This window comes from Rhipicephalus sanguineus, chromosome 6, assembly GCF_013339695.2.
Source record: "Rhipicephalus sanguineus isolate Rsan-2018 chromosome 6, BIME_Rsan_1.4, whole genome shotgun sequence".
Classification (NCBI taxonomy): domain Eukaryota; kingdom Metazoa; phylum Arthropoda; class Arachnida; order Ixodida; family Ixodidae; genus Rhipicephalus; species Rhipicephalus sanguineus.
The window spans coordinates 137,914,186-138,164,878 of NC_051181.1; the positions used below are offsets into that span (position 1 = coordinate 137,914,186).

The window sequence follows — 250,693 nt, forward strand, 5'->3', positions numbered from 1 at the left end:
ATGTGTGTGAATGAAAACCATTACAAACGAGGGTGGGTATTGGGATGTTCGCGCGAGCATGAATGTGAGCATGAATGTAGGAGGGTGCGCCGCCTGGGGCGAAATTTTAATGAACAGGGGCGTTTTACCAAAAATAAATCATAAAAATGGATGTTTTTCTGAAATAGTCAAGGTTTTCAGCAAGTGCCCCCGCCCCGACAGAAATTCCTGTCTACGGGCCTGCTTCTGAGTAAGCAACGATAAGCAAGTTAAGGTAAGCGCATGGGAGTGATAATCTGTAGATTAGTGTCCCAACGACATATGTCACTCAGATTAGCGTAGTAATGCGTGAAGATGTCCACTCCTAAGCGTCAATCTCACTGAACGCTTTCATCATAAGGTATATTCGCGCATCACCATGACACGCTGATACCCACAGGGTCTACACGGTAGCTCCATCTCGAGTTTTGTATTTTGTTTATAAGGAATGATAACTTCAGAGACCGAGGAAAGAAACAGTTGAAAATAAAAAACGGTAACCACGAGAGCATGTGCTTGTTTGGAGACCGAGTACAAAGCACCGTGACACAGAAAAACCCTCGCTATACGGAGAGGACTTTATGCGCAATGCCATGAAACTTGTATGCGGATCATCCTTACGGAATGCCGGGTTGAATCTGTCGTTCCGCACTCTTTGTCTATTTTTTGTTGATCACAAAGAATGGACACAAAGAGAAAGAATATATAGTTCACGAAGTCTCAGTACTCGTACTGCGCTGGTGCTTTTCATTTCAAAATAAACCCCTTTTCGCGTGCTACTAAGTTCGCAATCCCATAGAAAAAGAGGCACATGTAAGGATACAAAGGAATACTTAACCAAGTGGATTTGCGAAACAGGCGCCACCCGTAGCTCGCAGATACTTTTGATGTGTGTTTTTATCTTTTTATAAGCAGTTTTCTTTCTTTATCTCCCCCTGTACGACTGTGCAACCTAAGAACCACGACCGATCGCTGTTTTGTTCTGCGCCGCCGCAAAAAACAAAACAAAACAAAAAAATTTAAATTCTGTTTCACATGAAGCTGACGACATCGCGAAACAAGAATCCACTGCGGGGACTAGGCGAGGCTCGAGAACAAAAGAATAAGTAGGGATTCCATTGCTTTCTTCGGTAAATCGGCTACACTGTCGTGACGCTGCGCCGCTAAAGCGATACAGCTTCAGTGAATTTTTGAAAAGCAGCGACATTGATCGCGCTGACATCTTTTCTTTTACTTTTTTTTCTGTGTGTGTGCACGATCGGAGGATAACAAAGGTCGGCGAAGGACCTTCGCGAAGCTCGCGAAAAGATGCGTTTGCAACACTCTTTTTTATGTGGGAGTCGCCCGCTACGCGGTGAAACCGCGTTTGGCCGGACTCGATAAAAATTCTCACTCTCTCTCCTTTTCTCTCTCTCTCTCTCTCTGTACACGTATTTTATTATTTTATTCACGCGGCTGGAGAGAGTAAACGATACCCGGTATGCATACATTGTTCAAAACTCAGCGCGCGAATACACGAGTTGAGTTGCTTGCTCAACCCTCAGCCCTGCCTGCCTATTAAAGCTTCTTGTGGCTAAGCGAAAGGAAAATCTGGTGATACAATGTACGCAAAAAAAAAAAAAACTATCATCATCGTGAACGGGTATGTTTCACAGAAATTGGGCAGACCCCACTACTCACCCCAGAAAAAAAAAGTAAAATAATTCACAAAAAATAACTCAACAAATAAATTAAACGTATAAGTGAACTAATGAAATAAATAAATGCACTACTCTTCACCGTTCCTCTAAAAATAAAGAAGGAAGCACGCGGGGGGCAGACGCCAATTAATATTTGTGGAAAGAAGTAACCAATAATCGAGAAAGACTTTAATGAACCGTCGGGATTCACCCAGTGATAAGCACGGGGGCCGCGCGTTTCAGCTTTGATGCTTAACTCTCTGTATACGCAGTGCTTGGGCGGTGTTTTTTTTTTCTTTCGCCTACGTTTCTAGTTTCCAATAGGATTGGAATTCTTTGCCCATGGTCTTGTCGTGACAGCTCCTTGAGCTGTATCTGTCCTACTCTGAGCATGTTCGGCTCCATTCCGCGCGTATTCTGTAGCGAGTTCCTTTTTAAACAGCGAAGCTGTTTGGCAAATCGTTCCGTGTTCATCCCGTACGAAAACTTTATCATCATCATAAACGGGTATGCGCCACAACAATTGGGTAAATCCCACTGCTCACCACTGGTCCACTAAGAATGAAGAATGCAACGGTTAGTCCAACAAACGGGTATGTGCCACAGGAATTTGTGCGGCCTATCAGAAAACTATTGTCATCATAAACGGGTATGTGCCATGGAAATTGGGTAAATCCCACTACACACAACTTCCACTAAAAAAAGAAGGCAACCGTTAGTCCAACAAATGGCTGCGAAGCGACGGCGGCGAGCTGAAGAACCCGAGTACCTACAATGATAGAAAATTCGGCAGATCTCACGCCTTGTGGGAATCGGTATCATGCGAAGCAGTCAGCGAGTAGTTCTATGCTGCATCTTTTTTTTTTTTTTTTTTGCTTTGAGCCAAGCGTTACGAGGTGGATCGACGTGTTTTTGTAATTGCAGTAGTTGTGTGCACATCGTGCTCTTACCAGGCTCGTCGACAGCACTGGCGTTTATAGGGTAACTTATAGGGCGTTCATAGGGTAACGTATGTGCTCTAACGTCAGCACTCACGTTAGAGTAGATACGTAAGTATTATCGAAAGGAAGTGCATTTTGCGGTGCGATGATGTGAATAACATACGTAGCTTTCATTAGCGTATTCATCCGAGTTCGAGCGACGCTTCAACTTATCTTGGTAAATCATAGGAATACAAATGTAAGGTTTATTAGACTGCTATAAAAGCGGAGCCAACACTGGATCCACAGACGTTAACTTGACATGACGCCTGTCTCATAGGAGTACATACGTAGCGTTTATTACTTCGTTATAAAATTATATAACCAACGCCGCAGCCACAATTGACGTTGCACCGACATTACGCCTGCATAGGTTGTTTTTTGAAAGCAGTTTCTGGACCTGGCGTGGCTCTGTGGTAGAATACCTGACTGCCACGCAGAATGCTTGGGTTCGATTCCTGCTAGGATCCTAATTTTCATCTTTACAAATCGTCGGCTCAATGCTGCCGATGCCGGTTTTTCTTAACGCTCTCGCATTTAAATTACCAATGTCTGTTCTAGCCATTCATGGGTAAATATAAACTGTCAGTCACCTGTAGCGCAAACCCGTACACCGTGGCCCATGGTAAACGGGTATGTGCCACACGTGTCTGGAGGAAAGTGTTTGACGACGTATGCGACAGAATTTCGACGTTATTCATGTCACGACCACATAGTCATATTCGTCAAATCCTCTCACCCTCCCATGACAATTTTGGTCTACACCAAGTTAAGGAGGCGATCATGTGAACACCCAGACGTAGGCGGCTAGATAGATAGATAGATAGATAGATAGATAGATAGAAACGCTCAAAGTGGCAAAGGTTCGCAAAGAAATGCTTCGCATTTAATACTAGGGAACGGGAAAGGCCACGGCGGCTGCTAGAAGACCCCGAAGCGATGGAAGGCACACGCCAACGACGACGTTCCCGTGTCGTGTCTGTGACTGTCTGTGGTTTAACTCGAACCTCTCTGCGCTGAGAATCAACGTAGAAACAATCTAGCATCACCTAGCAAAAGCCTAGCAACGACCTATAAGCATGCAACCTAGAAACCTGCATCACCTAGCTAAGGCCTAGAAACAACCTAGAAGCAACCAGATTTAGTCTTCAAAATCATCCAGTTTCGCTATTTCAAGCCTTGCGCTGCTTAGTGCAAGCCTCGCCAGTTTTTTTCTCTCTCCCTCTTTTCTTTGTCGGCATTCATCATGTGCCTCGGAGATACTAAGTTTAGTTTCATTTCATTGTGAAAAAAGTTACAAAGGTCCTACGCTTACGATGAAAGCTATGTGAAGACTAATTGGGGTTTTACGTAGCACGCTGTGATTATGAGACACAACGCAGTGAGAGACTGCGGTTTGATTTTAACCAGCTGTGGTTCTTTAACATGCATCTAAGTCTAAGCACCGTCAGCGTTGAAAGGTTAGAGACTGCGAAACTCGGGAAAACAAGGCAGCCTTTAATTCAAATTTCCGACCTGTTCTAAAACGAGCCAACATGTACTGTGCAGTTCGAAAGAATAGAGTCACTGCCAGATCTCACTGAGAAATTCAAAGTTTTCTAAGATGTAGTGGTCTTTGAACTCTTGACGCTAACTGCACGTAACTGCATTTCGCCTCTGCCGAAGTGCGGCCGTGGCAGACAATCCAAACCTGTGTAATCTGGCTTAGCAGCCCAGCAACCAAACCGATAAGTTACTATATGTGGCGGCTGAAATGGAACCGCTTCAAGATGGGCGCAGTAACACCGGCGATCTAGAAGAGGGCGTGTTAGCTTTAAATTTCCAGCGCACGGCACGGGCCCGCTTCGCGAAAATGAATCGTCCTCGCCAAGAGTCGCTATGTCTCGGCAATTTCGAGTGCGTCCACATCGTTCCATCCGCGCTGGCTCCAATTGATATGCGCTTCTGTTCCCGGAAATGAGATGGAACGGCGGAATTCCTGGACTGGTTTCGTTTTCATGACCGCTCATTCATTGCGCTTCGTTAGGAATGAAGAAAAAAAAACAGCATTGCTCTATATATAAATAGGGACAAACCGAGAGAAAGAGAGGACGACTTGTTTTTTAGCGCTTCTGTGCTCCATTTTAAAGGTATGAACGTACCTGCCTCCCCTTTCCTTACAAAATATTAATAAGGAGTTTTCGAACAAAGGCCCCAATCGTTTTGGGGCCCCAAAAGCGTTGAGGCCACTGCGCATGCGCGAGACCGGAACAGCGTTTGGGTTTTGCGTCGGGGACGGTATTTCTCGAAATTGGCGGGAGCCCCAAAGCCTGCCCAAAATGCTTTGCGTCAAGCAAACATGACGGCCCCCACTGAAGCAACGGCTCTTGGCCAAGACTAGAGTGACCGAAGGGTCACTCTATAGTGATGCTTCTCAGCTGGCTAAGAGACTTGCTTCCAAAGAAAACAAGAGGCTCTGGAACCTCTCGACACATCATTATGCTTTCCTCTACTCTATTGATCCACATCTAAGAACAAGACTCCCATGCAGAATTCCTCGACATCTGGAAACTCTACCATCGCATTCGATTAAATTATGCTTTATGATTAGTGCTTATGGAAACAGTTTACGTTACCGCTTTGGTCAAACCGAAAGTCCATACTGTAATAACTGTGGCTCCATAGAAACTGTCGATCATATGTTGTTTGAGTGCTGAGAGTATGCCGAAGAGCGTGCGCTCTATGAACATTGCATGCATATGCTGACCAAAAGAACTTTATCAATTGACTGTGTCTTGGGCCCTTTACCCTGCGTCACGCAACAGAGGCATGCGATGAAACTACTATTCAGATATTTAGAGAGTATCGGTCAGCTCGACATACTTTAATGGCACCTTGAAAGCACGTAATAAGTCACTGTCAGCACAGGTCCCCACCCAAGAGACAAAAAACTCAGTTCGTGTTTTTACCTCTTTTTTATTCTATTTTAACTTTTTATATTTTTTCTATATCTATTTCTCTCTGTGTCTTTCAGTCCCCAATCCCCTTCCCCACGCAGAGTAGCAAGTCAATGAATTTACACACGCCGGCTAAATGCTCTGCCTTTGAATAAAGAGCTCTCTCTCTCTCTCTCTCTCTCTCTCTCTCTCTCTTTTTAGAGTGACCATAGGGAGAGTGTCCAAAGCGCCGCAGGCCCTATTCGAAAACTCTTAGTTAGCTCCTGCTTGACCTAAAGCAAGCACATGCAAAGGGCTTTCGTGCCCCTATTCGAAAACACCCTAATGAAGCAGCGCACAAAAGGACTCAATCACGCAACATAAGAATGACGCAAACACAAGCGCTTGTGCTTGCCTCTTCTTTGTGTGCCTTTTGTGCGCTGCTTCATCAATATCATGGCGCACCAACTAGCCCATCAGTACATATTAAGCAAAAAAAAAGTTGGAAACTCGATGGTCTTTCAAGAAAAAAAAAAGAGAGGGGGGTTCGGCGAACATTGGTACAATAATAAAAAATGACTGTAGAAATCCTATATCCCTTGGGAACGCAAATGGAGTATGACTTAACGAGAAACGCTTGCGTGAAATATGAGGTTGGTTGGTTTATGGGGTTATATTAATGTACCGAAGCGACTCGGGCCGTGAAAGACGCTGCGGTGGCCGGCTGCAGTGTAAGACAGAAAAAAAAAGGAAACATATTTATATCATTATCTAGTTTTGGGGAGGGTTTGGGTATTCTATTTTTTGACCTCTCTCCCATCGTTGGCACGTGTCACGTGGCGCAGGAACATCTTCGTCACGAACCATAGCATACAATGATCAAGCTGCGCGCCGTCCCATACGTAGAAGCAAAGAAGAAGTTAAGATTTAAATAACCATGAAACAAAGCTTTGATTATTACCAGTTGCTACGTACCCGTGCGATCCAACCACTTACTTGTTTGCTCTAATTGATAACATAACGAATAACTGCGAACGGGGCAATCGAGGGAAGATAAACCTGCAGCTAGCCCGCGTACAGGAATCCTTGCCGAGTGTTCCCCAAGGCTGGTCCCGAATGAGGGTTTACGACTACTGTAGATCCGCAGGTGGGTGTGTCCAGATAAGATCGAACACGAGGTCCCGGTCACCATTCCCGATTTTGATGAAATTTGCTGTAGGCCTAGGCATTACACCCAGGACAACGGTTTCGAAGTTAGTTTGGCGAAAAAAAATTTTGTTCGCCTGAAAAAAAAATATACAAATTTTGGCCGCAAAAAACACTTTTCCGCCAATTTAGCGACTTCCGAATTTTGAGCGCGCCTAGGGAAAAACGGTGCACTTCTCGGTCACAATATTTATTCCCCATCAAAGAACAAGTTAAATGCAATCTTATGAGTCTATTATTTTCCTTGCTTGTTGAAACACTTTTGAAGAAAAAAATCACAAACTTGGCAAATCGCACAAAATACCTGTATTTGAGGAATTTATTGCTGAAAACAAGTTAAAGTGAGGATAATAAACATCAGTACATATTAACTTTGATACTTTCGCTCTCTTTTAAAATACTTTTCGTGGTTTTATCACGCGCCATTTTGCTCGATAATTGGGCTGAAATTTACCGAAAACGCCGAACTTTGAAAACAATTTTCTCAAAAAGGCCATTTTTAATCTTTTTAAAAATTCCTCTAATTGAAGTCAAGGACGTCATCTATCATTCTCCATAAAAAAACGTTGCATTATTTTGGTTGCTGTCAAGTTATAATGCGTCAAATGTGACCAAGTCAGCCTAGCGGCCGCGTCATTCGTTATGTGCTGAAACTCGGATGTTAGTTGTTGAAAATACTTGTACATGACATAATCACAAATCAGTAGCTCCACACCAACACATGCGCAGCCAGGTGTCATGATTCAGCAAGCTTTGTCTGGCGATCAGCCGCTTGACAGACCCGCAGTAGCGGCCGCTCGATGCCGCGGGCGCTCACATCACATGAGTGCCGCTTCGACTGCGGATGAGCTCCGCTTGCGCACCAAACTACGCTCAGAGGACGAACGAGAGAAGGAATGCATCACTATGAAAGTTAAAGGCTGTTAAGTGCCAACAAAAGCCATATTATACAGCGAAAACTCTGCCGGTAATTTTGCAGTGAGCGCCTCCAGTAGTGCTCTCATGTGTTCTTTCTCTTTTCTGATGGCCTAAAGATAATTAGGTTCACTCTATCAGTAATATAAGACCCAAAAGCAAGCCACTGACATCTAAAGAAATGTCTCATACGTGCTTCCAATGGTCGAACAGTTCAAATTGCAGTTGTTCTCTATCTCTTGCCAGAACACTTGTGTCAGCCGGATGTGAAAAGAAGTGAGTGCAAGTCCTTTGCTTCATTAAAGCACCGATTTTACAATACTGTATTGTTGTGCGTCCGCAGATATTTTCAACGCAAGCCGAGCGTCTTCACGATATTTTGCGGCTGCAGGGATAACAGGAGGGAAGAAATATACATGCATGCTGTATTGAAGGCGCGCACTGAGAAATTGTCGGCAGAGTTTTCGTTGCATATTATGACATTTGTTGGCACTTAACAGCCTTTATATTTCACAGTGATGCATTTCTTCTCTCGTTTGTCCTCTGAGCGTAGTTTGGCGCGCAAGCGGAGCTCATCCGCAGTCGAAGCGGCACTTATGTAATGTGAGCGCCCGCAGCATCGAGCGGCCGCTACTGCGGGTTTGTCAAGCGGCTGATCGCCAGACAAAGCTTGCTGAACCATGACACCTGACTGCACATTTGTTGGTGTGGAGCTACTGATTTGTGATTATGTCACGTACAAGTATTTTGAACAACTAATATCCGAGTTTCAGCACATAACGAACGACGCGGCCGCTAGGCTGACTTGGTCACATTTGACGCCTTATAACTTGTCAGCAACCAAAATAATGCAACGTTTTTTTTTTTATGTACAATGATAGACAACGTCCTTGACTTCAATCAGAGGGATTTTATAAAAAATAAAAATGGGCTTTTTGAGAAAATCATTTTCAAAGTTCGGCGTTTTTGGTAAATCACGTACGTTTCAGCCCAACTATCGAGTAAAATGGCGAGTGATAAAACCATGAAAATTATTTTACAAGAGAGCGAAAGTATCAAAGTTAATATGTACTGATTTTTATTATCCTCACTTTAACTTGTTTGCAGCAATAAATTCCTCTAATACAGGTATTTTGTGCGAATCGCCAAATTTGTGATTTTTTTTCTTCAAAAGTGCTTCAACAAGCAAGAAAAATAATAGACTCATAAGATTGTATTTAACTTGTTCTTTGAGGGGAATAAATATTGTGACCTAGAAGTGCACCGTTTTTTCCCTAGGCGCGCTCAAAATTCAGAAATCGCGATATTGGCGGAAAAGTGTTTTTTTGCGGCCAAAATTTGTATATTTTTTGTCAGGTGAACAAAATTTTTTTTCGCAAAACGAACTTCGAAACCGCTGTTCTGGGTGTAATGCCTATACCTACAGAAAATTTCATCAAAATCGGGAATGGTGACCGGGACCTCGTGTTCGATCTTATCTGGACACACCCAGGTAATCATCGCTTCGGCGTGCTGACATGATTTAGAGGCCTTTTACGGCGCGCAGATGCCCGCCGTGTATACAGGGACCCTGCTTGCGCTCACGAGAACCGGGTGTCCCACAAAGCGCAGGTCGATTGAAGCATACAGTGAAGCACTTCTAAGACACAGTGCAAGGCTTCAGCTCAAGTAGCTACGTGAATCGTCATCTGGACTTTACCGATGAACATGGGCCCGCGCAGGGTCCTTCAGTGAGGGAGCGAAGTTTCACCGTAGAACGACCCCCGCGAACACCCAGCCCCCACCCCCATCCCCTTGAATTGGTGCAGTCCGCAAGAAAATCAGTTTGTTTCGCAAACAGATGCAAAAAGAAACGAAGCGGCGACGTGCTTCTTACAACAGCCGGCCTTTGGTCTCCGGCTTTCCGAGGGTAAAGGTGTGAATAAACAGTTCTTCGAATGCAACATCAGGGTTGCTCGGTCGCCATTATTGTCAAAAGTCTGCCTGGCCATAACCATGCACAGTATGCAGTGACAGTGGAGGTCCTACAGAGAAAAGGCATGGGACAGACTTGGCGCCCCCTTTCCCCTGCTCACCCTCTGCTTGGGCCTATGCCGATGAATAATGGTTGCACTCTTGTGCGTACGCCTATGCCGACGAATAAGAGCTGCACGAAAGCACATGGCTGAGCTCCTCGGCTATCAGCGCTGTTTGAACTGTCGTGAATCGTGACTCCTACTTCTTCTTACTTCTTAGTCGGCCAAAATTAGTTCGCAGGGCAAGCGATTTTGCGAGAAAAAAAAACAAATTTCCTGTAAAAGCTCGGCTTAAAGTTGTTTTTATTTTTAATATGCATTGGCGCTTGCGACGCAAACACGTCAATGTAACAGTTAGGAACGCCATGCGTTCGGAATACAGTTTTGAGAATTTGTCGTGGAATCCTAGTTTCGTAATCTTTCTAAGATGCTACGGAGAAACAGCGCAGGAAACTGCCTTTACGGGACAGGTGAAAGAACGAACAAGGTCAAAGCACTGACTCCCGTTGGTTCTTTCACCTGTCCTATATCGTTCGCGCTACTTCACCCTAATTAGGGCGTACTAGAATAGGGGAGTGCTCGGAACGGCCGCAGTACCATTAATGTACAGAAAGGGAAGCCCAAACAGGGTAAATCCGCTTGTGGCGCTGCGATCGGTAGTCTCTCCGCCAAAGTGGTACAGGGGTACAATGCACACTTCCCACTCAAAAGGCCCGGCTTTGAATCGCAGCTGTAGATGGCGGGTTTTTATTCTTAGTGTCACCTTTTATAGCTGTATTCGTTTTTCTTTGTTTCTTAAAACTAGCTTCCACTGCTACGTATTGCTACAAAATGTAACGTAAAAAAACCACCTCTTATTCCAGGGAGAAAATTGGAACTTCATTTATGTGCTATTCAGTGTGACGTATATTATTCATGCACTATTGAGGCACCCTGAAAGGTTTTTACGACCAGAAAATACTTTACAGAAATAAGATACGAAGAAAGCAGAATAAACATCGACCAGGGAGGACCATATTAAAAAATACGCACAAGAGAAGCAAACGGAATTATGTTTCACGAGAAGCTTTAATGGACAGCGCCGCCCCGTTAGCGCTTAATGAGGAGCACGCACAACGCAAACTATTACTTGAACAAGGAATAAAAAAGGAAAGAAAAATTTGCTGATTCACTGAACAGCACGTTCTGTATTACCGCGAGCATGTCCACGGTAAATCGGCTGTACCCAAACAATGGAACGAAAAAAAAAAAGAGCAAGAGAAAATGCACAGGCCGAACGAAGCCCCGGGTGAGACGCGAGCGCTTAATTCGATTGCTCGGGAACTGCTGTCGCTACAATCGCGCCCTAATAAAGAGCACGTATTTCGCAGAGGCACATATTTGTTCAGCACCTCTTTCCCGTCATGTCCCTCTGTGCACCGTTTCCTGTGATTAAGCAACAGAGCGCGGGAAAAGGTCATGACCGTGCGACACAGCGCAGCTACGCTCTGATGGCATTGCACCAAGTCTTCCTCAGCTCTGCTGCTTACACTACCGGCGTTGATTGCCCTGTCATAGCCATAATGTTTTAGAAGTGCTTCACTTGGGCAACTTAGTATGGAAAGTGCATGGTTGCGCTGTTAGGATGGCGCACGTACACGCGGAAACTGATGCCAGAACTTGACCGCATAACTTGCGCAGTAACAAGTGTTTACTCATTCTTTAAGTTTACATATAACGTACATATACACATAAAACATTATGCGCAGCTTCAATGACTTATTGTCGCGAAGGCTGATTAAACAGTGCAGTTGTTGGAATCAGTTTCAGGCTTCCAGAACGCAACGAATACGAGACCCTCGGCTTAGTTATCAGCCGGTCCTCCTCTCCACACCAGCTGCTCCGCTCCCGCCATGGCTTTGCCTTTGCTCTCCTCCTCTCTAACCAGCTTCGCCCTCTCCACGTCGCTACCCTTTCTCGACCAGGCTCAACTCGCTACACTAAGCTACACAGCTCTTGTGCGTGCCGTGTCTTTTCTATGTGGGGCGTCTTGTGTGTTTGCGCTGCTTCTCTTACATCAGGACTAGGCTTTCCCCTCACCCACTATAGCTTTAGCCACGCTCTCCCTCTCGTCAGGCTTCGCTCTCGCAGCTGGGCTAGAAAGTGCGGACGACGATCGCCAGGGATTTACCTGTTAATAATCGTTTGTATGCGTAGCAAGCGTGAGTGAATGAATAAGAAGTTTGTGCACAAGTCCGTTTTCTGTTACAGGTTTGCGCGCCAGTTTATTTTCATACGCGTACCGCCTCCGCAGTGCAGTCACGCACTTTAAAATATTGTTCCAGGTGTTTCCAACTTTGGGCACCTGCAGCTAGTACGTGCTAGTACGTACACAAGCCATCTTAACGAACCAAATGTGCTACTGTTATCGACAATTAATGCTTGGTAAAAGGACGTTTTACACTAAGGGCAATGTTTCGACTAGGAAAGCTGTCTTCGTCAACCCGCCATGGCGTAGTCAGTTGAAATAGCAGCGAGTTAATGAGTTTGAGGTCGTGGTTGTTTTTAGCCTGGCCGCATTTGAATAGGAACTAAATGCGAAACGTTTAATCATAAATGTCCCAATAACAGTTAGAGATGGATCTCATCGATTTCCGTATTATGTATTCAGAGAAAGTTGGTTGCTCTGTTGAAGTTACGCTGTAAGGCAGCCTCGTTCGCTGTTGTCTCGCCTAACGAACGATTTATTCAAAGGCCATTAACTACGCATAACTAATCATCGTTTAAAAACCTTCCATCTTACTTTTTGACAACACTCGGTGTTCAGTTGTCGAGCTCTAGAGTATCTAACAAAATGCACAGCGAGACGTTTTCATTAAGTGCACTTTGACGCGCAATGTTTCTGTTTTGAAGTAATGAGGGAGTCAAACTTACTGTCACATGCAAAAAGAAAAAAAAAAGGAAACGTTTCGAAATCTTTCTTAGATTGCGCTGCCAGCATAACGATGAATGACTCCAACTGTCGCAATCTTTCTGGGAGTTTGTTCAGACAAACGCCGACGAGTCGTTGAGCTGTATCTTTCTCCCTGTATCGGAGCGTAATTGACAGTGTTTGAAAACACAGGTTTTATGTTAGCTTACTGCGACATCCCCCGATATGACAACGCCGGGAAGTCAAACACTGGCGCAGAAAAGCGAGCTCGCGTCGCGTCGCTCATTTGCTCGCTTGCTCATTACCGTCACCATACAAGCAGGTAAACACAAGTGAAAAACAATGCGCGATATCCGAGAGCAGGCTACAAAAAGCAACAGGAGGCTCTAATGAATTTCGCTCTTTGCTGCGAACGCTCTCAGTAGCAAAAGCTGAACTCGCAAGAAGAGGTATTCGCGCACTAAACGAACGATTATTCAAGTTTCATCGGAATGCATCTTCCAACCAAAGTGTGCATGGGACAAGCCTGAAAGCACCAAATGAGTCCCGTCGCGTCTTATTTGCTCAGGAAAAAAAGAATATTCGGGCAGAACGGAGTCGGGGGGGGGGGGGGGGGGTCGGAGATCTCTGTTCGTTCCGCGTTCGTTCTGGCGGAGTTACGTCACAAAAGTGGGCGGTCCGCAGCTCTCTTCCGCCGAGAGGAAGAGGGCAGCCAATCGTAAAGCGGTGAGCGGCGAGCTTTCCGGAAGTAGACGCGCATCGTTTGTCCTCGGCAAGGGAACCGTATGTTTCAAAACGAAGTGTTTCTCACCTTCTAATAAATACAGTTGTTATACGAAAGCATATTCTTTTTCTTTTCAAGCTCAAAGAGTTTCCGAAACAGCAATAGGTTTGAGCGCTGATATTTATTGGTGTTAGCTTTTCTAACGTGCTCGCTATGTGAAGTCGCGCACGCGAAAAAAAAAAGAGAAAAGTAGCGGTTGGCGCAGTTTTTCAAGATGTCGTCCCACCGGAATGTCTGGCTTGGCTCCCGGGTGTCGAATCGTCAAAAGGAGCTTCTGCTGGCTTTTATAAAAAAGCACCCACAGATACCTACGCCGTCGTGCCCACTGGGGCCGTCGTTCACGAGTGAGGACCGGGACGACACGTGGCAGTAGCTGGTAGCGCTTTTGAACTAAGAAGTCCCTGCGCTAAGGCCACAGCCCAGTGGCAGGCCCGTTCATTTTGTTCGCACTGTTCGTTTCGAGAACAGAAAGCGACGCCGCACTCGCTCATGTCTTCAAACGCATCTCGCACCTCCAACCGCAAGAAAAGCACACGTCGCAAGCGCCATTTTCTCAAAATCAGCTGTTGCGGCAGCCGCAACCGCCGCATCATGCCGTGCGAAGCCGTTTGTTCGCTCGAGAGAACGCGTGCGAACGGTCTCGCGCTCAGTTCGTTTGTAGCAGACGACATGCTCGTTATGACGCGTTATGACGTCACCAAAAAATAAAAATTCAAGCAAAAAGAAAAATGGCTACGCCCCTCAGAGACGTGGTTTTTTCCGGCTTCGGCCAATCGCGTACGCCGCCAGAACGGGTACAGAACGAACGGCGCAGAACAGATATCTCCGATCACCTCACTCGTTATGCCGCGATATGACGTCACCAAAAAAGAAAAGATCAAGCAAAAAAAAAAGAAATGGCGACACCCCCCGGCCTTGAGTGGCATCTCCCGCTTCAGCCAATCAGCGCGCTTGTTCTTCCCCAGGAGAACGAACAAGCGGAACGAACAGATCTCCGATCGCCCCCGGGTTGTTGTTCACGTCTATGCGAGAGTTTGTTGACTCCGGAACATATTACGACACGCGCAAGTATAGACTTTGATATCTTTATTGCGTCGAAAGCCTTAGACGCCTCACAAAAGGCGAAAATTTATCATCCGAGTCGGCGGAGTCAACGCGAGTGATGAAAAAGATTATCACCTGATGACCTCATGTTATGAATAATATGATAGATACATTGTAATATTATACATCAATATAAAGCTATGTGATTGTACTTTTGATTGGTATTACTTCAAAAAGTTAGTATGAGGTTAGTATAATGTGCAAGGATATTTATGAAAAACAATATTTTTTTAACTTTGCATAGAAAATTGTTTAACGTTGTGCTCCCAGCATAAAATAAAAAAATGAAAAACAATCTGAAATATAAAAAATGTTTGCTCAACAATTTTCTATATTAGAGGAAAATTTCGATGATCTAGCTCAAAAATCTTATGAGTTACCAATCTGTTTGGTAAGGTCGCACTGAACACAACACCAAAGCATCCTAAAGTATATGGAAAATATTCTAACTTGTAAGCTACGAAGAAGTCTTCACATTTCAATACCTGACACTACCGAAACAGGTGGAAGCATGTCTGAAAGCTCGAACTTTGTAAAAAAAAAAATTTTCTAAGGTTGGTGGGCCACCGGGCAAAACACGCGTTACAAGTTCGAAGCTCCTGTGTACGGTACGTTAATAAGAGCCGCCCTACGCTCATATAAGGAGCTAAGCTTTGTTACCGTTGTTGCTGCTTTACGCTGCATTCGCGATAATATCACATTTTGAAAGGTATTGGGAAACCCCGGAGGGCGAGGTTGGCTGCGATGCCGGCACCGTCGAGTTGTCGCCGTGCACTCTATGGCGCGAGCTGTACACAACGTGCAGTTATAAGCTTGGCTTGTATCACAGGTCTCGTTGGTGCTAGGCATTTGACAGTCGTCGTCGCTTTTGACGAGAGATCGGTTTAGGTATCTCTCTATATTTAAGCGATCTCCGTTTTGCCCGGAAGACACGTTGTATCCAATATGTCGCCGCTGGCGGCGATCGCCCCGGCTAGGGGATCGAGCACACGTTGTATGGAATTTTGCAGTCGCTGATCGGTCCATCAGCCGCGCAGAAAGTTATGACACAATAGGGCACTGCTAAATTACCATGCAGTACACACGGAATTCAAAAACACGTTGAAGAATACGTCTAAAGTTCACGGTAGTTGCTGCTCCGTCCGACTTCGTTGACTGTCGCACACATTCCTGTCGGAGCTTGACATCCATTGAAAACACGTAAAATCTGAGGAGTGCTTTTACTTCAGGTTGCTGTTGTAGCATCCAAGCACGCAGCACGTGAACCCAACCATCGCGATTCATCCAAATACGGCCCCTAAAGCTCATTAATGCAGCTCGCCGATGCACCAGCTATATGCATCTGAACGTACCGAGTACTCCAAGTACCGGCATGCACTGCGGCAGCGGTGGCGTAGCGCAACTCGCTGTGAGATCGGTCTAATAAAAAAAGTTTAAAAAGCAGAGAAAACACAGCTGCTTGCGCAGAAAACAAGTTCCGTTCCGGCCCTTGGACACCACACGGAGAACGGACCCCCCCCCCCCCCCCACACACACACACACTTTAGAGCCAGTGCGAGTACAAGTGCTCATCCAGTTCGTCACTGGTTGTCTGCTAGGAAAGCGCATCGCTATCCAAGACGACAGCTTGCGCGTGAACGTGAGGACAAGAAGCCACGATCGTGTGTTGCTATTGCAATTTCAGTCCCAATAGCGTGTGTTTCACAACTTGCTGCTCGTCGCTTGGCACGAAGTTGCACGCGAGTCGTCAGTGTGTGGTCTGATGTGCACGATGGAATCTTCCGACATTATTGGGAAATGCATAGTGCAATTGAAAACCGTGGACTACGACGTACGAGTGGAGGTGAGCTTTTGATTTTTCAGTGCTCTACGTGTGCTGAGCCATATCAGAACTCTTCGTTCCCAACGAAGAGAACGCTCCAAACGCGTGTCCGATTCTGCACCCTGCTCGCTGTTCTGGCTGGCAAGAAAGCACGCGTGAAAGCAGAAGACTGGCACATTGCCCCTTTAGGTGGCCGTTGTCAGCCTGCTATATTCTCATTTTTTTGTGACCTTGTAAGCCTGTGTATACATTTAAAGTAAATAATAAAAGACCAAAAAAAAAGAAACGCAAGAGAGGGAAGACACTTATGGACGGAATTCGAGGCATTGCTTACGCGCCGCACAGCTGCGGTAGAGAGTTGTCTTTAATCTTCGGAGCATTTACAGAGCGAAAAACGCAGCTAGCGCGGCAATTATTGTACCAACGCGGGCAAAAAGTGCGCGCCTCTTAGCCCTGGAGATGGCTTCTTGGGCCAACGGCAGATCGTCTGGGTACGGTCCTCCGAGAGAGCTGAGTGTCCGCAGCGACGTGTGTTGGCAGTTGTTGCCACACTTGTCGTACATGCCCAGATTAATAAACTGGGGCTTTTCGGCGATGTTGTCGACATCTTCTCTCGTGATTCTCCGGATGCCGAGAGAGAACTGCAATTTCGAAGAATGAACTTCATTAGAAACAAGTAGGTCGTGAAAATTAATAAATTTGGTGCAGTCACACTTATGTCGCGCAGAACATGTTTTAGAGGTAAGTGCCCTATTAAATCATAAAGCAGGACGGAACGACGAACCAGTGCCTTTTAAACTGAGTATCGTGAGGCTTCTTTTTTACGCTTCTCTCTGGAGATGGCCCATACCATGAGCATTGAACACCATTATAGCCAAGATAATTAACTATAGCTACAGTGAACTAGAATAGTCTAGCTTAGCTGCCAGATGGCAACCAAACTTATGTTTGCGAAGATGCAAGGAATCCCAAAGTGGACTTATCGACTGCAGTCCCCGCTATGCATGTCTTAACTCGTCGACGTTTCGTCGCCCTGCCATAAGAGAAGTCACATTTCGATTTTCCGATTAACAGCTGCATTGCGTCTCACCAAGACTACAAAATACTTTATTCATCGGTGCTTTCGGTGGGCACTATACCTTCTGTTTCTTGACACACAGGAGTGACCTTATTAGTGATGTACAGCAGGTTAGCAGGATCACTGGTTTGAGTCGATCTGGCTCGAGCGCGATCGCCGCGTGCTGGCAGCAGTCCTCCGAGCTCCGGCGCCGGGCCGTGTTCGAGGCGCTCCGTGTGGGCAAAGCATGCGCTCAACTTTGCATTCACAGCAAATGCAGTCCCGTTAAACACATATCGATTTAGTAGCCATAGACTGTCTTTCGCCACCTTTGTGACATATGTATCAGAGGCACCACTCATATTTCCTCATAAATAGGTCACCGGTGGTTTGCACACAGTGCTTCCTGACGGTCTGGCCATACACGTGGCTGTTTTTCATCTGTTTCACGTGCGAAACTACCTACTGACAGCAGCGCCTTCCACTTTCGGTAGTGTATAAAGAGTGCTTTCTATGTTTAAACACTTATTTCTTTGCATATCAACGTGACTTAATGTCACTCCTTCTGTCGCTTGCGGGCGCTTTAAAAAACATACCTATATGAGTGCATAAATAGAATCACCGCTCTATGCACGCATTCGTAGAAATTGAGGCCTACATTTCAGTATTGTAAAATTGAAACCATGATAGGGATTGTAAAAGCAGCAAGAATGAATGGGTGAGGCGCAAGTAATGTGTATACTGTATACACTTGATTGGCTGTCCGTGTTTTTTTAATAATGCAGCACCGAATCAACAGACATGCTTCGCATATGTGGTTATACTTTAAACAGCAAATGTTTTGGTTTTTCGAAGTCGAGACTGAAGGAAAAGCCCGTCTGGTCGGGAAACAACGTCATAAAAAGTGAAAGATTTTGAACGATCAAACAGCATGTCAGTGACGTTAATAAGGAAAACGTATATTCAAATGCCTTGGCAGAAAACGCAGAACACTTGCTCCTTCAGATCAATTGGGATTGACGTCATGATTTTTTTAAAGAGAAAATCGGTCCGCAAGAGGAAGCTTGAAATGCATTCTTATACGAACGACGGATCACACGTTGAACCCAAATGACGGAACACATCCACACCCACTGCTTATGTTAGATTTTGCAGCCTTCATAAGCATCGTTTCACACGTCCTCTTTTAGGAGCTGGCTCGCCAGGTTCTTAAGCTGGGGCGAAGTCCCGCGCCGTAACCTGCACACTCGACGCGCGCGCTACTTAGCGCAGCTACTTCTCACGAATACCTTTGAGGCGATGCAAGCGGCGGCTAGAGCTCGTAGAGCAGCAGCAGCGCGGGCCCGCCGGCACGACCCTGCGGTGCGAGCTCGCGAGGCCGAAGAAAGACGCCAGCGTCGTGCGGACCCCGAGAAGAAGGCTCGCGAAGCGGAGGCGGCATGCGCGGCAGCAAGAGAACCTCGAAGCGGAGCGGGCGCGGGAAGCGGCGGTCAAGCGCCAAAAGCGGTCGCAAGCCGAAGCTGGCGCCGACGCGGGCTTCAAGCGCGAGTTCCTCGATCGATCGTTCGGCCACAGCTGCAAGGTATGCGACCGCTTGTGGTTCAAAAGATTCACGGGTTTTCCCGATCTTCTCCGAGCCAGCTCCTCAATCATCACTTCGTGGATATGGCGTATTTTTCTTTTTCATTGTGAACAATAAGACTCCCGTCAGGGGAGCCGAAACGTCTTATCCTTTTTCGTGCTCGGTCTTCCTCTTTACTTTTGGTGATTTCGGTTTTTCAGGAGCATTTGTTTATATTTGTGGAAGCAGCACTTAAGTGTCCTTTACTCCAATCCCGTAGTAGGGTCCCGTAGTTCTATATAGTTTGGTGCTAGCAGAAATGGTTATTTGTCCAGCGCGGATGCGTGAAAGTCCGTCAAGGAGCCGTCATAAGCGTCACATGTAGTTTTATTCGCATCCGCTTACTCTCCTACTGATAACTGCCCACCTTGGTCATTGATGTAGAACATTCTTTGGTGCTGCAGTGATAGGCGGCGTCTAGGTTATTGCAGCTTTGAATTTGCTTAGCTTCGTCTATGCACTTTTCCCCAAGATCTATGTAGCCTCTATAGGCAACAGAAAGTGCTGACTGCCGTTAAGTTGCAAGGTGTGCCATCTGCTCCGAACATAGCTATCACTTGCTCACCAACTTCCTTAGGTATCGTACTTACGCGAAGTAATAAATTATCTACTCCGCAGGAATATTGCATTTACGGCGTGCACCTTGCCGCGGCTGGAACCGGTGCTGTGGTTGCGGTCCTATCGGCTAAGCTGAAATCAAATTTTTGGCTAGAGGCCAGCGCTCAATTCCCAGCCGCGTGATCAAAAAGAGCTGGTCATACATTAAGGGCAAAATATACGTTTCACGCTAAGCGCAAGAATGGAGGATAGCGACAATTTGTTTCTGCGTTGTGTTTTTATATATATAGGAAACCGCAGCGCGGAATCTCGGCTTGTTTCGTTCTCAATTGCAGTGTGATCTACCACATACTGGCCCAGACCTGCATTCTCCGAATTGGTGTTGTGTACCAGTTGTTGCGTGGAATCTGTACCGGGCGTCCCAGCTTACTCAGACAAAGATTTAAAAAAACGCCGTATGCTTAGGAAGCGCTTTAGTGGCGCGCGCGCGCGCGCGCGCGCCACTACTCAATCGTTTTTAAGCGTCTGTTGGTTTATTGCCGCGTTGTACAGGGCTTCACACCTTTCGATAGACGCGACACGTAAACACGACGTTGACGCGTGTTTCATAGCCATATTGGGACGTAACACACGAATTATTGTAATATTGAAAATATTCTCTGGTGTATTACTTGAAATAACAGTGACATGTTATTAAGACACGCGCAGTGGGAGACTATATGGATTACTTTTAACACCTGCGGTTCCTTAATGTTCAGCTTAAATGTGGACATGATTTTCGGACACATTTATTGAAGCAGCCTGCCTAATACAACCCGTATTAACGAGACTAGCAACGGCGCACCCTGGCCTCCTGGTTGGGGTGGAAGATTTCTTGATGTATCACGTCAAAGCTCATCGCAGTCACCTCGACAACAATCAAAAGATGGGCAATGTACGATTTTTTTTCCACTGAAAATTGCATAACCAGGCAGGAACTAGCGAGAGTGTGTATACTGTATACGCTGTTTAAATGAACTGAGGACATTGCGACGCAATAGAAGCCGATTTAAAGCTATAGCAAATGTCCCGTACGCCCTTCGGAACTTCTGAACTCATTCTTGTTCTGGTCAAAACGACGCCATCTTACCGACTACGTGCTGTTAAAAAATTGAAAGTACAACATGCTGATTTTTTTAGGGCCGATTCACTTTTGGGCCGTCAACTATGAATATGATAACGTTCTCGTTCTATGCTAGCTGTTATTCCTTTTGCATTGGCTCCGAGTAATGTTCGTAATCTACATGGGTAAAGCACCTCTTACTCTGATCCGAGGCTGTGGCCATTCAGCTTCGACTTCGGACACTCTTTTGAAGAGCGCCAGTCGCCCATCCGGCATCCTCAAGCCGTCGTAGAGGATGACTTTATCGTCGGGAAGTGTGAGGGCGACTCCCCAGTGCATGGTTGCGATGTGATGCCCTGTGATGCCGCTGTCTAGGAAGTTCACGAGTCGGGCACCAAAGCCAAGCAGTTTATCGTCCAGTGGAGAAAAGAGTAGTTCTACTGCCGCCACCGTCCTGGTCGAATAATTTGAGAAAAATAATTGAGGTTCCCACGGCATTCAAGGGCCCATATGTACAAAAACATGTTAGGCTAGATTTGTTCATAAGAGCGAACTTTATCCAATCTCTTCGCCGGATATATCATTAAGCGAGAAGAGCCGCCTAAAGACAGAACGTACTTGCAGTCGAAAAGCTTTGTGTATTGTTGTGACCAGCCTTTACAGGCACCGGACATACAGGAGGAAGATGCAGAGGCAGCACGAAGAGACTGAAGGGGAACTTAACGTGGTTTATTTACATTATTTACATGGCGAGCATTTCGTCTTACACGAAGAACATCTTCCGTCTTACGTGTTAACATCTTCTGTGACATGACGAAGATTTCGTGCCCAGTGAGCCAGCGGGGCTCATTTTAAAGGGTCTCTTTTCCCCAGATCCCTAGATGGGAGAATTGCTCCAGGTTTCGACGGTCCAATGACGTCAAACACACAGCACTGATGAGGGTGCCGCCCACACCCGCCCAGGTCAACGTCCTCGACGAAGGCGTAGCCGCCGCACTCTAACCTGGTGGCACAAAGGGGGTCCTTTCTTGGCATGTGAAGGCCGCAGGGTGATGGGTCACACGCCCACAGCTGGGCACTTCAAAAGATCCGCCGCCCCGATGCGTCTGACCGCTCCCGTTGTTTCCTCAAGAGAGATTTGGCCCCAGGAAACCATTACGGTCGTCTCGTCGAACCTTGATGCGTCGGACTCATGGCGCCTCACTTCCCGTCTCGGGAAGACAGTTCAAGTGCTTGAACGGCTGTCAGCAGCCCTTCGACGCCTTGTTCGAAGAACAGGGGCGCCGCTTCCCCTTCGGCGTAGGTGCCGATCGTAACAGTATTCATCCCAGGCATGATTTTTACCTTCCTATCTTCGAAAGTCGACGTCGCCGCATGACAGTTTACGTGGTTGGTGTTTTTGCTCTAGCACAGACTTTTACGGTTGTCTGTCGTGGTTATTATTATTATTATTACTATTATTATTATTATTATTATTATTATTATTATTATTATTATTATTATTATTATTATTATTATTATTATTATTATTATTATTACACGACTTTTACCCAGCAGGTTGGACATTAAGTGATTATGTAAAAGCGGCTTAAGAGCAAGGTTTTGTTCACTCTGCTAAATACTCAGCCAATGAACATTATTGCCAGTGTGTAGAAAAACAGAAAGCCACAAGCTATAATCACAGTCGTAACACTTATTTACAGATGTCGATATCCGTCCAGTAAGCAGTGTGCGCAGTGATAGCTCAATACAGTTCTTCAGAAAATCTGAATCGCTACCTTTGACAAGACAACATATCTCAGAATATTTGCAAAATTTATATTTACACACTAATCACTCAGGAGTGCGTAGTTAACACGATTGCAGCGTCGAACCGAACCCGAGCTGGAAGCCATACCCGAACCGGAACTTTAACCAGAATTGAACCCGAATCCGAACCAATGTTCTCGGGACCTGTCTGAACGCTATAGAAACCTGAAAGAACCGAAAAAAGAATGAAAGTGTGCCGGTTCGGCACGAAATGACTTAAGTGTAGAGTACGGGAGCACACAGGAGTTATTCTTCATTGGTGAATTCCACTACCAGATCACGACGACTCACGAGCGGCATTGTGTATGAGGATGGCGACAAAGATCAGCTATTTGCTCGATACTATGCAGATATCCACGCGTTGACTCCCGCTCCTCTCAGCTCGGTCATGACACTTTCTTTCTGTACGTGAAGCGTTGCCTCAAGGAGCTCCGCAGAATCTCGACCGCTATATGGGTCATCTCGCTACTATTACTAGCAAAACCATAAAATGATCACGCCACACACATGGAGAAAAACGAATCAGACGGGGTCCTCGAACAGTAAAAGTATAAATAGGAGTGAATTTTCGGGCATAGCTTTTTGCAACAGGAACATTAAAGCAGGCTTTTCAGCATTTGGCAACAAGCACTCCAGCAGCAACGACTCCGGTCTCCGCGGTCGCATTTAGATGAGCGCACGAAATGCTTAGAGGCCCGTGTACTGTGCAATGTGAGTGCACGTTAAAGAACACCAGATGGTCAAAATTTCCGGAGCCCTCCACTATGGCATCCCTCATAATCATATCGTGGTTTTCGGACGTAAAACCCAAACAATTATTATTACTATAAATTTCCGTTGTAACATGCAGTCAAGAGTATGGGCTTGTTTGCTTGTTTCTTTGCTTGCTTGCTTGCTTGCTTGCTTGCTTGCTTGCTTGCTTGCTTGCTTGCTTGTTTCCTTCCTTGCTTCTTTGCTTTTTGCTTCTTTGCTCATTCGCACATTGCTCGTTTGCCCGTTTTGTTTGTTTGCTCGTTTGCTCGTTTGTTCGTTTGTTTTGCTTGCTTGCTTGTTCGTTCGTTCGTTCGTTCGTTCGTTCGTTCGTTCGTTCGTTCGTTCGTTCGTTCGTTCGTTCGTTCGTTCGTTCGTTCGTTCGTTCGTTCGTTCGTTCGTTCGTTCGTTCGTTCGTTCGTTCGTGTTTGCTCTTTGTTTGCTGGGTCGGTCGGTCGGTCGGTTGGTTGGTTAACGCGTGATATTGAACTTACTGATAACAACGCAAAGACCACAAAAACAAAAGAAGAAGCAGAAGAAAGCTACAGAAAATGCAATAAATGATGAGCGCAAGACCACACTCACGTATTCAACGAATACTATAGCGAAAGTATACACGTTCGTTTGCGTGTAAATCGCCCTTCAGGTTAGATAATAAATAATGAGCCACAGGGGACACGATTTGATTACGTAGGATATTCCGGAGATATGCCACAAGATAGTGGGGCGAGTGGATCAAGGAGTAAGTGCGCACAAGAACTGATTGGACCTTAAAGTATGCGGCCAAGGGGCAGAAAGGCGCTATAAACGCGCATCTGTTATTCTTCAATAAAGAAGCCCAAGCCGAGAGGGCGCTCTTGGAATTGTTCTTTAACGATAGTCATAACGCGGCCACTTATACCCTGTCTTTTCGATACAACATAATAAACTTCTATAAAAAGGACCATTCACTGTCTGATCAAGTGCACGACAGTCATGTCCATGCCAATATGATATTGGGTCATTCAAGTCTCTGAAGTCACCTAAAATTGCCACAATAAAGGAGTGGCTTCTGTCTCTAGTTGCAATGAAACGTCAGTCACCCTTCGCGATGGTCTCGTGACCAAGACATAGAACTCATTTCTGAATGGTTTGACTAAACCATTGTCTCGCCAATTGGACGCTTATAAAACTGCAGCTTACATTTCTCCTTTTGCTGTCCCTTTTTCACTTGTGAATTCACGAGGTGTTTTCCTAATTAGCTTCTTGCGCGGTAAAAAAACATCCAGCTTGAGCAATACGGAAGGGGTCTCGAGGTCATAGCTGTAAAGCGCTTTTCAGGCAATAGCGTCATCTATAAATCTCGGCAATATAAGCACGACAGGCCGGCTGCGATCAAGTCGATTCAATGGTTTCGCTTCGCTCTCTTTCATCCCAACGAATACCCAGGTATGCATCGTTACAAACTTTAGCGACACGAAAATACTAAAGTTAAACATATCGGCAGCGTGTTCAGGAACACCCTTGCATACGAGATTACTTGGAGTCATTCGATTATTTAAGTTATCCTGTACGGGCTTCGCTTGCCGAGTCTGTTTCTGCCGATGCTCTGCAACTGCACATGAGGTTTTTTAATACCACAGCCGACAGCCGCGACACTTTGACTTAAGTTACATAAAGTTAGGTCTCATGCATTTCGGAGCATTTTATCAACTACAAAAACAACGAAGAGAGATGTGGCTACACACTAACGTAGAAAACAAGAGCCTGGTATTACCTCGGCCTGCAGATCGGTCCTCTGGCGCTTCTTCGGCCCCTTGGGGTTCCACCTCCGAGCCCTCAACCCTGCAACAAACAGTTGAAAAGAGAATGCACGACTTTATACGCCTAGAGAAACCCACCTTAAAGTCCTAACTCCTAGCACGTATTCTAAATTATGCTTTGGGAAGGCGCGACCACAAAAAAAGAAAAAAGATCGGATAAATAAGGCGGGATACTCGGACCACTAAATAGGGGGAAAACGAAATGGGATTGTGTGAAGAGAACGCGGGAAAATTGTTTCTTGAAAACTGACAAACACCTCTGACACAGATTTGTGGGAAAGAATTCTACATGTTGAAATGGGGCCAGTCACTTGTGAAATGTATTATCGCGCTCAGTATGAGCTCCACGGCGGGAGTACGTGGCCAAGCGCACTGTAAAGTTGTACAGTGGCGCCGATCGCGACATTTTTGCGTGTTATCAGGGGAGGGTTTAGCTGCTTCTGCGAGTGCGTATCGACTCCTCTTACTTTCACCCTCGGCCTCGTTTTGCCCTGCGGTGGTATCAGCTTGGAAAATGATAACTTCGAGGGACTAAGCTGGCAAGTGAGGGCGATGCGCGCTGGCCGGGAGAGCAAACATCCTGATAACTCGAAAATATGGCACGACTGGCGCCACCACACGACATCTCAGTGCGCTCGGCCACGCGCTCGCGTGGTGTAGCTCATCGTGAGCGCGATAGTATGTGCATTTAGGACACGTTTGGGTGCTTCGACGTGGATTAATTGTATCGTTTTTGGGTGCGGTGTCGTTTCTTCTCTGACCTCGGATATTCCTATCCACCGCGGCAATGGTCTAGTGGTAATGGCGCTCGACTGCTGACCCGAAGGTTAGCGAGATCGAATCCCGGCCGCGGCGGCTTCATTTTCGATGGAGGCGAAAATGTTTGAGGCCCGTGTACTTAGATTTAGGTGCATGTTAAAGAACCCCAGATGGTCGAAATTCCCGGAGCCCTTCACTATACGTCGTCCCTCATAATCATATGTTTGTTTTGGGACGTTAAGCCCCACATATTATTATCCTATCCACCGCGTTGCGAATGTCATGCACGTGTGCACGGGAGATCATTTCAAAGATCTGCTCATGTGTCCGGGTATGCTCTGCATATGCCAAGACTCCACGAGCAGCCTCTTTTCCCGGTTTTCGAAATCGATTATAGCCCCCTTCCCACTTCCCCCCTTTCTTATAGTGCTCGGTAAAAGCATTGCACTCCGCTCTTATTCTCCGTAAGTGATTCGATTGTGTTGGCGATTTCTGTCGTGGACAGAAGTCGCCTTAGTAACTGTTTGGACCAAAGCTGGAACAGTGAGTCCGACAGCACAAAAACGACGAGCGAAGAATTGAAACGCAGCGCTATGCTCCTGCTGAGCGCTTTGAGAAAGGGGAAAATACTTCGGGAAATAATAAAGCAGAAATATTACAAAATTGTGACAAAGTAGCAAAATCTCCATTCTGCCCGAACGGCAAGACAAGGTGCTGTTCTTCGTCTTCCTGCCTCTTTCCCTTTGTTGTTGAGTTTTGCGCGCTTTCGTTTGGCTTCTTAGGTGTTTTCTTTTTCTCTTTTATACCCCAGCCAGTGGCCAGTCAGGGTGCCCCTAGCGCGGGAAGGGTTGAATATACTAGAGAATTCAGCTTATCATGGCCAACGTAATAAAGATGGTAGCAAATACCACACGGCCGGACGCCTTCTTATTAACGCCCGTGTGGACGACGTCGACGTCAGCGGCATGGCTTTTGGCGGAGTAGAAACTGAAAAAAGGGAAAGAAAGAAGGGTACCAGTCATCCATGAAATTTAATATGCATGCAGGGTGACCCAAAACAAGCCTCAATAAATCGGGTTTCTTTTTTAACTATCATAAGTCGCGAACAAGTACCATATCGTGTATGAGTATAGAGTAAAGCATTGAGACTTGCAGCAGAAACATCCAACATAAAGCATAAAGAGTCGTTCGAACGGACAGTATTTTTAGACGCCCTTGATGATCGAGTTCCCAAGCATGCACACATGTTAGCAGATAGTGCGCGTAAAGTAGCGTTAAAGAAGTAAAAAAAGAAAAAAGCCTAATGGTAAGAACGTGAAAGACACAAAATAAAGAAGACGAAGTATAAAGCCAGAAAAAATTCTCTCAAGAAAATTAAGGCCGCTTAGCACTATTCGCGCCGAGCCTGAAGGAAGTGCTTAGCTTGCCAGCCTTCTTTCTATTCGGTTTATGTCTTTTCTCTCTCTTAATTTCTATTTATTTCGTTTTCTCCTCTTAATGTTTTCATTCCTTTCTCTGTCTTTCTATTTCTCGCTACCTCTATTTTTCTATCTTTGTACGTGGTTTTGCCTGCGCTACGCCAAGCGACGACAGCATGCGACATTCCGGGCACCTAAAGTGCGCCGCACGTAAAAGAGCACACGGCAACACTGACGTCTTCAACGAATAAGCGTGAGCCGCAGGGGACACGATTTGATTACGTAGGATATTCCGGAGCTTTTGCGACAAGTTAGAGGGGCGAGTGGATCAAGGAGTAAGTGCGCACAAGAACTGATTGGACCTTAAAGTATGCGGCCAAGGAGCAGAAAGGCGCTATAAACGCGCATCTGTTATTCTCACTTAAAAGCTTATGAGTGTGATCCACAACATTTCAATAAAGAAGCCCAAGCCGAGCGGGCGCTCTTGGAATTGTTCTTTAACGATAGTCATAACACGGCCACTTATACCCTGTCTTTTCGATACAACATAATAAACTTCTAGAAAAAGGACCATTCACTGTGACCAAGTGCACGACAGTCATGTCCGTGCCAATAGGATATTGGGTCATTCAAGTCTCTGAAGTCACCTAAAATTGCCACAATAAAGGAGTGGTTTTCGTCTCTAGTTGCAATGAAACGTCAGTCACCATTCGCGATGGTCTCGCGTCCAAGACGTAGAACTCATTCCTGAATGGTTTCACTAAAAGATTGTCTCGCCAATTGGACGCTTATAAAACTGCACCTTACATTTCTCATTTTGCTGTCCCTTTTTCGCTTGTGAATTCATGAGGTGTTTTCCTAATTAGCTGCTTTCGCGGTAAAAAAAAATCCAACTTGAGCAATACGGGAGGGGTCACCAGGTCATAGCTGTAAAGCGCTTTTCAGGCAATAGCTTCATCTATAAATCTCAGCAATATAAGCACGACAGGCCGGCTGCGATCAAGTTTACGTTCACCGATTCAATGGTTTCGCTTCGCTCTCTTTCATCCCAATGAATACTCATGTATGCATCCTTACAAACTTAAACTTTAGTATTTTCGTGTCGCTAAACACTTCGGCAGCGTGTTCAGGAACACCTTTGCATACGAGATTACTTCGCGTCATTCGATTATTTAAGTTATCCCCTACGGGCTTCACTTGCCTAGTCTGTTTCGACCGATGCTCTGCAGCTGCACTTGAGGTTTTAAATGCGAAGCATTTCTTAGCGAACCTCTGGCACTTTGAGCGTTTCTATCTATCTATCTATCTATCTATCTATCTATCTATCTATCTATCTATCTATCTATCTATCTATCTATCTATCTATCTATCTATCTATCTATCTATCTATCTATCTATCTATCCGCCTACGTCTGGCTGCTCTCATGATCGCCTCCTTAACTTGGTGTAGACCAAAATTGGCATGGGAGGGTAACACGATTTGACGAATATGACTGTCGGGTCATGACATGTATAACATGAAAATCCTGTCGCGTACGTCGTCAAACGTTTTCCTCCAGACATGTGTGGCCCATACCCGTTTACCACGGGCTGCGGTGTACGGGTATGCGCCACAGGTGATTGACAGTTTATATCTACCTAGGAATGGCGAGAACAGACATTGGTAATTTAAATGAGACAGCGTTAAGAAAAACCGACATCGGCAGCGTTGACCCAACGAATGGAAAGAATAAGCATTAGGATCCCAGCAGGAATCGAATCCAAGCCTTCTGCGTGGCAATCGGGTATTCTACCACAGAGCCACGCCAGGTCTATAAACTGGTTTGGAAAAACAGCCCACGCAAGCGTAATTTCGGCGCAACGTCAATAGTGTTTGTGGTGATCGCTTAATTTTACAAGAAAGCAATAAACACTATATGCTACATATGTACTGCATATGTACTCCTATGGTACAGGCGTCATATCATATTAACGTCTGTGGTACGAGTGTTGGCTCCGCCTTTATAGCAGTCTAATAAACACTGCATTTGTATTCCTATGATTCAGCAAGCCATATTGAAGAATTGCTCGACCGCGATGGAATAGATTAACGAAAGTGATTAACGAAAAGAGAATACACGACTTTATACGCCTACAGAAACCCACCTTAAAGTCCTAACACCAAGCACGTATCTTAAATTATGCTTTGGAAAGGCGCAACCAAAAAAAAAAAATCGGATAAATCTGGCGGGATACTCGGACCGCTAAATAGGGGGGAAACCAAATGGGATTGTATGAAGAGAACGCGTGAAAATCGTTTCTTGAAAACTGCCAAACACGTCTGACACGACGGTCGTGGGATCGAATCCCGGCACACTTGCAAGACTTTCAAACACCTTCACGATGACGTTATAGTTAACAGCACCGGAAGTGATTACGTATATCATGCAAAATCCAGTTTTACCTGCACTAGTTCAAACGTAATCTACATGAATGTTCACATTGTCACGAACAGCACATTGATGAAACAGGACAGCCTCTCAGTGTTAGATTAAACAGGCATGGCGCGGACACGGCAAAGTAATTGCCGAAGGCAGTGACACAGCATTTTAATGGAGCAAGTCACAAGTTCGGCGATCTCAAACTTTAAATATTTCAGTCAAACTTCCGGTCCCCAAGAGTTACACCTTGTTCATAAGCTTAATTCAATCCACCCAGTTGGTATAAATGTTTCTGTGGTATCGGACGTCGAACGCGACGCCCGGAGAACAAAGGGCACGGCGCCCGAAGCGCCGGCCGGGAGGAAGTACAGCAGCATCCGGTAGCCAAGCAGGAACTGATTTATTTGATACAGTGCCGCGCATATATATACAAGGTGGCGCCCCCTAAGGGAGAAAATACTTTACATGAAACCGAAACTGGAACTCTAGTAAATCGGAACTAGCTAACACACCGCAGTTTCAAAGGGGGCTCTTGAATACATCTGATTGTACATAAAGAGCGAAAACCACTGAGAATTAAGCAAGGTGTGGGAGCGGGCTAGTTGGTATTCCATAATGCTAAAACTTTAGCGCAAAACAAGCACAGCGGACAAAGTAACGACGAATCGTTTCTTTGTCCGCTGTGCTTGTTATGCGCTAAAGTTTTAGCATTAGAGAATTAAGCCCTTCTAAGAATTTCGAAGCTATCATTGTCAAGTGGCGCTTCCTTCTGACAACTATAAATCAGCAAAGCATGCAAAACAATAAGCCCTCGCATACTTCCTCAAGGCATAGCGACGTTCTAGCGCCGTGGTGGCGCGACACCGCGCCGAATGCAATTCCTGATACAGGAAGGACAGAGCTCGGAAAGCTTTCAGGCACCACACAATGCTAGTGCGATGGGTAGCGTCATCAGTTGCGTTACACTTTAATGGAACCCGACATTTGATAGGAATCCGTCCGCGTAATTCGGTTACCAGCGAAATCTCAGATAACAGCTTAATTGTAATAAACTATCAAGCACTGGGGAGAGTCGCAGCCGCAGCGTTCTACCCCCCCACCCCAAAGTAAACTAAAACAAAAAAAATTTGGCTACGCCACTGACCTCTGCGGCTCTGACCTGGGCCATAGACGACTCGACGGCGCAACGGCCCACCAGCCACGCTCAGCGCCTGGTCGGCGGCCACGGGGACTCCACGGCGTCGCTCAGCCCGATCTTCTGAGGGAGAAGACCCGGCTCACGCCGCTGACGTTGACTGTCCTAGTAGGTCTGTGACCGTCCGCTGAGATCTACCGGCCCCGTCGCTCGAGACCACGCCACGCGACCCGTGCACTAACCACTCGTGCCCGCGCTTTTCAACCGCGCACGCGGAACACGAGCACTGCCGTCGACGCTGAAGCACTTCCAAGATATGACCCAATCCCCCGGAGTGGGTATCAACCATACCTGAAGGATGTACTCGTCATCATCATCATTTACCGTCCTAGTATCACACTAGTAAACATGTATCATAGCTCCTACACAGAGCTCCTACACAGAGGGTTTTTTTTTTTTTTGCATAATTTTATCACGTATTATCTTTCATGTGCTGTTCTTCTCACTTAATAAGGCCCTAAGTGTCTCATCAGATGCTGACCTTGAAAAAGGTAATTCATCACTCTCCTTCTACCCCGCTCCCCTCCCCCGGTGTAGAGTAGCAGGCTAGAGCATACTTTCGCTCAGGCCGACTTCTCTGCATTTCCGTATATAAATATCCCTCTCTCTTTTTTGAAAAACGTGGCGTCCGGTAGAAAGCCTCACGTGACCTCTCATGTGTGGCCTTAAAACAACTTTGGGCGACCATAATGTTCCATTTAAGTGTCTAATGGCGCTAGCCTCTTGCGTTTCGTGAACTTTTGTTCACCCAGGTAGACTTTAGGCAGACTGTTCTGTAGTGGGCATGTGCCATCCTGATGGCCCACACTCACTAGCAAAGTTTTCTATTTCAATTAACACGTTTAATTGTTTTAAAATAGCAGAGAGCTGAGCTAGTTGTTAAGTATTAATTAAAAAAAAAAAGGCGTGCAAACACGGACGCAAGAAGGAAGTCAAGAACGCACAAACGCAGGTTATCAACTGAAGAGGCGCACAACGGCGGAAAAGAAAGAAGGCACTTATCTGCGCATGCCCATGTTCTAGAGGTGAAGATACTACAATAGTGATTGTATCCGATACAATACATTCCAATTGTATCTTAAGATACTTCGATACATGAGGAACGTCCCGGTAAACTCGGCGTGCATCTGCGCGCGTAGCGGGCATTGTGGTGAGTAGAGGGCATTTCCCAAATTCCGCGGCACATAACCGTTTATGATGATGATAGTGGCAGGGTCGACACTTTACGCCGAGCTAGGACAGTTTCGCTGTTAAAAAAAGGAAACATATTTAAACCAATATGTATTTTTTAGTTATTCGTTAGAAAGTTCGGGTATCTTATTCATGACCTCTACCGCAGTGCTCGTACGTGCCACGTGATGCAGGAACGTGTTCGTCATGACCTAGAGCTTGTAGTGAGCGAAAAACGCGCCGTTATGTATGTACGAGCGAAGAGGTAGAATTTAAGACGTTTAAATAACCATGAAAATGAGTTTTGCGGAATTCCACAAGGTGGCGGAATGGTCATGAGAAGGATAACTGACAACAACTCGTTTGTAGCACAAATCCACAAGGAAATTTGTACGGACGACGGGCCAGAACGGATTTTTCTTCAACTAATCCAGCCGAAAAAGTTCTATTTCCACTTAAGTTAAACAGCGCAAAAAAAAAAACGGCAAAGGGAAGGAAACACAAAGTCATGTATGTTTCGTTTCCGTGGCCGTTTCTTTTTTTGCGCTGTTTTTAACTTCAGTGTGAATAACCAACTAGCCCAGTCAGCTACTTTATTATATTTCCAGCTAGATTATTGAAGCTGAAATCTCTTCCGCTGGAAAGACTTACGGTTCGATAATTCAGCGCGATGTGGATGAATACCCGGCTGGAGCTTTGTCAGTTCCCAACTGGAATACAGCCATATTCCAGTTGGACATTCATCGACTACGAGCTTAATTATAGTGCTATATAGCTAAATTATCGAACCGAAAATCTTTCCTGCTGGAATGGTTCAAAAATCCAGCTGTAGATGGAACCTTTTTGATAAGGGAAGAAGTTTTCCTTTCCGTGTGGAATTCCTTGTGATTTCGTGCTACAAAAGTGTGGTTATCAATTATGCCTTTCTTAAATAACCATGAGACAAAGCTTCGCTTGTAAGCAATTCCTACGTACCAGTGCGATCCAACAACTTGTTTGCTCATATTGATTACATCCCCAATAACCGCGAACAGGGCTGTCCGACGAAAATAAACCTGCTGCCAGCCCGTGTACGGGAACCTTTGCCGAGTTTTCCCCGCTCCCTAGATGTCCCGAAGGAGGATTTATTATGACTGTAGGTGTGCAGGTAATCATCGCTTCTGCGCGCTCCGGCTGACATGATTTAGAGGCCTTTTATGACGCGCAGATGCACGCCGAGTATACTGGGACGTTCCTCATGCACACAACTGGTTACAAGGGTTCTCAGGCGGGCGTTGGTTCATGAACATTGTGGCAGAACAGCGGAAAAAAAAACGGGACAGTGAACAAACTGGACACAGCTCTGCGTCCTGTGTGTTCACTGTCCCCCTTTTCACTGCTCACTGCCCATTGATGGAGTTCTTTCGGACTCCACCAATAACAATAGGGTACCGTAGCTCCCTCCCCCCCTCTTTCCATTAGGGGAGTCCGAAACAAAATTAAACTCTGCAGTAGATGCAAATATGAACACGAAGCGACGATGAAGTGCTCTTCACAACGGCCTGCCGTTGGTCCCCGTCTTTCTGAGGGTAAAGTTGGAAATAAACAGCGTCATGGGTCATCGGCCGCCATTATCGTGAAAAACCAACCTGGCCATAACCCTACACACTAAACAGTGACGGGGAAGGTTAGAAGTGTGGGGCAGACTTGGAACCCCCCTTAGATGATTATGGGTGGGCGGCCACAGGCCTCTCTGTCCCTTCCCCTGTGTGCACGCCTATACCAACAAACAAGGGTCGCACGAAAGCACATAGCTGAGCTCCTCGATTATCCTTACTCGTACTACTTCCGACCTTTTAGTCGGTAAAAAAAAAAAATAGCTTACGAGACGTGGTGTTTCGCGAGAGAAAATGAATTCCCGTGAAGCATGGCTTAATAACCTTGAAATAAAAGTTGTTGTTTTTTTTAATATGCATTTAGTGCTCGTGACACACAAACCTTAAAGGTACAGTACGGTCCACTCTTACAGGGAACACGCGAGCGCGTGGCTGACAGCCCGCGCGGCGCTGACTAGCGGCGAGATTTGTAAATGCGGCGCATGCGCATACACTTGTAAGAGCGGCGCGCACCCGAACGCCGTAATGAATCTATACGCGTGTGCTACATTTACAAATCTCACCAGCAGTTAGCGCTCCGCGGACAGCCGGCCACGCGCTCCCGTGTTCCCTCTAAGAGTGGACCATACTGTACACTGAAGGGAAAAACGATTCTTCGCGCATTAGTAAATCAAAAATTCACAGCACCGAAAACACCACTCTTACCGCGAGAAAACGCTTGGTAAGCGAGAAAACGCACGAAAAGAAAATGTGGGCGGCGACGCCGCCTTGAAATTGCCGCACCAAACGCCGCGACTTCATAGATTTTGACGGCGTCTACTATAGGTCACACGTAGTCGCTAATCGATAAAAAAGGAGTACATCGTACTGCGAGGGGGCCATAGACATAATATACAAAGTTTCAGTAAATTTCATTGAGCCAATGTCAGCAGAACACGAAAAATACCGTTTGAAATCCTTGACGTCACGCGGGAAGATTTCGGCGTGAAATTTAAAAATGAAACTTCGACCTTGATTTTCTCCTCTATTAATGAGCATATGATGGTGAAATTAACGACATTATGGTTCTCCGAGTACATGCAATTCATCAATCTAAGTCGATTCGTTGTTTCACTGTCGTGTCCCTTTGATTTAAGAATTAGAAACACCATGCGTTCGCATCGCAGCTTGAGATATTTGTCGAGGAAACCAAGTTTCGTAAACTTTCTCAGGCGCTATGGAGAAACAGCGTCAGCGAGGGGCATGCCGGGAAAGTTGAAAGAACGAATAAGGCCAAAGCAATGGGTCCTCTTGGTTCTTCCACCTGTCCCATTGTTAGCGCTACTTCACCATAACGTACTAACGTGCGCAGTATGAGCTGAAACACCGAATTCGTGTTCATTCAACGATTGCTTGTAATGTACTGGTATAAAACATGACATATTGAACTTCCAGCGATACCTTTCCACTTGAGCACCTAGTGCCATGAACACTATTGCGCTTGCCCACTGCATCTAACAGCTACGACATTTAAAAAGTAATTTCAGTGTTCCAGCTCATATTGCTCACGACTCTACCTAAACCAACTAACCTAGCCGAGAAACCCTGGGCACTTCTAAGACGGTCCTGGAAGTGCAAGGAACGACGACGTTACCCGCACTTTGAGGCAAGGAACAAATTTAACTTCCGCGGTTTTTTTATGCTTTTCTTTTACAGCTGTACAATATTTCGATATAACGTAAGTGCCACGTTGACTAGGTGCTTTTTTTTTTTTTCAAGGCACTTTTGCGTCATGAGAACGCAGCGCAACAGCGTGAAACTGGTCGTCCATTACCCTCCGGAGTTTAAAGCGCGATTGCTCCCAGGTTTTTTTTTTTGTTTGTTTGTTTGTTTGTTTTTTCGGCGGGCGCAAGTTGAGCGAAAATTTACGATCTCCGCGATATTGGTGAGCGTCTCGCGGCGAAGGTTTCGAGTAACACAACGCCAGCGTGAAGCCACACTGCGAGGCTCCTTTAGGAGCCGATTCTTCATCTACCAAAGTGGAGCCAGTTTCAGGAAAACAGGCTCATTTATCGGCCGAGAAACATGGCGTGTCATCAGAGCGCGGGGAGCTAGCTACGAGCAACTGCCGCGTCGACCGCGACTTAGCCAAAAATAGCGAGGCAGAAAGTACGTTAGCTTACTGCACCTTCGTTTTATTTTATATTTTCATTCGCGCTGGGCACCTGCCGCGGCTGAGTGGCTTCGCGACGCTTCGAACCCGGTTAATCCAGTTGTGAAAAGTTGACGCCATGCTCTCTCTCGCCTTACATACATGCATGCATACATACATACATGCATGCATGCATACATACATACATACATACATACATACATACATACATACATACATACATACATACATACATACATACATACATACATACATACATACATACATACATACATACATACATACATACATACATACATACATACAATAGACTTCAAGTGACAAGCGACTGATCCTACGTATGTTGCGTATTGCGTTATTGGGGGGGGGGGGGGTATTACGGCATCTTTGGCGGATAAAAATGTGGTGTTAGAAGTGTTGAGTCCTTGAGTTCTGTCTCTCGTTTACCTCCCAAGATCCAAGGTAGACTCGTATACATAATGGATTACATATAACCAATTACATTTGTGGTAGCTTTCTTAAGTAATCAAGTGCTTGTGTTTTTTTTTTGTTCTTTTAATACTCCATGATACTATCTTGTATACATGTGTGCTCAAGTGCGTGAGCGCATATTCATTATGACCATCGCATATTTGCTGTGCTAACAAGTGCCACATCGTGCTCGTATGTTTACTGAGCACCGGAAACATCAATCCACCTAAATTGTTCGGAGCATATATAGCGAAGAAATTTCGCCCAGCCCTTGAGAGTAGCGAGACTTCGTTGGCAATATCCGGACTCGCTTCACACTAGTTTACAAAAAAAACGCTTTCTTGGCGTCTTTGCGAGCCGTATCATGCATCACAAAGTTAGGTGTATCGCAGGCCGGCTCAAATATACTGCCACGGGTGGGCAGCAGAGCGACGCGGTTTCCTATAATAGCCGATCGTTAATCACAGTTACGGCGAGAAAATACAGCGCGCAGACCGCATTGAAAAGCAATATGTTGTAATGAACGTTACAGGCGCTAGGCAGTCGGTGCAAGGAATAATGGTGATACAAGTTTTCGGGGGACAGTATACAAACAACACCATGGCATCGGCGCTTTTCACAGCGAAGCGGTTTCGTCTCCGTGGACTAAAGAGAGAAGGAGAAGGAGAGAAAGGAAAGGCAGGGATGTTAACCAGTTCAGAATGACCGGTATGCTACCCTACACTGGGGGAAGGGATGGGGGAGATATAAAGATAGAGAACGAGAGAGAGAAGGAGAGCACGCACGCACAATGAGTCAAAGGTTCAGCTGATTATTCTTAGCTTTCCTGATTGTCTAGGATTAGCTTGATTATCACGCTTACTGCTGCTCCAATGACACAAGCACACGGTATACGTATTATGTGGCACACATATATTTATTTTGCCAGGCAATTACTTCGGGATACGATGAGCTTAGCTTCTCCGCTCTTCTGCGCCGTTGAGCAGCATTTGCGCTCTCCTTCTCCATGGCTATACCACACTGGCAAACGCCAGTCAGAGGCGCGATCAAGCGGCTCCAGCGCAGTGTCAGAAGGCGACTGCACAGCGAAGGCGAATAGCTGCGCGCGCGCCGGCGCCAGTACGTCTACCACGGCTACGACGTCACTCTTCTGGAATGCGCAGACCGGCGGCGGCGGAATGTGCGGGAGGTGCCGGCTCCGGTGTGCCAGCTGTGTGACATCACTGACCCTCGCGCATGCGCAGCACGGCTCTTGAGGAGGCGCGCGAAACTGGCTCGGCTACGCCAGCGCAGCTAATGCTACAAAACGAAACGCCAGGCCCCTAAACCACCAACAGACGTTCGCGCTCGCGTGCTCCTCTGCTAGCAGATGCGCACGTTCCTTGCGTTTCCCATCGGACGCTGATGAAGGGCATTCGGAGAGGTGGACAGACGAGCTGACGAACGCGTTCGCTGTAGACTCGTGCACAACTGCAACGCCACAACTAAATTTCGACCTCTGGGTAGTTTAGGGGCCCTTTTACAATTGAAGGCAAACGGCATATCTTTCTTTGCAATCAGGCATACAGCATATATAGGTACGGTGGCTACCGTAGCATAGAGCTCAGTATTCATTTCACTAAACAAAACCACAAAACAAGAATAAAAACCGCATGCTGGATGACGCCTGTGAACAACAGGAACGCCCTTCCACGCGTTCCCGGTAAAGATTAGGTTGTAGCTGCTTTGCACTTCACACGAGGGCTTCGAATGACGTCAAACGGCCCTTCCTTCTCCCCGCGTGTGTCTCCCGCTTTCATATATAAAAGGGAGACCCATGTAGCAGCTCATTCAGTTCATTCTAAGACTGCCATGGGTAGATTACGGAAACTAAAGACACCAAAAGAACAGCGTGAATACAATGCTGTACGAAAGGAACAAATTCGTCTTGCTTCAAATGGTCGCGGAACCGATCGCGGTCTACTACAGCGACAACAAAGCGATTATCACTACCATTACTCTAAAGTAATAATAAAATATACCTCCCCCCTATCAGCATGTGTGGTGTGTAATACAGCTTCTCTGGACATTCACGTTCGCTGGTTGGGATGGCGGCCAATTATTTTAGGTCTCGTGTTACCTAGGAGACGTTTGGCCAGGGAGCGGGGGGCAAGGAAGAGGGGGGGGGGAGTCACGGGGGGGCAACAGCCTGTTAGACTTGGCTAGCTACCCAAAACTGGAGGAGGGAGAATCTGGGCAGGAAAAAAAAACAAAACTAAAAGGAAGCCTAATTGTAGCGCGCGCACTCGCAACAGCGTTCATGGAGCGATCACAGACGGTCGCAGCGCTCAATTGTTTTTAGGAACTGCATTCAGTACTTCTTAGGCCCGCAGCACATGGTATATGAGGCAGTGTTATCTACATTTTTTTATATGATGTGAAGGAGATGTTGGCGAACAAATATGATGCCGGCTACTCCTTAGCTTTTGAAAGTATCGAGCGTACAACACAACAGCTAAACACACAAACAGCATTACATGGAAAAATAAAACACAGAAACACATATGTCAAACGACACCACCATAACTTAAAGGAAAACGTCCGTAATGCAATTAATAATGTCCCTAGTAATGTCTCTACTCTATAGTCATCTTGTAGATGAATCCTCGCATATGGGCAACAAAAGTCAATACATCATAATAACTAGAACACATATATAATAAGTAGAATATACATGGTACAATATGTGACCTTAAAGTAACAGTAACATAAATGCGTTAATAATTGCCAGCAATGTTTCTGTCTTCAAGAAAGCGCGCTTTTAAAACGCACGTCTGTAAGGCTCTGGTTGGCCACGGGCCCGTGCCGTGATCTCAACAAGCTCAAGCCTTAAGCTGTTGTAAACAAGTGTCAGCCAGCAGCCACTCGGTAACATAAACCGTAATTTAACATCGGAGGCCATGGTTTGACTCTCAGGAAAGTTGTAACTAATGCATCCTTTTATACGGTATACGTTCCTTCGTCCTCGTCTGCCTGGCTATCCTCAACTTGATACAAAGTGCTGCTCTCTTACTGAGCAACTGGTAGATTATTCTCGAAAACTTCAACAAATGTGCAGCGCGCAAGGACGGAGCGCGATATAGCCGCTAATTAAATATGAGCATTACATGTCAGCTGCAGCGTGCAAGGTTGAAGTACGTGTCCGCGACGGTGGTACAGTGGTTACGGTGCTCGGCTGCTGATCTAAAAGTCGCGGGATCGAATCCCGGCCGCGGGGGCCGCATTTCGATAGAGGCGAAATGCTGAAAGGCCCGTGTACTTATATTTAGTTGCACGTTAAAGAACCCCAGGTGGTCGAAATTTCCGGAGCCCTCCACTATGAGGTGTGCCTCGTAGTGGTGGTTTCGGCACGTAAAAACGCACAAATTATCGTTGTTATTATTTAAGTACCTGAATATGTTTCTCCAAGCCGAGTATTGGGATAATTAGAGGCCTTGTACGTCAGTGGGCGAAACGAGCCAGATGCCTGTGAACTGAATTAAGGCTGGTAAATATGTAAACGCAGTCACACTCGCGATAAATGGGTAGCGTCGCACAGCGCTACGGTGTGACACATAGCAGTCCCACGCACGTCGGAACAATATGCTTCAGATACGGAAGATGCACCCAAAAAAAAAAAAAAAGAAAAAAAAAAGGGAATCGTTTTCATGCCTTATCGCGCGCACTTATAGGCTAGATACTCCGTCGCGGTTCAGATGAGGCCCCACTCGTTTCGTCCAGTTGCCTCAAATCAGCGTTTGTCGCACCATGGTACAGGGAGGTTCGTCACCAAATTTAGTCATTACACCAGCCCAGTTGTACAATCTCATCCTCGCTTTTCAAACTACTTAATCAACACGACACGCGCGAGTCTTCCTGACACGCCGCCCCTGTGTCCTTTGTAACAACCGGTGTGTCCTTTACGTATACATGCAATTCTGTTAGTAAAAAACAGCGCAAAATAACGGACGAATGTGTGTTCGTCCGTTGCTTTTACGCTGCTTTTCACTATCACGAACGACCAACTAGCCCGAATTACCGCCCTTGGGATACAATTCTGTCTTTGCGTCACCGCAAGATTTTTTCAGTTCTAGAACGCCAATATGGGAAACTGTGACGGCTTATTAATATCCCATAATACTGCGGCCAATCATGTTTGGTGTTTACATGTATCATTACGTCGCACATCGGCCGTTCTTCTACACGCCAGCATATCGGTGTGGATTTGAGCTCTTTGAATTTCGCTGAGCGCGCGTGTGTGTGTGTGTGTGTGTGTGTGTGTGTGTGTGTGTGTGTGTGTGTGTGTGTGTGTGTGTGTGTGTGTGTGTGTGTGTGTGTGTGTGTGTGTGTGTGTGTGTGTGTGTGCGTGCGCGCGCGCGCGCGCGAATAAATATCGTTTCTTGCCCTGTTTAGAGGCGAGCGTGGAATGGATGGCTCGTCGAGGCGGCCCTTCCATCTATAAGAGTGGAAAGTTTTCTTAGGCGAAGCAGCTTATATTCAGTTTCTATGCGCATAACGGGTAAGACCCCGCTCGCCATATACATATATGTTCGTACGCTTGAAGCATGAACATGATATTTTATTCGCTGCGGTTCCCATTTTTCAAGCATAATATTTTTTTATTCGCTTTGCGATCGTTGGCGGATCAGAGGAACCATGCACTCCCTGCCTCACGTCTTCTTGTCGTTGTCTTATGTTTCACGCTCGAGGCTTGAGAGATCTGGTCCTTGTTTATTTGACGTGTTCAACACCGCCCCTCCGTTCGATGCACACTGTATGCATAAATCGATAAACAGCCTTCTTAGTACTGCAGATTCACGCGCACTTCTAATACTTGCGTGTTGGGAATATACTTGTTGTGTCCATAGTGCTACGTATACATTTCTCTGAGGCAGCAGCGCTGAGTTACCACGCCTCAGAACTGCGGTGGTAAGACATCAATAAGAATATACTGGATCAAAAGCAACAACGATGGCGTTGGTGTAATCTGGCGAGGAAACCATGCGTTCGTTATTTAGATACCGCTAGTTATGTTTTTCCTTGTTCGTTTTCTCCTTGATGTGGATTGAAGTCCCGTCAAGGAGATGATCGACGTCGATGAAGCAGGAGGTAGGTTGGAGGTAATAAAAACTTGAACGTATATTGCAGCGAAATATTTACAGTCATATGTACATCTTGCCGAAGCACACTGATGATAACATAGACATCAACAGCATCTTACTCTTCTACTTAACTTTTCTTAAGTTAGAGCCTAGAACACTGCTACTACATACGAAGAACCGAGTCTCACTGTTCGACCACCAAGTGGTTACGGCCCAGACGAAAGTTGCATCGTACGGAGTCTTACTGATCGATCAGTTAAGTGATTACAGCCTAGACTGAAGGGAAACGAATTCCGTCCAGTCTTAAGTACCTTGCGGTAACAAAGGAAAGGGGAGGTGGCCACTGGTGGTCCGCCTCGACATTCCCTTATCCAATCCGTTTATCCTCAGATTAAGCCACTCCCTACTGGGCTGTCCCTAATCTCGACAGCAGTGTCTTTACAGTGCAGACAGGCGTTTTGGCACTCTTTCCCATCATGGCTCTCTCTCTCTCTTTATCCCACGCTCTCAGGGATTCTCACGGTCGAAATACATCGGTATCTTAGCCCTGGTGCATTCACGCCATTTTCCCATACTCATCGAGTTTAACCCGCGGGGCCAGTCGTTAAACGGTTCCGGGAAAGAAAAGGCGTATGCGTGTCCCTGCCTCCCACGCATTCGGACCGTGCATTGTTGCGACTCAATCCTGCTTTACCGTCGGCGCGCCGAAAGCGCATGCCGGTCGTTGGTCGTTGTTGGGGTCACGCATACTGTCGCCTTGGGCGGCGGCATAGAGCAGGAGATGTTTGCCCTCCCCATTTTCCCACACATTCGGGCTGCCGACCTCTGAGAACGGTCGCTTGACCGCAACCCATGCTGGCCATCGCGGTAGACAAGCTGCTCAAAGGAAGCCGTTTGCTTTCTATTGATAATTGCACAGCCAAAGACCAGGCAGAGAGAGAGCCGAGAAAGAAGCTTTGTACGACGTACAGTGCCGCGCCGTCCCGTCTCCACGATCGACTTATGAGCGGCGAAACCTAACACCGCTGTACGCAGTACATTGGCCGGTATATGATATACAACGAAAGATACGTTCAATTAACAGAAATGAATGCAGCAGAACGCGCCTTTAGGGCGAAGTGCTGACTTCGAAATCATATACAGTCAAACCCGGATATATCGAATATGAAGGGGATCGCAAAAGATATTTACAAATCAAAAATACCATACGTCATTGTACAGGACACTTCGTTGGTCGCGCAATATTACGCTAGCAGTGTAGCCGTGACGTTATTAATCATTCGTTACACACGGAATTTCGTTGCATAGGGGTCCGACAGTTCACAAAGCAACCACTGCTCTGCCTCGGGTATAGTGCATTTACAAATCAAAAATGTTATTTCGCCAGTAAGGGCGAAATCTTAGAGGCCCGTGTACTTACGTTTATTGAGGTTTGCGTTAAAGAACCCCAGGCGATCGAAATCCGCCTTTTTTCATTTTCCTATACTGCCCTCTGCCGTCTTGGTAGGCTTTTGGTAGGCGCCGGGACAACCGGTATTGCCAGGACGAAAGCCTCCGAGATGGATGGGTTTTTCGCGACTTCTCCGCTAGGGGAAGAGCGCATGCGTTGTAGCTTCGTGAAAAAGGCGGATTGCCAGAGCCCTCCACTACGGCGTGCCTTACAATCACACCGTGGCACGAAAAAATCCGGATATTATTATTGTTATTATTATTATTATTATTATTATTATTATTATTATTATTATTATTATTATTATTATTATTATTATTATTATTATTATTATTATTATTATTATTTAGCAAGCACTATACAGCAAGCTGTTGTAGATGAGCTTCCGCAGTGAGCATGGGCCCCTCTTTAGAAGCATTGTCGATATGGGAATAACTTTTTGCTTGGATTGGTAATCATGGTAATCATTCAGGTCGATTGCGCACTCAGCATCACGATAAAAGAACGAGCGAGCGGTAAGGCATATTGGGCCAGACGGTTTGGCCTACCCTCCCGCACACCCACCTGCTTTCCGGCCCGTCCATCACCCTGCCTGAAAGAGGCCTGTGCACGATGCCGCCCAATATCACCGGACAACTCCAAGCGATCAATACATTAGAAGGGCAGTAAACTTGAGCTGCTGCGGCGTCCCTCTCCGCACATTGATTACGTATGCGTACATTTCGCAGATCGTTTGGGGTAGTGCCCTAGAAAGTTCAAGAAAAAGTACGATTCGGCAAAGCAGCGGCGAACACCGTTCCGGTCATGGACTGGTTCGCTCGAATGCTGGGCTTCAAGAAAGATGTCTCCTGTGGGAGCAGTAAAACTGTATACGACGCTGCTTGGCAGAGTATATATTGATGACCCAAACGCAGGTTTAGAAAGTTCGGCGTGGATGAACTTTTAACTCGGAGTGACCTTTAAAGAGGCGTTTGCATCCACCGGTAGTGACAGTATGCACATCACTAGCAGTGTCGTAAAAGGGTAACTCGTTTATCAAAAAATGGACGTTAGAAAACTATTCTCCAGAGTTAGTTAGTTAGTTAGTTAGTTAGTTAGTTAGTTAGTTAGTTAGTTAGTTAGTTAGTTAGTTAGTTAGTTAGTTAGTTAGTTAGTTAGTTAGTTAGTTAGTTAGTTAGTTAGTTAGTTAGTTAGTCGAACGAATAGATAGATAGATAGATAGATAGATAGATAGATAGATAGATAGATAGATAGATAGATAGATAGATAGATAGATAGATAGATAGATAGATAGATAGATAGATAGATAGATAGATAGATAGATAGATAGATCTGTCAGCAAAATGCGCAAAAAAGACGACAAGCAGATTGGAAAACACTCTATAGAGTGTTTTCCAATCTGACAAACCTAAATAAATCACAAATAATATTGAAATTTTTTGTGGTTTCCTAATATTTTAGCTTGCCGCTTGATGTTTACATCGAGCGGCCAGCCATCATCATCATCATTGCAAAAATCAATATGGCAGCGCTCATAGAAGCGTAACTCGACGCTCAACATGCCGCTGGTGTCCTACGTGACCTGCGTTGAATTTCCTTCTGCATAGCTACATTGGTCGCTTGGTACGATGTTGTCGGAACAACTGCTTTTCTCGAGAGTGCTGTGCCAGTTGCGGCGGAACGTTCCGGTGTGTCGGCGCTTGTGCAACTCTGCGCCGCGCGAACTGGATCCCAGCGTTAAGGAGAGAATTTCCCGAGGCCCTTCGCTCGAGCATTTTATCGCCAACACTGCAAATAGCGATGCTGAAACTGAACGACCACGCTCGGCAGAACAGTTCCAACATCCCTACGTTGCTGCCGATGAAGTCCGGGCCAAAGGGAAGAAAGGTGAGAAAATGGATCCTAAACTAAAGTGATTTTGTGCTCATACTGGCAGTGTTTCGCAGCGCGCGAACATAGGAACATAGAACGCTGCCTATGAGGGCAGTTGGATTATTAAATACTAAAAAGTGAACCTATTAGACTGCACGCTTTATTTTACCGCCCTCGTCTTTGCGTCGTAATCAATACGCAACCTTCAGACGAGCGCGTCAATTGAGAAAATTCGAGTATCCAACTCCTTGATGCTAAGCACGATCGAGTTTTCGAAGCTCTTGCCGGGATAACTAGTCCCTTACCGAAAAAGAGAACACACACCTACACGACAAACCTGTGTATATATATATATATATATATATATATATATATATATATATATATATATATATATATATATATATATATACCAAAATGTTGTGCTTATGTCAATGTTAGTATCGAGTTAGTAGTTACCCAACCCATTTGTGTATTTTTTTTTTGCGACATACTGCATGCAACTTGCCTGGCTCAAGCAGTGAGGATAACAGTATGACCAGAAAAAAAATATATGTAACCGCGAATTGTACTTATTAATTCTCCATGAATGCATAACATCCTCTTTCAATACATAAGATCTTAAATAATACACTATAGAAAGTAACAACGAACCTTCACCTGATATTGCTGTAGGAAATTTTGCTGTGGATACTATTTGTGTTTCTTTACTTTGTAGCACGGTGAGACATAGTTATTCAACTATTGCAGAGCATCATACCCACGGACCTTCTGTGAAAGATTACAAAAGCTGATACAGTTTCACGTATACATAAGATCAACATGATTTGCTTCCATGCAACACAGATGCTTTCATTTATATTTAATGACAGCCATGTGTGTATAGATGAAAAATTTATGAACACATTTATAAAACAGTTGACGTTTCGAGAAGTGGACTTGTCTTCTTCAAGGCTGCATCATTTGCAGCCTTGACAAAGAAAAGTCCACTTGTTGAAATGTCGGCTCCAGCGACACCCCATGTTCACTAATATTTCATCTCTTCAATTTTCCATCTTCCCCTGAAGTTCAAACTATGTGTGTATGGGGGGGGTGTTTCAAGCTCATTATAGTTACCAGAGTCGTTTTTTTTTGTTCTTCCAGTACACTTCGAGACATATGGATGCCAGATGAATGTCAACGACACTGAAGTGGCCTGGTCCCTGTTGAAGGAGGCTGGTTTTGTAAGGACCGACTCTGCAAGTGAGGTATTACTTCAAGATGCAATCAGCATGCAACAGACTGTGGAAGTACGCTTCACATTTCAGGCAGACGTAGTGCTCATCATGACTTGCGCCATACGAGAGGGCGCCGAAGGAAAGATCTGGTCGAGGATAAATCAATTAAAGCACCTGAGGAAGCTGCGCCATGCAGAGCGGCGTGGGCCCCTGCAGATTGGGATCTTGGGTGAGTTTTCATTAAAAAAAAAAAATTCTTTTCCTAGGGTAGAACCGGGGCTTTCCCCGGTATACTGTTTCGATAATAAACGATTGTTTATCATTATCATCACTTTTGATAAAATTAACGTCAGAGGTAACCAAGACCCAAGGCTTTTATATACACCAAGCAAATACACTTTCGGCAACATATGTTTTCACTCTCTTTACTGGTAATGTGAATTCTCTATCTGGCTGTGCACCCATGTTTGTGAGACATGGGGTTTCATTACATTGGGCTCCTCCTCACTTATTCATATCAAAGAGAAAGAAGCATGGTTCAGTCTCTATGGTTCATTGCTTTTTCTTATCTCACACAAATCATGTTATATGTAGACTCACTGGTGAACCAAAGAGGTGCAAAGAGAAAGCTTTCATTTACAACTCGCATGCTGGCTTTTATCTCGTCATCACATATGATTGTGTCACTTTTTAAACATCGTGTTCTTTGACTTTCATGCTCTACAAGTGCTCCGTGGTATTTTACAGGGTGCATGGCTGAGAGGCTTAAAGAGAAGCTTATAGAGAAAGAGAAAGCGGTGGACATAGTTGCAGGCCCAGACAGCTACAGAGACCTGCCACGTCTCCTGACCCTCGCCCATTCGGGACAAGTCGGTGGTACACTGCTTATTTAATTAAATAATTAATAATGGTGCACCTTGGTGCTCTTTCGAAGGAGAGCCTAACTACAAATATGTGTACTACTATACTTTCCTTTTCCAGTGAATGTTCAGCTCTCTCTGGATGAAACCTATGCGGATGTTGTCCCTGTTCGCCTGAATGAGAACTCCAAGTCTGCATTTGTGTGAGTTAATTTCAATTCCTATAAAATTTAAAGTTATTTCACTTCACTTATCATATGAAAGAATTGCATGCTCTTGAATAGCTTTTGAGAGGCAGCTGAAGGTCATTCGGAGCTTCACAAATAATGAGAAATGTGCTAAACAGTATGCGCTGAGCTTCACAATGCCTCGTCAGTGTGCAGTGCTTGAAGACCCACCAGAACTGTCACATCACGGAAGAACTGTGAGAATGCCATTGGAGAGAGAAGTTGATGTTGGGCTATGTGTTGCCCTGTGCCCAGAAAAGTATATGAGAGAACAAACTGCCTGCAAAAGAAAAATTTTGGTGGACAATTCATGGCCAACTTGTATGCAGGTCCATCATGCGTGGCTGCAACAACATGTGCTCCTATTGCATTGTTCCATTCACACGTGGTCGAGAGAGAAGTCGTCCGCTGGCGAGCATCCTGGATGAAGTGAGAGCCCTCTCAGATCAGGTCAGTACCAGCAACAGCCTAACGCAGGCGTCTCAAACTCACCTCGGCTAGCGGGCCGCAGTCACGAAACTGTCTCCAAGATCGGCCGGGACAGTGAAGATGGTCGGAGCAGGAGGTGGGGGGGGCAGAGAAATTTTGAACAAAATGTCGCCTAACATTATCATTTGAAAGAAGGCCTTTCCCATATCCCCCATAAGGGTCATTTCTGAAGGGAATTTGAGGTCAGGTTTTGAATAAAATAAATACAAGCGCCACAGAGCCGAGGAATGCCTGGCGAGAGTTCAGTTGTGATCAATTCCCCATTGAGTCCACCTGAAGCCTCAGGTTCTTTCCTGACATCTGTGATGCCTTGATAGGTGAGGTAGAAGGGTTTTCACGTTAAAAAAGAGCATTAGGTGCAAATCATGTTTTGAGGCGGTGTAGGTTTCATGCTATGATAAATCTGTGCCAGAGTGCCTATCCAGCCATGCATAAGTGCCAATTTATGTGCATTCATAATAAATTTCAGTTATCTTAGGAGCCTGGATTTGTAACATGGCCATTCTTTTGTCTCACACCAGGGTGTTAAAGAGGTCACCTTGCTAGGGCAGAATGTCAACAGCTATCGGGACACCTCAGCCGAGAGCCAGGCACTGATCGAGCGCAGCAAGGACGGCCCAGAGATCTTGAGTCGGGGCTTCCGCACCGTCTACAAGTTGCCTGTCGGCGGCCTGCGGTTCGCCGATCTCTTAGACAGGGTCTCACAGGTTGACAAGGAAATGCGCATTCGCTTCACCTCGCCCCATCCCAAAGATTTTCCAGATGAGGTGATCATAAGACTGTGTACTGTGTTGTGAAGCCTCTCATTTAAGTTACTGCTGCAGCTTATGTTGTGTTCATGTTTCTTGGATATGCTGCACGTTTTCATGACTGGAACAACTCAGCAAGATGATTAGAAAGTCTGCGGTATTATTATTATTTGTAGTAGAAGTAATTGTGGTAACATTTGATGAAATGAAAACATATAGTGCAAATGATAGAAAAAAGATACCAAAGGAGCAGGCTGACAACCACCACTGACAAAAGGTACAATGCCTGCCCACTTTTTAGGAAGAAGAAAATAGAAATAGAAGGCAAAAATGTGAAGAAGGGAAGTAAAAAGGAAAGTAATAGCCAAATAAGGGGAAACACAGGCAAAAGTAAACTAGCAACAGGACAGGCACGCCTGAACAGAAAAAAGAATGCTTTAAAAATCGGAGGCTAACTGAGTTTTGTAAAAAAAACTGCTTTTAAAGAAACGCTAGCAAATGAAAGACAAAGAGGGCAACAAAAGTTCCAAATATCAACTGAAATGTCGTACTATGCAACTGTACAACACTTCCAAGAGTATGGAAACTTTGTGCTCACTCAAGTACAGGAAGTGCCAACCTATAAACTATTGATGCATGCACGATTTTTAACATGGAATCTCACAATAACCAAGCCAACTTTTAACATTCTCATATTTGTTGCGTCCTCTAAATAGGTGCTGGAGGTGATTAGGGACCGCGACAACATTTGCAAGCAAATCCACCTACCTGCGCAGAGTGGAAACAATGCCATTCTTGAGCGCATGCGCAGAGGCTACACCCGCGAAGCATACCTAGAGCTTGTGGACCGGATACGTGATGTTCTGCCAAGTAAGTCATACCAACTTTATGTGTGTGCTTGGTGAATTTGATTTTGACAGATACAATCTTAATGCAAGCACCATTCTGCATTGTGTTGTTGGCTACAGACAGTTGGCTACAGCAAAACACCTGCACCAGCAGGTAAAGCGTAATTTCCATCAACAGGAACTATCCAAGATATGCGCAGCATTATATGGAAGTTACTGTGTGCAGGAGTGTTACACATGATGTGTTGTACGAATACATTTGCGTGCATTGTCTTACTAAAATCCCATGTATTAATCTTTGTCTTCTCTATTCTTACCGTATTTAAACGATTGTAAGTCGACTCTAATGTGGGTCGAACCCCCTAAAATCGCACGGCAAAAAAAATGAATTCTGGTGTGCAAAGGTGGCTTCGCGGCAGTGCTTCAAAGCTCTACAGGAAAGCTAGCTTCGCGGCAATACCCGGGAATCATTTTTTAGAAAATTTTCCGCAAGACGGTGCTGAGGGTGCGGGTTATACAAAAGAAAATACGATATATGTTTCAGGTAGAGCCGGGACGTAAACACAATGTCGCAATCATGCTACGGCGTGCCTGATTTCTCGTTTGTTTCGGTTTTAGTTGTTAGTCGACCTTTCAACCGAAACTAGGTTCGGTTTCGATTGTAAGTCGACCCCCCAACTTCGGATTTCAATTTAAGATGAAATGGGTCGACCTACAATCGTGTAAATACGGTATTTTTTGTACCATGGTTGGCTTTTCTAGCTTGACATAGAATACTTTGATCTTCACATAGAATACTTTCATCGATTTGCCTCATAATACTGGGCACTGTATAATACTTATACCTAACCATGCAACTCACATCGTCAGCTCCGTATGTCGTTGCCTTGAAGTACTACCATGCACTTGTTCTTGGAAATCCTGTGTACACATCCACACCATAAGGTTGTTAGTGTGCCCACCTTTCATATGCTTCATCTCTTTCCTGTTCTCCCTCAGATGTGGCCCTGTCTAGCGACTTCATATGTGGCTTCTGTGGTGAGACTGAGGAAGCCCACGAGGATACCATGTCTCTCGTAGATCAAGTGAAGTACAGCGTAGCCTACGTGTTTCCTTACAGTCTCAGAGAAGTATGCATGCTGTCAATGTTGCCCGCCTTTTTATTTTTGCTGTGACGACACATTGAAACTGTTAGGGGATCACTTTTCTTTCCGAGAACAGTGCCCATGAAAACAAGCTTGCACCCTGTAGAATGTGTTTGCTAACACTGTGTTGTTCTGATCAGCCAGTGATACCTAATGGCATTGCATGTGGTGTTTATTGATGACAGAAAAAGCAAAACATCTCTGCCATAGGCATGCAACAGGGTTATTACAGGAGCAATTGGTGCAAAATTGTTTTAATGAAATTGATGGCTTGATGATTTCTTGATTGATTGGCTCGTAATATTAGTAGATTCATGTCGGGAAGAAAAAGAATGGATGATGAACCAAGATGTTTTGTTGATAAGCATTAGATGTCACAGCTTCGACATGGAAGCTGGAACATCTAATTGTAATATTATTTGGCATAGTACTATTAGGTAAATAGAACTCATTCTTGGTTGACATATATACTTTCTTTTCTTTCTGACCTTCTAAACCATATGTGGTAGTGTTTGTGATGTACACTGCTTATTAACTGTTTGCCAAGTCTCGAGTATATATTTATATTTTGTATCCATGCAGTACCATTGCTGGAAGAAGAATAATGTTAACTTTATTGTCCAATCAATAAGATTCGAGTCCGGCGTCTTTTTATTGGGCCTGGACACCCACCGTGAACGTGGTTTCGAGACCTTTTCTCGAAGTGGCTTTCTCGGCAGACTTTTCAAATAGGATCCTTTGTTGTTTTATTCACTCAGGCAAAAATGCTTGAGGCCCGCGTACTTAGGTTTAGGTGCACATTAAAGGACCCCAGGTGGTCGAAATTTCTGGAGCCCTCCACTACAGCATCTCTCATAATCGTATTGTGGCTTTGGGACATAAAACCCCAACACTTATACATGTTTTATTTACTACGATGCTCATTGGCCTTAACCTATTAACATTTATTGACAGCCAAGCTTTTCTAAGTGCAGACTTGTTCCTGTCTGCTCCCTTTATTTTTTAGCTTCAACTTTCACTTTGCTTATCGGATAAAGTACCTCAGACAGGTTGTTTTTGAACACACATGAGATAATTTCTGATCTTTTAGTGAATTCTGTACTATACTATTGTAATTGTTCGAATGGTTGTGCGTAATGGCTTCACTTTATCATTTATTCCTATAATTTCAATGTTCCGGGTTTAATTAAGAAAGTTGCTTGGAGCACTGGTCACACCTGGTTGATATAGCGCCATCGGCACTCTTTTCCACTATGTAGAAAACACACGCACATCGTCGCCTCGAAGACAATGTCCCACTTGACGTCAAGAAACGCAGAGTTGGAGAAGTGCTATCACTCTTTCGTCATCATGCAAAAGAGCTCTTCGAGCAGCAAATTTCAACACATCAGCTTGTCCTGGTTGAAGGAGTAAGCAGATTCATTCCTTATGCTCTACGAAGTCTTTTACAACAGCAGATTTTGTGCAACTGCAACTCTGAGTGTTCCAAAGGGTACAAAGATTAATCGAGAATTTGCTCATCAGAAACCTCTTTAATTCCATTATTCTCTATGAGCATTCATAAAAAAGTCATCACCTAAAATTTCCAGGTTATTGCTCTTGTTCACATAAACATCTCCAGTGCATATCAGATCACTAAGTGACTGACATAATTTGTTTTTTAAGAATAGTTTGGCCAAACAGCTTTTCACGACTATATGTGTAAACAAAAGCGTACTTACGTTGGCTAGCTGATTCATGAACATAATGGCAGAACAGCACAAAAAATGCAGTTCATGGTCAGCACTGTGTCCTGTGCATTCACTGTCCCGTATTTTGCGCTGTTCTGCCATATGTGTAAACACTGTTGTATTGTAGCCTTCGGAACAGTACTGTACGCTGCTTTACATGAAATTGTTCACGAAGACAGATACATTTCTGAGTGCCTTATATTCATTGGTAGCACTGTTTGGGCTTCATCATGAAATTGCTTTCTGATCCCCCTGTCCCGGCAGTTGAACTGAAAAATAGTTCCTACAAATAATACTGTAATTTAATGACTTACAGTGATCTTCCACAGCCCTACTTTAACAGTGTAGATGTTGAATGAACTGTTGCATAATTCATCAGAGCTAGACAACATTGAAAAAGAAATGCCTACTGTGTTGGTGACACAGGCACATTAATTTGTTGATAGCAGAATTGTTCATAGTTGCTTTGTAGAAAGGTACATAGTGTCACTGCTTTTGTGCATGCTCTGTGAGCAACAAGAGTTTTACGAATGTTTCTGAAAATATGTATTCTGAAGCAGCCTTTTTAATCAAGTAAAACAATCAAGAGTAGCTTGCCTTTCCCTTACCACCCTGTATGCTGATCTAGATTTGTAAATATACGTAGTTTGCAAGCATTTGTTTATTCACTTTCAATTCACCTATACCATGTCCCATTTCTCTGCTCTTTACACCAGGCTAGTCGTCGTTCGCCAGAGGACATGGCTGGCAGAAATGACAACAATGTGAAGGTTGTATTCCCAAAGATTCTCGTCCCAGAACACCCATCATCTTCAGTAAAGAAGCAGATTCAACCAGGCGATTATGTAGTTGTTCAGGTACCACAACTTATCATCAAAGCTTCTCTTTTTCGGTGACGACAAGTGGAGAGAAGAGTGTCATTTGTCCATTTCCCTAGAAACAACTTGTGCTGGCTGTTGCATAAATAAATCGCAAGGCAGACATGATTTTTCGTGCTAAACTGCTCGGTCATTGATGCCCCTGTTTTTCACAGAAGTAGCATTTCGTAGTGAGTTTAGATTAGTATGGCACGGCATTTGCAGCAATGCCACTTCGAACTTTTTTAGTGAGAAAGCACTACTGGGCCACCAACCTGGATTTTGCCTCTGTCTGTATGAAGTCTCTCCATACAGCCCCGAGCGTTCACGTGTGATCAGGCTGTTCCCACACATTTTGCGGGCACAGCCTCTTCTTGTGTGCTCGTGAAACAACAGGCTCTACCTCCATTCTCCTTGGGCCATGCTCTTGTGCGCCACTGCACGTGATGTCATAGAAATTTAATGTGTTCCCTATAAAACGTGCCAGCGTGCCGCACTGCTAAGTCGCACCTCCCTTATGCGTCATTTTGTGGCCAGTGATGTCCGTGAGCATGTGTGCACTACAGATGGCATAGCAATACCCTACTAGGTGCAAGAAAATGTGCTTCAGCATCCCGTTTGTACATGTGTTTATCGTCTCGTCTTTCGTGCTGGTTAACTTTGCAAAAGTTCTTCAGCACATTTTCTTGCACCAAGTTACATTCTGTGGTTGGCACAGCCAAACCATCTGTCACTTCTTTGTTTTGCTGCTACAGAAAAATGCTGGCACCTATCACAACAAAGGAAAGAAAGGAACAATGTTCACTGAAATCATCCTAGACGACACCGCTGTTTCATTGCAGTGGAATTAGCATATCTTCAGTGATGTCCTTCGCTTGTAATTTATATTGCTCTTTATTTGTTTCAGATTCAAGATTGCTCAAGCCAGGTACTCAAAGGCATGCCATTGTATGCCACTTCTCTGCAGCAATATATGGCTGGAGAACGGGAGCAAATGCGCTTGAGGCATGTATAGTTACTGTAGCATTCATACTGGAATAAAGTGTGTGCCATTAGGCTTCCTGGTGGCAATTTAATAATGCTTATATGTGAACATGCCAGTAGTTTTTAAAGCACACATGCTTAGATGTGCCATACCGAGCAATATTGGGGCCTATATTAGGTTACACTTCCCATATGCATGTGTGTGTGCACATACATACATGCATGCATGCGTGCAAGCTAAAAATTTGGGGGGGGGAGGGTTGGAACCCTCAATCCCCTTGGTTATGTTTACAAAAAATTTAAGGATATTTGGGGGATGGAAATTGTGGAATAATGGTGGAAATAGTTGTGCATTCTTAAGTGTGTACCAATGCTTTAGTGATCATCTTGCCCAGCTTTTTAACGCGATAGTGTTAAAGAGCTCATTTCGCAGAAATTCTGATGTCGGTGTCGGCATCTTTGGTTGTGAGCGAAAATTCGAGGCAGATGCAAATAACAAAATAATAAGAAGAAATCCTTGGTTTGAGTGGGAGTGGGGATTCGAAACTGTGACCCCTCGCTCTGTAGCACGATGAGTTTAGCCGCTTGGTCACCACGCATACGTCCTCTAGCATACTAACGGCGAGCTATTTATATACACCATTTAGCGTTGGTATGCACACCTCGGAGGTTCTTCAGCAGCTTGACTATCACCTACGAGATGGCGCAAAGGGCCCGCGGGCGCACTCTTAAACCGTGTCGCCCCGCTGTGTGGCCATGTTTTGTCGCACCACATGCATCGACATTAGAGCAGGAGGGCGTCCGTGCTTTGGCTTTCCTTGTGGGACAGTTTAGGTGTCCGCTGAGAAGCGAAGCCAGGCTAGCAATTGGGAAGGCGATACGGCTCACTTCCAATGCTCGGTTCTGGAGTTTGGACATCCGTGCCGTGACTAACCTAGCTCAACATTAGTGCACAAAATAATGAATAAAAACGTACCCCTTCACTCATCAGCCTTATTAAAACCTAGAAGTCACACTCGAAAGGCGGAGCAACTAAATCTTAACCTGCCAATAGTGCACAATGTTTACGGCCGTCGAACAGTATCCTTTGTTGGTGCAAAAATCTGGAACAGTATCTCTACCCTAATTAAATGTCTGCCAGATATGACGCAATCGCTCAAGAAACTCTTCCTATCAGGGAGTTACCTGTCACCATATTGATATCGAACTAATAACTCTGTGTACATGCACATTGATTCTGTTCTTTTTCTTTTCTTACATGATTGTAGTTGAAAATGTGATTTGCTATTGAATCTTATATATAAACATTGTACTCGCTAATAAAACCACAACATGCAATGTCTGTAACGGATCCTTAACTAGCCATATCGGCTACGGATCCGGATGTTTTCGCAGAAATTTTTGTAAATCATTTCAGTGAAAATAAAAGCATTCTTTATCTATTCTTCTAAACCCTAGCAACAGCCTAGAAGCAACCAGATTAGACTTCAGAATCGTCCAGTTTCACTGTTTCACGCCTTGCGCGACTCAGTGCATGCTTCGGCAATTTCTTTCTTTTCTTTTCTTTCCTTTTCACTTCGTTTTTTTTTTACTTTTTTCATTGGAGGATTCTAGCAGAGGGCCCAGGTAACATCTGCAATCTGCATCACTGGCCACTCTTCATTTAAACATAGAGTTTCCCAAAGTTCCCTCTAGTAAGTGTTGTAGGAAACTCTATGATTTAATCAGTGTTTCGAACTAGTTCCATAATGAATTAAATGCAGTTGTAAAGCAAGAATCAACCTCAGAACAGTTTGGGAAAGAAAATCGCAAAAAAAATGGATGTGCTGTAACGTGTATATAATTATAGTATATTAATATACAGTAAAACCTCGGTGATACGATCACGGCTCGTACGAATTTCGGGGTGATACGAATTTTTCTGTGGTCCCGGCCAAGGCCCATTAGCCTGCAATGTATTGAAATACGATTGTTGCGAACCGATTTGCACCCCGCGACGTTTGATACGAACGTACGTTAGCGCACAGGAACAGGTGCTGCACGCGCTGTCGCGGAAGACCCGGCAGTCACGCGCGGGCGCGGACATGCGCGCTGCGCGACCATCCACGATGCGTCGTTGCCTCCGAGATAGTGGGCGCGAATCTTGGAGGCCTTTAGGCGCCTTCGCGTTTAGATTACAGATGAAGCTGACGTCGCGCTTTTTTTCCCCCGACGCGTTGACGCGTGCTCCTGTGGTCGAGGCAGCAGCGTCTTTGTACTGTGTTAACACGTGCCTGCCACGTCGATGCAAGCCATGTCCCTGCAATCAGACGTTCTATGAAACAAGACTGAAACTTGGGCTGCGGGTCCGTCATGAAGTCCTATTAAAGGTGGACGAAGACCCCAATAGACGAAGCGGACGGTCTTGGCGAAGAAGCTTGGCCTCTATCTATTGTGTGCAAAAAGGTTCTTAAGTCACTTTTGCCGCGGTACTCTCGTGTCATGCAGAAAAGCGTAGTAAGATTAGGAGGGGACTACTAGCGGTCACGGGACACATCTGGTTCATTAATTACACACGCGCGCATGCACCGTACATTTACGAGTACAAGTATGATCGTTGACATCTAAAAACTTTACTGGCAATCATTCAGGGCTGTTCATGACGTCGCTGCGGCCCTGAGAACCACTGAATCAAAATGTATGCCAACTTTCTTTTGTCGCATACTAATTTTCAATGTTTTCTGGTGATACGAATTTCGGATGATACGAAATTCGAGATTCGTATCACCGAGGTTTTACTGTAGTACAGTATATAGTAAAGTATATTAACTCTATGGTTTCCAATGACCTCTTGTGACGCTTTGTTGCTTCCCTGACATTTTACAATGAACGTTTTTCGTTTTACAATCCAAATTCTTTGTTTCGCCCCGGTATAGTGTACAATAGTTGTTAGGTCACCTTAGTCCGGGCAGCGACGGAAATATCGCACTTGCTGTCGTCAGCGACTGCTAAAGGCGCTGGCTCCGATTGCTCGACCTCGGGGACCAAGCATAACGCCGGAAAGTCCAGTATCACGTGGTTATCGCCTCTTATGAAAGTGTTGAAACGCACTGTACAGTCTACAGATGACTGAACAAACCGCTGCAGCCATGTGTGCTCACAGCATTCAAGCGTACGCACGTGCGACCGCAGCGCCACGATGCCACGTTCGACCTCTGCAGGAGTGTACTAATGGGGTTGTGCGTGGTGCACATACTTTGAATTCTACGTCTATCGCGAGTCGAAGCCGTCGGGAGCCAAGCTACACTTGTCGAACTCGAGCCCGAGCCTGCCCGAGCCACCCGAGCCCTCAGCCGTACGCTGAAGAATGCCGAGCGCTGAGCCGCGGTTAACGCGGGTCTGCGCTTGTCAACTAGCTGTTTCAAAAAGTGCCTGAATCATGACTCTACTGTCCCAGTGATCGTTCTGTCCCAGTGAAGTGGCGTGTTAGACTTTTGTTGAAGTTGTGTTATGTTTTTACAGCCAGTGTTTACGGTTTCGCGAGTGCAGTGAATGAGCTAGTTTCTGTTGTCTCGTGCTTGCTAGTGTGTTGTGGTGCTGTTACGAATCGTACAAATCGAAGAGCCCCACTGATGGCTTCAAGCTCAACGCGTCTTCGTCCAAGTTGACTGCTGACAATCATTATATCCCGGTTACATCGGCACCATGTCCAATTCACTCGTCAACAGCGGTACCGGATCATCGAGCCTGTTGAGCTCGCTCAGGCAGTTTAGGCCACGAAAGAGATGTTTACAGCAAAATGCTGTCACCGAACAACTTCCATCGCAGAGCAACAGCGGCCACAATCAAACGCATGGTCATCCTTCAGTGCTGGGCCGAAACGACAGTTAGTTTGTCGACTCACTTTCGCTTAATTCTCGATAAATATCGAGTGTTGTGCTTGTATGTAAGAGCTGCTTTGTATGTTGATGTGCAGATGATACTGTCAGCCTTGGGACTTCTGAATCATCGCTGAAGAGGCCTGGACGAAACATTGTCAAAAGGCAAGCGATGCTCCACACCTCACTTGCTAACATTGACCTTGCTACATTGACAGCACCCTACTAACATTGGCAGCTTGCTTTTTAAACGCGTTCGCCTGTCGTCTTCCATGAGCAGTCACTCGCTGGCGTTTTGCGAGCTGCTAAATGACGCACCCGTTTCATCCTCATTGGCTAGTTTGGTAAACACTACTAGTCATCAAAGTTAAGCACTGCTACAATAATGTTGCCACGCAATTCGAACATTGCAACCCCTACGGTACGTAAAACAGTCTGCATACATCACGAAAGAAGCTAAGGCGTGCAGCCTTGGACACTACAAAATAGAATAGCATTTGTATCGTCTTGTTCTTTTCTCTTGTGTCCGTGTTTGTGTGCCTTACTTTCTTTCACATCTTAGCCTAAATCAGAAAGACAGGCATGTAACGCGAAGGCAAGATAACTGCTGGTCATTAAGCGTAGCAGACTGTATTCCAAGAGAAGGCAAGTGCCCGAGGAAGGGGCGGAAAGTTAGGTGGGCAGATGAGATTAGGAAGTTGGTGGAGATGACGTGGCTGCAGTAAGCACAGGACAGAGTTAATTGGAGAAGCGTGGGAGAGGCCTTTTCCCTGCAGTGGGCGTAATCAGCCTGATGATGATGATCTTTCTTTTTTTCATTATGACCCTTTACCAACTAGCTCAACTTTCTGTCGTGCTAACCTACGTACATTCAGCACAGTTTGTGAAAACCACTTATGTCATTTTAATGGATATGAAAAAGTAATAATTCTGTGCCTTCTTCCTTGTTTTTCTTGCACACTGACCACAGTGCAGATAAGTCTCGTGGCAGTCAACCAAGGGACTCAAATGTCAACTCGGAACAGGGTTCATCGACGTCCAGTGCAGTGAAGCGAAAGCTTTTGGAAACCAGTGGAAAGTCAAGAGTATCGGGACAGCCCGCATCAAGTGCCCTGAAAAGGACTGTCAAGAAAGAGAAAGAGAGCAGTGAGGATGAGAGTTCAGATGAAGAGGGCACAAAGTATATGACGGACAAAGAGAAAAGTCTCAAACAGATCATTGAAGAGTTCAAAGGAGCTGATGTTATGGTATGTAGCAGAATGTGTGGTTGTTGGACTTGTTTGTTCTACCTTCTTTCACCCACCCAGCATTTTTGGAGCTACGATTGGGCATTGCTTAATCGAACAATTACCATTCACCTTAATTATGGTGAGTGCCTGCTTAGTTAGATGCATTTGCAGCTATAGATGATACTTTATGTATACGTGTGCAAGGGCCACAGTATTTTTTTCGAAATTCTGTCTCAGTCGGGTTCATACACGGGGATGCCATTCGCACTTCGATTTTTTATTCATATATACAAATGATAAAATGCTTCATTTCTGCCATTACAATGGCACGCAATGTAGTGTCTGTTTTGGATGTACTTAATAACAGACTCTTTGTGGCCAGCTCCCCATTTCCCCTATTCTTCAGTCCAAGAAACATTTTGAAGATTGAAAGCAGCATCATGCACATCTAGGCATTTTGTTTCAATCACAGACTCTTGTCCTGTCTCATATATAGTGCGCAACACTGCACCGCACACTGTAAGTCACTGGACAGCTGTTGAAATATGGCAGATTCAAAGATTGCATAGATGGTGATGCCGTATGCAAAGCTCGCCTGTTTATTTGAAAATTTGAAAATGTTCTTTTACTTTTTAGAAATTTTTAAGACGCCATGTCAAAGGATATGGCTCCTAGATTTACGCTGCCATTATTCGCGTATAAAACTCTTGCTAGAATATTCATTATCAAGTAGTTGACACCATTTTTCCTGTTGCTGGACTGCACATCACAAGCTTTCATGTTAAATGTAAAAATAATGATTCAATGACATGCGTACATGTGTTGTGAGCGCTTCTTGCGAGTACTTGGGAGCACTTTAAGGTGAACGGCAACAGTGCAAGGATGCAAAGTCCGCATGAGAAAGAGTGATCTATTGGAGTATGATGAGTGATAAAAACTGTGCATCAGACAAAACACTCTGACTAAAATCACGCAGAAGTAATAACACAGCAACCAGAATGGTAAGCATTTAGACAAGTCTAAGAGAATAAAAGATTCTCATGCAAAGCGGCAATATCTTGCATGTACAGTTCTCAAGGAATGAAAAGCATCAATTTAGAGATAAGTAATGCACATACTTTAATATCCACCATCCTTAGTTTGTGTTATATCAATGTAATATTGTATCGTACACTTACGTCATAGCCAACACCACATTTGGTGGCTGCATTGGTAGTAACACAGCAATGTTATGTTGAGGAATTGCCCATACCAGTAGTTATTATTAAGGCTTTTATGTTGCGTTTCATTCTGCGAGCACTGTACCTACAGCACACCAAGTGCTGTGTTCGTAGAAGTTTTGTGTCAGTTGACTGAGGTTAGAAATGGGTTCATGTAGTTGGTCTACACACAACACAAATGACTGCACAAACATTGCACTATTTGATTGGATATTCAGAATGGAGATTTCGAGTCGTTGCTACATTATGTTTGCTACAGACAGAAAGTTACATGAAAAACTTACGTAGTCTTTCTGTGGTGACTGCACACAACAGGAATATGAAATTCTTTAGTTTGATGCAGAGGTCATATTTTAACATTTACACACTAGGACCATGTGTTGTATGGTAATATGAATTGACTAGACTTGTGCGAATATTCGAGTGGTTCGAATATTCGAACGAATATTACAGTATTCAAATTCGCTTTGAAACTATTCTAAATTTCGAAGTATTCGAAATGTACAAATAGACATATATAAACCGCATGTAATTTCCTGTAAAGGTGGTTTCACTGCAGTAGAGAGGTGCTGTACCGTGAATACACCTTTCCAGGGGAAATCCGCACTGCCGCGAAGCCCCACTTCAAGGTTAAATCAACAAATTACCCTCACGTTGATTCATCACTATTTAAAGTTTAAAAGCTCACTACACCGGCTTATATGCTCTAAGTATAGTAAATTTTAAAACGTAACGTATTTTACAGATTATCACTTGCTTTCCACCGGAAGTCAAATCCTGCTACTATTCAAAGTTGCTTCCACTTCCCTTTGAACCACAAAAAAAAAATACATTTGCACATGCCTTGTTTTAGTGTTAAAACATATTGTGCAGGTTAATTGGGTCATGGCAAATATGCTCATTTTTTAATAATATGATATACGTTATTCGAATTCGATTCAAAATTATTCGACCAAATCACTACTCGCTTCGAATTCGTTTCGAACCTAAAATTTTCTAATCTCACAAGCCTAGAGTTGACATATGGAATTGTCGCTCTGTGACGCACAAACTGCTGTCCTCTAATGTTAATTACTTTGCATTGCAGGCTCTCCAAGATGCCCTAGTGACGTGTAAATGGGATGTCTGTGAAACACGGGCATACTTGCAAGAAAACCCGCCACGTCGCATGGCTCCCAACCCTTATCGCAACGCCCAGTTCAATATTTTTCCCTCATCCAGCAGCAGAGATGTTGATTCTGACAGCGAAGAGGAGAGAGAACCAACGCCACAGGTAAGACTCTCAAATCAGTCCTAGTCAGATGACTACCTAGGGTGAGTTTGTTCACCCGGGGTAGTCATCGTGCATACTAGTGATGCGTACTTTCAACTTTCAGCCTGAGTAAATGGTAGGCAGTTTGAGTGATTGCTTTCCAGGCACACTTTTTCCCTTCGGTTCTAAGCCTTCATGTTAATACATATGGGCAGCCAAATGGCACTCTAGGAAAACATTGTTTGAGGTCAGTTGGTGCATACCATCTTCATCTAGAAACTGCAGAATGAAGAACGAAAAGAAGGCAAAGATCTGATGGAACTGCACTAGTTTTTGTAGCTTGTTTGCCTTTCATTTGTCGACGTTTCACTGCAGGGTGTTTACACCTAGCTGATATCTTGGGGGTTTGTGAATAGTAATGTCTTAACTGATTGTGATCATTCGGGGTAAAGTCTCAAAACATTAGTTTAAATACTGAATGCTGCCTATCTCTAAGGATGTGGAGAAAGAGAAATATAATGACTGGAAACTTAGTACAATGCGAAGTTTGAATTGGGGCATTTAAGGTACACACATTATAACATAATGCTGATGGAGAACAACCTGCTGCTAAAAAACAACATTGCATGTAGGCTGCATGATGCCCATGTATCCAGCTGTGATCTGGCATTTGAGAATATGATATGAAGTTTTAACAGTAGAGCTATTTAAAGCCGAGGTAAATCCCTGAAAATCGTCATCTGCACTTTCTAGCCCAGCTGCAGGGGCGAAGCCTGAGGAGAGGGAGAGCATGGGTAAAGCTAAGTGGGCGAGAAGGAAGCTTAGGATAGTGACTTTAGCGAGGTATAGAAAGGGTAGCGATGTGGAGAGGGTGAAGTTGGGTAGAGGAGGAGAGCAAAGGTGAAGCGGAGCAGGTGGTGTGGAGAGGAGGAGAGAGCAGGAGCGTGATTGGCTGTGCCAGTGAAAGGAGTCGACCAATGGTAGCGTCCGTTCAAGCACAGGTGGCGCTGGGGAGAGAGGAGGAAGGGTACGCCAAGCGTTGACAAAAGCAGAGGAAAGGCACGCTGATGCCACCAGCTCCATTGTTTAATCAACTTTCGTGATGTAAAGCCAGTTGAAGCTGCGCATAATTTTTTTTGTTGTTGTTTACTAAATTCAAGTCTAAAAGACAGATGCTAGATTTCTATAAAATAATCTGACGTGTGAAAAAAAATAAACTTTGTGGTAACTCTCTAAGCTCATGGGACTGATTTGAACTGCCAGTAGAACTCTTAAAAAAATGAGTTAGGACCAACTTTAGTTGTTGGCTGTATGTGAGAGCGAGACGACTCCAACACACAAGACTTGCATTAGCCAATACTAACTAACATTTTCTAATAACATTACCAGTCATTTAGCCGACGACCTCCAACATTACTAACCAACGCTCGTAGTATGCAAGTAAATAGAGTAGGCAAGTACACAGCCACTTACTGTTCACAAATTGAGAAGACGTGAGGAGGGGTGTGCACCCCTCCCCTCGTCTTCTCACAGATAAACAAAATTGTTGCTCAACTGTGTCATTTCTCACCTCGCATAAAAAAAAGTGTTGTTCAACTGTGTCAGACCTCAGGCCAATCCGGACTTAAATATCTTGTGTTTGGCTTCTGGTCCCTTGTCACATTTTCGCATTACAATGCAGGAAGCAGTCACTACAAGGAATGAACCATCAACAAAGAATGCCACTCGCAGTGTGCCCGAGCCCCAAGCTTCTGCGGATCCTGACACGTGTTGCTCACCAACATGTTGTTCACAAAGGACGGTAGAGCTTGTGCCCGTGAGTGAGATGAAGGTTGAAGTCGTCAGTGACGAAGAAGAACAGATAGACGGTGATGTCCACGGTATGACCAGTGACACTGACGAAAGTGATGAAGAAACACATCGTGCACCGGTAAAAGTTGAACCTTGCATTGACGAAAGGAATGAAGAAGTCAAGTGCGCACTTGTGAAAGTTGAACCGCGCATTTGCATGGGCTTCTTGAACAACGCTTCCTCCGATGAATTAGTTACAGTCCCCATCTGCCGGCCGAAACTTGAAGCTGTCGAGGAAAACGGGCCAGATGAAACGTGGAAGACCGTGGTGGGTATTGTTTTATCTCTCATTTTTGACCCTTACTGGTTCAGTGATTCCTGCAGGAGTCGTAACGTTTCACAGTAAGTACTCACCACTGATAAGAGCAAGCAACAAATGTATTCTTCGAAACATGAGTAGCAACATCGAAATTTTACAAGTGTCCATGTATCGCATCACACTTATGTTCGGTGTCCAGGCTGTGTATATTTGGCTACTGCTGCTTAACATGCATTGGGTTGTACAGAAATGGTTTTCAGATAATGTGTGGCTAATTTCACACCACTGTGTTGTAAATTAAGAAGTCTGAAGAGCCACTTGCTGCATACAATTACTGGCAGCTAATGAGAAAAACAAACACTTAATTTGTTATCAGAAACTGCAGCATGAATATGTATTCTTCGTTGTTTCCCCAGCTTTGTCCACTCCCTGAGGTATACACAAGCGCATTGCGCCTTTCGACGCATATACTATAATAAAGACCAGCATGCATTCATTCATTGTTAACAAGGAAACCATACTGGGTGCCGAAACGTCAATTCTGTTGTTGTTTTATTTTAGTTGGCGAGTGTACATTTTCTTCGACCATGATTTTTCCTCACCAGGCGAGTTTTCGTCAAACCCTAGACTTCATACAATGAAGCAATTTTGGCAGAGCTTCATGGCAGGTAATTTTCTTATTAAGAGCCTTTAAATAGCCCCTAAGTAGATGGTGTATGGATGTACATGTTTGTTGCAGCAGTGTCACACGGTCAGTTTTGATTGCGACCGGGACTGACCTGGATTTAATTTCTTGATCTTGATTCACACCTTTACACAAGCTGCAGAAGGGAGCTAATCACTGTAAGTTGTCACGATGCATCAGTTCACATTTCAAGCTTAAAGGGAAATGAGACAATAGATCAGTTTAGATCAAAAGTGTACTCTGCGAACACAAATGTCGTTAGTTTCATCATCCTATGTTTATTAGTTGAGGAGAAAATCAAGGTCAAAGTTCCATGTTTAAATTTGGAGAGGGAGACACCACCAAAGAAACTCGCTAGCTTCGGAGCCGGCCGAACAGTCACCCCTGAGGAAGGGACCGAATCGGTCCCGAAACGTCGGGTCAGTTTATAGCTTTTAAAGTTTAATTTTAGCGTCGGGTCAGTTTATAGCTTTTAAAGTTTAACTTTAGCAAAGTGGCTGGAGAGTTTATTATTTTTCGAAAATCTCTGCACATGATGTCATGTATTTTGAAGTCTATATGTCATATTTTGGCAACATTGGCTCAACGACATTTCCTGAAACTTGGTATTTTAAGTCTATGGCCCACTTAGAGGACAGTTTACTTCATTTTTACAGATTAGGAACTATTTAGGACCTAGTAGATGCCATCAAAATATATGACGTCACAGAATTTGGTGCAGGAATTTCAATGTGGTGTCACCACCAACCTTTTCTTTTTGCGCATTGTCTCACTTACCAAGTGTCTTCTCGCGGCAAGCGTGATGATTTTGGAATTGTGAAAGAGTAATTTACTAATATGAGAAAAATTGTTTTTCTCTTTAGTGTCCCTTTAATGTTTGGCACAAAGGCTGTGCTGTATCTCCACTACGCGAAACTAGACTAGGCTTTTACGCTGCATAAAACACCTTTCCAGTTGGCCTTTTACTTCAAACACTTACATTTCAATTGAAAAGCACTAAATGATGGCTGCTGAAGAATAAACTAATAAGTTTACAAGAACCGTAAACTTGGCTTGTGTGAATAGTAAATTTTAGGTTCGAAGCGTATAGTAATTTGGACGAATAATTTTGAATCGAATTCGAATAGTATATATCACATATTATAAAGAAAAATGAGCATATTTGTTATGGCCCAACTAACCTGCATAATGTTTTTTTTAAATTGAAGCAAGGCATATGCACATGCCATTTTTTTTTTGTTCAAAGGGAAATAGAAACAACTTTGAATAGTAGCAGGATTTGACTTTTGGTAGAATGCAAGTGATAGCCAGTATAATATGTTACATTTTAAAATTTACTATATTTAGAGCATATAAAGCGGTATAACGAGCTTTTAAACTTAAGAAATGATGAATCGATGTGAGGGTAATTTGTTTATTTAACTTTGAAGTGGGGCTTCGCGGCAGTGTGGATTTGCCCTGGATAAGTGTATTCACGGTGTAGCACCCTTCCACTGCAGTGAAACCACCTTTACAGGGGGTTACATGCGGTTTATATATGTATATTCGTTCATTTCGAATACTTAGAAATTTAGAATAATTTAAATTTGTTTCGAAGCGAAATCGAATACCGTAATATTCGTTCGAATATTCGAACTGCTCGAATATTCACACAAGCTTACTGTAAACACTTTTATGTCTAGCGTGTCCTCTTGCCGAGTTTCGTTAAGCATTACCGTTGTTCGAATGCATGAGCCCACATGTACGTTTATCTGAGCAAGGCTGCACTGTATAGTGTTTAAAGTAATAGTGGCAGCGAGACATAGTGGCAGATCTGAAGGTTGTTGCTACTTGGCAGCGAGACATAGTGGCAGATCTGAAGGTTGTTGCTACTTTTGGAGTGCTGCTGAAGCACTGCTTCAGTATCCTTCTAGCATTTGTACTGGGAATGGCACTTCGTCAATGAGCAAGGAGTGTTGCTAGAGCCGAAATATCAATAAGGGGACTTGGTTTCATCAGGGCAGTAACGGCACTAACCGCTTTCCTTAGCAATGTTATTACGTTCTTCACTTCATTCTCTCACATCCTCAAGAGGAGAGGAAGGGAAGCCTGCACCTTTTATTGCGCACAAGCTCATGTTAGGAAACACCGGAAAAATGTGTGTTCTTGAATAAGACCTCATCATTTGTGTTCATTGGTTGTTCCTATTTCCCAGACCAACCAACAAGTGCCAGAGGACGTGGCTGAGAGAAACGACGACGGTGAAGAATTTATACTCCCCACAGAGGACTTTCCAGAACACCCGTCATCTTCGGTGGAGGAGAAGCAAATCAATCCCGGTGATTTTGTGGCCGTTGAGGTACTGTCATTTTCTGTCTGAGTACTTGCAACTAAGCAAGGCATCTGCATCGTTCCAAAAAATATGCAACTGCTGTTTAACCTCTTGTTTCAGTGTGTTAACGGTTTATTTGCACGGGTAGTTACAATACATTTAAAGGAATTTTGCACACCTGAGGGTATACATGAAATGATGAGGTGCAGTATGCAATTTCAGCATATATTGCAGAGAATAATGCAAGAAAGTGCACAAAGAGGTAAACGCTGACTAATAAGCTTTTGCTTATATACAAAATGAAAAATTCAGGAGGACATTAAAGGGACACTAAAGGCAAACATTAAGTCGACGTTGATTCTTGAAATAGCGGTCCAGAAACCTCGTAGTGCTACTTTTGTGCCAAGGAAGTGCTTATTCTGAAATAAAATCACATTTTAGTGGTCCGCATCGCGTTAGCGCACTTCAAATCACCCTCCTGAAAGCGGTCTTTCTCACGTCACTGTTGCCGTGCCCAACGTTGCCCACTTTTACTGCGCGACTGCGTGCGCTGGCGGCGTGCATCATTCGGGCATCCGGCAACATTACATGCATGCGGCATTTTGTTGAACTTTCTGTCAGAGTGACTTTCACGAGTGCGCAAAAAACACGCGGCAGTACACGATACCGAAACTACTACTGAGACGCGACCGCGTGAGCGAAGCCGGGTGCTGGGCAAACCGCAGTTCGGCAAAAATGGAACTTTTGAACCACGCGCGCCGTTCCCCATGGCAATGCCAAAGAGGTTCTTTTTTCCATGAATCAAGCAGAAACAAACAAGCAGCATTTTATTTCATCTCTTGATGCATGGAAGTTTCTTTTTTTATCGCAGCTAGTTTGATTAATAGTGATTAATTGTAGTCGGATGCTCTCACGTCATCGGGATCGTTTCCAAAATGTCCCACTCGTGGCGTACGTCGTGTGATACATTTAGCTTAATTTCTCGGTAAGTAGGGCACTGCTGTTGATAATATTGCCGTTTTAGACGTCATACATTGAGCTTTCACTCTGACATAAATTGTTATTTTCCTTTAGTGTCACTTTAAAAATTAATCTTTCAAAAAATAAAGAAGGTGATGGTGGTGACTGAAGCAGTGGCGTACTTAAGCAGACCTAAAGGTACTTATCTAAGAAAACTATATTATCAAGTGCTATTGTTGTAGAGAGAGAGAGAGAGAGAAAGATGGAGGAAAGACAGGGAGGCTGACCCGAGGAAGTCTGCGGTTTGCTAACTACCATTGCAATGCAGAACCTCTGTTCTGCCAATAATGGCGGGAGCTGTTTCCAAGTGTCGCTTCAAGCTCAGCAAAAGGTTACTGTAGTGTGAAAAGACTATTATTGTGACAAATTGTAACAACAATAATGAGTCATTGTTAAAGCCAAGTATGGAAATGGTGGGGCCAGAGTACCGCTTTCATATTGTATTGCTTTTCTTTAAATTGGTCCTTGCCTTATCATGTTACGTTTTGCTGCTGTTTTTCCAGATTAAAGAAAACTCCAGCAAGGTGCTCATGGCCGCATCGTTATATGCCACTGCTCTGCAACACCGCATGAGTAATGATCGGCAGCGCACACGGTTGAGGCGCGTGCAGCCACTATAGCTTTCGCACTTCCTCGTGGTAGTGGGCGGTTGGATGTCTTCCCGAAGGTGATTTTATTAAAGTCTACACATGTACAGTCTGGCTGTCTTTCTGTGCCTGCGTGCGTGTGCACGCGTGGGAAGTGTAGTGTTATAATTGCAAATAACATTCAGTGTCATTAGTGGCACACGAACATCTCGGTAATTTCAAGTCATATTCAATGAAAATTCACAGCTAGTTAATCGAATGTTCTAGTTCCAAAGTTAAGTTGCATTTGCACCTCTGTATAGCGTAGCTACAAACGCAATACGGGCCTCAAGCGTCGCACTATATGATTTGCGTAATGAGAGGGTGAAAGCTGCCCCACACACAAGGGGCTCAGCCATAATTCATCATCATCATCATCATTGTAACCATTAGCCACTGCATCAACACAGTGTGCAGCTACGTAGGTGCACAGTTTGCCTTATAGATGCATAGTGGATACTTCACTACTTCGCTAAAATGTGACGGGCACAGATCTTCCTCCCCTCACGCCGTGGCACTCTTGACACACTTGTGATGGATACGGTGATGTCTTCCAGTGCTGGGTGCACTACAGTCTTCCTCATCAGAAAGTGCTTTCGACAAAAAAAAAAAAAGTTGTGTGGTGAGAATCACGTGGTTGTGTGACTCAAGAGCATGGCAAGTGAAAGAGAAGGTGATGCAGATGGGGTCCAATAATGCTACCACATTCCACTCTTAAAGGTGAAGCTTAAGCATGGCATACAACAGTTCAAACGTTATCATGTTGGAAACATGCATGTACCTCAGGGCTGTCTTGTAGGAAGAAATATCCAATAGGCACTCTAGACTGTTGCTCATTGCCCAAATGTTGCAGAGGTACTGTCACCAGACCCTTGTGTTACGATTTTGCTGCTTATCGTCATTTCTTATTTTTCTTTATTCAAACAGCATAAAGCCTACATAGCTCCATTGTTTAAAAATTGCATCCACCCAGCATTAAAGGACAAATCAAAGTATGTGTTAAGTGTAGTACAGCTTCACCACTGAGTGATGAGGGCAATCTAAACAGCTCTCGTGTTGTAACAAGTGCACTGGTCAGCCCACTGCAGTTCTCTGGGCAATTGCATTCAAGATAACTGAAGGCTTTTGCACAATACATGGGATATTGCGTTATATACGAAGGCCAGTGCTCACTTTAAAGCTTTACTTTTGATGCTAGGCATCATTTGTTTCCTTGGACAGCCTCTTCACATGACACCGGGACCTGTTGGCTTTCTGTTTGAGGTAAACAACCTACTTAATGTCGGCATCTCGCCAAAAGTAGAAAATCGCATACTCTCGTTTGGCGTGACTAATGAGCCAAGAAAGGAGTCGCTCAAATGAAAGGCTGCTGCGGGTAGTAGAAACGGCATTTGAAAGGAGCCCAACAGCACACTTATGAAAGGTGTCAAATGGCATCTTTTTTGACAAAAGATATCTCGATAAACCTTATGTGAACGCTGCCAATCCCATGGTACAAGTGAGGTTTGGGCTGTCGGTCATTACCAGGTGGTGCCACCACGTAATCGGTGAGATTTCCGTCTTCCATAGGAGGTGCAGTAGTGATGTTTCAATAAAGCAATTTAGTGGGCATCATGTGTCCTCCTGTGTAGAGCCAAACTTATTGATAGGGCTATGGTGACAGCAGTGGGGACAGACAGCCAGACGGCCTTTCATACAATATTGAAGCCTTATATGCGAAGGAGAACATTCGACTCGGGCGACCATGGCCATATGTCTAAAAATCTGAACACATTTTCTTAGCACGCTGGAAAGGTGTTCCAGAGCTGTACTGTGAACTAGTAAGGGCCACCTTAGTGCGAAACTAAGGGTTGATTTAGGCAGAATGCACAAACGTTTATTCCATCGTTGTGCGCGCAACTTTCTCCTGCTCTCTCGACTGTACATTTCACTCTGAACCTTTAAAATCTGCCATATAATTATTTTCTATTTTATATTGCCTGTGCAGTGTAAAAATTACTTCACACAGTATAGCATTAATTATTGAAGGAACGCTAAAGTGGAACATTGAATCAATATAAACAAATAAATTATTCTTCAAAATAAAGTTGTTGGGCGCCTGCTTCATATGTGGGAGGTACCGGGTTCGATACCCAGTGCCGGCTGAAGGAACGGAAACTTTATTGTCAAATCAGTGGGGACCGGCAGGTTTCCTAAGGGGTAGAGGAGTACTCTGACCTGGCGCTCGGTCATTTCTGAGTATTCACCTCATTGGGTGCCTACCGGTAAAATATGTACGAGCGGAGTTCGGGGTGGTGCTACAGCTGTACGAATCTGTAGTTGCTTAACCCCACACTGTGGGAATTTGGCGGCTTGGGACCATCAGGAAATCTCTGCTGTTGTTAATTTCACCATCATATGTTCATTAATAAAAAAATGAAAGTTAAAGCCTTTTTTTTTTAATTTCGCGCCGAAATTCCTGCACATAAACTTCATCGTGACGTCAGCGATTTCAAAGTGCTTTTTCGTATTTTAATTGGTCTCTTGGTGTCAACGAAATTTCCTGAAACTTGGTAGTACGTTAAGCCTCCGGGCCCCTCAAAGGACAGTGTACTTCATTTTTACCGATTCAAAATTATGTGAGCGCCAGTAGACGCCTTCAGAATGTATGACGTCACCGCGAGCTGTTGCGGGAACTTCAAGACGGCGTCGCCACCTGCATTTTCTTTTTGTGCGCTTTCTCGCTTGCCAGGTGTCTTCTCGAGGCAAGTGTCGTTCTTTTGGTATTGGTAAAGAGAAATTTACAAATACGAGAAAAATTGTTATTCTCTTTAGTGTATTTTAACAATACTTCACTTTTTGTCGCGCCACTGTGCTGCCAGGCCTAATCGCTTGCAAGCCTGAATTCGTATATGTATCAAGACAATAAATATTGTAATTATTATTGCTATTTCCCGAAGTTGGTCGGTGGGTTAGGGCATAGTTATGATCAGCAAGCACTGTGCGTATTAAATAGCGTAGACGATAACTGGCGACAAGTCGCACCGCTTTCACGCTTGCGCCGCTGCCGCGCGCCTTTGAATGCGCGCGCACATCTTAACATCCGCGCGTATGTGCTGCATCTGGCCTTGACGTTCATCGTATCTAAGTCAGCTCGGTACTGTACTGTAACCAATATAAATTACAAGAACTTGACGTCTTTATGAAATTAGAAGTTGACGACTTCTTCTTCTTCTGTAGTAGTCATGCATGCTTGCTCGAAAAGAAGAAGAGTCTCAACCATGCACGCACGTTCCAACTCGCTATTCTCGTGCGTTGCAGCAAACGGGTCATATACAGCGAGGCGACGGACGGAAAACAAGCATGAGACTGAAGATGGTAACGCAACTTGTTTTGGTTATTACAAAGTGTATTACAAACTTTCGCTTTCCTGTGCAACTTGGTTGTGATGCAGTGAAGCTTGATTGGCAGAACAATATTTGGTTTCCTAACTGTCGCAACACCCCCGAAATATTTGGTCTGACCTTCATCTCTCTTGGTTTCGAAGGTAAGGCTTGGATGGGGCCATAGCGATGCGTATGGTAAGCGAGTTAACCGAATTAGTCATTTGTATTGTTTTATTTGTTTTCTCTTTCGCATTTGTCGCCGCTGTACGCCCTGAGCGTGTGCAAGGAAATGTCTCCACACAACCGGTTTATAAACTGGGCTTTGGGATAACTAGAGCCCCGTTTACTATAGTTTAATGTTGTTTAGAAAGCTGGCCTGTCGTGTACCCGCTTTTCGAAAATCGTGAGCGCCTGGTGAGCGCAGTTAACAACTGGCGGGCGCACGGTTTACGACACTATCTGACGTCTAAAAAAATTAGTACGAAAAGCCGCGCTTGTCGCACGCACTGAAGAACAGCGAATTGTGGCAGATGGTCGTAAAAATGCGTATGAAACCAAATTGACATTCACACAAATGTGAGGGAATTGGTTTTAATATTTGGTCAGTGCTCTCCGTGCACTTCCGCGATTGACAAGTAAAGGGGTCATTGCCGTTCTCGTTACGAACGCTGTTGGTCACTTCTGTTTCGCTCGTACATTAGCTGTGTGGACACTGGCGCCTACCGAGACAGAGAAATGGCCACTTAACGCAGTTTATTAGGGACAATTAGCGGGAAATTGAAGGTTAAGCCTACTTCTCTCATTCGCCGGCGATCACAGCGCCACGCTTGACCCGAGCTGCTCCAGCGCGGTCAGAGCCGTCCGAGCCGCGGCTACCGCGGATCCGCGGTTGTCATCTTAGGAATTCAACAAGTGCCTAGGTTATGTTTCTGTTGGCTTAGCGAAAGTGTTCCTGTTAGTTCGCTGTTAAGGAGTCCACAACACTTGAGGAGGTGCAGTGTTTGGGTATTATGGTGTGTAGGACTTGAGATTCGTGTTGTCTTTGTCCAACCACTGCTGGAGTTGACAACGTGCACGGTTTCGCGGGTAAACTTTTGCTGTCACGCTGGGGCTCGCGTTGTGCGGTGTTCTTGCGAGTGCTGTGATATCGGATTGTCGTGTGTCAAGTGCAATATAACGGAGCAGGGGTTGACACGTAGTGACCTGTCTGTGAGCTGCTTCTTTCCGGGGTATTCTGCCCAACATGTCCGATTCATTCGTCGCTAACGGCACCGGCTCACCGAGCCTGTTGAATACGCTTAGACAGTTTAGGTTTCAGAAGAAATGTTCGCAGCAGAGCCCCGGCTTGGAGCGACGTTCGCCGTCGAGCGACCAGCAAGGTGATGTTCATGGTTCGCCTGAGAGAAATGAAGGTGGGTCTCTCGACCTGCGAACATAAGACTCGTATCAAACGCCGTGTTCGCATCTAAGAGCGGTTTTGATTTTGTTTGCGCGCAGATGAAGTTGTCATCCCCGAGACTCCCGAATCGGAGTTGAAGCGGTCTGGGCCGGAAAAAAAGTGAGACACTGTCCGCATGCATGCATTAATTAACTGCCTGTATATGTTTTCGTTGCGACTCATTCATTAGTTGATGCGTCAAGGTGTGACAACATGCTAATTATCTAGTCATTACTACGCGTTAAGTATGACAACCCTGAATCGAAGAATAATGCTATCGCGAAGTGCAGGTTTTCTGACATTAACATCACTGGCCGAGCGATGCTGCAGTTACCTGCCGTGCCATTACTTAAGCTTAAGCTTCCAAGGCAGTGCATTGTAGTGAGCAGTGTTTGCGAGTTTGCTCGCTTGCTCGCTTGCATTCGCTGCGACGTGCTGTTTGTGTTTCCACCATGCATACTGCATGGAATAAGAGAGCGACTGAAAAATTATGGCCTAAACAGGAGCCGGTCTCATGGTGTTGTATGTGCTAACCTCAAGTTCTGGCGTGTGTAAGATCAGTCGCTTGGAGTCATTACAAGCTGTACAAAATGGTACAACTGTGTGTTTGACATACAGGTCCTCATTTTGCGCACATTTCTTTGTTTCTTTCATGCTGTCAACAGTGCCGAAGTGTCTCCTGACGTAACAGCAAGCTGCTCGACTGCTGACTTGGAAGAAGAAAGTCCGGTTGTAACCAATGGAGTGAGGCGAAAACGTGTCCTCTCAAGCAGCTCTGAAGAGGATGGAGGGAGCAGCAGCAGTTCAAAGAGACGTGTTTTAAATGCCGGAAGAACTAACCATGTGGAGGATGACAGCAGTAGGGATAAGAACTCGGATGATGATGAGTGCATGAGGTACATGAATGACAAGGAGAAGGGTCTCAGGCTGCTCATCGACGAGTTCAGAGCAGCTGACATCATGGTTGGTAACTGCACGTTACATTTTGCTTGGTTACAGCCAGACTGCTTGCACTTTTAGCAGCAGAGCTTCTTAAGATCGAGGTTTATCCCTGAGGGGCGTAACGCAGCTTCTAACGGGTATGTGCCACAGAAATTGGGCAAGCCCCCACTACTCACCTCTGGCCCACTAAAAAAATGAGGAAGCGTCTACAACTAGCCTAGTGGGTATGTGCCAAGCAGCTCCTAGTGGGTATGTCCCACAGGAATTGGGTGTGTCCCACTACTCGCATCCATATACACACAATACAACCAGTTGAATAGTGACCTATGTAATAACAGTTCAAGTTCTATCTGTTGTGTTATTTGATCAGCTTGCATGGCCGACTGGTAATGAAATGTGGTCATTTCTCTACTGCATGCCTTGTGAGTATCCTCCAGCCAGTGTCGTGAGTATCCTTGTGAGTATCCTCCAGCCGCACACTGTAACTGTTCGTTTGAAGCGGGTGTTTTTGGAAGGCGATCAATAAGATATAATGCTAAAGAAAATATTTAGCTCTGTTTGAGGTAGCTTGATTTTCAAATTATAAAGGTTTGTTTTGCAGGTCTAGCATGTTCATTGGTTACTTTTTCTTCTTGCCAATGCGTTGTAGTGATCAAATTGGTTAGAGTACATGGAAATTCTTACGTGAATGGCACTTGCCCAAAAAGCAGGGACACGAAAGAAAGAAACCAGGAGACAAGTGCAGAGACTGCGCTTGTAACATGGTTTCTTTCCTTCGTGTCCCTTTTTTTGGGCAAATTCCATTTACAATGGAATACCAACTTGCCCAACACTGTTCTTTTATGACATTCTTACCATGCGTGTGAAGGAATGAAATAGAAAAAAAACTTATCTTTCCATGTGGCTTTTCAACTACATTGTATGAGCACCAGTTCACATGCTGTTTAGCTGTTAAAACAAATTACTAGACTACTCACTGCAGATGACTCTTAAGATGACACGCCTTAAGATGACTCTTAAGGGCTCGTTTTTGTTTGTTAAACACAATATTAATAATAATAATATCTGGGTTTTAACGTCCCAAAACCATGATATGATTATGAGAGATGCCGTTAAACACAATATTAATGAGAACTAACAGACGATAATGCCAGGGAAAGTATAGGGGATGTTATTTGTAGTAATTAGGATATAATTGTGAAGAAAGTAAAGTGGACGAAAAGATAACTTACCGCCGGCAGGGACCGAACCTGCGACCTTCAAATAACGCGTCCAATGCTCTACCACTGAGCTACGGCGGCAGTCATCCTCCCGTCCACTTTATGGGGTGTATATGTGCATTTGAACCTAGGAGTGTTAGTCGGCGCTGACTAACACTCCTAGGTTTAAATGCACATATATACCCCATAAAGTGGACGGGAGGATGACCGCCACCGTAGCTCAGGACTACTCACTGGTATTTTGTGTTGGAATAAAGAGCAGTGCTCATTCATTTGAGCCATAAAGTGTATGTACAGGGGGGACTGAGAGAAACACGACCAGCACAACGCATGGTTTTCATCACGCTCTGGCCTTGGTGGCAATAAAATATGCTAGAGTGGTTCTTGATTGTATCATGGATGATTCTATTGGCTTCTTATTACCACCCAGGCTGTAACCGCTTGAAAAGAAATGCGAAACAGCAGATAATGTAGATGCCGTACTGTTCGCATTTCTTTCAATTGCCATAGTACATTATTTATATGCATTCAACAGTTACATTAGAAGGTAGTGTCAGTGTCTCTGTCCTTTTTCTTTCCTTTTTTTTCTGTTTGGAACAATGACATTTCCTTGCTTCAAGCTGTAAAGAAAAAAGGAATAACCAATATGCACATTTATATTGGTGAAAAAGCTCCATTTGTGCCTCAGAAGCTTGTGGGACTAAAGCAATTAAACTTAATTTGTCATTGTCTATGGTTGCACATCTACTAAGATCTGTTTCCCTGCATTTCATCTTCGTTCCTCCAAGTTTGACGTCGTTGTGCAATGCAAGCTTTTTTTTTTTTTTTTTTCCAACTGTCATAATGAGATTACATTTTCAGCCTTTCTAGCTTTGTTTCATTTGGTTGCAATTGCCTTCTGGTGTGTCATAATTGCGTCATCTTGTTCTTTGTCTATTTCTTTCCCATCCAGGACGTTCAAGATGCTCTGGTGGCATGTAAATGGAATGTTGTAAAAGCGCGTATGCGTTTGCTGGGCAACCCTCCGGGCGTCAAGGCCTCCAGCCCGCATCGCAATGCACGGTATAAAACGGTTTCCTCATCCAGCAGCAAAGGGGTGGAGTTTGATGGCGCAGAGGAGGGGAAAGAGGCTTCACCGAAGGTATGTCCCCGCAGTCGCGTGCAGAAGACTGTTATGAAGAGCTGAGCTATGCCTTTTCGGCTACTAATTGCATCTGTCAAAGTGATTACTACTGCCACTAAAGTTTTTTGCATGCGTTCCTTACAAATACTATGTAAGATAGCAAAATGTTGTACTATACTTCAAAAAGGGACACTGAAAAACTTCTATAGATTTAGCTTAGCGTAGTCTGTAATAGCTTTCTATTTGTTGCAAGTGTTCGTGAATATTAAAGAAGCCAACAGCAGTAGTTTGAATTAGACAAAATAACTAAACGAAGATATGCAAACAAGGTGCTGACTTGCGCCTGATGTTTAGATGAGCTGAATGTTTACAAGTGCCGGCTGATAAATGCAATCCTTCCAAAGCAATTTTGTTCCTGTTGACAAAGTGTTGTTCATTGGTATAAAGAGCAAAGACCAGACTTCACTTTTTGAATTTAGCACCCAGAGTGTGTTGCCCATGACATGAAATGTCCCGCCATAGATATTACTGTACTCCCGCTAGTTCGGCTGTTGTGGTGAAGGAAATGTTTTCATGAGTTGCCATATTAACATTTCGCTACCTCAAATGCTACGTAGTACTTTATCGTTGAGCACTTGTACTGGCACTGAAAGATGCAACTGAAATCCATGGCTTCACTGGGGACTGGTGCAGTTCATAGGTAGTTGCTCACGTTTATACCCTGATCCACTTGCACTTACTAGCACTCACTCACTCACGTTTATACTCACCTGCTCGCCTGCTTCAACCTTCACTTACTCATACTCATTCCTTTGAAATGTGTGTGAGTAAGTCAGTGAGTGAAAGAGAGTGAGTTTGCTATGGTGCAGTTACCTCAGTGGCATTTCTGTCTCCATCTTGTTTCTGTGTCCCATCCGATTTACCAAACCTCCGCTGACGCTAAGAGAGACTCTGGCATTCTGTAAGTGTAATCTACAAATACAACTTTTAACTTGTCAATTCTAAGCCGCATCTCTTTGAAGGAGCCCTGCAACATTTTTGAAGTAATCATTGAATGACTTTATTATAAGAGTTTATTGCCTTTTGAACCGACTGCCACAAAATTTTTTAGAATCCGTCAAGTACGAGCGGAGTTACAGGGACTTGTCGCACGCTTTAAGCACCTTCTCTCTCTCTCTTTCCGTGCCAACGAGTGCGCTGAAAGCTACACACACAAGGGCGAGGGGAGTTGACAAGGGAGCTAAAAGCTACACCTCTTCGTCAGCACACGTCATGACCTTGGGCACTTTTTTTTAATTATTTTTTTTTCTTTGAAGGCGCAGCTTACCTTCAGTGTGTTTGCAAGCGTGCTGGTGTAATTCTATACTGTGTGTGGATTCTAGCACTTAGACTGCAGTGCGGGCACATAGCGACATCTCGTGGCAACTGCAGTAACTGTGCAGCTTGCGATGCTCAAATCAGCCAATGGCCATGGACTTTGTGTTTATGACGTGGTCATTTCGGATTGTGGCATCATTTGTTGAGAGAAGAGCGAGCGATTTCTATGCGACTTTGAAAATTAATTGTAAATTACCGGCTACGTGTCGCACTTTAATGTTTGGCTCACATGTTCTCGGGAGCCTAGACTATCGATCGGCAGTGTTTTCTGACCATGCTGAAAAATTGTGGCAGTGCCCCCATAAGCTCTTCCGGGCTTTTATTCTTCTCTCTTGCTGCATACAGGTCAATTCGCAGGAAAAAGTCGCTACGACAACAAGCGAGTCACCAGTGAAGAGCTCGAGCGCCGGTCTTTCCAAGTTCAAGGCCTTCAATGATCTCAAATCTCGAGGCACCCAAAAGAAGGTGTCACAGCGGCCAGCAAAAGCACTGAAGATCGACGACGCCAGTGATGAGGAAGAGTACTGCAATGAGGACATCTACGGCTCGGCTGATGACAGTGAGGACAGTGGCGCAGAGGCAGACGATACACCTGCGAGGGCAGAAACGAAGCGTGCTATCACAGAGTTCTTTGACAATGCCTCCTTTAATGAACTGCTTGCGATCCCGAGTTGCAGTAGGAAGAAGGCAGAGGCCATTGTGGAGAACCGACCATATGAGACATGGAAGAATCTGGTAAGCTGCTTTTTTTAGACTTAGTGATTAATTTTACTATAATGGCATTGTTTGCATATTTCTCTAGCACTCTAGTCCTTGAAGTGGCCAAGTGAATGTGCTTCCATGAAACCTTTGCTTTAATCCTAGTGCAAGTAATGAGTAAATGCTGGGTTGATGTGGGACTTCAACTAGTCTTGTGAAGTTAAGTGTGCTTGGCGAATGAAAAAATTGACACACGCTGCTGGGAGAAGATGTCGAACACACGTCCCGAAAAATGCATGTCACTTGCCAAGAATTGTTACGCTCACGCTATTCTTGCAGTGTGGCATTTGTTTCTTTGTACGCACATTGCTATCTTAGTGTACAAGTAGTTGGTTGTGTGAATAAGCACGTGTTTGATTTTAATGATGTTATTAACCTACCAACTTGCCCTACTTGCTAGCTTGACGATTTGATGGGGAAATTCCATAACTTGTACGGTGCTTCATGTCTCATTACAACTTTTCTTCCAGCCTGTTTATGTTTTTTTTTAGTGACATGTACCTACACGAACTCGCACCCTGTCTGTGCAGGTTTTTAAATTTGAAACATGCAAGAACTTGACGCCCACCCTCCTGAATAGTTCCAAGAACTTGCTGCACACACGTGGTGTGGTCAATCGCCTGATGGCCCGCTGCCAGAGCATCTCCGACCAGATGCAGGAGATTGTGTCACGCCTTGTGAGCGGTGAGAGCAAGGACTCTGACGAGTACATCAAGACCCAACCATCCCTGCTTAACCAAAGGTTGCCCCCCTTTTACATTTACTAATCTTGTTTCTGTCTTGTTTTTTCTGTTAATTTTGGAGAGTGTGAGCATACACATCAGACAGTTCAGCACTATTGATGGGCAAGGAGTGGCTGAGGTGTACAGTCGGAATCACACTTGTCTAGATCTGTCAAGCGCATGGCTGTGATGCTCGCGTCGTCCGCAGCTGCTTCCTCATGTTAGCTACAAGCTTCCTTTTATTCTTGAATTATAGCACAAGGACCTAGCATGAACTGTGACTATGTTTGGTATTATTATGGCGTCGGTCTCTGCATACTTTTGCAGAAAACGGTGGCTCAAGCAGCCGACTGGCCCAGAACAACAGAACAACTTCAGAACAACAAAGAGCTGAACAACCTAGAGCATGATCCATGTGACTGAACTATATGTATGATACTTAGACTGAGGTGCTGTCCTTTGGAGCACCTGAAGACAGTTAAACCGTTGTTTAACAAAGTTGATCCGAGTCGATAATTTAAGTCAAGAACTTCGGTGACTAAAATCACTGCTCATGTGAATAGCACTATATTGTCGGAGAGCTGAAAAATATGCAAAACACCCAAGTACTCAAAATTTAGGTGCAAGTTATAGAACCCCAGGTGGTCAAAACTAATCCAAAACTAAACCACCACAATGTGGCTCATAATCGTAGTATGGTTTTGGCATGTAAAATCCTGCAGTTTAAATGCTGGTTATTCTGGCAAAGTGCTGATTAGGGAGCTGTAGCCATTTGTTAAGAACTTAAAGCTTGCTGTCATGTCCCTTTGTCTGAGCTGAGCTTGTGCATGCTGCAAGTAAAGTATTAGAAGAAAATCTGCGGATTAATGACAGCCCACTGTCTCCTTTCCAGCCTCCGTCTCTCCCCATATCAGCTCATTGGCCTGAACTGGCTGGCAGTGATGCACAAGCAGGAAGTGAATGGAATCCTCGCTGATGAAATGGGCCTGGGCAAGACCATCCAGGCCATTTCCTTCCTGGCGTACCTGCAGGAACAGGGGGAAGCCTCGCCCCATCTAGTTGTGGTGCCCTCTTCTACATTAGGTACGGGAGGGGTGTTCTGCCTCATCTCTGCTGTGCTGTTGATAGTTCAACTCATGGACTGTTCATAGCCCATACTGTGGTATTCAGCGATTAATCCATCACTTGACTGACTGCACACTCTTCGTTGCCTTTTTACCAGCGTTAACCACAAATATACGGGCGCAGTATTGCACTACATGGTGTTGATTACTTTCAGCAGGATTTCATTCACCTCCACAATGAACCAGTTATTACTTGCTCAATTATTATGCTGATCAATCGATTTTTTTATTGGGTTTGTAAAGTAGCGTTTATCTGCATCTATGCAGTTATGCCGCTTTTATCACAATACATAATGGGTTAGTATGTCTTCTTCAGTAGTGCTTTGAGGAGAAGTGAGAAAAGAAATCACTGTGCTTAGGGTTGCACTTTTCGATGCCTTTTATCTTGCCAGGCAGGTGAAATCTTTATTCACACAATCAGCATTCATAAGCTGACTAGAAAGGCACACTAATTGCATGGCATACATAGTTTGAAACCTTGAAAACTTTAAGAGCCATTGGGGAGGAACCCGGTTGCCAACATTATTAGCAGTCTTATCTCCCTCATCTGGCTTGAGCTGTGCTTTAGGTTATCATAGGTGACCTAACCTAAGTTTCAGTAACATGTCATAAAAACAAGTTGTTGCAAAAGCATACCTGCCAAGTCTCCTGGATTACCCGGGAGACTCCCGGATTTTGAACGTTTCTCCCGGTTGTACGGGTCTTACGAAAATCTCCTGGAAATCCAGTTTTACCCCGCGCGTCCAGTGCTTTGTCTGGCCACATGAGCAAAGTTGTCTGGCCACGGAGTAGAAAGGATTAGTCTTTTTTTTTTTTTTTTTTAACGATGGTAGAAAGGTTCAACTCAGTTTCATTGCGCATGAAGTAGCTGTGCACTTTGTGCCGCAGTGCTGCCAACGCAAACGTGTCTTAGCGCTGCAGCTGCGTCTTGCCTGTGATGCGTACATAAAAGTACATAAAAAAGGTGCGGTCTGTTTTCGCTAGGAGAGAGCGCTCGCAAGAATTATGGCGCCAACACAAACTCGTGATGCAGGTGGCTGTTTGATGTTGTGACGTGAGGTGGGACGTTTCGCGTACAGATGCGCTACACGCAATTTAAAATTTGATGCTAAATGTGTTATAAATTATATCAGCTGTTAATATTTCGTAGATGATGCGTTTGTGTACACACAAATCTATCCCACAAGTTATCTTGCCTTCGAAATTTTGTGTTAAAGCCCAGCACTTAAAAGGGTAGCCGTTACTGATGTCTGTCGAGATAGCGCATTCGCCAGCGCTCGCGACCATCCCCGTCTCAACGGCGCCCCTTATGGTCACCCCCCCCCCCCGCCCCCGCGGTCTACATACTTTATACCCCCCTTCCCCCCCCCTTTTGAGTAAATCTCCTGGATTCCGTTTCTCCAAACTTGGCAGGTATGCAAAAGCGAAGTGGGAGAGCAGCTAGTTCTGTTGAAATGGCTTTGAGTTTATACTGAATGTAAGAACAGCGCAACAGAAAAGAACTGACGAAGATAACACACACAGTGCTCTTTACACTGCTACGAGTTATACTGCTACGATTAACCATGAGCTTATACTGCTATGAAGACCGTGTGTACTTTTTTTTGCGGCCACTAGTTGTATTAAAGGGGTGGCGCCATCAAATTTCGAGGCTATAACAAGCCTGTTGTGGGTTTCCTCTGTATGCAAGGACATTCCACACGAAGGGTCGGACGCTGCAAACGTTTAGAACATATTTAATTCACTTCCAAAGTGTACCTAAATGCCCATTCTCCCGATCGAAACCCATCGCTTGCGTGCCAACACTGACGTAGATCTGTAGGATGGTCAACGAAAGTTGTAGTGACGTCACACCAAGTCTGCTGCAGTAACGTGAGTGACCTCCGGACCTCCGCCACTTCCGCAACGTACGTACTGGCTGTAGTGAACTAGAATATATTCTAATTCACTATAGTACCGGCAAAGCATCGGTTGCTACATCACTCGCCGAGTTTCGATCCCTTCCTGGCCAAGTGCGTCACAGCCTTGTGTGGTCACGTGACCACGCCTCCTACACTTCTACGTCACTGCCCAACCTCGGTGCCCAGAAACCGAAACCGAAAGTTGTCCACATCAAAAGGCGATATTACATTATTTAGCGAGAATATATGAATCTTGATGCGTGCATCATGGTTCCTGGAGCTATAGGAAATGCTTACAGCAAAGAATGCGCAAGCCACAAATTTAGTGGCACCACCCCTTTAAGCAGCTTATAGCTCTTGATATGTTTCACAATTGCAGAGAACTGGATGAGGGAGTTCACGCTGTGGTGTCCCTCGCTCGACATTCTCGTCTATCATGGCAGCCAGAAGGACCGACGGGAGCTTAAGTACAAAATTCTTGTGGGTGAAGCAGGAAACTTCGACGTTATCATTACGACGTAAGTTTATGATACAAGTGCTCCTGGGAAAAAATCTTTGCTTTACTCATTCATTAAACTTAGTGTTAAAATCGGTATTTTTTAATGGAAAGAATATCGAGTGCTCGTACCAACCCCAGTAGTGATCCCTGAACTCTGCTGATTCACTGTAACTAGCTGTACCACTGCATAGCTACAGTCAAGCAAAGAACTGTCTGTTTCAGAGATTTCTTGTATGGGGTTGGCATATCATAGTATCAGTTGCTTTTGTGCTATAACATCCAACGTAATTAACACTTTGTTATTGGTAGTAAGCTTGACTACTGGTGCCATTATAGTAATTCATTATGATACTTTGTTATTACTACATTGATCAATGTTGTTGGGGTAGGTACAACACAAAAATAACCGGGAAGACATATCAAGCTGTTATTATTCACCAAAATGCAGCAGGATTAAAAGTCCGACCTCTGCGTAAAAAGATATCATTGTTTTTAATATGAGATGTTCTTCTTCTCAATGCATTGGTTGTTGTCGTTGCTCTTGCATTCTTCTTTCTTTCATTCTTTCTTTCTTTCTCGTATGCCTTGTCGAGGCAGGTACAACATGATTTCTGGAAATGGAGAAGACAGGAGCCTCTTCAAGAAAGTGCCATTTCATTATGTGATCTTTGATGAAGCCCACATGCTCAAAAACATGGCCTCACAACGCTACGCCAACCTCATGAAGATCAGTGTGAGTGCTGCCTTCTCATCCGCACATCCGCTGCTGCTAGTGTAATTGGTTAAAAACACAAGATGGATTAGGTTGATTATGACTAGGTTGTCATGTTGCGCACACAAACGAGTTGGTTTTTCTTTGGTGTGTTAAAGAAAAATTTCTCCACATTTAAGTAGGCACTCGATCAGAAAAGCTTAAGTTTGGATAAAAAGTTGAAGCTGCTTGACTGAATCCCAATTCCACAGTGTGATATTGCTTATTCAAGAGTAGTATTCATGAATAGAAATATGGGATCTTGTACAGCCTAATCACAGTAACTGTAATTTGATTGTTTTATTCAGTTTTCTTGGAATGGTTTACGAAGCTGCTTGATTGAATCCCAGTTCCACAGTGTGGTATTGCTTATTCAAGAGTAGTATTCATGAATAGAAATATGGGATCTTGTACAGCCTAATCACAGTAACTGTAATTTGATTGTTTTATTCAGTTTTCTTGGAATGGTTTACCTCCATTACTATTGTTTCATTATGTGAGCATTCTGAATGCATTTCACTAAGAACACCTCTAAATGTGCGAATTATTTCGGGTTGCTTAATCTGTCACACCAAGGTCAGAAAGCTTTCATGAAGTTTTTCTTCTGCAAAGCAGTTTACTGTTGCGTTTTTTTAGGGGCGAAGCTCCTTATGCCGTGGGTCTGTCCATCCTCCGTTTGTAGCGTTGTAGTAGCCACCTCTAGCTCGTGAGAAGCGCGCGTTCTGGTATGCAGTAGAAGAAGACGACGTTGACGAGTGGCACTCTCGTGCGTGTTCGCCTGTGTGGCATTCTTTCTTCTTTACTACGTCTCGTGTTTTCAACGACACCCGAAGACAACATTTCAGAAGTAACGCGCCATGAGGCTCCTCTCTTGGCACGCTTTCTCTTTAGCTCGGAGTCGCCAGATGGAAGACAAGGCTACGGAACGGAGGGCACGGAAGGCGGCGGCAGCATGCGCTCGCAGACAGAATCCTGAGGTGAGAGCCCGCGAGGTCGAAGCTGCACGTCGACGCCGCGAAGCAGATTCCGCCGTTCGAGCCCGCGAAGCCGAAGCTGCTCGACAAACTGCACGGCTGCGGCGAGAAGACCCCGCCGTTCGAGCCCGCGAGGCCGAGGCTGCTCGACAAGCTGCACGGCTGCGGCGCGAAGATCCCGCCGTTCGAGCCCGCGAGGCCGAAGCTGCTCGACAAGCTGCACGGCTGCGGCGCGAAGACCCCGCCGATCGAGCCCGCGAGGCCGAAGCTGCATGGCTGCGGCGCGAATCGGATCTTCAAAATGTGAAGGACTGTGAAGCAGCGAGAAAGCGCGCGTACCGGCAGGCAGAGCCCGAGGCTGTGCGAGCACGTGAAGTGGCTGCAAAACGCATCAGCCGGGCTCTGCCCGAAGGCGCCGACGTGCGCTTCCAGCGGGACTTCCTTGATAACAGTTTCGGCCATAGTTGCGGTGTGTGCAACATATTGTGGCTCTTAAACAATCTAGTCGCAATATCTTCCATCAAGAAGGACCACGCTCGCGCCAATGCCATCGCCGTGCTGCAGCGCAAGTTCGCTTTGCCCCACTCATCATCATTCACCACGTGGATATGCTGTGATTTTTTTTTTCTTTTTCAAATCCAAGTATAGTTGACTGCTGCCAGTTTAACTTTCTGCATTTGCAAAGTTTAGCTCTACAAATTATTGCCTTGCGAGAACGATGTTAGATAGATCAATTATTTAATTGCTCCCCACCTTTCTGCTTGCAGGCAAAGCGAAAAATTCTCCTCACTGGCACCCCACTGCAGAACAACCTCGTGGAACTCATGTCTCTGCTCACATTCGTCATGCCCAACATGTTTTGCAAGAAGACGGACCAAATCAAGCTCATGTTCTCAGCTGCTTCTGTGAGTTCTTCACCCCATTGTTCTGTCGTTGTCGTAGTAGTAGTAAGTAGTACTTAGTAGTACCTAGTTGTCACGCAGGTACGTGACCAGAGTAAGGAGTGAATAAAAAAAAACAAAAAAACATGATGATGATGATGCTCGAAATGGGTAAGCTAGCCAATCACTTACACCAACGCGCTTACAGCTTTGCTGTCCGACGGTTTTCACGGCATGGAACTGGCTGAACTGTTCTTCTTTTAAGTGCGTGACACTTTTGGTCCACTGTCTCATGTCTCATGGTCACGCAGTGGTCAATACAGGCCTAAAACAAGGCTAACAATGCTCAAAAACAGTGAAAAATAAACTAACAATGTCTAAAATAATGTAAACTGCTGAAATAACCACGAAATAATTGTAATAGTTTACCTAAAAGTGTGAAAAACTCCTCTGAAACACCTGGCTGATATCTGCGCCGTGCAAAAGAGGGCGCCGCCACCTTGCAGTGCGCGTGATTGCCAAGGGAATTGCTGGGTTGCCCTTTCTACGCACTTCCTCGGGTTTCACGGTAATGGAGCTGCATTAAACGCAGGATTTAGAATCGTACACCAAGACCTACACAAGAACGACATTAGCGCAGGATTTAGCATGGTATTTGGAACTATACCAAGAACTACACAACATTAGCAGAACTACATTACCCCTACACTAACCGCAGAATTTTTTTCTTTTTTATCTTTGGTCTTGATGTTGCTAAAGTGGATGTTGGCAGCCACTCTCAATTTTATAAAAAAACGTGAAGCTACGTCACAAGGAAAGCTATAGCTTCATTTGAGGAGTCATAGTCGCAAAGCTACAGCTTCAGCTGCGTTACCTATGACTGCAGAAAAACGAGGAGGACCAAAGCAGCTTCGAGCGAAGCCGGATTGAGCACGCCAAGAAGATCATGCGGCCGTTCGTTCTGCGGCGCCTGAAGCAGGACGTGTTGCAGCAGCTTCCCGTCAAGCACGAGGAAGAGCGCTACTGCATCATGACTCCTTACCAGCAGACCTGCTACGTCAACTTGGTGGCTGCTCTTTCGAAGGAGGTGAGTGCATTTAAAGCACTGATCAAATGCCCACGGTTGGTCGTGTTTACTAAAATTTAGGCCTAAATTTGAAAGGTCAGGGGGAATTCAATACATCTTACCCAAATACAATCCAAACTAAAAAAAAAGGTATTCAACTGCGGAAATCATGTGCAACATTGGCTCGTCATTGTCTTCATCAATAGTCCTTGCCTTCCATATTGATAATTTCTTCCAGTAGTGGGCTGTCCGCACTAACAACGAGACGCTGTGTCCAAAAAATAGCACACGCCAGCTCGTCAAGTGCATCCTTCATGGTTTCGAAGATCTGTTGACATGCTGACAGGCCTAAGCTGTTATGTTGTATACCGCATTTACTAAAATCTTATGTGCACCCAGTTTTCGTGGGTTCGAAATAAGAATGCACCTGAATGCATTACACTCAAACCTCATTATAACAAAGTCACATCTGCCACGAAAATAACTTCGTTATATCTGAAAATTCGTTATAAACATTTAATTGTAACACTCTATCTATTACAAGAATATTCTTAATTTATTTCGCTACAGCGTGCCCCTCTGTTGATGATCGGAAAAAGAGAGGAAGCACTATTTGCCTTCGCAGAATGGGAAAATTACTTTCTTGGCATTTTCTTTTCTTCTGTGATCCAGTATTTTGGGCTTTAAGATCAGTTGTGGATATGCCATGACTGTGTGCCAATTCAACAGCCGTTGCCTTGTTAAGCTTGGGTCTTCACATAGTTGTTCAAGGTAGTCTGCAAGCTCGCTTTTGAGGTCCAGTGTTTGGCCCGTGGAAACTTTTCCTGGCCAACACGCAGCTGCTGAAGATCTCCACCCTCTGTTTGTGCTACTCCGTGGGCAAGTGCTTTGGGCATGCAAAAAGGACGCAATGCAGCAATCTTTAGTGTGCAAAATAACTTTCCTTTGATGTGAGCTTTCGTAATGAAAGAGGTGCTTCATCATATGCATTTCATTGGGAACAGATACGACATACGCAGGTCGCAGTCACGCACGAAATGAACCCACATGAACTCGCAACAAAATGTGCCCCGTTGCCATTTTTGTGATGGCGATGACACTGCATCTGCCCCTCTGGCGGGAGGCTGTTGCCAAGGCTGCCAATTTGGTTTTCGTTTCGTACTCAATTCTAACACGCAGGCAATTTTTGTACTCATTTTATCGGATGAAAGATGTTAGATTCGGCAAATGGGGTATCATTTTTTATACAGCAGCTGAGATACTGAACTTATTGATGTGCTCATTCTTATAAAACTTGGTGCTCTTGCAGTTCAAGGAAAACAAGGATGCCCAAACAGGGATGCTGATGAAGCTAAGACGAGCTTCAAACCATCCACTGCTTCTACGCAACCACTTTGACCTGGAGAAGCTGCGAACGATGTCCCGTGTCTTGCTGAAGGTAGTAAAGCTCTATTACACTTTACATTAGACTATCAGGCTAATGGTGCTCGTTGCTCAAATTTACACGCATTGTTCTTACATTGAAGCATATTTTCATGTTGTCTGAGGAAAGGGTGGGGCTGAGAGAAAGAGAGAGAGAGGCAATTGTTGAAATAGTGCCTTAAGACTTTAGTGTATTCCATGAGAGGCGAATGTAGGAAAAAAACAATAGTGGAGTAAAGAACATAAAAATTACTAGGGGTGTGCGAATATTCGAAATTTCGAATATTTTTCGAATAGTGTTTTCTATTCGATTCGATTTGCACTGGAATTTTACTGTTCGAACTTCGCAAAACAAATACAGTCAACGTCAGATTAAAAGTGACCCCTTCAGATTTTCAATACGCTTCACCTCATTACACTCTTGTATTGCGGCAAAGCTGCCTTTCAAGCTCCGTTACGGTCGAACTTAGCCACGAGACAGTCAGCGTCCGATTGGAAGTAGTCCCTAGATTTTTAATATGCTTCACCTCATCACACCCCGATATTGCGGCAAAGCTGCCTTTCAAGCTCTGTTACGGTCGAACTTTGCAAAGACGCAGTCAACGTCCAATTAGAAGTGCTCCCTAGATTTTCAATATGCTTCTCCTCATCACACCCCGGTATTGCGGCAAAGCTGCCTTTCAAGCTCCGTTACGGTCGAACTTTGCCAAGACAGTCAACGTCCGATTGTAAATGGTCCCTAGATTTTCAATATGCTTCACCTCATCACACCCGTCATTGTGGCAAAGCTGCCTTTCAAGCTCCGTTACGGTCGTTAATGTACTAACTCAAGAAAACACTGGTTCCAACATGGAGATGAAAGATGTGGCAGAGGTGGGGGCACAATTAATGCTGTTTTGGACCTGAAATTTGGGCAGGTAGTCCGAAAAATTGGACGCCGAAGCTTTTTAGCATCCAAAGTTTCAGATGTTCTTATATATCGATGTCTACGAGGCGGATTTGGAACTCCAGACTTCAAGGGAGCACACCCTTATCCGCCACATCAGTTGGGCTTCCACAGCTGTTGAAAGGGAGACGAGGCTGAGGGAAATGGCATCTTTGCCTATCACGTGTAAACTGTTGTCGGCAACACTTTGGTTGCGCCAAATTATGTACATAAATACAATTCGGCTTCTACATTGCCTCATTCTTGATAAGACAACTATGAAACACCACCCCACCAACGCTTAATCAACCTAGCAAAAAGAAGCACTTTCATGTTGCTATCTCATAAGAACATACTTAGGTATTCTCTGCAACTTTTTTCTGTAATTTCACTTTGATGTACTCGAAAAATGTTTGAGACGAAAATTATTCGAAAATTATTCGATTTGATTTGCACTCAATCTTTATTATTCTAATTCGCTTCGCACTCAAAATTTTGCTATTTGCACAGCTCTAATAAAAACCTGTATGTGCAACTGCTTGATGCGACCGTCTCGTGTTGCTGTGAATCTGGCCACTATATTACGCCAATGCAGGGGCGTAGCCAGGGGGGATTGGGGGGGTACGACCCCCCCCCCCTTCCCCCCGAAATTTTTCAGTTTTGCTTGCGTTATATATACACGTGCACATACAAACGCACGCACGAACATACATAAAGTATGGTTGAACCCCCCCCCCCGAAAAAATTTCTGGCTAAGCCCCCCTGCGCCAATGTGACACCAACTAAATGCTGCAGAAGGTAAAGTATGTGCGTTGCTTAGCCCTAAATTGACATGTTTTATTCTGCGAACGCTGCACATCTGTGTGTACATGTTTGTAGACGTTGGGTGTTTCATGAGTTGCGATGCTCTTTCTGTTTTCTCAGGAACCAACCTACGTTGACGCCAATCCTGACCTAATATTTGAGGACATGGAAGTGATGTCAGACTTTGAGCTGCATACACTCTGCACCAAGTTTCCTGTAAGAGAGCCTTATTTTGTTAGTGGTTAAATTACGCATCATATTCGTCCAACAGTAGCACTTGCTGAGTGGGCGTGAACACATGGCTGGCTTGTCTCAGAGAATGTGTAACGGTAACAAATTAACAGCACGAGCAAAAGAAAGTTACACAAAATGACAGAACTGTTTGTCGCTATGAGTCACCATATACAGCAATTCCACACTTATGTTTGTCTGTTGTTGCCTTTCTATTATTACCATTGCTGTCCCTGGACCATGAAATGTGTGGATGTTTCACTATAGTATTATAAATTGCATGTTGTAACTGTGCATAAACAAACGGCAGGCCACTGGCTCCATAAAAAGCATTCTGAATTGCACTTTTTTTTTTTTTTTTCGGGCCCACACATGATGATTCCAAAAAGCTTTGATGCAGTTTTGTTGGGTGCAATTTCATCTAAAAAAAAAAAAAAAACTTGGTACAGTGGGAGAACAGCTGCAGCATTTCGCTTGCTTAGAGTGAAGTCTCTACGAAGAGGTATGAGGGCTGTGAAACCATTGCTCTTGGTTGAGGAAATGTAAGAATTTTTTTTGGTGAACTGTGTTGCATCTCATACCATCATTACTGGATGTGATTCTTTAGCACCAGTGTTCATTGAAAAGTGTGTATAATGACTATACCTCAAAGGACAAGAGTCAAATTTAACATCGTTATTTAACGATATTTGTTACAGTCTGTTTCTCCTGTGCTCTAATCTGAACATTTGTTTTCCCGATTTTCGGGCAGGTCCTTCATGAGTTCAAGCTCGACGATGACAAAATCCTCGATTCTGGCAAGTTTAGAGAGTTAGATTCTTTGCTAAAAGAACATAAAGAGAAGGTGAGTTATCTCCCTCGGTCTTCTTCTTTAATTTCAGATTTTGCACTGTTTAATCAGTTGTTAGAAAGAAATGTGGTCATCGTGTGTTGTAACTTCTGCACAAGGCTTGTTCCGAACGTTTCACCCGCTACGGTGGTCTAGTGGTTATGGTGCTCAACTGCTGACCCCCAGGTCGTGGGATTGAATCTCGGCTGCTGTCCTGGCGCTCTCTGGCCATCAAATGGCCCTTGCGCCATTAAACAACATATATCATCATCGAATCTCGGCCGCAGCGGCCGCATTTTCGATGAAGACGAAAAGGCTTCAGGCCCATGTACTTAGACTTAGGTGCACGATAAAGATCCCCAGGTGGTTGAAAAATCCAGAGCCCTCCACTATAGCATCTCCCATATTCATATCGTAGTTTTGGGACGTTAAACCATAACAGTTATTATGTTCTGAATGTTTCAGACAGCTCCAGTAATTCAACGAGAACACTGTGCATTAATTAACGCTTTAAATAAACTTGCATCCCAATAGTGTGCTTTTTTATGTAGAGTTGGCGTCATCTGTGTGCCTGTGCATTTGCTCTGTTGCTAGAGGTTTAAGTTCAACGAAAGGAGAGTTGGTTGATATTTTCTTTACAAAATAATATTATGTTGCCAGTGACAGATGTGATCTGCATTGGTGGCACAGATTTTTACCGGAGAGGGCACAGCACTCTTATTGCAGTAAGAGGCTATGTTATGATTAGCTGCCAGTGTAAAACAGCATAAGCATCAACAAGCAGTTCTTTTTTATCACATTTCAAAGAGAACACTCACATAGCACAACAGTGTCTGAAGCGTTTTTGAAACAATGCGTCGTGTGAATTTGATAGCAACATTATTGCTGCCATCCACCCCTCTGGCAGCTCGGCCTTCCACCAAAGGCCATACATTATGGGGAGAAGCTAGAGTTCTCTAATGCGAATAGAAGGCACACGAGAATCACATGTTTCCTAAAGTTGCTCAAATGTCTCCCTGGTGCATCGTTGTTTGACATTCCTGTTCCATTTCTTTGTATTGTTTACTGCAGAAAAATCGCGTGCTAATATTCAGCCAGTTCACTATGATGCTGGATATCCTGGAGGTATACCTCAACATCAGGCACCACAAATGGTTGCGTCTTGACGGCCAGACTTCTGTGCCTGACAGGTAAGCACTGCTGCATTACCTGCATCCTTGTCCTACATTTGCTGCGAAGACATTAGTAATGTGTACTGGATAAAATCTGCAACTATATAAACCTTCCTGCCAAACTTCTCTTGAATTTGTGTAATATCTGTATCTTTTCTTTGTCTTCAACAAGAGTTTCGTATTTGCATGCTTGACATTTAGGAAGTATTCTGCTCCGTGCACACACCAGTAGCCCGTCATTGAATAAAGATGGCAGCATGTACTGAACCTGAGAATCTCGGTTGGACCTGCTCTGTTGTCAGAAATGATCAAAATTTAAAAGATGTGCTTTGTATACTTTGTGAAGCCCATTTTTGAGCTGAAGATAAATGCTGTTCGTGTAAACTTCGAAGTGACAGTTTTTTAACAGCGAAGCTGTTTAAGCTAGCCTCAATTTGTGTGGCCTATCAGAAAACTATCATCATCATGAATGGGTATGTGCGACAGAAATTGGGCAAATCCCACTACTCACTACTGGTTCACTAAGAGAGAGAGAGAAAGCTATAGAAAGGAAGAGAGAAAAAATTGAGAAAAATAATGGGAATAAAGACATAAAAAGATAGAAAGACAGAGAGAAAGAGGCAGAGAGAGGAAGAGATGGAAAAAAAAAAAGATCAAGAGAGGAAAATGAGAAAGAAAGAGAGAGAAAAAGGCAGAGATCAAGAAAGGGTCGTTCTATGAGAGGTGCGAATGCTCGTTTCTGGAGTTTGGACATCCGTGTCATGACTAACCTAGCTAAAGCCTAGCAACAACCTAGAAGCAACCAGATTAGACTTCAGAATCGTCCAGTTTCGATGTTTCAAGCCTTGCGCGATTTAGTGCAAGCTTCGCCAGTTTTTTGAGTAGGTAAAAAGTAGCCCATGACGTGCATACGAATAAAAACTCTTTTCCGAAGTTGTGTTTCGTAAAGTTAACTTTCAGCTGTGACTCTGGCAAGAACACCTGCTTCTGTTTAATCACTCATCTTATCCAGTTCCACTGTATTGTTCTCACCATGTCCAACCCTCATTCATGTTTTGCTGTTTACTCATGCATCTATGTTTCCTGCCTCGTTTCACCGTCTTGTGGTCTTGTTGATTGCAGGCAGGACCTGATAGACCAGTTCAATGGGGACGACGAAATCCTGGTTTTCCTCCTCTCCACACGAGCAGGAGGCCTGGGGATCAATCTTACATCTGCCAATGTGGTCATCATTCATGACCTAGATTTTAACCCTTACAATGACAAGCAGGCGGAGGACCGCTGCCACAGGCTGGGCCAGAACAAGTAAGAGCTGGTGTATGCATTCTAGCCTATTCTGTTTGTTTGTACTATGTGGAGCTGAGCTTCTTATTAGGGCATGTTGTGCGTGAGCATGAGTGTTATGAGTGTATCATTTTAAGCATCACCAATCTTTTATAAAGCCACATGCAAGCGAACATGTCCGGCACTCATTAAATAACCTCTCTCTCTAGTTGAACTCTCAGCTCTCATTGTACAAGTACCCGACCCATGTCATTACACAATAGAAAGCCATAAATTGAATAGAGCACGTGTTCTGGTCAGTGTCCTTTCGGTCCAGTAACATAAAAACCACTGCCTGACTCAGCAGTGTAAAACAACAGCTGAGTAAGTAAGAACTGCCTCAGACATCATTCCTTCATATGAGCGATAGCAGTTTCTAGCACCGTGCATCATTTTCTTTGGATTTACTCTGTGTAGGTCAGATTTTCAGTGTTAGTTGTCATCAACTGTAATCATCAGCACAAGTTTTAAAAAATACAGTAGTTGGTGATGCTTTCAGCCTTGGCTGTCAGCGCTGATTGAAATCACTTTGTCTTAAATATTTTTTAATCGCGTAAATGCTTTTCAAGATGACCTACTTCATAGCACTGTTCAGAGAGAGGGTGCATTTTTGGTACTACCTGTGTCAGCATTGCAAGTTGTGGAGTTCCTATGATGGCTCATTGAATTGGCGTGAAATTTAAAAATAAGATTATTTACAATTTCCATAAATACAATGTGGTCAAATTGAAGTTGGATGCCTTTGAGCTCTTTTATTTGTTCATGAGGTACACCACAGTGCGAGTACCTGAAGTACTGACATGAAACTTTGAAATTATTGTTATTGATTTATTTTAGTAAATGAAGGCTCAAGCACTGGAGCACCATAACAAATTTGCTGGGATTGTTTCTACATACCAGTACCCAAAAGTGGGGAGGCGTTATGACCTCATGATGCACTGACTTGCTTCATTTCTGTGATCGCTGCAGCTGCTACATGCCAGCATGGCAGGAGTGAAGGTGTCATTTACTTGTTTTATTTTATTATTATTTTTTTTAGCAATGTGTTCATGCCTAGCCTTATCGCTGTGCTGCCTCCCTCCCCCCCAATAGGGCACCCTGTGCACGCCTATGCCTGTGAGAAAGTTTCTATGAATAGTAAAACCTGCGAAATTATTATTTTTTGACAGCATGTAGGCGATCATTTCTCGTTGTAGCTTTGTTGTCCAGTATTGCCCCATCCCTCTCTTTCCTGACAGTTCCCCTTCTTGTTTTTTCAGGGACGTTTACATAATAAAACTAATCAGTAAAGACACCATTGACGAAGGAATTCTGGCTATTGCAAAGGACAAACTTAAGCTTGAAAGAGAGATTACGGACGAGACAGGTGAGTGTTTTCTGCAAAGGCATTTTTTTTTCTTTTTCACTAGTGCTGTTATATGATGCAACACAGTCGAACCCCTCAATAACGAAATCACCGGGGAACTGATTTTTGTTCGTTATTGTGAGAATTTCGTTGTCGCGAAAATAGAAAAATACACACACCAATTACTTCGCACAACCAAGATTTATTTGAAGAAGTCTGATCTTGCTCTGTTTCACATAGCTTTGAGGGAGCTTGACGGCTTGGAGCCTCTACAGCTTTAATAAGCTCTGCAATGCTTTGTCATCGTCATGGGTGCCGAGGAAAGTGCGAATGATGTCAGAAGCATCAAGAACTTTGAGCACTTACCTTACTTGCATGTCTTGCGTTTTGTTGCTTTCCTCACTCTCGTCATCACTGTCATTTTCTTTGCGCACACTTTCGGTGTCTGTCGGCATGGCGTCACTTTTGTAGGTGTCGTCACTTGAAATGTCATGTGCCGACGTACCGTATTTACTCGATTGTAACGCGACCACAATTGTAACGCAAGGGGTGACTCTTCATTGCGTCCAGGAAGAAAAAATGGTTACTTCGGTATTCGATTGCAACGCGAGGGTCGACATTAAGTGACAAAAATCTGGAAAAAAACTCGCGTTACATTCGGGTAAATACGGTAGTTGCCAACAGGGGCGTGAGCATAAAACTGTTCTCAGTGAAAAAAAAAAAAAAGAAGTCTTGTTGATATCATCCAACCGAATGTAAGCAGCAATGGTCGCACCTATTCTTGTTAGTGGAAATGTATGTGCCCGACTTGTCGAAGAGCAGTGCTGCAATTTTCGAACTTCTGGGTTCCCAACTGGCTCATGGGTTGAAAAAAAATGTTGCGGATCACTGCCTGAAACTTTAGCTATTGCAGGAGTGCTTTTTAAAATCTCTTCACTGTTGTGAATGGGCAAATGCATTGAACTGTATGGATGTTCGCCGGGGATGCTAGATTTCTTCGATGCCGCGAGATTTTTGTTCTTGAGGGCTTTCATTATTGAGGGGTTCAACTGTGTAATTTTAACTCTGGTCTTGAAGGTGTTAACCACTTAGAGGTTGTGCTATTTTTGGGTAGCTAAACTTTCCCTTTCTGTCAAGTCTTGTGGAAGGTAGTCACTGAGCTACAGGCTGCATTTTCTGGCTTTTTTTTTTCGTTTGTAACATCTTGTTTTAAAATCTTTTGTATCTTTGAATCACCATTGCAGCCTCTGTTATGTAGATTAGTCGTGTTTGAATACAGACCATGAGACCATATATTTTAATCAAGGCTCAATGCATTTGTTATAAGAATTAGTAAATTTAAAGATTTAATCACTGATGTCAAGCAGGTACTGAACATGTGCTTACGATAAATTTTGAATACAAAGAAGGTAGTTTTAAATTGTTTGCATCTTCGTTATATCAGGATTGACATATTGACTATAAATTCCCCATATTGACAATAAATTCCATTGGAATACTGCTAATGTGTGTGACTTCTGCAAGTGCATATGTTCACGCACAGAGCTGCTGTAACTATTCATTATTCTTTGCAAGAAAGTATGAATATCATTATCATTGGTTGCAGCGTCTTGGCGATGATTGTAGCCATTTGGGTTGCATTGCCTTTTATCATGTTGCCAGAGAATAATGATTAGGTTTATGCATTCCATTGAATACTTTCATCTTATCTGTAAAGCCAGCCTGACAATGGTCGATATAGCGGCTGCAATTTTCTAACGATGCCCTCCACTCAATTCTGTGCCACTCCTATAGCCTGCAATTCATGGCCGTCTGCGGCCGTCTGCACTGTGAAGCGTCACTCCGACTACCGACAAAGCGTGAAAAGCACAAAGAGGAGCGGCATAAGAAAAGGCATAGCTACAATATCGCTTTAATGGACTGTCTAGGCCATAGGAGCGCGTACGTGGGCAGATGAACGGGCCGACAAGCTTAGGCCATATTCTGAGATGATCATTTCCTCACTATTGTGCGCAACTGCCACCAGATGTGTCGATGAACAACAACTTGCTTGGCACTGTGTCAGGATTGTCTTCGCTCGTAGATTTCATTGCATCTTGCACTAGTCACGAAAAATTTAAGGGGTCCACTCAAGGCAATTATCAAGGAAAATGCCCCCCCCCCCTTTTTTTTCTTCTTTAGCTTGTGCAATAAAGGGTAAAGAGTCCAGCACTCTGTTCACTTCCCTTTTCCCCTCTGTTTTAGTTACGCTTTCTATCAAAACTATAAGCCTTTGAAAATGAAGTAGTTTATTTTCAGGTGAATCAACTATTTTGAACTCCCAGTTATATTAGGTGGTTGCGGTCAGGTTTGCACTACTGTTGTGGAAATAGAACCAGCGTAGCTACCTAAGCACGGAAACTAGAGAGCAAAACAGCTTAGCTCTGTTCCTATAGGGATGACAGGAGGCAAGTAAGAGGTTAAATTCAAACGATAACTTTTTATCTTGCATCATTCGGAGGCAGTCCATGACATGATTCAGATCCGAATGCTCGCCAGGCCTTCATACATCTCCTAATGACCATTTTGGGGTGCAGCTCTCTGAACCTTGTGGTGTAATTGAAGTGCATTTTGTCATATGCTCTTTCTGACTTTTGTTCTTTCTTTTCATGCAGCCAAAGAAGATATGGATGTGGCCAGCGTTGCCCAAATTCTCAAAGTTGCGTTGGGCAGCTAGTTGTTTCCTTCACGAATGCAACTTCGTCTTCTTGAATTATTATTTTTATGTTTTCTTCAAAGAGATATTTTAACCTGTTCTTCACTGAGACTTGGGCTAAGATGCCAGTCTGCCCTTTCCCGTTTTTTTTTTCTTTTCACTGTACAATTTTGTGATATACATTCGTTCTCTTTTATAGTAAAGCTCTAAAAGGTTCACCATGTTTCCTTGTGCAAGTGCTCTATATAATGTGTATGCTTCCAACTTGGGTTGACGCAACTTCATTTCATCAAGTATCATGAAGTCGTGATAATTAAAATTCTATGTAGTGACTGGAAATTGCCTTCAATTAATTTTGAGGCTGCAGTACTGTTAGATCTTATTACCTAACCCAAAACAAGTATTTCTGATATTTCAATTGATTTGTACTTCTTCACGTGATAGCTTAGCAGGTAATGTGTAGCGCTGCTAAGCTTGGGGACGCGGGTTTGATTCCCTGCCACGGTGGCTGCACTTCAATAGGGGCAAAATACAAGGACACCCGAGTACTTGGATTTAGGTGCATGTTAAGGAACCCCAGGTGGTCAAAGTTAATCCATAACCCCCCACTGATGTGCCTCATAATCATACTGTGGTTGTTCCACATAGCACGCCATAAATTATTACTAATTTGATACATAAGTTGCTATATTTCATTTTCATGCGTACAAGCGCACACGTGAAAACCGCATAAGTTATATTGAACACAAACTAAAGCTGTGCATGAAGCTTGCGTGAAGGTTCTACACAGAGCTTCCTGTGAGATTGGTGATTACTGAATACAAAAATCTAGATTGTTCCTGAACCATCACTTCATGCTAATGTGTCGTTTCCAATATTTCAAGATTGCGTGTGATTATTTCTGTAGGGTATATACTCATTTTTTACAGTGATAGCTGTTGTGGCCTCACTTCCCTAGTCATTTTGATGACTGCCGATGTCCATCACAGGTAATTCAAACTGATTTGCGAGAACTTCATAATTGACTAAACGATGGGGGTTTTATTCCATAATGTTCAAGAGTGGCACAGTGTTATGTTTCTGCGCCTGTGCACCCAACGTGTATCATGTAACTTATTTTCACCTTCTGTTCTTTTGTCCCTTCTTACATTGGCTGACCTGAGAGGCAGCCTTACAAAAGGACTCCTCTTTGTCAGGTGCTGCCCTTGACAAAGACAAGTCTTCTTGTCAAAGCGTTGGCTCCAGCGACACTCCCTGTTCGGCGATTTCTCGTCATCTCTAGCCTCCGCCTTCCCATGTACCAATCCTTTCTCATTTAACCCTCTGAGGGTCGAACTTTTTCGCGAAATGCACTCCAAAATTGTGTAATTTTTTTATTGCTGAATTAAATTCTTCAGATGATTCTATTTAAGAAAAAAAATTGTCTAAAATTTTTTTGTGACCGTAAAGTGACAAGAAAATCATTTTTGTTGATACACGTGGTTTATTTGCGAGTAACATCAAGCAAAATCCTAAAAAAACACTTTATACTTTTTATAAAGAAAAATTATGTGTTGTATTAACATAGTTCACACACATACAAAAATACACTTGGGGAATAGTCCAGATCGGAAGAATTGCCACTCGACTCACTAGCAGCAGAGCAACCGACACGCACTTCCATAGCGTAAGCGAATTGCGTGAGTGAGCGCACGGAAGAAAACTGTATGGTTGTGCGCCTATCTGGAAAGCAAAACGAGTGAAAAAGCTATAATAATCCTTTGTCTTATAGCCAATGAGACAGAGTTAGTATTTCTGAGTCTCCAAAACAGGAAACGCAACCACGGCGGCATCGTTTGTGTAATTTAGCGCCGCACGGAAACAGGTGTAATCGTGCCCCAGGGAGCAATAAACGAGAGGGTAACAAGCAGTCACCCTTTGAGAGATTAGAAACCAGACAGCCATCAGCTTCGCGGGCACGAGAAGTGATAGCCACCCGAAGAACGAAACCGAAACCAGCTGCATGCGTGGATCCGCAAGGGAAAGCCTGCGCGCCGCTTTGGAAAGAAAAAAAAAACGGAGAGACATCGGCGCATGAAAAAATTTTCACATATTCCTGAAGTATCACAGCACATGCCAAGCAAGAGAAATGATCGAAAAAAGCGAATGTTTTAAACATGTCGTACATGTATGGCGAAAACCCTTTGGTGCCTTTTAGGTGATGCCGTACATGTGGCAAAAACTCAAAGGGTTAATATTACAGGCACACAGCACGGCCCAAAGACGTAGTGTAGCTTTCTCAAGCAAACGTAGGAGACGGATGACACTACATGTAGTTGCAAACAGGATTTATTTTCATCATTGCTGCTTGTATGCACATTACTTAAAACTAGCACATTATCGCTGTGAAACACGAATCATACACATTGCCAAACTGCCAGCGCAAACACATCCCACATCGCCTTGCACTTGTGAGAAGTACAAGTTCATTTGTATTAAAGAGCTTCAGCTTGAATGTAGTATGTGCTACACTTACCATATTACCAGAATACGAGAATGTGGCTTTGAGCAGTGGCGCTGCTGGTGACATATTGTGCTACTCGGCTGAACTGTTTTAGTGTGCGACGTTTGTTCTGTTTAGATGCTGCCTTAACAATACCACCAGCAATGCAGTCTTGCCGAAGCTATATTTTTCCATTCCCTGGTAATAAGCATACTTTTAGCATGAACGTTTTGTAAAACCCATTGGTCAATCTAGATAATATTGCTTAAGCTTTGATGAATACTAGTTGGACACACTATCGTGAGCAAATGCCACTGGTGATCCGTTCTTGGCTGCACGCCAGTATTCTTTGAATATGATTACTGTAACAAGCATAGGTTTAAACTCAAACTGCAGTATTTTTACTACTATAGGAAACAAAAAAAAGGGAGTGTAAATAGGTGGTATCATGTGCCTAAAAATAATTGATTTAAAAATGCTTTTGCAACATGGACCAGTGAAAAGAAGATGCAGCGTACAAGTATAGATATATTTCATTTCACAACGCCAGCACTACAGGCTGTGTCAAGCTTGTAGGAGATCCGACTTTTTTTCTTTACTGACACCTTGACTACACTCAACGCAGGCATTCTTTATGGTTGCATTTGGGCAGTTTGCTCACTGAACATCACAGTATGTGCACACCAGACGCTCCTTGCTACACCTATAACACACTTCAACATTTTCAACGCACACGTGACACGTAACTATGTACAAATGATAAGAGCCTGATAGTTGATTAGCAGAATCAACATCCCAGCCATGACAAATGCTGTACAACAAAACTTCGGATTACCCATTGTGCATCACAGGAACCCCAGACCTTAAGTTGTTCAGTGAACCAAAAAGATCGAGACATTGTTCAGAAAAAATTTTGCTTGGCTGGCATTCTCACGATAATTGTATCTTGATAAAGTTACGCAACTGTGCCCTTTCTAAGCACTAGTTCATTTATATAATCTTCTTATACAAATAGCTTGCCCCGCATACTTTAACAGTCAATTTTATATGCTTCTGCCTAATTTGGTGTCAAAACACGATTGTAGCTTTACAGCTCGGGAGTTCCTCGGATGCACCAATGTCTTCGATAGTGTATCTTTTCCCCATGCCATTTAAGAAGTGGAACCTGTTGTTAATCAGCCACAGTATGACATAACATTTAGAAAAGCTTCCTTGAGTAGAGTCCTTAAAGGGGTACTGACACGAAAAATTTCATTTTTTTTTTGCGTCAAATGAAAGGCCAAGCCCCCAAGAGCCTAGAAAATGTGCTTGTAAGTGCGAGTTCACCCAGAAAAATTAATTACAACTTGTTTTAAAAGACTGTTTAGGTTCCTACTGTACCCCGACGTCACAGCACGGTATGAGCCTCTCGTCACGTGCTTGTGCAAGGTATCGCGACGATTCCACGGTCGCTCCGCTGCTTGGTTTTTTTGCTGGTGACGCACAATTGACCATTTGAATGTTTTGGTACCTAACATCATCACAACCAGCCATACTGGTGTGTGAAGACACCAGAATTGACACTGTAGCCCGTCACACTAATGTCAATGACAGTACTAGGTGTGCCATGTGAAAATCAACTTCATTATGGGGATAAAATATCTTCTCAGCCTTTACTGAGCATCACACTTGCTCGGAGCCATGTCCATATACAGGAGATGTATGACGGGGTAAACTCGGCTTCGGAAATTGGTGCAAGTGCCTTTTAAATTAGCTGTTGATTCTCTTCTGCCATCAAACTTCGCTCTTTTCAAGGCCTCTGCTTCCTAAGCCATGTTTGATTTTTTATGGTGTACTTCCACCTAAAAAATAATGGGACAGTATCACTACATTAAGCTTTCACTTAAAAAGAAAGTGCTAATTAGTGCCTCATTTGTTGCCGTTAAAAAAATCTAATTCAGGAATTCCTCCAGCTAGCTCTTATACTACTTGAACAGCCTGTTTGGGTTTGGGTGTATTCTTATTGTTCAGGAATTTCTGCGGGTTTACACAAAGGCTCAAAGTAGTGGATGTGTTGTTAAAGTAAATCTCAATGGAAGTTCTCTCAACACTTTGCTCGCAAGTGGAAACCTTTTTTGTTTTCTGAGCAATTGCAACTTTTGTATGGCATAAAAGAGCCCATTCATGTTGATACGCAAGGACGCTCATATACTCTCAGCTTGGAACACTGAGAAGTGAAATCAGTGTCTGCAGTCATCATTTAAAAAAATTTTTATAAACAAAAAATTGGGTGGCGGCGCAGAATGTACGCTCAGTGGCCTAGAGGCTTACACACATTAATGCTTCTTTAGACTTCCTATAAACTCGGGCACATTTAAAGAAATGTTTGCAGATTAATTCCTGCATTTACTGCCTACTTTTTATCTGTACTGAGCAGTACAAATATCCCTGTTTAGTGTTATTTTTCATCTCACTTTCTGCTTAAACAATGTCACCTCACTACAGCTTTTAAGTACTGTTGTCAGCTCAAATATGTAGCGCAAAAATTCAATTCCAGTTATGTTTCATTTTCACGTTTAACCACTGTCCCACCCAATTTGTTACCGTAATCAATTGTTTTGGAACAATGAGTAATGATAGCATGGGAGAAAAAATTCTTTGTTTATATTGACCCTGACTACTTTGTATTTATTGGGTTAATGCAGCATGTCCTGACAAATATTCTTTTTTCAAGCACTGGTACATGGACAGACCCACTTAAAGTTTTTGTTATAAGATGATGCTGTTTTGCACAGGGCACCCGTTCAAGAGGTCTGACAATGCAAAACAGGTAATCGCTCGATTACGGCGCAGCTAATGTCTGGCAAAAAAAAAAAAAAAAAACAAAGCTGGTGCACCAATCTTTCTGTGACTTGGTACTTATCGTGCAAATGTGACAGGACACTGGAAATCTTTCTCCTATCAGAAGTTGTGCTTCACAGCAATGTTTCCAATGTAATGGAATTGGCAAGCCAAGGAATTAATTACTGCTCACATAACCCCAAAATTTGCATGAATAGTCTTGGTCTTCAAAATAGCTTGAAAAGAAGCTTACCGTAAACATAGACCCAAATTTTTATCACGCATACAGTGCCCCACGTGAGGAGGTGAACCACATGAGTTGAAGGGATGCTGTTTAAAAGTGCTAAATCAGTCTTGATTGATAATGTATTTTTTCTTCAAACTCCTTGTATGTTGCGGCAAGAGGTCGTAACCCCCAGATCACTCTGACATCACGCCTTCTCACGTTTATGCTGTTATGGCACAGTAAACATTTTAAAAAATTCCAAAACTCCGAAATCCGCCTTTGGCTCCTTTAGAATCCGATCTGGTCTACCAATCAAATTTTTTAGGCCTGAGCAAACACCATCAAAATCCGTGATGTCACGGCCAGCACAGAAATTTGAAAACACCATCACCACATGTTTTCCTTGCATGATTTCTGGCTTACCAAGTCTTCCCTCACAATAAGTGTTTTTTTTTAATACAGAAGGGTACTGTACTGACAGAGCTCAAATGATTTTCCTCTTTAAAAATTAATAATAATTGATTGGGTTTAACGTCCCAAAACCACTATATGATTATGAGGGAGGCAGTAGTGGAGTGCTCTGGAAATTTTGACCACCTGGGATTCTTTAACGTGCACCTAAATCCAAGTATACGGGCCTGAAGCATTTTCGCCTCCATTGACTTTCCTCATTAGTGACCCTATCAAATATACCTTCTTTTTTGCCACAGCTAAAGTGCAAAATAAATTCTAACATCATGGCTACATTTTCTCATGCCGGAAACCACACAATACACAAATGACTTCACTCAGTAGAAAAATGTGCAGTACATTAAGTGCACATTCACGAAGTTTACATTTGCACCCTCTCGTTAGTGGCTCATGTGAAATAGCATTGCTGAATGACATTTATAAAGCACACAGAAATCACTCTGCATAAACTCTGTTATAATATTGAGAAGAAAATGACAGAACAACAATGCTGCTAGCTTTATCCACAACGTTCACACACGACAACCTTACTCTTTGCAAACCCTCAAACTAGGCACAACAGCTATTACATAAGCGTGGGAGCACAGTGTATCAAAATTGCACTTGTAATCCAATACACAGCTCAACTATAGTAATGCAAAATGAAATTAAGAAGACTTTTCTACGGTAACAGCTTGGTTGAGACAATGCAATCCAAACTTGAATGTACATTCCAAGATGTTCATCTTCAACATCAAAATTGTGAAGCATACAAGTCCACAGCCTTGTCTTTCCCCTGTGAGAGAGCACTCGGGGGTCCAGTATAAACGCAAACAGCACTATTAAACTCAAGAAAATGCAAGTTTTTTTCTGATGCAGTGTCTAAAATGTGCACATGCTGAGGGAAACAGCGCCAAATCCAGTTTGGGCAATCACACCATCACTTCAGCTATCAATGTACAGTTTCACAGAGAAATAGCTTCAGGATTCTCAAAATGTTCACAAGCTGAAAAAAACTTCAGCACATGCACCTTGCCAGAAGAGATACAATTGCTATGAAGGGCACACACACACTTCTCTCCAACCAAAGAGACGACGTCAGACACCTCTGTATACACTCAACATTACGACTTCATTCGTTGGTTCACCACTTTCACACTGTCCAGCAGAACATGCTGCACATTATGTACATAGAAACCATCAGGTTTTACGGTTGCGGCAGTGTGTGACGTACGTTTGAGGCCATACCAGCCGTGTTACAAGTATATACGCATTAATGAAAGTACAAGCCTTTCAACCATGACTATGAGAATAGAAGAAAAAAAGAATGTCTGTGCACTGTGCAGAAAGCATGCCAGCCTCTGAAACACGAAGATCTTGCACTCAACAAAATGGTGGCACGTTGCATCCTAAGATCTGGCGATGCTCGACGTGGCACACATTTTTTTTTATAGACGTGACTGACTGCCACAAGTTGTAGTCTGTGTGTCCAGAGCACAGAGTACCATGAAATGTTCATGCGCTTCAAGTTTCTGCTTGCACAACCAGCGCTGCGTAGAACACCTAATATTCTGTAAACACTCAGTCTGCAGCATTGCTGGCTGCTCCAAATATATACCTTCCAGAGCAGGCACCGAAGGCAAAAATTAGCTCAAGCTGTAGATGGGGGCATTAGTACGGAAGGTCTATAACATCCATCACACTGAGAACAAAGCTGTCACCAGACAGAAAATGGCACAAGTGTGGGAAAGGACTGGCACATGATTAAAAACACAGTGCCAAAACACGTTAACTGCTGACCAGCAGTTGACTGCTTCTGGAAAAAATAATTGAGTTGTATTTCAGCGTGAGACAGGGTGCAGTTGCGCCACGTTTACTTGATTTCCGTAGAGCAGAACATAGTGTTACCTCTTTGCATCGCTCTGTTGGCACCATTTATAAAAATGCGGCACCAGAGAGGGGTTCTGAAACCCGACAACTCAATGCAGCCAGTACTAGCTCCCCGAAGTACAAGACTTCCTAGAGAGCTGGAATAGCATGGACTTACTGGTAAAGAATTTAACAGCACAAAATATGCCATGTAATTCCTAGCGGGGTAACAATGCTACAGATTGATTCAATGTTTGCCTTTAGCATTCCTTTACGACTACACACATAAAATGCAGTGTTTGATGTGAACATGACAAACATAAGTTTGTTCATTCTGGGGAGAGCTTTACAAGACTGGCAGTTGAAACACGCAAAACAAGTTTGCAACCAAGAGTTGCAAGCTGCACTAGCGCTGACCACAAGGCGTACTGTGTAAGCTGCAAAACAGATTTGCTGGAAAGTGCAGAGTCCCACTTAACGGCCTTTCATCAAGATACTGCAGCCAAACGGCAACTTTGGCAGTAGTGCCACGGTAACATAGCATCATTGGTTAGCGTGGACATGAGCAAACCAAGCATGGCTAACAATGAAATGCAATATGCGTGTTTGGGAACTTGCTGTCGAATCACGCGACTTTACCCTTTATTGAAGCAATTAAGCAGTGCAATCCAGGCCTACATAGCTAACCTGGTAAACTTTGGAAACTCATTTTGCACTTGCAAGCTGCATTGGTAGTCACACCACCAAAGTTGCACATTTTTAGTCATTACCGCAAAGTGAATTGACATTCTTAAGTGTTAGGAGCGGGGCAGCCCACATGACATCTCAGTTGTAGGAGTGAGATTGGGGGAAAATAAAAAAGAGATCAAGCTACATGCATTTGTGTTTGTGTCAGCCATGCCTTACGCTCTTTTGTTACAAATCGCTACAAACTAGCGCAACTTCTTGTCGTTCTAAGCATACATTTTCACTGAAGAATATGAGTTCGATAACTTGCGAAACATAAAATGATAAAAAAAGTTTATTATTGCACGTTGGCAGATACTGCAGTGAAATTCAGTTAACCTCTCTACATGCAGTACTGTTAGCAAGAAAAACACAATCTACAAAAACCATTTTGTTTAGTTATGCCCTCTGGACATTTTAGTAAGCTTGTACGAGAAAGAGAACAAAATATTTTTGTTTTGTTTAGCATTGTTTGTTTTGTTTAGCATGATGAAAAAGCCACTGCAGAGCCGATAGCACAAGAAGCTGAAGCATCTACAGCGCACCACTGTCAATACAAATAAATGCATGACAGCATTTGGTTGAAACCTGCTCATAAGTTCGTTACTGCAACGAAGCGATGGGAGATATGCATTGTCCAGGACCTTGACTAAACAAAGGCACATTCTTGTGGATCATACAGCTAAACCTAAATAGAACATGCCTGATAAAGTACCTTCATTACACATCAATACCCTATAGTATTAGATTCGTTACACGTACAGTGATAACTTTCAAGAGACATTTGAAATTTGTGAAGCCTGTGATTAACTATGGTTTCACATGTGGAAGTAGTACCCTGTGGAAGATTTTTTTTCTAAGGTCCAGTACTGAAGCATATTCTGCACTGATGTCCACAATGCCATTTGCATAGCCTCACGTGCATTGTACAACAATGCTCGAGCAATAGCTTTCACCCATAATCGTTGATGTTCATTCTTTTTCTTTTTCACATGTGATTTGTACTTGTAAATTGCTTTCAAAAAGTTTTACATTCTTCTGCCAGACAAATGCCCTTGTTATGAATTTACTACATCTCCGAGCCTTTTTCTGATAACCTTGCAGCGTTCACCTGTTTGCACGGTTTTTGATTACTTTTGCAGTTACGATATTAATCAGAATGCTAGTCTTTTCAACAATTAAGGATTATTTCAACTTATTACCTGCAACATGTAAAAAATAATACAAGGTTACGACAGTATTTTCTTGCTGGCAATACAAGCCATTGAACGTCGAAAGTGCGTAGCAGAATAAATTTAAGTTCCGTTTTTACTACAGTTAAATGTACAGTAAAAATACGTAAAACGTTTATTGTACGCATAAGAAATTATACAGCACTCTCGCATTAGCTTACAGTTTTAGTTCCTTCACAGTCTTGCATTATTCTTGTTGTGTTGTTTCCTTAACTTGCGACTTGTCTGCACTGTAATGAGACTGAGCTATGTGCGATCATAAAAAGTATCACTAGATTCAAGGTTGTATAACAATCAAATAAAAGTGCATGCATTAAAAAATGAGAACCTGTGAAATCTTAAGTGAGAAGGTCTTCATGAGAAATGTGCCACCGTGGCTGGTCACCCATTCTAAAACATCCCCTGTCAAAACTTTGTCGCGTTTGATATCCTCGTCCTGCTTCCATCGCTGTAAATATATTGGGTGGCTAAGAAAGCTAAACCAATAATTGAATGTATGTTACTGGATGCAAACATGGACGCGTAAAGGAATGAAACAAACACCACAAACATGTTTTCATTTTCTTTTGTACCTGTGTTTGCACGCACGACCTTCAGCAGATAGAATACCCCCACCAATTCACTCAACTTTCAGTAGTTTCATGCATGATATTCAGACAGTGTAGCACTCGGCCATCGTTGTGGCACCCTATTGCTTCTCTGTCACTGGCACACTTATCACTGGGCCCTGCAGCCGTCAGTGGCTTCTTTTGCAATGCGTGCATAAAAGATCATCCACATACTATTGTGGGCAAGTTGGGCATGAACAGGAACGCACAAAGCAGAACACCTGTTGCAAGTTAAAACTTGTAAGGTAAGATTTGAAGTAGTGACTTGAAAGATGGTGCAAGCCTCAAACTGATCTTACAAAACAAAAGTACATAGCAGACATCATACAAGAGCGAATGGGTAGTTAAGCAAATAATATTGTGTTGTAAATATGCCTAAATTGTTCGCATTCCGTCTCTCCACAATAGTAAACTAGAGAACAGCTAAAGGAGTATGAAGTGCTTAACAAAAAACATGCAAAAGGACAGCAGCAGTAGGAGAGGCCCTTTGACACAGCCAGAATTGAAGCACGAACTTTCTTGCACTAGAAAAAAAAATCGCAGACAAAAAGCTCAGGGACAAGAGAAGGCCACGCTTGACTACACACATACAAAGAGATCCAACAGTTCTCTTACACAGACTACGTACCTGGCACCACACACTAGAAACAAACGAATTGCAGTGCAAACAGATAAGGACAAAGCCGTGCAACTGACAATCCACACAGTGCCTGCACGTGTTGTCTGTGCATCTTTGTTACTGTCCTCGTCTCTATACACTGTAATTCTTTCACGCCGAGAACGCAGAGATAAAACACAACACCATTGCCATGGCAACAGTACAGCATTCAAGTTGGCAGGTGCGCTAGCTTTAAGGCGTCCAGTCAAGGAGCAAGTATTCTTTTAAAGGTCCGGGGAGCGAGAGTTTTCCCACCAGCGTGGCAACTTGGTGTCGCAGAGCCTGGTGTATGGCAACCCGGGCTATCTGCTTGAGCGAGCGTGGTTGGCTGTACATGGACTTCAGTAGCTGTGTGATGCAACCGGCGGTCACTGCAGGCAACACGACCGGCTGGCTCAGAAAACTCTTGAGGCAACTGTAGAGCTTGCGGTGGTCCATGGTGTAGTAGAACAGTCGAATAAGGTCAGCGAACCGCTGCTCGGGGTCGTTAAGCAGGTCGTGCTTGCGGCTCAGTTGATGGATGTAATAGTGTAGGACCTGGTGAAGACGGCGTAGCAGAAACAAAACAAAATTGCATTGTCTTTCTTGTAAGGCACATTGCAATGTAGAGGCTTCACATACAAATGCTCAAGGTACATAAGATACATGCATCCAGTTACTCCCAAAAGCTTGCTGCCTGCTTTGGATTGTACCATTCCTTTTTTCCTATTTCTTCCCTTATAGAAAGTGCAGTTTTAAAGCAAGCACATCAGTTAAAGTTATTGTGTCAAGAGTCTAGTCTAGGTACAGAAAAAATGTGAGTATTAAATAAAAATTGACCAACCAGTCAAAACAGGTGCTGCTAAGAAATCAGCATCACAAGTAAACCTTTATAGACAGGTAGCTTTTTTTTTTCCCAGCTTTAGATCACGTGTATGTCCCATGCAACCAGAACACTTGCAATCGGGTCTGGGTTCCTGCAATGTATGCTACTACAAACTAAACATGCAGAATTGAAGAAAACGATATAAGACGGTATAGCGCACTAATAACCACAAGAAACACACAGAGACGGACGAGGTTTGTTTCTTGTGGTTATTAGCACGCTATACCGTCTTACATCACGGAATACCAACTAGCCCAATCATCCACCCTCCTGAAGAAAACAGTTTAGCATTACTTGCAAATTTAAAAAATACATATGACCGTGGGCTGGAAAGGTTTGAATTTAACAAGGTATACAAATGCAGTTGTGACACAATATGAAACAGACATACACCATATGGTCGCACTATTACTAAATATTTGACAAATATAAGATAGCTGATTTCATGCATATCAATTTGACATTTGAGATAAAAGAATACCAAGCTAGTTTCATTCTTAATGGAATAAATCTCCCTGTGTGCATATTGCAGTAGAGAACTACTTGTGCAGGAAATGTCTTCTCGAAAAGTTCGTTTGCCAAGGTTGCTGCTTGATGTAATGTATCATTTCAAATTGCAACATGCACGTTCAGTTTGCTGTCTTAGAGTATACAAAAAGAAAGAAAAGATTGTAAAACAGGCTATGTGTAAGAAGACCATGCCCTATTGAATGACAACCAAAATTAGAGTGAAGATGTCAAGAGTGAATGTCAAACTCTCCTTTAATAAACAAACAGCTTTGTGAAGTTTATATGGATTTGTTTAATCAAATCTTGAATCTTCTGGCAAGGTCATTTAGAAGCTCGATTACATCACATATCCAATTATTTTTATTTATCAATGAGTTATTTTACAGACTACTGGAGGAGTTCTGTATGTGCAATAGTTTGCTTTATCTGGATTTACTATGCAAATCGCATGCAATCATTGTTTTCACTGTACAGCCGTGTCGGCACCGTAATCAAGAACGGTTACTTTTCCTATCCAGTTTTGCTATAACGAGTTCATACAGTTCACGTCTTCTAAACACGCCAAGATTTGTGCTCACCTGACTGGAGGCTTTCTTGAGGAACACTGAGCTCTGCGAGTGACAGATGACCGGGTCTGACGAGCTGACTTGCACATCTGGGTCTGCACCATGCACGAGGAGTGCAAGTGTTAGCGCATGCACATGTTCTAAGTCAGACGCGAGCCTCGCGTTTTGCACCAAGTCCAACAGAGCCAGCAAGATGTGCTGCATTCGCTGCGAGAAGCGGGCATTCGGGTCCAGTCCGTGCTGAAGAAGCACCGTCAACAGCTGTCGGATGAAGGTGAACGCACTGCGCTTGTCGTCCTCCCTGTTCAGCGTGATGTACTCGCTCGCCGTGAAGACCAGCACGTGCATGGGGGTCAGGTTGCTGCGCGACTTGCAGTTGGGATTTGCCCCGTACCGACACAGCAGACGCACCGAGTTGAGGTAGAACACCTTCTTGTTGTGAGAGAGAGAATGCAGCGGATCCTTGTTGATGAGAGGCACCAGGCAAACCATGAGCGGTGCTGATCCGTCGCGACCGACACAGTTGGGATCGCCACCGTTTTGAAGGAGCATGTCCAGCAGCTCGTAACGGAACTCCCAGTCGCGGACGTGGCGAAGAACACACGCCAATGCGCTGTTCCCCGGTCGATTGATGCTTGGCCCAGCACCGCTCTGTAGCAGGTAGCGCACTAAATGAAGCATATCCCACTTAGTCCACGGGCGTGGCTCTTGGTAGCCAAGTCGAGACTCCTCCAGTGCGTAGCGCACAATTAGCACGTGCAAGGGTGTGTTACCCAGGCTGTCGGGCTCGTTGAGAAGTTCGCGACAGCCGTGGTCCTGCAGGGCCCTCAGCACCGATAGTGTCTCCTCGGCAGACTTCTTCCCCAGCAAAAGCACCACGTGGAGCACAGTCAGCTGCTGAGTTGTCGTGCGAGCACTCACTTCGGCCCCACACTGTATGAGCAACTCCAAGAACTTCTTGTCCTGTAAGAAGGAGAGAAGTGTTAATTTTGAGCGCTCGTTTTTCTTCGTTATACACAATATTAATGAGCCCTAACAGACAATAATGCCAAGGAAAGTATAGGGGATGCTATTAGTAGTAAAATGTAAGGTAAATGTGAAGAAAGAAAAGTGGACGAAAAGATAACTTGCCGCGGGCAGGGACCGAACCTGTGACCTTCGAATAACGTGTCCGATGCTCTACCAACTGAGCTACCGCGGCGGCCATCCCCCCCGTCCACTTTATAGGGTATATATGTACATTTAAACGTGGGAGCGTCAGTCAGTGCCGCCAGTAGCCATGACGGCGAGTGTGGAACACTCTTTTTGTGCCTGTTGGCGTCACGTAGCACGTGAACTTATTACGAGCTGGCAGCTGACCAATAATCCCTCGCATACTACCTGAAAGCATCAAGTCTGCCAGAACGAGACCCTCGCTATGAATGAAAAAGAAGTGTTCATTTTAAGGGCTCGTTTTTCTTCGTTATACACAATATTAATGAGCCCTAACAGACAATAATGCCAAGGAAAGTATAGGGGATGTAGTATAGGAGACAAACACATGGACATGAGCAATCCACAATAAATGCAAAGTTGGCAATTCGTGAGAGAATATAGTTAATATCCAACCACCCTTACAGTGTCTGCCTCATCTCCATCTAGTTGAGCCCAAACAATTAAAAAAAAATAAAGAGCTTCAGAAACCAGGTGCAAATGGCTCACATGTGCTAAAGAGAGGACAGTGCATTAAAAATACAGTTCGGTTGGTGCTGTGCACTTGGAACTAAAACAGAAACAGGCAGTCTGTCAGTTAATTTCTATGTTTTCATTTTATTCTTCTCATGATTCAAAGGGGCCCTGCAGCACTTTTTGAGCATGGTCAGAAAACGCTTCCAATCGGTAGTCAAGGCTCCTGAGAACATGTGAGCCAAACATTCTAGCGCAGCACGTGGCCTGTGCATGGCCTGTAATTTACAATTAATACTAAAAGTCAGCTAGAAATTGCTCCCTCTTCTCTTGACAAATGATGCCATAAATCCAAAGTTCAAGGCCACTGGCTGATCTGAGCATCGTGAGCCGAATAGTTACCGCAGCATCCATGTGATGCCGCCACATGCCTGTGCTCGCGATCATATTGAAAGTAAGCCGCGCGCTAGAAGAAAAAAAAGAAAGAAAAGGAAGTGCTCAAGGTCATGATGCGCGCTGAGGAGCGGACATAGCTTCTTGCCCCCTTGTCGTCACCCCCCCCCCCCCCCCCCCCCCCCCCCCGCCGGCGTAGCTTTCAGTCAGTCCGCTCGCTGGTTAACTCCACTCCTACTAGGCGGATTCTAAAATTTTTTGCGGCAGTCGATTCCTGGGGCAATAAACTCCCTTAATGAAGCCATTCGATGACTACTTGGAGAAGTGTTTGTTGCAGGGCCCCTTTAAGGTTACACATTAGTCCAATGAATGCTTCCACTTAAAGCTATGTGTTGCTTTTTGCGACAAATTCTGCCTTGCTGTTCTGATTTGACGAAGCCCCGACATATATGTTTTGCCGGCCTCTGCAAGAAAGACCGATGTTGAAGCATCCACAATCAAGGGGACACAGGTACTGAGGCACACCTGTAGGCATAACAGCTGTGAGCTGACAGCAACAGCCAAACTGTGTTCTGTTTGATTGACTGTCATAGACAATGAGACAGTGACAGTCGTGCAACAATGGCATTGTAAACAATATATGAAACACACTCCATATGTTATTCATGCGCTGGCATCAGCACGGTGAAGCTTTTCTTGCAGGTCGGCACATTTTCACACCTTCGGCTGCTGCTAGCTTCATTATTGTCAGCCTCCTTATGCTTACTGCTGGATGAAGGCCTCATCCAGCAGTTTTCAGTTATACCACAGTCATGTGTCATCTGACTCTATCCTATGCCTGCAATCTTCTTAATATGATCGCCCACTTAACTCCTTTGCAGCCATTCACCAAGTTTTCTTTTCGCTGGGACTCATTCAGTTGCTGCATCTCACTGGTTGCTGTATACCTGTGCAAACATACTTCATCTCTCACCTTGGATATCAGCTTACCTGCATTTGCTTTGTCATCAACACTGCTGTACTGCTGTCTCCTATCGTGCTGCCTATTTTATTATGCCTTTCATCCTTTTATTTTTTTCACTGTGGTCATGCTTAGCTTTCTCCAAACTATATTCATCAACTTCCCAGTTGAGGCCACCTGGCATGTACTGGCAGAATGATCTTATTACCTACACGCTTTTCAAAAATATCAGCTGTCATTTGCTGACTGGACATCTCTGGCATCATGTAGGTGTTCCACCCCATTCTCATTCGTAGACATCTTGCTCATGACCTGGGTACAATGCGACCAATTAGCATTATCCTGGAGCTTAGTTTTCGGCTGTGAATATGACTACTGAAAAGCAGCTGTAATAGATCTTACTATATAACAGTAATGCGATACCTGTAAATGTAATGCCAGTGCGATCACCGTCATGCCTTAATTGAGTCAGTGCCACAGCTGTAAAATAAGTGCTTGTGGTGACACTGTGGAAACACTACGGGATAGACCGCAGTGGCTGACCTCTCAATCGTTCCCTCTCATTGATCGCTCTCTAGCAAGCTTGGCTGTATTAATAATGACTAAAACTGCTTGTGTAACAAGAACGTCATATTAAGGTCTGAACAAGTAAGTTTGAAAAGGCCTAAGAACGAAACAGATGTTACAGAATGCACACCTGAAGCGCAGCCTGGTGGATGGGGTAGTACTCGTCGTAACACTGATTGAGCTCCTCGGAGCGTTCTGCAACTAGGAAGCGAACACAATTCCAGGCACCCCGCTCACAAGCCAGATGCAGTAAGGGCCGCTTCTGCTGCCAGGGTAGCCAGCTGTCTTCTCCTTGAGCCAACAAGAGCTCCAAGATATCCGAATGGTCGCCATCGATGGCATAGTACTCCGCAGATTGAAGGCGCTCAGAGTAGCGGTCAGAAGAGGGGCCAGTGCCCCCCACTGAACTGCAAAGCTCGCACACCTGATGTGCAAAGGGACGGAGAAGGAACAGAAGGTTTGATCAGTAACTGTAATGCAACAGCTGAATATCTGTTTAAAAAAAAACACGGGAACCACTATATAGATTGGTACTAGTTATAAGTGAACAAAAATAGACCACTGCATTGCAACCCTTTGGTCAAAATGTGATTCAAGTTTAAATAATGCACCACTCACTGTCACATCTTTGCAATGGCCACGTGATGCTATCTTACTGCATATTCATTCATTCAAATAACACGTAAAAGTCCTCTGGTTGGTGGTATTAAATATGAGGACAAATACAAATAAAATTAACAGTACTGTAAATATGCTTCCAGGATTATGATAATTCACAGGTTAACACTGCAAGCACATACATACCAAATAAAGCAAATAAGAAAAGTGCAGTAGATTAGGTACAAAGTAAAATACAACCTTTGTATATACATATATGCATATGCACACATACACACTTGCAAATATATCAAACAACACTATGGGTAACTATCACTAAGGTACATAGTCAATAAAGGGAAATAGCTAGTGACACTTCGACAACAGCTACAGAATTACTCACGGTCGAGCTTCAATATATTTATCTCAGCATGTGGCTCTTGATTAGCATACAGATTTAGGTCAGTCTACATTTGCAGAATAACCTGCTGACCAGCTATGCTTGAGCATCGTTTTCACTTTTCTCAGTGAAAAAGCTAAGCTCAATTTACCTGATTATGTGGACCTGGGAAGCACATCCGTGCCTCGGTGTCAACACGAGCTCCATGTTTTAGCAGTAGCTCAACGATTTCTTCATTGCCTTGCAGGGCAGCAATGTGCAGGGGCAGGCTGCAAACGCCTCGGTTTACGTCGCAGCCCCGCCCCAGAATCCAGCGCACCAGTTCAACACAGTTGAAGCCAATGGCTCGTTGAAGCAGGTTGTAGTTGTCCGGACCCACCACTGACAAGACGTTTTCACCCTAAGATGAAGATGCGCATATTTGAACCACATGCACATTAGCTACCTAAAAGCGCAGTGCAGTGCAGTGCTGTTTACTATCATTATCTTACACCCTTCATGGCGGCTTAGTGGATATATGGCATTGCGCTGCTATGCACGAGGAGTAGATTCAATTCCCAATCTTGGCAGTTGCATTTAGATGGAGACAAAATGCAATAACACCCATGCACTTAGATTTAAGTGCATGTTAAAACACCCCAGCTAGCAGAAATTGTGCACAGTCACAGATAGCAATGTCGAAAAGCTCTCGCTTTTGTTCTCGCTTCTTTCTGTTTAGTTAAAAGAGACCAGGCTAGGCACTAAGATGAGGCATGCCCTGGAAGGAACGGCATAGCGATGACGCTTTCACTGGAGATGCTTTGTGCACCTGTGCGTACTACTGCTGGTCGTCATTTTAAGGTGCCGACACGGCGTGCAGTCGATGCTTTTGCATAGTTAAAACTGCAGGATGCAGCACATTCCGAGTCTGGCATCAGCACTTGGGCAGTGGTAACCTACCTTTGGTATCTGCACAAGGTAACTTTCTATCGACGACCAGTGGATGTGAGATGCCTCTCTCGAGCGCATCTCCTCGAGTAGTTCCAGGATGACACAGCGCGTACTCTCAGACGCACCTGGCGACAACAAGTGTCCCCCCGTCTGAAAGAAGCTGCTCACTAGCGCACCCATCCTGCAGCAGAAGTGAACGGTTAGAAAAACACAGTCAACAGCCAAGCAGGCCTAATTAGGCGCGTATTCACAAACCAACCTTTCCTTATCTCATGTTTTCCTTATCATTTTCAAACCTTTAGTGCACTTAATAAACAAAGTAGGACAGTATTCACAAACCAACCAGTCTTGTAGTTATCTTTTACCGTCACCATTTTCATGCCCTAGAGCATACGCACGTAGAGCATAGAGAAACTTAATGAAAATACTAGATAAGAATAAGGTTGGTTTGTGAATATGGATGTAAGCCTCTTTTTATGTTAAAATGAGCTTGTAGTACAGCAGCGAATGCCTCAACTATCAAGCTTCTTCCCCCTTGGTTACATGTTCTCACCTTTACTAAACCACAACCAATCAGCCCAGCTTTTTTCTTGTCCTCAATAAACCAGTTTCATCTAGTTCACTATATGAAAACCATTTAGTGCAGCTTTCCACTCTTTCAACCTTTGCAGTGTCCAGACAGAGTGCCACAGTGTGTGATTGTCACCAGAAGTTGAGGAGTCCGTGTTGTTTGTGAGACACAATTAATATGCTTTATTAAAAAATTTTACTTGACCTCCAGGATGAATAGAACCTTCGATGTTCACTTTCTCAGCTATGGTACATGCATTATGATAAAGTACAAGCTTGGGCTAGTTGGTACATAATTTACAGGAAAACTCTTTAAAATCCTCCACCAGAGCACCGAAGAGTGTGGAGCCACTTTGTGCTTTTCTGGTTGATCTCGAGATGCTGCCACAAAGCCGGCTGCTGGAATTTCCTCGTGCCAAACAAATGCTAGGAAGCCGATCAGATTGGTCGTACGAGTGATGCCTCAAAACATGTGGGTGGCTGAAAACTAGGCATGGCAGTGTGCTGTGAAAGTGGCTTCACTTATCAAGGCTAGTGCATATTCATTCTCATGTTGCGAGTCTCATGGTATTTGCGTGCAAAGTAAAATGGGTGCGCATTTATTGTGAGAGAATTTGTGCTTGACGGCCACGTCAAATATGACTGTATGCAGCAACAAATATAAGCGAGCATCTTAGAGTGAAGATGACACTTTTACGTACCATACAAAACTCAACTTAGCATTACAGTTTTGTTTGTTTGTTTTTTTGCTGCTTGATGACATAACATAACCTGACACCAATTTTCACTTTCCTTCACATACCCAAATGCATATATTATATATAGCACTGCCCAGATTACTTTATGGCAACAAACAAATTATCAGGCACACATTGACACACACAGAGTGTGCTTGTACGAAGCAGCTGCTATAAATGCTAGCAAACCATTCAATGTAACCCTTCGAATGAAACACCTGTTTTTGATTGCAAAACATGAGCCCAGGACCATAGAAGTCACGCGTCTTTGAATGACGAACGCGTGTAAAATCGTGAGATCAAATTTTTAAGGAAGAGGTCACAAAAAGAAAACGATGCGATTTCTCTTTGGCTAATGTTGGGATGCGCGGAAGAAAGGTCCAGGGACGTGTTGGCTAATGATCGCGAATAATGCTGTTAAGCGCAAACGGTGAGCAGTTTGATACAAACCTGCGGACCAGCCTCAGGGTGCAGCAGCCCGAGGGAGGTGCGTCTCTTCTACGGCGATCCAATGCGGCTGCCGCCACCACCGCTCCACCTCGATACACCGCGCAGCACGCGCCAAGATTGCACAAGTGAGGAAACGATTACACTGCGCGAGGATGGCCTCAGTCGCACCTATGTTCTAGTCCTTATCGCGAAACTCAAAACGTCCGCAGCGCCTGACATCAGCCGAACGGCCGGTGTGCGCCACCGATCAACAACACCTAACTCGTCCGGCCCAACCGTCAAACAGGCACGTCATCGGTCAAGCAACAGTACCAGCTGTAACAGCAACATGCGCCAGTGGCTTGAATGACGCACGTACGGCACTGAAAGAGCGCGCACGTAGAGCCCATGCGACGCTCGCGCGTTTAGTGTGGTGCGACGCGAAAAGCCGGATCGCAGCTTTCGCTTTGCAACCGCGCTCCACTTTAGCACTGCTGTCTAGCACGGAAGCATATCCCCGCAGCTTCCGGCTGTTTCACACGCTGCGACTGGAACGAAAAAAAAAAAAAAAGCTATTGTGTAAAGTCGGTTCGTCGTTCTGTTCCTTTCGGCCGTTTGATATCGCAGGGCCGTCGATCCCGAACTGGGTTGTCGGTGCGCAATCTGGGAGAAGTGGCGCACGGACCTCGATGCGCGAGGGCGGTTGGGTGTTGAGCAATTCAAGTGCGCAGTGCCTTTTCTTCGTTTTCAGCGCTTCGGCGTGCACAGTTCTCGCGTAGTCGATAGCATCTTGATGCCGGGACTAACAATCACGAGCAGAGGCGTGCAAGGGAAGTTGACGTCCAACGCGCAGCGTCTCGGCAGCACAAGCCAGCAGCATCAAAATCTTCTTGCGGAATTTGTAGCCAGTAGCTGCCCCTCTAGCTCGCCGAGATGCTATCTGTATTCACCAGCTCAATTCCTAAGCACAGTTGGATGAAAAAACGTTTAGGAATCGAGCGATCGTGCAAGGGCGCTCCGATGAATCTAGTTTCGTAGTCTATCGATGGCACCCACCCTCCGCAGCTGTTGTGGGCTCTGCCACTGACATTTAGGAAGCTCGTTTATTTCCAGGAGTTAAGTGGCGCCACCTAACCAAATATCCAAAGGTTTCCGCAGCTCCATTTCGCTTTCTACGATTGTGAGCAAGCATTTAACAATATAGCGCATTAATTCAATGAGGTTGCTTCTCTATAATCAGGGCTCCTACAGCATAACTCACGCCATCCAAGTATTCTGGCGGTACATTTGAATGCGACGCGCGAAATTCATTTATAGAGAGAGATAAAAGCGAAGGAAAGGCAGGGAGGTTAACCAGGTTGTACCCGGTTTGCTACCCTACACGGGGGGAGGGGGAAGGGGAGAAAAAAGAAGAGAGAGAGCAAGGAGGAAACAGGGAACAAGTAATACGCGTGCACACATCAGTGTTCACCGCATACACACAGACAGTCCCAACGGGAAAATATTTGACATCAGTTCCTCTGCGAGATGCAAGTTAGTTAGTAGGCAAGTTAGTAGGAAGCTCCAATACTAAAAATTAGACAAAATAAGCAAGAATGAATTATTTATTTAGTAATCATCCATAACTACTTTGATGTCTTCATCATCTTCAGACTACCGCTTGAGCCTGAAAGAGAAAAAAAGAGATAATTACAAAACAAAGAGACAGCTGTCACAATACAGGCTGTCAAATATCATTTCATAAGAGGCATTTTACTAAACTCTAGCTGCATTATTAAGTAGTTTGCACCCATCTGATCAAATCCAGAGTGCAACAAAATGCAAACTGGCCCACCAACCTGTCAATGTAGCCCCGGACAAATAAACAGATTGTCAGCAATTATATCATGCCCGCAGTACTCCTAACTTAAACATGTCACCAACAAAAAAATGTACATGCTTGCACATGAGCATATCTATGCACTCCTGCAATTTTAATAATATTACTGGAGTGTTTAATGATTGAGTTCCCCACATGGCACCCGCAGCATCACTTTCCTATCATAAAGCAAGCGAAGATGAGCTGTAGGGGTTGTCGTTTATAGCTGCAATGAAAGACAGCGCGATCGTTGAGATGCGACAGTGGGATAACGTGGCAAAAAAGGAAACTTGGTTCCCACTTTTTGGCTTTCGAGATGGCACCTGATGTGAACCTACCTTGTATTTATTGGTACTCTCAGAAAACTAACTCGTATAAAGCATCCCGTTTGTGTTCTTATCGACAGATAGATCATTCGAATGCACTTCCAAACACAGGACTAAAACTCTTAAACCACTCGAGCCTTGGTTTGCACCTGGCATGAGTTAACATTTTCCGCTTGGTTTCACCGCTTAGTGAGAGGAACGTTCTTGATTCCTTGGTACTTTCTCATCAAACAACCATTCTTTTAGCGAATTGTTTTAGCGATGTGGCATTTCCGTACACAAGAAGCAATAACATGTACTAGATGCCTTTCTGTATAAGTGCTTCAGCTTTGTCATTTCCAACATACTGTGAAGGGTAATACTACATACGCATATACAGATTTACTAAAACTTTCTGCTAATCTGTTTTATCAGTGCGGTTGCACGCTGTGTACTGTGCATCTAGTTTGCCTGCTCAGTGACACAACTTACAGGTGGCAGCACCTGTCTTTCCTCATTTAGAATTGAGGTGAATGCTCGTTACCTGTACAAACAAACGAGCTTTGATTTCAACTGGCACTGCTGCCAAGGTGCAAGCATCAGCACTGTCAACCTACCAAGTGTACTTGCGACGAGCACCCTCTTGGCCTGGCTTCTTGCGCTCCCTACGGCGAGGGTCCCTCGTCAGCAATCCAGCTGCATAGCAAATCACAAGGCAGCACTCGAGCTTGTATGTTTACAAAAAAAAAAAAGGAAGGTATCGCAGCAGTGTTTCTGTGTAAAATACAGCTAGAAAGAGCAAGCATTGCTGTGGGAGGGAGCCCAATCTGCAATGGACAAGCCACAACTAAACAGGCACGAGATCTCTGCATCATTCTGCACTGTAGTGAGGTGTGTGCATGGTATCGGAAAATTATCGAAATGCATAGGAAGCACACATGTGACATCACACTTGTCACATCCTTGAGATAAAAGACACTAGTCAAACCTCAATATAATGAAACATCGGTTATAACAAACTGAGAAACACATGTGTCAATAATACAATGTCACGAATGTACGTTTATAACGAATTTTTGGATATAACGAAGCTTACTTTCCTGTCACATGTGCCTTCATTTTAATGAGATTTGAGTATCCTCAAGTGACACCCCCCTGGTGCTACTATATAAAATTCTTAGGTTTCACAACACAAAGCAGTATGAAAGCGTGACTTCAATCACCGAGTGGCACGTTTCGTTCAATGCTGATCATGCTTACAATGCGTGCCAGGGCCACCAGCAGCCTTCTTAATGCTTCCTTTCAATACAGCAGCAATGCTCATGAGCTCATCCATCTCCCGTTTCCATTGCTCATGAGAAGACAAATTGTGACAAGTGTACTTGGAAGGTTGGCAACTGGCACACTATTGTGAATGCGCCAAGGGCTGTGATGTCTCTTACCCAGCCTCATTCTCTCCACCTCCTTCTCGGAGACGAAGCTGCGAAGAGCTAATGACAGTCCATGCCGTATGGCATTCGCACGGACACTTGATCCTTCGGCATCGTTGAGTGTCGCCTCGACGTCGACTTTCATGAGCAGTCCCGTAAACTGCAGGGGAAACATTACCTGCTCCCTGAAAAAAGAGTTGCAGAAGGGAAGAAGGGTAGAGAAAAGCCAAAGTGTGACAAGATGTAGTAGTAGAGAAGTAATGCGACTTCCATACCCATGTAATTACACTTTGGTGGAGAGTAACGCCAAATATAGTGTCTGATGAGGTGGCAACTACAAAATATAGTATATATCACAAGCAGAGGTTACCACATTTTACTTATGGTGCTCAAGTGCTGACCCTAAAGTCACAGGATCGAATCCCGGCTACGGCGGCTGCATTTCGATGGAGGCAAAACACTAGAGGTCTATGTACTACTTAGATTTATGTGTACGTTAAAGAACTCCAGGTGGTCGAAATTTCCGGAGCCCTCCGCTACAGCATCCCTCATAATCATACAGCAGTTTTGGGACGTAAAATCGCAACAATTATTATTATTATATATATATATATTACCACATTTTATCAAACGTATTTCCTAAAGCTCTTGGGTTTTCTTGTCGGAGCAAGAGATTTCAAGTAGCATTGACAAAAACTGGAATTAGCACGTGATATTACAAGCCACACTAATCCTTTCACTGAATGATGTTACGCAATATTGCGAGTGAGCATTTTATCATGTCGCAATGACGACGCACATGGCTTATTGTATAAACAAATGGTAAAAATACAAGCTACTGCAGTGTTGTACGTGAAATACTAATAGTGATAGTTCATGTTCTGCCAGATTCTGTCCCGCAGCGGTTGTACTTCCACCATGCCAATGTTCAGTTCTGACCAGAAAATTTTCTGCTGTAGCTTTCCAGAACTAAAAATGAGTATTGTTTTCATAACCTGACAACCGCCGTCACAGAAAGTCGAAAAAACTCCACTACAGTTACAGTTGTACAATTTGTTCAGTTTTATACGACCTGGAACCGCTACATAATGATAAAAGCTTGTGGGAAATGAGTCACTAATGCTTAGTCATTCAACAAAGAAATAAAGAACCACGTGAACTGAAATCATTGACATTAACCCTCTCACTGTCACTGACGTACCAGTACATTTTCGCATTGTCAGCTTACACAGAGCACAAAGCCAGCTGCCTGCTACGGTACATTGCTGTAGCACTTTTATATTTCGTAACTTCCAAAACTGCAGTGTCGTATGCAACAGCAGAATGAAAAATGAAATCTGTTGTTAATGGTGCACGTTTTGATATCAGTAAGGTACAACAAGCAGATGCCGACTAACCTGTCTACGACTTCGTCGAAGTACTCAATACCGTGACCATTGATCTTCACTTGTCCCGTGCCGTTGCCCCAGACGGTCACCTCAGCTCTCACATGCTTTCTGGCACCTTAAAGGGGGAAAAAAAGGGGGGGGGGGGGTAATACACAAGCTAATCAAATCACAGGCACCAAAGTTGGCGAAAAGGCTATAGAAAAAAGATTGTACAGATCAACTTACCATCACCCTTGGCATAAGGTCGACCAGTTTCGTCATACTGTAACTGGGTGTTGGGGAAAAAAAAAAGAAAAGAAAGATAAGTCAGGTTTCTAAAGAACCACTATGAGCTTCCGAAACCTCCACACATTCTTGCTTACTGCAGGTCGTGCCAGACTATTGCAGACTGTGTGATCTAGGTACATCTACGATCATGACGAGCTATTATCTGCAGTACTGTTTCCCAAAGTGTTCAGAGCAAGCCTTCCATTTATTTACGCTGAACGGTCACTATCCATTGACACCTAGCAGACACCTAAGATTATTTACTCTCACTATGAGACTAAAAGCAAACCATGAGAATCGATTAACAAGGCTGTCACAGAACAGAAGAGCGAGGCAGCTGAACACGAGAATGGGAACATGTCTCCTAGCTCTCACATTTACTATGCTACAATGGCTTGTAAACTGTTGTCGCAATGAAATCCCATTATGAAGAGCATTGGTTTATTGCTTCGAAACAATCATATTGCATAACTAACCCTCACCACTCTCAATAAACTAATACCAAACATGAACTGCCAAGGTGGCTTATTAGCAGTGGCATTGCATTGTGGCATCAAGCCTGAGGCTGTCGGTTCAAACTGAGCCACAAAAACCGTGTTTCGAGGCTTGTGAATGCTAAAGCATCAGGTGCACATTACAGAATACATCAGGGGGTCCTGATTAGTTCGAAAAGCCCCCACTACAACACAAAATCAAATAAAAACCCTGGAATTTAGTTTGTTATGTTAAATACCGAAAGAGGACTTCAGACATACCGGTGGTATCTCGTCCCGAATAAATGTTGCCATCCTCGGTTTTCTGTAGCTCATGATGAATTCCTTGGCTTGTGACGAGTATGGATGCTCTGCTAATCGATCAAGGGTCTTTACGAAGTACTCATACTGGGAGAGACAAAAAAAAAAAGAGAAACACTAACATTTGCATTTACACAACCACAAGCATAACACTAACGAGCTCAGCTCGATGTTCTAAATGCTACTGCATCAGTCAGAAGTCAAGAGACACAACAGCGAATTAGTGTGAATAAAACAAAAGCACTGGGCCTCTGAAATTGTTTACTAATATGTAAGCAAAATTAAACTCCTAGACTGTAAAAAAAAAGAGTAAAAAGGGCATCTTTTCATCCCACAACAATAATTGTCATCTGTCTTGCTTGTGTTTACTTTCTTGAAAACTCTGTGTTCGCCACTTTCCAGTCAAGAATGCTGTCATGCTGATAATGCGCATGCCATTCGTGACTTGGAAGTACCGGGCTCGCAGCAATGATGCAAGGAAAGGCAACAAGATAGACTCTCCACACACATACACACACACACATGCACGCACACACACAGAATTACAAATACAGTAGACTCAGTAAACAGAAATCTTTTAAATGGGGAATTGCTGCTTAAATAGAACAACTGCCTCTAACATGATTGGTTTCATACTTCAATCCGCCTCTTTCATTTTCCTGTGCTGCCCTCTGCCATTTTAGTAGGGGTTTGGTAGGGGCCGGGACAACCGGTATTGCCAGAAGCAAAGCCTCCGATAATGAGACGTTTCGCGACTTTTGCGCTCCGGGAGAGCGCATGCGCAGGGGCGTTGTGAAAAAGGCGGATTCTGCCCTCCTGTTCATCTCTCAGTAAACGGAACTCCTGTTAACGGAACACATTTTTCTGATTCCATCAGGTTTCGTTTAACGAGAGTCTACTGTATTGGTAATACTGAAGTGCAATAGCACTTGTATTTTCGCATTACAATGGGGGTGAACTGCAAATGTACGTACATTCAGATGCACATTGACAGTATTTTAAAAGTTATAGAAACTTCAGCACATGCTCCTTGCATGTAGGAGGGTTACTCATTGAGTACTACGTTAGATGACAAATCCACAATATTTTGCTTTAATACAAAACTAAAGTTGGCCACTAAATATGGGCATGGCGTCATTGGCACGTTTCACTAGGCTAGGCTCACCCTTGGCAGCAATGGTGATCTGAGGGACAAAATGAGCCAGAGTATCACAGCATCAAAAGATGTCAGTCCTCTGGCTACCGACACCGAAACTAGCAAAGACAAGTATTGCCGTCAATTATTTGGAGTGCACAAGAACTTGCAACTACTGTTTCTAGGGTGAAGAGAGTTTGAACTTTCATTTAAAAAAAAAGAAAGCAAGGAGAAAGTGATAGTTAAAGATCGTATGAACAACCCAGGCAATCAAAATTCCAAAGCTCTCTAGTGCAACATCACGCATAACCCACCCTGCTGTCTTGTGATGTTAGAGGGCCCCTTAAAGGGCCCCTAAACCACCAACAGACGCTCGCATGCTCCTCTCCGTGCCTTTCCTATATCGACAACAGCTGTCATGACATCACCTGTATGATTAGCTGACGTCGTGAGGAAGAGACGCTGTCAGTGGGCATACAAGAGCCTGTTTTCTCCTAGCAGATGCGCGCGCTTCTTGCGTTTCCACCTTGGACGCAGAGGAAGGGCATGCGGATAGGTGGACAGGCAAGCCGAGGAACGCAGCCTAGCGAAGGAAAGAGCGAAACGACATAACGCGTGCAACTCCGCCAGCATTCGCTATAGACTCGTGCACAACTGCAACGCCACAACTAAATTTCGATCTCTGGGTGGTTTAGGGGCCCTTCAACCCCTCCAAGTTCAAAGAGGAGAAAGTGGTTTCTTCCTTGCCTTCACTACCTTTCCTACAGGCGCTATCTCCCTCTTGTCATTTATTTCTTCATAAAGCACGTGGAAAATGCCAGCACTAAGCGTTGAGCCTATCACGATTTTGCACTTTTCACCTACACGCTGTTATCTCCGGCTGCGCAGTTGAAAATGCACAAAACAAAGTGAAATCAGTTGATCACGCATGACAGTAATGCAAGACAAGGCAGAACAAGCGTGCGACTGCATGGCAAAGCAGACAGGAGGTAATTCACAACTGATATTCTTCGTATATAGACCAAGAGAGAGCTTATTTCCTCATGACCTCAGGTGAACAGATTGCTGGCGCCATGAAGTGTGCTGAAAAGATGGGAAACGCAAGGAGAGAATAGCGCGCGTTCTTTGTGTTTGCAGAGGGCGTTCAGGGGCTCTTTAACACCATGAATATACTCCTCTTAAAAAAAACTGCTCGCTAGATGAACTTGTACTTGGGCTAGGCGGTAAATCTTCTCAAGAAAAGCTTAAAGGGATACTGAACAAAATTTTTGCCGCCAAAATTTTCAGCCAAACTGAAAGATTGGGTGATGAAATCGATAGACACAACCTTCATTTCAGCTATAAACTAGAAGAAAGTAATGAATTTAATGCATTTTTCACAAACTACCGCGTCCAGTGGAGGTGACCCCCCATTTGGTGACGTTACACATACAAGAAACGAGCATGTCAACGAGCATGTCGCAGTTTACTCCATGTTTAAGCGAAATAGTGGGGAGATAGGTTGAGCAAACACAGAAAGTAGGAAGACGCTAAAAATCACCTGAATATCTTTCAATGACTCCACCAGCAGCACTTCAAGATCTTTCTTCGGAAGCCAGACACTGTCTTGCAGACTCCTAAGCACATGCAATGCAAAGCATGCGTGTTAATCATCATCTATTGAAAAACAACATCCTGCAGGGATCAATGTGAATAAATCAGAAGCTACCAAATTCACTTGATTCTGAAGTGCCCTCTGTTGTAATGCATGCCCTATTTTCACGGTCGGAAATGAGAAATTCCATTGAATCTCCTGGATTTTAACACACCCAGATTTTGAAAATTTAAGAAACTACAGATGCAATTTCATCTACTGTTCACTTACCAATTTCCTTGTGGTAAAATGGAATGAGTAATGACATTTTTGTCTTACTTGGAAAAAGAAAGGTTATTGTACTGAAGCTGCAGTGCACTGGATATCATTAGTTGTAACTGTTGGAAAAAGGAAAACTTTCCTTTTTTTTTCTGTTTGGCGAGTGTATGGTTTTTCACCAATGGTCACTCTTGTGAGATGCTCTTTTGTCCAACTCTTGACTAAACTGTTTCTTGATTGCATGAGTATGAGACAGAGCGTACTCATCAATGGGTATACCAACCTGTGGCTAGCACTGAACAACTTAACACTAATTGCACATACAAGCGCTTGTCTAAGGACTCCTGTAATTTTCTTAGCAGACACTGAAAGTCGGGCCAACAACACAAAGAACACATTAACGAACTCACAACTTTAGTGCAGCTTCGGGTTCTGCCACTCCTCTGTTGAGCATTCGGGATTCCAGGCGGTTCAATTCTGCCAGATGGCTGACTGCATCCTGTATCAGAAAAAAAAAAAGTTTTTAATCGTGTGTAGTGGTTCTGTTTACATTGCAATTTGTCAAAAATTGTTTTAATGTTAACGAGCCGCAGAATGATGCAAGCCACATGTACAAGCATTTTATCCCCCACCACACAGGGCACTTTTCGCTGCGGTAGACTCCGACTTGGACTGAATTTGTAGATTGTGATCGGCTCCTCTTACCAAGCTGTAGAAGATGGCCAATTGTATTTCGGCCACGCTCAAATGCAATCATTGAGTTGCAATCATCACCAAATGCAATCATCATCATCGCCTTTCATCATCATCATGGTGACGCGAGCCGCGCCCGCTTGCATCATCCGGTGCCCCTCCCGAAAGGCCCGATTCAGTCATCGTGGGCCCACTTGTGCATGACCACAGCGCCCTGGCTTCTACTTCTTCGTCCACTGCGTTTCTCCCAGTGTTGCCCGCCGGAAAGATCATAAAGATCCCGTGCCTCTCCACGTTGATGACTTGGACTGTCCACGGATCCCTTTGTCTCCCGTCACAAACACTTCTGTATATTCGCCCCCATAGTTTTCATTACGGGTTCATTTCTGCGGGGGGGGTATTCTATAGCACCATCATCATCATCAGTTTCCCGCCACCGTGCAGCTCCTGCCGAGAGCTCTAGGCGCGAGACAGAAAAGAACGCGCTCACGCTCCTGGCGGTCTGGGTGCCGGCAGCCACTTCGGCCATCGCCTTCTAATAAAGTGGCGAGATCAACACGGCCATGTCGGTCGTCTCACGTCTCTTCTCTCTCGCTAAAGAGTGCCCTGTCTGACAAGAGTATGATTCATGCATTATGAAAGCAAACAAGGAGTGAATGGAATTGTATTTCTCACGTGCAACACGCCGTAGTAGTGGGGTCTCGTTGTGTAGAAGAGATAGTGAAACGGCCTTCCAGAATAGTCGAACTGTGCAGCTGCATGTAAACAAGGCATCAAGACATTACAAGACATGTCCAAATAGTGCTGCACAAAGTTATTTATTTAAAGCTTCACATGTATGGTTAGAGTAATAAACAAGAATGAAATGGCTGGAACAGCAAGGTACTGTTTCTTCAACTGGATGCAGTGAAAGCAAGATAAACGTGTAATCCCCGTAGGCATATATAGGCTGATTCGCTGCAGTACATTAGTGCTCCATGCTTGATTCAGCAAAGATATTTGAACTATTTTAAAGGATGAGATTGTATGAGGCTTCTTGCCCTTTCTTGATAGAGTGGCAAGTGCAATCAAACCATAGGTTGGCAAACTCACTCGTGAGCTGACTCACTCAGACTCGTATCGAACCATGAGTCTGAGTCAGTCCAGGTGAGTAATATTTTGGTGAATTTGAGTCCGAATGAGTCCCGTTGAGGAAAATTTTGGCGAGTCTGAGTCTGAGTGAGCCTGAAGGGCAAAATATATTTCATTATCGAGTGTGAGTGAGCTCCACATTTTTTGCCGACCTGTGGATCAACCTACATGTGCAGTGGAGGAACCATGGTGTTTCATGTGTGCATTGAATGTTATTTCTGCTGCACAATTTTCTGTGCATAACTTCACAACCACGTATCACGCCACATGGATGAATGTGCGTAGCTCACTGCCAGATGAAAATACCTTTCAGTTGTATTTTTATTAATGCAACTCGCGGCAAAACGTTTGCATAGCTGTTAACCTACTTTTATTCATCTATGTAACCTGACATACTCCATATATCACCTGTCCCGTTCCATGCAATGTATCAGCACTTTTACACAAAATAAACGTTTGGCCCAATTGTAGCATGCATAGTAAAAGACGTAAAAACGACGAACGCAGTGGTTCTTTCTCGGCATGCAACATAAGGTCATTAATCTATTCTATGCTGCTTTCTTTGCCTTTACGCTGTTACGTTACAGCGTGCCCAAAGTATTAGATTACAAAATGTTGCCTTACTGTGAACATTTCCGTGACCTACCTTCCCATGAAGTGGTACAGTTGTGTATAGATTGCTACAAACATACCAAAGGAAACCTGTGCTGTGTGTCAAAGCGATCAAACGCGTGCAAATTGTTTCCTGTGGCGCCACGAAAGCTTTAGATTTCTCAATACCAGAAATTCCACGCCAATTGGAAACGAGATTGAAGACGTTAATCTGACCTTTTTCTCTGGGGAACACGTCTTCAGGAGGCTAAAAAAGAAAATAAACGAAATTTTCATAAATGTTAGAACTTCTCGAGTTTTACACGTAAGGTTGTATGAAACCAAGTTTACTTACCTTCATGATCGGTCGAGCCTTGGGCTCGTGTAGGCCTGAAGGCATCAAATACTGAATGGCTCTCTAAAATAAAAGAAAATAATAAGAATAAAAGAAAGAATAAACGGTGGCCTGTGATTCGCGAGTACATATGTAACAGGGGACTCACGTCAATGTCATCCTGCGTCATTTCGTCGACATCAACAGCCATCATGTTTGCAAGATGTCGCTTCCCAATGTCGAATTCATACTGCTCCTTCTTTATAAAATTATCTGAAACGAGCGCAACAAAAACGCGCAAGATTATTTTAGGTTCGTAGCTGATGACACGGCTAGAACGTCGCATATAGGCCGTTTTCCGGTAACTACATCACGGTAGCGATCGGGTTGAGATGTCGAGCAAACTTTTAGCTCCCGCAGCGGGCATTTGTGAATGTTGGGTAACACTTCGTTTGATCGAATAACGTCGATATTACCGTATGCCTTGGCCCGCTCCAGGTATGCTTTCATGGCTTTACTGATCTTCTGAACTTTAGTTTCTGCTCTCAAATGCAGCTGGAGAATATCTGGAGCATTATTGCTGGTCGCGTCTTCTCCGCTGTTGGTGGCGCAGTAGCGAACCTGAAAGTCGAGACACACACATTATAAAACCGCGCGGTCTCACGATAGAAGAGCCGGTGTTTCGAGTGGTACTTCTAATATAACACGCTAGCATTTGATACCACGCATTACACCGATCGAAATTCGGTAATTACATGAGCAAACGGGGCAGACAGACGCGCTGTGGAGCAGCAAGTGTTCAACTTGGAAATAAGTTGGAGCGTCCTAGCAGACTTCATCGCAACCTCCATGCCATGCGTTTTCGGATGCTTGGTGAGAAAATCGATCCAGCCAAGCCTCAGTGTGGCAAAGCCAAAAGATTTTTGTAAATAAAATTCACATAGGTACCTTATAAACTCAGTCATTTACGTGGAATAGAAGTTTATTTAGTGGTGTTCAAATTGACGCTCTAGGCGATGACTATGTAATGAAATAAATCCCCGAGTCTGAGTCACCAATCTCAAAGGCTATGCTTTTGTGTGCAAAATCAAAAATACGTAATGGTCGCCATGTGTTAAGTTTCGGTTTTGGTTTTGGCAACAGTACAGCAGCAGCTCGCAATCAGCATTTGTTATGACTTGGATTGGCTTGTGACCTCATTCGTTTTGTGCCTTTTTTCCTGCGCGTAGTGCGGTGGTGCGGGGAGCCGGGTATATTTTTTTTCACGTGGTTGCAAATTTATCTCATTACATAAGGGCTCCACCGCTCGTAATTCGACGACGACACTTACAATGGATGGTTTACCGGCCGGAAAACTTACCGGAGCTCAAAAGGAGGAGTTGATGGACCAGGTCAAACAGCAAATCGCTGTTGCAAATGCTCAGGAGTTATTGCAGGTGACGATTAGCGATCGCATGAATTACCCGTTCATGCCGGTCGCGTGCTCGCTGTGACAAAAGCACGTTTTGTTTGACGAAGTCTCTTCAAAACTATTACGTTTGTTCTTGTTCTTTCGCAACATACGTTGATCAAAACATTTTTTGACACCGCTGCATGCGACACGTGCGAGTTGGCCGTTACAGGAAAGGTCATCTCTAGCGGCGCGCGCGCAGACCACTGAACTGCGAAATCTCGTTTCAGAAAATGACCGAGAAGTGCTTTAAGAAGTGCATTTCTAAGCCCGGGACGTCCTTGGACAACTCTGAACAGGTGTGTTAGTGTTGAAAACGTTTTTCTTCAGAGATGCACGCTAACTGTTGGGGACATGGGTAGGAAAAACGATGTACACGCGATGTCTACGCAATCGGCCATTTACGAGCCCTGTAAAAACTTGTGCAAACTAAAAATTCGTCTGTCTTCTCAATTACACAATGTGACGCTAGCAACTTTACTTGTTTTGTGTATTCATTTGTCCTGCAATTAACTGTGTGTTTGAGAGAGAGAGATAAGATTCTTTAATGAATCACCTTTCTAGCCCATGGGCTAAAGTGTTTTGAAGGCTCATCAGACAGCATATTCTAAGACAGTGCTTATCATCCAAGCCTCGTATTGTTGAGGAAGTATTGACCCCACAGCTGATCCATTGCATTAATTGAGCTCGTAATTTTCATTCAATGCATTAAGCCTGTTAATGGGTGCAATATCTACAGCTGTTAAAGAGGCAAGGAATCAATAGCCTGTTCTTATGAGCAGCAAGCTCCGGAATGCTGCTCTGTGTTGTGTGGTACTTGTTAGCCATGTCTCGTTAATGAATTCTTCTCTGACCTTTCAGAAATGTATATCCATGTGCATGGACCGTTACATGGATTCTTGGAACATAGTGTCAAGGTCCTACGGCAATCGAATTGCGAGAGAACGGGGTCAAATGTGACACCTGGCCTGCACTACGGGATACGCCAATTGTGCCGCTACATTACGAAGAATTGCAACCAACGTTGTATATATGAATATATGTACACAAATAGGCAAGGTACGCTGCAATTGTAGATAACTGCTTTGAAGGTGGAAGTTACCCCTGTCAAAGCACATATACGATTAAAACACCAGAATGCGTCACTACGCAGTTGAACCTGTGTTATTCAGTCACGAGCGCACTGTGCCCGATGGTGCAAAGCTTTCTTTCCGAAGATGTGCAAAGCTATCACATTACTGCTTTTAAGATTTTCCTCAGACATAACCCAGCTTCAACGTAATGTTCCTGTGAATGCTGGGTTGGGGGTTCAAATTCCTTCTGTGCAGAAATGCAATAACATACTTTGTCAAAATTAACCTGGAGTGAATTAAGTCCTCTCTTATCAAACTGTATCTGTGCCAAAATAGCAGTTTTCAGTGTTGCTTTGAAGCATTGCTAAACCCTCCAATCTGATGCGATTTCTAGCTTCTCTATGTAAAAAATCCTGGCCATATTTCAGGCTCTTCTGTTGAATTGCATATTCTCAGCTCTATGCTTTGTATCTAGGTGACAAGATATGCAAGGAACTAAGATTAGTTGGCAGTGCAAATTTGAAACAATTTTGTGGGGTTTTATGTGCCAAAACAACAGTGTGATTATGAGGCACACCGCAGTGGAGGGCTGTGAAATTTTAGACCATCTGGTGTTCTTTAACGTGCACTGACATCGCTCAGTACACACGTGTAAACTTGAAATGCACGAAAGACTTTAAAATATAATGTTCTGCATATGAAGTGGCTGAACGATTGTAGCCACTCTGGAAAAAATGTGCGTACAACCACTGCCCACATGGTTACGAAGAAAGCTAAACGACAAACAGAATGTGGAACAAGGTCAAATCTCTTTAATGATAACCACAGGTTCTTTGATTAGGATGTTCCATTAAGTTAGATGAACTGTTTCAACATTTCCCTGCCTGAGCTGCTGCCATGAAGCATATCTGGCACGAGGCTTGTTTCACGTGTCTTTGATGTCCCCGTTGCCGTCCTGAATACGTGGCTTTGGTGGTGCAACAGTCAGCAGCCTCCAGCTTACAATGTCCCTTTTCTTGAGGTTGACCTCAACTTTGGTTCCAAGGTACTGCACTGTACTTTTCTCCACATCGATTACCTGTTGCATAGAAGAAAAAATTTCTATAATAAACAGAAGCCACATAAAACGGCAGCTCACATTGGCGCATTGCCAATGTGAGCTGCCATAGTCACTGGATCCAAATTGTAAATGAAATGAAAAGAGGTCATATAAATGACTGTGTAAAAGACTAAACTGATGGCCAAACACCGATAAAAGATGATAATGGTGCATTTTAATGAAGGGAAAATATATCTTGGCCACTTAAACTACATCTTCCTACTGAACCCGTTGACAGTGTGGTCTCCATGAAACTCTGATGATGAAATAATGTACTAGTTCAGGGGAAGATGGAATTTTGAAGAGATGAAAAATCCTTAGAACAGAGGGTGCGAGAGCCTTTTTCATTTCAACAAGCAGATTTGCCTTCTCCTACATTAGCACATGCATGCTTTGTACACACTCCTCCAACCCAAACAAAAAAGAAAGACAGGGCAAGTGCGACACTCTGTGTTCCAAGGATTTCTTTTCACCTCCGATGATAACACAATTCCTCTTGTCGCAATAAACAAAAGAATGACTACTATACATGCCCTGCTAACTCTCACAATGTTCTCGTCATGTATACGAACTTGGTTGTGTTCTGCAATTTTATGAAAAGTGTATTCATCTCTAAAGAAATTTTAATTCTCTGTGGTCTCCGAATCTTCCGTTCGAAGCTGGTGATAGGTCGTTGGAGTAGCTTTTATTGCCGCACATAAAAACAGCATTGCAAAGAATGGCCTGAAACAAGTGAAGTTCATTAAACGAGAGTATCTGCCTACAAACTTAACAGTGGGCAATCGATGTTGCCGTCGCCACAAATGTTGCTGCCCCTAGATGAAGCCAGGCAACTTGGCTGTCACCAGTGATATCATGCAGTGCAGTAGTTTAGCTTAGCGGGTCACACACACAAAAAAATTCTATAAGTGTCCACCACTCACTCCATGAAGCACCATGACTTGGTCGTAGACGGTACGGTCTTCCCCGAAGGTAATGTGCAGGTGCAACTTGACTGGGTTTGCTTCCACATACGATTCGTCGGGTATAGGCAGCTTGGTAAAAATACTGATTACCACAGAATTTGCAGTTTGGTACCAGTCGAAACGACACGACGTCTGTGCTTCTGCGGTTTTCTGTAAAAGCCAGCAATCGTTAAAGATCTCATGAGCAAGTAGTATGCACCAATACCACAGATGTTGGCAAAAGCGGCACTGCTGATATCATCTTACTGTGCTACTTCTTGACTAGCACACCAATATCATTGTCTCAAATGAATGTTTCTTGCTAAAGGGAATGAAATACACGATTACAAAAACTATGCTGCTGCCATTTCCTTTACACCAAAATGTCACCTCCTTCACTTCAATGGCTAATATGGTGAATCGACACCATAAGCAGCTTTACATCTTTTGGAAAGGAGTGAGAAAATACAGCACGCACCCCCTTTACGCCAGGTTTCTTCTTCTTGGGTTAAATGACACTTGGAAGGCCACAATATACTCGAAAAATGTCGGAGGGTTCAGCAGTACACATGCTAGCAGCTACCAATGACCACTAAAAACAAGAAGTTTGAGAGAAAGGAAAAACTTTCATGCTGCCTTCACATTCCCAACCGAATGCAAACTACGGCAGAGACAGAACTCACAGCTGCACGTTTCTGAAAAGGTCAATTTGTGTTGCACCAAAGACTTCCTTGACATAATTTCGCTCACTGCTGCTTCTATTTTCCGTAATTTAAACATTCACCATTTCACGCGTAATGTACTACTTAAATGGTCCTCCGTGCGGCATCGCACCTTTTTTATCCACACGTGCTTGCCCGACGTGCAACCCTGTTGTTCCAGGAAGTTGGTAAAGTCTGATGTCTTACGCTGGCAACAAGTCCAGTACTTCATCCTGCCATAGAGGTGGAAAAAAGATAAAAATAAATAAATGTTTGCCTTTAAATTTACTGGGCTAGAAATTGAGCAGCACTGAAAAAGAAAAAAAAAAAGTTTTACCCCTCATGAAATATGGGATAGCCTGCGTGGTATAAGCAGAAGTCCAGGTTGCTTTGTTCTCCTTTGTACGTCTGAAAATGGCGCAAGTAATTATAAACATGGTGGTGAATAACCACAAAAAAAGCAAGAGAGAGAGAGCCCAACATGTTGAAACTATATGCAAAGGTGAGAGGCATATGGCGTTAATCTCACAAAACATTTGCAGCAAGGTGTCTTTCCACAGACAAGCAGATATATGCATTTATTTCATGTATTTTGCCACAGTTTTGTGTGCATCAAAGGACAGGGTTGCCACGGAGAGTAAGCGCGACTAGACAGGGACGAAGAAAGAAAAGAAACAAGGCCACGGTCCTTGTCTGTTTTCTTTCTTCGTTTCTGTCTAGTCGTGCTTACTCGCTCTTCGTGGATGCTAACCAACTAGCCCGCCAACGTGTTTTACACAAGGTTGCATGGAGCACAAAGTCATTTCATGAGAAATTTAAGAAACAAGTATACATTCAGGTTAGGTGTAAATTGTCAATGCATCTTACCTCCCTGAGCAGCATTCTAATTTGTTAATATTGAGTGATCAGTGTCATTATCACGACAATTTTGTCTGCCACTGCCATTAACGTCTTTCCTAAATAGTCATTTTCTCTACAATATAACTTTTACAAAAAAAAAAAAAAAAAAAGATCATCGTTGTGGAAAACAACTAGTTATGGGATGTACTATACTCGTAGAAAAAAAGTGGTAGGCAAACAGAACATGCACATAGTGCACATATAGGTGCTTAGGATAACAGACTCCGAGTAGACTTCCGAACTAAGCGTACAGTCCAAATTTATGCCAATTTCCCAAGAATTGAAGACGGCATGATATGTACGTTGACCATACAATCATATGCTCAATTCTATGATTACTAGACCATCAATGTAAATGGCATCTGAAGTGAAACATGCAGTACTCAGAAGGCAGCGAATTTCATGCTGCTGCTGGCTGATTCATTCATCTTCTTCAGAAAGGAAGATAACAGATGTGTCCCTGCATCAGAAGCAGTCTGATAAAGGTTTCTAAAGTTACGAATTCATAATTACACTAAATATTATGGCAACAGGCTAAGGGGTTGGCAAAGAAAACAGGAGCAAGTGATGCTACGTTTAATTGTACACCAGCTGAGACAAAACCTTGCTGACAATTGTTACGGTAATGCCAGCCATTGCTACTGCCATTGTTGCCGTCAGCTGTTACTGCTGCAAAAAGGAACTCACCTGCCGGCAACCGGCATTCTTGCACGTTGTGCCAACTGTCACAACGCTATCAGCTGCAAGGTAAAGCACAGATCAGCTGAAGTAACTCCCAAGACACCTTGCTTGAAAATGAAAATTTGCTGAAGAACATTCATTTATCAAGGCCTTACAAATATGCAAATATACCACTAGTGCTGTACGACAAATCTCTCTTGCCCTTATTTGGTTTCTTGTGGTAGTACATTCGGGGAAGCTGACCCAGCAAACCAATTCAAGTTTCCCATCATAAATAAATGTACGAAGTCGTGAAATGAGTTGTCTCGAGACCAAACAAGGAATACAAGCCACAATTTTGTAGCGATGCCACTTTCATCTTCTCCACCAATTATGAAGCGCTGATCTATTGGATATTGTGGGTGATATGTCACCCAAAGTACTGACAAAGTGCAAGAAAGCGTAGCATTGAAAACGGCTGTGCTACGACAATGTGTCCATGGACAACACGGAATGCTTGATGCTGCAATTCACCTGGGATCACATACGATACCTCATGCACTCAGCTTCCCATCACAAATAAGTGACTGTTCTAAGGGGTGCAGATCTTAGCACATGCCATTCGGGGGGCATAGGCATGTTTTCAGCTGGTGGTGTAACAGCAGCCGATAAAATGCACCAGCAATTTCCAGCGTTTTTAAAATAGACATGCCCGACAACACATCTGCTGCACGACACTGAAATACTGTCGCAAAGCTGATGTTCATTGTTAAGAAGGCTCCAGTGCGGGGGCAGAAATATCAGATTTTATGAACTTTTGTGGTTAGTGTTCGTTTTTAACCGCCCTTTGAGAAGGATGACAGAAATGTAGTGTCCATGTCTGAATAAACTCTATGACCAAAGGACTACTTCAAGTGACAACAAATAAGGACAGCAATTTAGGTGACAATCCCACCACCCACCTCAAATGCTGTGAGTGCGAAACGCTTACCTTCAGTTTCGGGCACAACAACTTTCTTCTCCAGGGAAAGCTTGCTGAGGAGAGGAGTGAGGCTTGAACCAACAGAGCTTCGTAGCCTCACAAGTGGGTCATTCTCATCAGGTCTAATGATTGGAGTTATCTGTGCACGCACTGCTGTTTTCTGTTGATTGGCAGCCTGAAATGGCACCAAAAGGACTGAGCTACGTGACAAGTTGAGAGAACATGGAAGATGCTACGAAGTATGCACAATTACTTGCAAAGGAGATAGCCAATGTGTACAGTTAAATGGCCCACATCATCAATCATCAGAAATTAGTCACAATATCATCATCATCAGCCTGTCTATGCCCACTGCAGGGCAAAGGCCTCTCCCATGTTCCGCCAATCAACCCGGTCCGGTGCTTTCTGCTGCCACGTAATACCTGCAAACTTCTTAATCTCATCTACCCACCTAATTTTCTGTCTCCCCCTCACGCATTTGCCATCTCTTGGAATCCAGTCAGTTACCCTTAATGACCACCGGTTATCCTGCCGACGTGCTACGTGCCCGGCCCATATCCATTTCTTCTTCTTGATTTCAACTATGATGTCCTTAGCCCCCGTTTGTTCCCTGACCCACTCTGCTCTCTTCCTGTCTCTTAAGGTTACACCTATCACTTTCCTTTCCATCGCTCGCTGCATCGTCCTCAATTTAAGTTGAACCCTCTTTGTAAGTCTCCAGGTTTCTGCTCCGTAGGTAAGTAAGCTGCAGCTGTTATATACCTTCTTCTTGAGGGATAGTGGTAGATTACCATTCATGATTTGATAATGCTTGCCGAATGAGCCCCAACCCATCCTTATTCTTCGTTATTTCACTCTCATGGTTCGGCTCCGCGGTTACTACCTGTCCTAAGTAGACATACTCCTTTACAACTTCCAGTGTCTCGCCACCTATCGCAAAGCGCTGTTCTCTGCCAAGATTGTTCCACATTACTTTAGCTTTATGCATATTAATTTTCAGACCTACTCTTCTACTTTCCGTATCCAGTTCAGTAATCATGAGCTGTAGTTAGTCTCCCGCGTTACTCATCAATGCAATGTCATCAGCGAATCGCAGGTTACCGAGATACTCTCCATTAACTCCTATCCCTAACTCTTCCCAATCTAGGGCCCTGAAAACCTCCTGTAAACACGCGGTGAATAGCATTGGAGAGATCGTGTCTCTCTGCCAGACGCCCTTCTTTTTTGGGATTCTGCCGCTTTCTTTATGGAGGACTATAGTGGCTGTGGATCCGCTGTAGATTTCTTCCATTATGTTTATATAGGCTTCGTCGATGCCCCGATTCCGCAGTGCCTGCATGACTGTTGATGTCTCCACCGAATCAAATGCCTTCTCGTAATCTATGAAGGCTATGTATAGGGGTTGGTTGTATTCCGCGCACTTCTCTATCACCTGATTGATAGTATGAATATGGTCTATTGTTGAGAATCCTGTACGAAATCCTGCCTGGTCCCTTGGTTGATTGAACTCTAATGTCGTATTAATTCTGTTAGCAATTACTTTTGTAAATAGCTTGTAGACAACGGACAGTAAGCTTATGGGCCTGTAATTTTTCAGGTCCTTGACGTCCCCTTTCTTATGGATCAAGATGATGTTGGCATTCTTCCAAGATTCTGGTATCCTCCCCGTCGAGAGGCACTTCGTATACAGGGTGGCCAGTTTTTCTAACATAATCTCTCCACCATCTTTCAACAGGTCTGATGTTACCTGATCCTCACCAGCTGCTTTGCCTCTTTGCATTCCCTTTAGGGCTTTCTTTACTTCTCCTGTCAATACTGGTGGGATGTCAGATTTCTCTGCGCTATTACTCCTTCTTACGTTATCATCCTGAATGCCTCGGCTGCTGTACAGATCTCTGTAGAACTCTTCCGCTACCTCAACTATTCTATCCATATTGTTTGTGACCTTGCCTTCCTTCACAATATAGGGGAGTCTTTTTCCGGATGATGCAGTTGTATGGACCAACATGAACTGCAGCACAAGTAAAAACTGAATGGCTGGTAGCACTTTCTCTGCCTGTAAAAACACTAAGCCAACTGGCTTGGTCGCACTAGTGATATCCCAAAACAGGTGCGACGGAATACTCGACGTGTTGCGATCAGTACCACTGTGCACATTTAAAAACCTCATAAATTACATAAATTAAGTTAACGATTCGACAACCTGTGCTGCCAGCCCAATGGGTTTGTAAAATATGGTGAAAACAGTTTCAGGCTAAAAGACAGGGCGTGCAAACACGGACACAAGAAGGAAGTCAAGACACCACAAACACTGTGGTGTCTGGAAAAAAAAAAAAATAAAAAGACCTGTCTTTTAGCATGAATACTTACCAACTAGCTCAGCTCTGTTATTCAAAACAGTTTCAGGGTTCCTCTAACACAAAGATTCGGAGAACGCTTGAGATTCACTTTCAAGAAAGTAACGTGATAGCGTAGTCAGGCCCCGTTCAGATCTTCACATTTGCTTCTTGGTGGACACCTCAATTGTGCCACAAGAAAAAGAACATCTGTGCATGAACATTGGCTGTTTTAAACTCTCACAGAATGGCTACTGCGAGTGCAGTTGCAAAGTACCCACTAGGCATCTGTAAGGCGATACACGCACCAACACACTTGTTGACACTGTGGCTGAGGATGATGATCAACCACGCCTGAGCACATTGTAATCGGTGGGTCTTTTATACCAACCAACCACTTGTGCAATTCACATAATGTGACGCCTCCATCTATCAAGATTTTTTCGGTCACGAACAATGCCAATTTTTCACTCGCAACGAAACACTGCCGACAGAGACATAGGAATTTCTGCGACACGGGCCCTTTAACAGCATCGCCTTAAAGCAGATAACTGCAAAAGATACAACAATAAACTGTCTATATGACAGCTGCTGTCATCGGCACTAATGGCATCAAAAACAATGACCTACCTCTAGTTGAGCCTCAAGTTCAGGGTCAATTTTTCTTTCTGGTTTTGGCGACTCTGGTGGCTTCGTGTCTAGATGGTAGGATTTTGTACAACCCTGAAAGTGAAATGCAGTTTATTAAAGAAAACTGCACCATCTGTTTTACATAAGGTAGGCTATTTCAATGCTACATCATTCACAGACCGAATCACGCAAACAAGTGCGACTTCCAAACAGCAGTTTGGTCGTGGTCAGTGTATGCTGTGGTCTGTGTTCGCTGCCAGCAGAGTTATGCTATTGTACAGTCGCGATCATAAGTTTGGAGACCACGCGATCGCGTGGCAGTGTGCATACGCGCGCCATCTAACAGCTTGTTGCCTGCAATCGAGAGTCTCGCAGAGCGCATGCGCGGCCATTCTATCTCGCCGGCCTGCTTGCTTGCTTGCTGCACGCTGGCGCGCGGGCCGATTATCGGAATTAGCGATCGCTTCCGCCAGTAATGCTGACGGCACAGCAGCCACGGCCCAAACTCGGCCCTTTCGCGATAACTGGCAGTGTCTCCTAGCAATGGGAGTTGAGACGTCTGCCGAGAAGGCAACATTTCGCAACGCTTGTAAAAGCAAGTACTTTATATTTGTTATATAAGCGCCCTCCGAGACCTCCTTAACACATTGCAGATCTGGAGCTGTGGTAGGCCCTCGAGAAATAACTACTATTCGCTTTCTTTCCTCGACCGGCACTCGTGGCGGCATTCTTGCAGAAGGCTAACCGGCAAGACGTGAAATCCACAGAATATTTTTCGCTCTTGGAGACTTTTCAAGGAGCGTGTTTGTTCGCCACTATAGGGAGACGCGATGATATGATGAGCATAGTCGAGTGAACGGCTAGTGCTCTTTCGATCTTGACATTCTGCCAGCGATAACGATCTGCGCCGGAAACTTTTCAATTTTATGTTGTTTGGAAACAGCGCCGAGATCGGACCAAGGAGTTCCAGGCTGCCGCGCCGCTGCTTCGTGATAAAGCACTACTGGTGGCGGCAGCCACAAATTCCGATAATCGGCCTGCGCGCCTTCGTGCAGCAAGCGAGCGAGCAGGCCAGTGAGATAGAGTGGCCGCGCATGCGCACTGCGAGACTCTCGACTGCAGGCAACGAGCCGTTAAATGGCGCGCGCATGCACACTGCCACGCGATCGCATGGTCTCCAAACTTGTGATCGCGACTGTACATAGCACCATCAATACGGACAGATGATTTGGAAACCATTTATATGCAAAACACTTGGATACTGAATGGTGAAGAGCTGACGTCACGACTACTCCCAGTAGATTATTAGATTTCTAAGTTGTTTGCTTGCGCAGTAGTTGTATGCTCGACACCTCGTGGTGAGAGAAAAAAGGGGAGGGAGGGAGTTATTGCCAAGTGGTCCAGCCTTTGACTATGCCTCGGACAATTACCGCTAATTTGCTTTATGCTGAAATAAATAGAAACTCTGCTTTACCTTGATGTTTAGAAATTCTGTGAAATCCGTGGTCCTGGCCTTGCAGCACGACCAACTTTTGTAGGCATCGTGAAACACGGGCTTTCCGGGGTGATGTACACAGGCATCTGTGGGGGCAAAGACTAGTCAGGATGGTCTGTTCGAAAAAGTGTGGAAAAAAACAAAAGTAACAGAAGTATGCCGGGGCGTTTCAATCAGAAATGGATTCGTGAATGACTAGATAGCAACGAGTGCAAAAGCAAGCGTCTTACCTGGCGCGTTCTCATCGGGATCGAATTTCTTGAGGCACCCTTTGTTGTAGCACTGCAGCAAGGTTTTGGGCATGACTCAGGTCTTGCGCAACAGTCCTTGAGCTTGAAACGCAAATGAGAGACACGAAATTCACAATTAAACGCTCGTATTTCCACAACCGCGACGCAGGATAGACAATAGCGACAAATTTTCGAAGCACAGAAACCGAGTGATATAAGAGATTCGTGTTTTGACAGTCCGCGATTCCATGCGACAGCACTGACAGACCAAATAAAACTCCTAGCGAAGAGGCGCCTTCGGCGGCGTTAAGTAACGCATCGCTGCAGAATCTAGCGTGTAGATTAAGAGGCAAAAGAGCGGCGTCTAGTAAATACTCAGAGGGAACTTTCTAGAATAATGCGCCAGGGCCTGACAGCGAGTGTTCATTCATGCAGTCATGCGTCTCGCCTTGCGTACGATGCGGCAAGATCATTTTCTTATGACAACGACTCTTGCCAGTTTTGCTGAAAGCTAAGCGGTTTAACGCAACGCGGCCGAAGTAAATGACACACAACGTTGTTACTTACCGACGGACTTTAGGAAGTACTTGTCGGCGACTGCGATCCCAGTGAGCACACCATGGGCACACGGGCACACTTTTTCTAGAGTACACTCTACTTTTTCGGTGTCGGCGGGCGGCGCTTTGCCCACTTTGCCGACAGGAAAATCAGAGCGGGCGTGACGTAACGGAAGTAACAACGAAGATGCGGTGCAGGCGCTGCTACAGTTGCTGGAGATGACCAGCAACGTTGTCAGTAGTTTCGTTTTCGTTTCATTGTAAATAAAAGGCCAGCGCGACTAAAAATTACCCACAAAGAGTGTACTGTCTACAAAGAAAGGTCTCATTTGAGGCACCTTTCCGTCTCACAACCAGAGGCGTCACTTGCAAGGAGGTATAAGGGGTGAAAAAGCGTAATTTCTCACAAAGTTGATATTGAGGAAATGCGAGGCTTGCTGGGGATGATATACAGGGCTAAATAAAAATTGTGACGTGTTCAACCTTTTACGTGTTTAGGGATGTCACACAACGATTACAAGGTCTCCCTGCTTCAATTGGAGGACCTAAGGCAAGAGTAAGCTCATACACTTTTCTCCCAATTTTTATGCACTATATGAGGCCATGTTTCTATAAGGTGCCTTTTCCTGGTATCCTGGATGAACTGTGTGAGCCATGTTTATATTTAAGTTGAAATCGTTTTACAGGCCGCTGTAATATGTGTGGTCGCTTACTTTCCTAATCAAATGAGGTGTAGCAAGAAAATGCAGGCATACCTCTAAACACACGCCCATTTCAGTTTTGTTTTGCAACAAGCTGGCAAATTTCACTATGGGTTAGCAAACTGTGTAAAGTGCAGACACTTTTCTTCAGACGTTAGGCGGCTTGAAGAAAAACAGATAAAACAAGAAAAATATAAATTCTGACCCTCTTGGCACAATAATTGCATTAAGAAAGAGATGAATTTTAACCAAGGTGTGTTTTATTTCCAAATAATGCGATCATGCTTGCTGCTTTCCTTTCTCTTCATGTTTCTTTCCCGAGAGGAGTTCAAGCACTTGGTCTGCACAAACTGGTATACGTGTACCAGGACCGAAGATTGCAGCAGCACCTGCCTTGTACAGGAAATCATAGTCTTGCGGTGGAATGACACCTCCAACAACGATGTGTATGTCTGGCCTGTTCATGTTTTTCAGGCATTTTGCCAGCTCTGGCACAAGGGTCTTGTGACCGGCAGCCAAGCTGCTGACGCCAACAATATGTACGTCAGCATCGATTGCTTGCTGCGCGACTTCTTCAGGCGTCTGAAACAGTGGCCCAATATCAACATCAAAGCCCATGTCAGCAAATCCTGTGGCTATCACTTTGGCACCTCTGTCATGGCCGTCTTGTCCCATCTTGGCAACGAGAATACGTGGCCGTCGTCCTTCACGCTCCTGGAAGGCATTCACTTTGGCTATCACGTTCGAAATTTCCTCGTCATTCTCTCCAAATGTCGACTTGTAGGCACCGGACACCATTCTATCAGATGCGACGTGGCGACCAAACACCTTCTCCATGGCGTAGGAGATTTCACCAACCGTAGCTCTTAGTCGAGCCGCATCAATGGCCAGAGCCAATAGGTTGCCTTTTCCAGTCTTTGCAGATTCTGTGATGGCATCCAGCGCCGCTTCTGTTTTTGCGTTGTCCCGGCTCTTGCGAATTTGCTCGATCTTGGCAATCTGTGATGCTCTCACTTTCGTGTTGTCCACCATCAAGACGTCGATGGGGTCCTCCTTCTCGAGGCGATATTTGTTTACACCTACAATGACTTCCTTGCCACTGTCGATCAGGGCCTGCTTTCTGGCTGCGCATTCCTCAATGCGCAGTTTGGGCATGCCCGATGCCACCGCCTTGGCCATGCCTCCCATTTCTTCAACCTCGGTGATTATCTTAAGGGCTTCATCGTACACCTGTGAAGTGAGCGCTTCCATGAGATATGAACCGCCCCAAGGATCTATCACATGCGGTATTCCACTTTCTTCCTGGAGAATGATTTGAGTATTTCTGGCAATCCTCGCACTAAACCTGGATGGCAATGCAAGTGCCTCGTCGAAGGCATTAGTGTGCAGGGATTGTGTGCCACCAAAAACGGATGCCATGGCCTCAATTGTGGTGCGGACAATGTTATTGTAAGGATCTTGCTCCGTGAGAGACCAGCCCGAAGTCTGGGAATGAGTACGCAGCTTCAGCGAGTTTTCGTTCTTCGGGTCGAAATTTTTCTTTATCAGCGTGGCCCACAGCCTGCGTGCAGCTCTCATCTTAGCTATCTCCATGTAAAACTTCATGCCGATTCCCCAAAAGAACGAGAGCCTGGGGGCAAAGTCATCAATCGTCATGCCGGCCTTCAATCCTGTCCTGCAATATTCGAGTCCATCAGCAATCGTGAACGCTAGTTCTAGAACGTTGTTCGCCCCTGCTTCTTGTATGTGGTATCCGGAGATGGAAATGGAATTGTATTTTGGCATGTTCTTCGAGACAAACGCAAAAATGTCGCCGATTATGCGCATTGACGGCTCTGGCGGATAAATGTATGTGTTCCGCACCATGAACTCCTTTAGGATGTCATTTTGTATGGTTCCGGAGAGGTGTCCAACTGGGACGCCTTGCTCCTCTCCAGCTACAATGAACATCGCCAGCACAGGAATGACTGCACCATTCATTGTCATGGACACCGATATCTTCTCCAGGGGTATCCCGTCAAAGAGCGCCTTCATGTCTTCTACGGAATCGACTGCCACACCGGCCATACCGACATCTCCCTTGACTCGCGGATTGTCGGAGTCGTAGCCACAGTGGGTCGCCAAGTCGAAGGCGACTGAAAGACCCTGCACGCCAGCCTTTATGTTGTCCTTGTAGAACTTGTTGCTCTCTTCGACGGTACTGAAACCGGCATATTGGCGAATCGTCCATGGCCGACCCGCGTACATGGTCGGGTAAGGGCCTCTGGTGAAGGGGAACATGCCAGGGTAGTCTTCGGGCAGTCCCTTGACGTCTTCGCTCGTGTAAAGCGGCTTCACGGTGATGCCTTCCGCCGTATGCCATGCGAGACTTTCGGGGGGTTTTCCCTTCAGCTGCTTCGTGGCGCGTTTCGCCCATTCTGCGGGAAACTTGAAATCCACGCCGCTCGATGCTGGAGCAGGTGATGGCGACGGGGACGCCGCAGGAGCAGCAGCGCCTGCAGCAGAACTCGCTGCAGCGCTTGTCGAGTCCCACGAACACTGAACATAAGTGCTCCTGTAGATGAGGCTACGCCAACTCTGGGATGCCCGCAACATGCTTGACAATTTTTCGGCTGCGTCCTACGCGCAGACACTATCACAGGTCATCATCCATGCCACACGAGAACTCGGACACTTAAACGAATCGAACGAAAGTCCCACACAGTGCTACACACGCGCGACTACGCTCTCACAACACGTCGACTACGTAACAAGCATAACAAGCGGCTGCCTGCACTCGCCGTCCCGTCGGTTTCATGTCTTTGTAGTTTACGCAGTTTACGCTCCTGTCGAGCAGATGGCGCAACGTGTCAAAGCAGCGGTGGGGGCGCGTTTGCCGGAAGTCGGTGACACTTCCGCTGGGGACTACACCTACAAAATCGAAAAGCTGATGACAAGACAACTGGAATGGGTTCGTAAGCGTTTCTCACGTTTTCTCGCCATATAAAGCGATGGATTCTCGCTAGAGGGTGATCCAAATATGTGTGGCTCGAGCAGAGACGAACGCGATAATCGGCGATTGTCGGTGAAAGACTTAAAACCGTGTTCCACCCATCGCCGAGCGAGCGGGCCGCCAGCAGTACCGCCGCCGTCAAGCTTTGTAGTTTTTCAGGGCCAAAAAATATAAGCGATTTGACAGCGTCGCGGATTGTTCATCGCACTCGCGGACGCTCGTCCGCGAATACGAACCAACATTGTATTTAATTAAACGGTAAACTAAGCGCTCACTGTGAGTAAGCGTCAGTAAACGGGGAAAATACAGCGTGCACTTTTTTTTGTTTGTCCCAGATTCGATTTTTCTCTTTATTTTTCGGCCTGGTCTGTCCGTTCAACAAGAGGAAGTGGGGGCCTAATTGTGTCAACTCAGCTGATAACGAATAGGGGCCACACTGGCGGACGGGTTTGGGTTGTTTTGAGCGAGCGCATCGCTGGCAAGAACTTCGTGTTCTTTCCGTCAACTACAGTTTTGATGCTCACGCGGCTTGCACTCGGCAGCGCTACACCAGCAACGTCACTGTTTGTTTTTCCGTTCTTCATCTTCTCGGGAGTACTTTAGCGGCGTATGTTTCTAGTTCTGTAGGATTTTGTTCTGCGACTATCTCATCGTTGGTTCTGTGTGACGAAATGTTTCGACCTAGCGTCAGCCGCATTTCGAGCTGCGGCGTAAATTGTGGCACTCCCGGTTTGACAGGAAGGCGGTCACGTTTCTGGACTGTTTGCCTCGCGTGCACTTTTCGCGCTATGTCGCACTGATGCGGGCGTACCATAGCGCGCTCACAGCGCTATATTTTTCCTCTCTCTCTACTGCGAGGATAAAGAGAGTCGAACAAGTTACACGGCGTCAAGCGTTCCCGCAAGCAACGCTTCAACGAGCGAGCCGTTGACGCAGGAACCGAGTAGGCGAAGCGTCTCCATGGAACGACCTTCGAGCTATCTTGCGAAACTCTTGAGGGATGAAAGGAGCCACATGCCTATCACCGAACTGATGATGACTTTCATTGGCGAGATTATCAACTCCAACGGCGCAGCAATAATATTGGCGTGTGGAGAGAAACCGGAACTGAAAGTGCGGCAAAAAGGTTCCGTGTTTAACGCTAAGAATAAGTCCCTATTTGACTCTTATTTTACGCCCGTTGCGAAGGGGGTAACGTAGTACACTCTTAAGACAGCTCCTAACTTTGGGGCGTCGTTTTGTCCTACAGCAATACTCGTTCGTCATGCGTATCGTTCCTTGCTTTACCGGAGTGCTCTAAGTTTTTCAGGAAAGGAAGCGCAAGCAAGTCGCGTGACGGTTATAAATGTCAAGCAAGAATGCTCTCTAAAGGGTGCAAATAAAAATTCTCTTTAGAGTGACTTATTTACTGAATACTGCATACTAACGCCCAAGCTGGCGAGGCAAGAAAATACAAAAACATAACGCAGTTATGCATGCAAAGGAACAGGTCTTTTATCTAATAAAATGTTCAGTGGAAAAATGCATATTAGACTTTTTGAAAACGTGTACCAATGTGACAAAGAAAAGTAAAGGCTATGTCAAGGGGGAGAAACTATACAGTGGATTCTAAAGCTTTGATGAAGTGAAGACAAATAGTGAAGCTCGTTTCACTTTGCAATTGTTTGAGGTGACAGAGAAAACTTGGTTTAGTTCAGGCAAAGTATGGAGTTGAGGGATGATTACGAGGGTGCTTTGGGTTCTTAATTGTGTTGCATGGAGTGTAGCATCCAGTATGTGTTTGGAGACTCTTAAAAAAAAACTGGATTCATGCCTGATTTATTTATTTATTTGTTTGTTAAAATACCCACAGCACCTTATGGCATTACAGTGGGGTGAAAACAATGCTGACACAGTCAACCAAAAGCAGGTAAACATAGCCAAATACAAAGAAACAGCCAATCAGATATGGTACGAAGACCAGGCAATCAAACGGAACCCACTGTGGAAAACAAGGTCTTAATTACAGTATGAAAAATGGTGGCAATGCCGTATGGCAGTTTGTTCTACTTGCGAATTGTTTCAGGGAAAAATGCCTTCCTGAAGAAGTTTGTTCTGCACCTTATCTCATTGATTTGATAGGCATGATCAAGACGTGGGGTGACGTAGTCAGGGATGTACAAATAAGGCTCCCGGTTAATACCTTTGTGATTTAACAGTGAGTAGAGAAATTTCAGGAGTAATAGCTTTCTTTTGGACTGTGAGGTCTTAATAAGGTTTAGACTGCATTAATTCTAAGACAGTCATGACGGTTGTAGATCGAGATTTAAGAAAACAAACAACCCTTTTTTTTTTCTTTTAGCTTGTTGGTTCTAAATTATGCTTGCATGATCCAGTTTGGTTTTATCTATGCCGTGTATACGTACTGATAACAGAAAATTTTGAGGTTTCTTTTTTACAAAGTAAGTTGAAGCAAAGTTTTAGAATAAACTGAAGTATGCACATGATTAACAAGATATTTAAGTTATTTGATGTCCTGGGAATAAGAAAGCCATTGGTATGGCATGTATATTAGTCAGTAATCAGCTTTTTACATTATATTATGATACAGATGTACCTGTTTGCATGAATAGTTATGTTAAAATATTTACGTTTTAACAGATTTTTGTTTTGCCGTGAAAAGCTTACTGCTTCCTACAACTTCAGACCATCAAACTACCTTAAAATTACGGTTGTGTACCCCACGTACCTTCTTATATACCATTCTTTCAACACTTTCTGAGTTATGCTTAATGCTGTTGCCTTACTAGTGGATCTTATTTCTCCAGCCCACTTTAAACTGCTCGTTGTTGGGGGACTGGAGGGGGTGCTAAACGAGCCTTGTTAACGGAGATCATTAGTCAAACTGATGTATTATTGGCCCGAGTGGTAGTTGTTTGAGTAAGGGATGCGCAACCTGCTTGTAAATATTCAGGAAGGTTTAGTAGACGCCCCTGTGCACATTTACTGACTTGTATTATGCTTAATGGGGTGAACCAAAAGGAGCATGCCAGAAGTTATGGTTGTTATGTGTTTCAAGGCCTGCTCCTCTTACCTCTGCCCCCTCTTCCTCAAACTGAAACGAACTTTTTTTTTCAGTGTTTTGAAAACAGAAAGCCACATCATGCAAATATTGTAGTGCATTTCGATGTTCATAAGCTTTGCTTAGTTTCACATGTGTGGGTTTTATAATTAGATTGTGCAGATGAGAAATTGTTTGAACACAACAAGAAATAGGTATCGTGGACATTTCTTATCACAGCTTCGTTATCCATACATGTGCATCGTCATGTGGTGTCCTTCTTCATCATCTGTTGTGGGGACTCGTATTGACTGTGATCTGTGCCTTGGGTGTGGTTGCTTTGCTGTGTCTTCGGGGACTAATAGAGGTCACATTGACTGTTGCGTTACAGTATAAATATTTCAAAGGGAGCTCTCGAATCTATCCAGTATAGCGGGTACACAACGACAACCAGTCAGACATAAGTCCTTTATCGAAGAATTTTTAACCATTCTGAACATGAAATTCTCATATTCATTTGCGATGTATTTTTTTGGTGGAATACAGTGGCACGATTTTTTTGAACCTCAGCTGATACATGACTCAGCACAAAGCCCCCACACACACTGTGGGCACCAACAAAACCCATATACTACAGCCAAGGTGTCTCGCTCTCCCCCCCGCCCCTCCCCTACTTGTTTTGTTTTAAGTGCGTAGCACTTTAGGGTAGAGGTGTGCACGGGCTCCGGGTAGCCCGAAAGCCCGAGCCCGACCCGGCCCGCGGGCCGGGCTCGGGCGGGCCGACGCATTTCCACCTCGGGCCCGGGCCGGGCTCGGGCTACTTGGAGTTTTATCGGGCCGGGCTCGGGCCCGGCGCAAAGCCCGACTCAAATCCGAAATATAAAAAATGAGCGGGAATTGTTTTCCAGCACGCATACAGCGCCTTTTCCGTGACCGCCCTTTACCGCTTTTCCTTTCCATTCGCTACTTTAAATAAAAGGGGAGCTCTCCGATTATCTCTCTATGGAATCGTCCGCCTGTCCATCTGAAGTTTTAGTCATCTGGAAAAACAAGCAGCAGAGATATCCCAAGCTTGTCAGGCTGGCAAAAAGATATTAGCAATTTTGGCGACGAGTGCAAGCAGCGAACGCAACTTCAGTTCGGCGGGCTACATAAAGCAAAAGCGCCGCACTTCGTTGAAGCCTCAAACGCAAGACGGCCTCTCGTCAGGCAGTGGACGAAGACTTTTCGGGGCTGGCTCCTGGTGGGCCGGTGCGGCCTCCTATGGCGGCCGTACCGGCTCCAGGCACGGGCCGGTCTCCTGCACCGTAAATAAATACTAAAAGATGGCTAGCCGACCTAACAAAGCTAAAAACCTTCAAAAATTTGAGATTATCCAATGGAACTGCAGGGGTTTTAGAGCTTGGAAAAAACGGTCGCACCTCCAGCTCTACCTGCAGTCCCTTGGAAATATGCCGGCCCTGCTTGCTTTGCAGGAGCCCGGCATGGACGCTAAATTCCCTGGGTACAGTACTTTCCAGGGGGGCCCCTCGTCGTGCATCCTGGTGAATAAGGCATATACCGCGATTCAGGTCAATTTAAACTTGAGTACCGATCAAGAATACACAATGGTCAGGGCACTGCCTCTCAGACGTCGCGACCCGTCAATACATATCCTAAATATATACAGCCCCCCGCGTAAGCCGCGCGTAACTTTCAGCGAAATCTTCCTTAGTGCAATCAAATTGGCAGACAAAGATCCTTTAGTGATTGTTGGAGACTTCAATGCTCCCAGCCTTCACTGGGGCTATCACTACGAGCAGGCCAGAGGGCGTAAGCTGGCGGGGCTTATCTCCACCCTTCGCCTCACGCTGCTCACGGATCCGGCGTTCCCCACTCGAATGGGGAACTCCGTAACCCGTGACACGTGTCCGGACCTCACTCTCGTAAAAAATGCTAAGGATGCTACCTGGGAGAACTTAGGCGATTCTCTAGGCAGTGATCACTGCCTTCTCCGAGTTACACTCCTAGAAAAGCCAGCGCATAAAAAATGGGGTCAGGCCAAGCTGACCGATTGGCAACAATTCCGTAATGAAACTATTCCCCCCGTATTATTTTCTGGCGGCTACGCGGAGTGGGCTACACACATAAACCACATTCAGAAAAAACACATTACTACACTTCGAACCAACGAAGAGATCCCCGCAGTGGACACTCACCTCCTCCACTTGTGGGAGGCGCGCCGCAGCTTAACAAAACGTTGGAAAAAACAGAAGACTAATCGCAAATTACGTACCCGTATAGCCCAACTCACGGAGCAGGCTGCAGCGTATGCTGCCCAGCTCTCCGATTCAAATTGGATAGCCCGCTGCGACGCCGCAGCTCGTCAGATGAGCTCGAAGGGGACATGGCGTCTCTTTCGCAGTCTCATAGATCCCTCTCAAACGAGAGGGGAGACGCAAAAGCAACTCCGGCGAGCTCTGCATGGGTACCAAGGCACGTCGGCACAGCTTGCGGATGCTCTGTGCGATAGATATCTCTGTCGCACGGAGGACCCGAGTGGGCCGGCGTACACGTACTCTGGTAAGCCTAACCACGAACTCGGTGCCCATTTTCAGTTGCATGACCTTAAAGCTGCCTTAGCTAAAATGCGACGGGGTACGGCTCCAGGGAGGGACCGCATAACAGTGAAACTGTTGGCAAACCTCCCTGACACAGCCTATCTTCATTTATTAGAATACATGAACCACATCTGGGACGGACGTCCGCTCCCTCCCGAGTGGAAAACATCACTTGTGACTTTTATTCCCAAAGCAGGCAAGGCCGTGAATACGGAAAATCTGAGGCCCATATCACTGACCTCGTGCACGGGCAAGCTTATGGAGACGATGGTACGGGATCGCCTCTCTCCATACCTGGAGAGCAAGGGCTTCTTTGCAGACACCATGTTTGGGTTTCGCCCACATATGTCTGCACAGGACGTCCTTCTCCAGCTGCACAGGGCCGTCATACAACCCACAACTATGCAACACAATGACAAAGCCATTCTCGCCCTTGATCTGAAGGGCGCTTTCGACAATGTTAAACACGATAGCATCCTGGCCAACTTGAGTTCCACCGACTGCGGGGCTAGGACCTTTGCATATATAAGAAATTTCCTCTCTAAACGCCAGGCCCTTCTTCGGATCGAGGACGAGGAATATGGCCCGTACATTATGGGAACACGGGGTACCCCTCAGGGAGCTGTGTTATCACCGCTCCTGTTCAACATTGCTATGATGCGCCTTCCAAACAAATTGGCCCAGGTGGAAGGCATTCAACACGCAGTATATGCCGATGACATTACAATATGGACCACCGAAGGGAGCATTGGGGAAATGCAGGAACGCCTTCAGCGGGCCGCATCCATAGTCGAGGCGTATGCCAACGATTGTGGACTCCAATGTGCTCCAACCAAATCAGAGCTTCTGCATGTTAGAGCGAAGCCAACCGATAAATCAGCCATACACATCTCTCTGTCTGGGGTTCCCATCAGAGAGGTGGAGGAGCTTCGGATTCTCGGCCTGTTCATTCACCACAGACTCAGACCGGACTCCACAATTGCGAAACTCCGGATAGTAGGCGAACAGGTAGGGCGCATGATCCACCGCGTTTCCAACAAGCGGGGCGGTCTGCGGGGCAGGGACGCGCTTCGGCTCGCCCATGCCTTCGTGACTAGCCGGATACTCTACGCCGTCCCATACCTTCGCACTAACAAGCACGAAGACGACAGAATAGATGCCATCATTCGCAAGGCGACTAAGCGAGCTCTGGATCTCCCTGTGGCCACCTCCAACGCCAAACTCAGAGCTTTAGGCGTGCTCAACTCCTACTAGGAGTTGCGGGAGGCCCACCTTGTCAATCAATACACGCGGCTCGTGCAGACGGCTCCCGGGCGCCGCCTGCTAAACCGATTACAGATCCAACACGTTTGCCCTGCAGAGGAGGCGGAGCATATTCCAGAACTGTGGCGCCATATGCTCTCGGTCTCTCCGCTCCCCAGTAACATGGATACGTACACGCACGAAAGCAGACGACAAGCGCGGGCTCGGACGCTTGAAAGACAGCACGGCTCTCGACCTGGTGTATTCTACGTGGACATAGCAGGGCCTTCGCCCAAGGGATTTTACACGGCCTCTGTAATTCACCAGGAAAAACACGCCAATGGGCTCTCCTTCCGAGCACAAAATTCAGAGCGAGCTGAGGAAGTAGCGATAGCGCTTGCTGCCGCGGATCCCAATTCGAAAGTCATCATCACGGACTCCCGTAAAGCATGTGCTCACTACTTGGCAGGGGAGATATCCCCCTTAGCCGGCCAAATTCTAAAACGGGCTGCCATTGATCCGACCCCGAAACGCATTATATGGGCTCCTGGCCATCAGGGCTTACGAGGTAATGAGGCCGCTGACGCGGCCGCCCGAGCGCTTACCCACCGGGCTCCTCACCCTGGCTCTTATGACTCAGAGGCCAATACACCGCTTCTGCGGTTCAAAGAAATTCTCTCATATTATCGCGACACTCACCGCCTTTTCCCGGCTCCTGCAAAGGGGCTGAGTAAGGCGGATGAGCGAACTCTAAGGCGCCTGCAGACAGGTACTCCACTCTGCCCTGCAATATTAAAGCACTACGATCCAAACACGGATGGGCGGTGCCCACACTGTGGGGAGACCTGCGATATCTTCCACATGGTGTGGACATGTACTAAAAATCCCGGCCTGCCCCCTTCACGAGAGGCATGGGAGACTGCCCTCCTCAACTGCTCCTCACTGGAGTCGCTCTGGTGCGACGGGCGCGAGACGGGGCCTCGTCATGCGGTGTCCCGGACTAGGGACGCCGACCATGTACCGGGGTCATGCTTTGGCCCCCAAACTCTCTTTTTTTTTCTTTTATAATAAATGTTTTTTCATCATCATCATCGTTGAAGCCGGAATCGTGGGACTGCTTGCTGTTTTGCACGACAGTTTGTAATCTGTGTAATAGAGACTGTTCGTCGTGTGTCGTTTGGTCATATTCGATATGCTCAATAAAATGCCAAATTACCGGAAAACGATCTTTTGTTTTCGCAGCGAACCTTTAAAACGCCGGGCCGGGCCGGGCCTGGTCGGGCCCGGGATTGTGTTTTCGTACGTCGGGCCGGGCTGAGCGGGCTCGCAGCCCTTTGCCGTCGGGCTCGGGCGGGCCTTCGACAAAGTCAGCGGGCCCGGGCCGGGCTCGGGCTCGGAAATACGGCCCGTGCACAGCTCTACTTTAGGGGCCTGGCTGGTCGTCGTCCATCCACCGTCTTATGTCGCATGGTCACGCAGTGGTCAATACTGGCCTGAAACAAGGCTAAGAATGCTCAAAACCAGTGCAAAATAAACTAACAAGGCCTAAAATAATGTGACGTACAGAAATAACGAAGAATTAATTGCATTAATTTACCTAAAATTGCGAAAAACACATCTGAACGATGCGGTGGATATCCGCACTGCGCAAGAGAGGGCGCCACCGCCTAGGTGATTGGGCGCTTGCCAAGGCGGAGGCAAGTGTCAAGGGAATTACTGGGTTGCCCGTGTTACACACTTCCTCAGGTTTCACCGTAGTGGAACTGCATTAGGCGCAGTATTTAGAACTACACCAAGAGCTACACAAGAACAACATTTCCCCCCCCCCTCCCGCTTACTCACCTGATTTGACAAGCCAGCCTACCTCAACTTCCTCTTGCCCTTTCTCTCTCTCCCCCTGCTCTTCTCCTCCTCCACTTTTTTAGTTGGGAAAGAAAGAGTGAGCAAAGCGCACACATACATGCTGCCAATGAAGACAGAGTTGCTGCCTTGATGAGGACAAGTCCACTTGTCGAAATGTTGGCTCCAGCAACATTTCCTGTTTACCAATTCCTCATCGCTTCAAGCCTCCATCTCCCCCTGAACTTCTCTCTTGTTTTGACTGTGCAGAGGCGCTGAACAGGAGGCGTGCTCGGGTGGCATTCAGCTACCAACCCCAGAACGAGGATGAGCTGCAGTTGGAGGTGTCGGATGTCATCGAGGTGCTCGAGGAGGTTGAGGAAGGCTGGTGGAAGGGCGTGCTCAAGGGCCGCATAGGCGTGTTCCCCTCCAACTTTGTCGTGCTCGAGGACGCAGCCCCCGCCTCTCCACGCGCGGCCTCCACAGCGACCGCCAACAACCAGACCCGCTGGGGAAACTCCGTCGCCTCCGACTTCCACTCCGATAAGCCGGAGTCCTCGGGGGACATCACAGGTGGGTGACAGCCGCTGCTTTTTCTTATGTTTACTGCGTTAACTCTTCAAAATGACCCGCCATGGTGGTCTAGTGGTTACGGTGCCAGACTGCTGACCTGAAGGTCGCAGAATCGTATCCTGGTCACGGCGGCCACATTTCGAGGGAGGTGAAATGCTAAAGGCCCGTGTACTTAGACTTAGGTGCTCGTTAAAGAACCGCAGGTGGCCGAAATTTCCAGAGCCCACCACTATGGCATCTCTCATAATCATATCGTAGTTTTGTGACTTAAAACGCCAGCAATTTTTAACCCTTCCAAAGGTCGCGCTGCTAAGCTTGAGGACACTGGTTCGATTCCCAGCCATGTTGGCAGCATTTGAATGAGGACAAAAGGCATGAACCTGCCCATGTACTTAAATATAGGTGCAAATTAAAGACCCCCAGGTGGTCAGAATTGATCCGAAGTGTCCCATAACTCTACGCCTTATAATCGTATCATGCTTATGGCCACGAAACCACAAGGCTTCTTTTTAATCTTTCCAGATTTGCAAATTTTCTTGTTTAAAGGCTCACCAAAGAGAAAAATTATTCTACTTGTATTAGTAAATTATCATTCCGTAATACCAGAAGCGCCGCTATCGCTGCAAGAATATGCTTGGTAATGGAAGGGAACAGCGCAGATGCTGACAAGGATGAAGAGAGGCACACACTAGACAAATGCAGTAGTCAGATGCAGCGTGATAGAGCTTAAAATGTTGGTTGTCACATAAGCAGCAGAAAGATGCCCAGATAACACATGATTTGACAAGGTCATGCATTTGGAAGTTGCACTTGTGACATATAAAGTTGTTTAGTAGAACGCTTCAAGAATCAAATGCACGCCCACTCACTAATCCATGACGACGTGATCACTTGATCCGCCATCCCCCCAAAAGACACACTGGTGTCTTTTGTACCCAGTTCTCTTACATCGGTGTCTTTTATAAAAGTGTCCAACTGTATATATTGTGGTTCTGGCATGTAAACTTTCGCAATTTTTTAAAGTGAAACATGGCTAATATTGCCTTTATTTTTTTCCCCTCTAGGCGACCACTCGCTAGCGTCGCTAGAAATCAAGCCCAAACCCGTCGCCAAAGGAATGGGATTCGGCAACATCCTGCCGGAGAACCGCATCAAGGTCAAAAGCAAAGTCACTGACTCGCCCAATGACAAACGCGTGAGCTCGGGAGCTACTGTGGTTGCCTTGCTTTATTACTGTGGCACACTGCCATGCATGGTTCCCTAAATGGAACTCAATCGCACGAAGCCAAGGCATGAATTAATTACGAAAATGCACTGGGTAAACACTTGAAATGTAGAACATGGTAGCGTCCACTTAACTTTTCGTTACATTATCATTTCTTGGTTTCCTATATATTTTCATTTCACTCAGTTTCTACTTCATTCGTCACTTGACTAGCCATGGGATTGGTGAAAGCAAGCTTGAGAGAGCTAAGCACATTGTAGTGACCTAAGTCTAGACTGCTGTAAACTTTTAATGTCACATTAGCCATGCTTCAAATGAGTAATACCCCTGTCACACGGCCACCATCGAACTCCGTTTATCTCCGTTTCGCATTGAACTCCTTAATGGAGCTTAACCAGAATGGAGTTGTGGCCGTGCTACACGGCTTGGTGCAAGCTTTCGACGGTTGCCGCATGGGGCAGAAACAGCGCTGCTGCGCTTGTCGAAACGTCCAATTTTTTGCCCTTGCAGTCGCCTTTAAAGCAACAAAAACGTGTTTTTGTGTCTTGATGAAGTGCTCGGAATCACCATTGCTGTCACAGTGCTTGTGCGTGCGCCTCACACGTGCAGAAACAAATATGGCGTGACGCTTCACTAGGGTCCATAGCTTCACAGCGGCGGCTTGGCGAGGCGTTGGTGTGGAGAGTACAAGCGCTGATGTCCGAAAAAATACAACTAAAACTTACACTGCGGGGCGTGAAATGCTACGCAAAAAAAGAGCATAGTTTTTAAAATTACAATTCAGCTCATTAGGACGATTTTGCTAGTGCGGTTTTCAGCGTAGCAGTAGCTGGCTGGGAACGAGAGTACTCCATCGAGCCGAAATGGTCATTACCGAACTCCCTCCGCCAAAAGCTCCATTTAACTTCCTCAGCGAAATGGTGACCGTGTGACATGAACCCCATCTCCCTCGAGGAAAAGACGAGGGAGTTAAACGGAGTTCACGGGTGCCCGTGTGACAGGGGTATAATTCTAATTACCATTAAAAAAATGTTATCATCTTAGCCTCGTGAAAAAATATATTGTTTCGCATTCTTACTTGTGCCTCCACCTTGCAAAATCTGAATGTAAAAACTGAAAACAGTGCATTTGTTGTCTTGTTGGGGCTTCTTGTACGACCAACATATATTTACATATGCACTTAATGTCTGGTTTATGGGACTGCTGAGGGTCTGTGAAATCATCGGAAACATCTGGTAGCCCTTAAAGTGGTACTGACGCAAAATTTCGTGGCTGAGATAGCCTGCGGGATTGATTCTCGTGAACATGCGAATATCATCTACCAAATCTGAACAGTGAATACAGCTTGGAAGGTAACTTATATGAATTTTGAAGTTCACATGCCTGATCCAGCGCTATACGCCACACCTCGCGACATTGACGTCATACAAAGTAATCTGAAGGTGACACCAAACTTCCGCAATATCGCCACTGTGACTGAGCTCTGAGATGCCAAGCTCAATAATAACGTCTACTAGTATTCGGTGGCTGCTCGCAAGTCCGTGCCCACGGCGAACGTGTGGAAGCCTCCAGAAAGTCTGCCACCAGGTCAACGTGATGACGATGACGGCAACAACATCGCTGCACATGCCGTATTCGAAAGTCTGCAAACAGACGATGCAGGCAAGCGCAGAAGTACATCGCAGTTGGGTGCCGTTTCACACGCTAGATGGCATTAGTTGCACATGGCAGCTCGTCGTTCCCGGAGCTCTCCCCAACCAAAACTGAGACTGGTCAGTAATAAACAGGCCGTAATTAATTATCTGTCGCGTGCTGCACCAAGCGATGTGCCCTGTTATGACTAATAGGCCTCCAGCAACATTTTGCAGCAAAAAGACGCCACACCAAATTTTTTGTGTCAGTACCCCTTTGCATGCATTTTTACTGCAATCGGGGGCTCAAATCACTACACCCACATCCAGAATGGTTTTGAAGGCCTGCCAGTACAGTTATTTGGCATTTTGGCGTGTGTACTGTGTCAAGGAATCGTGGGTGTGCGTATGAATAATTCAGGAATGCACAACACCCTGCGTCACAGACCTTATTTCCATTCTTGGTATGCACGCTGCACCACTTATATGTGTGCGCTTGGCTGCATAACACCTCTGCGCTGCGGCAAAACTTACTTTTTGGAACCGCTACACCACAGTGCTCTTCTCAATTGACTTCTACGGAGGAGCCAGGGCAACATTTCATCTTGTTGCTGGCATGAGCGTTGTATGCACACGCACCAGTGTTCCTGCCAAGTTGAATAGCTGTGTGTTCGCGTGCTGTGGTGCCATACAGCACAGCGAGTTTACACTTGCAGCCTACCCTGTGTTCATGCTATCCTGATGAACACAGTCAAGTTAATGATGAGAACACAGCTGCCTGTGAGCCTCTTAACTTTCTCACTTTATACACCTTTGGCACATTTTGCATCACAGGTGAAATTGGTCATCACATACGAAAGTTGTAATCACATGCGAATATGGCTAGGTGTATACGAAGTGATCCTTATGTCTGTCTGCACGTGGCAACATCTTCACATCATGCACTACTTACCTGTCTTTGTAGTTGTATGAGTAGATCCCTCTGCATAACCAACAACGTTTTGAAGCACCAAGACGCATGGCATGTGGTACACAGATAAAGGATGGCAACACTGAAACGAGCATGTCCACACAATTTGTCCTCATCCTTGTCACTAATCAGCTGCAGCTACAGACCTCAAACACTGTTGCAGCCACTGGTGCTGTGTGTGCCCCTAGCAGATGACATAGCAGTGTAACCCTATCAGTAATGTATTAACCTGAATAAATTTCTTAACCCATTTACCTCCTGAATTATTTTTCCCAAATTAAAGTTTTTTAGTGCTACGTCAAATCAGTACATTAAGCAAAGACAGAAATCTATTACAAAAAATATTTGTTATTAGAGAAAATAGAGAACCAATGCAGTGAAGTATGGCAGAAATTTGGCTCCCCTACAGTGCTTGCAGTCAGTTTTGCTTGTGGTAGTGTTGTGGAAGCTGTTATTGTGGCATTTTAACACCATCTGTGCATGAGAACGAGAACTGCTAGATGCATGGACTTCGCTCAAATTGTCTTTGATAAAATTGGGACATTTTGCCGCGGACCACGTCAGCTAATCCACAGTAGTGGGTGTGTGAAATGTGTGTGGACATGCTAAGCTCTTCGACGGGAGGTAAAGGGTTAAACTCGATATTATTTCAAGATTGATTTAGCACTGATGTGTGACTGGTGATATTTTCTGCTGCATGGTTGCTTTGTTTTGTTATCATCGTTCATATTTTTTGCACCATCTTGTTAACTTGTAGTTCACCAGTTCACAGCCTGTATCTTAGCTTCAAGGTGCACTACTCTTCTGCATTGCAACACACTGTCACTTAAATTTTAGGTTAGGTATTATATTTTTAAAAGATGGGATTTAATGCGGGCCTAGGATTGTAGGTCGGCAAATTCGCTCATGAGTCTGAGTCTGAGTGAGTCCAGTTGATGAAAATTTTGGTGAGTCTGAGTCCGATGAGCCCTAAGCTCAAAATATATTTCTTAGTGAGTCTGAGTGAGCTGCACATTTTTTCTGACTTATAGTCCTATCTGCTCAACTTAGCTTTACTATCAGCCTTATGTCGGCCCACGTTTATACTCATGTCTATTCACACATACCTCAATGCACTAGCATTCATAAGCCAGCTCAATATATATTGACCAGAGTGAGTTACGGAGGGGGGCAGGGGGGACGTGCCTTGACCCACCTCCCCCCACGCACTCTTTCAGAGTACGTTCTTGATAAAAATGTCTAGTGTGAGTCATCTCTATCAATAAAAATGTCCTTATTAGATTACAAACACTGATAACTCTTATTTGAATGTACGAGATCGAAAGGCACCAAGTAGAGCACCGATTATGCAAGGTATTGGTGTTAAAGAGCATTGAAACCATGGTCGAAGAGGCTAATTATACGCTAACGGATTTATCAGTTAACTCACTAGACTTACTCAGACTCTGATCGAGCCGTGATGCTGAGTCTGAGTGAGTCCAAGTGAGCAATATTTTGGTATTAGTCCGAATAAGTCCGGTTGAGAAAAATTTTAGTGGAGTCCGAGTACGAGTGAGTCTGGTTAGAGTAAAGTTTCGCGAGTCTTAGTCCGAGTGAGCCCTACGGGCAAAATATATTTCATGAGTGAGTCTGAGTGAGCTCCACATTTTTTGCTGACCTATGCCTAGAATTGTCATGAACATTTTGAACACGCAGAGGGCACTGTAACTGTGGAACAGACTACATTTGTTCACAGTATGTTGTTACTAGCGGCACAAAACCAGAGCTTTTTCGTCAAAAATTGTCTTCACAAGAGAAAATTTAAAAGTATTGCACTGTAGTCGTTACAGCGTATGAGATCGTTCAGTGATTAACCTGCATGTTGAAGCACGCGAGACGTCAGTATTAAATATTTTTCTGGCCAAATGTTAGAGATGCGGTGAACATCAGAAATTGTTTTCTAACTTGAAAGCAGCTGTCACTGCTGAGAACCAGTTCACGAGAAATTCTGGAACTTGCAACAATTGTTCGTTTTCCGTCTTTATCTTTGTGGTGACATGCAGTGTCATTCTGGCTGTCATCTTTTAATCAGATAAACTTTTTAGTAGTGAGAATTAAACTAAACTGCATGTGTTACCATTCTATTTTACCATTGATTTCTGAGGCAGATTATCTTGCACTACTGCTTCCAGGAATCCATCAAAATGTATTGAGCAGTGTTTGTGCTCAGTTATGTCGTGTCAGCATGCATCACAGAGGAAATGAGGCACGTGGTTAATAAGTAGCATTAAATTCTTTAAGAACATACGTTACAGTTTCCGATGTTCACCACTATTACGAATTTCTATAAACAAAACTTTTTCTGTGACTACTTTTTATTAACAATTCATGCAGTATTCACTGAAGCACCTCTTATGCTGCATTCAACATTGTTTGCGCATACTACTTTGATAAATAATGTCAACTGATAATCTGCTTGACAGTGGATTTCCTCAGCACATCAGCACATAGACTGTTGAGTCGATATCTGTGGACTGGTTGCACCATTCTTGCATCTCCCCACCTAGCTTCTGCACCCAATCGAAGGAACTGCACTCATCTCTCCACATTATCAATCCCCGCCGCCTTCTGCCACCTCCTTGGTCTCGAACCATGGCCTCCTGTTGACAAAAATTTCATACTTTCAGATTTTCTTTCAACGAGGGTTCAGGCTTTTCAGAAAAAAATTCAAATCTCTTGAGGTGAATATTAACGCAATTTCTGTTGCATTCTTATAGTTGCACTGTCAGTGACGAAAGTTTGTGGATCGTAGCCGGCGTGCGCACGGGGCCTCCCTACTACGTCAATGTAGTAGGGAGGGGGGGCAGCGCCCCCCCCCTCCCTACTACATTGACGTAGTAGGGAGGGGGGGCGCTGCGATGAACCTTTGCCCCCCCCCCCTGATGGGGAACCCTGCACACGCCTATGATCGTAGGGTGTCATGGGCAGAGCTCAGCAGTCTTGTGGACAGGGCGTGCAACCTGGCATTGACAAATCATAATCATGCAGTAAACTTTGTATTTTCAGCTACTGTGGCACATTCTTCAGCGCCAGGCTACACGCTGAAACCACAAAGACATGTTTTACCGGAGTATGCGAGTTCCACAAACTTTTATTCTTGACTGTTTGCTTTGGTGCTAAATGAGTGCTCAGCCATTTAGCAAAGAGAAGAGGAGTATTTGACTGCATAGAATGTTCTTGATTAGCTGCTGGCATTTGGTTACAGGCTTAGCATTGCTGCGTTATGGGATCACGTGCATGTCTGTGAATACATGCACATGCTTCTTACTGCTGAAATTAGAATGTGCTATCCCAGTATGGGCAAATTAAAGGTTGTGAGAGGTATGTGAGGACAAAGCTTTGGATAGCCATAGTCACTAAAAGTCTGATCGGTCTAGGCCACATGGATTGCTCTTCAACCTACCTAGCATATCTTTCACTGTAGCAGTTTCCAGTCTGACACATTAGATACTTTGCTTGCTGTGTGAGACAAGAGATCATGACTTATTCACACCTGTTAGAAAGAAAGGCTGCCACTGATCATATACCGTTTGGATGATTGACTTTCCCCAACAGTCGTTAATCCATCATGAGTGGTAGACCTATAAAGCCAGTGACAGCCGCTGCCACAGCAAATGCCAAGTAGCATTAGATGGCAGAGTGTACAGTGAGGCTTTTCGAGCATGAGGACATCGGGCACACCACTCTTAAAATGATGGATTTGCGTAGTCCAACCCTGGAGTAGTGGCTGGCTGTGTACATCTGTGGCCACATCACTGTCCTGTACTTAGTGTCATTGTTTCTACTATTTTAACCTTCACTGTTAGCACGTACGCAGGCACCACTTAAAGGGAGACTTACAGATAATCAGTGTCAAACCTTGTCAAAGTGTGCTATTCTTGTAGCACTTCTCAATATCTACAAGTACCAAACTGCTACAAACGTACAGCTGTTACTTCAGTCATCTTTTGAGATTGCTGATGGTTTTATGGAAGAAATACTCGGAGTGGATATATATATACAACCTTGCCTGAAATAGAATTCATTTCTCTCACATTGTTATTGTGTCCTCAAATACCTCGCACAACCAGTATGTGCATAAAGTCTCTGTATACTTAAAACTTTATTTGTCACCTGTTGGTTTACCTGATTAAGGCCTGGTGCCGAGGCTAGGTGGAGATTCATGGATGAAATGCAACACTGCCCGGTTTTAAATGCTATGAAAACTTATAGTAGGAGAAGCATGCACAAGTAAGGAACCCTAGGAGGAGGTGATACATATTTTCATGAAGGCGGAAAGGAATGTTTACACATACGCATGCACACACAAAAGAACTCTACTAGATCACAAGTGCAACCGGAATGTGTCGCATGGCATGCCTTAACTTGTCACTTGGTAAAGGACAGTGCTATTTTGATGAAAAGCACTATGGCACCTGTGTGCATGCTCTGGTGTGTGCAAACTCAAACCGCCTGAAAAGAAAAACAGTGGTTTGTTTTTCAGAAAAAAAAAAAGAGCTGCCGACGGGGAGCTCTTGCAGTGACTGCACTCTGCTGAAACCATATTGTAAGCCTCGGTGGTGTTTCCGCCTAGCCTTTCATTGTTGCATGTTGAGGCTCGAGCTAATAATTGTAGCATAGTGCGATAGCTGGGTTTGTGCCGACCAGTGCGTACGAATGTGGAAACCTCTTGCAGGCTTTGGGGCCCTTGAAGAAACCTGCACCCCCTGTGCCATCGGAAACTTCAACAGAAGCCCCAAAGTTGCCTCCCAAGCCAGGTGAGTTTAAACTGCGTTACCGAAGAATGGAATAGTTGAACGATACTTCATTGCATACTCTGCAGCAGGGTGTCAGAAACGAAATGTTTATCGTTTTGGTTTTAGTTTCGTTTCACCGTACAAAGTTCCGCTCAATTTCTGTTCCGGAATGAAAAAAATGTTCTGTACCGGTTCATAACAGTATTTATTTGTAGGCAAAAAACTGAAGTTAAAAGTAATGATAAAAAGCACTGGATTTGTCTCATAAAGGGACACTAAAGAGCAAAACGATTTTTCTCATATTAGTATACTCTTTCACGATACCAAAAACACCACGCTTGCTGCGAGAACACGAGAAGACTCTTAGTAAGCGAGAAAATGCGCAAAAACAAAATGTGGGTGGTGACGCCACCTTGAAGCTTCCGCACCATTCGCCGTGATGTCGCATGTTTTTGACGGCGCCTACTAGGGACTACGTAGTTCCTAATCAGTAAAAATGAAGTACATTGTCTTCTGAGGGGGCGATAGACTCAACATACCAAATGTGGGGTAATTTTGTTGAGCCAATGATGCCAAAATACAATAAATGCACTTTGAAATCCGTGACGTCACTTGGGGAGATTTTGGTGCGAAATTTAAAAATGAAACTTTGAACTTGATTTTCTCCTCTGTAAATAACCTATGATGACAAAATTAATGACATTAGAGTTCTCAGAGCACAATTTATTGATCTAGGCCTATTCATCGTTTCTCTTTAGTGTCCCTTTAAGAAAGTGGGACAGGGGTAAAACACGTTCTTCCCATGTTTTTCAGAGCGGAAGTAACTGTACCACGAATTCCTACCAACTAGCACAAACCAGTACCCTTCAAAGTCATAATAATTATTTTCCCAAAAGTGAATTACGAATTTTTAGAGCAGGCTCAATGCTTTGTGTCAAGGAAGTGAGCACGATCTCAGAAGCAGCACGTCATCGAGTATACTCTCTGATGTGCGAGACCGCTGTGCTGATAAAACAAACTTCCAACGCCGAGAATGCCCTCTCCATGTTGACCTGCGTGACAGGCACACGAAAGTCCACTTGCATTAATATAAACATCTCTGGTTGCCGCTGTTTTCGTTTTTCGCACAATTTCAACACATCTTTACTTTGTAATTCTTGCCTGAGGTACGCGCTAATACTGTACCCTGAGACATGCATTAGTGCTCACATCGCATGACCTTGGTTGTTCCAGATGGCCTAGTTTTCCCGTGAACCGAAAAACGATAAAAACAATTTGGTTACACTCCGGAACTAAATAATACATAAACTTTCGGATATGTTTTCACTCCGGTCAAAATTTTTTTTTTTTTCGTTTTTGGTTTTTGTTCTATTTTGAAAGGATGACCTGAGGTGAGGGGATAAGAAGCAACACTGCATTCGCAACCAATATGGTCACCCCCTGAAAAAGGGACTGAACAAATTCCGAAATGCCGGGTTCATTTCAAAAACAGTGGCTGGGGCTGTTTCAGCTTCTAGGATTGTAGGAGAAGTGTATCACTCCATGAATTCCATGGTAAACTGGCCTTCCACTTGCATTTTTTTTTTACAGACATTTTGCTGTAATACTATTAAAAATATAACCCATATATAATGTTAAGTGAAATTATGTCCTGTTTATACGCTTTGAACTTACGGTAAGTATGTGATATACAGCTCCTGTCACAATTGTCTAGTGTGCAAAGGTTAAACTTGTGTAATAATTTAGACCATGGAAGTGCTTCGCGTTTGTTGATCACATGGTGCATTGTGTCTCGTATAGTGCTGTGAAGTGTGAGTGACACAACTTAGACTGTGCTACATTGGTAGTTAATGCTGTGTTGCATGAACTCAGTTGGATAAGTTTTGTTGATTTCATCACACTTCAGAGTTACCCACTGTAATGCTCTGGGGGGGAGTCTTTTCTGCTGAAATAACACATTACACTATGCAAAGGAGTACTGACACAAAAATTTTCAGTTCTCAAATGAAAGGCCAAGTCCTCAAGAGCCTAGAAAAATGTACTGGCAAGTGTGAGTGCACACTGAAAGAGTAATTACAGTATGTTTTTAAAAGCTAGTTTCGGTTTACACTGTGCCCTGACGTCACAACACTGTATGAGCTTCTTGTCATGTGTTCGCACAGGATATTGTGATGTTTCTATGGGCACTGCGCTCTGTGGCTGTGTTGGTGACGCACAAGCCATCATTTTGAATGTTTTTGGGGATGCACGAGCGGCCATTTTGAATGTTTTGATACCTGACACACAACTAGCCATTCTGGTGCGTGAAGTCACCTGAATTGACACGGTAGCCTGATGTCACGATAATGTCGATGTCAGTAGGTGCACCATGCAAAAATAGACTCTAATGCCAAAATAAAATATATCAGCATTTACTGAGCTTCACACTTGCTCAGAGCCATCTCTGTATACAGGAGATTTGTATAGTTTGAAAGTTGGTGTCAGTACCCTTAAGGAACAATTTTCAGACAAGGCTGTTCGTTAAAAATACTTGTTGCTTGTTCGTTAAAAATACTTGTTGCTGGGCTAATTGATACATTAGTTTGGTTGTTTTAGAGTTGCCACTTGAAACTGCCACAAGTAATCTTTGAGCTCTTTCGCTGATTTGCGATGTCGGAAAATTTCCTAGAGGCACGAAGCTGACATTTCGCAGCTGCCACCTTGTTTATTGTGCACCGCAGAATGTGTGTGAACTTTCTCATGTTTGTTGACTTTCCCTAGCTGAGGTCGCGCGTTCAGCCGTCTCTGCGACACAACTTGCATTTGTCCGGCATTCTTCGATAGCTGCTGCCCTTTATACCAGTAGACCTCGGGCATCCTCGTCAATCTTCCGTTGGCAGAACAATGCATTGTGGGACTATTATATGCACAAGTTCTGCTAGGCTTCTTAGTTAGAACAGACTCTCTTTGTTTCGGGCAGCTGCAAAGAGTGCAGGTTTTGTGCCTGTGCTGCTCTGAGGCTTCCACATCTGTCTTTCTGCAGTACGGGAGCAGGCCAAGGTGCTGTACGCGTACGAGGCGCAGAACGATGACGAGCTGACGATCAAGGAAGGGGATGTGATCGTAATTTTGACAAAGGAAGTGGAAGACAAAGGCTGGTGGAAAGGGGAGCTCAATGGCAGAGTCGGCGTGTTCCCGGACAATTTCGTCAAGCTCATAAAGGAGGAGGTGAGACAGTGGCCCTGCGAAAGCCTGCTGACCGCTGCATTGTTGTACGATACTCGTATAGAAAATTTTGCCCTATTGCTCGTGTGAATGTTTCACTTTCGTGTTCATTGTATTCTTGCATGTCACTTGTTTTCTTTCCTCTTTTTTTTTTTCCTTTTTTTTTTTGGCTGAGCCTTGATTGCATCCATCCTATATCTTAGCGACTACAGCATTGCACTTCTAAGCATGAGCGAGTAGGTTCAATTCCTGCTACGGTGGCCATAGCTCAATGGAGGTAAAATGCAGGCTTTGTGTACTTAGATTTTAGTGACGCATGTTAAGGAGTCCTCATATGGTCAGAATTAATTCAAAGCACCCTTTTGCAGTGGGCCTCATAATCATAGTGTGGATTTAGCACTCAATACCACAGATTATAACATTTTTTAAAATTAAGAGCTGGGACGGTACGTCAGTGCAAGAACGCAGTTTATCCTTTGCTTGGGCCTGCCATGGTGGCCTTGCGACTATGGCGTCGCTCTGCTAAGCATGGAGGTCATGTGTTCAATTCCCAGCCGGTGCGGCCTCATTTTAATCGGTGTGGAATGAAAAAAAAAAAAACCGGTGCACTTACAGTGTGGAATGCGAAAAAAGAAAAAATACCGGTGTGCTTACGTTACCGAACACCGGGCAATCGAAATTAATCTGATATCCCCCCATAACGGTGCACCTTGTAATCATATGTTCATTTGAACACATAAAAAGTCTAGAATTTAACTCTCAGATTTCAGTGGCGCTGTTTTACGTGAAAAACCCGCCGCCGGCAAGCGTATAGAAATGTGGCCTTCAAAGGTGCGCCAGTCACATGCGTATTTGTATGAGCCGTTTTCCAATAATTGATGCTCTCTCGATCGTGGGCCTCTTTACGATATGGCAATCTGATCTTTTTTATTGTGACAACGTGACTTGTCATTTCACGTTGTCACATTTCATTGTTATAAAAGCTCAGCGCCAGTGCTTGTCTCGTCTATCTTCCTGGATATGAACGCATGACCGTCATTGTTGCCTGTAGCAACTGAAGCGTTGTGCTGCTAAGCACGTGGATGAAGGTCTAATTCCCAGCATGGAGGAAGGAAACAGTTAGGAGGGAGCATTGTGTGATGCGATAGAATAAAACACAGGCACGCACACGCCACGCTTCGCTTGCCCCCATTTTCCCGATAGGGCAGGGGCTTCTGAATTTTTTTGAAAAATCTTATTGTGTGCATGGTGCCCAGGTTCCGCAGCCTGTAAAACCTGAGCGGCCGGAGAAGCCCCCGGGAGGCAAGATGGCGGGCAAGCCCGACCTGCCCGACAAGCCTGCCTTCCAGGAGTATGGCAACAGCTCGGACCGGCCCATCTCCAAAGTGCCTCCTTTTAAGCCTTCCGAAATTTCTAAGAAAGGTGAGTGTTTCCTTCATCACCCGCGAGGTTTGCATTCCTTACCTACGTCTGTTCTGCTTGCGTAAGAGAAAGGCGTCCACAGCATTCTTACATTTCTTCGAACTTGCAATGGAAGTTGCTTTGTAAATGTTGCGGTGAATTTCCTAAACGCTGCTCATTGTGATTAAGGGAACACTGAAGAGAAAATTCACTTGTATTAGCAAATTACCGTTCTGTAGCACTGAAAACATAGCTCTTACCTTGAGAAGATTCTTGGTAAGCAAGAAAATGTGCAAGAAAAAAATGCACGTGGCACCGCTGCTTTGACATTCTGGCACCAACTCTCAGCAGCATCACAGGTTTTAACAGTGCCTGCTGGGGCTTACGCCATCATTTATCCACAAAAATGAGCTAGGTATTGTTTTGAGGGGGCCTAGAGACCTAAAGTGGCGACTTTCAGAAAACTTTTATTGAGCCAAATGGGACCATAATACGGAAAAAAATGCCTTGAAATCTCTGACACGCTTATGTTCTAGTGCTGGTGTTTCTGTGCGAAATTCAGAAATTAAAGACGCACCTTCTTGTTCTCTTCTAATAGTAGCGTAGTTAACAATAGACCACTTAAAGAATAAGTTATCAGTGTAAGCTGATTAGTGTTTTGTTTCAGTGTCCCCTTAATGCCCCACTGTTCGCATGATCTTGCATTGAGACCGGTATTGTGAAGAAGAGGCTGCTATAACAGGACACTTTGTCTGATTCACGGGTGTTTTCCTCTGCACTGCACATTTAGCTAACCAAAGCGGCACTGTTCATAGTTACCACGACAGCATGCACTTGCCGTGGTTTGTCTTTTGCACTTAGCTTCATCATGAGAGCTGTGTCTATCTTAAGAAAAGCAAACTCTTCCTGTTAACGCTGATCGTAGAAATGACTATGCTGCCATTAGCTTGGCAAGTCACCTCATGCCAATTAATTTTATTGTGTTAGCTACAGTCATGAATGGTTAGGTATAAATAGAATATTAGCTTTACAGTAACAAATATCGTTCATTAGGACATTAGGTGTGCGAATGCATTTCGTTGGCCTTCATGTTCTATTGTTTGTGCACATATCCTGCAGTTCCTGCAGTGACATGCCTCGGTTTCTGTAGATGCCGTATTGATGTAGCCAGACTAAGAGCAGTATAAAATGTCGTGGTATTCATAAAGCTTTTCATGGAAAGTTGAGTGCAGTGTCCTTCCTAAGGGGAAATTTCTGTTCTCTATGGAGGCTTTTAAGAATATTTATTCTTTTGATATTATTTTTGTGTTGGTGTATTGTGCACTCTATCACATGAGAAAGAATAGTGGAGCACCCTTGGCTCTGTTAATTATGAAGCATTACATGGTGAGTGCATATTGAAGCGACAGTACACCTGGTTGATCACTAATGAGATTATTCTTTTTGAAAACACAACAAAAACCTTGATGATACAAATCTCATGGGCGAGATATTGGCACCATCAAAATTCGTGCCATCAAAGTTTCTTGCGACGGCCAAAAGGATTTTTGATGTGCACGGACTGTGAACATTGCCCCCGAGGCAGCCATGCTGACTGCCCATATCTTTCGCGTCTCTGAGTCTTTTGATTACGTAACCTACGACACTAGATGGTAAGATATGGTGTAATCTTGTGGGAAGTCGTCTTGTAGAAGCATGCAAACAATTATACAAAGGCATCGACAGGCCACTCTACAGATGTAGATGACGATGGGAAGGTGAACCTGGAATCTCAGAACAAAAATTATACTTAGTTACTGTGTTTGTGCTAGTCTCCATGAAAGAGAGGTCAGTAGTTCACTCCTGCTCTAGTAGGGGCCTCACCAGCACTCTATCACCACAGCACCATCATTGGCCAGCGCAGCAGCGGCGGAAGAGAAAGGCAAGGCACCTGCCCCTCCCCCTGCCACCTGCTTGGCGGCAGCCAAGAAGCCCTTTGTCCTGCAGTCTCCACCCACCTCGGCCAGTCCCGCCCCCAAGAAGCCCCCGCCCCAGTGGCCTTCCCTGGATGCAGACGTGCCTCCTCCCTCGTCCCCACCCCCTCTGCCACCTTCCAGCCCCACCCCCACTGCCACGCCCACTTCCACCCCTGCCCTGCCCTCGGTTGCACCTCCCTTGTTGGCCGCTAGGAGAACTGAAGGGCTAACGAAAGAGGCCGCTCCTGCGCCTGCCCCAGTGTATGCCCAAGTGAGGCGAATTACGGCCAACGGAGTTGCAGACTCCAAGGAGTCTCAGTCGTCAGTGGCCTCGTCCAGCAAGGAAGAGTACTCTGGTAAACAAAGGTCCTTGCCCTTCTTTCTGTTGCCAGTAAACCTGCCCGCGCGCATGAGCTTGTGTGAGGTTCCTCTATTCTAGGAGCAGCCTCTGTCTTTCGCCTCTCCTTGTGAGTGTTGCTGCTCCGCTTTGCTGCTGGTAATCATTGCTTGCTTTCCAGTGTCATTGGGCACTTTGGCCATAACTTCCTTCACTATTAAACAGCTATAACCGTCTGTGATTGCCTTTTGGACTCTTCAATTATTGAAGCTGTCGTGTCTCTTCGAGTTCCCTCTTTCTCTTTTCCTGTGCTTCCAACTTTCATCTGTCACTCACTCACTTTTCTCTGTCTTGCTCTCTGTTGCCTGGATATGCTGCTCTCACTTGGTCTGGGCGTCAGTCTGCTGGGCTTATCATGTGTAAGGCATGCAGTGCTGGGTTTTCTCAATGGGCTTGGTATTGTCCTTCAAGAACGTTCACCCTCACCCGTCTTGCCTAGTTGCATTTTTCTTCAAATCGGCAAAGGAATCACTTATTTTCGTTGGCGTTCTCTATTTCTTAATTTTTTTACGCTCTTTGTGTTACCTTCTCTCAGAGCAATTGTTATTTGAACAAGCATCCAGTCCTGTCTAGTTCTTTGACTGCATTTGTAGCGACAATTTTTTTTTTTGCTTCTTATAACTTGCACAAAATGGTTTGAGGGCACTCTAGACATACATATGTATTTGGAAAAGCTAGCTAAAACTTCATTTTGAGCATTTGGCTTGGTTGCATCAGTTATGGTTTAATTTGATGTGGGGGGAACGCACACTGCACATTTCAGAAGCGACATTTGACAGCATCGAGCCCTCAGAGAACAAGCTGAACCACCCCACTGCCAACCGTGTGCGACCTCCCATGAACAGGAGGCCTCCCTCTCATATAACAATCGTCAAGGAAAACGTAAGTGAATGACCACTTGGCCACACTAGTCATTTCAGTACACAACCTTGTATTGCATGGTCATGTTGGTCCTTTGTCATTTTGGAAAATACATTGCTTGTGTTCAACGGTTTAACGTTTGAGGTTTAACGTTTGAAAGCATGGAGGTAAAACACAGAGCACCAGATAATGGTTTTGAGGGATGTTGTGGGTGTTGCCACTCTAATGCTGTTGAGGTCGGAAAGGCCTGCAAAATGACCTTAAGGGCTGCTCACTAGGTTTGGCCATAGCAGATGACTGCTGCGCGTACTAGATTATGCAAGAATGATCTCGTCTGCAATGGCTGCAAAGCAGGCACGTCAGATGTCAGACAGTGTGTCTCTTGAGCAGTAAACAGAATTGCCTCGAGAGGAAGTGCGCTCAGGTCTTTGTAATTCCAACTACTTTTGGGCCGTGCATCACTGCGAAACTTTGCAGGCATGATCATCACCCCATGATCTAGGCACCGTGCTTGACTGTTTGTTATGGCCAGACCTGATGAGAGAGGCTCTGTCTTAACAATTAAGGGATTATCCATCTATAAATTCACTCATTAAGAATCTCAGTTTGAAAGCTGGTTCATTTCCTTGGTGCCTTTACTGACTTCATAGCTGGCTTCGTCTAGTTGATGCTAAATATCAGGCTGCTTCGTTTTTCTCCATTCTTCTCAGGCTTTGCAACAGCAGGTATCCTTGGCAGCATGTGAACTTTTTTGCATTGGTTTGTTGCGCTTCAAGTGCATTCTTTTGCTTCAGTACTAGGCTTGTGCGAATGTTCGAGCACTTCGAATATTCGAACGAATAATACAGTATTCGAATTCGCTTCGATTCGAATTTAAATTATTGAAAAATTCGAAGTATTCGAAAGGAACAAATAGGTGTATATTAATCTGTTTGTAACACCCCCCCCCCCCTGTAAAGGTGGTTTCACTGCAGTGGAGGGGTGCTATACCGTGAGTACACCTTTCCAGGGAAAATCCGCACTGCCGCGAAGCCCCACTTCAAGATTAAATGAACATATTACCCTCACATCGATTCATCATTTTCTAAGTTTAAAAACTTGTTGTACCAGCTTATATGCTCCAAGTGTTGTAAATTTTAAAACGTAACATACTTTACAGGTTATCACTTGCATTCTACCGAAAGCCAAATCCTGCTACTATTCAAAGTTGCTTCCACTTCCTTTGAACCAAAAAGAATGACATTTGCACATGCCTTGTTACAATTAAAAAAAAAACGTTGTGCAGGTTGGTTGGGTCATGACAAATATGCTCGTTTTTCTTTATAATGTGTGATATATACTATTCGAATTCGATTCGATATTATTCGACCAAAATCACTATTCGCTTCGAACCTAAAATTTACTATTCGCACAAGCCTATTCAGTACTAACAGCAAGAAGCTTAAGGACAGTGCAATTTAAAATGCTTTGGATGATAGCACCTTGTCCATGGTAGTTCATGGTTACCCCTGCTTTTCTATATCTCTGCACAGGGCAATGAACCGAGCGAGCAGCAGCCAGCTTGGATGAAGGATCTTGGAAAGAGGCACCAGGCCAAATTCTCTAGTCAGCCTACGTTTGAGGGCAAGGACGTGAAGGTGAGAATTCTATGAGGCGAATATGCCCTGCCTGTGTGTCCTGTGCATTTGAGTGATTACAGTTATGAAGTACTCTATTGCTCGCACATGACAAGCCCGACAGGTCAATGCCTTCTTTTCATCAGAAATTCAAAGAAAGCCAACCTTGTCCCTAGGTACGATACTGCATCAGTAACCTTGCATGATTTGTGTCCAGATTGCTGGCAGCCCAGAAAAGGAGCTCCCAAGTAGAGTGTATCCACAGAAATCGCCACCTTCTGCACACAAGCCCCTGGCCGGTTCCGTCAGAGAAGGTAGGCAGGAACATTTTTTCAGCAAAGCTTGTTATAACTCTCAGACTTTGGCGGCAGTGTAATACGCAAAAAACCCGGCGCCGGCGAGCGTGCAGAAATGTGGCCCTCGATAGCGCGCCAGTAACAAAGGTATTTGTATGGACCGTTTTCCAATAATTGATGCTCTCTCGACTGTGGGCTTGTCGGGGATCAGCCGTTTCTAATATGGCATTCTGATCTTTTATCGAGCCGACTTGTCATTTCACGTTGCCACATTTCATTGTTGCCTGGGTATGAATGCATGACCATCGTTGCCTGTAGCAACGGAAGTGTTGTTTTGCAAAGCGTGTGGACGAAGGTTCAATTCTCAGCATGGAGGAAGGAAACAGGAGGGAGCATTGCGTAGTGGGATGGAAAGAAAGAAAAGTAGTGCGTCAGGCACGCACATGCCAAGCTTCGCTTCCCCCATATTTCCGATAGAGCAAGGGCCCCTGTTTCTTTCTTTTTTTCTTTTTCTTTTTTTTTGTATATAGCAATAGTAATTGTAAGGAGACCAATTTTCGTAGGGAGGCGCAAATTTTTTCTGTTGCCAATGCCGTGATGTTTCCTACAAAGTCCAAGTATGACAAGGCCTTGTCGTACCCTGTGAGCCATATACTAGTAGGTGTTAGGATGTGCTAAGAACAATGGTTGCCTGGTAAGCACAGTGTTCCCTGGTGCCCACTGTTCATGATAATTTGGTCAGGCATAGAGGAGGTTTGGGGCATACGCTTTTTGGATTGGGCCACAGAATCAGGATGAAAAACAGAGAAAGTGCTGGGGAGGAGGAAGGACGTTTACCTTTGTCTATCATGTATGTTTCACGTTGTACAGTAAAACCTCGTTAATTCGAAGGCCTCGGGACCGAGAAAAATATCCCAATTAAGCGGGATTCCCAATTATCCGAAACAACGCGAAATCAAAGAAATCAGCCAGAAAACGTGATGTACGGAAGTCACACCTTTATTGTGGCAAGTCAGCCTACTTGGAGAAAAATTCCTCCATGCATGACTGACGCGTTTGGTAGTTCCCAGCACTGAAAGTCATATTTTCCAGCCTGTCAATGAGGCGCAGCATCTCAGCCTCGCCGCCGTTGCACTCGACGAAGCTGCGCACAACACTCAAGGCATCGATGACATCCGCCAAAGGGGGTGCTCGGGAGGGCTCGTCATCGCTGTCAACATTAGAGGCCGAATCGGTCGATCTCGCAGCTATCTCGCTGTCGATGTCGGCGTAACACGTCTGCACTGTGCACTCGACATTTGCGTACTCGGAGAATCCGATTGGAGTGCACTCCTCGTCCGCGTGCAAAGCCTCATATCGAGCGCAGAGAGTCTCCCCTTCTTCATCAAACGGGCAAGTGACAGCGGTGACAGCAAACTCAGCGGAGGTTGCCTCTTCTTTCACAAAACCGGCGTGCTCAAAACACCGTCGAATAACGGTGGCCTCCACCTGCCTCCATGAAGACACTCAAGCGGAGACAGGAGACAAATGGAGCAGTCGCACCGAATCGCACAATGCTCACCAGCCGACATCCAAATGGCACAAAGACTCCACAAAACATTCACTTCGCTAGAGTGGCTAACATCGCTGTTGAGATGATGATGATCATGATCGCAACCGCACGCATCGCCGCCTGGCAATTGCTAAAACATGGCGTCTACGACGTATTTCCGGTAAAAAAAAACATGGCCTTCGAGATCCGTACATCAAAAAAAAAAATGCATGTTTTAGTTACAGCCTCCGAGATTCGCAACACCCTTTGCATATCTTGGAAGTCGCGGCCAAGTGTGCCAATTAACCGGGAAGTCGCAGACTGGCCGCACCAATTATCCGGTTAAATTTACATGTAAAAATTTGGGACCGCGCAAATAATACAAATTATCCGGGATTCCCAATTAACCGAGTACAAATTACCGAGGTTTTACTGTACTTCTCTCAGCATATATCTGCCCCCATCATTCTTCCCTTAACAAACTCCCACGAACGGACATGACGTGGCACAGTGTGCATTCACACAAGATGCTTCGTGCATTTTGCTTGACACCATGAAAGGTGTAGCGCAAGGACATAAACATTGGATGAGCTTATGTAGTAAAAAGCACTATACATCACAGGTGAAAGCATGGCATAGGGGGGTGATAAGAGTACTCATTAAATGGAACCTGAAGGCAACGGGAATATTTTCCATTTAACAGGAGTGTCGTCTACTGGGAACGTTGTGTATTATTGCGGCAGACAAATGCAAAGCCAGCCAAATCACATGTAGCTTTTCCGTTTAAAGGGGTCATGAACCACTTTTCCAAGCAATGATCTAATAACCTCAGTGTCGGAGTTTACTGCCTCCTGAATCGATTGCCGCAATAATTTCTCGAATCCGTCAAGAATGAGCGGAGTTACGGGGGTTTGGCGCACGCTCTCAGCGCTTTCTCTCCTCTTTTTCTCATCCCGACGAGCGCACTGGAAGCTAGACAGGGAGGGATGGCACGAGGGAAAGAAGTTACGTCAGCACGCGTCGTGAAACGCGATCGCTCTCCCATTGTGATTCGTGTGCACGAGTGTGGCTACCATGTAAAGTTAGCAGATTGAGGAGTGCGGCGCCGGCAAGTGGCGGCACCCCGTGGCAAGACGCGCATCTGATCTGAACGCCGCTCTCGATTTATGTCGGCTATCGGCCAATGAGGATGCTATGTCTTTTGCGACACGGAGAAACAGATACGCGACGTCAACTGACCCCCACCAACGAGAGTGAGAACTGGCCTCTGTTTGAAAAGAGAGCACCTGAGAAAACAGCAACGTTGCACTTCGCTTGCAGCCTTTACGCGGCGCGCACAACTGCAATATATTTGGCTGAGCAGTTCATAGCCGTGTCAGCTTTCCGCAGGATGTGTTTTTTCAACAAGCCCAAGGGGTGCTTTATGACCCTTTCAAGTGATTTTCGTTTAATAAGTTTCTATTGTGAGAGGAATGGAACACGTGTAGGACTGTTGCAGGACGATGCTACAAGACCACTGCGTGTGCATTGTTAATGGGCACCACTGTTAATGTGCACGCCCATTTTGGTTCTGACATTGCTGTGCAGAATCAGCTGTGCTGTCTCGTAGCCCCATTACGAAGGAGTCCCCAGCGGTGACGGCAGCACCTGTAATCCTGCGGAGCCAGAAGGGCCTGTGCTCAGCTGAAGGCGACGCTGTACAGGAACTCAAGAATGAGCTCAAGGTGCTCCGCGAGAACTTCGTTCCCAAGGAGGAGCTTACCAGCCTCCAGCAGCAGGTGAGGCACCTTGTCTACTAGGCTTGAGGCGAGCAGAAAATTGGGCGAGATGGATTTGATTCATTGCAGCGAGTAGTGTGAACGACGAAGGTTGATAAAGAAATGTGCCGGACCCTGTGTTCATTCCGCATTTTTCTTTCTGCGTCTTCGCTAATCGCATGCAACGAATCAGAACTCGTTCTCTTAAGCATCATTTCTAGTATAAAAAGTGTGCTTTTCAGTGTTCTGACATTTTCAGCGCTCGTCCTGTGTGCTTGTTGCAATGATCTTCTCATAAGACTAAAATCCTTATTAGCAAGCTTGCATCGAACACAATTTTGTTTTATCGAATTCTTTGTTCAGCTGTTCTTGATCCTTTCACACATTGTGCACGTGTACTTATGTGTATCTGCTTGAAAATGAAAATGGACATCTCCCTCACAGAAGTTCGATTTATCACAAGTACTCAAACCACCCATAACAGAAAAGAACATTTCAGTGCATTACAAGATGGAATAAAATGCAGCTAATGCATTTAGGTCTGATTCGTGCAAACAAGAACTTTTGACGTCACCCTTGAGGACAACGGAAATTCTGTTTTCACCGGGCTGTACTCCGCTAAAACCCGTTGCTTGATTTTGCCACAACGCTGGTTGTCGGGCAGTAAGACAAGTAAAGGGAAGACTTGGCTACATTCTTGGAAGCAGACGGTTTTAACTGCGCTAATGGTATGCGGACCACTAAAACGTGATTTTTTTTTTTTTTCGAAGTAAGCATTTCCTTGGCACGAAAAAAGCACTACGAGGTTTCTGGAATGCTATTTCAACAATCCATGTCAACTTATCATTGGCCTTTAGTGTTCCTTTGAACCCAACAACTGATACCATTCTCCATTCTCTGATACAGTGGCATTAAACTTTTCACACAGATCAATTCTCTCAAAGAGACTGTGGAGTCCAATCGGAACCAGTACAGCAAGCTGGTGCGCGACCTGATGGCCGAAATCGACGAGGAAAAGAAACTGCGCATGACCCTCCAGGTGGAGATCGACCGTCTCAAAAAGCTGACCCTGACCGTCTGACCCAGTGTGGTCTGACCGGCCTTCGCGGTCCAACCGAGCTTGCGCAACCTTCCCGTCTGAAGGCAGAGAAAGCCCCCGGCACGCCTGCCACCCTCCAGCCAACTTGTCGACTCAGCATTGCAAGACCAGTGAATCCCTCCCCCCTTCAGAATCTCGGGAAGTGCATAAGCATTTGAACAGGGGGTTGCCTGCAGGCGGCTTCAGGGCATGTAAATTTTTAAGTATTAAATTTTAGCTACGAGCGAGTATTTATAAACAGAGGTTGTGCCAAGCTTTCGGAAATGCTGGCATCAATGGCCGAGTGCTGCAGTAGTGTTTTATTACACAGAGTTTCGTTGTTTTTTTTCTTTTGTTTTTATTATTACGGTGTAACAATTGTAAAGGAAGCTTTGGCATCGGTGTTTGGTACGGTCAGCAATGATTACAAAGGGTACTATAGCCTTAATTTTAGACTTGGTGCAAGTGTAGAAGACCGAGAAGGCATTAGCGTGGTTGTCTTGCACTGTCAAGGCATCATCCATGCTCTTATTGCAGTGGTAATTAACATTATGATGAGCATTCCCTTTAGTCAAGATATCAGGGGCCAAAAAGAACGATGCTGTCTGCAATGCAAGACGGTGTCGCCGAGTAGGCTCGACAGCACAAATGGCTGCCCCACCGTACAACTGAGCACCGGCCTGTTGAACGCATTCTAACAAAGGTTACAGCCGGAATGCAGTTAATTACCTTTTTTTGTGAGAAATCTTAGGAGTGTGTAAATGGGTTTGTGCACTAAGACTAGCATTTGTGTGCTCATAACAGTACCATACTACCATTGCCAATTTCGTGCCATTTAACAATAACACGACTACTACTACTACTACAACTACGGCAACCACCATTGTCACCGCATCTCGCCTTTAGCGAGTCTGCCGCATAATACTTGCTCTGGTGATACGATTTCGGTGAGATTTTGATGCTAGCTGCGAATTCAGCATGGATGAGAGAACTTAAGGATGCGATCGTGGCTTGCGTGTGAGCTTTGTCGCATAGCGTCTAAAAGTGCAGAACCGAGTCCTCACTTGCTCCATCTCGAGACCTTTATTCACTTCTGCTGTGTATCCTGTACAGCCCGGAAAGCTAGAAATTGTAGCAAAGCAAGTACTGTCATTCATAGGGAGGCCATAAGTTGAATTCTGTGCTACTACTATGGATTACATGGTATGTTCTCATTGTTGGCCTAAATGTAATGCTGGTTTTGAGCAAGCTGGCCTTGGATGTGGGTGTGATGCTCTCGTTTGTTCTATTTCCAAGCAAAGATTTATGCTTACATGAACACGTCTCCTCTTTTGTTTTTAGAATAGCTGATTGCCTTTGTCTTCTATGTACTATACTACACAGTTTGCTTATTCTTTCGCTGCTCTGTTTGTTTGTTTTTTCACCCTTTTGTATACAAATGTATTAGAGCTTCGTGATATATCTCATGGCAGTGTTTGCGGAAGGGAACTGTCAGCTTTAACCTTCAGTATAAAAGTTGTTTCAGCTGGCTTTCTTTAGATGTAGGTGTAATGGTAGAGCAGAGTAGTTCAGATTACGTGGATTCTCTCTCTGGTTGTAGTTCATATTTTCCATCTTGACACTTTGATACTTTGACCACTGGTCTGGTTCGGATTTGATTCTTTTATTCGGCGACAACCCAGTGATACAGTGGTAAATAAATGTCTTGGATAATCGCGCTGCAACAAACAGGGATGGATTATATGGGAACACACAACAACACACATGTAATCCAACCTTGTACATTACAGTGCGATTCTCCAGGACGATGTATGGAAGTAACTGCCTAAAACACTATTCGACTCAGCCGGGTTGTATCTTTGCACAGCAGTGACACTGATAATCTGTGCTTTAAAAAACTGCCATCACACACAGCTGATCGTCGTAAGACGTCTAGTTCGCTGGGGTCGTATGTGCTATTCGCCAACTACGTAGGAACATGGCAAGACACACTGACTTTTTGAACTTTTGATGTGGGCTGTACAAGCAAAAATTTGCTCATTTTCGTGACACCGTGGCCGAGGTAAAATTTTGATGTCGGCACTCTCGGGAACTGTGTCTTGATCTGCTAGGAACGCAGTGGGCATGTACAGCTTAAATTTACGGATGAAGCTGTTACTGAATTGCTGGGCTGTCACCAGGTATAGAAAGGGATCTAAGTTGCTCATTCTGTTGAAAAATCGTCTCCCTACTTTTTCTGTGATGTGTGGATATATGTGATCTGTGGTGCGCGATGCATTTCAAGTGAGTCTGGAACGGCTTGTTCAGAGCTTGCGATGGGTCGACGAGCGAGTGTGCAAAATACGTGGGGTTGATCGCTGGGTCTGTAGCGTTCCTCTGACGTTGCAGGGAGCGTTGATTTTGCTGTATTGCGCACTCGACCGATTGCAGAGTCATTGGTGTTTCCAAATGTAGTTAGCACCTTGTGTGTCGCCATAATCGACTGAATTAACATGCACAAAAGCATCTCACCTTTCTTTATGCGTGTGATTCATCACGAGAACACTTGTATATACCTATTGCTTTCATTTGTTTTCATGGGTCGCAAAAGCTTACGCATTACATAGTAGTGTGTGGACAGCGGCCTTCTTCTGATTTCTTTTTCTTTTCCCGAATTTCTTGGCTGTGCCAGCAGCCGCTTTGAAACTGTCAGCTTAGTGCTTTGGTTTTGTAATATCTTTTCCCAGGGATAAGCAATATGGTCTCGTGCTTTGCTGCAAATCCTCTCATTTTCATTGTATCTTAACATGGCATCGTTCAGGTAGGACATGACACTATCAATTCTATCATGACCAATGTATGGTGGTTAACTTCAGTGAATATGATCGTTAAGCTCGTTGAGGTGTTACCTTATTTCGGTGTAATCCGTTTATTCCGTGAATCGTCTCAATATTTCTGCATGATGTCTGTTGTCATGTCGGGAATCGCTCGATTTCTTTTTATCTGCTATGAATTGTGGTCTCTTACGTATCCTCGATAAGCCGTGTAATTTATGATTCCAGATCTTTACGTTTGGGTTCGTGTAGCAAGTTTTATTACATCTTTGTGGGCTTATACAAAACTGTGATGTCAGGTCCACAGATAGACGTACTAGGTTCCGTAGAGCAGCCAGGGCCTTTTAAAGCGCCAGGATTGCGAATGCATTGAACAGAGCTAGATTTCACATCCAGCTGGCTCTGTGAGGAGAGGCGTATTCTAATGTAATGTGTAGACTTCGTACGATTTTTGACTTCACAGGCTCCTACGATGCACCAGTTTTGGCCTGCTGGTCTTAGCAGGTCACCCTGCATTTTTTTGAAGTGCTCTTTTTTTATAAAGCACCGGGACTAAAAAGTGTGGAACAGGCTTGCTTTGTGGCCTGAGCCGCTTACCTTTTGTACGACCAATTTAATTACATACCGTCATTTTACACAGCCTCTTTATGGCTTTGGAACGAGTTTTTCACAGAAGTGCATGTTTTTGGGACTTCTCTAAGTGAATTTTTAAAAATCCCCTTACTCAGTAACACTACCTTGATGTCCCGAGAAAAATTGCGTTTCTGCAAGTGCAATGTGATTTCTTTTTTCCTCAACGGAATTTATGCAACGACTTGTACCACTTTTGTGTGCCTGGTTGAACAGCACGTGTAACTCATTGCTGGAATGATCCTCAATTGTGTATCTCGCGTCATGGTTCTTGAATATCCAGCCGTCACTGGCACATGCGCAGCTTTCGTGGCAGTGGATGTGCATGTATTTACTGCATTTTTTGAAAATTTATGGAATTGTAGCTCGCACTCTACTATTGCAGCAGTGACAAATGTCTGTCGATGCATTGCTTATACACTGCACTGGTGTCAAAGCGTAGTGGTCACCACCTCAACTGTGTGTTATGCTTCAGGGTCAGGCGCTGGCAGTCTTTCTTCAAAGAAAACTCGTGTTTTTTCTATCTGTCAACTCACCTTCAGTTATCGCAGGCCACGCAAGTACCCGTTGGTTGTTTTATAAATGGTAACTGATAACCTTAGTGAATGATGTCTTGAAGGTAGCAGAGGTACCTGCTTCACTGTCACATACACGCATACCGTTGGCAAAGATCACAGGACTTGGGAAAATGTTTAATTTCTCAATAGTTCGCTACCGCAGACAGTTAAACATATATGTATTGAGATGTAATGGGAAACCAACTTGAGACAGGCTGCAGAAATGTTCTGCTTTGGCAAAGATCCCATGATGCATAAATTTTTTTACAAATATGGTACTGTGGTGGCAGATTTTGTCATAAGAGCTGTGTTTTGATACCTGCCGTGGACTCCTGCACAATGCCTTTCATACTGAGTTGACTAGTGCTGCTTATAATTACATGCCACTGGAGCTCTGTGGAGTGCGAGCTGCACATTCCCATGTTCTTGCCGATATTGTGCACATCGCACAGCTGTTATTGTAAGCACGCGCCTCTGGCACCTTCAGCGTGACTGAGTGACAGTTGTTGGCACTACCGACGAGGGTGCACATTTCTTGCTTGTGCTGCACATTCAGCTGCTGGACATGTGTGCAACTTCCTCGATAATTCCAGCAACTCTCACGACGTTACATGTGTTGAGGGAATGTAGCTGCTAACAGTTTTGCGGTCTGTGTGTGCCCATGATGACAGCAACACGGTTTGCATACTGGAGTTAGGAATGAGCCTTGTCTTACTTGTACCCATGCAAATAATTTACACAACTGGCGTCTTCACAGTTTATAAAGCAGGTAGCCACCTCCAAGATCATCATGCAATGCATACAGTTTTTCAGGGCCACTTCTCGCCAGGCTTTTCGTGCACAATTATCTCAATTTGGCTGTAAAGCCACTTGCTCCAATTGTTTAAATTTTGACTTAAGTATGCTGTCCGATAACTTGGTTTAGTGACTTCACTTGTGGCATACTCTGAGAAACTTGGCTACCATGCTTGGTACTGTGTATTACAAGGATTGGTATACTGGGTCATTCTTACTATGTACTAGTTTATCAGCTCTGCAGAGCATCAGCTGCCAAGCACTCGCATATTCTTTGTGGAAGTGATGGCATTAAAACGTATATCCATCGATTTTTGTGATCTTAACATTCCGTTTAGAGATAGTTGTACAAATGACGTTTCTTAATGCGAGGGCATGAATAAATGGGAGGGTGTGTGTATTGTTCTCTCTTTTCTTTATTAAAAAAAAAAGTAACGAGAACATCTTAAGCATCATTTTCCCTTGTGAGCTGACCGATATTATGAGGCGCTGTTAAATGTTCCTGTACTTGAATAGTCTAGTGAGTGCTTCAGGAGATAGTAATTTTCTTGTGCATCTTGTTACCTGCAGAGCTAGCTTAGGCATATACAAAAGTACATATCCATTTGCAGCCAGCATGTGGCGCTTGAGTCTCGTCTACCCGTGACCGTTTTCTACAGCATTTATAGGTAACGTGAAAGACTAAAACATGTGGCTTTTATGAGCATGCGGGAAGCAAGCCCGACATTTTTTTTATCACTTGTTTGTCGCAAACCATTAACCAGTGTGGTATCTGTGCTTCTGAAAAATGTTTAGCATTCACTGAAAAAGGTGCTTGCTTTCTGTGGGTAACCATGTTTAGCAAACAAACACAAGCCGAACAGTGTTATATTTTAAAGGGACACTAAAGAGAAAAATATGCTGTGTCCATAAATGATGCATTCAACAATGCCAAAAAGCCACTCGTACCACTAGAGAAGGCTTGAGGAGCAAAAATAAATACAGATGGCCATAATTCTGTGGATTATATCTTATTCTGCCTAGTTTATAGTGTATCTGTGACTACATTGTATTTTGAAGCAGTGAAAAGTTGAATTCCACTAACTTGGGAAAACTTTTACTGCTCCATCACTACGAAGTCATGACACTGGGTGCAGAATTTTTAGAGTGCAAGTTTAGACATTCCTTCATGAACCTCTTATCACTCCGAACTGGTTTTTACCTTCAGTGGCCTCTTCAGTGACCCTCTAAGAACTAGTGTTTTACACTTCTAAATGTCTTTTAGTTGCACTTGAGCATCGTATTTGGTAGCACTTTGGATTGTATTGTATCCCACTGAATTTTGTGGAAGATGCCTCCATACCTTCTTATTCTGTAAAAGAAGTCCTCGCATTTTTTGTGAGCACCCACGCTGTGAGCGTAACATCAGTTCCATGGTACTTAATAAAACTTGAACATGTTCCTACATTCCACTTTGCAGAGATGGGTTTTCTTAATTACCAGGTGCTAGGAGAAACACGGTTAAGAAAAAAAAAAAAAAGGTGGCCCTAATGCGCTGTAGCTCAAACAGGCATCCTATTGTGGGGCACATTATTCGTGTGCTAAAAAAAAAAAGATATATTGCCAATGACTTAGGTACCTTGACTTATGTTGTTAGATAGTTATTGTAAGATTTGTGATGCAATTTAGCAATAAAGACGTGGGTACTGGTCTAGTTGACGTGTAGAGATGTGAAACTTTTATGCCATACACCAACTTGTGTGTCGCATTGTACGTAACTGTGTATGTGTGTGTGTGCTAGCTTTGGTTTCGAATATCAATCCTTCGTACTTGGGTGTGTACTTGGCTGCACTAATCCGTGTCCACTTTGTACAATAGTGTTTTTGTGTGTTGGTAATGTATCGACTCGTATGTCCGGCACATGACAAGAGCGGTCAACACAGAGTAACAGTATTGCTGAAAAGCAACTTCAGCTGTTGTAGGTAGGCACAGGCAGTGGCGTTTCTTACCAGATTACTTCAGCAGTTCACTTTGCTAAGTGCTGTGAACAGTTTGTCCGGCTGCTTTTATTTCTTCAAGCCCTGCTCCTCGCTCGGCCTTTGTGAAAGTGCTTTTTTGATTCAAGAATCGGCGCTGTTTTCGTGGCTTGTATAGCTTGGCGAGCTTAAGAACTGTCTCCTCTGTACAAGATTCTGCCTCTACTGTTTCTCGCTCAACTCCACCAAGTGTAGGATAGCGCTGCCTCGAACTGAAGTAGAGACTATTCGGTTACGCTCCACATTGATTACTGCAATAAGGAGTCGCTTGAGAAGTATAACTGCTTTAGTGCCTTTGAGTTAAACGATTAACTCTGTTAATGAAATAACAGCTCGGGAATTGCCGGCGAGCGTCGTCGAAGCCCGGTGTCAACTTCAGCCGTGAGTGGCGCAGTCCTTTGCTTGTTGGAGTTGAGACGAACTGACGAGTAGACGAACTTCGAGAATTTAGCGGTGTTTGTTTGCTTGCTGATATTGCTTGTAGTGTATTATGCTGTGGCACATCAAAGTCTAAGCAACTGCCGCTTGCTTCACTCCCTTGAAATGCTGTCTCAGCTTGGCCCAGTTAATTGATAGCTGCAAGGAGTTCATCAGCCTTAAAACTGATTGCGTGTTGCACGTCTCTTTATGTGGCTACAGTGCTGTTTTAGTTGCAATGCTTAAATGAAAATGGAAGCAGGGCACTTCTCTCCTCCCCCCCCACCCCTTTCCCTTTTTTTTGTCACAAGAAAGCGTACGCAGTGTGACAATCCTCTGAGCTCAGTCTATGTAATATAATAGATTTATATATATATGATAAAGAGAAGATATGTAGGTGACCTGAATGTGTAGCCCTTTCGTACAAATAAATGGTATAACCACTGAATGAAACTGTAGCCTGTGTTTTGCTTGGCCTGCTGTGCATGCTCGCTTTGGCAGAGCTGGTTTGGTTATCATTTTTGCAGCAATGCCTGACTGCGCTGATATCCAGACGCGCAATACGAAGGTTGCGAGTTCGGACCAAACCGATGGAAAGGGTATTTAGTCTACTTTAATTCCAATTTACGTAATAATTACTACACTATAGTTAAAGGCAAGTTCCCCATGTGCTTTTCTTGTCTGTCAGATTCATTTGTAGGAGGACTGAAACACAGGCGAGTTGGAAGCTATCTATTGTTGGATAGCGCACAAATAGACAAAACACCGTCTTCATATCCAGTCTTCATGTTTCGTCTATTTGTGCGCTACCCAATAATAAATGGCTTCATTTGGTTGTTCCTGTTGTGCATTACATGGTGAGTGTGGTTCACGCATAAAAGAAACTCTAGAAGTACCAGTAGGGTCAAGGAATGCCTTTATGGCGCACTTATAGCGCAAAGCGGTGAGTAATCTTCCCGTCGGCGCCAGAGTGTCGCAGCAAAATAGGGGTTTTAAAAGAATTGCATTATTGTTTTTTATGCGCGAGGAACGCCACGGCACAACACAGGTAAGTAACCGGACATCACGAGCGTTCATCGCACGGTGTTATCACTTAACATGCTTCGCTATTCTTCGCATGTGAAGCGACTTCGCACTCTGTAGCGCTTCCTCCAGGGACTCGGTGATGTGCAACAAGTTCAGCGGGTCCGTCTGTAGCACTACTTCTTTGGTTTCGCTGCCATCGCCTTGCTTGAGATGAAACTTGAATGTGACGAGAGGTGTGACGTGAGATTTGAGACAGCGAGTGGCGATCTCCGCCTCCAGCCTCCACTGGAGATGCGAGAAGCTCCAGCGAGGAATGGACTTTTCGGACAGCAGCTTGCGCACGTTCTTCTCGTTTTCGGCGTGATACCTGACCAATTCTTCGCACACAGACTCTGGAAAGCTGAGCAGCAACAGCGATTCCCGGAAGTGCTGTTCGGTGAGTTTTAGCTTGGCGGCCTGGCTGAGGAGGTGGGAAAGGCCCTCGACGGCGCCTTGAACGACTTCGTGGTCGACTTGGAGCTTCTGCGCGGCGGAGTGGTACACTTTGGTGTTCACACCGCGAATGAGAAATTCGTTGGCGATCTTGCAGAACTCCTTGGCCACCGGCTCGTCGACGGTGGTGATAAACTGGAGGTGCTGCTTGTGATCGTCGTCTAGTAGGAGCAGCATGATGCTTCTGGGTTCGTTTAGCGCCGATCAAGGGTCACACGTAGCGATGAAACGCCCACTAACCGCTGGCGCTGGGTAGAAGCCAAGAGCCAGGCACGAGCGTGTTTTCATACCAAAACAAACAGCGGAAGTTCCGGTTGTGGTACAAAATTCTAAAAACCTAAAGAAAAAAAATTTGAAAAAAAAAGCAAACATTTTACATGGTAGCCAGCACGCTGTTGATAAGTTATGCCACTTGAGCAGGCCTCGATTTGGGTACTGTGATTTCAGGCGCTGTACAGTTTTTGTTTTCACTGTAGAAAATTTTCTGCTGAAATCAAGTTTTTAGGTCGTTTATTTATCACAGTAGTCATGCCCAAATTCGCGCCTCAGTGCAAGTTACAGATCTCAAAGGCTATTGTCCTCGAGTAAAAGTTACACATCTCAAAGGCTATTTTTTCGTATACGTAATACGTCATGGTCGCCGTGTTGTATACATCTATGTTTTCTTTTTATTTTGGTTCAATTTTGGTAACAATATTTTGCTATAGAGGGCGACGCCGTCGCTTTACATTCCTTCCGCGCATGCTCATTGGTCTGAAGTTGCCCCGTTGTGTACACGGTGTTTTGTTTTGTCTCGTGCTTTTGTGCCGTTTCTACAGAGCAATGCCGTAAACAAAACTGAGGAGTTTCAGCGTACCAAGTAACGATGCCTCTGAAGTGGGACTGCTCTTTGTCACCGGCAGCTCTACGATGCCGGAACAAATATAGTATGTGACGTGAATTCGTGATGCGGTGGATGCCATGTTAGTGTCACCTGCAGCCGTGCTGCGGTTGCGACCGCATCAGACAACGATTGTTATTCGCTGTGTGTCCACGCTCTTGTGATTATGGATAGTTAGGCACCATTGTGATCACTGTCTGCAAAGCATGTCTTGCTGCGGCGCAAGGATCCTGGTACTGGCGATTTGCATAATTCAGCTGGTAAGTTGGGCCACCATCGCCGTTCTTGTAATCGAGATAAGCGCCACTACCTTATCATGTAATGGCTAAAAGTAGCCTAGGGAATTGTTAGCTTTGGTCGTTACCGATTGCCCCTTCATTATTTCGCTTTGTTTGCGCGCTCACGCGTTGTGCTCTGCATTCTGAGCGCGAATACTGTTTATTTCACAGATCGCAACATTCCAACGCCAAGTCTTCGACTTCCTGGGGTACATGTGGGCGCCGATCCTGGCCAACTTCTTCCAGATCATATTCGTCATCTTCGGTTTCTTCGGAACGTATCACTACCGGCCAAGATATGTTGTTGCCGTGAGTGTATTGACTGAAGCCGATATGGCTCGATGAGTAGCGTCTCGAGGTGCCGATGGGAGTATGATCTCAACGGGGGTTGTGAAATTTTCGTTGCAGTACATCATCTGGACTCTTTTGTGGATTGGATGGAATCTTTTTGTCATCTGCATTTACATGGAAATCGGCGCCCTGAATAGGGTAAGATCAATTTGCTTTGATAGAGCACGCATAAACCTAAACCAGTGCAAGGACAGAAATGATTGTTCTGACTGGGCTGTGCGTTGACTTTATTCGTTCTTCATGTTTCATATTGTTTAAACAACAATGACTTACGTCAGGTAAAGTAACTTATGCATTCTTAGTCTCATCTTTGTTTTTTCTGCAGCAAGAATGCTCAAGAGCACCTTTGTCGCAATGACTTCTTTGTTACTTTGTGCAGCTAGGAAACGTCTATGTGCTGCATAAGTGCTAAAGCTAATGTCATATAATGCTTGCTGAATCATAACATTACACCCTCTCAACCTTTCGTGCCCCATTTGTATGCTGTTTAATTTTTAGACCAGGACAGACTCCAAGATTAGCGAAGCGCAATTTTGAGCTAGTTAGTGCATAACTGCCAAGGTAAATGTGAGAAAGAAGAGATGGAACAACCAGAGTGCATGTATTGACTGCTTGAATGCACAGATCCAAAGACAACAAACAAAAGACAAATATGTGCTACTCAACATGCTGTCACACATCCATATCTAGAAACTCGCTCTTGTAAACTGGAACAGTAGGAACATTAGTGCTTAAGTCACTGCACTTCTTGTCTTGTAAATAAGGTAGAAGTTCAGGGGAAGGTGGAATCCTGAAGCGATGAAAAATTCTTGGAACATAGATTGTCGCTGGAGCCAACGTTTTGACAAGCGGACTTATCTTCTTCAAGGCTGCAGCTCTAATCCAACCCTAATTGTAGCGTCGAAGAAGACAAATCCACTCGTTGAAATGTTGGCTCCAGCGAAACCCCGTTTTTCAAGGATTTTACACTTCTTGTCCAAGCATCATTAGCTCTTATGTCATTGTTGTAGTACTGCTTCTTCAGGTGCGTGCAAGCGTAGCTTAGCTCGGTATGCTTTCTGACAGAATATAGGCTTCTTCAGGCGGTTCCCTCAAACTATGGTACACAGAGGCCATGTGAGGCACTGTGCAAACATCGCAGTGAGCCAGTTCCATTTGGAAAGGTTGTGTTTCCTTGTTTCATTTCGAATAAACAGCGATAAAGTTTGGCACCTAAGCACTCAGTCTTTGTCCTTGTCCCTTTTTTGCTATGTTGAAGTCCGAGAAAATGCTTTGCACTGTTAACATACAGCAAAGGGGTGCCTTGATTGATATTTTGTATCCAGGATTCCAACATTCTGAACATGGGCACTGGGAGCCGGAGTTGGTGGGAGGCAAATGGCTTTGGTTGCGTGGCCATCTTCAACTATAGCTCTTCCGACGACATCTTGGCCGTCACCAAGCCTGTGTCGGTGGCGGGATGTGTGCTTCCGTACTACTATGTGGAATGCATTCAAGCTGGCGTGCAGTGCCTGCTAGCGGTAAGCACGCCCCACACCTATAACTCATCAGTTCTTGAAAGCGGGCAATGCTTCTTTGTAGGCTGCATGAAACTTTCTTTAATAGTCACTAGAGAAAAATGTTCTGCTGTCTAAGGTAGCTACAGGCGAGGCAGCTTCGCAAGTAACAGAATGATGGGTATTTCAAGGACCTGCCTTAAATTCAGCCTTCTCGCTTGAGGCCGCCTTGTGGCTCTACAGATTCATCCCTTTCAATGAAACATTGCATTATAAATGCAACAGTTTGCAGCGATTACTTGTGTATGGACCTCCTGTCCTCGTGCACTTTGCTTGGAAATTTAGAACAACAAGCTGCGTTGAGTTATGTCATACAGACATCTGAAGCGCAAGGATTCGATGAATCTATATAGTGCCCGTAATGATTGCATAGCATTAGTAGGATATTTCAGGGTATGCTGGAAGAGATATTTACTGCTAAAGTAGCTTGTCAGATGGCACTAAAGGGTAGAGTTGTTATAGCAAAGATGTAAACCAAGTACTTGCTTAGGCTAAGGGTACATCGCTGTGCCGTTGGATAAGTCACTCTTTGGGACAAAATAACCAACATGTTAACTGGCACTAAAACGGAGTGGCGATGTCTAGTGAAAACAGTACAAGGAAGGAAGGTTGGCTCGCCTTTCTTAGGTGGTGTCTAGAACATGGCATTTGGGATCTGTTACTGGCTCGCTAATTGCATCTGGCACATGCACCTCATAGAGGCATAGATTTGCAGCAAGAGGTGCAGCATAGATTTGGATACCATTTATTGTATGTTACTGGCTCTGTGGCTATTTCTTTCTGCCACCGAAGATGAGGTTGTATTGTTGGGCCTCCAGCTCTGTGGGCCACATTCTGGTGATTGTAATAATGCAGCAAACACGTCTTCTTAGGCAGCTACAAGAACATAAATGTCTGTCATTTCTTTCAAATATGTTTACTTCTGCAATTAATTTCTATTTTTATAACCAATTCTGTCATGATGATCCCCAACTGAGTGGTTTCTGGCTAAATTTAAAAGTTTACTCAACTTTTCCTTCCTTTTCTGTGAAAATAACTTTGGCGGTAGGATACCTTTCTAGTTTTCACAGGAGACAAGCTCATGTTTTTTACGAGTTTATGCGAAAACTATGTTAAATCGTGGCCTGCTTTACAAAATCAGGGTATGCCTAAGCTTGTCGAAGAATATTGTAGAAGAGCGTGTCTCACAGATTTTCTCACTTGAGGCACTTGTGAGTGGGTCAGGCAACAGACAGAGGTAGCTGATATTCAAGCTGACGTTCAGCGAAATAAATTTTCTGGGCAGGCCATGTCATGCGTAGGACAGATGACCAATAATTAGGCAACTTAATAAGCAAGTGTAACGGGCTAGTTGGTATAGATCCATCTTTGTAAGAAGCGCAAAACTACACAAGGTAGTATAGTGTCTTTCTTTCTTGCTGTCCCTTGTGTAGTTTTGCGCTTCTTACAAAGATGGCAATAATAAGGCTTGTGCGGATAGTATATTTTAGGTTCGAAGCGAATGATGACTTTGGTCGAATAATTTTGAATCGAATTCGAATAGTGTATATCACATATTATAAAGAAAAATGAGCATATTTGTCATGACCCAACCAACCTGTACAATGTTTTTTTTTTTTTAATTGTAACAAGGCATGTGCAAATGTCATTTTTTTTGTTCAAAGAAGTGGAAGCAACTTCGAATAGTAGCAGGATTTGACTTTCGGTAGAATGCAAGTGATAACCGGTAAAATATGTTACATTTTAAAATTTACTATACTTGGAGCATATGAGCCGGTGTAACAAGTTTTTAAACTTAAAAAATGATGAATCGATGTGAGGGTAATATGTTCATATAACCTTGATGTGGGACTTCGCGGCAGTGCGGATTTTCTCTGCGAAGGTGTATTCACGGTATAGCACCCCTCCACTGCAGTGAAATCACCTTTACAGAAGGCTACAAGCGGACAGTGCGAATTTTTTCTGAAAAGGTGTATTCACGGTATAGCACTCCTCCACTGCAGTGAAACCACCTTTACAGGGGGGTTATAAGCGGACTAATATACACCTATTCGTTCATTTCGAATACTTCGAAATTTTCAATAATTTAAATTCGAATCGAAGTGAATTCGAATACTGTATTATTCGTTCGAATATTCGAAGTGCTCAAATATTCGCACAAGCCTACCAATAATTCACCTAGTGAATGGAAAGGATGGAAAACGAAGCCAAGGGCAGCAAGGAGTTAGATCGAGGGACAAAATTAAGAAGTTCGCACGCGTAAAGTGGAATCAGCTTCCAGAAGATAGGGTAAATTGGATATCTTTGGGAGGGACCTTCATCCTGTAACAGACGTAAGTAGGCATAGAATGATGCTGATGAGTTTGTAGAGCTTTGTGTAATGTCTTCTGTGTGTGCGTACTAGCGTGGCATTGTTGTTTGTCTGTAAAGTTATTTGTCGTTCATGCTTTCATTGCAGTTTGTGGGCTTTGTCGGAGGCTGCTACCTGATCTACCTTTACACTCAGGAAGACGATTCGTGTAAGTTTTGAAGCATTTTTGTCGGGGGCAATACTCGCGTGCATTAAATTCATGCTACAAACTGTTACCGAAGTCTCATTGATGTACTAGCAACATTACTAAAGCCTGAGTCAGAAAAACAAAATACCATACCTAGTACTTAAGAACACCCTGTTATCTTTTGACAGGCAAACATGCGCCTTGACACTGCAGTGTTGTCGTGCGTCCTAGAAGTGTTCGTCCATGTTTGAATACAACTAATAGAACAAGTACTGACTAATGTGAACGAAAAATTATTTCTATTTCTTGAATCTTTTGTTTCACTTTTGATAGTATGCAGGTAGTTCATTCTATGTTATGAAAGAGGTGAAAAATGTCAGCCAGGTACATTATTTACGCCAAGGCTTTGTGCAGCAACATCAGCAGACTAGAGATATTTCTGCAGACGAACTGCAAAAGTTCAAGACCTTTTTTTTTTTTCTCCTTGTAAATCATTATCTGTCATGGAGGGCCATTTATGAGCACAAAAATGAGATCTCCACTTGCTTGACTTGCAATATTCAGCGTACTTTGTAATTGCAACAAATATCATTATATGTTAAATTCCAATGCCATTTATTGGTGAAAGGGTGATGAACATAGCAAAGAAATATTTTAATATGGCACTTCAAACATTGAGACTTAAGCTAATTAATTGTATTAGTTAAAACAATATTTTCCCAGACAGCATGGGCCTCTTTTCACTGTCATTGCAACTTGATGACACCTTGTCAGCGACATTGAAGTCTGACTTCAATTTCACTTAAATCCTCTGACTCACGTTTGATGAAACATGCATTTCCAAATTGATGCATTGTTTTTAAAAAAATGGAAGCTTTTTGCACCAGTTTGCCATGTTGGAAAATTAAAGGAAGAAAATGACCACAAGAGTCTCTAATGGCTTAGTAAACCTAAAGAGACAAGTACAAGTTAAGAGGTATCAACTTTGAGAAAATTCAGCAAATAGTGCCCTTGCTTGTTAAATTGAACAAGATCTGTCCTCGCCATGTTCTTTACTGAGCAGACCAGGCAGTGGTTCACAAGAAGATGGATTGAAGATACCAAAAGGTGTTGAAGAAGGGATGTGTGTGGAGACGATGCATCGAGTGAAATTCATAGACAAGACCGCTTTTCGAGGCGTTGACTTGTTGAACCATTGTTCCATTACCTCATGTTTATTGTCGTGCTGAGATGGTGAAAGTCTGCTGCCAGGCCATTACTAACACTCATATTTTTTTTATTGTGCTGTGTCACTTGTGTTCTAAAGCCTTTTACCCATGCCACAGGAGCACGCAGAATCTTGTTAATTAAATGCCTAACACTGACGCAATGATAAATTTAGTTGTACTTGATTCTATGAGCAGCTTGGCAATTCCAGCTCGTGTGCTCAGCTTTGAAGCCTGTGTCCTCTCTCTCAGAATGAGATTTTTCAGCAGGACATTTTGATGGTGCTAGTAAAAAATTGTATATCAAAATCACTTAATTTGGCACCTTTTAAGCATTTTTCTCTTTGTCAGAAAAAGTCAGGGTAGTCTGTAATGACTGCTTAATGTTCTTGAGTCTGCAGGCACCTCGTGGATTGACTGTCCTAAACCTCACACAAAGCATCACTTCAGGCATTTAACAAAAACGAGATTTGCAGATGAGGTTTTTGTCAGTGATAAGTGGGTCACAGGCTGCTTATTGCTACATAAAAAACAAGGCACGAATTTTTGTTTTGGTACTCCTTTAACTTGTAGTGAGGAGAGGACGACGACAAAGCACACGAGCAAGCAAGCAAGCCACGTTGTCAATAGTAGCAGGAGACACCAGCTCGCGCTTGCCCGGATTTTGGCTGCTTGACGACCGCCGCTCTCCGACACCCTACTCTTGACGTCTGTCGACATTCCCTGAAGACGCGCCATAAGCCACGTCACATATGCAATAATATCAGTAACATTGTTTGCATAACCAAAACACGCCCAATCCTCATCTTTACTTCTATTTCTCATTAAAGCGAAGTGTGGCTTCACAGCGATGTGATGTCTGTTGCAGTGAAGCTGCATTGCAAGGCAAAAGTTGCATGTACTATTTAAAGGGCTGCTTATTGCCTTCAAGTTATGGATCTGCTGAACTACAAGACTCAATTTATGTCTAATATGCGCAAGAATGGGGGACTACAGGAACTAAATGCTGCTAAAATTATTGCTCTTGTGGCTTGGGTATTCAGTCGTATATGACCTCAATGAACTTGAGACTCTGTTAGAATATCGTACATCCCTCTCTACTTTTTCAGTTGATTTCATTGGGGGCTTTGACTCTTACTCTGCCTACATAACACCACCAAAGCCGTGTCGCATGCAGAACACAATGTATGTATTCTCTCCTTCTCTCTTCTCTTGTTTCTTGTGCTTGGGATTGGTGTCTTTTCTGGTGTGCTTTGTTTTGCCCACTAACAACCCACCCTGCTGCACATAACTAATCTTCAATTTACCTTTCTTGCCTCTGTGTGATCATATGCCCTAACTTGTAAGCACTCTATGAGAAGTGGCCTCTGAAAGAGACCTGTAAGAGCTCTTGATTGATAGGTTAATATAAAATACCAGACCCATATCGGTACCTAGCACCTAAAATTATGGCATGCTGTAGTAGATTAGTTACTGCACTGCAGCTATATTTTCATTATGTGTAAGGCAAGAAGCTAAAGGAGCTAAAAAAATGTGGAAAAGAACACACGAAATGCATACCTTATGTGCTGCCTCCTCTGCCCCTTGTCATTTTCTGGTCAGCTATCAATTCACCATGATGTCATCTAGCCAAAATAAGGAGCACTTCTGGACTGTATTGCAGGTACTTTCACTTAATAATGTTCGAAAACTTTTGTGACGAAATTAGCATAGCCTTAAATGCAAGAGCATTTATTTGATTGCCTTGTAACTATGGCTCTGGTGCGATGACTAACAAATTAAAAACGTCTCTTGACTACAACGAATGAGAACCCACAGCTGTAGCATGATAGGCCTATCCTGTGCCACTCCAAACAGCTGGGTAGAAGTGCGGAATACGTATGACAGTAAAGCAGAGAAGCACTGACACTATTCCGCCTTCACGACACCAACACATGTGGCTTGCACGTGGAGCTTACAATTAACTGTGGCAGGGAAATGCATGTCTACATCCACGAGTGTCTTGCCAATCGCACAGCTCTCATTAATGGAAGGTTTAGGAGGTTGTCAGAGGTGTGCAATGCATATTTGGGCAAAAGCGATGAAGCCAAATGCACGCATTGTCATGCTCAACGCACTCATCTGTAACAAAGTTTGAGCAATGTACAGTACTCATGGATTGAAACGGGAAAAATTTAAGGCTATATAATGCGCTTACTTTTGTCTCTGGCACGTAAAATTTGTGTCATATTGGCGTAATTGTGGCTCAAACACTTACATCAAAGCTGAAATTATGTTTAGTGGCCAGATTTGCAGTGATATGATGAGGTTATCATGAGCAGTTGCTCATAGTTGTTATATATAAAAAAACGATGTTTTGTTTCAATCCGTGAGTACTCCATACTCGGTGTGTGAATGCTCTCGCATAACTTATACAGTCATTATAAGTTGTTTCTATCGGGAGTTTGATATTCTTTTTTTCCAATGTTGCTCACTCAGTTTTTTTCTTTTATTGGCTACAGTTGCACCCAGAAGAAGAAGCAGCAAAAGAAAACCACTGAACAGCCTGCCTTATAGCATCGAGTTCCGTACTGACCCACCCGCCACCGACGGTGGCGGCCCCTCCGCAAGCGGCGGATTGGGCCGCGCACCCATGACTCCCCGCAGAGTGAAGAGACGCTCGACTCGCTCCAAACGGTCGTCAGGCCAGGCACAGTATCAGAACCCCGTAACGCGCCTGCTCGACCGGTCCCTGGACACGTCGAGCAACGACAGCTACGCCCATTTCGGCGGTCAGTGCAACCCAGTTTACCTGGGATCCCGCACCAGCCTCCACTCACTATACGGCAAGGCCAACCCCAACCTCAGCGGGCCTCTGCGAACGACCCACCAGCACAGTGCCACTACGGGGCTGCCCTCTACAAGGCACTCTACAAGGGGGCGCCACCAGCCCTACGTGGACAGCTCTGAGACAATGATATGAGTGGTTTCGAACAGCGTGTGGCACATTGTACTAGCGAAAAAGTGCGTGTGTGTGCATAGAGCTGTGCTCTGTGCTGAGAGGCAAAACATTGTTTCTTTCTGCTGGGTACTTGGGCGGCAATGCTTGACCAGTCCTACAATTTTTCCGTATGCACATTGGCTAGCAATATGAAATGAATGTGTAGATAGTGACCTGTAGGATATAGTATTCAGGTTTCAACTCTTCAAAATGACAGAAGATAGGCTGTCTTAGGCTTAAGTGTAGTAACTGCTTGAGGCCAACTGGTAAGCTCTAAAAGTGCGACCGAATTGAGTGTCGGACCCCATACTGCTCTCTGCTGTGCAGCCAGTTTTCATGTACTCGTGTTTAGTAGTGTTGCTATGCTAAGGGAACGAATTTCAGGGAGCAAGAAAGCTGTTGCAGAAAAAAAGCTATTATACTGTATGCTGTGCTCACAGGGGATGAAATACTCCTCGAGTTTATCAGCAGGAGCCAAAATATTGACCTGAATGTTTTTATTCTAACCATATATTGCCATAAACATCTACCTATTATACAGCCATTTTTATTGAAAGCTTTTAAGGCATTCTGCTTTGTTAAGAGACATCCCTAAGCACAGCCATGTCATGCCATCCTTCGCATTGCACTTGTGTTATTGACATTGCTAGGTACATTGTTCTTCTTCTTCTTCATCTTTTCTTTTTTTTTTTTGTGACTGCTGCAACTGCGTTTTGCTTGTGAACTATGCCCGGCATTCTCAATTATGAACTGAGAAGTGCTGTTTAACCATCCCTGCATAATTAGGCTTTCATTCAAGCTTTTGCGCGTTGTTTCGCAGTAGTATCTCAGTGATGATGAGGGCCTGCATCACCTACTGTAATCATATTGTAAGCAGTTTCATTTTCATCAAAACGAATTTATTGAAGTGGCCACAAAAAACTTAACCTCATCAAATGAATTTGCCTGGTCTAGATTGCATGATCATAATTCCAAAATTTATCACTGCAATGAGTTAAGATCAACATACTTGCTCTCATTGGAGAAAAAGAGTTGCAGAGAATGTGCCTCCCAATTCCATTCATTTTTTTCCTAGCATAGTGCTGCAAGCTGGAAATGACAAGTGTTATTTGTTAAAAGGTACAACGGTGATACTATTCAGTCATCTTCTATCATTTGCCATTTTTAATACAATTCTCGGGCTCCTGTACAGTCGGCTTATGGTAATTCCAGCTCAGAAATTTTAGAGCCGTGGTTTTACTTAACGCTCAAGGTTTTTGTTGGTCCACTTTCTTTTGTTGAATATTGATGCTCCTTTGTTCAAACAGGGTTTTCACTCAAGCGAAATGTTCTTGTTCCCCACGAGAAGCATGACTGAACACTGCTAATAAGAGCACGTTAAATCAAGCTGTGAATAGTGGGAATGTGCCCACGTATGATAAGTTGTACGTTGGCCAACATGGTAGCATATCCATGGCTAGGAGTTCATGCACCACTCTTTCGTGACAACCTATAATTTTGTTTCGAGCTGAATTTCGTTCAAGACTTCCATCGCTTTATACAAAAATCTGCTGTGCTTATTGGTTTGAGCCGAAGTAAGAGGACTGTAATTTGTTAAGTTATCCTAAAACACATTTGTTCTTGTAAATCAAAATGACTTTGGGGACGATTCTTTGATTCGTCCATTCATTCTCGTGCCATCTTGGGGTAATCGGCTTTTAATGGCTGTAGTTACCGATGCTGTTGACTGTTTTCGAAGCTAAAGGTAAACAGTTTCTCCAAGCTTTCTTTGCCATGTCTACCTCCAGAGTTTTGTCAGTTTCTTGCTCACATCAAAACTTCAATCTTCACTTTGCATATTTATTGTACTCCTCGTGTGGTGGGGCTTTGTATCCATTGCAAAACCAACGTTCTCATTTTTGAGCACGTGCGGAAGAAGCGTGAAACATTTAGTACCACACATTCAGACAAACAACTTTTCACGACGTAGTTTAGTTTATAAAAGTTGACATTGTGCTGAAGCCACGATAACAAACTCAAGCTGTTAGGTTTTTTTTTTCTTGATATTTATCGCATGGTCACGTGAATTTTTTACGAAGGCTTACTCCTTAGCCTTCTTTTTTAATAATTATGAGCAAATGGAACAGCTGAACGATATTTTACTTTGCATGGGTTTGAATAGTGCTACATTTTATCAAATCTGTCTGGGCATCACATTAGCTGCCTTTTGTTTACAGGTAGCCAACACCTTTAAATAATCGACAGCATGGTGTATCTGTTTCTTCTTTTCAATGCTGGCATTCTTACAGTTCCTACCTGTTTTCCTGTGCAATCGTTGACGCAATCACTCACGATTCTAAGCTCTGGAATCGGTCCCATGCATGGTGGACGCTCTTGATGGCGTTGACTGAATGCTGTTAGTTTAGCACACCTTTTGCATTATTTGTGCGTTATCCTTCTACGATGCTTGCAACTTCAGCGAAGACTTCTTCGTCTTCCAGTAACCAAAGACGTTGGTACCCTGGCATTGTGTCCATTGTTTCACTCCTTTGAGATGTTTTTCATTGGATCGCTTCTTGTAAATAGTTAGCTGTGTGGCCATCAAGATCCTTGTACGGCGATTGACTGTGCCATCATGTACATTTTGTTCCTGTATAGCTGTACCAGTTACGTATCATTCCTTTTACTTGTGCGGGTGATTGTTGCAGCGCGGTACTTGGTACACTAGTGTTGTTGGGTACCGCAGATCAAAAGGTTGGGGTGTGGTCGCTGTACAAATTGGAGCAGTTGGAAACTGGGTTCAGTGACCTGATCACAGTGGTTCCTCTCGTATACTCCAATTTGGACCAGTATACATCTGCCTCACAAACGAAGCCTGTGGATGCTCACTTGTAGGGCAGCCTTGGTGCAACTGACTGGCCAAAAAAGAATTCATAGATGAATTGGAGACATTGTCACAGCCGGCTTATGGGCTGAAATGATCAAAATCTACCTTATTGTTGAGACATTGAGGTTGGTGATGATTGTTGCATTTGTGATAAGCCATGGTGCAAATTGTATTAGGTGGTGCAAAGAAAGACAGAAAATTCTTGTCATCAAGTAAAACTTTGGTCATTGATTCATCTTGATAGCCATCTTGATAGCATTTAACCCTGGCACAGGGGACCTACTTGGCATGACATTTCTTTTATGTGTGCCAGACCTGTCTATTGGGCCACCTTTCAGTGTTGCCATTTCATGTATTGCTCCTCTAAGTCAAGAAGCGGTGGACGCTTCAGTAAAGAAAAAAAAAAAGTTTTAATTTGCAAGAGTTATTGCCATGAAGCTCCATGTCACCCAGTTGATAGTGGCTTTGTCTGTCCAAATAGAACTACGTGTTTTTGGCAGCATTTACAAAACCTGTGCCATGCTTGGAGATTGGCGGAATGAACACATTATTGCAATATGTTTGTAATACGTCTTGATATTTTTTAGCCATATTTGACCAGCTGTTTACAATGACATTAGGCTTTTGTCTTTTACCTACATAACGCTACAGCAGCAGTTGCTAGATCAAATTTTTCAGGCAGGTGGGAGGGGGGTCAAGTAAGCCTATTTAGACAGGCAGGGGCATTTCATTCTTTGCATGGCTTTTGTGCTTTTCGATTCCACTCATGCATAATTGAAGCACTTCAGTGTGTTCAAAATGCACTCGAACCTTGACACTATGAATGAAGTTGCAATTGAAACAAACTTTCGAAGTTCAAGATGAAAGCATGCACAAAAAGTAGATGCTGGCACTTGTTGAAGCCATGGTTAATGCGTGGCTGTGCAAGTTTTCTTGGGGCATCCTTGCATATGTTTTCTCTAGTTGCTGTTCATAAAACATGCAAGCACTTAAAATGATTTACTTTTGAGTCAACTCAGTAAACTGTATTGAATGGGGGCGTTTGCGAGTAGTTTTCTTACTGATAGTTTGCATATTATTGCCGTAATCGGACAAATATTCTTCAGCACAACCACTAGCCCTCAAAATGGGCCCCACATTCTTTTTTAGTTCTGTGATAGATATGGAAATTTTTTAACATAAATAACTGAACAAATCTTCAAATTTTAATTTGTACCCTATAATTCATTATATTGAGCCTTATTGCAGTGAAACTCTGGTTTGGAATGGCGACCTCCCCGGACCCCTTAGTTGTCTGTCATGTAGAATGTTTGAAAATACTTGTGTCAGTATTTTGCCTGTAGCATTTTGTTTTGGTGCTCTGACAGGTGATTGTATCCATTCTTGTGTTTTGTGTCATTGCCCATTCATGTTGCTGTATTATGTGTGGCAGACTGTGAAAAGCGTTTAAGGAACTCATAACTGCGCTTGGTTCATTTGCGTCGGCACAGAGGTTACTGTCTAGTAAGCTAGTTTTGTGGTTGGCGCCGAAAGTGTTGCAGAATCCGTGTGCTTTCATGTAAATAACTCCTGGTTGACCTGTCTGCGTGGGAAATGTTTTGGAGCGAGCACTTATTTATTTAGAGCCACATTTGTCGAGCGATGTGCAACTCTCGACAAGCATGATGTCTGTCACCCTCCTACCTCTCGAACAATTATGAGGTTTTGAGAAAATGTTGCTCAAGGAACCAGGCAAATTGTGTAGGCTGTTATTTGTAGGAGACTTTTGGAAATTGTTGATGTAGAAATCATAGTGCAAGTTTCTAAAGCCATTGAAATTGCAATGACGTTGTTGCGAGTGGTAACAGTTCTGTCATTTCACGAGGTCAAGAGCTTAAGTGCATCTGCATTTCTTGTACATTAAGATAATTTTTGGAGGAAGTGCTCGCTGCTAGAACATAGATGGGCGTTGCTTGTGGTTATGTGATGTACTTAGTGATCTCAGTAGAAGTGCAGGATTGATTGACTGCTAAGAGGTATTTGTATAGCTGTTGGAAATGAATTATTGCCAATATATGCGCAGTGGAGAGGTTTTATGCCGTGGCTACTACACTTTTCATACTCTTTATACACCTGTAACTAGACATCACATGAAGTGGAAGCTAGTAAATGAGTTATTACTTCTTGATCAGCATTCTCAATAAACATTCCATAGCCGAAAGAGCAAGCTTTATTAGGGGCCCTCATATTAAAATAATACGTGAAATATAGTAACGCCACGTTGGGCTTAACTGATACGGATGAAATCTGCCGCACTTGAGATGGAAAGTGACTGTGTAGTGGCAAATCCTTTACTTTTAACCCTAATTATTTGGAAGAAATGTAGACTAATATTTCTGGTTTAAAAAAATAGTAGACCTCTGACATAAAATATCAAAAGTAGGTTATAGTTGTCTAATCAGCAACTGATAAAACCAATGTGCTGTACCAGCTTTAGGCAAAAGCAGTATCTCGTGCAACACTATATTGTACTGCTGTTTTAGAATTGAGATGCTGCAAAACTCTCACAAGCAAAGTAAAAGTACCTTGTCAACTGTTGGATGGCACTGCATAGTAGAAGCTTTCTGTTGCAGTCAGAACTATTAACTTTCTGTCACTTTAATTTCAAAATGTCAAATTTTGTTACTTTCAAAGTTACAAATAAATTCGTTTGCAAGTGACTTTCACTGAAATGTGCTCCCTTTAATTGCGATAAATTATTTTTGTATTCATTGAGCTTTACACTGTATCTGTTGATGAGGATATTAATGTGTGTCATCTGCACTTAAAAGAAAGAAAAAATGTACTTTCTTTTTTTCTAGATATCTCTCAATTTAGGTTGCTCTTGATGTCGTATTTGGTCACTTCGATAAGAAAATCTCTGTTAATTCTGGCAACCCAGTTTCAAAATGTAGTGCCATTAGACATACATGTTCTCTAAGCTAGACAGAGCTCTTTCACTGAAAGACTTAAAGGGGTGGTGCCACCAAATTTGTGGCTTGCGCGTTCTTTGCTGTAAGCGTTTCCTATAGCTCCAGGAAGCATGATGCACGCAGCAAGATTCATGTATTCTCGCTAAATAATTTAATATCGCCTTTTGATGTCGACAGCTTTCGGTTTCGGTTTCTGGGCGCCGAGGTTGGGCAGTGACGTAGAAGTGTAGGAGGCTTGGTCACGTGACCACACAAGGCTGTGACGCACTTAGCCAGGAAGCGTTAGAAACGCGGCGAGTGATGTAGCAATCGATGCTTTGCCGGTACTATAGTGAACTAGAATATATTCTAGTTCACTACAGCCGGTACGTACGTTGCGGAGGTGGCGGAGGTCCGGAGGTCACTCACGTCACTAGAGCAGATCTGGTGTGACGTCACTACAACTTTCGTTGCCCTTCCTACAGATCTACGTCAGAGTTGGCGCGCTAGCGATGGGTTTCCATCGGGAGAGTGGGCATTTAGGTACACTTTGGAAGTGAATTAAAATATATTCTAAACGTTTGCTGTGTCCGACCCTTCGTGTGGAGTGTCCTTGCATACGGAGGAAACCCGCAACAGGCTTGTTATAGCCTCGAAATTTGATGGCACCACCCCTTTAACTGTGGTTACTGTACGCGGCATCCTACCTTCATACTTCCGTAGCGTGTTTGTTATGCTGTTAGACAGTTGTACAAGTGTTTCATGTGTTCACTGCCAGTTTGTAAGTAAAGCACCCCGCATAAATAAAAAAAGAAGTACTTTATTTTGAACCCAAGGCTCGGCACAATTTCATCGCGAGTATATCGAAAATGATGGGGATGACTGGCAGCACCGGCGCTGTCGATGCGTTTCACTGAGCGACGTGGGCTGTCAGTTTCAGTATCGCGTTCAAGTTTCGATTTCGTGCACGAGTAATTTTGGAAGTAAAAGGTTAATTACAACTAAGAAACGCACTGCTTCCCATTTTACAATCAAAATAACCCGAATGTTCGCGCATGCGCGAGTCTATTTCAGTTGCAGCACTGTTACGTAATCGATAGCGTCGCATATCTCGTGCAGTTTATCGATAGTTACGTTTTCGAATCGTAGGTCGTGCAGGTGGCGCGTCGGTTTGTTCTTGTCTCTATGTTGATTCGAGCGCGCGTGCGCGTTTTTTGTGTGCTCGTGGGCACGCCTCTGTGCACGTTCTGTGCGTATTCGAGGACTCTTTGCTGGCTTGATGATGTCTCGACGAGTCGCACTCGCTGACGCCATTCTCGAAGCCGTTCGGAGCACGCGGGTAAGTACAAATCCTCACACCTGCCGTCGGCTTGCGTTTACAACGCGCTTCCCGCCTCTCTGCCAGACCGACCACAGCGTCACTTGTCGGTAGTGTGTTACGACGGTAGCTGCGACGGTGTTGCCGAGATTTCGTTTATGAATAGCGACAGCAAGTTGCATGCCTTCGTTGAACTGTCACCGTTTCGTGATTCGTTTCGAGTTGCTGCCGATGTCACGTCGAGGAACAAAACTACTAACATTTCCTTTCGTTATGCAACTGCGTATGGATTGGTTGTCATGTTCCGCTGTCCAGTACCGTCCGTTGGTACCGCGTCGCTGTTAAGCTGACCAAAACAACTTCAATTGTACTTCGCTACAGAACGGGTGACTGCACAAAAGTTCACTTCAGATCGTTTACGTGTCAGGATGTTAAGATGCGCTCGAGGCTCGCATGAATGTTTGGGGTTAACGTGAAGTGTAGGACGAGGTGGGGTAGAATAAGATACGGCACTGCTCTAGTCGCTACCCATCGCCGGTTATCACATACGTTTATTTGGGTTCCCGAGCCCCCCACAGGGCACCCAGGCAGATGAATGATGCTTACGCGGTATGACGATGTGCGTGAACCGTAGTGTAGAACTTTACATCTTCCGTGGGAACAGACTTGAGAACCGAAACTGAAAAGAGCCACTAAGAGATCGCTAAATGACAGTCCGTCAAATGAGGGAAGCTCCGGATACTGTTTTGACGCGCATTCACGAGCCAGCAAGCTCGGATGCGACTCCCAACGTAATCTATAGCTGTTAAAGGTACCCTAAATAGACAAATTATATTTTTCAAGTAAATTAAAATTCCAAAATAACCACGCTCGCCGCGAGAAGACTCTTGGTGAGCAAACGCGCAAAAAGAAAGTGCCGGTGGCGAGGCCACCTTGAAATTCCCGCACCAAACGCTGTGACGTCATAGATTTTGACTGGAGTGCATTGTCCTCTGAGAGGGACGTAGTCTTGACATATCAAGTTTCACGAAATTTCCTTGCGTCAATGTCGGCAAAATGCGAAAAATGAAATTGGAAATCCGTGACGTCACGCGGGGAGATTTCGGCGCGAAATTTAAGAATGAAACTTGACCTTGGATTTTCTCCTCTATTAATAAACCTATGATGGTGAAATTAACGACACTAGAGTTCTCAGAGTACAAGTTATCAACATGAACCGATTCTTTGTTTCACTTCAGTGTCCCTTTAAGATCGTCCAGGTCTGTCGCATTTTTTTTTTTTTTCTTTCGGTATTGAGCATCGGTGTTCTCTTGCTCGCAGGCTTCCGAGCAGAGTTGCGTGTGCAATCGGCCCATCGCCTACATATTGTGTGGGACCTGCGGCAACGCCTTTATGGGCAGAAAGCAGAAGCCGTGCGAAGAACATCCCGCGGTCATACACTTGATGGACATGGAAAAGTGCCCCAAGTGCTTTTCGAATAACCTCATCGAAAAGACGCCAAGCGGACGCCAAAAACAAGAGATAGAGACGTGAAGATTTTGGCGTTACCCCAACGCCGGCACCGTGCCGTTTGTGCCGTGTTCTGTGTGTCGGCGGCCCTGTTGTGACTGTCTCCTGTCCATTGTTAACCTCCGCTGTTGACTTTCTCGTTTGACAACTTGATCAAGGCTCGTTTTTTTTTTTCTTTGCTGTTTTGGACACGTTATAATGTGATGACTCGCCCGTTCCCCTCTCTCGACGTCTGTCCGAAGAGTGGTTCGTAGTTTAACGGTGGCTCTTTTAGTTTCATGTGTTCCCGCGCCCCGGCCCACGTGAAATAAACGAAGTTCAAGGAATGAATGTTGGCGCGGAGCCCGTCTTGGACTGTCTTTGTCCGGCCTGCGAGCAGTTCCTTCTCGCTCAAGAAGTGCTGCTGTTGCTGCTGCTTGACGCGCGATGTCTTTGGTAGCCCAGCTTCAGTGTTTGGTGCTCGGCCGGCCGTTCACTGAAACACGAGAAACGCATTTTGGAACTGATCAAAAAACAGCGCCAGCAAGAACTCGGCTGTTAAATCGTGTGGCTGAATAGAACCCGTTTTACTTTACGAACCGGCATATATGTGCGACTCGTGTGACGAAGCGCGGTGGGTCACGTGGTAAGCTCACTGATAGGCCGTTGGCAAAACGCGTTGCGAAATATAGTTCTGTAACATTACTGCTTCAGCCTCCAAAGGCCTGGGATTTTGAACATATCGATGCAATACATTAGAAATCGAGTGTGCCAGTGAAGAAATTGAACAGGTGAGCGTCGAACTTGCGAATAGAATACTCGTGCTTGTCAGCAATGACCTTGCGCGTGACTACGTTTACGTTATGAAGGCAGCATGTGGCCGAAGTGCCACTGGCTTTATAGATGGCTTGCACTGACGTCACTGAAAGCGCCGTGTTGGAACATCAGCGTGCGGGGACGCGACGTTTCCGATGTCACATTAATGTTATCGAAACATCACATGCAGGTTCTTTCATTATTCACGCACAGAGACATTTCTGCCGCGTCGTTTTCACATAGACGCAACTAGTTTGTCATCAAAGCCGCCATCGTGGAGTCCCTTTCAGAAGCTGCATCCATGACGTCACGTGCAAGTCATCTATATGATTAGTTCGAGGCTACTGGTTCGAATCCCGGCAGCGATAGGCGCATTGCGTTGCCGAATGCGCATGTGAGGTGCGACAAAACGGTAACTATGGGCTAAAGTTATGTTAAAGTTAGCAACACTGCTGGAAACCGAGCTTCCTTGGAGGAGGTTGTGATTGGCGCACCTTTGACGTAAGTTCCGCAGTGACGCTCGTCGCTGCCGTCGCGGCAGTCGTTGTGTCCGTCGCAGCGCCACAGAGAGGGCACGCAGATGCCGTTGTCGCACCGGAAGTCGCCGGCCGTGCATTCTGCGCCCATTGCGGTACGAGACCAGTTAATCACACTTAGTCACTCATCAAACGCCTTCCTGTCACAAAGGTCAGGATAGCCTATATAGGCTATGTAATTACTCTTTCCAAATATTCACTGCAATTAAGCGGAAGGCGCATACCCTCACATTCTACATCTCTTCACGCTTATAGGCGTTTTCTTATGAACACTTGGTTCCCCCACCCCACCCAGCCAGCAATCCCCCCGCCCAGGGACGGTGCAAGAGGGAGGGGGGGGGGGGGGCGTGCGGTGGTAGGCCCTAAAGTCCCTAGATTTTTAAAATCTAGGGACTTTAGTAGGCCCCACATCATTTTTGCCTGCCCCCATCCTCCCTTCAAGACAAACATTGTCAAACACAACGCATCCCCCGCCTCCATGCACCTCCGACCGGCCGTGTTCGTGTAACAGCGCACAAAAAAAAAAAAGACGGTCGAGAGGAGGATAATACGCAAACGGTTTGTGTATTCTTATCTTTTGTGTTTTCGACCGGTTTTTCTTCTTTTTTTTTTTTTTTTGAGCTGTTACTACACGGCGTGTAGTACACGCCATCAGAAGCCCCAACAACGGGGATCGGGCTGTCCAGAGAGCCCACGATGCGGCGGTCAGGCTTGGCCTGCCCGTCCCAACGTGGGAGAAGCCGTCTCTCAGGACAGTTTAATATAGTTTGACCAACCAACCAACCACGACAGATACGACGCCATGTTGATGTCGGGCGCACCATTGGTGTATTTAGACATCACAGAAAACTGGAATTTGTCCACCTCGCTTTTTTTTTTTTTTGCCATAGACAGAGCATTGTGCGAAAAATAAAAGAAAGGTAACTTAAAATTTTGGTTTACTTAACTATTGACAGCTCGAATCCTTTTTCCATCATGCGACAAAAGCTATTGTGGGCTACACTAAAGAGAAAAAAGCAATTTTTATGGTATTAGTACCCTTTCACAGGTAGCGATGTCGCGTTGAAGTTGCCTCGCTGACTCTCCTTGACGCCATAGATTTCTGTGAAATTTGCTGGGGCTCACGAAGTTTCCTTTATCGGTAAATATCAATTACATTGTGTTGTAAGAGAGCTGGCAACACAGCACGTTTCGGGCGATATCATTGAGGCAATGGGGGCCAATATAACTCCCCCACCTTTCCTCTCACACACACGCACAAAGATGACATCTTGAACTACGAGACGTTACACTGCCATTCAGCTGCTGAAGCTTCTGTGCGAACCTCAAAAATTGATCACTGACCTTAATTTTCCTGTCTAGTTGTGAAACGACGGTTTCGATGTGAACGGCAACAGAGTCCTCGAAGACTAATGTATTAGTATAAACTGACTGAGTTTCACTTTAGTGTCCCTTTAAGGTTCCCGTTCTCAGATTAGAACTTCGAGTTACCAAAATGACGTTGTGTGTGTGACACGTCGATAACCTGCATAGTTTCTGCTTTAGCAGCTGGATCGTTCGATGATCGACGTTCTGTATGTAGATGCGCAGTACAGTGTTCTGTACAATGCAGAATGATCGGTGTTATGTCTGCGTTCGCCTGTGCAAACTACAATGTGTACTCACTCCTGTTGGTGCAGTCCTGCTCGTCACTGCCGTCCCGGCATTCGGCCTTTCCGTCGCACACCCAGCGCTGCGGGAAGCAGCCCGACCCATCCCGGCACTGGAACCGTCCCGTGCCGCACACTGCGAAACGTGGGGAAACGGAAAGGGATGGCTGTAATACTGCAGTAGTAGAAGTGGAAAGTCACGTGACCGAGTGTTGACGACACGTGATGACGTCATCAACGACATCTTCAAAATGACATCGTTCAGAGGTGGACTGATCCCAGAGGCATTGGAAGAACAGGTGAGGTGCAGAAAATTTCATGGGGCGTGTAGGGCCGGGCATGAGTTATGCCGCAGAGCGTCATTGCCTTGGTGCCGGGAATGGCTGGCGCCGACGAGAAGTGGCGTTCTCCTGGAAGCCGTCTCGACCGCCCGAAACTCGTCTCCGTTATCTGAGGCCTTCCTTCCTCAATACTAACAAATCGCACAGTCGGCTGCACCTCCCCCCCCCCCCCCCCCGCCCTACTAAATAACAGCGCACATGAGAACCTGCCGGTGCGTGCAGGAATGCGAGAGCCACGATCTGGCAGACTCGCGTTGGAATACGAGCCACGGGCGGAGGGCGGGGGTGGGGGCAGTTGGGGAGCTGCGTAAGCAGCGAGGAGGGGGCTCAGCGCCATCCATGCCGGGCCATACTGTTCTCTCCTTCCCCCATTTTTGTTTTTCGATTCTTAACACCGCACCACGGAGCGCGGAGAGGCAGTCTGGGCTAGAGCACTGCACGGGCCCGGGCCGGCCCGAAAGCCCGGCCCGCGGGCCGCGCCGGGCCGTCCGAAGCGTTTTCCGGTGGGCCCGGGCTGGGCTCGGGCTTGAAAGTTCGGGGCCGGGCCCGGGCTTGAAGCTGCGGGCTTGGGCCGGACTCGGACCCGCTCATTAAAAGGCGTAAGTCGGGCTTTCGAGCACACGCGGACGTTATGCACTGCATGGTCTAAGGTATACTGTGCCAAGCTGAAGTGACACGTGCAAAGAGCTGGCTCTTAGTAAAGCTTAGCAATAAAAATAGAAAGACAGTTGAAGTGCTTTTTTTTTCACCAGTATAGATGGCAGATTGATAGATTGGCACTGTATATTAACGCGGTAGCGTTAGAGAGCTCGTGTCGCAGAAATTCCGCTGTCGGCGTCGGCACCGTTGGTTGTGAGCGAAAAATCATCCGTGAGCGAAAAATCGAGAAAGTAGCAAATAAAATAAACGATAAAAACTTCGGTCCCAATGAGGATTGAACCCGGGCCGTTCGCGTGGCAAGCAGGTGTCTTACCAGAAAGCCACGACGTTGCTTGCAGCTGTTTCGGACAAAAACACTACATAAATGTCATGTAGTGAAATGAGTCTCGACGCATTTTGTTCGGCAGGTGTCACGACGAAAACGAGCCCATACGGTAGGCGCATTCGCGAGGCCATCAAACTACGTCGAAAAACGCCGGGATAGTGCCGCCATCGCCGCTAAATACACACACGAACTTTCAAACAGCTCTAAAAATGGACAACTATGTCCATCTAGAGGAAAACATATCAAGCAAACGCAGCAAACGCTAGATAATGTGCTGCCATCTGTGAGGCGTTGTGAGAAATATGTCTCGACTTTTCATGGCATCCGAGAGGAGTCATGCAAGAGTCGCATCTGGAGGCCATGCGACTCTTGCTTTAGATCGAAAGCCTGTAAAATTCGCGCGCGTGTGTGCGTGTGTGTGCGTAACAATACACATTAATAAGTATGCACTTAGTGGTTGAAGTGCGCACTAGGGGCCGGATTTCGCTATCGCGTTCAACTCTTAAAGGCGAAGCTTAAGGGTCCCCCAATTTTTTTTTCACTAACGTTTCGTCTGCGGGACCAGACTTTGTCAAAATAACAAGTACATCGTGGTGGGTTTCCTTATAAACACGCCAGGTCACGTGTATATATATATTAACAGCACTAACAATGGGCCAGATCACGGTTGTTCCCATGGGAGGAATAAAGATTTCGGTCTTTTATTCGAGGTTGACACATACGGTACATTTCATTTATATTCCTTGGTATTACGTGCCAAAACCACGATATGATTACGAGGCACGTCGTAGTGGCACCGGATCAATTTCGACCACCTCGAGTTCTCTAACGTGCACCTAAAGGTAAGTATATACACGGGTGTTCTTGCATTTTTCCCCCATTAAATTGCGGCCGCCGTGGCCGCGGGAATCGCACCCGCGTACTAGGACTTAACAGCGAAACAGCTTAAGCGCTGAGCTACCACCGCGGGCAAAGCAACATTTCGATGCATGTACACACCGAATTTTCCGTCCGATCGCCCGCTACAAAGCGCGCGGCATCATTAATAATCATCACCAACAACTAATATCCTCTAGCGGGCCCGGGTCGGACCTGGTCATGAACAAGCGCGCCCTGGATTAGTTTAGTAATGAACGCCGGGCCCAGGCCGGGCCCGGGCGTGGAACGACGGGCCCGGGCCGGGCCCGGGCTTGGAACCACGGGTCCGGGCCGGGCTCGGGCTGGGTTCGGTCATGTACGCCCGGGCCCGGGCCGGGCCTGGGCTTGGAACCACGGGTCCGGGCTGGGCTCGGGCTTCATAAAGCGGGCCCGGGCCGTAAAATCCGGCCCGTGCAGTGCTCTAGTCTGGGCCGTAACCACGCTGTAGGACGGCGAGGCTCTTTACTGGCGCATATCTTCGCAGTGTCCTGGGCTCTAACACCAAACGAGGTGTAGAAGAGCGAGGGCCTGTTCATTACACCCTCTGTCAAGTGGAAATTAGTTTTCCCATTTGTAACTGCAATAGCCCTGTACAATTCTAATGATTGATAGTAATTGTGCTACGCCTCCTGTCAAATATTTCACCCCCGCCGAGCTACATCACCAGGATTCCTTGTCCGTCAACTTGAGGAAGGGAACCTTTACGAGGGGGGGGGGGAGAACAATGCAGTCGACTGAGAACATCAGTGTTTTAGTGAGCGTCGCGTGAGAGCATACCAATTATTTTGAGAAATATGTATGTAAAATGAAGGAAGGAAAATAAAAATTTCTTACTGATGGCTGCACCGTAACTGTTTCGCGTGAATGAATGCGTGGTTGGAGGAAAGGAAAAAGGCACTATTTTCTGCAGCCCTTGCGGGAGCACGGCTCAGCGCCTTGTAGGGGTGGGGGTAAGGAGGGAATAGAGAAGAATAGAGAAAATAGAGAAGGAAGTGATAGGAGGTCGGCAGGCGCGACGAAGAGAAGAGAAGACAGGAAAGATGGAGCTGGTCACAGGAGTTCGAGGGACGGGACCACGATTCAGCCAGGGGCACGATACGCGTCAGTGACGAGGCGGCGAAGGCCCCGCCGATGAGAGGCGCACGGCATATTGGTCGAGGCAACCGTCGCAGGGCGTCGACGGCGAGAGGCACGAGGACTAGTCCGTAAGGCATCGCGGGCGACACGTCCGTTCTCCATGAAATCCAGCGAGCAACTCCTGAGCAGCTGACTCCTGAACGGCGGTCAATAGTGAGTGAGCGAGGAAGAGAGTGAAGGACAGGGATAGAATAGAGAGGGACTGTTTACATATGTACTCACAGAGCGACATAAAGTCTCATGGTTTGCTTGCAGAGTGACCTCCCCGTGAGAGTTTGACCGCCGGCGCCGCACACCGGCACTGTTATGTCACGCAAAGCCAAAGGGGATAAACGGCTCTGATGTCACGTAGAGTAGCCGGCAGACGAGGCCCGGCTACTCGAGGAGGTCCCACGCTCGGGAGATCGGCGCGCGGTAGCAGCTCATTAGTCCCGCCCCGTGGTGCTTTCACACACTACACCGCGCAGGGGTAAGTGATCCAGGGTCTCCGCTTCTCCACAGTGTTTGCAAGGGACGTGCACATTCAAACGGCACTTTTCACTATGCCGGTCACATTACGGGATAGTTCCCGTAATGAAGAATCTGTCAGTGTCATTTTCCTGATTTTAAGTACAAAAGTTAAATGAAATGAGTTGTGCCTTATTGAGAGAATGCGTGTGCAAGGAATGACGATGATGCGCGACTCACCTGGCTTTGGCGGGCAGTGCCTCTCGTCGGCGGCGTCCTGGCAGTCTGGTTCACCGTCACAACGCCACGTGTTGGGGATGCAGCGGTAGTCGCAGCGGAATTCCTCGTGACTGCAAACCTTCGACGCGCCACGGCCTAACGGCCGCAATTGCAAACGGTTATTTCTCTCTCTTATCCAAAGCATGGCACTGAACACTCATACTGTACGTCTCGAGCAAACGTAAATAATTCGTGACATGCACTCATCAAAACAGGTTTGCACCTTTTTGGGGGCTTTATCGCAAACAATAAACGGTATTTATCTTTCGTTTGTCTTGTTTAATGTATAACGTCTCTGTGCTAGAGTGTTTCTTCGTCTCTGTTTATTTTCTTTCTTTCATAGCAATTGTATGGACACTCGAGGTGCATTTCTGCCGTCGCCGTCATGTTCCGTATAAAGTCCATATCGATAACCCACGCCCCGCGCGTCGTATATCCTATGAGCGACGGAAAGCTTGTGGAGGCTGAGATGCTCAAGCGAAGATGAAATGTAGCGGCCGGCGCCGTCGGGCGAAGGAGCATGCAGGGGTGCCGGTGAGGGGGCTGCGTCGCTTGGGCAGCAAATGCGAGCCTTGATCAAAAGGGTGTGGTCGCACGAGCTATCTCGACAGACATCAGTACAAGGCTCCCACTCGTGTATATGCTGTGTTCTCACTGCTTGCTTCGCGGTGAGGCGACAGAAAGCACGCAAACCGCCCCGCTCCCTGGAGCGGCAGTATTCCCTTACACCAGCGTTTTGTAGAGCTGCGCGAGATCGGATCCTAAAGGAGTTGGCTTACTTCACCCGTACTTCGTATAACATTCCAATTTTTTGCTATCGCATCCATTTCTTCGCCCTCATGGCGAAACTGTGACACTTCTTTTTTTCGCCGTCAGAGCTCAGTCAGAAGCTCGGCTAATTCGCGACAATTTCTGTATCAATGAAACACTGCATTTCTGCATGCCAACAGCAAGCTACCGGTCCCATTTTTATGGCTCATCTCCCATTGCACACATGTGCTCATCTCTCGCCAGCTTTCCGGTTTAATTAGACTCGATGATGCCGCCACTCCAGTCTGGACAGCATCGTCGATCGTAGCTGAATGGGAAGCTGGCGTACGAACTTTCCTAGGTGGCCCGAGCGTTCCTGTAGTATCGTTGGAACACGATACATCGCATAGTTTGAACATATAAACGTGCGTAGGGTTCTCCACAAGGAGGCGAAAATTCATCCCCCCCCCCTCGTTGGTCGAGTTCGAAGGAAAACAAGCTTCGATAGGGTGAACATAACAGCCTGCCTTCGGTCCCCGGCTTTCGAGGCTTAAAGGTGGTAAACAGTTCTTGGAATGCAACATCAGGGGTCCTTGGCGCGGCCATTATTGTCAAAGACATGCGTGGCCATGCATAACCCCGCTCCCTGCACAGTGACGGGCAAGGTCCGACTGAGAGCACACCTCGCGCCCCCTTAGATGGTTAGCGACCACCTACCCCCCACCCCCTTTTCTGTGCGCACGCCTGTGAGTTTGAAATTTCCTCAAAACAAAGAAAGTTACAGGAAAATGGCCAGCCTGCGGAACACCATCCTACCCTGCACAATATTGCAGTATAAATGTCGGATAAACTGCGTAAAGCATGCACTGTTCAACCCTCGAAGAAACATGCGACGACTGCAGTGTCCATTACTTACCGGTGCAGTTTGCCTCGTCGGCGGCCAGTGGGCAGTCCCGGACGCCGTCGCACCGCCACTGCTTCGGGATGCACGTCAGGTCGGGACACTGGTGCTCCTGGCGCATGCACGCTGACGCGGGCGAGCATCGAGTACAGGTCATGTCGTATGGAAACGATCGATCAAGTGGCGCTCGTATTCAACACTCCGAGCTGATAGTATATAACAGTTGTCAGGGTTTTAATTGCCAAAACCCACGATATGATTATGAGGCACGCCGAAGTAGGGGACTCCAAATAATGTGCCCTATGCTTTCTTTGGCGTCACTGTGTGTTCGTTTCACTAGGCTGTGTCTAACAAAGAAACGAGCCCCTGATTCATTCCCCTTCGTTCGCTCATTCATAACGAGGTTCTCGTTCCGGCAGACTTGATGCCTTCTGGTATAGTATGCGAGGGTTTAATTGTCAGCTGCCAGCTCGTAAAAGGATCACGTGCTACTTGACGCCAGCTGGCAAAATTAAAAAAAAAAAGAAGTGTTCCACACTCGCTGCCATAACTACGACTACGAGCAGTGCTGGCTAACACTTCCATGTATATATACCTGCACTGAAATGCCCAGTAAATTGGAAGGGAAAGCGACCGCCGCCGCGCATCGGACGCGTTATCCGTAGGTTTAGGTCCGGTCCCTACCGGCGGCAACGTTGCCTTTTTGTCCACTTTAACCCCTTTCAATTTGTATCATAATTACTGTATATACAGTTAAAGACTACAAATAATGTTCCCCATACTTTCCTTTGCTTCATTGTCTGTTAGTTTCAAAGGCTTTAAGGTCTTGTTATATATACCGTGTGATACGCGCTTTAACTCACAGGCGCTTCTGGCGAGGTTGAGGCAAACCCCAGGGCTGTCAGAATCCGGGTAGCGGCGGCAGTCGAACACTCGTGACAGCGCCAGCGTCGCCGGGATCAGCTTCTGGCAGTTCTCCGTCGCCACTGCGCATTCAGCGTTGCAACAAACCAGTCAGCGGGAGCCATCTCCTGAGATGTATCCTGGTACAATAAGTCGCACACTATATCAAATGAATTCTGCGAAATTCCAAAGTGGTAAGAGGTTCATGAAAATGAAAAAAAAAATCGTCGTCAAACCGTTTGTAGAACCCTTACGGATCCATCAGAAAGAAAAGCGTCCTTTGGTGACGCCCCCTCCCCCCCTTTTTAACGGAGTATCCTGCGCCGCAAGCCCATGATTCCTGCACGTTATATGCGCAGCTTTGCGGTAATATGCGTCCGGCTCTGGGAACGATCATCTACCCGAACCCATCGGTCATTTGATTACATATTGTCGCACCTCTGCGCGGATTCATCTTCGTCCTAACAAAAAAAAAAAAAAAACGTAACGGCGTTCGACGCATTAATTACAGGGACGACGGAGACAAAGCTCGTTTCTTATATATTCTGTCGTCCGTTGCTGCGCTGTTTTCTTTTTTTTTTTTTCACAATGGATTATCAACCAGCCAAGCCTCACACATTGCCGTGTCTTCGTCACCACCAATCATATAATTCTCATTCTCTGCCTCTTCTCTCTGCTGAGGACACAGCTGCAGATCGCTGGCTATAGGAGTCAGTAAGCCCGAGGCCAACTTCTGTGTTAGCTTGCAGTTGACCGTTTCTCAGCCTCTTCCATTGTTTTTCAGAACCATACAATAAACAAGCGTCTCAGTAGAGGACGCATTACGGTATATATACAGTACGGTTTCCACGCTGAGGATCATTCAACCGAAGCATATTAAATTCGATCCGCTCGGATAGCTGACGCGTGGGAACTTCCTGCTTCGTATTTGGAGTGCACGTCTTCAAAAAGCCCACGCTGCAGGCACGGCAGCTGAAGCGCACGTCGGCCTATAATTGCAGCTCGCGAGCGCCGACAGGATTAACCGTGTTTTTTTCGCAGGAACGAACCAAAGCGCATCTCGAAGCCGGAGGCGTGGGGAGGGTCCTTCAGCCTCCGCAAAGTCGAGATCAGTCAGTCAGCCTGCGAACGCTCCAGCGTGCAGCCCCCCGGCTGAGGTAACCCGTTCATTACGTGTACGTTGCGTGTACGGCTTCCTTCGCGGTTATCGGGGTCGCTCGCAGCCGTGTGCATCGGACACACTACGACATAAGGCGTTCACTCCGGACCACTAGAACACGACAGCGTCGCTAATGTTTAAGCCAAGTCTAGCCACTATGACATATAGACGGCCCACTATTTTGCGAAGCTGTTAGCACGTGAAAAGCGTGCTTGAATGGCGGGTACCCTGGCATCCGTTGCTGGAATCGTGGGCAGTGTATAAGTATACAGGGTCTATATATATAGTCTATAATCCTGTGGATTTGAACATCGAATGCTGCGCTGTCGTTTACCGTTTACAGGGAGCTGTTAATATGAAAACATGTTTAAAGTTGCAATGTAAAATAGTATGTGATGACCGTTCTAGAGCGGAGTGTTCCAGAATTGTGCCTTCATCGGAATGCTGCTGGTAATCACGATCCCGCAGCCTAGTACATAGCAACCGCTGCATCCATATTCAGGCAGATGACATGACTCAATGGTCTGGAGTTCCGAGGCGGCGTAGCCAGAGGAGAGAAAGCGGGGAGGTAGGGGGCAAATTCCCTCCGGAATGAAATCCTGGCTACGCCTCTCTTCCGAGGCCTGGGAGCGCGCAAACACGTTGACCTGGTGCCCTTTATACCGCAGGGCTTACATTAGATTTGGAGAGCTCAAAGGTTATGAAAAGAAAGAATATGGATGTACATTGTTTGTCATCAAAATTTCCGAGGTTCAAGATTACTCCAGGGACCCGAGTCCTGCCACCCGCCCGGAAGTGAGTCTGCTCACGCACGTTGTCGCCTAGGTTTTCTTTTCTTTTTTTAACACGAAAGTGTTTTATGCCGGGGTCCACCACGGCTCCACTGACGCATTTCCGTCACGGATATGACGTTGTAAAATATAAAGACTGACATATGGCAAAGAAAAAAACTATAAGAATAAGTTCCGTCACAGGGAGTCGAATTTGCGATCTCTCGATCACCAGCGCGCAGCGCGAAACGATTCCGCCATAGACGGCATGTTCTGTGCTATGCTAACGGCGAGCTATTTATGTATACCATTCGCCGGTGGCGGTACTCAGAGATCGGCGGTACAGCGTGTTTTCGTTATTACTAGCGAGATGGCGTTGTTATGACCGGCAGTCCGTGGCGAAGCGCTGACCATGAGAATCGGCGGACGAGGCGTTCTCACACTGCTAGAACACCTGCATCCTTCCACGAAACGGAATTCCTGTGACGGCGAGTGACCAACAATGGACAGGATCTCGGCCTCAACAGTGGGACGGCAAAGCCACAGACAATGGACCACCTGGACTTGGCTTGGTACGCTGCCGAAGCCACCTGACGGGTATGTTTGGACGGGAGTCTCCGCTACCCTTTCGCTGCGTCGGGAAAAGATCTGCATGGGCAAGCACGAGGAACCTGTTCTGCTTCTCCCCCGCTGCTTGTCGACAACCGCCGGACTCTTGCCGCTTCAAGTGTGCCATGACCCCTCCGCGACAGTGAAATGGACTGTGCCATGGTGGGAGGTGTCATGTGTGTGATTGGTGGTCATCAAGAGGGAGGAGCAAAACTGAGGGTTAAAACGACGGTGCTGAGTGAGAAATGGGGCTCTGAGCCCTCGGTAACAGGCTCATCCAATTCGCTCGTCACTGAACTCTTTCCTTGTAACGATGTAATTGAGTGTACGAAAAGTGCCAGTAAACTTGTTATTGTTTTCCCATCTTGCTAGCATCAGTTCCTCAACCCGGAGACTCGACTACGCTACCAAACGGAGTCCGGTACAACGCTGCCCTCTCGTAGCAACAGCTTGGTTGTCGAGAGGGACGGATCAAATACACCGGCACGACAACAGGAGTCAGCGGTGGGATTGATCCAAATACCCGGTCGCAACAACTGGTGATCAGCGCTGGGATCTGAAGCTACAAGCGACAACAACAGACGGCCTAAGGGAATGTAGCTGTCTCGAGACGTCGATCACGTGTGGGTGAGTGCTTGGCTTTTCCTTTGATGTGGACCAGGTTCTAAACGAGGGTTTTAGAACTGGTAGATAACTTTGCCGAGAGACTCAAGGTTACGTACTCTCCGATAGTTATTTTGGAAGTAGCGGGCACTCAGGACGATCATGGATTTACAGAAGCTGCAGGAGCCGGACTTGTTGCTGTTGTGTAAGGAATTGGGGATCGATACAAAGGGTTTGGCAGGAAAATCCTTAATAATACAGGCAATCATCGATTTGGGGGTCGATGATGAGGAGCTCTGTGAAGAATGGGAATACGCCAACCAAAATAAGGAAGAGCGGCTCAGACACTGGGAAAGAGAGGAACGCCGCGCAAAACGTGAGCGTGAAAGAGAGGAAAGGTGGCGTGAGCGCGAGATTGAGCTTCGCAAACTGGAAGTCAAGGTAGAACTCCTGGAGTTGAGTAAGAGGTCGGGCAGTTGTCCCCAGCGAGTGGTACCTCTTCTCAACAGGAAGGCAGAGTTCAAGATGTCAAGGTATATGCAGCCATATGTGGTATCAGGGGATATCGGCCTATATCTTGCAGAATTTGAGCAAATGTGTCAAGAGCTGTCTTTTGAGCGAGACACTTGGTCTCAGGGGTTAATGTCAGTTCTGCCCAGTGAGGCAGTTGAGGTTGTTACGCGACTCAGTGAGAAGGACGCGGACAACTACGATGTAATTAAGGCATCTTTATTCCGGAGATTCGGAATAGCTGGTAGGAGAGAGGAAAGCAAAAGAAGCATGCTAAGGGATCCTTCTCCTGAGAACAACGAGCGACAGGTCGCCGTTGGCGAGATCGCGCCAGAGAAAGGCCCGGCGTTTCAAAGAGCATGAAAGCAGAGCAGGTTGAGAATGAGGCCTTGGCCGATCTAGAGTTAGGGACAATTCCGAAAGACGTTCCTGGCGTGGACGAGGTTTGTGCCAGCCGACCTGATGGGCTCAAGGAGAAGCTGGAAACCTTCCTCGTGCCTCGAAAGGACGTTTCGGAATCGTCAGAAGTAAACACTGTTAGCGGGCTGGCTAACCAGAGCAAGGACGCGGCGCTTCAAAGGTTCGGAGATACCGTCGGTGAGGGCACAGGTTCAGATTTTATCAGCGCTGACGCTGATAATTTGGCCCGACAGTCCGACGTAACGGAGAATTCAAGTGTGAGCAAGATAGAAGGTGTAGCGGAAACACCAACGAGCTCCATGGCTCCGCATGTCGCAACCCGAAGCGAGGATGAAGGCGTCGAGGGAAAGGATGTTTGCCGAAAACGCAGAAAAAGAAAGCGGCGGAAGCATTCGGCACAGAGTAAGCTTAAGAAAGGTCCCAATCCGGCGCGAAAAGGACAAAAGGGTAGGCCACAGGACAGTTCACGGAAACGTAAATTGAGGCATTCATTCAGCCGCAGGCAGCGCGAGAGGCGCAGAGGGAGAAAGCAAGGTACGCTCCCACGACGGAAGGCGAGGTTGAGATTGACAGTTTCGGAAGGGCACCTGGGTCCAAGTCGTCAAAGTCGAAAGACCAGTGTAATCTCGGAGGCGTTAAATTTCAGCGTAGATACGGATCGTTATCCCCTTGCCTGGCTGCAAACCGCGACATAAAAGAACAGTCGCCTTCTGAGGTGGAGCTTGATTTTTAGGTAATATCTTTTCGACATTAAGGATAAGAAGGGCAAAATTTGAACGGAAACGCTGACACGCTTAGCCGCTCTTTCTAAGCGAGTCTGGGGTGCTCTTCCCAATGTCTTGAAATTGATATATGAGTTTTTTTTTTTTTTTTTTCGTGCAACTATTTGATTGTTTGAGTAATGTAGCACGTTTGGCTTCTCAGCATAAGTGAGTCCTGAGAGTTTTGAGAGTCAGCTTTTCTTAAAAGCTAGTAATGAAAGTTTGCCAACCCTCTTTTGGCCTGGTTTACTCGGAGGCGGCCGAGTGCTTGCTCTGCATGTGGTTGAGTTTCAGAGAGGCCGCAGAATTTGGGTTGCAACTGACCAGACAATGCTTCAGGCGAAGACGAGCGAGCTTTGGGCATTCAACGGAGGCGAATTACGTCGACCCTTCGAGCAGCAGCGTTGGCTGCTACCCTCCGTTTCTCCACTGGCGAGGGAGGAGGCTGTTATGACCGGCAGTCCGTGGCGAAGCGCTGACCATGAGAATCGGCGGACGAGGCGTTCTCACACTGCTAGAACACCTGCATCCTTCCACGAAACGGAATTCCTGTGACGGCGAGTGACCAACAATGGACAGGATCTCGGCCTCAACAGTGGGACGGCAAAGCCACAGACAATGGACCACCTGGACTTGGCTTGGTACGCTGCCGAAGCCACCTGACGGGTATGTTTGGACGGGAGTCTCCGCTACCCTTTCGCTGCGTCGGGAAAAGATCTGCATGGGCAAGCACGAGGAACCTGTTCTGCTTCTCCCCCGCTGCTTGTCGACAACCGCCGGACTCTTGCCGCTTCAAGTGTGCCATGACCCCTCCGCGACAGTGAAATGGACTGTGCCATGGTGGGAGGTGTCATGTGTGTGATTGGTGGTCATCAAGAGGGAGGAGCAAAACTGAGGGGTTAAAACGACGGTGCTGAGTGAGAAATGGGGCTCTGAGCCCTCGGTAACAGGCTCATCCAATTCGCTCGTCACTGAACTCTTTCCTTGTAACGATGTAATTGAGTGTACGAAAAGTGCCAGTAAACTTGTTATTGTTTTCCCATCTTGCTAGCATCAGTTCCTCAACCCGGAGACTCGACTACGCTACCAAACGGAGTCCGGGTACAACGCTGCCCTCTCGTAGCAACAGCTTGGTTGTCGAGAAGGGACGGATCAAATACACCGGCACGACAACAGGAGTCAGCGGTGGGATTGATCCAAATACCCGGTCGCAACAGCGTGAAGGGCTCGAAGAGCGCGATTTAAAAGTCGTCCCCCACGCGGATTAGCGCGCGCCTCGACAGGGCGTGGTCGCTCGTGCGGGCGCTTATCTCGTGATCTCGGTGGTTTGTACGTCTTGCGCTCTGCCTGCAAGTTTCCGTTGAGAGCACGAAGGTTATCACCTCGCTCACTACAGCGGCCACTTTTGCGAAAGGAGCGCGCTGCTCACACAACTGTGACAGTTCGCGCTCATCCTGTGTATGTTCGTTCCGCGCGTCCTTTCTGCTTGAGCAGCGCATTGCAAGTTTCGAGCGGCTTGCCGTTCTTCGCGTAACATTATAATTTGATCCTGTAGCATTCATTCCTTCGCGCTTGGGGCGAACGAATGCACAACAAACACTCAACTAGGTCTGTGAAGACACGTTTCACTTTCGTGTTATACCGATTCCTATGACAGAGGGATCAGCCATGTTTTTATTATTTTTTTTTTGAAGAGCCTGTCTGTATACGCAAAGCATGCACCTACACACATATTGCAGCACGCTCGGCGACTGGCCAGCACGTGGTGCTATAGACCGATAGACCGACCATTTGCAATTATTGCAAGGCTTCCCTGCGCGCGAAGAGTCTGAATGTATGCCTTGATTGGCTATAGCTGGTACGAGCGTATATCATGCATGGTGAACAGCACGGAACGACAGTAACAAGAAAGAAAGGCGGAGTACACTGATGCGCTGCGTGCGTTCAGCGCGCCATGCTTCCATCCGTCCGTTTCATCGTCCTGACTGCGTTGTTTGCCATACACGCACCGCGACATTTTCATTTGAGTGATTCCGCTCGTCTGGCTTCCGAAACGCTGCACGATATATTGCCGGACCGGACTGTATACGATGTGGGGCTTCGGCGGTTTCGGAAGCAGGCCATTGGAACGGGACGTTATAGCTGCTGTATAGTCGATCGATTGCGACGGGGAATTCGAAAACGATTATTTCTCGAGACGACGGCGACCCGCGGAGGCCCTACGCAAAGAGAAAATACAAAAATGAAGAGGAAAGAAGAAAAGCGGTGTCCCCCCCGGGGGTCACCGCCATGCAACCGCCACGGAACGAATCTCCCCGCCCAGAGCGTATCGCTGCGTGCGCCTGATCAAGTAGTGCTAACCAAGAGAGAGGGAAGGTATGCGAGAAAGATAGAAGCAAGGAGCGACGCGAGACACAAAAATGGTGTCGCACTACGCCCGCCGCCGGCACGAATCCCTAGCTCAGCTGCCCCTGACCTTCACCCTGCCGCAAGACCTGCGTCGCGTTGGTTCTCGTTTCTTTTCGAAGCATGCGTTTGCTGATCCCGCACGCTTGACGTTTCAGATCGCCCTCTATCTGTGTCTTGGCAGCAGCGAATCTTCGCGATCTATCGGTACCTTCGTGTGATCGCGTGCACGTGTTTGTCACGTCTACGGAAAACCGAGTTGTTTAAGCTGCCCGTACAATACTCGCTAACGTGAACTTTAAAGGGACACTAAAGAGAAACAATGAATTGGTTTAGATTTATAAAGTGTGCTCGGAGAACTCTTGTGCACTTTATTTCACCACTATAGGTTTATTATTAGAGGAGAAAACCAAGTTGAAAGTTTCATTTTTAAATTTCGCGCCGAACTTTGTAATACCAGGAGACACGGTGTCTCCGTTAGCTCCTAGGTGGGAGCCCAGCCCAGCAATCTGCCGGAAATTAATAAAAGTTTTCTTCTCCTTCTTCTTTGTAATTCGTGACGTAAAAGGTTTCAAAGAGCATTTAACGTATTTCGGCGCCACTGGCTCGACGAAATTTCCACAAACTCGTTATGTCAAGTCTCTGGCCCCCTCAGAGGACAATGTACTTCGATTTAACCGATTAGGAACTACGTAGGCCCAAGCAGGCGCCGTCAAAAATATGTGACGTCACGGCAAATGGTGCGGGAATTCCAAGGTGGCGTCGCCATCTGTATTTTCTTTTTGCGCGTTTTCTCGCTTATTAAGCGTCTTCTCGCAGCAAGCGTGGTGTTTTTGGTATCGTGGAAGACTACTTTACTAATGCGAGAAAAATCGTTTTGCTCATTAGTGTCCCTTTAACGCCGGCTGAGCGATGCTGTTGGTCGCGTGTCGGGTTGTGGTATATCGGATTAAAACTTGCGACAAGCGCATCAGGGAGCGCCAGCTAGCCGACTGATACGATTACACTCCCTCACTATAGCGAAATTTCTTTATTCGAAATATCAGTTCACTCGAAGTTTTCCTGAACGCCATCGCAGTGTCATGCGTGTCAGATCTGATTATTCGACATGTATAGTTGCGCCAAGCTCCGCTTAATGCGAAGAGGAGACCCCGTAGGGGGCGAATCGAAGGACGTGCGCGTGCCTACTTGTGTAGGATGTATACCAAGGGATGCCGAGAAACGGAAACAGACGTAGACATTCCTGTGCCTGTTCCCTTTCCTAAGCATCAGCGCTCGTCTGTACCTTCAGATGTCGCAACGACTGATCTCAATTGGACTCACACTTCGACATATCTCTCTTGTTGTCCGGTTGGCTGGTTCACGGACACACACGCCGAGGCGTGTATGGAGGAGAATGAAAAAGAAAGAAAGAAAGAAAGAAAGAAAGAAAGAAAGAAAGAAAGAAAACGGACGGACACTTTCCGCCTGGTCGCGTGTCCGGCAAGCCTCTTTCCTGACCGCGATCTCTGCGCCATTAAAAGAACTGTCCGTTCCCTCCGGGTCGTCTTTTATCTTCATCGTTTCGCGCATCGATCCACGATTGCTCTGTTGACCTCCGCGTTGCGAAAAGAGGCTGCTTGTTGTGCCCCTATACTACTGTATGTAGGAGGGTGGAGAACGTTCCTGCGCGGCCGAAAGTAGTCCAGGAGGACGCCCGCGCAGGAACGCAACGTTTGTACCGATTCCCATGGCACTCTCGCTGAATAAATGACTCCGCCGGTCGGCCTCGCGTTCGATTATAGAACTGCGCGCGTTCTCGTTAGTGTTGTTCGGACAGCCATTAAGGCCGTGGTCGAATTACGTGCTCGTTGAGCGCTTCCTTTTCCCTCGAGAAGCGGATTGATGAGAGGTCGATAGACAGTCACGTCCGTTTTAAAGGAGGAATCTGGAGGGAAAGGGGGGGGGGGATTAACAGAAGAAGAGAGAGAACGAAAGACCTTTGCCGTCGGTTACACATATGTCGTCGATAGTCTTACGCTGGACAGAGGCTTTTCGTGACATTCGTTCGAAATTCCTTTAAAATATGGGACGTGCCAAATTTAAACCACTTCCGCGACACGCACTTCATACCCTCAGAGGAACACGTATTAAAGATTACTCGACCTGGTAAGGAAAAACAGCGTACGCTGATCACGCTTGATAAAAGTAGGCAGCAACGTAGGTTGTGAGATGGGCAAGCTGTTGTCACAAAACTCAAACATATGGCGGAAGCTGTTGAAGATGAGCTTTCAGCCGCGGTCGGCATGCTGGCGTAAAACTCGTCTGCTACATCAGGATGGACGAACTATCAGTTGCAGCCATTTTGCACGTGAAAGAACTGTCGTCACGTGCGCGTGGTGGTGGTGGTGGTACGTAATAAGGGAGCGGTGCAGAGCATGTTTCGAGCTAATTAAGCACGGGAGTCTGGCACCGTGGCCGCATTGAGAACGAACTCGCAAGATGGCGAAAACTGCGGTTTTTACAGTGCTCTTATGCAAAAGCAGAGTATTTACGTACCCATCAAGAAAATGAAAGGGCATTGATGTAACTGACATTTGTTTATTGTCTTCTTGAGACTTTCGATAATTCGGCATTCGGTTAATTCGGACATTCCGTGAAATCCGAATTAATGAGCTTTTACTGTATACATACAACATTGTTCAAGAAGTTTCCAGTATGTTTCAACGGGTTTCGATATTTTTTCAACTATACCATAGTCGTATACGTCATACATTAGAAGTCTGCGGCATTTCCTGCTCAAAGACGGATGCACACAAGCCTGCATCAATGGGCGCCCACTCCAGAGTGACGTCATGAGCCGGATGGCCTGTGACCCCGCCTTCGGAGAACATTGCCGAGTGCATGAGCGGGGCTATATTTATTTTATCGCGGAGGCGATCGGCTGCCGCGCTTCGGTTGTCTGGGCGGAGCCTCTCCGGACCTCTTAAGTATATCCGACTATAGGTACAGATCACAAATGTACAGTATGCGAGAAAACAAAAAGAAACGAATTTATGAAAACGTATTTAATGATTGTATCAGCCAATTTAAGATAATGTCATTCGTTGAGGTTATGTAACCCATTTGCGTTTGCGCTCGTTGCTTTTTCGTTCGGTCCTTCCGTAGCGCTCGAACGTTCATCCTCCAATGACTAGAAGGGTAACAAGATACCGCGAGAAAGACATCGCGTGCATGCAGGGAAGCTTGAATGCGATACCTTTGCAGAACTTTCGGCAGGGAAGCAGCGTCCTGCCACCGCGGCAGGGCGGCTCGAGCAGCGAGCAGAGCAGTTGCTTGAGCCTCGGGTTGCACTCGGTCTTGAGCATCAGGGCAAAGAAGAGCAGCGTCCTGTCCAGGGACACACGGTCGCGGTCTCCCACCAGGTTCGGCAGCAGCGTCGAGTTGTACGGCAGCACGTCGTCGCACAGCGACAGCTGCCGCGGACGGCACACGGCCACTGCGTTGTTTGCCCAGCACGCGCATGGAGGGATGCTTGGCACGTGACGCAACGATATCTCCTGCCATTTTTTTTTATTGTTATAAGGGAATAACCGCTTCTGCGTAAGCTGTACAGCACCACTTTCCACGACCCGAGCGTGAGCACTGTCGAATCCGCCGTCTCGTCGGTCCTGATTGGCCACATCTCTGATTGGCCCAAAATGCTGCCGTTGCGGAATTCGTCAACATGGAGGAATTTGACAGTGTCCGTGGTAGTAACCCCTCATCGCCGTGAGCGAAAGTGCGCAGGCATCGCGAACGGGTATTGAGCCTCGGGTTGCACTCAGTTTGTAGATCTAAATCTGTATACATATAGCTTATAAGTGTATGTGGTGGCTCATATAAATTGTTCAGATTCTTGTCTCTATTTTGTAAGTCAATATGTAAGGTCAAGTTCTACAGTCTTTAGACGTATGTATAAGACTTGTATGTATAAAAGCAGTGCACTTTTCGCAGGCTATCTCAAAGAAATTTTTGTGAAAAACACAGAGCGCTTTGTAGTATTAAAACCACAGTCATCATCGTTGTCGTCGTTGTGTTCTTTTGTTGTTTATCATTCGTGCCGACCTCCCTGTCTTTGATTAATTATCCTTTAGTGTCTCGTTTAATGTATACGGTAAACAATGGTCAACGTATAACTTCAGTTATAGTGGACCCTATATATTTTAGCGAGTGCTGTCTTGTTGTCGTCGAGCATCTTGCGCATCGAGTTTAAATGTCGTTCGACTATTGCACTCCTTGTTTAGCAACTGCATGCAGACAAATGAGAACAAAGGAACTTCACATTCGGCTCTCCTCCTAACTCCTAACCATTCGCGCAGCCAGGGGGGGGGGGGGAGCCTACCCCCCCTCTCCCCCTCGAGGTTTTTCAGTTTTGCATGTGTATACATACATGTCCACATACAAACACACTTACAAACATACGTAAAGGCTGGTAGACCCCCCCCCCCCCTCCAAAAAAAAAAAGAAAACAAATTCTGGCTACGATCCACAAAAAAAGAGGGGGGGGGGGGGGGCGAAGGGCGTTGTTATCAAGTCTGTGTCACCGGCACGTGCCTATTCAAAAGCGTTCCTGCTCCAGTATGCTACTAACACTGCTTACGCAATCGAACTGGTGCTCCTTTTACATCCGCGATTGAATCTCCGCGAAAGAACTTACCATACTAACATAAACCAAGTGCGACATAATGAATGGACGACTACACTATGCCTTCTCCGCCACGTTCACCCATACGGCGAGCGTGAAACCGGTATCACGGTCTCGTATAGAGCCGGTCCAAGCTGATCGCAGAGTATCGATCTTGCGTTGTACCGCACGAGGAACCCGGGTCGTCCTTTTGACTATCCTGCCTCTCAGTCGAAAAGCAAAGGTGAGTACTCCTATCTGTTCATCAGCAGCAGCGGACGAAGAGTAACAAAAAGAGGGGGCGTCGCTGTCTGTTCTGCAGTATATACATTCCGCAGGGAGTCGAGCGAGTCTTATATCTGATGGCCGCTTCGGTTCGTCCCGGATTCTCCCGACCTTATCGCCTGCGTGCAAACTAAGCGAAACTAAACCGGAGCCGACACGCTTTCGCATCGTTCGTTTTCGGCGCCAGGTCGATCGGCCCCCGACCGTGCGCCTCGACTAACGGCGATCTATCGACGACGCGCGAACACAAAACGAGGACTGTATGCCGGACGCGCCGCGCCGTTTTCTCTCGAGGCTAAGGATGGGACGATTCAGGGTCACGAGATGTATACACACGCGTACAAGAAGTGCACGCATATACGACGCGTTCCCAGCCTTCCCACCCAGCGGGCGTTTTTCATTTTGGTGTCAGGTCGCTTGCCCCCCCTCCCCCCATCGTCACGTCCACGCGGCGCCCGACGGTTCGGGGGAGAAGACGCTCCCGTAGCGGCCAGCGAAGACGATTAACCTGGAAGAGCGCGTGGCACCTGAAGATTCGAAGAGTGAGGGTCGAAGCCCCACACGTGGGAGCCGTCCCGTGCTAGGCGATACTCATTACCTGCTGCGCGCAACGCGAATAGATACAGGAGCGCAGGCAACCAAGCAAACGAGGCAACCCAACCAAGTCTTGTCATCGCGGACGTTTCATGATGCGCTGGTCGCAGTAGCAACGGGAGAAGCTAAGGGGACGGCCGCTCCTTTTCATATTTTAGTTTCGTCCACGGCGCCAGAAGTGAAAGGAGCCGTCCAGGTTTATATTCAACGGGTGCGCGCTCGCGCGCATGGTAATCGCGACCCCCATACTATATGATAGCTGTCCGAAAACAAAATATCGGCGAGACCCGGCCGCGTTGTTTGACGGCGCGGCGAAACGCGACCCCGTTTGTGGTCTCTCTACCTGGCTACGCTGTAGTGTACACGGACCTCACGTATAAGCAGCAACCACGGAACGGCTCCGTTTTCGCCTTCTTCGCCTGCGGCGTCCCTGTTTTCGCTGTAATAATATTACACAGCGGCGTGATCGTGCATGGAGACAGGCGCGCGCGCGCTGAGTCGCGCGGAGAATCGGTGGCTGGCGCCGCTCCCTTGCCATGCGCAAACGTCCTTCGCTAATGCGTGTCCTTCGTTATAACGCGCACGCACATCCTTCTTCTTATTTCGTTTTCTTTTACTCTCGGTCTTCGTTGCTGATCGACCTGCTCGGGTTCAAGGGCCTTCCCCCGCCTTCTACGCTTCATAGACCATTGACATGCATCGCGTATATACAGCCGCGGCGAGCGATTGCTGTGTACACACGCGTGTTCTTCACTGCGGGAAAAGGACTAATTGATGGTTCGGCAGAAGGTGGACAGGTGGGCGGGTAGTGGTGAGGAGGGGGTGCAACCCTGTCTTGCTTATATGTGATTAGACTAAATGTGTATGCACGCGGTAACACGGACTCGCGTTTTTTGTTGGCCCGTTCTCGTGTATACGGTGTCTGTGAGAAGGAAGTTTTTCGGCGATGGACATTGTCCTTCCCCTTGCGTGATTCAGAGCCGCGATTAGGGTGAATGCTAGAAGCCAAGGGATCGGTGCAACACGCCCCTTAGTGGGGCATCAGAGCAAGAACCAGATCGAGGACTTTGTGCGAGCATGATTTCCTTGTGTTCGCGTGGGAGCGGTGCTTCTTAAACCGCCTTAAAGGGGCCCTGCAACACTTTTCGAACATGCTCAAAAAGCGCTGCCGATCGGTAGTCGAGGCTCCCGAGAACACGCGAGCCAAATATTACAGCGATGCGCACGGCCTGGAATTTACAATAAATTCTCAAAGTCAGCTGAAAATCGCTCCCTCTTCTCTCGACAAATGATGTATTAGTCCGCAAAATATGACGCGATTGTCGGCAGTTCCACCATTGGCTGATGTTATAATCACGATAACACCCTCATTATTACTTTCGTTGTTAATTTTGAGTTCAATAAGTAGATAATATGTATGTTTATATTCTGTTACCGCGTTAAAAACACCGAACAAACATTAATATTAGCACTTCCGGTCTCACCGACAGCTCGTCTGCTCGTAGTTGCGTGGTTCCGTTTTCTTCGCCATGCGCAGTGCCGAAAACGTGAATATTTCTGTGCTTTTGACCATCGCCGGTTGCCGTTGAGAGTGGCAGCCGCTCGAGTGTTGCCTCGTCAGCTGAGAACTGCATCGTCGGCACGTTCTCACGACCGACCGAGGCACGGGCGCAGCGTGTCTCCGATATCAATGCTGGCGTCCGGTAATGGCGGCGCTTCGGGGTCGTCTGCCAGTGCCGTCTTACAAGGCGGTGTATCGGAGTATGGGCCGAAACCGATCTCAGCTGTCATTCGTTCCAAACGAGCGCGCAGGTTTGCTTCCATGGTTGGCAGAGCGATGAAAACACTACGGCGTTCGAGGTATAGTGTACTAGAAGTTCGAGGTGCACACCCAACATTACCAAACCGACGCGCAGTTTTCGAGCACGCGCGATATCGGTACGGTCCCTAGAATATACTATCGGCTCCGCTCGACGAGAACGACGCAAGCCGACCGGAAGTGGCGTCACAGACCACGTGGTTGCGCCCAGAGGTCAGAGAGAAATAAATGAAGAAAAAAACACCGCCGGCGCTCTTGGGCGGAGCCTCGCTCCTCTGCGCTGCCTCCCTCGACTCGCTGCCTAGCTTTCCGCGCGCGCTCGCGGCGTTGAGTTGAGGGAGAAAGCTGCGGAACGTGATCTCTATAATTTGGTAACACCACTTAGACTTGACGGATTCGAAAAATTTTTGCGGCATATGACTCGTGAAGAGTCATACGTCAATAATGAGACTATTCCAATATAACTAAGAAAGGTGTTGCAGGGCCCCTTTAACCGTCTCGCCTTGCATACTCGTGACGCAGTACATACGTGTCGCATAAGGAAAAAAAAAAAAAACGCCAATCGTTTATTAAATAGACCAGGGTATGAACTATGGAAGGACAAGATGCTACCAGCCCCTTACTGCTTTTGATAGCCGCCGGAATGCATCTGGGTAAGCTATAAACTAAACCCGGAAAGGTCATGTAATTATCGAGAATCTTGATGAATAAACGCTCGTAGAGTTAATTAAGGAACTTGTGTATTATGGAATCGCTGTAGTACACTTGTACTCTCTTAGCATAGGTATAAGTCTCCGAGCTAAGAAGAAAATGGAGACGGAAGTATTTCGCTTTTGTCATGCGTTAATAATAAGGTTTCTAAGTGTTTCATTCAGCTACGCGTCAGTTTGTTCTGATTGCCTAATTATCAATGCCAATAATTATCAAATAACGCGACCTGCTCGCCCTATTGCGAGTTTTAAAGCGGGTAGAACTTCATATCGGACAGTTCTTCCGTATTGCTTTGTCACCTTATCCATTCTACCACGCCGGCCATAATAACTTTGCTGCTTACAGTTTTCAAGCCATTGATTGTACTTGAGAGAGTCCGTGGCACATTATCCCACAGCTACATTCGCCTATATAGTATATTTGTCAAGCTTGAGTCGAATTTCCCCTGTGTGTTGTCGAAATCTGCGTGCCGTTCTGCCTTGATCTGTTTTCGAAATATCCGACACTGCATAAAGTGAGCGCGAAACATAACCTGGTGCCCATGACTTTGCTTGAAAACGACGCTTTGATGCGGAAGTACTCGTGCGATCGTGCCCCTTATTGCTACGCCTCAGATAAGGTGTATAAGATAAAACTTCATTCACATCTTAATACGACGTTTAAGACGTTATGTCATCACACTTCTACGTGTCTGGGCTCGCATTCACGACAGTGTTCTTACATTAGACAGAACTGTTCTTAGGAGGAGGTACCAACCAGTCATCATTCTGGACGTGTTACTTTAGTGAATTTAACCGGCCAATGGCAAGGTGTATACCATGAGAAGGAAAATATTTGCGAATACGGCCAGTGGAAATTTTACTGCGGTTTATTATTTGTATCAAGGAACTCAACCAACTTGCCTAATCAACGCACTTCAGAGAACATACAATTCTGTCTTCATCTCCACAAAATCTGACTTGCAATGACACGGTCGTCGGTACTTCGAAATGAGTTCTGATTATAATCGTATTCCTTGACGATTGAAATGACTGCATCATCGTTGTGTGTACACTTACCTGACCTGTACGAGCTCTCAGTCATCCACCTCGTCCTCGGTAGAACGGGATGTCCGTAGAACTTGGCCACGTTCCTGGCATGGCTACGACTTGACGGGTACCTGCCGGGCAGCACCAGCGGTAGGCCCAGGCCGTCCAACGTGTACAGAGAGTTGTCGGCGCCTGTCATTGAGTATATAAGCAGACAAGTGAGCGCACCATTTCTGTACTTTCTTCACTACAATGTGAAACATGAATTGCAGCATATATATATATATATATATATATATATATATATATATATATACCTATACCTATATATATATGGACCAACCGCGTGCAATGGTTGGTCCATTCACATCGAGCCATGTCGATCCATGTCGATTCCCTCCTTCGTTTATACATCGACCACGCACATGGGCGTCGGCATCGCGATGGGAGATGGGGAGGGGGGTGCTTGTGTTGCGTGGATAGGGGGCAAGTACTGCTGTGGCTTGGGGGGAGGGGGAATCAAGCGCAACTTTTGTACCCTCCTGTCAACGCCTATGACCACGGAGTCCGCATGACGTGTTCACGCGACTTCGCCGCCAACGGCCGCCCCGGCCGACGCGGTTTAGCCTGTTGCCCCGGCTGACGCGGTAAGGTAGGATCAATAACCGCAAAATATAGTTTCGAAGGAATAATGTGGTATTGGCAGCACATTTGCCTTTTTTTTTTTTGTCGCTGTAACACGTGGCCCCCTTTGTTAGGTGTCAAGAAAAATAGGCCTTGTATAGGCGTTTCCATTCTATGGCTGCGGGTGTAGCTACATCTCACCGTTAAAGTAGCAGGAGGCGAATCCGGTCAGTGCGAGTTGCAGCAGGATGGCGAACACACGCCGGCCTCCGTCCATGACTTGGGGAAGGACTCAGCTGCTGGCCGAGATGGAGCGCGGAATCACCTGCGAGACGAACAACGTGCAAGAGGCACACTCCACCGATCATCGCTATGAACGCCTTATATCTAAAATATTTGGGCAAACCTTCATACTGAACGTAAGAGCCATCACACACAGCTTAACTGTCCTTAGAAGTACGATTGAAGCTCGTTCATTGAAGAATGTGTAGTATGGTAGAGGTGTCACTGCAGCTTTAATTTATATTATGTACAGTAGTACCCAGTTCACTTCCAGTGACATCCCAATTCTCGTTGGAGCGGCCGTTGTCCAGTGTTCAAGCGTCCGCAAAGAAAACGGCTTAGAGCTATTTTTGTAACATAAGGGTATAGTCACAGGAACATTGCAAACTTAGTACGTGTCGCTGAGGGGGCAAATAAATATAATTTTTATTGCATTGTGGAAGTTGACCTTAATAGCTTCCATCAGAAGAAATACGCCGTTTCTATCGCACTTCGCTTTATGCAATGCAGGAAGGGAGATTCGAGAGCTCGTTTCTTTGTTTGACGCAACCTCAATGAAAACCAGCAGACATTGATGCCAAGGAATGCATAGGGGACGCCTATCGTACTGTTTTAAGTGTATTGCAGCAATTGTGATATAGATGTGAAGAAAGTAAAGCGGACGAAAAGACAACCTGCCGCCGGCGGGGACCGAACCTGCAACCTTCGGATTACGCGCCCGGTGCTCTTACCAATTACCAATTATACAAGTGATATGGACAGAACACAAGGAGTGCTTCTTGGTTTGTGCCATTATGTGTAGGTGTCCCATTACCAGATAACTGTTTGACAGTTGAAGACTATTACTAATATGTCGGCCTCAGGGGTGTAGCCAGAAATTTATTTCGGGAGGTGGGGGGGGGGGGGGGGATTAAACACTCCAACCCCCCCCCCCTCCCCCCGGCTACGCCAATGGTAGGCCTCGTGACATGATACGCTTCATTTTAGGATGACTGGCTGTCGAAAAAAAAAAAGGTCTTTAAGGGCCCGCTACAATTGCAAAGCAGTGATTGGGATGTATATTTAGCGTGTTTTCAATAGCTCGTTTGCTTTCTGCTGAACTTCATCTGATGTTCTGTTGTGAGTTTAGTGTCATTGCCATATACAATACAATGAAGCCTGCATCAGCTTGGTACTCTTAGACAAGCGAGTCAGCGTATACATCCGTGTCGCCTGCACATATGTACTGTGCGTTGTTTCTGTGGTCACAGGTGGCATGGGGAAAATATGTCGGTTGCTCCGTGCCGCTAGGTGTGTACAATGCCGCTAAACAGCATTCTCAGCGATGCTGGATTGTGCAGTTGTTACTAACTTGTGTCGCGAACTGTGAACTACTCGCTGGAACTATTGAGGCTTGACTGCCTCTTTAAACCCGGGCGGCCTACGGGCTGCTTGTCTGTACTTGTACGCGTAAGAGAGATAGCAAGAACGGGTGGCATGTATGGGGGCTTGTATTGATTAACTTCCCGGGAAGCGTGGGTTCCCCCCGTAGTTGCAGCGCTTAGACGTGGTACTGACGTAGAGGGCGTCCTGCCGTAATCCAACGCATGGATACACTCGAAACAATGGTCTCTCGGCCTGGCACGTGAGCCACTTAGATGCGGAATGAGTGGTTCGTTTAAGCCAGTCTCACAAAAGCATGCGAACTAATCTGCGGTCCTTCTAGTCTTTGGTAAATGTGGCTGTATAGCACAACGACCGTTTACCGGCATGCAGCAAACGTGACCATGACGAACAGCTGCCGTAAGTCGGTGCAGCGAAATACATTCAATAACGAGACAAGATGAAGCCATCATCTTTAACGTAGCACAGGACAGCAAAACTGGATACATAGACAGCATTCGACGGCGTAATGTCCATAAGCGTCAGCAATCACACTCGGCGCGCATATATTTAGTCTGCATTCACCGCAGCGAATCAAAAGCCTGCACAAACACGTCATAACCAGCTGGCATTCCGCAGTGCGTTACCAGAAGATTTCCACTTCGGCACTAACGCATGCCAGTGCGTCAGTGCATGTCGGTGGAGCTCACGTGCTGACCGGGAGTTGGTGGTTTCGACAGCCGGCCTCGATGGCCGTATTGCAAAGAAAGCCGAATGCAGAAAAAAAAAGAAAAAAACGCCCGTGTACAAAGGCACATACGTAAAGTGGTAAAAGGTTAGTCCAAAGCTCTTCATTACGGCATCTCTCACAGTCCGAGCGTTAGATATTGGGACGACGCAAACTCCACCCATCTCATTTGGGCTTATGTCAAGTTGCAGTAACCTGTTACGTATGTTAACCAGGAGGTGGACGTCAAACGTTTCAAGATGTGGCACTATAGTGCTGCAATCGTATGAACGGCCTCCTGCCCGTCGAATAGAGTTAAACGACGGCTTCGGCGTACACGCGCAGGGATGTATACTAATACGTTTTCCCCCATTTATCAAGTGCACGTTTGCGGCAGGTTTGCAGGGGCCTTGGTCAATTCATCGCCCTCGCACGGGCAGGATATACGCGATAAACTGACCCGAAAAGTATGTAAGAGTGCAGGTATTCAAATCGTTCTCAGCTTACAAGCTACAACGATGCACTTTATTTTTCGGCCATTCCTGTGACTGCCACTTTCATTTTAGGTTTGCCATTCGTGTACATCACACATTAAATGGACACTAGAGAGTCGACATAATTTGCACAGCGCAAAATGAACGAGGACATATGAAAGGACACAACACAGCGCATGTGCAAATATGTCGATCCTAAATCACCAACCAGAGCCCAAGCTGCCGTTCTATCACTAGAGAGAAGAACGATTTTTCTTGTGTTAGTAAATTACTCTTTCACTATACCGATAAAAACACGCTGGCCGCGAGAAGACGCGCAAAATGCGAGAACTTGAACGCGCAAAAAGAAAATGCGGGCGGCAACGCCACATTGAAGTTTCCGCACCAGTCGCCGTGACGTCATAGATTTTGACGGCATCTACTAGGGCCTAATATAATTCCTAATGGTTAAAAATGCAGTACATTGTCTTCGGAGGCGGGGTGGGGGTGGGGAGGAGGCAGAGATTTAACGTTGAACCAATGTGGCCAAAATACAAAAACAAATATTAACTTTGACATCCGTGGCGTCACCGTTGGGGATTTTGGCTGGATGTTTAAAAGTGAAACTTTTGACATTCATTTTCTCATTTAGTATTAATAAACCTATGTTGGTTAAATTTGCGACACTGTGATTATCAGTGAAAGAGTGATTTACTAACACAAAAGAAATCGTTTCGCTTAGCGTCCCTTTAAGAAAGAAGTTGAAAAGTATTTGACGCTGAGGCTACGCTATTTAGGTGGCTGAAATTATTCCTGTACAGATGACGGCAAAGTCCGCCGAGCCAATCAGCCTTTGTTTTCTTGAAACACGATTTGCCAAATCTTTATGCGGACATAAATATCAGTCATCTAAAATGTTACATCGGAAACGATTAGTTGAAGTAATCAAGTTGAGTGTAACCGAGATGCCTGCGGAGCTATTTTGAAAGTTAGTTTAGTCGCATCTTTAGCGATATTTTTTCAATTCAAGTAGCACTGATTTGACAATGACTTGTGTCGCCAAGGGCGACAGGAAGCCACCGCGATGTATATTCTAAATACCGCGGAGAACAGTTCGAGGCAGCACACACATGCCACCACACGATGTTGCGTCTTCATCCCTATGTTTAGACAGTGGAAACTGGTTTATATCACATCCGACATTGGAAGGTGGCCGCTTTGCCCGAGTTCACGGAGGTCTCGGCTCTCGCATCCAGCTGGGATATTTTGAACAAGAAACTTGTTTTTCCATACTCTTAACATAACAGACAGTAACGCAACTGCCTCTTTGTCTAGGGAGGATATCATCGGAATATCCTATCGTGGCAGTGAGACTGAACGAACACGCCGTTGGTGTCAAACAGCTGATAGTACAGCGATAACAATCGTTCAGCCATCTGTAGTCAATCATGATAAGCCAGCACTAGCCATAGCTGGGCAAACACTAACCAAGTGGTCAGTGCTAACGAGTTCTCGTGGAATGCGATTGAATACGGCAGTTGAGACCACGTGACTTAGTGAGACGCTCTGTTAGATTTCACGGCCTTCGGGATCGGCCCATGTTTTGCGTCATAAGCTGGACATCGTCCTACCCTTTTACAGGGTGGGTATGCCGCGGTGGCCCAGTGGTTGCGGTGCTCGGCTGCTGACCTTAAAGGCACAGGTTCGATCCTGGCCGCTACGGTCGCATTTCGATGGAGGCGGAATGCTAGAGGCCCGTGTACTGTGCGATGTCAGTGCACGTTAAAAAACCCCCAAGTGGTGGAAATTAGGCAGTTTCAGAATAGGGTACCCAAACATAGCGTTTATTGGCTATTTCCGTTACTTAACGCGGGTACGCAAGAGGATAGCGTACGACGCATGCGCAGTGGCGACGAACGCTAACGCAAAGCTTTGCGTATGCCCCATTCTAAAACTCTCTCTCGCAATCCGGAGCCCTTCACTACGGCGTTTCCCTTAGTCTGAGTCGCTTTGAGACGTTAAACCCCACAAACCACACTACCAACCCCTTACAAGGTGCGAGTGGAACACACACAAAAATATTCCCATACCGTTCGTAGCCTTTCGGCATTTCAGCGGCTGACAAAGCTCTCGTTTTTCCCGCAACGTCGGCACGCATTGCAGAGAAAGTGACCGTCGCGCCGCACGCGACGGGGCGCGCGCCGGGGAAGCGCGCGTGCGTGTTGTTGGTCACACCGACTCACTTCGTGGAGATGCCTCGGAAGAAGCGGCCTGGTCCGCGTCGTTTTCTCTCAGACGCCGTCGACGACGGTGTAGCGGGTCGCTCGGACACCTCGACTTGGCTTCCTTCGTTCGTTCCTTCGCGTGGCGATCGCCGTCAATGGAACCCCGCTGAGCGTTGAACGCGATCAAGAGGAGAAGCGCCGGTGAGGCTCGGTCGCTGAGAGCAGGTGATGAGGATCTGCAGGCGCCTCCACTGACGGCGAATGCCTCTCCCTCCCTCGAAGCCGGGCGTATCCCAGGTCACTGGGGCCGCTCTTAAGGGGAGAGGAGGTGAAGGAGAAGACTCCGGCGGCGCGCCAGACCACCGCGCGTTCCTCCGCTCTTGTTGCTGCTGACGATGCGGCATCGGCCACTGTGAAGAGCGTACCTTCTCCCTCCCTTTACGAAGACCATTATCGCTCCCTCCTTCTCCGATCCGCAGCTTCATCGCCGGGGCTACCTCTCGATGAACCAGAGGAAAGAGGGAACCAGCCGAAAAATGTGAGGGATAAGAGGGGGAGGAGGAGGAGACGCATAAAAGGAACGAGAACAACGGGTTTTCCTTTTCTGCTCTTTTGTTCTTTCCTGATGTTGGCGCTCGTGCCTAGAAGGAGCGGCGGGGGGGGGGGGGGGGGAGGAGGTTGGGGCACCACGCGGTCTGCGCCGACGGCGCTACTCAAACAAACGAGCGCCAGACGGGGCTCCGTGCCCCCGGGTCCCATCGCTTTGATCCGGATTCGCGGGGGCGCGCCAGCGGTGTGTGGGGCCCGTTCGCGCCTTCGGGCGCGCGCTCGCTCCCTTGGCCCTCCTGAGAGGGATTAGGCAGGGGCCAAGTGCACGTGCGCGTTTGCGTGCGTGGGCCGTAAGGAGCCTCGCCTCGGCTTCTTGATAGTTTCGTTTTGCCGCGCGTACCCTGAACGTGGCTTAGTGCGACGCGGAGAGTGTACGCGCAGGAAGAAGGGGGCGTGACCGGGCCGAACTATATGCATTCCCGTCTTGTAGTGTGTGTAAGCGCGTGGTGTTTCACGTGTTGTGTACGCGATGCTTGCACGTGGGAGGAGACCAATTCACGCCGCCGTTCTATCGTAACGCTGCCTTCGGGTTAATTACTTTTGATCCGCTCGTTGGCCCCGTTTCGTTTTATTGCAACCGCGAATTGCGTGCTTAACCGCCTTGCATATAGCGGAACGAGAACTCGCAGACCGCAGCGGTTCCGCTGCCGCGTCGCGGCGATGTTGTTTGTTTCTCGTGAGAGCTTCATTCAGGGCTCTCGTCGGTATATGCGGTTAGGAACCCACGCTAGAGGCGCGCCTGTTAATTAATTTATAGCGTTTATTGCAGGCTGTTTGCATATCCACGACTGTGTTGAGCGTCAGAGGCTTACTGAAGAGACGTGTTGAAGAATTCGATGGAAATGAGGGACTCAAAGAGCCACTAAATTACGGTGCTTTAACAGTTCGTAAACTTCATCACATTGTCTATTTCATGTTCGAGATGAGCTCGGTCGGCAGACGTCAGCTTGGTATTTATTTTCTCTGATAGTTGATTCTGCAAACTACGAGTCGTCTTGATGTTGTGCTTCGTGACGGCGCCGTTGTTCATTTTCTCGGTCGACTTGTCTGGAGTTTTAGCTCAATTTTGATCCTGCGGCTTTCCCTCTATCCATTTACTGCGGCTCGATACTGTCGCCAACACAGTGCCGAATTTCTTTTTCAAACAATCCAGTGTAGTTAAAACGGTTGCGATTTCAAACTTTAGGGTAGTCAATGTGGGTCAGTCGGTCTCCTGAGGCTGCGGTTTGCTCAAGCATGTTCGTGTAGCTCAATGCTGCAGTGCAAACTTCAGTCGGTTTGTTCAAAGTGCGCGTTGATGGGGAGGGGGAGAGGAGGAGAGAGGGGGTACGAGTGTGTCTCAAGCCTGGAGCCAGGCCCGTGGCCAGGAATTTTTTTTTTTTGGGGGGGGGGGGGGGGCGGGGGGGGGAACACTTGCTGAAAACCATGACTGTTTGAGAAAAACACCTATTTTTATTATTTATTTTTGGTAAAAACACCTACTTCACCAAAATCTCGGCGTGGGAGGGGGCCTCCCCCCCCCCCCCCCCCCTGGCTGTGGGCCTGCCTGGAGCATGTGGCCGTCTAGAGGAGTCGCTCTCAGTCGTGTGACAGCAGTGCACATCGACAATGGGTCCACTTTGAAACCAACTCGACCGTCCCATTAATGATACTGTCCACGAATTCATTTAAAAGCAGTGAAGTGTCCCGCTCACTTCATTGAAGTTTAAGGCATCTATAGTCGGGTACAACTTTAAAAGGCAGCGGCATTTTCCCGTCAAGGCGGATGCACACGAGCTTCAACCTATAGGCGCGCACTTCAGGTGACGTCATGAGCCGGACGGCCGGTGACACCGCCGAACACCGTGCCGCCGACGGAGAACATGCCTAACATGACCGCTTGGGACTATTCCTTTAGTCGCGGAGGGCAAGTGGCTGCTCGCTTCGGTCATCTGGGCGGGGTCTCTCCTGTCTTCTAAAGTTGCACCCGACTATAGACGTGGCAGCGTCACTTAAAAGTTTGGACGGTTGATCTGAGCGTAGCAATTATACGAGTACCTACTGCAGTGCTGAACAAATGAGATAGAGGAGAAAAGAAAAGGAATAGGCAGGGGCAGAGTGCTAGCGGGGGGAGGGGGAGGCATGGGGTGGGGGGGACGTAAAGACACTATAGCCTGCCACCCCCCCCCCCCCCAAAAAAAAAGCAAACACAGTCAAAACACAACGCATAAGTTCCCCACCTCCCCCTACCCCCCGAAGAACTCACTTGTCGTGGGTGGCCCTCCAGTGAAAAAATCCTGGCTTCGCCGGTTGGAACAAGCAAACTTCAAGAAATCTTTCGGCTTTGAAATAATTTGATATACGAAAGCAGTGGCGTAAGACAGGTGAAGGTGAAATGAACTTTATTTGGTTCTGGAGAACCCTGATCAGACAACCCCCGAAGGGGGGTCCGCCGCAGTTGCTGGCGGCGCCCACGCCGGTACTGGAAGACCGTGGCCCTCCGGCCGTTCGCAGGCCTCCTGGAATACACACGCTCTCTTGACAAGAACAACTTCCGCTTGCGATTTTCACGCACAGCATCGTCCTCAGTGCTCTGCAGCATTGCCTGTAGCCAGGGGGATGGGGGGCACACCGTGCCCCCCCCCCCCGATTTTTTTTTTTTTTTTTTTTTGCTATGGCATACGGAGCCCAAAACGACACTTGACCACATCTGCCTGCTCGGCCCTCACTGCAAATCAAGGTGGTGCCCCCTCACCCCCCCCCCCCCCCTTCCGAAAAAAAATTTCTGCCTACGCCTCCTCAGAAATACACGTGTCCAGGGGGCGACATTCTGAAGAACACGTGCGCCGCTGTTAGCGGATTCACGTCCGAAGTATTTCATTATTTCCACCGCAACGCGAGTTCGTATCACAGTGACATGGGTCGGCCAAAGTTTTGTTACGAGACATATGTGCTGTCCAATTGAAGCACAAATGTGACCCGTAACGGCGACGACGACGCTGTCGACATGTTTTCGCTCGGGGTGTTCCTATTGCTGCAGCAATAGAAGCAGAGAGTAAAGAAACACAAACCCGGCGCCACGGATGACGTTGTGTGGTCCCTGCTTCGTGTGCGCCGCTTTTTTTTTTTTTTGTCGCAATTTTCGCATAGTAAGTACCAACTGGGCCATGAACGAGCTCGAGCTTGAGGAAAAATATTGTTTTTTTTCTTCTCTGCCCTGTGGCGAGATTGACGCGACGATGACGACAGTGGCAAAACGGAGAGTACGTACCCACCTACAAATCAAAACCGGTCTCGAGCTTTTAATTGCCGCTTTAATGAATTAAGCGATCAAAAATACGGGTAATTGCGAGAATTCTTCGTCACAGTGATGAGGGTATAGAGCCCGAGGTTGCAAGAAAAGTTGACCGCGAAGTCCAGACGGGCTTAAACAACAATATAGTTTTCAAGTCTTCATTCGTGTGTTTACTGCGACAGTATAAAACAGCCGAGTTAAATACAATGTTTACGGGCTGTGATTATCGCGAGGCGGTCACAACAAACGAATCCAGCGCTCTGAGTAGCGCTGTGGAATGAGGTTGCCAAGACGGATGCGCTGAGTGACAGCGGAAGATGGAGCTCGTCGCGATTACATCCGAGGAGCAGTCACGCACAGTTGCGGCCAGTGCGCGGTGTCAGAGTTCACGAGGAAAGACAGATGGTTCGGCAAGCTGGTACGAAAGATACGCTGCGGCTACATCGCTAAGATAATGGAGACGGATTCACGCGGTAAGAGGACACGAGGGCCGCGCGCCTATATGAATATGTGGCAAGGTGCCATTAAGAGATGCCCTAACACGTATCAAGAAGCTAATAAAGAAGGGGATAACTGATCGGGGGATGTGTGATACAGACGTCAGCAAAAGCGACCAGACTGGCGGAACAAGAACAGGAGGTATGTATGTAGGTTGTTCTGAGGACATCTCAATCTGGGCTACGGTATGGCTGTCCTCGAATGCTGTCTGTGGACTGATTTAGCGTAACGCAATTTGGCGGCTGCGTTTGACGTCATCACCTGGAGTTTATCATATGAGATGTTCATCATCTGAGTTTTAAGTGCACTCCTTCTCCAATCATGCCCATGGACATTCCACCATCTCCTGAACTTCACCACAATAGAATATCAATTACTACTCAATGGGTAGCACTTAAGGTGGGAAAAAGCTATATTTCATAACACCGGTCGAGCTTTCGCATGACAGTAGACAATTATGACGTTTTATGGCGTAGTGGGTGCCCTTAATTAGTGCAAAAGTACTTGTAGTAGCCGCCCCAAGAGAGTTTACAACGGGCTCTAGAAAGGCCGCTCCTCCGGCTTTCGCTGTGACTGTGCTGCGTGTTCCGCGCAGGCCTGAAAAAAAAATTTTTTTTTACTTAAACTTTCAAATTTTGCTGCTTCTTGTCCACACCGCCGGGCATCCGTGTGAGCCGATTCCTCCCACGCAGTGATTCTGACCGCGTAGCTTTGATGTCATCATCGTAATCTCGAGTTTCTATCATCCTTAAGAAAAGAAGAAGCGGTGTCGTCTCGACGGGGCCTCTTCCTTCGCATACACTGAGGGGCGGGGCCGCATAATGACCTCTACCTTGGATCAAAAACCAGCGGAAGGCTTATAGCCTTCCTGACAGAGGAACGATGAACGAACAATGGTGCGTATGTGCTCAGTGACGCGTCATGACCTAAGCGTTCAACGTCTCTTGAGAGTGTCCTCTTCGTGCTATAAAGGCGGAACCCCGGTTGCAGTAACAGCCCTAACGGCTTTTCCGTCGGTCGTCGCTCGAAGCAGCGCAGCATTGTTATCTTGCATTGCTGCCGAATCCAGCCGCTTCCGTCGCGCTGGCTTGCTTCCGCACTGCCGTTATGATTTACCGCCTCAAGAGGTCGGCATGGAAACGATCCGCAGGTCGGTCCAAGGACAATGGCCTCGTCAGAAATGTGAAACGCCTACGTGCGTTCCTGCAAACGGAACGGCCGTTGTATGGAAACGACGAAACAGAATTTTGTGCATGACACGAGACAAGGTCAAGTGCTGCCGGACAGGTAGCGTATAGCTATATTGTCTTGAATTTTCTGTGTTATTTACGTGTCAGGTTTCGTAGCGAGCGAAGACATGTGACAAGCATGTGGAGATTGAAGATCTATTCCGTTCAAAACCGTACACGAACCTTACGAATTATTATTATTATTATTATTATTATTATTATTATTATTATTATTATTATTATTATTATTATTATTATTATTATTATTATTATTAGTTGGTTTGAATACACAAAAAGCACGAACACACAGAGGAAACAGGAAGTGAACAGGCTGTCAACTGCCACCTAATGGGGCACAACGCCTGTCTGCTCCTTCAGGAAGGGGGAAAGAGCAAAAGGGAGAAAGGAGGAAATAAAAGAAAAAAGAAAAAAACAAATAACACCGACAGGGACACAAATAAGTAGTCACATAGAAAAATGTCTATAAACTCCAAAGGGCCACCCGTTTATAATTGACAACCACACATTTGTAGCACGAAGCCACGAGGATATCCATGCGGATTTCTCAGAAAGGAAAGCACTCGTCCGGGATCAGGACGCATTTTTGTTCAACTAGAGTTTTCGTTTTTGAGAAATATGTATGGATTTCCCTGTGGCTTCGTGCTACAAACGGGCGGTTGTCAATTACCCCTTTCACAACCCTTCCGCCACCTTGCGGGATTCCGCAGCACTCATTTGCAGTATACAACTTTCTGCAGCGTAGATATCCTTTATAACTGAGTATATATCAACGGCAGGACACATATACTATTGGAAAGAAAAAACAGAGACGAGCGCTGTCTTTGAGCTGAAGCTCTTTAATAAGACGTGGTACATACTCATTACGTGTCACGTGTTATTCAATACAGCTAAGCCTCGATATATTCAGTACGAATATAACGAATTATTGGTTAAAGCGAAGCAAACGATAAACAGTCGTGTCATTAATAAAGTGTCGCAAGTGTACTTTTTTACAACAAATTTTCGCATATAACGAAGCTCTTATTTTTGTGTCAGGTGAGACTTCATTGTGACGTGATTTGGCTGTACTCACACGAAGGACAACGCTTGTTTCATCCCTTCTCGTCCTTGTTTCGTCGTTACATAATTTGCCCAGGTTTGCTGGGCAAATTATGTAACTATGTAATTATGTAATTATGTAATATAATTGCTCCTCGCAGCTGTGGGCGCTGCCGATGAAGCCTTCATTTATCTCATGAAGAACGCCATCAACTTCGCTAGGAACGAGCGTGGCCGCTTCTCTATAGTGAAAATTCGAAAACGGTAGCCATCTGAGCGACTCTTCGCTCACCACCAGCCACGCCATTAATACACATCAACGTATGAGATGCTGACACCTTGTCTCCTCTTGTGTTCTCTGCTCTTTTTGTTACGTAGTTGGTTCTTTGTATAAGCATTCGCTACATTATATGTAATTTCAATACTGTTAACTCCATCCCCCTTATGTAATGCGCTGTTAAGGTTCCTTTAGGGTCAATAAATGACGATGATGATGAACGTTACTTAAGTCGCGCATATAGACAGTGTTTCTTGCATCTTTTACTCTCGTCGCTAGCATTTATTCTTCGTCATTGGGAACCGTAATGACGGCGCAAGGACATCTTCAAAGTTGCAAGGAAACACTTCTTCATGCTCCGCGTGGATATATGCGGTATAAACGGTGCTACGCTTCGGATGCTTACCAACCGCCCTCCTACATAACGAGCGTACGTACAGAAGAGACGTGGGTGGGTGGGTGGCCCGGGCCGCTCGCCACCATTACCACCTCCCAATAAACAAGAACAAAAGGGGTTCCGACCCCGTGATCGCGTTCCCCACTCGGCCTGACCCGGAAAGCGCCCCTCTGACGGCAGTGGTTGCGGTGGTGGGGGGGTCATTTCTGCAATGCGCTTCCGGGATGGCAGACCGCAGGCGCGCCTGTCGTCGCCAACCATAGAGCGCGCACATCTAAGCACCACCACCACCACGGCCCGCCGAAAACGATCAGAGCGGGCGGCCGCTCGCATAAACGGCTCTGCTTTGCTGCCTCAAGGGCGCGCGGCAGGTGCGGGTGCTGCCCATCCTACGGCGGGGTCGAGCCGTAGACGGCGCGCCCAATTAAGACGGCCGACGAGGAGAGCGTTGAACTTAGACCGCCGCTCTCTCTCTCGTGAGCTCTCTCGTGAGCGCGCGAGAATCGTCTCATTGAACTTGAGAGCGCTCGGTGCAAAAGGCGACTGGTCCTGTTCCGAGAAAGGCTGCGGACGACCCCTTTGCCTGCCGCAGCCCGAGGCCGTCACCGCAGGCCACCCGAAGCGGTGGGTCGGTAACGGTGTGCTTTAATTGCGGACGTTTTTCGCGGCGGGACTGTTTGTGCTGAGAGATAGCGTTTAACACCGTGCGTAGACCGTTAGAAGTTTCCGGTAATGATGATGGTTGCTGCCACATGCCTATAGCTGTCCGGCGGAAGGATGAAAATGAAGTATGCATCTACGAGAGACGGGAGAAGCGTCTCTTACGGTATATATACACTGAGGTCGCCTGATCCTCACTTTCGAAAACATTGACGCTCCAAAATGCTCGCTCCTCTACAAGACATCGGTGATGCGCGAGTGCTGTATAGAGACCATCGTTGCACCAGGATGCGGTATAGTACGTGAGCAGACGCAGCGTTATCATGGAATTGGTCTTCCGTTTTTTTTTTTTTTTTCCTCCAGTTCCCGGCAAACGGCTGCAGAGCCCCTGGAAGCGCTGCAAATTCTAGTTTGTATCTACGTGTACATGTACTTAAGTGAAGCCGGCGGCAAAAAGTGAAAGACGGGGTAAAGCACAGGAGGAAGGCATAAAATTGCAACTCTCCATGCAATGCAGATAGTCCGCGTACACCGCTGCACGCGCGTTTCCTGTAACTGATACCGCGCAGGACAGTGAAGTTTTACTGTGACCAAACACTTCTCGCAAGACTGCAGCTCCCCGTTGCCTCTGTCCTCCCCCCCCCCCCCCCCCCCGCTTCTTTATACAACGAAGCTACTATGAGTTACAGATTTCGGTATAGTGATGGCGGCTTTGGTTCGTGAAAAACCTGGCGCCGGCGAGTGTACAGAAATGCGGGTGTACACAAAGAAGGCCTCGAAGGTGCGGCGCTCACACGCTTATTTGTAATAATAATAATAATAATAATAATAATAATAATAATAATAATAATAATAATAATATCTGGGGTTTTACGTGCCAAAACCTCGATATTATTATGAAGCCTGCCGTATAGTGGAGGCATAGGCGTGCGCACAGGGGGGAGGGGGGGAGGCAGGGGGGGGCCGCCCCCCCTAATCATCTAAGAGGGGGGGGCGCAAAATCTGCCCCATACACTGATTTAGTAGGGTGGGGGGGGGCGCTGCGATGAACCTTTGCCCCCCCCCCCCCTGATGGGGAACCCTGCGCACGCATGAGTGGAGGGCTCCGGAAATTTGGCCATCCGAAGTTCTTTAACGTGCACTGACATCGCACAGCACACGGACCTCTAGCGTTTCGCCTACATCGAAATGCGACCGCCGCGGCCGGGATCGAACCCGCGACTTTCGCCTCGCTTTAGTCTGTAGACAACGAGCGGCACGGCATTACACTGACGCTTTTAATGTGTGGCCCGGAGACGGCAGTCAGCGAAGGTAATGCGATAGAGGTATGTGACTGGCATGTGACGTGACATCATTCTTTCCCGAACCCACAGTTCTCATGTCGAGTCATTCCTAAAGCACCTTCGCTGGACAGGACGCATGATTGGCGTTTTAAATCGGCGCACGCTGAGGAACACAGTCACCACCACCACCGTCATCACGATCAGATCATACATTACCCTTAAGCAACCGGGCTCTTTCTGGTTAACGATCACCTGTTTACCGTTCCTACCCTTTATTTATTGTTTCTCTCGTTCTCTTCGCTTCGACAACGTAACGGGCAACGTTTAAGTATTATTACTGAGCCAATGAGAATGAAGTTATATATACATTTATTATACAAGCACCGGCAGCGATGTCATCCACGCACGTAGAAGGAACGGGCCCGCAAGTTTCCGTGTGTGTAACCCATACGGAGCGCGTAGAGTAAACAGCTCGCGGGCACAGCTCCATAAAAGAGCTCCCGTTCGCTCCGGATGCGCCGTGACCGACTTCGGTGCCGCCGCCGCCGCCGCTGATTGCTCCGGAGGACCGCTGGCGGCTCGGCATGCACTTCTCAGATCATTTCGGTGATGTCTGCACTCGCCGCCGTTCGTTCCATATTATCGGCCATGCTGGAGGGAAGCGTGGCGGTGAAGCGCTGCTTTAATTGCGCCCTTTGTTGTACGCCGAAGTGGGCCGCAGGTTTGTACACTCAAAAGGGAGGAGCGCTGGCTGCAGTGAAAAGTTGGGTGTTTAGCAAAGAGTTTCGAAAAGAAAAAAAAAATTATTATGCAGCTAGAACTCTAGCGGCCCCGTATAGTGGCCTCGGTCCGCCTCTTCGTTGTCGGCTAATTTGAATAATGATCTTCAGGGGTACACCGACAAAATGGTATTTATTTATTTATTTATTTATTTATTTATTTATTTATTTATTTATTTATTTATTTATTTATTTATTTATTTATTTATTTATTTATTTATTTATTTATTTATTTATTTATTCAATACTGCGGACTCGTGGTCCATGCAGGGTGGTTATTACAAATACAAATACAAAAGAAGTAGCAAGAAGTATAAATTCTTTGTTAAAGAAAAAAAGCCTAAAAATTCGACCGAGAGAAGTAAGTGTAACAGTAACGCCCAGTTTGATTCCTGTCTGCAGACGGCTAATTTTGGTTGAGCTCCCATAGCCCTCCTCACCATATATGTGTGCACATAGTTATTTATAGGCGTGTGCAGAGCCGCCTTGAAATGGTTAAGGACAGGCACCCCCCCCCCCCCTCCACCCCCTATGCGTACGCCTATGCTCCTCGCAATCTTTTTCAATGCGCCACCACCACTTCACTAAGGAAGTTCGACACATTTCTTTTACATATAACACTCTCGAGTTGGGCAATAGCAACTCCTCTTTAGAGGGAGTATACTGAGAGTCTCATATCTCATTCCGAGTTCTTGTACTCATCAGTGGAGCATGCTTATACTCTCTTTGAACAACCGTGAGACGCGTATTCATTCGCGAAGTATGCACCCTTTATGGCGTGAATTTGAAGAACATGTTGGCTAACGGGAAAATTGGAAAGAAGGCCTTTCCGCGGCATCTCATATATTGGTCACTTTTGACGTCAGAATTCGAGAAACATGTCGATGCCCCGAGTCTCCAGAACGACGAAAATCCGGCGACGCCGATTCTGAAATGTAATTTTTCTTCTGCGGTTATGTTTCAGCTCATGGTGACCGCATGCCTCACGAAAAAAAGAATGCTTGAAACCAGTCTTGTCTATGTATTTTACCCGAATAAAGAGTTATTAATTGCAATAGGCGAGAAAATAAAGCGGGTACCGTTTGGCAAAGTCATAAAACCTTATTCCTTGCGAAGCACGTAATGACGGTTAAAGTTCTAAACCGCGACGCCGACTTGATGCCTGGCAACGCTTAGCTGCGACGAGAGAAGAAAGGACCGCATTATAACTTCTTGTGCGGAGGTGATGCTCATGGTCGATCGGCGATCGCAGCTGTTCATCCCCGCGGGTCGCGTGTTTTAGACCCCTGTTCTCTAGTGTCAGTCTGTAATGGCGGCATTTTGGGTCTGTAAGAGAAGGCCTTAGCAGCCCTCTGAGCCAATCAGACCTGACAAGATGGCGATATTTGGCGGAATCGGACAGTGTCCCGTCTACAGGTCATTTCGATCTTGTCGGCATTGTGATTGCAGACGTTCCGTCGGCGTTTAGTGCTGGCCTATAACATTATAACTTTCAGTCAAAAGCAAATTCCTGGCCTTCTTTTCCAGGCCCCTATAGCTATACTGGCGCTTGAGCTCATGCTGATCATGCAATCATATTCGTGTACAAAAGGAAGCGTATTACTGGGGTTCTCCGCCGTGCCTTTTCTGGAATGGGGCTTCATGGCCCTGCACCATTGTTGCTGACGGGACGGCGGCTACAGCTCGTGCGGCTTCTCATCACGGCGGTGGCGTTGTTAAAATGCGCCGCGCACTCGCCTCGCGCAGACGCCGACGGACTGGCAATCAACCGCCCCGGCCACCTTGCTCGCATGTTGGGCGCTTCTCTCCCGGTCGTAATTTCTTGCCAGTCGGTGCATGCGGTACAGATGCACCATCGGCTTATGTTTGGCCCTCTCTTTTTTTTGTTGCGTTTTTGTTTGTCTCGTAGCTCCCGTTTCTCTCCGAATTCGACTTGGACTTTTATTGCACTGCACATCCCGTAGTTTACGGAAGAGCACGCCACTTTTGTTCGCGCCATCTTCGTCTTCTTGGTTCTTTGTGGTCCTGCGGTTGTTTCTTTTCGCTTCGCTCGGGCCGCGAGTTATGGCTGCGGAGGCCTCGCTGCCACGACTATGCCGGAAGTACTGTACACCACACAGCTATAGGCTCAGCTCTCGGAGCGATGCATGTCGGAGACTGGCAAGTGCGGCTCCATGGCACTACGTTCCGCGAGCGTCCTTCGGAGAGGTGATCGCCGTTTCGAAGTTGAATCACCTTCGACAAGCGGCCCCTCTGCACGTGCCCCCACCTTGAAAAGCGGCGCCGAAAAGACCGATCGACACGGCGGTCGTTGACACAGCACTGGATGCGGTTAAGGTCGGTTCATAGAAGATCCCCAGACTTCAGAGTGTCGGCCAACTCAAGTAACCGGCCAGGGTTCACCTAACTGGCGGTATACTGCCACCGTTACTAATGAATTCGAGGGCATTTTTGACCTGGTAAGCTGTAATACTACGCGGTGCAATCAACTTGGATATTTCTATTCTTTAGTGATGTCCTTTGACACCGAAAAATTATTAGTTGCCACTTGGTCTATAGCAGTATCGATCGCTGAGAGCTTGCATGGCATAACGAACTAAAGGTGTCACTAAGACTTTGTTTGTTCGTTTGTTTCTTCTTTCTTCGGGGATGTTTTTTTCTTCTTAAATCTATTTTGGAGAAGTAGGTGCCCATGTGTGTTGCAGGCTCTTGCATGATAGCTGTCGCAAATTTTTCAACAATTCCAAAACTTTTCGAATAAACACATGAAGGTCCGACAACATAACAACCTTAACATGAAAAAAAAAACCTCTCTGATTGTGAATATCAGAGAGGTTCTTTTTTATGTGTGTGCTGTTTGTTGTCGGATCTATGCATGAACCGCTTCATTTCACAGGTCGCGCCAGGCACAAACTTGTTTAGTGGCGCCCTCTGAATCAGTCCCCACTAGAGTTACTGTACATAAGCTATCGTTAGGTAAAGGTAGCATATATAGTGACTCTAGTCACCACACTCTGAAGGCGCCCTCTGGATCACCACACTGATCACCACGCACTCTCTGGATCACATTCTGATCACAACAACTGAACCAGAGGGCACGGTGCCCTCAGGATCAGTGCGTGGTGATCATCCAACTTTCGCCTATACCTGCCGCTAGGGGTGCGCAGAAAAATTAAACGACATCGCAAGGTGCTTATCGCTTGACTGGGCGTTACTTTCAGTGCGCTTTGTCGGGCTCATTCTCAGGTGTATTCGAGCTTTTTCTTATCTCAACCGCGAGCATTCCCACATATTCGGAGCACGCGTGCACACGTAGACTCCTTTCCACGCGATAAGCGTCACGTACGGTGTATGTGTATCGGGTCCTTTCGTATAGTTTGCTTCCGACGCTCGCTAAACTTATCGTGCTGGCGTTGCTATATATAGGCGATTTTAAGTAAGACGCATGGGCGCCGCCATCTTGGGTTGTTAAACGAATGTTTTTGTAGCGTTAGCTACACTGGCCTAGCCGAGCCAGTTTCGCGTGGCTCCTCAAGAGCCGTGCTGCGCATGCGCGAGGATCAGTGATGTCACACAGCTGGCGCATCGGAGCCGGCACCTCCCGCGCACTCCGCCGCTGCCGCGCGCGACTCGCTGCCGCTAGAGTCACTGTATATGCTACCTTTAGGTAGCAGAGTAGCGCATAGGTCCGGCCAGCAACCACAGCTATACGGTGAAGTCGCACTTCGTTTTTGCAGGCGACATGCCTACTGTGTCACCGATTAACCTGTCTGGCGTGTCGAAGACCGGCGATAAACATTGGCTGTCGATGCCTAGTGTTAATTCAGTTCGCTGCGGCGGCGGTGTCGAGAAATAAAAAAATTGGCCCAAGCGGCAGCATCTCCGCAATGCATGTTTGCTAGCGGCGTTGGAAGACAGATGCGCAACTCTGCTACCTAAAGGTAGCATATACAGTAACTCTAGCTGCCGCCGGTCTGCGCTTTCCAGAGGAGTGACGTCGTAGCCCAGGTAGACGTACTGGCGCCGGCGCGCGGCAGCTATTCGCCTTCGCTGTGCAGTCGCCGTCTGACAATGCGCTGGAGCCGCTTGATAGCGCCTCTGACT

At 45.5% G+C, this 250,693-nt stretch overlaps 12 protein-coding genes across 17 annotated transcripts; 6 read left to right on the top strand and 6 right to left on the bottom strand.

Moving 5' to 3' along the window:
- Positions 1 to 44,328: 44,328 nt before the first annotated feature.
- LOC119396517 (mitochondrial tRNA methylthiotransferase CDK5RAP1) lies at positions 44,329 to 53,849 on the top strand. The gene is made up of 12 exons (XM_037663771.2): positions 44,329 to 44,685; positions 45,814 to 45,917; positions 45,978 to 46,116; positions 46,635 to 46,763; positions 46,869 to 46,950; positions 47,304 to 47,424; positions 47,985 to 48,230; positions 48,929 to 49,082; positions 50,060 to 50,190; positions 51,465 to 51,614; positions 52,652 to 52,792; positions 53,700 to 53,849. Exons 1-12 carry the CDS (start codon positions 44,427 to 44,429, stop codon positions 53,805 to 53,807), a joined length of 1,764 nt encoding a protein of 587 aa, XP_037519699.1. The 5' UTR covers positions 44,329 to 44,426; the 3' UTR covers positions 53,808 to 53,849.
- A 4,747-nt stretch (positions 53,850 to 58,596) lies between these two features.
- Positions 58,597 to 68,149, top strand: LOC119396519 (uncharacterized). Its single transcript, XM_037663772.2, has 5 exons — positions 58,597 to 58,880; positions 61,170 to 61,355; positions 63,016 to 63,453; positions 66,324 to 66,467; positions 67,964 to 68,149. Exons 1-5 carry the CDS (start codon positions 58,818 to 58,820, stop codon positions 68,078 to 68,080), a joined length of 948 nt encoding a protein of 315 aa, XP_037519700.2. The 5' UTR covers positions 58,597 to 58,817; the 3' UTR covers positions 68,081 to 68,149.
- Positions 68,150 to 72,302: 4,153 nt separating this feature from the next.
- Positions 72,303 to 97,170, top strand: LOC119396520 (SWI/SNF-related matrix-associated actin-dependent regulator of chromatin subfamily A containing DEAD/H box 1B). The gene is made up of 18 exons (XM_037663773.2): positions 72,303 to 72,863; positions 72,949 to 73,009; positions 73,555 to 73,852; positions 76,004 to 76,192; positions 77,897 to 78,286; positions 78,841 to 79,052; positions 79,925 to 80,115; positions 82,437 to 82,575; positions 83,154 to 83,289; positions 85,049 to 85,186; positions 86,049 to 86,249; positions 87,538 to 87,666; positions 89,500 to 89,595; positions 90,362 to 90,454; positions 91,511 to 91,629; positions 92,734 to 92,916; positions 94,194 to 94,300; positions 96,934 to 97,170. The coding sequence occupies exons 1-18, from the start codon at positions 72,695 to 72,697 to the stop codon at positions 96,993 to 96,995; spliced, it is 2,913 nt and encodes a 970-aa protein (XP_037519701.1). The 5' UTR covers positions 72,303 to 72,694; the 3' UTR covers positions 96,996 to 97,170.
- Positions 97,171 to 103,829: 6,659 nt separating this feature from the next.
- On the bottom strand, positions 103,830 to 118,326 carry LOC119396521 (ankyrin-3). Its single transcript, XM_037663774.2, has 6 exons — positions 117,257 to 118,326; positions 115,509 to 115,680; positions 114,721 to 114,969; positions 113,703 to 113,996; positions 109,999 to 110,949; positions 103,830 to 108,582 (listed from the first exon to the last, which is right to left on the bottom strand). Exons 2-6 carry the CDS (start codon positions 115,677 to 115,679, stop codon positions 108,238 to 108,240), a joined length of 2,010 nt encoding a protein of 669 aa, XP_037519702.1. The 5' UTR covers position 115,680; positions 117,257 to 118,326; the 3' UTR covers positions 103,830 to 108,237.
- Positions 118,327 to 118,857: 531 nt separating this feature from the next.
- On the bottom strand, positions 118,858 to 129,904 carry LOC119396522 (28S ribosomal protein S9, mitochondrial). Its single transcript, XM_037663776.2, has 14 exons — positions 129,769 to 129,904; positions 129,490 to 129,634; positions 129,183 to 129,286; positions 129,035 to 129,097; positions 128,917 to 128,947; positions 127,633 to 127,712; positions 126,675 to 126,763; positions 125,953 to 126,028; positions 123,239 to 123,364; positions 122,442 to 122,484; positions 122,226 to 122,331; positions 120,841 to 121,013; positions 120,016 to 120,094; positions 118,858 to 118,901 (listed from the first exon to the last, which is right to left on the bottom strand). The coding sequence occupies exons 1-14, from the start codon at positions 129,862 to 129,864 to the stop codon at positions 118,889 to 118,891; spliced, it is 1,224 nt and encodes a 407-aa protein (XP_037519704.1). The 5' UTR covers positions 129,865 to 129,904; the 3' UTR covers positions 118,858 to 118,888.
- Positions 129,905 to 130,211: 307 nt separating this feature from the next.
- On the top strand, positions 130,212 to 131,557 carry LOC119396524 (mitochondrial import inner membrane translocase subunit Tim13-B). Its single transcript, XM_037663780.2, has 3 exons — positions 130,212 to 130,449; positions 130,694 to 130,762; positions 131,325 to 131,557. The coding sequence occupies exons 1-3, from the start codon at positions 130,345 to 130,347 to the stop codon at positions 131,421 to 131,423; spliced, it is 273 nt and encodes a 90-aa protein (XP_037519708.1). The 5' UTR covers positions 130,212 to 130,344; the 3' UTR covers positions 131,424 to 131,557.
- Positions 131,558 to 132,324: 767 nt separating this feature from the next.
- LOC119396523 (cysteine and histidine-rich domain-containing protein 1) lies at positions 132,325 to 142,156 on the bottom strand. Of its 3 annotated transcripts, none has more exons than XM_037663777.2 (10): positions 142,081 to 142,156; positions 141,514 to 141,615; positions 141,263 to 141,369; positions 139,789 to 139,881; positions 136,832 to 136,997; positions 135,868 to 135,920; positions 134,618 to 134,688; positions 134,414 to 134,513; positions 133,559 to 133,750; positions 132,325 to 132,614 (listed from the first exon to the last, which is right to left on the bottom strand). In XM_037663777.2, the coding sequence occupies exons 2-10, from the start codon at positions 141,584 to 141,586 to the stop codon at positions 132,462 to 132,464; spliced, it is 1,008 nt and encodes a 335-aa protein (XP_037519705.1). In that variant the 5' UTR covers positions 141,587 to 141,615; positions 142,081 to 142,156; the 3' UTR covers positions 132,325 to 132,461. The 3 variants fall into 3 exon arrangements, with proteins under 3 accessions (XP_037519705.1, XP_037519707.1, XP_049273088.1); XM_037663779.1 differs by having other exon boundaries at positions 141,514 to 141,609; positions 142,081 to 142,136; XM_049417131.1 differs by having other exon boundaries at positions 141,514 to 141,634; positions 142,079 to 142,136.
- Positions 142,157 to 143,013: 857 nt separating this feature from the next.
- Positions 143,014 to 145,545, bottom strand: LOC119396525 (methylmalonyl-CoA mutase, mitochondrial). The gene has a single exon (XM_037663781.2). It carries the CDS (start codon positions 145,364 to 145,366, stop codon positions 143,051 to 143,053), a length of 2,316 nt encoding a protein of 771 aa, XP_037519709.1. The 5' UTR covers positions 145,367 to 145,545; the 3' UTR covers positions 143,014 to 143,050.
- A 57-nt stretch (positions 145,546 to 145,602) lies between these two features.
- On the top strand, positions 145,603 to 185,436 carry LOC119396526 (SH3 domain-containing kinase-binding protein 1). 3 transcript variants are annotated; one of them, XM_037663782.2, is made up of 12 exons: positions 145,603 to 145,721; positions 154,755 to 155,057; positions 156,122 to 156,252; positions 163,598 to 163,679; positions 166,681 to 166,865; positions 168,119 to 168,284; positions 170,146 to 170,574; positions 171,379 to 171,497; positions 173,009 to 173,113; positions 173,310 to 173,406; positions 176,507 to 176,697; positions 177,605 to 185,436. In XM_037663782.2, the coding sequence occupies exons 1-12, from the start codon at positions 145,718 to 145,720 to the stop codon at positions 177,755 to 177,757; spliced, it is 1,965 nt and encodes a 654-aa protein (XP_037519710.1). In that variant the 5' UTR covers positions 145,603 to 145,717; the 3' UTR covers positions 177,758 to 185,436. The 3 variants fall into 3 exon arrangements, with proteins under 3 accessions (XP_037519710.1, XP_037519711.1, XP_037519712.1); XM_037663783.2 differs by having other exon boundaries at positions 156,122 to 156,213; XM_037663784.2 differs by lacking the exon at positions 170,146 to 170,574.
- Positions 185,437 to 185,883: 447 nt separating this feature from the next.
- Positions 185,884 to 186,766, bottom strand: LOC119396528 (COMM domain-containing protein 2). The gene has a single exon (XM_037663785.2). It carries the CDS (start codon positions 186,674 to 186,676, stop codon positions 186,071 to 186,073), a length of 606 nt encoding a protein of 201 aa, XP_037519713.1. The 5' UTR covers positions 186,677 to 186,766; the 3' UTR covers positions 185,884 to 186,070.
- A 481-nt stretch (positions 186,767 to 187,247) lies between these two features.
- Positions 187,248 to 201,268, top strand: LOC119396530 (sodium/potassium-transporting ATPase subunit beta-1-interacting protein 4). 2 transcript variants are annotated; one of them, XR_005184460.2, is made up of 7 exons: positions 187,248 to 187,639; positions 187,829 to 187,966; positions 188,066 to 188,146; positions 189,334 to 189,528; positions 192,023 to 192,083; positions 195,769 to 199,580; positions 199,614 to 201,268. XR_005184460.2 is itself a non-coding variant. In XM_037663787.2 (6 exons), the coding sequence occupies exons 1-6, from the start codon at positions 187,586 to 187,588 to the stop codon at positions 196,227 to 196,229; spliced, it is 990 nt and encodes a 329-aa protein (XP_037519715.1). In that variant the 5' UTR covers positions 187,248 to 187,585; the 3' UTR covers positions 196,230 to 201,268. The 2 variants fall into 2 exon arrangements, 1 of the variants encoding a protein (XP_037519715.1); XM_037663787.2 differs by having other exon boundaries at positions 195,769 to 201,268.
- Positions 201,269 to 202,843: 1,575 nt separating this feature from the next.
- Positions 202,844 to 231,774, bottom strand: LOC119396529 (atrial natriuretic peptide-converting enzyme). Its single transcript, XM_037663786.2, has 9 exons — positions 231,657 to 231,774; positions 230,862 to 231,023; positions 224,988 to 225,227; positions 214,472 to 214,594; positions 213,624 to 213,734; positions 211,919 to 212,053; positions 207,867 to 207,986; positions 206,160 to 206,282; positions 202,844 to 205,345 (listed from the first exon to the last, which is right to left on the bottom strand). The coding sequence occupies exons 1-9, from the start codon at positions 231,730 to 231,732 to the stop codon at positions 205,317 to 205,319; spliced, it is 1,119 nt and encodes a 372-aa protein (XP_037519714.1). The 5' UTR covers positions 231,733 to 231,774; the 3' UTR covers positions 202,844 to 205,316.
- Positions 231,775 to 250,693: the final 18,919 nt, after the last annotated feature.

Coding starts and splice junctions, on each gene's coding strand:
- LOC119396517 (XM_037663771.2), top strand. CDS start 44,427: ATGTTGTCGGAACAACTGCTTTTCTCGAGAGTGCTGTGCCAGTTGCGG. Junction 46,117..46,634: donor CCTGCAGATTGGGATCTTGG/GTGAGTTTTCAT, acceptor GGTATTTTACAG/GGTGCATGGCTGAGAGGCTT. Junction 50,191..51,464: donor TTCCTTACAGTCTCAGAGAA/GTATGCATGCTG, acceptor TCCACTATGTAG/AAAACACACGCACATCGTCG.
- LOC119396519 (XM_037663772.2), top strand. CDS start 58,818: ATGACGGACAAAGAGAAAAGTCTCAAACAGATCATTGAAGAGTTCAAA. Junction 58,881..61,169: donor TCAAAGGAGCTGATGTTATG/GTATGTAGCAGA, acceptor TTTGCATTGCAG/GCTCTCCAAGATGCCCTAGT. Junction 63,454..66,323: donor ATGAAACGTGGAAGACCGTG/GTGGGTATTGTT, acceptor CCTATTTCCCAG/ACCAACCAACAAGTGCCAGA.
- LOC119396520 (XM_037663773.2), top strand. CDS start 72,695: ATGTCCGATTCATTCGTCGCTAACGGCACCGGCTCACCGAGCCTGTTG. Junction 72,864..72,948: donor TTCGCCTGAGAGAAATGAAG/GTGGGTCTCTCG, acceptor GTTTGCGCGCAG/ATGAAGTTGTCATCCCCGAG. Junction 94,301..96,933: donor AGAGATTACGGACGAGACAG/GTGAGTGTTTTC, acceptor CTTTTCATGCAG/CCAAAGAAGATATGGATGTG.
- LOC119396521 (XM_037663774.2), bottom strand. CDS start 115,679: ATGGGTGCGCTAGTGAGCAGCTTCTTTCAGACGGGGGGACACTTGTTG. Junction 114,970..115,508: donor ACCTTGTGCAGATACCAAAG/GTAGGTTACCAC, acceptor TCTTCATCTTAG/GGTGAAAACGTCTTGTCAGT. Junction 113,997..114,720: donor TCCCAGGTCCACATAATCAG/GTAAATTGAGCT, acceptor TTTGCACATCAG/GTGTGCGAGCTTTGCAGTTC.
- LOC119396522 (XM_037663776.2), bottom strand. CDS start 129,864: ATGGAGGTTGCGATGAAGTCTGCTAGGACGCTCCAACTTATTTCCAAG. Junction 129,635..129,768: donor TGTCTGCCCCGTTTGCTCAT/GTAATTACCGAA, acceptor CTCGACTTTCAG/GTTCGCTACTGCGCCACCAA. Junction 129,098..129,182: donor TGACGCAGGATGACATTGAC/GTGAGTCCCCTG, acceptor CTTTTATTTTAG/AGAGCCATTCAGTATTTGAT.
- LOC119396524 (XM_037663780.2), top strand. CDS start 130,345: ATGGATGGTTTACCGGCCGGAAAACTTACCGGAGCTCAAAAGGAGGAG. Junction 130,450..130,693: donor ATGCTCAGGAGTTATTGCAG/GTGACGATTAGC, acceptor ATCTCGTTTCAG/AAAATGACCGAGAAGTGCTT. Junction 130,763..131,324: donor CCTTGGACAACTCTGAACAG/GTGTGTTAGTGT, acceptor CTGACCTTTCAG/AAATGTATATCCATGTGCAT.
- LOC119396523 (XM_037663777.2), bottom strand. CDS start 141,586: ATGCCCAAAACCTTGCTGCAGTGCTACAACAAAGGGTGCCTCAAGAAA. Junction 139,882..141,262: donor CAGAATTTCTAAACATCAAG/GTAAAGCAGAGT, acceptor TTTCACTTTCAG/GGTTGTACAAAATCCTACCA. Junction 134,689..135,867: donor AGAATGCCGGTTGCCGGCAG/GTGAGTTCCTTT, acceptor CGCCATTTTCAG/ACGTACAAAGGAGAACAAAG.
- LOC119396525 (XM_037663781.2), bottom strand. CDS start 145,366: ATGTTGCGGGCATCCCAGAGTTGGCGTAGCCTCATCTACAGGAGCACT.
- LOC119396526 (XM_037663782.2), top strand. Junction 156,253..163,597: donor ACTCGCCCAATGACAAACGC/GTGAGCTCGGGA, acceptor AACCTCTTGCAG/GCTTTGGGGCCCTTGAAGAA. Junction 168,285..170,145: donor TTCCGAAATTTCTAAGAAAG/GTGAGTGTTTCC, acceptor CTATCACCACAG/CACCATCATTGGCCAGCGCA.
- LOC119396528 (XM_037663785.2), bottom strand. CDS start 186,676: ATGCTGCTCCTACTAGACGACGATCACAAGCAGCACCTCCAGTTTATC.
- LOC119396530 (XM_037663787.2), top strand. CDS start 187,586: ATGTCTTGCTGCGGCGCAAGGATCCTGGTACTGGCGATTTGCATAATT. Junction 189,529..192,022: donor GCGTGCAGTGCCTGCTAGCG/GTAAGCACGCCC, acceptor CTTTCATTGCAG/TTTGTGGGCTTTGTCGGAGG. Junction 192,084..195,768: donor CACTCAGGAAGACGATTCGT/GTAAGTTTTGAA, acceptor TATTGGCTACAG/TTGCACCCAGAAGAAGAAGC.
- LOC119396529 (XM_037663786.2), bottom strand. CDS start 231,732: ATGGACGGAGGCCGGCGTGTGTTCGCCATCCTGCTGCAACTCGCACTG. Junction 231,024..231,656: donor CGCCTCCTGCTACTTTAACG/GTGAGATGTAGC, acceptor ACTCAATGACAG/GCGCCGACAACTCTCTGTAC. Junction 205,346..206,159: donor CTGCGGAACTTACGTCAAAG/GTGCGCCAATCA, acceptor CTCGTGTTTCAG/TGAACGGCCGGCCGAGCACC.